The 248,230-nt window shown below is 39.0% G+C and overlaps 4 protein-coding genes across 6 annotated transcripts; 2 read left to right on the top strand and 2 right to left on the bottom strand.

The window, feature by feature from the left end:
* Positions 1-19,299: 19,299 nt before the first annotated feature.
* robo3 (roundabout, axon guidance receptor, homolog 3 (Drosophila)) lies at positions 19,300-142,537 on the top strand. Of its 3 annotated transcripts, none has more exons than XM_057321164.1 (27): positions 19,300-19,898; positions 89,225-89,551; positions 109,073-109,230; positions 109,824-109,944; positions 110,028-110,166; positions 110,300-110,427; positions 118,561-118,685; positions 121,165-121,336; positions 123,078-123,283; positions 126,310-126,391; positions 126,801-126,969; positions 130,213-130,379; positions 130,754-130,875; positions 130,970-131,186; positions 131,408-131,532; positions 131,765-131,942; positions 132,170-132,397; positions 132,768-132,807; positions 133,740-133,879; positions 133,995-134,270; positions 134,357-134,501; positions 136,787-137,008; positions 138,764-138,948; positions 139,162-139,272; positions 139,378-139,551; positions 140,303-140,445; positions 141,792-142,537. In XM_057321164.1, exons 1-27 carry the CDS (start codon positions 19,742-19,744, stop codon positions 141,801-141,803), a joined length of 4,269 nt encoding a protein of 1,422 aa, XP_057177147.1. In that variant the 5' UTR covers positions 19,300-19,741; the 3' UTR covers positions 141,804-142,537. The 3 variants fall into 3 exon arrangements, with proteins under 3 accessions (XP_057177147.1, XP_057177149.1, XP_057177148.1); XM_057321166.1 differs by lacking the exon at positions 19,300-19,898 and adding an exon at positions 33,131-33,210; XM_057321165.1 differs by lacking the exon at positions 19,300-19,898 and adding an exon at positions 76,829-77,364.
* Positions 142,538-146,818: 4,281 nt separating this feature from the next.
* robo4 (roundabout, axon guidance receptor, homolog 4 (Drosophila)) lies at positions 146,819-165,539 on the bottom strand. The gene is given in 19 exon segments (XM_057321755.1): positions 146,819-148,302; positions 150,292-150,626; positions 150,708-150,965; positions 152,800-152,938; positions 153,133-153,240; positions 153,321-153,641; positions 153,954-154,069; positions 154,222-154,264; positions 154,637-154,822; positions 155,036-155,207; positions 155,542-155,663; positions 156,101-156,332; positions 157,538-157,653; positions 157,824-157,951; positions 158,316-158,454; positions 158,964-159,084; positions 159,748-159,905; positions 160,671-160,997; positions 165,078-165,539. Coding segments are annotated over 19 exon segments (3,477 nt in total). The 5' UTR covers positions 165,298-165,539; the 3' UTR covers positions 146,819-148,066.
* A 4,907-nt stretch (positions 165,540-170,446) lies between these two features.
* Positions 170,447-173,628, bottom strand: tmem218 (transmembrane protein 218). The gene is made up of 3 exons (XM_057321756.1): positions 173,208-173,628; positions 173,022-173,124; positions 170,447-171,001 (listed from the first exon to the last, which is right to left on the bottom strand). Exons 1-3 carry the CDS (start codon positions 173,315-173,317, stop codon positions 170,867-170,869), a joined length of 348 nt encoding a protein of 115 aa, XP_057177739.1. The 5' UTR covers positions 173,318-173,628; the 3' UTR covers positions 170,447-170,866.
* Positions 173,629-186,474: 12,846 nt separating this feature from the next.
* On the top strand, positions 186,475-237,194 carry LOC130546439 (uncharacterized). Its single transcript, XM_057321705.1, has 17 exons — positions 186,475-187,549; positions 187,643-187,714; positions 209,840-209,948; positions 211,789-211,925; positions 220,989-221,160; positions 223,091-223,276; positions 223,577-223,712; positions 224,140-224,237; positions 227,158-227,277; positions 227,793-227,869; positions 228,017-228,189; positions 228,302-228,530; positions 228,857-228,869; positions 231,746-231,965; positions 234,215-234,357; positions 235,771-235,985; positions 236,341-237,194. The coding sequence occupies exons 3-17, from the start codon at positions 209,862-209,864 to the stop codon at positions 237,164-237,166; spliced, it is 2,832 nt and encodes a 943-aa protein (XP_057177688.1). The 5' UTR covers positions 186,475-187,549; positions 187,643-187,714; positions 209,840-209,861; the 3' UTR covers positions 237,167-237,194.
* Positions 237,195-248,230: the final 11,036 nt, after the last annotated feature.

Here is a 248,230-nt window from a genome sequence, read left to right as displayed (position 1 = left end):
TTACCACTTGTGTGGTTGTGTGTTTACAGGGGCCTAGATGCACGTGCACAAATCGCTCTGTCCTTTAATGAGTTATTGACGCTGTTGTGTTTATTTGTGTATTTATTATTATTATTTTGTGTGTTTTGATTCTTTCTTTGAGACACCTGTAAAAAGATATTGCCTAATATAATATGACTTATTCTGGATGGACACAGAAAGCTGCTTCACCAGCTGTTCACATGATTCAACAGAGAGTTTTTTGAAGGTCAGAGGTTATGACCTGTCTTAAGATTTGTGAACTGTTGTGACACCATTTTCTGTCCTTGGTTGGGTGGTTTTTGACAACTTCTTTATGTTTTTTGTCTGGTAAAGGTTAGATGTAAAGAGCCTGGAGACAGTGCAGCCTTTCAAACAAGATCTTTCCATGCCAGGAAACAGTAATGAGGGAATTGCATCTCCCTTTAGTTTATGAAAGTGTGAGAAACACAACATATCAATGCATTTTTATAGAGACTGTATGGTCACGGAGCCTAGACTTTATACTACAGCTATGCGTTTATTTTACACTAAGCTATAAAAGTTTTTTGCAACAACATGATACAGAAGAATAGACCAGCTAATATTTGCTATTGTATTAGAAATTAAATGCAAACTCTTGTCGATGATTCGGTTGATGAATTTAGCCTAAGGTGTTAATTTCTCATCAGAATGTATTGCAAAGAATTTCTCAACCATAATGAATATGAATCATAAAGATGGGAAACAATCATATTGTAAAAATTGTCTTTGTACTACAACACTGGACATAATGTTTGTAAAAGCAAATCTAAAATTGGAATCTCTGCACATGCATATTATACCCCAAAGACATGCGTCGCCACCGTACCTACAGCTTAATGAGGGTATGGTTATGTTTGCTCATGATCAGAGCCATGGCCTTCTGATTAGTCTCACTCCAGAGACATTTCAGAATGCCTCGCGACATTAACAGCATCACTTCTCAGTCAGATCACATAGTAACTCACCTCTTTGTGAAATCAAGCTGGCACTTTTTATCATCAGTGAAATCAGGAAAGCTCTTTAAATGGCTGAATGTGAGAGAAATTCTAATGGCCCTCTGAAACATTAAGGGCCGCTGAGAAAGTGAAGCTAATTACAATTATTATTTCATAATTTAGCGAAAGACGGCTCAAGCATTTAAGTAAATTTGTGTCTGAGCGATTGCTCTTAGGATTTGCAGTCGAAATTCCTTTGCATTTCATAAAGGCCAGAGTGGTCATTTGCATAATGTCTAATGGGTGGAGGTATTTTCGTTTATCCCCCATGAGCAAAAATACACAATTGCGTTTATAGTCAATTAGAGCAAATTGTGATTTTAGTGCGTTTTGGAGGTGAGGATGTTTTCATGAACTGCCTCTGAATTCCTGATGGTTGTCAGGCCCAGGCAGCAATTTACATCTTTTTGAGGCAGTGGATATTTAGTGTCAGTGTTGACTGACCCCTACAGGCTCACAGATGCGCTTGTCCCACGTTCACAATGTATGTTGTGCCAAGATTCTTGCAACACCACCCGTTATCCTCTAACACCAGAGCTTTTAGTCTACCTAATCTTCTACACAAAAATGCCATACGGTACATGCAGGAAGGAGTGGGAACGAAATAGAGACCCAAAGCACAGATTCTGCATTGATATTAATGGAATCACTCTCTTCCTGTCTCGCACAATAGCTTTCTTTTACATTTTTTGTGGGAGTCATCAGTGATGGGAGCTTTTTACACCCGTCTTCAAATTCTGTTTCATCTCCCTCGACTGGCTTCAGTTCAGATCATTATTACGGCAGTGTGAATGATCATTAGATTCACTCAGCGCCACGGCTGATTGCAGCACCTGCAGAATTCAGTTAAGAGTAAAAGCACATTTTGGTTGGAGGCTTTCATTACGACGTGCCTTTTCTCTGTAGCACCTAAAATCCTTATGAAAGCACACAGAAATGTATGCGTTTTCCATTCACACTTTGTCTTTGGGGAGACCGGGACTGGTTGTTATACTTGTTTTTACAAGTGAATATTTAAGTCAGTTAGGCACATACCTTCGGAGTCTCGATGATAAAAAATGAACATTTTCTACCATTAATGCTCAAGATACTTTTTGGAATGGGGATCACAATGAAACCTGCCATTAAAGACCAAAGTTTATGTTATGTAATGGATCAAACCATAGCCTTGGCCAATACATTTATACAAATTTTAAATGCATGTGACAACTTTACCTTTGGCCTGAGTCAGCTTTTTAGCTGAAATGTATTCTATTGTTGATCCTAAAAATGTGACATTACAGTTTTATTTTGATTACTTTGTTTACATTACATTACATTTTATGCATTTGGCAGACGCTTTTATCCAAAGCAACCTACATTGTATGATACTATACATTTGTTTCTGAGTGTGTGCAATCGAACCCATGACCTTGGCTTTGCTAGCGCCATGCTCTACAGGAGCTACAGGAAAGCCTCAAGAGCTATAGCAAAATTAAAATTATTTTATTTGATATTATATATTGATTGGTTATTCGTAAAACCCAGTGACAAACATAAAGAGTGGATATAAATGATAATTATAGCAAAAAATAAAAACTACGAAATATGGAGATACAAGGTTTCAGAAGGACAGCAGCAACAACTTCCCTTGATGACAACTAGCCCCATTCCCCTACACGTTATCAAAAGCAGAATATTGCTGATACCTTAAGAAATTATTAATTAACTTTTTTTAACCATCGTTTTTCTCTATTTTATACATGATTTTTTTTTCAGGATTTGGGTCCTATTTATACCACATATCTTCAGAGTTTTTATTTATCCACCGATATACTTAATATATACTATTTACAAACCTCATGATTCATGTAAATTGGTGATCATTTGCTAACTTGAGTGGAAAACCACTCCAACAACCACCCAGTGCCACATGAATACCTAAACAGGCAAATTAAAATGACTCCACATGTCAAAGAGATTCATATGGGTGGCATCCTTTAGTTCATTACGCTAGTCTGTCTTCCCAAATTCTCTCGCATGTCTTCTAACAAAAGCCTCTCATACCCATCAGACAGATCAAGACGATGGCCACCCGCTGTCCCGATGAGAATTTACCTTAGCGTCTCTCACAGCTGAGACCTGCCCCCGTGGGAGCACCGTAGCCGCTGTTAACCCCCCTCCAGCGTCGAGGACCAGGTGTCCTCCCTCGGTTAGACGACAAGGTAATTCAGTGGCAGCCCAAAAACACACGTGCACCCTCATCAGCAGACCCCCACCGGAGAGCAACTTTACATTAAAGACTCAAAGTCTCATTAGAGCACAGCGGCACGTCCAAGGCTAATGAGTGAGCTCGCGGTTATGGCAGCCGTCTGGTATTCAAGTGCAATATCAGAGGTAGGTCAGGGCCAAAGCCATGTCACGCCTGGGCGATGGTTAAAGGAACTGTGTGGTTCGTACTGAGGGAATTCAAGTTCAAGTCTCCAGCGGGATTGGGGTGGTGTAGGTTGTCTCTTGGTCGCTGTTTACTGAAAGATTATTGTATTAAGTGAGGGTTCAATGAGTTGGACAGGATACCTTTCTGTGACTGTAAGCATGATGTCATATTTGTACGTTTTTAATCAGATCATCTCAGATTCGACTAGCTGCTTTTTAATGTTGAGTGGATAATAGTTGCCGTTTTTTTTCTAGATAATTAAATTCATGGGTGAATGTAATGCAATGTAATTATGAAAGTGCTTTGTAATTGTGATGCAGTTATAGTGTAGTGTCATTTGAATGTACTGTATGTTTTGAGGTGAGAGACAATTTACAGTACTTTTCCAGACAACAAAACACATTTTTTATGGAATAATATTTCTGGCTTTGCTATAAGCAATATTTGGTTTAGTTATAGAATGCATTGATTAAAGTTGGTATGTGTCAGAAACAGGGCTATGATTCTTAATAAACATAAGAAAATGTATTTTCAGCATTGTTGTTTTTTAGTTTGTTAATGGAGGTTCTTCTTTTTTTTTCAATTTAATGAGAACTGTGTGCTTTTTTCTTTTTAGTGACTTTTTCACTCACCAGCCAGTTTGGCTACTAAATTAAGAAATAAACCATATTAACAAAGTTACAGCTTATATATAAATTCATTATAAAATCGTATAATATCTTTTTTTACTGTTTTACTGTTACCGCCATGTTATTGTATTTTTGAGCCTTTGCTATTGCTTTAAAGGGATAGTTTACCCTAAAATGAAAATTCTGTAATTTACTTACCTTCTTGTCATTTCAAACCTGTATGACTTTCTTTCTTCTGCAGAACACAAAAGAAGGTATTTTGAAGAACGTTGGTAACCGTCCAAACCCATTGACTTGCATTGGTTTTGTGTCCATACAACAGAAGTGAATGTATCAAATGAAATAACAATTAACAAAGGGGTTGGGCTCTTTTGATCTGGGCCAGTAAGTCACTTTAGAGATTCTAACACCCCTGACATATTCTTTATTATTAAAAACGGAGAGTTTATTAACCCTATTTTTGAACACTTTGAACAGTATTTTCCCTTGTAATACTCTTTTTGTGATGTGAAAGGGTCCAGAATAGCTGCCACACTCATTATCCCGTTATCCTCTCACCGGAGCTCTTCATTTGCAACTAAAATAAGATTAGGCAAAAACATTGTGGAGAAAATCACTTCTTTTCCATTGATTTTCTATGACCAGCACTTCGAAAGCTGAAGGATTTACGAGGGAGCTGTTCATGCACAAGTAGTCTCGTAAAAGCAATTAATGACACTAAAACAAAATAAAACAGTGCTTTTTAGAAATTGTTTTGGGGGTTTGAAAGTCCAGAAAAGCGCATCCTCTGATGTGTATCCTCAGTCCTCTTTGATAGCAATCAGTGGCGATAACGCTCTGACAGGAATGATTAACAGTGAACGGAAACTAAATATAGGCGTCAAGATAGCGTTGAGTTTGATATATGAGTTGATTGAATAGTTTGTATTGATGGAGTTCAGGAGTGATGAACTGGCCTGATGGCTGTGGGAGGAGGGCCGAGAGTGGGTAGTTCTCTGGTCCGCTGTGGCCCAGGTGTGCGGCAGCTGCATCTCTCGTATGGGTTTGCGGGACTGGCCCCTGACCCTGGCACTGTCCGGCGTTCAATACACCATTACCCCCAGCAGCTGCACTGACCGCTGATATCTCTCGCTGCTGTGTCACTGCTCATTATGGTGGAGGGGTCCACAAAACACATGACAGCTTTGCCAAGCAGCTTGTGGCTTATTTGTTCATAACTTTATTGACCTGCAATTGGCCAGGTCGATTAATCAGGGTATTGCCATTGGACAATAACAGTGGCATTAGATATTTAGCTTGTTATTTGGGAAGATAATTTGGTACGCATGATTTTCTAATATTAAAGGGATAGTTCACCCAAAAATGAAAATTCTTTCATCGTTTATTCACCCTCCCGTCATTCTTTGTGCAGAACACAAAAGAAGATATTTTGAAGATAACTGGTATCCAAACAGCATTTTTCCCCATTGACTTCCATTGTATGGACACAAACCAGATTTCTCAAAATATCTTTCGTTGTGTTCCACAGAAAAATAGTCATACTGTATACAGGTTTTGAACCATGTGAGGGTGAATAAATGATGACAGATTTTTTTTGGGGGGGTGAACTATCCCTTGAATTGAATATCATTATTGTTTTTATCATTACATTATCTTTTGGTCACTGTCTGCATCGATGTTTGGCAATTTTTGTTTTGTTGATTTCTAGGACAGATCAAGTTAATTTTCAAATGTGAATGACAAACTGAAAGTTAATGGAATAATTTACCCCAAAATTTAAATTCTGTCATTTACCTTAGTTGAACCCTAATAAATTATTTTATATTTAAATGCTGTTATATCATCTTATATAGTAAATGGTCAAGCACATATGCATCATAAAGTAATCCACACGAAACAAATGTCTTGTAAAGCAAAACGATACAATGTGAGAGGAAATATTAATATTTTAAGGGAATTTTAATTTATTGTAATAAAACTGAAATGAAAACCGGCACATCTGAGCGATACATTCAAATATGGTGGCACGTTGATAACTTTAAATCTCATTGGTTCTCACGTGTCACTAGTAGGGCTGGGACTATATATCTTGTTATTTGTACGCTCAGTTTCTCAATGAATTACGGTTAAATGCTGCCACATTATCAGAGGGCGCTCTGATGCAGAAACCCCAAATATGGGACACAGAAGAAGAACGATTTATACACGTAGTTCCAAGAAATGCCAATGGTCTTATTCTATCGCTGTTCTTCAAACTTTTTCAGGTATTTACATGATAATAAAGTATATTTAATTTAATGATGATGTTTGATGAGTGTTGCTTTTTCAAATGCACATTATAAACGATTCAATCAAATCTAGAGCTTTACATAAGACACAGATTCGAAGCCTTTGCGATTTCAGAATCGACCTAGACAGGTATAATTAGTGTGAATCGCGATATACATTGTCACAGCCCTAGTGACTAGTGTTGTTTTTTTGTCAAGAGACACACAAAAACCAATGAGATTTGTTTGTTTTCAGCTAACAAAAGTACGTCAAACATCTGGGTGAGGATGAGTAAATTTTGAAAAATGTTCATGTTTGGGTGAATTAATCTTTTAAAATCCATAAAGCCCAAATACATGAATCATTTTTATTTTATTTAATAAGAATTCCGACCTCAGAATTCTCCACAGAGTGGCACATGCTGAGGGCATGGCGTGTGATTGATGCGTATGAAATCCATCACAGCATGCCGTGTCAGACACCGGCCCTTTAAATCTTTCCACGGTGATTCATTCGGTCGACACCTTTCAGCTGCCTCATAATGAGAACGCTCTGCATGTGGAAATTGTCTCACTTGCTGTCCTCTGACTTTGGGCTCTTGATTGATAACTACAATAGAAGCTTGAGAGGCTACGTGGTAAATGTGTCTTTGTGCTCTTATCTCTCCCTCCTGACTGTGTTCGATTTGTGTCTGTAGTAGTTAGGATTTCTTTATTACTTGATCTTATGCATGTTTGGCTAATGTGCACATCAAAGCAGCACAGGCATTTAGTTGAGGTTTAATAAAGTCCATGGACCAGAACCAGAATTAAACGGAGGAGGGGTTTATTTCTGATAGGCTGCTCTTTTGTAGCTGAGGAGAATTTCAGTACTTGAGTCAGTTAAATTTCTCAAACTTGTCTGATGTTCGTACTAACAGTGCTAAATTAAAATTGTTATGGTACAGCATTGAGCTATACAGTTTTTGTATGTAGCATACGGTAGCTGATAATTTGGTTTTGGGTGAATTTTATACGAAATGTTTTTATTGAGCTCTCTTTTGCAGATATTGTGCAACTTGAGACATCTTCACTTTTCTGAGGGGCGTATAAGAGAACTGGGGCCTTTTTTTACAGCAGAAACATCTGAAAAATAGTAAATATCTCTATTAGCTTTTGCAGAATTTGTCTTGAGAAATCTTTAAAACCTTAGAGAACGCCTCAGTTGGTTTGCTTTGGTCTTTTTTAAATAAAAATGTGAAAAACAGGAGAAAGTCTCTATTGCTGTCCATTTACTCCACTTATTTCATTGTCTGTGTCTGTGAAAAAAAAGATATTAAAGAGTGATTTTTTAGGACTAAATCATAATTAATGAATCAAATTGCGGGTGTCAATTTTGTTTTGTGCATGTCTTCTGGGGTCCAGGGGTCGTTGTCCTGGGGTGAATACTCTGTGCCATGACATTTTCCAGCAGGGTTAAAGGTCTACAGCCAAATGTCAGCGCGCAGGGGACTGGGCAGATGGCCAGCAACACTTCCTGTCCTCTCTCTGTTAATAAGCGTCCTGTTTTCCCTAAACAGACAGGTATTTCTCCAAGTTTCGCCAAGCGGTTATTTTGCACACATACAGCAGATCTTTGGATTGCTCTATGAGCTCATTCAAAGATTAGATGTTCATAAAATTTTTGCAAAAGTGAACTTCATATTCAAAGTTGAAATTGTGATCATTTGTCACACTTTTTCTTATTTGATATCTGTTAGTGACAGGATACGGCAGGAAAATGGCTTTTTGAGCACATTACTCTGATTATGTCTTGGCCCCACTGGGGCCCACAGACAGTAACTCATATACTGGGTGGAGGGGATGAGCGGATGATAGAGTGATGGAGAGAGAGTAAGACAGAGACGCACGTGTGTTTGTTCGGTGTCCCTGCTGTGAGTCTAATTAAAAGGGGTTGGAGGCAGAGGGGCTGCGGCGGGGCCCAACGGGGCTCTTCCTCTCCCCCTGCCTTTGATTAACGGCACGCAGTAATGCCCCTTCAAACTACAGACGTTTACCGTAAACAATAGTACAGCCTCGATCACCTCAACCTCACGTTTTTTGTTGTGTGATTGTCGATCGTTGTTTTAGTCTGTTTTTTCTCTTTATTTTATTGCTTAATCAACTTTGATATCTGTGTAAAGTAAAGGTTCTTGGATTCATTGCAACAACTTTTAAGAAAGAACATTTAAGAACTCTTTTGTGCTGTACAAGATCTTGACTTGGCTGTATAGCTTTTTTTCTGCAGATTGAAAGTGTTTTTGATGTTTACATTAAAGGTTCATCAGAGCAGCTCATTGGTTTCTAGCTTCAAAGCCCTAGTGTGTAGATTTTTCTGTAACATCTATAACACTGTGTATAACACTACATTTTCTATAACACCATGTCTACACTGGATGCGGCGGGATGCGACGCGACACACAGCTTGTTCTAATGGGATTGTTGCACCATGCCATGTCCGGTGTGGACAAAATTTTTAATTATAATGGGTTCTAATGCGTTCTATTGTCTCTTGTCGCATCGCGCGGCATCCGGTGTAGACACGTTGTTAGAGAATAGAGAAAGATTCACAAAGCCCTAGGGGTTTATGATGGAATTGCAGAGAGGTTGTTAGGTTGTGGTAGAAAGTTGAATAATTTTTTTTTAATAAAACAAGTGCATAAAATAATAACTCGTAACTTACAAACTCAAAATGAAATGCACTTGAATGAGTAAATGATAAAGAACAACAATATGTGTCAGTGATAGTATAATAATATTTGCAAATGTATTACATTTATTTTAGGATTATTTAAACATTTATTTGATGTTAACATTAAATACATATAATATACATATACATAATACATAAAGGGGCAGTTTCCTGGACAGGGATTATTTTAAACCAGGAATAGGCCTTAGTTGAATTAAGGTTTTTAAATAGTTTTTAAAAACATACTTTACAAAAAACATTACTTTGTGCATCTTGAGACAAAACAATCGCACTGATATTTTAAAATATGTCAGTGTAGGTGGTTTTTGATCAAGACACCTTAAACCCTGTCCAGGAAACCGGCCCATAGAGTTTTATATAGGTTATAAGCACTCCTGTTTCTCTTCTCTACCAACTTTTTTTCTCTCAGTTTCTCTTATTCTCTCTTCTGTTCGGCCCTTTTCGGTTGCATCTTGAGGGTAGTTTCAATGTAATCCTATCAGGCTGCGTGTTATGAGAATACACATAGGCCTGCTCAATATGACATTGGAGGGTTTGCTTCCTTTTGTAAAGAAAGGTCAGGGAGCACTTGTGTGGCATCTTGGTCTCATTCACAATCTAATCCTGCTCTATTTTCAAAGGAAATTAATTGCTTTCGTTAAATATGATGGTGCTTTTGTTGATTATAAATGTCAATGTTTTTATTTGGTTGTGTTTACAAGCTCAGTTTAGAGACAACGCAAATGTCAGGAGTTTGAATCTCTGAGAACACACATACTTTTAAATGCAGTGCAAGTCTCAATGGATAAAAGCATTTATCCATATGCATACTGTAAATGTGAACATCTTAGGTGTTGATGGAGCATTCATTTTTATCGTTGAATTTTTGGTCTTCTGAACTGAGAAACTTGGATTGTATGATCACATAATACAGTGATGTAACATTGAACTTTATCCTGTAGTCATCTCAAAGCTTAAAACTCTCCACTGATTCTAGAGCTCAGTGAATTCCATCTCTTGGTTCTGGAACTCTGTCCCAGTGTTGGCATGTTCCTCATTAGCATGGTCCCTTCATTAGCTCTGTTAAGGTCTGGGGGGGCCAGGCTCCTCTTTGTTCTCTGATCCCCCGTTAGATGATGCCAGGCATCCTCGTCCATCACTCTGTCATTGGTTGATGCTCTTGGGGACTTGACCATACCAGCCCATGCATATTCAACCAATACCCCACAAGCCCCCTAAAGCAGGACAAATGTGGCCCTGGTAAGGGACCCACCCGGTGCCACGTCAGCCCCCTCAAAATATTAAAATGCACTAATAAAGAGCACATGGAATCCCTTCAGTAATGGGCCCCATGAGAACGGCTGAGCAATTAAAGGCCTCGTGCCTTATACGATCACCTATCATTCATGCGCAGAATGGACACGCTCGTACATTACGTATTGCGTGGCTTCTTTATGTTTTGTATTGAGTATTGTTGTGTTTTTTCACCAGTTAATCTTTTTTCCCCAAAGCAAAAATTTGTTTCTAATAAGATATGGCTTGAGTTATTGGTTATTGTTGGAGGAATTATTCGCACGCCACTCCAAGCACAATCCAAATTTGTTTTGTCCTTTCTAAGATTCTATTGCACAAATGGAGGGATGTGTTTTTATTCGAATCGCGTGAAGGGAAAGACCTCAATAAAAGGGTCTTATTAGAAAAAGAACTGATGTAATGAGTTGGATAAAGTAAAGCCTTCTCTGCATTTGGTATTCCAGCGCCGCGTTTGTTATTGCTAGACAGGAGCAAATTGATACAAATAGAGGACAAAGAAAATACTCAGGGCGTCGTGACTGCAATGTAATGCTGTTTTTCCAAGTGTGTGAAAATAGCCAGAAATATGGCTTTGCTGTACACTAAAAAAGAACACCACGGGATGTAGCATACGTAATATGTATTTCAGGAAACTTTTCATTGTGTTTGGCAAACATAAGCTTGATAGCGTATGCAGGGGCACATAGGTTGGCTCTGCACTTCAGCCCTCTTTAGAAAGTTGATTGTGCGTCAAATTGTGACAAGGGTGCGATGATGATGTGAATGAAAAGATGTGAACTTAATTACAAGGCTCTTCGCATTGTGTGTGAGTGGGTTAGGGAATAAGCATTGTGTTTGGAGTGTGACGGGGGTCCTTGGGGATACAACACTCACCCCTGTTGTGTTCTTACTTTGTAATCAGTTTGTCAGCGTGTGTGCGTGTGTTTGGGGAGGGTAGTCTCCTGTTAATAGCCTCCTATACAGTGATGATATTAGGTACAGCGTTTTGACATGTGATAATATTTATCGTGTTTGCACCAACAAACAAAAAGTGAAGTGTAAATTGGTTTTGAAATCGTTTTTGATCTGTCTTTGGTGCAGTCTTGTCCTCTTGTACTGAAGCGGACTTCTATAAAACAGTTCCTCAGATCTGTGAGAAATGTCATTATTTCTCTATCGTTTCCGCTGAACGTCATTAGCTTGCAGTCTCAGGGCAGGGTCTTAATAGCTTCAGTGTGAGAGATCTGAGGAAAAGCGATGGCAGGTCTCAGACTTTACCTGGAGGATGTCAGCAGGAGATGGAGCCCTACCGGCCAGTTCTTTCACTTGTTTAAGTAATAAAAGAGCTGCTCGCTTCCATTATAATCACCCCAGAACTTTAGTAGACTGGGATCTGGAGGGGTGGGTTTAGGGGAGGATAGGTCTAATTCGAGAGGGATGTTAAGCTGGTTTACAGCTTGTACCCTGAGGAGATTGAAAGGGCAGCAAAATGGACATGAGAGAGGGGGCTGAAACACAAAATAGGGTCTAGAAGCACGTCTATGTGAAGTTTAATGCAATTTCAAAATGAAGAACTGTTTTTAGTCTTTGTTTAATTGCTTGGTGCAAACCAGAGTTCGTATCCACTTTTTGTATCCAAAGTTTGTGAAACTGACCAAACAAACCCAACTCTGCCGTTAAATTGACACAAGTTCACACTAAATGTTCTATTGTAACGAAATAAAAGTAAAATAAATATTTTTTGTCTTTTAATCCTAATGTTATTTGTTTAGTTATTTGACCCAATATAGTCTGTGTACACGGTGGAGGCGGTGGTATTTATTTACTTAGTTCATTGTTGTTTGAAACTAAATTAAACTGCGAGCAAAGCAAAACTCACAAACCGTTTCCCCAAACCGCCAGAAGGCTTTTCATCGTCTGCAAAGCAACTTTTAATTTTCCAGCGCGTGATCACCGTGGACACAGTTAACCAAGCGAGCCCTCCACATTTGCATCCGGGAAGGAGGGAACGCAAAAATAAGCTAAATAAATTGAGTCAGTAAGGCTGAAGACGAGCAAACCTCATTGTCCTGCCTGTTAATCATTCGCTCACCCCTCTGGCTTCAATAAAGGGTTATAAAAGAGTATAAAAGAACAATTTGGGCAGCCCAGCTGTGAATACCCAGCCCATCAGATACACAATAGTTGAGTGACAGCCACCGTAATTTAGTGTGTGATCTCGGAAACGCCCCCCTCTCCTTCTCTTTGTTTAACTCGTCCAGCAGTGGGACTTTCCCCACTTGGCCAGATGGGCAAATCCATAATGCAGAGAAGGGTTTAGTAGAGCCCCCCCCAACCCCTTCATCTTTCCAGCGCACCCCATTCTAGCTTCACAAACTAGCCCATTACGGGCCAATGGGGGCTCCCTCTCGGCTAATTAAGCGCAGCTTTGCTAGCGCCTCGCGCAATGGGTTAGCGACCCCGTTGAAGCTCCAGCACCTGGGGATGCTACCTGTTACTGTACCTCTCCAGTCAACCCTGCGGTGGGGTCTCAGCTGTTGGGGACGGGCCCCTGGACAGAGCTGACTGGTGATGCATGGTGCTCTTATTGCATTGTGCATACACTGTTTTTCTAGCACACCCGATGGGCGGTTCGGCGAACAATAGGCAGGCGGGTTCTGTTCATCAACAACCGAGCTATAGGTCAACTAATTCTGTCACATATTCTCCTGGCATGTCTAGCAGGCCTATACGCACGTAGTGGAATTTATAGTTGAGTGTTTAGATATTTTTTGTTATATTTATCTGCACACTATATGAGATTAATAGACATGTATTCCTCACCCTTTGAAACAAATCTCATTTTATGCTGAGCTTTCACTTCCCCAGATGCAATTGATCTTCGGCGCAGAGTTACGAACTCAACAAACAAGATGGTATCTCTCAAATGCATGGCGGCGCTTTGTAAGGATTTGCTCAATGACAACAGCTGTTCCATTGGCAAATTGCCTCGCGAATAAGTCGAAATTCTTCTCCGAGGGACTTGATCAGACAAGCATTGATTTTCCGCAAGGTTAATTCACCTGCAGAGGTCTGTCCTTCTCCGCCAGCCGCTGAAAGGCATTTTTCTCGAAGCCAAGCCAATCACTGCCCTCCTCTTCCCTTTCACTTCAGTGAGAAAACAAAGAGTTCATCTTTCTTCAACAGTCAATACCAGAGCACTTTTCTGTCAGGCCGTGTGTGGATTGAGATGAACACTGCTCTACTCGAACTGAGATACACTGATTGTATAAGAGACCGGGGGGCTTTTAAGTGTGTGTGAGGTCTTTAAATAGTGTGAATGCTAAAGAGATTCAAAGCCAGTTATTTGCTGATGTAAGCTTAACGTTTGAGACTTTGCTTAAGACGCAGACATGAGCCAGACATGGTCTGCAGGTTTTTTAAATTATCACCTCATTTTGCAATGGGGTGTTCTATGCATATTTAAATGAGCCTTTTCACAAATTAGCTTTTTTCATGTGTATTAAAATAAGGGATTGAGGCACAAAAATGGATGAAAATGCAAATGCTTGAAAGGCATGAATCATGGGGGCGTGTTTTCAAGTTAATATCCGTGGGGTTACGGCTAATTGTGCCTTTGTTGCCCGATTACGCTGAGTTTGCTCAGGGTTTACGGAGAGTTAGCTCTGTTGACTAAACCAAAGGGTTTGTTTGAGATCTCGCCACCTTTGCCCCCAAAGAACCCCAAACCGCCTAGTGGCGAATATTCCCTTGGTACCCCAGCATATTGGTTATGTCACCCTAGCTTGCCTCCCTGTCTTAACATTCACAAAAGAAAGAATTAGGATATGTGCTTGTCAACATAAGAGCGTAATTGTGAAGTTGAGGAGTGATGTTTGCTCTGGCGTCTTTTGAGAAACAGGCAAAGAACTATGGCGTGGTGGGGCTCTCAAGAGACGGTCCACGTTTTGCTCAGTGGCTGGATTTAGAAGAAAAGAGACCAATTATATCATTTGGCATATGGGCAGGGCTGCCTAATGATGAGGAAGACCAAATGCTTGGCAATCAAAGGTCACAACTTGTTTGTGCCCGAGCCAAAAAAAGCCCAATTACAAAAAGGGCTTTTACCCTGCTGGAGCTTTTACATCCAGCTGTGGAATCTGGTGGCTACACCTGGATTCTGGGCTCCCCCGGATCACCAATCTGTCAGATGGTTCTCCCACCGAGCTGCAGCCAAACAAAACCGGGTTCAGCTCGTCGCCCAAACCTCATGACAGGACTAACACGTGCATCCCCGCAGAGAGTTACCAGACTTGGGCACAGCTGCTTTGGACAGCCCTGGCACGGCTTTCCAAGCTGGTGGTGGTCTTTATTATCTAAGCTGGAGGTCTTTTGAGAAAATAATGTGTCTCCCTTATATCCAAATTCTAGACAGAGCAGACTCTATATCTTTCACCAAAACAGGGTGGCATGTGTCAGCTCGCTGCGTGCTTGGAAACTCACTTGTCAACATGCCCGCTGATTATTCTGCTCTTAAATCATGTGTATAACCCCTCGGTTTTGTTACATGAATTATTTAGCATCTTCCCGTTTGTATAATACAAGCTGAATATGTTCACAGTGAGGTTATTAAACAGTTCAAAACCTGACATTTTGGCTAACAGAAAAATTCATATATCCTCATATTTTGATAAGTGCTTATACATTGATCCTCACGGCTCTGAAAACCAACAGCGGTTGGGGCAGAGTTCGATAAGATCACGAAAACACAAATAAAAGTGGCTCGCACAAAGAAATAGTCAAATAGTCTTTCAAGAAAACAAAGAGACTGTCTCCTCTCTGCTCTTCCGGTGGTGTAAAGCTTTATCAATGTGCTGCCGGTCTACGCGTCTTTTAATTGAGTCGGGCTGATTGCGGCCGAGTCCACAGAGAATGTGGAAGAATTTGTGGTAATGAGTGTTCGATTGCGACAACGTCGAGCAAGTAATGGGAAAACAGTGCCGGTGCCGTTGCCGTCTCGAGCGTGGTATTGATTTTTCTCACAGAGCTCTTCAGCCGTGATGTGACTGTTAGCGAACTGTTTTAAAGGACCGTATAGGATTGCTGGGAGAACGGATGACTTGTGCTTAAAACAGCGAGGTGCCACTGCTATAGACTTTGTAAATGGCATAATAAAAGGACAGCTACTTTGGAGTGCACTGCATTGTGTCAACATAATCTTGTGATTGGCGTACTGTGGATGTTGCCGTGAATAATAAAAATACAAGAGGGCACTTTGTAGCTGAAATAGGAAAATCAGCTAAACAGAAGATGGTATTCACATATATTTGACTATAGTGTACTACACAAACATTGAAAAGTCAGATGTATGTTTTGGAGAATACATTAACCTTAAAGGTTTTTCTATTAGGATAGTGAACTTTATAATGTTGGGAGATCAGGAGAAAAGAAGATGTTTGAAAAAATGTAAATTTCTGACGCTATAATATGGGTTATTGCCCTTGAGAGAATAATAACTTCACATTCCGCTGTCCAACTAGGAGATTATATGATCATAACAAGATCGTTATACTCTCCCTAACCCAAGGCACTTTATTTCCAAGACTTATTATTCATGTTTTATGCTTCAAATAAATAGTTCAGTTCTGTTTGGTGTTAATATGATGAAGGTTTTCAGTGTTGTATCTTGCACGTGTAAGCCTTATTCTTTAATGTCATGTTGTGTGCATCATTGCTGAAAACGCAAAGTTCCAATAATTTGAAAATCCAACATTCAGTGATCATGCAAGCTTTTGATTTGGAACTTTTTTTTAAATCAGAGAAAGCTTGACAGCAAGAGAAAGTCTACTGTATCTGTTTCTGAGAGAAGTAGGTTAAGATCTTCCCGTTTCCATAGCTACCATGTTCAGTGTATAGTGGGATCTATTGACAAACTGATTGTGATGCGTTCTCATAGAAAATATCTCAATTCTTTCTCCCTAATAGTGAAATTAATGGAGAGCAAATTGAGATTTGAGAAGTTGCTACCCTCAGTAATTTTACATGTTTTGTAAAAGATTGACAGTGACAAACTGTGCTCAGATTTGCCAAGATATGATATTCCCATACCATATTGTCAAGTGTTTCAACTTCAAATCTCTAACAGCTTGTTTCAGTTTTTTTTTCATTATGATATTACAATTTTTAAAAGATTATTAAAGGGATAGTAAGATATTTTGAACATTGGCCCCCATTGACTTCTATTGTATGGACACAAAACCACTGAGACATTTCTCAAAATATCTTCTTTTGTGTTATACAGAAGAAATAGTCACATACAGGTTTTGAACCAAATGTGTAAATAAATGATGACAGAATTTTCATTTTGAGGTGTACTGTCTCTTTAACAATGACACAAACTGTGCTCAGATTTGCCAAGATATGAGGTGAACTCAAATGTTTCTCATCAAATATATGATCTCATCAACTTGATCGAATATACCTACATTTATTGGTAACCCTTTACCATAACATTGTATTTGTTAACATTACTAATGCATTAGCTAAAATGAACAAACACTGATACTTCACCAGTAATTCATCTCAGTTCATGTTAATTTCAGCATGTTCTCATACATTTTTAAAATAAAATGTTAATTGTTAACATTTGATTTGTTAATGTTTGCTCACTGTGCATTAACTATTGTATTGGCATTTACATCAACTAATACATGCTGAAAAACTGTATTGCTCATTGTTAGTTCATATTAGCTTATGCATTTACTAATGTTTACAAATACAACCTTATTTTAAAGTGTTTCCTGTATATCTCTAACTGCTTGTTTATGTTTTTCTTTTTTTAGGAGAAACCACAAAGTTGATGCATTTAACTCTTTCTAGTCTTCTGTGCAATTTCTGAGCATTTACATATTTCAGAATTTTAAAGGCCTCACGTCCAAAAAGTAATATTTAGACAGTAGCATAATGGAGTCGCCTACTTCCAGACATTGTATTTTGTAATGCACCGTATAAATATCACATTATATCTTTATGATAATCATTCAGCCCTGTGAAATATATCATCGTAGTGTGGTATTACATCTGATACCATCAATGCCCAATGATATTGCCACAGTTCTTTTGAGTGAGAATTTGTCAAATCCCTCTAACTCAGTGAAGATTGGCACCCCATGTTGAAGCCTTTGGCACAACTACCCCATGAATACAAAACATCACCAAGTGAAATGGGGGGCTGGGCTCAAAAAACTTCCTCTCCAAAAGTGCTTGATGGGGGTCGTCACACCAACTTTGTACCATGGATGCGTCCCTTTGTCTGGCGATGAGCAAGGGAAGGGCCGCACTAATGGGTAACACACTGATTCTGTCAGCCGCCGAATACATAGCACATGAGTCCAGCGAGTCCGGGGCGCGCAGCCGAGCACACGCACATGCATTCACATACATACATGCATGCACACGCATTATCACGCAGCGATCCCTGCGCCCTCCTGCTGAGTGTTGTGTGGACATGCACAAAAGCTTTTCCTCACAAGAATGACACTGGTGATGTGCATATGGTGATGAGTGCAAGTAAACAGATGGAGGGAAATGTTAGTTTTTAAAAGTGTGTGGATGAAACGCTATTTGTTTCACATTCTGATAGTTGCTTACAAAGGAGGAATCTGTTCATTCGAAGATCAGACGCACAAACGGAAGCTGTAAGAATAATAACAGATCGACTAAAGAAATGACTAAATCAGCATTTGAGCAGCTGTTTCTTACCAGGAGAAAGTTTTTTCTCTTTGATTGCTCTTTAAAAACAGGAGATATCATGGAATCTCAGATGGTTATTTAAAATTCTTGAAATAATAGACACAAATGAAACAATTGTTATCATAAGATATATAATAAATGTGGATAACATAGCTTTTAGGTAATTAGGTAATAATTGCATTTTATGGAGAAATTGATGAGAAGTGTTTGAGTTCATATTGTAATCGCTGACTTTTGGTTTTACCCTTTAGTGTTTGCGCAAATTTGAGCACAATTTGAGATTTCAAGAGGACACATGTAATAATAATTTAGCCTTTTTCTATGATGCAGGAGATTTCTCCATTTGCTCTCTAAATGGTGCTTAATGGAATAGTTCACCAAAAATAAAATTTTGTCACCCTCATGTTATTTAACGCATGTATGACTCATTTTTTCTGTTGAACACAAAATAATATAATTTGAGAAATGTTTGTTTTGTGTCCATACAATGGAAGTCAATGGGGGCCAATGTTGTTTGGTTACCAACAGTCTTCAAAATATCTTCTTTTGTGTTCTGCACGAGAAAGAAAGTCATACATGTTTTTAATGACATCACGGTGAGTAAATGATGCAACTACCTTCATTTTTGAATGAACAACCCCTTTAAGACATAACTGAGATATTAAAGAGATCTCATTTTTGACTTTTCTTTCCTATGGCTAGAGAAACCGTTTCAAAGCAATCTCTTTTAGGATTTCGTACACATATCAAAGCCTTCCGAGAATTGCCCACAATTTCTTGAAAAAGTCTATTACTGTAAGAACACATCACAGTGTGAGATCACAGTTGGCTCCTTGTTGTGAAAAGACAATGTAGCAGTAATTGACACATCAGCTTTCACCATATTGCCAGACGGCTGGAGTTTGTGCTGCCTCATGTTTGTTTGTTTGCGTGAGCATGCGTCTGCGAGAATGCGTTCGTGTATACCTATCTGCCGGCCGGTTTATTCTCCTGTTTATCAATGCCTCCAGGGATGATTATTAATCCAATAATTAAACATTTATTGCCGACAGCACCTGCTCTCCCTTCTTTTGGTGACCCCTGGGGACTCAATCACACCATCACAGGAAGCCAGAGGATGAGAGAGGGAGGGATGAGAGAGCGAGAGAGAGAGGAGGAGAGGGTGTGAGATGGAGCGAGAAGCAGTGGGAGGGGTTGGGAAAAAGAGCAGCATTTCGGTAGGGTCATCAGATAGCCAGATTCTTTTACACGAACGAGGTGTTTTTGTGCTGGAGGACAAACGCGTGTGAAGTTATGTGACAAAGGACAAAAGAAGAGGACGATTTCAACACGTTCCACGACCGGAGAACAACAGGGGAATGGAAGAGGGGTGCCCCCCTCATTGAGACCCCCCAAGCGATATGAACTAATGAGAAAAGTTTCAATTTACTTTTTTGAACACCTGATTTAGACTTTTACTGCTGAATTTGCGCACAATTAGAATTTTCCTACAGGACTGAACTGAAGAAAAACACTTGCTTGTATCTTTCTGGGAGACTCAGATATCCTCTTTCAGCTTCGTTCAAAGAAGCAAAAGACCATCAAACGCACTGAAAGAGAGAGAGGGTAGAGCACATATAGAGAAGAGGGGTAGCATTCCCTCTGTAGCTGAAGCAGAGATGCTGCGGTACCTGATAAAGACGCTCCTGCAGATGAACCTTTTTACCGATACCATCCGTGACGCCACCAATGGAACTGACCTGTTCTTCAACATCTCCTCCATCCCTTCCTTTAACTCGTCTATGCTGGACTGGGCCAACCTTACCGGCGTCAATGGTGAGGATGCAAGAGCATCATTTTTTTCTTAATATTTCATTGTAGTGTCCTGTTGTGATTTATCGAGAGAAAAACTACAGTAGATCTTTTCAATAAGATTCTGTATGTTAACATAAATGAATGCTGAGGTCATGAACTAACAGTCTTTAAATCTTTGTTAGTGTTAATTTTGAAGTATAGGGAAGTTGTTTTATTGTTAGTTAGTGTTGGATCGTAATACATCAGCTAATGTTCATTCACAATCATAAGTGTTATATTTTGCATTTATATGCCAATTCTGTAAATTCTGTCGTTCTTTGTTATGAGTATACAAGCTTATTGTACGGGGTTAACAACTACAACTAAAAACACAAGCATAAGATACAGTATTATTGACTATAGCGAGATTTAAATCGTTAGATGTGTGCATGATCTGTCACTGTATCCCAGAACTTGTGTTACTCAGATCGTCTAAAAAAGTTTTGTTCACAGATAGCTGATGTGAATTCTGTGTATTTTTTTATTTTATTTGATGGCTATGATTCTCAATTATTGTGATAAGTAATTGATGATAGAATGAATGAGTTTGGTGATTGCTGAGATATTTATGGTCACTATTAAACTGACTGGTTAAATGAATATGAGTCACGAGCGCTAAAACTGTCAAACCGCATATGAGAAGTCAGTTTATCTGCTTTTTGAATTAGATTTATAGGAGGCATGCTGTGTAATATATACATTCAAAGTACATATAGCTCCAGTTCCGAGTACTGCCGTGTTTGTTAAATTTTCGAAAGTATTGCTGGACATTAATGAGATGCTTCATTTTATTTTGTAATCAATCAAACAGATCCATAATAAAAACTGATGCTAATTCAGTTATACAGACATTGACTTTCTATTCCCATCTGTGCCTTAGGGAAAAAAGTATTTCTGTAAAAAGTGTAGGTCTGTTTTACATAAGCTTTCTGTATGCAAGAAACACATTCTTCTGGATTCTGAATGACTTGGCGAATCTGTATGGATGCGTTTCTTCCATTGTCACAGAATGTGTCAAAGTCTATTTGGCAGCAGGCACTTAAGCAACGTGTGTAATGGGATCTCCCGCTGTGTCGTTCTCCTCAGAGGAGGTAATGACAGGGAGTCCAGTGAGCCTGTGTTTGGGTTAAGGTAATTGGTAGGAGGTTATTTTACCTTGATGCTCATTTAACGAGCTTTCATGTATGTCACACTGTTCAGATCAATAGCACATACTTCCTAAACACACGCCTCCATTCATACTCATCACAGTCTCACACTTATTTTCTTTCATCTCAACAACTTACTTTCTGTACCGAAGCTCAACTGACAAACATGTTTTTGCTTCCTTTTTTTGAGATATCTGATCTTTCTTTCTTTCTTTCTTTCTTTCTTTCTTTCTTTCTTTCTTTCTTTCTTTCTTTCTTTCTTTCTTTCTCTCTTTCTTTCTCTTTTACTTTTCTCTTTTTCTTTTTTGCTGTTCTATTTTTCTCTATTATTTTCATTCTTCTACATTACTCTTCTCTTTCTCTTTTTTTGTTTAATTCCTTTTCAGTTCTCTCTCTCTTTTCTTTTCTCTTTCTTCCCTTTTCTCTCTCTCTCACACACTTCTTTCTTTCTTTCTTTCTTTCTTTCTTTCTTTCTCTCTTTCTTTCTCTTTTACTTTTCTCTTTTTCTTTTTTGCTGTTCTATTTTTCTCTATTATTTTCATTCTTCTACATTACTCTTCTCTTTCTCTTTTTTTCTTTAATTCCTTTTCAGTTCTCTCTCTCTTTTCTTTTCTCTTTCTTCCCTTTTCTCTCTCTCTCACACACTTCTTTCTTTCTTTCTTTCTTTCTTTCTTTCTTTCTTTCTTTCTTTCTTTCTTTCTTTCTTTCTTTCTTTCTTTCTTTCTTTCTTTCTTTCTTCCTTCCTTCCTTCCTTCCTTTCTTTCTTTCTTTCTTTCTTTTTCTATAACTGTTTTCCTCCATTACTCTCCCATGCTTAACTCTGTGCTCTGGACTCCCTGGTAACTTGTAGTTTCATACCAAGCTGCTTTGTGGAGATAGAGGGATTGACTGAAACGGTGAGAAAAAAGGAGGAGAGGGTCTTTTTTCAGAGGTGGACATGTACACTAGGAGGTACATTTGCTTGTGAAATGTAACTCAGAAAAGAAGCTTATCTCAGCTTGTGTTATCTGATTCACTGAGCATTGATAATACTCAGACTGTAGCACCAGCGAGACCACTGCTGCCACTATGTGTGTGTGTTTGAGAGAGAGAGTTTGGATGCTACATGATCAAAACCAGTGCATCCCTTGTCCTTTTCCCTGAACACTGCCAACACAGCATTGATTGAAAGAAAACGCACACACAAACACACACACACACACACACACACACAGCCCAACACTGGGCAACACCTCTCCATCTGCTGACAGATATGAATTAGAATTTTGCCTCCTGCTGCGTGTGTATTGTAGAGGACGTTTTTATTTGGCCTCTGTCCGTGCATTTTGAGCCTGCTGAGATCCTTATTAATAGCTTTGGCATTGTCTAAACTGATTGTTATTGCACTGGCACGTTTCCTTGTATTAGCATTTTTATTAGTTGTATCAATGTTTAGTTTATAAACTTAAAGATCAAGTCTTTTACTATAGCATATATAAAAATGTTAGACATGACATGAAAAATAATGGGTTCATCAGAGCATCACATTGTGTATAATAAAGTCTATATGAGTTTATGGGTACTTGAGTGGTGTGTGTGTGTGTGTGTGTGTGTGTGTGTGTGTGTGTGCGTGCGTGCGTGCGTGCGTGCGTGCGTGCGTGTGTGTGTGTGTGTGTGTGTGTGTGTGCATTGGCATCCTTATTAGTGTTTCTAGAGATCAAATGGAGCACGGCCAGGTCTATTACATACAGCCTATTTTTGAGTGTTTCATATTTGTGATGTTGACCAATAAGCTTGTCCACTGCAGTCACCATTACATTGTGCTGAATTCTATAAGAGGAGTACTCAGCCTGCTGCCGAATCGAAGATGGGCTAAAAATCAATAGCGCCTGATGATTTCAACCCAGGAAATAAAGGCGAATTCACATAGACATGTCTAGGACTCTTCTGGTGTCGGTGTGTTTTTGTTAACAGTGGCACACTTTATAGTTATTTTCACAAGTTACTGTAGCTCAACTGGTAGAACGATGAACCAGAAATAACAAAATCATGAGTTCGTTTCCAGAGAAAGCACAATGTCTGTCAACTTTGGATCAGCAGTGAGGTATAGATGCACAACGAAAATAAATTTTTCAAAAATTAACCTCATGGTATATTAAAGGTGTATTAACTAAAATCTTTATAACATTTTTAAAGTTTAGTTTTAAATAAACTTCTCCAATAAGCATCTTTGCATATATACGTATCTTTTCATTTTCGCTCCGGAGAGCATGAACGTCCACCCACCTTTGATTCGGTTTGTGTAACGGTCTCTGTTTTTCAGAATGGTAATTGACCCAACGCAGGAAAATGAAATTTTCATTGACGATCCCGCCTGTCACGACAGCTTATTTCAATGACTAATCTGACAATGAATATAAATTCATGAAAACGCAATGAATTCTGACAGCAAATGACTTTGGTCATGTGAGGGAGCGCATTGCACCTGAGCCCGTGAGCTTCCAATGGAATCCTGAGGCTTTGCGGTTCTGTGTGTGAATGTGTCGAATATACACGTTATAATAAAGCCGTTCAGTTTCAATGTATGACAGAGCCGGTGACAGCCTGTCCTCCCGCTTTATAAATCTCAATTAGTTTGTCCGTAAACATACTGTATTTTTGAGGCCGTATAAATTAGATGGTGGATTTGATTCGGTCCAAGCCTAGTCAGCGTTTTCATGCTGTGCTGTTCTTTAGGATATGTATCATTTCTTGCTGGCCTATTGGGTCCTAATGTGTAATGTCATAAACCGTGACACAATGAATGTTTGTACAATAACAAAAGTGCTTTATAATCAAACAGTGCTTTATGTCCTTTTATCAATCTCGGAGTCTGTAGGGGGCTGATTCCATGTTCTCTAATTGGCTGTGTTGTTGTCGGGGGTAACGGGGCCGTGTTCTAATCCCGCTGTGCTAATGTGTGTGTTTGTGTGCTCACAGAGGTCAAGTGGGCTCAACCCTCCCTCATCTCACGTGTCTTTTATTCCCTCCGGGTGTAGACAAGGCATCTTTGAAGCAGCAAAACTCTTATTTATCATGGTTTGACGCTTGTACATCTTCATACTTGTTCAGGTCTGTTAGCATTCTTACATGTAAATGGATAATGGGGAGAGATTTAAAAACATATGCTGCTTAATCGTCCTTTCAAACATTTAGCATGGTATCTATAGTTTTCATAAAGGTGACTGGAGGATTCTGGAAGCTTAATATGAAGAGTTCAGATGCAAAACCCCGTCCGTCAGACAACTTTTTAACAGGCTCCTACATTACATTTTTAGACCGGTCAGAGTGTGGTATTTAGCGTGTTTTTTAATTATTTGAGTAACGTATACTATGTGTGGAGAGCATTCACTCAACATGGTAATCTCATTTTTGACAGAGGTGGCTTTTAGAGGGTTTTGTATCTGAGCTCTTCACATTTTGCTATGGTTTAGTAATAATAACTGTAGCTATACAGTATTGTATTGAAAACTATGGATACCATACCATTTTATTTTAGAAGTCTTGGTTCTGTCAGAGGAATGTACACAGGATGCTCGACTTGTTTATTTTAAGTTTAACTAGTTCATTTAAAGTTGGATTAAAACAGTGTTTCTCAACCAATAGGGGGCCTCAAGATGACTTAAAGGAACAGTTCATCCAAAAATGAAAATTTGCTGGACACAAAGATACATAATATGGAAACAAACAGTTTTGAGGCGCCATTGTAGAAAAAATGTTATTTAAAATGTCTTTAATCCTGTTAAACACAAAAGAAGATATTTTTATGATTGTAAGGAAGCAAACCGTGTTGGAGCACTTTTGACTACCATTGTCATTTTTCCTACTATGGTAGTCAATGGTGGCCAAGAACTGTTTGGTTACAAACATTCTTCCAAATATCTTTTTTCTGTGTTCATCAGAACAAAGAAATGTATAAAAATTTGGAACAACTTGAGGGTGAGTAAATGATGACAGAATTTAAATCTTTGTATGAACTGTCTCTTTACAACAAGCAAGACAAAACAAGTACTAAAAAGGCTAAAACAATTAAAAACCAACATATTTCTTAGTATTTGCTTATATTTGGGTAGTTGACACATAAATGTGTCCTATGGTGTGAAACCAAAATTGTAGAACAAAAAACTAGCAGCGATTTATCTTCATTGTTTTTTTAGTATACATTTTAATTTTTAAGTTTGTTTTCTAAACTTCCCATTAAAGCTCTAGAATTTTTTATTGGGTAGAAATTGTGATTGGGGCTGATTGTATTTTCAATATTGCTGTGGACAATGGAACTCAAGTGCCAATCAGAATGAAGTAGTGAAACCATTCATTCAGAAGCTCATTATCTGTGTACTGAGGCCGTTTATGGGTAATCATGTCTAGATAACCACATGTTTATCAAACACAGGTAAAGCTGTAGTTCTGCTATGACCATTGCTACTTTTATGAATGTTTGTTGGATGATGATAATTTTAAACATTCAAATCGTACCCCTTTTCCTCCTCTGGTATTAGGTGTGCAGTGTTTATAAATGAAACGGCATGGACACAGTACAAATGTTTATTCATTACTAGAACACACCCTGGAATTCAAGTGAGCCTCACATCTGTTGCCATACGAAAAGATGTCACCATCATTAACACACTAATCATATTCGCTGCCTGAGACTCATACACACATAACATTTAGTTCTGTCTTTAGTTCTGTCTGTCTGTCTATCTTTCTTACATTCTGTCTGTCTGGCTATCTTACATTCTGTCTGTCTGTCTGTCTATCTTACATTCTTTCTGTCTGTCTGTCTATCCGTCTTACATTCTGTCTGTCTGTCTATCTTACATTCTTTCTGTCTGTATGTCTGTCTTACATTCTGTCTGTCTGCCTGTCCATCTTACATTCTGTCTGTCTGTCTGTCTGTCTATCTATCTTACATTCTGTCTGGCTATCTTACATTATGTCTGTCTGTCTGTCTGTCTGTCTGTCTATCTTACATTCTGTCTGTCTGTCTATCTATCTTACATTCTGTCTGCCTGTCTATGTTAAATTCTGTCTATCTGTCCATCTGTCTGAATGTCACTTCTTTCTTCTTCTACCTTGCTGTCTGTCCGTCTTACCTATCTGCCTATCTATTTCACACCTCATTCTCTCTCCTCCTACCTAATCTATCTGTCTCTCGCTGCCTCTCACATTATTTCAAGAGATTTCTTTCCCCTATATCAGTCCTTCAGAGTGTCAGGCTATGAATAACATTGTGAAGAGCGACGTGTCATGTAGCAGCAAATGACTGTCATTTCTGCTCCTGCGTGGATAGATGAGATCCCTCAAGCTTAATCAGACACAAACTTATTCTCTCGATGTCCTCCGCAACTCCTCCCTGTTGCCGACAAGCTAATCCTGGGTTTTAATAGCCCCTGCGGCTCCAGATGATATGCAGAGTTATGTACATATCAAAACGTGCATGGAAATCAGCTGCATGGGTGAAGGTGACTAGTGCAGGAAAGGAGGGTTCTCCAAAGACCTGGCAACCCAATGGTGATCGCATGCATATTCAAAGGACTTTAAATGACCCTTCTGCTCAGCTTCTTCACTCGTAGGATTTTAGGGACGTAGTGAAGGGCATTGCTGTCAAAATGTGTCATGGAAGGGAGATTTAGATTATAAAATCATACAAGGATCTAAGCCAATGTTTCATATCATAATAATGAATAGATTACATCCTATTTGAATGTCAGTTTGATTCACGTGTGTCATTACTCTTGAGTAATTGTTTTGAATTGACTGAGTGGTTTTAATGCTTATTTGTGATAGTGTCTGTATTTATGTGTGCATATGAGCAAAATTGTTCGCATACATGCCTCGAGTATGATTGATGACATAGGCCATGTGCTTTTTTTCTCACAATTTATATAAACCTGTCAATCAAACTTAGTTTGAAAACAATTTCTTTTTTTCTCTCGTTCTCTCTCTACCTCTTTCTTTCCTACTTTCAATTTTCCACACTGTATGCAGTCTGATTATATCATTCAATTACAACATAATACATTTCATTAACTTTTCTGTGGCAGAGAAACATAATTTCCTGGAAGCTCAATTGAACGGCGTGTCATTCCTTGTTGTACGGTCCTTTGGGGAAAACTCAAACAGGCGTGAAGTCAATGATAGTGTGGGGTTCGTAGTGGCGCTGATGGAGGGGTCAGAGAGAAGGGTCACGACCCCAAACCCTCCTTCTCATCGTTAGATAGAGCTGAGTTCATTTATTACTCTTTGTATCACACGAGTCAATGACAGAAGTCCGTGATGCCTGTGGTCGAGCAGTCCGGTCCGCAACCCTACACATGTGCCCTCTGCTTTTTTATGCAAATGAGTTTGATCCCTCTAGTCGAACCCGAGAGCCTCGTGCGCTTACACACAGATGTCCATGAGTTAACACGCACTCGGACATTTGCATACGTTTATGCATAATAAAATCACATCCAGTAATGCATATTAAAACCAGTGTTTACCCAGATAAACATGTGGATGTATAGAATTGACATGCATTTGCATGCACATTGCAAATGGGAAGTTTAGCAAACATTTTTTTTACTGTCTGGGCTATTGCAGACCGTGCGGAAATAACCGTCATGAATATTCATGCAGGCGCGCTGATTTGCACAAGCGCAAATCAATTAGATGTTCTTTTTGAAGAGATTAGTAGAAATAATTTTACTGTGACAAGTGGCATACTTGATTAGATGAAAAAGTTTACTGTTTATCACAAAATTTGCTTTTGTCTTTTGACTGCTTTTCATATGTCTATAATGTTGTTTTGAAAACATCAGAAGTCAATTTGATGAGCAAGATTATGTTTAAGTGCATAAAGTGAACAATTCTAAACATTCAAACGATTTCACAATAAAACCAAACTAGTTCTTTTTTAAGTTATCCCTAATGGTCTTGTTATCCTAACAGATTCAGTTTTTAAAAAATTGAGAGACAAAATATTTGTACTTAAAATGTATTGATCACTGCAGGATGTCACTGTTTTTCACATAATATATACAGTGTATTATCTTGTCAACTTAACTTTCTGTCTTTCTCTCTCCTTCTCTTTCTTTCAATTTCCACACTATATGCAGTCTGATTATAACATTTATTTACATCATATATTTAATTATCTTATTTTTTATCGTTTCCTAATTCTTTCTCAATTATAAAGCATGGAGTTTTTTATGAAATCAATTAAATATTTGTACTTTTAAACTTCATTATACATACAGTACATTTATTAGTCATCTACCCAAATACATACATCAGTAATCATGCATAAGAACCTTTGTAATGATTGCAGCTTTAAGAGCAGACATGCGTGACCACGGTTATTCATGCATTTTGATTTATGGCTGTGTGTTTTTCCACCACTCGGCTATTTTAGTCTTTGCCAAGATGTGATTGCAGTGGCTATTGATTGATTAACTTGTATTGCTAAGAGGCCACTGATTAGAGAGAGAGAGAACGGACAGGATGGATGAATCTTTCTTTCTCTATCTGTGTATGGAGAGCTGATGCCTGCGGTGAGCCTCCACCCAGCCAATCAATGTGTATTTCTCACTTAAACACTAATTAAGTCGTTGGAGGGCAGCAGTGTCAGTCCTGCATGGGTGCTTGTGCACACACACATATATCATCCCCCTAAAGGGAGAGCACGTGTGTGTATATTGAGGGGGGGCAGTAAGCTGTCTGCCAGCATAAACCTCCCTTTTCCAATATGCGCGCACGCATTGTTTAATTTTTCCCTTCGATTTATTTTTTACGTTTTGTTACCTGTGCCTTGCCACTTTTTTAACCTGTATGTGCACTGGAAGCTTCTGTCACTAAGACAAATTCCTTGTGTGTTCGAGCACACTTGGCAGTAAAGCTCTTTCTGATTCTGGTTCTGATTTTTTTTTAAATCATAATTTAGTAATTTAGTTTCTTTACGTTGTCATACACATGTCATTACACAGATTTGTGTCCTCGTAAACCATGTATACACACACACACACACACGCACACACGCACAGCACACGCACACACACACACACACGCACACACACACACACACTGTGCTGTTAATAATGGGTCTAATAATCTGACTCATAATCACTCTTCAGACTGCTGCGGATCTGAGAGAAGCAAGCGTAAACAATAACAGTACACTAATCTTTACACGCTGAGCTATTGAGTAATTACACCATGCCGAGATATGTCACGTGACTGCAGATTAGAGTGCAGACAGACAGAATTTTAAAGAATGTTTTTGCAGTAATACACTGAATGTGCTAGTTATTATTCTTATTGTTCATATTTGTACTAAACTGCTATGGAGAAATCATGTGACTAGAAGAGAAATGCTATTGCTTTTCTAAGCAACTCAAAACACTTCTTAACCTTTTCGATTTCTTTGTCCACAACCACAGCTGATGTATATCTGTTATAAATATAAATAAACACAAATGATATCTTGATCTTTAGATGTTTGGAGTTATTTTTTATCATTTTAAGTCATCCTGAGGCCCTAGTGGTCCCCGGCTCAGAGGTTGAGAAACACTGTTCTAGACACACCCACGACAATGCATTTTAATGGGTAAACTTCTTTTTTTTTCAGAAATTTTAACAATTCTAGTTTTTAATTAATTTACTTATTTTTGGTAACACAACAAGGTTGTATTTGTTATACAATTATTTAATGCATTAGGTAACGTAAATTAACAGTACACAATACTTCTACAGCATTCAGCAATCTGACTTCACGTACTCAAACAACACAACCTGTTCTTAACTGAACACATCTTTGTGTCTAGTTGAAGGCAACACATTTTATTATGCCTTTTAACTCAACCTTGTGTTGTACCTTTTTTAACACATAATCAACACAAAATGTGTTTAAAATCCATAATAAAAAATGTGTTGTTATTTTACACGTCCTTTTTGAATATGAATGAATGAGGCATTTATATGGCGCGTTATTGTGTATTGCTGTACACCCAAAGTGCTTTACAACCATATGAGGGGGGTCTCTCCTTAACCACGACCAGTGTGCAGCATCCACTTGGATGATGCGACTGCAGCCACAGTACAACGGTGGCAGTGCGCTCACCACAAACCAGCTATAGGTGGAGAGGAGAGAGAGATATTTTTGAGAGTGTGGTAATTATAACATTTATGAATACATTTTTCAAATCCAAATTTGTAACGGATTAGTTAATGCACAATGAACAAACATGAACAATATTGACATTAACATTAACAAAAATTAATAAATGTTGAAAAACTATGTTGTTCATTGTTCATGTAAACTAATAAATTCATTCATGTTAAAAAGTCAGCCATATTGTGTAGTGTTCCAATTTGTTTATTTCTCGTTTTTCTAATTTCAAGTGATAAAATGAATTTCAACTGTAAGTTCACATTTTGCTGTTTTACTACAATGGTTTGTACATTGTCAGCATTGTAAGAAAAGGGTGTGTTTTCACCTGAGTTAAAGTAGCCTTAGTTCAATTTGTATTCAGCCTCTGTTATACTGCAGCGAACCGGTACGATCCTTAGCTGTGAAAACCTTTAGCTTTGCAGTATCCTCACTGTGCGGAGGATCCCAAAAGTGCAGGAGAACGAGACAGACAGCAGCCCACATTACCCAGAATGCCCACGTCGAATCGGGGTCCAGGGCGGGGGGCTTGAGTTTCTTGATTCAGAGCTGAATCTGTTTTTCTCAAATCTGCAAGAATAGCAATCAACAGTCCAACTGCAAAGTAACGTGAATCACAGAGAGAGAGAGAGAGAGATTGAGAGATAGTAGATGAAAGACAGGTGTAGAGAGAAAGAACAATCAGAAGAATAAACAACAAAATCTTTGAGTGGTTGAGATGGAGAGATAGATAGAAAGAGAGGGCGATGGCGTCAGATCGGGCAGGGGCCGGTAGAGTGCCCTCTGTGTCTCAGCATCTGATGGAAATTTAATAAGTGTATTAGGATTGGCAGCTACACTCTCCGGCTGCCCCGGACATTAGCATAAAGCTATTTATTAGTCTGATTTCCCTGGCTGAGAGCGACCTGGCCCGACTTGCGCAAGGAGCACGCGTTGTCATGGCAGCGACGAATGAAGCGGGCAAGTGTTCGGACGGGATCGTGCGGAAGAATCTCGACTAGTCATTTTGCCAGAGGAGGACGAGAGTGGGGGAAATGGGATTGAAACAAAAAGCAAAAAGAAGGCAGAGAGGATTTAATAAGAGTGAGAAGCAGAGAAAAGGTTAGATCTAACTCCATCTCCAGCTGCAACACCTCTGGGAGAGCTACAGAGGATGATAGCATCAATGCCGTTCGATAGCTCACCTGAAGACCAGGGATATGGTGTTCTAGATAGACTTTGTAAGGCATGTACAGCATACATATTTAGTTACTTTGAAAAGGTTTAAAAAAGGTTTCGATGACCTGAAATCTTTCCTTTCACAGCCTGTGCGCTATTAAACGTGGCATCTTTAGAGATGTCACACTAGATGTGTGTCTCCATAGCTGTTTTAGTAAACATGTATTTAGTAACTGATACTCTAATCTAAACATATGAAACATGCAATGTTACAACATGTACCACTCTATTCATCACAAAAGATCCTAAAGGAACCACTGGAAAAAAAATGTTTTGACTAAATATTCGATTAACTGCGATATTCCAAAAGAAAAGTAGGATTATATATTTTGTTTTCACGTTGATGCATATTGGAACAACATCATTTACTAATATGATTTGATAACACGAAATCAAAATGTTCACCGATACTAGACACTAAAATAAATATATATTATTGTTATGGCCTGAAACATCTTGTGATCCAGGACACTTATTTAACAAATTGTTTGAATGATTAAAATAATGACCATCTAACCAAACCAGACAAAAAATGACTTTGGACACCAAATGTACCTGAGAATAGAATCACCATTGTTTGAAAACTACAAAACAGTTTGACAGTTTGTGCAAACACATATGCTTCATGTGCACGCAAAGCATATTTCTTTAAAAAGTGACATCGCCAAAGTTCTACTGGCCCAGTATGCATAGCAAAGCAGTTTTAGCCGTTTTTATAAATCTATGTGAACATTGCTTTCTGAATGTGGAACGTTTTAAAAAATGGGTCTACCATTACAAAAGAAAGAGGAACAACTGAGACAAACTAAATCCAAAATAACTGCGGAAAATAAGACCGTAGAAGAAACCTACTTGAAAGCTACCGTACTGAGGAAAGTTTTAGGCGCGTCTGTAAAAATTCTGTGAAATGGGGATGCTTTCGAAAATAATAATGAACTTCTATTAACTAACTCGAATTAATATTAGCTATGACCAACCTCTGCATTTAAAGGAAAAGCTTTTGTCCTAGATACACTTGCACATAGATTTCAGGTAACTTTGCAGGTAAGTTTCTTCTGCCATCAGTTCTTTTAGATTTAGTTTGTCTCAGTTTTTCCTCCTTCAGGTAATAATAGATAGACTTGATGATCGTAGAACCAGATCTCCGTGTGGAGCACCGGCTGTTGTCAGACTCCTTGTGCATACAGAGATAACACTGGATTATTAAAATGATGGCAAAAGGAATGTTTAAAACTGTAAACTAATATTTACTACTCACACACTACAGCAGAAAATATAAATAACTGGCTTAAAACCCTTTTTGGGGCCAAAATACTAACGCACAGTACTGTATATACAGTATAGAGAGAGAGAGAGAGAGAGAGAGAGAGAGAGAATTTTCTGTTTTTAAATATGTTGTTTTCATATAAACGTAACCCTCAGTCTCATTTACGCTTGGCCTAATGTGCAATTTGTTTTACATACCATGAATACACAAAATGTGCAGTTGCAGTTAACATTTCATTCCGTCGCAATGTTATATACCTTCATACCGCACAACCCTAGTCTCACAGATACTGGGGTATTACAGTAGTCTGAGGTTAGGATTTCAACTAATCGGCCATTGTTGCAGGTGACTAACCTTTCACTTTCTTTTACCGTTTCATTGTCTGTCTGTCTCTGAGAGGACACATTAGCCTCCTGCTGCGGCCAATTACAGCGCTAATGCCAGACCTGAAGGTTTCAACCCCAGCAGGCCATCGAGAGGGGAGCAGGTTTTCAGGTGTGTGTCCGCGTGTGATTGCAGTGGAGTGTGTGAACCGAAGTGCTTCTGGTCTCCTTTTCCCATGTGTAGATCGAAGGATAAGATGTGCTCTGATTCCCTCTCACACATCCGTAATGAGATTCAACAGCTCAGAGCTCATCATTATTCTAGTCTTAAAGTGTATTATGTGAAGTCATTCTCTCTCTCTCTCTCTCTCTCTCTCTCTCTTCCTCTCCTTCCCTCGCCTTTTTCAGGTCATTTCAAGTAACACTTAATTTAATGCGATTATCCTCCAGCGCAACTCAGCACAATCTCGACGCGTTTAATGAAATAAGTTGGGAAAACTATCAGCACATTTTTAATGTAATGTCATTTTGCAGTTAAAGCGCAACTTTTTCCACTTTCAGGTAGTTTGCTGGCGATCCGGCAAGTTTAGTGACGTTCGTGGACGGCTTCAGCATCGCAAATTAAACGCTAACCTTTGAATACATTTGAAAAGAAAGGTCACATGTATCATCTATCATATCATGTTTTGGAGACGTTTGGATTTGAAGATTGAATCTAAAGTGATTCAGCGAGGTGAAAAATGAGATTTCTAGACATTGATGGATAGTGCGTAGTCAGGTATTTAGCATAACTACAGCCTGTCATTGAATATATATACTGCTGAGAACCCACTAGACGTTTTTCTTGATAATTGTAAGGTTATGAATTCGACCTATAATTGTACCTAACTTGGCACAACAGTCTAATACTGAAACTTTTGTAAAAAAATTGGTCTTTTCTTTAGCACTATGGTTTCATAATAGCAAGCTTTAGTTTGTTCCGGTTCTGTAATTCTTTTGTAGTTTTAGTGTCTAGATGACATGAATCAAAGGTTCAGTTATCTGACGTCGAAGACTATTTGTAAACTGCAACTGACTCATTAAAACACAATTGCTTGAATACAAGGAGATTCCATGGTTCAGAGGATTACCAACCTAGTCAGCGTGACATTTCGAAAAGTGATGGATTAAACTACGGGATCTTTTATTTGTCACAGGAACAGGCCCTGAGGTGGAGTAACAATGCTCTTTGATGATGAGACAGGGTTTGAAGCTTTTTTCACTTTTGAGGTGAGATCACAGTGGGCGACGGGGTCCGCCAGCTTCAGTGTTCCACGGTTAGATTGAACTAATGTGCTTTTCCAACTCGAAAGTTCTAAAACTCTGACTTCTGGATCTAACCGATCGACACTCGCCCCAGTAGGATGTCAGCAATATTAAGCCTGGCCTGACAGGCAGGTGCATTTAGATTCAGGATGGCAGTGGGGAGCTGGCTTTTGGAGCTACTTTTCTCACTCTGTCAGTATTAAAGGTCAGTGGCTATTGATTTGAGTGAATAACTCATGATGCTAAGATGAAACAGGGTGAGGGGGCAAGGAGCAGCTGCCCAGGACCTCTGTCTCTTATTATTTGATTTGTCACATCAAATATAACGCAGAAGACCTCAGTGACTGTCAATTTGGGTTCTTCAGTGACTGGAAACAAAAACACACCCAAAAATAATAAAAATCTGCCATTATTTTCTCGCCCTCGTTTCATTATAAACCTGTCTGACTTTCTTCTGCAGAAAACAAAATAAGATATTTTGAAGAATGTAGGTAACCAAACAACGGCGGTACCAATTCACGTCCATTGTATGGACACAAAATAAATGCAAGTCGATGGTATCACCGTTGTTCGGTTACCAACGCTCTTCAAAATATCATCTTTTGTGTTCTTCTTTTGTGAACTATCCCTTTAAAGTTTTTATATGACACTTGCCCTCAAACAATTAGAATATGTGAGCAAATCCAATCCAAGGGATGTAACGTGTTTTTTGTGAGCTTCTGCTTAAGTTTCATTGCGATAACCTTTGTATCTGGGCTGTCATTTTCGTTTTAACCACATGGGGGCAGTAACAAGGCCGTAGTTAATAACATGACCACTAATTTATTCAAGCACAACCTGCACTTCACCTACAAACCTACATTAAAAATTAAAAGTGATGTTTGGTTAAGTTAGAGAGTTTGGGTAACATTTTTAAGACTCTGAGAGCCACTTTTATTGGTCCATTTGTAGAAGCATTTCATTGTTGTCTTCATAACATAGGCCTACATATTTTAAAATGATGCATTATACCTAAATGATCAATAGGCTACTGTGGGATAAGGATATCTGAGCAATTAACATTTGCATTTCGCCATTTTAAATGTATTCTGGAAGTGCAGTGGTAATTGTCAGGAAACTGTGCAGTCTGACTGGATTTCATACATTATTCCTTCTGCGTATAAAGAAACGATCTGTGGAGACCGCGGTAGTATAAAAGCTCAAATCCTCTCTGTGAATTGGGATTTCGATATAAAGGAGATGTGATTTTAATATTAAACATAACCGTACTGTATAATTGATCACATTATTTATTTAGTCACAACATTACAGGCTCCCAGTGAAAAGACCCGTACTGCGAAGAGAAACACAATCTATTCCCACTATCTGAAGGAAGATGCCGTTTCAAGTGTGTGCTCTTCTTTATGCGTCTGATGTAATTACCCTTCGTGCTAAAGCATTTACCACACCAATTATAGGGAGCTGGAGTGAAGGAGAGAGATGGACTCGTTTTTTCCTGACCACCCTGCGCCCTGACGCTTTGCATTTAAAAGACCCCAAACTCTACCTCTGCACATGAAGGTAAATGTCAGGGTCGCGGTTCGCCTCAGATAGCCGCTCATCAAAGCGGTCTTTGGCAGCCTGACATTTCGGGGGGCAGACAGGCAGAGTCGGGGCCGGGGAGCCTGTATTAACCCCCGGTGGGACATTGAGGCAGGATAACACCGGTCGATATCTATCTGTGACAAAACACAGTCTATTAAAATAAAAGACACAAAGGCTTGACGCTGGGGTATTGTTTACTGGCATTGTTGTTCAAAATACAGTTCGTGGAAATGCCAAAGTTTAACTGTGGCGTTAAAGGGAGACAGCGGTTTGTGTAAAAGAGTGTAAGAGAATGTCGCCCTCTCGCGGTAAAGTGGTTAAAATGATTTCGCAGTATCTCTGTAGTAAAACAGATTGGGCGCATGAGGGCGCTATTCTCGGATGAAGTACGAACATGTTTATTAATAAACATAATGCGTATTTCAGAATAACAAATCTTTCTAAATACTCACGAGTGAAGTACAATTAGAAATAATACCTCATGTACAATTGTAAAAAAATAAATAGAAATTAACAAATCAATTGTTTTTATACAAATAGTTTCTATTACATTAATTTTGCCTTTACATGTCTGTAATCCAATTCTGAATAGTTCTAACTGCAGTCTGCTGGTCTAACTGATTTACTATTCATTGACTGTTTAGGAGCAAAATTAGTATTAAAGATATTCTTCTTTGTGTAGACAGATGCTTCTAGGAATTCCCAAGAGATTAATTAATTTCGCATTCAGTCTTCGTATTACGAATGCTTTGAACATGATGGCAGAACAGATCGCTCAAAATAACCCAGCAATTTACACAAACGGCCACCAGGTGGCACTATATTCACAACTTGCAAGTATTTGTTACGTTTATTGTCTTAAAAAATAAATTCGTTTAGCAACTTTCACAGGATTAAGAATGTAAATTGAAATTATAATGTAAATAGACAAAAATGTAATATATAGATTCTAATTCAAACAGACAAAGACATACAAAACGAAGGGTTAACACTGTATATGAGTTCATGGTTTATTAGTGTTTTACATTTTGTTAGACAATTTTTGTCTGTGCGTCTGTTGACCACTTGTAATACAAGTAATTTGACAACAAAAATACACGTTCTTGTGACTGGCTTGTGCTTCACTAAAATGTGTGTTCTGCAACCGGCCACCAGAGGGCGGCACAGCTTTATGAATATGCGTCAGTCTGGTAATCATCAAGAATCATGACTGGTTCCCTAATGGTTTAGCATTTCATCAATATACTATAAATGACCTTTATGGCTTAATATAGGTAACAGATTTTTTTTATTTCTAAAATATAGATAATTGTTGCTACGTGCTTGGCAACTTCAAAGATTTATATTTGTGTGATATACTGTGTATGGGTTTTATCATGTACATTTTTTGAATTTATAGTATGTAAATTATGTAACTCTTACTATTCAGACATCAGGACTGGCTGAGCCATGATTGTGGTGCTATTTAAGGAGTGATTGTTTTCATTGCAACACAATGTAACTGGCAGTTACTTACGAATGAGTGGCAACCAAGATGAATCATCATTATCATGTTCATCCAATTTACCCAGGAAGTCTATATTTAGAGCCCAGTTTGAGCTCCGTGACTCCGCTTGCCAATCGACTCTGCTCTGTCTTTTCTGTACATGCAGCTCTCTTTCGGACTACTTTAACTATTAGTTAAAAGATTTAGTTTTGTGCTCAAATCTTTAACCCCAAGCATGACCATCAAGTTCAAATCACGGCATGTTTTAAAGTGCTGGTTATTTAGTGGCGAAACCCCTTTTCACTGAAACAGAATAAAATCCAATTAAAGAAACAGGGAGCTTAGATCTATAGAGTCAGATTGTTGTCCTTGAATTTCCCATCACTGGGCTCCTTATAATGGCACATTTATTAAAAACCAATAGCTTCAGACAGCCTCTCAGACTATCCTTGAATGTCTCAAAAATATGATCTTGTGAAATAAAAGAGTAATTATTTTGAACAAAAAGGCTGCCATGAACGAACAGACGGAGCTCATGGAACCGAAACATGCAAGTCACTCTGCTATTATAAATTCTGATGGATGTGATTTTAGGGGTTTGTTGTATAGAGGAGGCGGATCCGTGTTGGGTGACAGGTGAATGGGTGTGTTCTGGCCTGGTCCCCAGTGTTTCTTAGCCCCGCCCCTTTGTAGAAATGGTGTTTTAGCAACATGCTTCATCTACTTTCCTACAAGAAATATGTTGCTTTTGCGAACAGTAAATGGAGATAATGGTATCCCACAATGCTTTGCGGTTTGTTGATTGGTGGAAAGATTTCAACAAGACACCTCGGACTCAAAAACACAAGCACGCCCCATATGCACAACTGCCAACTGGTGATTGATCAATGCGTGCAGATGTAAATGCAAGTTTCTTTAAGCTCATGCATGTTTTTGTTGTCGTGTGCACTCATGTGTGTGATTGCTGAGTGCTGTATTAGACAAATTAGTCTCACACACTTCTATTAACTACTTTTTCTATTAATTAAGGATTATTCAAAGTCCTGTTTTGTGAAATACATGCCTGCTTTTATTCCTGTGTCAAGCCCTCTGTGGATGACCGCTGACCTGTCTGTCTTCAGCTGTAATAGGAGAGACGCTCTCTGATGCGAGTCTCACATGAGGCATATGCGAGCGGTGCTTCAGGGAATACCAGCATCATCAACATCCACACGCAGGGCGACCTTGCCCGCAGAACACAGGAAAGCCAGTCTAGACAAGGAAAAGTGATACGGCAATTGGGAATAATGTGTGGATGGACGAATGAATGAATTTATTACCTTCTTCCCATTCAGAAAGCTTTATGTCTCACATAATGGGAGAGACAAAGGTGGCATATACTATAAATCATGTGGTAATCTTTCTGTGGTCCTATAGGCTTTACATTATGACTTTATATTGAATTTGAGTTTATATCAGTGTTTAATAGTTGAGCTCTATTTTGTAAAGGTCTACAATTTTCTAAATGCAGAATTATTATGTTTCTCTTTTTCTTTTCCTTATTGGATCCTATTGATTTTTCTCCCACTGGTATGGATTTTAGGATCAGGCTCCCCTGCGCCTCTGAGTGTTTGTATGTGTGTGAAGTGTAAGAGAGAAGGAGCAGGCTTTATAGATTTTAAGATCCATAGAGCTTATGTAAATTGTAATGAAATGTAAATCTTTCTTTAGGAGAGTTGATTTTGATCACAATGTATAATAAGTTACTAATTATTACTCCCTTATGTGAACTTTTATTTAGAGGCAGACAGGAACAGTTGTGTTTATTGATGCTGTTGTAGATATACGCTGTTCCCAGTCCACCTTGATATATTTATTCTGCAAGTGTTAAATAATATGATTATTGATATTATTTAAATGGTCATGTGATCTCAAAGGGATAATTCACTCAAAAATCCATGTCTTTTTAAACCTGTATGACTTTCTTCTGCAGAACACAAAAGAAGATATTTTGAAGAATGTCGGTAACCAAACAACATTGGCCACCATTGACTTCCATTGTATGGAAATAAAACCACTAAAACATTTCTCAAAATATCTTTGTTCGTGTTCAGCTGAAGAAAGAGTCATATGAGGTTTTGTACAGCACAAATAAATGATGACAGAGTTATATTTGTGTAAAGTATCCCTTGTACCATGACCCGCTCCATCTAAAACAAAACAGCTGTTCTTTTAGTCTTTCAAAATAACAATAGTCTTCCTTTCATGTCAGTGTACATTTTTTGAAACATCATTTTCAAAAGTGCCAATGATTTTTTTTCTGTAAAACCTTTTCAATGAGGAAAAGTTCAACGTTCATTGAAATGATTACCAATGTCATTCTGTTCTGTCTGTTCTTTTTCCTTAACGTGGTTGCTATTTCTGTGTTTAGTGAGCTGTATTCAGTAAATGTCATTTTCTAGTCTACACAGTTTCATCACTGGTACAGAACTGTGCACATAATAAAGCATGCTCTCTCTCTTTCTCTCTCTCTCAGTGTAGCTCAGATGTGGTCATGCAGTCTAAAGGTATTAAATTATTCCAGCCTAGCAGCCGAATGGAACTGCATGGGGAGATGACAGCATTATACACACGTTTAAAAAGCTGAAATGCGTTTTGGCGAAACAGCGAGAGATGATGACAGTGTCCTGAATAACTACTGATGGTTGTTATTTTGCACAACGCTCCACGATTGGTTACTTTCAGATGAATGTTTGCTTGAATAAAACTAACTCAAGTTCCACAAGGCCAAGCTGAACCAAAGTTTATTTGGGAGCATAGCTGCTGTTTTTCTAGCTCGGGGCTTGTGTGCTTGTAACAGCTGTAGTGAGCAGGACACAGCGTAGGTTCATTTTTTTAGGGTTTGTCCATATTTTACCCAACAATGGGTAGAAACAACCCAACATTTAGATTGTTTTGTCATGCTGTGTGAATATTATCTATACAAATAAAACCCACGGTTGGGTAAAATATGAACATTAATTTGTTTATTTGGTCACACTTTATTTTAAGGTCCAGTTCTCGGTTTTAGTAAACTATTAACTACGACTTTTGCTTAGTTAACTCTTAATTTGTTGCTTATTAATAGTTAGTGAGGTAGTTGTTAGGTTTAGGTATTGGATAGGATTAGGGATGTAGAATATGGTCATACAGAATATGTGCTTTATAAGTGCTTATAAACAGCCAATATGCTAATAATAGGCATGCTAATAAGCAACTAGTTAATAGTGAGAATTGGTCCTTATACTAAAGTGTCACCGTTTATTTTAAACAAACGGTTGGGTTTGTTCACGTTTAACTCCAACCATGCTTTGTAAAAACCAAGCATCCAATATCATTTTTAGAGTATAATTGTGTACATGTACATTTCTTTTTAGTTTTTACCCCATGAGTGTATTTGCTGCCAACTATATTTTGACTCAAAACAATGCACTCCGATTGACATTGGCAACGTTTCCATGCAACATAATTGCTTTTTTTTGTCTTGTTAATTTATGTTACGTTACTTAATGATAATACTTAATTCATTTTAATTTTTTGCCTATTTTATTAGAGTTAATTCTTTTGTTTCTAATCATATGAATACACAGTTGTAATATTACATGTGAAATTAGATGTTACATGCAGTTTCCCTTTTCCACTATTAAAAATCTTCACTGCCTTACATTTTTTAGTACAATCAACATGGCTTACAAGTCATTTCATTTTTTTACATTACTTCAACACATCAAAAGTTAAGCAATTTAAGTTATAAGAACTCGAGTTATGTTATATAAACTTAATTTCAAGTTATATCAGCTCACCACTGGCTAAAACTTAAAATAGTAAGTTGAAATTACATGTAAAGTTTTTGGTACTTAAACATTTTAAGCAGTAAAGCTTTTTTTTTACAGTGGAAAGGTGTAAGTAACTTTTACAGAGTCTCTAGCTCGCAGCTGATTGGCCAGTGGTTTGTAAACTTCTTAAGTAACATGCATCTTCCTGTGTAAAATGCAAGTTTCATATCACGTGTAGAGTTTAACAAACTGTTGAAATACATGACATTATTTGCAGCGTTGGCATGTGCGAGTGTGTATTTATTCCGTTTCAGACCAGTGAAAAGCCTCTAATGCAATTTCACACTGAATCTGACTAATGTAATTAGTAGCTCTCTGTTTCTCCTAATGAATGTAATCGCCCAAATGGACAAACGGATTAAACTCTTAGCATTTGAAGCGACAGCATCAAGATGCCATTACTCCATATGCGACTGCAGTTTCTATGGAGATTTCGTTAAAAGATTCGCATAAAATTCTTACTAATTAGCGCATAGCGAACCAAAGTGAACATTCCACGGTGAGATACGATACACCGCTTGTTATCCATGTGGGGGGATTTGCTTCTTAACAGATGATGTTTCCTGGCTTCCAGTCAGGCTTAATGAGTTTGACAGGTGTTGTGCTGAACTGGGATCAGGAAGCAGGAAGGACAGTTCTGTTCTGGGTGATTGCTGGCCTTCAGGCTCCATTTTCAGCACCCGCAGAGCAGATCTCAGATCAGTCTCTGGGGCATTAGCTTTCAACATGACTCCCATCCTGCAGGAAGTCCGAGCTAACTCCGTAATCGGCCTCAAAACAGGCCAAACGTGACAGGACTCTCTGACCGGGCTCCTTAAAAGGCCTGGCTTCCATCTGCCGGAGCAGGAGGAGCACGTGGAAGTGACGGTTGTGACATCCTGGAGCGGTTTGTTTGTTTATGGGTATGATTACTGTTGAAGATAGATGACATCATATCCTGTTTATAGGTCTCTCTTGCCCTGTGCCTTCGGATCTCCTTCTCGATCTTTCTCTCTCGATCTTTCTCTCCCGATCTTTCTCTCCGATACCATCTCAGGAAGCTCCCCTGGGAAGCACCATGCAGCCCGTGATGAATCCGCAAGTCCGGGAAAATGAAAGTGTTTCTTGGTGATTTCAAAAATAGAATGAGGTTCTTGAAAGGTATTAAATTCTGTAATATATTGTCTCCCGCTACAGTTGGATGTATGGGAACTCTGAAATAAATCAATACGGAAAACAGCAGCGCGGGAGCTGGACATGGAGTTGAAATATTAAACAAGCGGCTTAAAACACAGGCCAAAGCCTATTTGGAAAAGAATCCATTACGGCTTCGATACTCTCGGCAGTTGTCTATGAAATTGAATTCGGCTAAAGAGAGGAGAGCCAGTGGTTCGAGGACTCATTTGCTATGAAATTGAGAGGCGGTTTGATCAATAAGACATACAGTATTTGGAACGCCCGGCAGAAATAGGGGCTGTAGGAACAGCGCAAGGATAAGCATAGCAATGATTGCTAACTGCCCAATTTTCTCCCTTCAAGCACACACACAGACTCTTCGAACCCCTTGAAATTACATTCTTGGCGCTCGAAGTGTGGCGTTGGTGAAATTAGATGTTAAAAATTCTTTAATTTAGCGAGGCAATATAAGGGTATTACCCGTAGGCTAGCGCAATGCTAATCTTTCTCCCAAGAGTCCACGTGTAACAAGTGGACCGTTATCCTGATAACACCTCACCATGGCTCTCTCACACACAAGTTCTCCAATCATTTGGTTTCAGATTGAATTCTATTCATGGTCACATTAAATCTCAGAGAGAAGGATTTACGCCGTGTGTGCCTTGTGAATGAGGTCGCCTCGCTCAACATAAGACCATATATTTGGGTTTTAAATTATTTAAGTGTAACAATGACAGGGATCGATTTTTTTCACTTTGTACGCATAATGGCACATTTCAATGCAAGTTTATGCCTCCATTCTCAAATCTTCTGAATTGTAGCCTTTGGAAATGAGAGGCAGAGTTCTGGTGAGGCGATGAGAAAGAGGGAGAGACCTGCTGTTCAAGCACTTTAAAAAGAACACGAAGTCAAGAAAGAGAGCGAGAGTCGGTTCACACCAACAGAGATCCAGTATTTTCCAAAGTACAGCAGACATCCATATCAAGCGGGGGCCCGCAGCACTTCCAGCTATCGCCTCAGGTAGAAATCGATCTCCTCTGAGGCTGAACTTTGCTTTGGAATGTTCCTGCGGTTTGGATGCTGCTCACAAAGAAAGACAGGTAGACAAACAGAAGGAAAGGGAAAGCTATGGTAGAGATCTGTGCATGAAGTCTCTCTGGCAATTATAACTGCTCTGACTGACAAGTCGAAGACCTCTAACCTTCTTGATTGCCAGAACTTCGTGCATTGTTCTGCAGTCATGCCTGTGGCATGTTCTTCGCTCCTGTTGTGGGTTTATTTTGATCCCTCTTTTTTTTCCCCCATCGGTTTAGTGTAGTACGAGCTGGAGCCTTAGACCAGGATCGATTCTGAGCTTGAAATGGATGGGGTTTTGTTCTCAGGAGATTATCGTGTAACAGATTGCTGTGGGACATGCAATGCTGACTTCTGGCTATTTAGTAAACCATTAAAATTTTTCATAAAATAAAGTATTGAAGAATTCAGTTAAGGTGTGTGTGTGCGTGTTGGCGCGTACGCGTGTTTAAAATCCCTTCACTTATACCGATTGTGGTCATTTGAGTCAGCAGATACAGTCATGTATATGCATTAGGGAGGGATAGTTCACCCCAAAATGAAAATACTTTAATCATTTATTCAACCCAGGTTATTCCAAATCTGTAGGACTTTCTTCTGCAGAACACAAAAATATATATTTTGAAGAACATTGACAAGCAAACAACATTGACCCTCATTGACTTCCATTGTATGGACACAAAATCACGGAGACATTTCTCAACATATCTTCTTTTGTGTTTCACAGATGAAGGAGTCATATACAGGTTTTCAATGACATCTCTTTAACCTCTAACAGTTTTATTGGAAAAGGCTTATAAAATGTTTAAGCTAAACCTTATTACCACGCAAATTTGTATTTAATATAAACATTGTCAGTGTATTTGGTTTATGTGCACATATTTTGCACACTTCTGTTTACTGTATGTGCGTGATGTCATGATGAGGATTTACAAGCTTATTTTTGAAGCTGATCGTCTTCAGTTCAACTTCAGTTCGGCTACTATGAAGTCACAATCTGAGATTCCTGTTGCAGTTTGAGACCGTAGAGAAAGAATATTTGTAAATTGTATTGATAAATTCTCAATGACTGACGAATAATGTCTCTGCGGGTTGTAATGAGTGAAGCCGAACGTAGTGGTTCGTCTCAATTAGGGATTCCCTTCTCTTCTGCGGCAGCAGAGCGAACCGATTCATCAGCTCATTTCTAGCGTTTCATGTGGGCTAATTGCCTACGCAGCGGTTGATAATAGAGATTGATTCTGGACATTTCCGCTTCACTTCTTCATTTTTGTGGCTGAAATCAGCTTTCTTTTTCTCTTTTAAACTAAATCAATTAGCATCTCTCTCTCACGCACACACACATTTTCGACCCATGCTGGGACACAGTGGGCCTGTTTGACGGAGCTCAGATCTTCTGCATTAATTAAGACACACAGAATGACATCTCTGCAGCAGGCACTGCAAGGTCACCGCTGTCTTTGAGAAGGACCCTTGCAGGGATACACTACATGAGCCACACTACACACTTTGAGAAACGTTTCTAGATTTCCTTTCCTTTTTACTCATTTAAGGTGCTTGTGTAATATTTTGGACGATCCATTGACAGAAATGCAATATAATATACGTAACTATGTCTTCAGATGTGTATAAAGACTTTACATAATGGAGTATTATGCTTTTATTATCTTAGAATGAGCTATTTCTATCTTCATACGCTGCGGGTTCCCTTACATGGCGTTCACCATGTTGTTTCTACAGTAGCCCCAAATGGACAAACTGCAGAGCGTGTTTCGTAAATAAGTTATCTCCCTCGGGAAAAGATCGAAAATCTCTTTGTCCTGTGAGAGCCACCCTAGTGCTCCAAAAGGTGGGGGTTAAAATCAGCCGTTGGTTGCAATTTGCAACCTCACCGCTAGATGCCGCTAAAATATTCACATTGCTCCTTTAAGATCTAAACAATAAAAGGTCTAAATGATGTTTGAAAAATAGTTTAGAGATTTTTTTAGATCTCTACAATAACTTGAAAGATCTTTATGTATTGCAATGTGCTCAGACTTGCTGACTATGGAATCTGATATTTTAATTTGAACCCTACTTAGTGTTTAATTTAGTTTTTAGTAGAAATCATTTCAGGAGAAAGGTAGCAAAGTTGGCACTTTAATAAAACCGAGAACTCAATTTTGTTTTCTAAGCTATAAATGAACAACCTCTAAGCAATACAAGGTTCTTTCTTCATTTTTTCTTTATTTCCTTCATTTCTGGCATTCAATCTGCACAGGTTAAATTGCAATGAGTCACTCACCCCAGTGGATTGCAATATAAAACATATAGCCATATGTACCGGGTGGTGCTTGTATGCAATGTGAATACAGATTTTCATCCCTTGAGAAAAGAGAACATACCTCTCGAAGTGTGTGTGTGTGTGTGCGTATGTGTGTGGTGCGGACCACAGGGAACTGTGTGGTCAAGCTGAGAGAAAGCTCTCTGCATGCTTATCATCTGTTGCTTATCTCTCTGCATGCTACTGAATGACTCTGACCTACAGGTGAGCCATACAGGCTCCTCACGCTGGGCTCATAAATTACAGAGGCCTTGGGAGACTCTTCCAGAAACAGAAAGAGAGAGAGAGAGAGAGAGAGAGGGAAGGGGGGGAGGCGGAGAAGTGTGAAGGTCTTTGTACCTGCAGATCCTGAAGCTCGGAGGGGGTGGTCACCAACTTCCTCTCTCTGTCTCTCTCTGGTGACAGATAATCAGCAACCGTAAATTAGGATGTATCCTCTCTGCTCCAATGCAGTTGCTATATTATTATAAGCGATCATGCTGGACAAAAGGCAACAGCTTCTGCGTCGCCACACAGCAACCTGAGCCGTGGGTTTGCGTCCATGGGTTTAGGCGAAGGAAAGCGTTCAGCTTTTGATTCCTGGTAGCCACTGTAGATAAGAGAGAACCATAAAACATCGTAATGGTGGTTTGTCGAGAGTGTAATTCTGTCACTAGCCTCTAGTACAAAATGTGTAATCTTCATGCTACCTATTACCCGTCAGAAGAATTATTCAAAACAGCACAAGAGCAGATATGATCATTCAGGTGCGTTTTCCCATAAAAGTCTTCCAAACATAGCGAGAAAAGCACAACCATGCTAACAGTATTGGGTAAGTTACTCTGGAAAAGTAATTAATTACTAGTTGCTAATTACATATTCATTAGTGTAATTAGATTACTTTACAAATTACTCTCCAAAAAGTATTTAATTACTTATTCCTAAATTACTTTCTATATCCTATATCAACCTTAATTAGTTAAGTGATTCAAGGATAGACATGAAACGGCTTAATTCATTCAAATAAATAATGTAAAACTACATAAAGTAGTATTATTAACTGACTAAAGTAATTCAAATGTGAGAAAGATAAATTAATGCAAGCATTGTAAAGTTAGACTTTGAATTTTAATGTAAATTCCTGTATTGTATACATTACACAGTATTTAGTTCAATTACATCCAAAGTAACTGTAAGAGTAATCCCTTACTTTACTTTTTTAAAGGAAAAGTGATTAAATTACAGTAACTAATTACTTAGTAACTAGTTACACCCAACACTGCATGCTAATATATTGATTGTATTCTCGGTAACACTTTACATTAAGGTACCCTTTATAAAGCATTTATTAATTATTAATAAGTCATTTACAAATGCATTATGAAGCAGTTATAATAGCATGAATAAAAAGAGGGATTCTAACGAAATACCTTCCAAATAGTGAGTCATTTTTAACTCACATGTTATAAAGTAGATTCATTATTATCTTGTTGTTGTTTGCAATATAGGCTGTCAGACTGGACACTGTAGGGTGTTATGTTGTTTTTCGTATACCTGCTTACTATTTGGCAGGTATTTCGTTAGAATTTCCCTTTTTATTCATGCAGTTATAACTGCTTTATAATGCATTTTGTAAATTACTTATTAACCATTAATGAACACATTCATAAATGCTTCATTAAGGGTACCTTAATGTAAAGTGTTACCGTATTCTCTTGCATCATTTGTTTTATGATGGAAATCTGTTGTTAATGCACTGTATGGAAAAGCATTCTGCTGAATTATGGCTAAAACTGGCCATTTAATTGACTGCTTGCTGCTTGACACATACGAAGAACATCATGTCTTTGTTGTCTCGCCATAAAACAGAATGAGGATTGTAAAAAGGTTAGTGCACAAAAAAACAGGCAAATGTACCCACAAGTGCAGTGCTCCAGGGAGAAAGACACGCAGATGTTGCTGTTAAAAACCGTCATTAGGCGGAAGGAAAGTATGGCTAGATTTTCTGAAATTGCCACTGTGTTTCTTGGTGTCTGTGTGTTATCAGTGCATAGGTGTGTATTGTGTGTGTTATTTAACACATTTTCATGTTAAGTTTGTTCCATGTTATTCCTCAAATGCATTAGCATTTAAACTTTAAAGAAATATTTGTATTGAAATTGTGACAAAAGAGTGGCAGATTGTCAGAAATATGCAGAAACATTTCCTGCTTAGTGTGGTGTTCAGGTCTGTGGCACCTATTTTTAATGTTTACTAAAAATGACTTTATTCATTGTTTTTTTCCAACCTCCAACATTTATAAACATATTTTTTCACCCATATCATATTTTCTTTTCTTTTACGGGCTTTTTCATAATTGTGATTTAAAGCCACAATATGGAATATTTGGACCACTAGATGGCGCACTTTCGAAACAACAACAAAAGGCGAAGCTAAATGACGTTATGTAGGAGAGTGGAATTATGGGACATGTCGTTTTCACCATCCAGAGGCGTATGGAGATCGCCCATCATGTTCACGGATGAGGTAATTAATTAATTTTATTTTATGTCATCGTAATGAATTAGCTTGCAAGAAACGTGGAATGTAATGCTACGTTAGCCCGCGATTTGTCAATTGATTTGGTAGCGTAATGATACACAGTTTTACCTGTTTAAAACAATCATACAGTCGTCGTTTAAAAAGTAAATTGGAACGAACCCACAGCATTTACAAGTAACGTTATTGGCTACATATTTTTGTGCGACATATACTGTATTTCATAGGGTAACTTTTCATAACTATTCAAATAATCTGTGCATGGGTATTTCGTGTACAATAAAAAAAATGTGATTACCTGTCTATTAAAACATGCGAGAGCGGAGTCTGTGTCGAGTCAAAGTTGGTCGCGCGCGAAGCTCTCTCCATTTAGAAAACGCTTTTATTAATATTAAAAAGGATATTAATCCTTGTTTTATTTCTTCATTTGTCCATAAGCTTGCTTGCCTCATTTGGCCTACTTTTACACTTTTTTGGGTTTCCTTTACTCGCCAAAGAGTAATCGTGATCCATAATAACAGAACAACAGATGCTGCGTCCCAGATGCTGTAACCACTTCCACATTTGCGTGTTGCCGTAGTTTCTACAACCGGAAACTGAGGGTAGTGCGGAGCACTGGATATTAAGTCACTGATATGCGACAAATACAAGGGAGACAAGGGACGGGCCATTTTTTTTAATAGGAATTTCTTTGGATTTGCACATTCTTGGGATCATTTGGGATAATGTAAGTACACAACTGCATGAAATATATCACACTGTGCAAGTGATTTTTGTATATTTCATAACAAAATTCTTCCATATTGTGGCTTTAACAGAAGTAAATACCAAATATTAACCATTTATGCTATCTGTGTCACTTGTAATTGGGGTAAATTAAATGTGTATATAGTCTTTTTATATAAAGCTTTATGGATTTTTGCATACTTGTTTACGTAAATCTGCTAGACTGGCAAACATTGGCTGAGTACATGCAAATGGCTAATAACTTATTTTGTGTTATTTGTTTATTATGCTGTAAAGCACTGTGGTTAACCTTGTAATTTTGATATGTGTTCTATAGATAAATTGATATTATTATATTATATTAGTATTTCAGAATTGATCATTTTTATGTTTGAGCTTAAAGTGTAGTCCTTAGGTCATGGAAAAGATGGCAGAACATTTGTCATAGCAAAACCATACACTCCAGTTATTATCCACATCCGTTAAGAGAAAATCAATATGATGCCACATGATAAAACACTGTAAAATAGCAATGATCCAGCTGTTACTGTATCTCTACAGGAAACAAAAGCACCTGCTGTGTCAAACCGCCAGGTCATTACTCTTCATTCATAGCAACATGGGAAGCTATGGCATGTTGTGTGTGTGTGTGTGCGTGTGTGTGCGTGCGTGCGCTGGTATGTGTGTGTCATTCTGTCTTTTCTCTTTCCTATTCATGGGCCAGTAGGAAGTGAATTCAGTCAAGTCGAAAGAGTGAACATTTTTCCTCATTGCCTGGCCATCTTTTTCAGCACCAAGTAGAGCAGGTAAAAGTGTGTGTGTGTGTGTGTGTGTGTGTGTGTGTGTGTGTGTGTGCGTGTGTGTGTGCGTGTGTGTGTGTGTGTGTGTGTGTGTATACTGTATATACTCTGCTCCTGCTGTGTCTTACCGCCTCAGTCCATTCAGCAAACATAGAGCACTTGTAGACATACAAAGTGGCTGTATTTGTGTGTTTGTGTGTGTGTCCAACATCTGGAACGCAGCGAGACCATGTAGATGAAATCCATCCTGCTGTGTTTCTGGAGTGGAAAGCTCTGTAATAGCACGTCCATTATCTGGACACCATGTATGTGTGTGAGAGCTTTAGATGCCTGCAGTTCTGTATTTCCTGCTGGGCCGGTCCTATCGCATTCGGCCAAAAATGACTTTGTAGCCTCCGTCCATCTGTGTACTTCATGTTTGCACGTATCCCAGAAGTCCTCCAGCAGCTCTCCCAAACAAATTATGACAAAACACAAAACATTTTCTGGCGTGCTGTATTGAAATCTGCCAAGAGTTTGAATTGAATAAATATAAATAAAAAGGGATGCAAGGGAACCTTGTACTGGTCCTGAAAATGCTACGGAGGCCATGTGATTGGCAAACATTTCTGATTATTAATGAGATGCTTGACATTGAATTTGCTAGATTAGTTAACAGGAGCGGTTGCCATTTCGAGAGAAACATAGTGTCGATTGAACCATGGCGGACGAGACCAATTAACCCAATCTAATCCAATTGTTACATCTCGATATGGAAATGCAGTCTGTTGGTGCGGGGTGTGCCGTCTTTCTAAAGGTCATTTTTGACATAACTGTAGCATGTTTGTAGTGAGTGGCTTTATTGCTCCCTCGGGTGCTTTTGGAAGTTCATCTCTCTTGTATGCAGTTGTAATTTGCCAGTGTGTCAAATGTATCTCTACCGGGTTTTATTCAGACAGAAAGAGCGCTCAAATTAATATATAAATGAAGCGGATGAAAATTTGATCAAATCACAAGAGATGATTTCATTTGAGAGCTAAGTACGCTAATGGAGAGATGTCAGCAATATATATTTCTGCAATAAATAGATTAGACACTACGCACAACATGGTAGTTAAAGGGATAGTTCATCCAAAAATTTAATTTTTGTTGTCATTTACTCATCCTGTCATTTCAAACCTGTATGACTTTCTTCTGCAGAACACAAATGACAATGTTGGTAATCAAAAAACGGCAGTTCCCATTGACTTGAATTGGTTTTGTGTCCATACATTAGAAGTGAATGGGTAACCGCCGTTGTTTGGTTACCAACATTATATTTGTGTTTTGCAGAAGAAAGTAAGTCATACAGGTTTGAAATGACAAGAGGTAATTATCCCTTTAAATACTTTGGGTGGACACATGAAGAATAATTAAATCATTTTTTATTACATAATAACCTGAGGTAACAGTGTAGTGAAAATATTTCATAATGTCTCAACCAATCATATTTATTCATTTAAAGCTGTGGTATGAAGCTGAAATCTAACTTTTGCCTCTTCTCTGTTTGAAACAAAATTGTAGGTTACTTTAGGAACTTTTCTTTACGTGGGTTGAAGTCAAATGATGTCAAACCAACATTTCTTGCAAAATTGTACTTGACAGCTCAAATATGAATCATTTTTATAAGCTTTGCATTGTGTACCGGGTTCCGGAAAGAAAATGTTTTAACGCTTTTTATGTACTTGCTGAATTTCCCTTTTAACCAAAGAAGTTTAAAGTTTTTAGTTGCAACTTTATTAAATGAAGTGCTACTGTATATTCACTGCAAAAAAAAGAATTTCTGCCTTGTTCTGCCTTGATACATTTACTTGACAAAGAAAGTTACGTAAGATGTTTAGTCTTTTTATAAAAGAAAATATATAAATGAAGTAAGTTTATGTTTAAATCAAGCAAAAAAATCTGCAAATGGGGTAAAAAAACACCTGAAATAAGAACTTAAACATAAGGTCAAACAAAATTCAAGTTTATTTTTCTTACCCCAGACTTACTTAATTCTTATATGTTCTTTCATAAAACAAGACTAAATATCTTGGGTCACTTTCCTTGTCAAGTGCATTTATCTTGATTCAAGGACTTTTAGATATTTGTGCTAGAAAACAAGACACAATGCTTAGCATAAATTCATTTTGTTTGCAATGTTGTATACACACACACACACACACACACACACACACACACACACACACACACACACACACACACACACACAAACACACACACACACACACACACACACGCACACACACGCGCACACACGCACACACACACACACACACACACACATGAAGTGGTATATATCATATGCAAGAGACATTTTTTGGATGCTGTCATACCTCAGAGAACATCTAAACACCCACCTGCATCAATGACGTGCAACCTGCAAGTTGATAAAAGAATAAAAAAAAACCTTGCTCTGTTTTCCACAAACAAACCAGACAAATGTTTTAATACCAGTTCATTTTCACAGAGTTGATGATATAAACAGCGAGGGTCTATCTTCATACACATTTCGTGCTCAGCGCTTTCTCCTATCTCTTATCCTTCTCTCCCTGGAAATAGATTCTGTCCCGAGGAACGGCAAGGAGGAGGAGACCCATAAAGAATGAAATATTAATTCTCTCGATGCCCGTGACCTTGTGCGGTCGGCAGCGCTGCATTTTATTGTGGGAAATGGGGAGATAGTGAAAGCAATAGATGTTGAAGAGTTTTCCCCTTGTACTCCAATAAATGAAATGTTTGACTTTTTGACACCTCGGTTCCGAGGCTTCCAGACAATATTGAAGGTCTGAAGAAAGAGATGTTGCAAATATTTTCGAAAAAAACCCATGTCCTTCCTTTTATTTAACTTGATAGGTTTGTATGGAGTCCCTTGTGGCCTGTGTGGAAGTGTTTGTGTATGCGTGTGCATGTGCATGTGCTTCAGAAATGCCCTGTGAAGGACACATGTGATCAATAGAGATTATTAATGTTTCATGAGTGTTTGCATCTGTGTACAGTTCTGGGTTCCCAGGGCATCACGGAGCTACAGGTTCATGGAGCTACATTGCCATTTGTTGAACCATCGGAGCATCTTTGACCATCTTGTCTCTCTCTCTCTCTCTCTCTCTCGCTCTCATTGTCTCTCCACCTCTCTCTCTCTCCCCCTTCCCCCTTCTCATTCTCTTCTCATATTCCCCCTGTCAGAATAGCATCTCACCCCTCCTCCTCTGATTCTCTTCTATTTTACCTCTGGTTGTGTACTGAAAGATGAACTCCAGTCATTTGGAGATGGTGTAAGGTCACATGCAACTTAAGACACAAAATCTATACGAGCAAATGATATAAGCCTCGAGCACGTATTCTTCACTTTACCCCCCTTAGTACATCAGCTCCCCTCGTTTTTTTCTTTCTGTTTACATGGCACACAAAGCAAACATTCGCATGGAATGTAGTATCCACTATACCGTACTATACTGTCTGTTGATAGTGTTCTTAAAAAACACAACTCGACTCAATAATTGACTGCAAAAATGTCCTTTTGTGTCTTATAAATAACTTAAAGGGATACTTCACCCAAATTCTGTCATCATTTACTCACCTTCGAGTTGTTCCAAATCTGTATAAATTTCTTTGTTCTAATGAACACAGAGAAAGATATTTGGAAGAATGCTTATAATCAGACAGATTTTTAAAGGGACAGTTCACCCAAAAATTAAAATTCTGTCATCATTTATTCACCCTCATGTCATTTAAAACCTTTATAGGACTCTTTGTTCTGTGTAACACAAAAGAAGATATTTTGAGAAATGTCTCATTGGTTTTGTTCATACAATGTAAGTTAATGGGGGCAGATGTTGTTTGGTTACCAACGTTCTTCAAAATATCTTCGTATTCTGCAGAAGAAAGAAAGTCATGCAGTTTTGGAATGACATGAGGGTGAATAAATGCAAGCTCAGCATCCTTATGTCGACAGCACTGAAAAATTCCATTTTCTGCTCTTCCAGCTTTTAGCAACAGTTTTCTCTGTAGCATATCATGCGATTCAGCAGAGCCAAGTAAATTGTCTGTCGCATTTTAATCTACAGTTTGTTAATCGAGTCTGTTATTCAGACATTGTGCCTTGTTGAGCTTCAACAACACACTCATTATGACAGTGACGGATAACTTCGGTCTTTCATCTTCCATCTCTTTCTCGTTCACTACTTCTAGCACTGCAGCAATTAGCAGATTTCAGGCCGCTTAAAGACACGTAGCTGCGATGGCAGGCAGCGTGCCTGGGCGGCTGAGAGTGGGCGGAGTGGCAGAGTGCCTGGAGAGGGCTGCTCGGGGGAGGACACAGCTCTCTGATGTTTACTTTCGTGTTTTGCAGCTTGCGCTAGGTTTGTTTAGTGTTGCTGAATGGTTGAAAGTGGGGCAGCATGGTGTGATGAGCCACAGCGCTTCAAATTAACATCAGGAGCCATCAGTGATCAGGAGAGAGCGCTGATGCGTCGGTGGGCTTCTCAGAGCGAGACGTATACTCAGACTGAACACACAAAGAACGCATTTATACTCACGTTAATGCGTTTGGCAGGCCTGATCGTACACACGCAAGAGTTTTGGAATGTAAATAACTCAATCTGAGGTGGGCGCCAAAGCAGGGGCGTCGCACCCGTGGGGGAAACACCCACACTTTTCCCGGTGAGAGGGTTCAACACCCGCACTTTTTCTGCAGTTTTTCACAAACGCCTTACAGCAGTCGCTCCTCCGTTTCTCTGGCCGCTCTGTGTCTGCGCTCGCTGCGGCTGCCTCCTCTCCCCTCCCTCTCAAACATGACACCGGCTTTGAGTGTGACCGGCTGATGATTGGCTGTTCTGCCTTAAGTCCCGCCTCTCTTGGTGTGTTAGATTTATCGGTCAGCTCGTGCTGAGGAGGTGGGAACTTATGGTTATGGTTATTTACATCTCCCTTTTCCAGGTACTTTGAATGAGTGTTTTTTTAAATAAGCTTGATATGTGTTTGGGAAGATGTTCTGTTTATGTTTTGTTGACATGTCGAGTGTTTTCTGTATTATATTTCATTTTTTAGACTAATGCTAATTGCTAATTGGGATATTGTTCAGCAGCTAGCTAAATTCGGTTATGTATGTGGCATGCAATGTATAAAGTAACTGTGATGAAGAAGGCAGGGAATTGACGAGGAGGAGGGACAAATTGTCATTGTTAAGCAGTGTATTTATGGGTTTATTGCCAATGCAATTGATTTTGATATTTTGAGCATTGTTTGTTGATTAGCTGAATACTTTTGTGGATACTTACCTGTTGTGTTTGATTGTACCTGTTGAGGAGAAAAAAGTGAGAAATGATGTCATTGTTTGCATACCTGTTGAAGAACTAAAGAAAAGTGTATATTATTTTAATGTTTAAAAACAGTAAATTGTTACATTATTTATACCACCAGAGAAAAAGCTTTGTGTGGGAGTTTTTGTTTTTTGTTTTAATATCTCCCCTTTTCAAGGCGCAAGTAAGCAAAATTTAGCAGTCTCAGTCACAGTCCTGTCAGACCCATGTCACTATCAAGCTTACCACCGAGTGTGTTTTTATACTTTTCTAGTATCACTCATTTAAATGGGAAGCTTTTTATATCTTGTATGTTATACCTTTTGTACCCTTCTGTCATTGTATTCATCATTTTTATTGTTAACAAACAAACCACATCCATCCCCCGCACTTTTGAAAAGCTTGCTACGTCCCTGCGCCAAAGGAATGCAGAGCGCCAGGTTGTTTTTGTTGCGAAAAACAGGTTTCATAGAGTGTTTTTATTATGCAAGATTCTGCCAACTTTTGCATCTTGTCTAATAGAGATTTTGTGAACTTGTCACTTTAATACTAGATGTTGTGATATTTTAAGTATATAAGTAAATTGAAATTTGAATTAAGCTGAACATTTTTGGATAGTACCTCTTCCTCAATACCCGAAAATGTTCTGTTTTGCACTTTTTATAAACATTTGGCCTCTATATAATACATTTTTAAGAGCTGTGTAGGCCAATCTCGGATGTGTGATCTTTTTTACCTTTTGGATAAATATATGTTTTGGATGTTTGTTGTTTCATATTCATCACTTTGCAATATACATCTCTGAAAAAAATTAAAAGACTATGTAAAAATTCACCCAAAATACAAAGCATGATTTAAAAATCAGGGTTATTTTATCAAATAATAGTTTTTAACTTTTTTAAATGCACATTTTTAAGAACATTAATTTTGCGTTGTATAAAATTTATATAAACTTGTTTATATATATATATATATATATATATATACTTGTTTTTATATAAACTTTTATATAAACAGTATTCAAGATTTAAAAACGTTGCATGTTTTGACCTGTTTGTCCAGTTTTTATTTTCTACAAGTACAAATAACTATTTTAACAATGTTTTTATTTGGAATTTTGTGAGAAATGCTGTCAGCAGTTCACAGAATGAATCAAAAATGATAATTTTACCTAAACACATACCTATTAATAGTACATTCATAAAAAACTGAAAATGATTTTGGAGTGGTCTTGTCATTTTGGGCCAGAGCTGTATAGTCACACTACTGTATTTATTGCTGTTGACAATAATTTGTTGGCTAATCGGCATCTTATTTCCCTTTTTATTTATGGCATGTATATGACATTTTGTCATGGCAGACACCATATTTTATTTTACAAGGCTGTGTTTATACGTTTTATACATGTTCAGATTACATAGATTCAGTTATTTTTCTTAAACTATAAACCTGTGATAAGAATGGCAATAAAAACTGAGGTGACTTTGATGTAACTATGTTACTCTGAATAGTTTGTTTGTCTTATAGGTACCTTGTAAACATAATAAACTCCCGAGTGGAATGCATCGGTATGACTCTTTTCCCTTCGGCTGAGCGCGAGATCAGTTTATCTAAGAGGCAGAACGATTACGCAGGAAAAATCTGCACTGTTTCTCTTCTCTCTCACCGCGTTCCGTGCCTTCGGGGGCAGAGAAGCCAAAGAAAGAGTGAATGAGATAATTGCATCTCTTAATTAAATCCCAAGAGCTTTTAAAACCCTGAAGATGAAGATGATCGGAATCAAATACTAAAGTTTCGTGCTGATTATGTGCAGCATTTTTTTGCGTACCACGTCTCATGCTTTGGAGAGAGACTGTTTTTCTTATCTCCTGTAGTCGTCGGTTCTCTCGTCTCTCTGTGTCAGAGTGAATTTTATCCCACCCCTCTACCCACAAACACACCTTCAGTCTTCTGCGTACAACAAGTGAGCCTGATCTCAGTTTTCTTCACTATTTCTCTTCACTATCTTATTAGTCTACCCTCCCCTGTGTTCCTGCATCTTCCCTCTGGTCTCAGGCTTAATTAGGGAGATGCCTGATCAATTGAAGTTCCTCATGGGAGATTGAACGCTTCAACTGGAACGTGTGAGTTGGGGGATGTAGATTGAAAGCAGTGCAGGGACAACACTCTGTGAGATAGACAACATGCACCGGCTCTTTGTAATCTGCCCACTCAGAACCTACGCACAGACTCAGACGTCCTCACAGCGCCATTTTCTCGTGGTATCCCGCCTGCAAATGATCCTGTTAGTCTGGAGCTCTCCGCTGAGACCAGGTGCAGAATGCAAAGCGCTGGAGATGCTGGCAGTGACTGCAGCAAGAGTTCATTTCACATCTCTCTGCAGGTATCTCACACTGCAGCTGCTTGTGGTTCAACACAAAGACATGCTGGACGGGAGCTATGGTGCGCGTGTGAGAAGCAACGAAACGGATATTATGAGAGACAATGCATTGACGTACAGTGCATTTGAAGCTTAGATGTGACATTCACAAGCATCGAGATAAACAATGCAATGCAGATAAATTCATATTCTTGGTTATAGTTTTTTCTAAATAATGAATTTCTCTTGCTTTCCCAAATTATCTTAACATACTTGAAGCACATCGCTGTTTGTTAAATTCACAGGGCCCTGGATAAAACTTTTATGAGCGGGCCTGGCGGTTTCCACCTGATGGAATATAAAAGTGCGGAAAATCTCATAAATTTTCTGCGAAGCGGAATACAAGCTATAGAGAATAAAAATAACACTGTATTTTTTTCTGAACAGCAATAAAACATGAAATTCAATGTTTTCTTACACATTCTTGTGTTTGGGTTGTAGCTTGGTCTTAGTTGTTTTTTGTCATTTGGTGGCATGAGCCATTTTTTCATATAAATTGCACATTATCAGGACGTTACTTGTTATAAATAGAAAATGAGTCAGCGGTTTTGTAAACAGTATATGCAGGAATGTGTAAAATTCCTCTGTTGCTTATATTCTCTCTCGTACATTTTCAGTTTAGATCTACGGCGAGGTCCTTAGAGACATAAGCAGAAGCAAAATTCCCTGTTTTCCATACTGACGTCTACTCCCTGTTGTTGAGTCTCTTTTCATCATGCCGATGGTTACATTGTTACTATAGCAACCGATAGATACACCTGATACTGGCTACACTGTCTGAAAAAATGGATCAGATTTCATCACTTGCAAAATGTCAGTGCAGACCGTCAGTCATAAAAGATCACATTTACAAAACAAATCTGACATGTGTGCACAAAGCCATAGAGAATTTTGACTTGGACCAGGAATCAACCACATAGAAACCACCCAGAAAACTTAAGAAACAACTGCTCAGAACACCTTAGCAACCAGATAGCAACAACCCTGAACATCCTACTACTAATAATAACCAAACACCTTAGCAACAACATAGCAGTTTCCAAAACACCCAAGCAACTACATAACACACTAACAACGACTCAGAACACCTTAGCAGCATCATAGCAATTGTCCAAGGTACCCTAGCAACCACATTATAACACACTAACAACCATTCTGAACACACAATTTCCCAGACACCCTAATAACCACATGGCAACACATAGTCTCTCAGAAAACCTTAGCAACCACATAGCAATGTCCCCAGTGTCATGGCAACAGGTTTTAAATTGGCAAACACTATTTACATCAGAAAATATAAAAATCTAGTTACCTGTATAACCTTTATTTACCTTTATAAAAATGTACCTGAATCAGCCTCACTTTAAACAAAGTGCCTTAAAGAAGTCTGATTTTAAAAAGACTGACTAACAAAAAAAACACTGCAAGCTGGGCTTTAATGGTTTCAGGTTTAATATAAAAAAATGCTTGGAAATTAAATTCACATGCTCGGTCAAAAGGACAGAGAGGACAAAAGAATAAATATGGTTAATTTGTTCCATCGGTTAAAGAGCTCAATCTGGTAACAATTCAAGCCTGGCAGCAATGCAGAAGGATGGAGATGTAGACTCTTTTTGGACCGGCTCCGTTTTCCCACAGCATCGCTCACTTCCTCCCAACCGACCTGGCCCTACCAATCCAACCCTCCCTCTTCTACACCCCTCCACACTCCGAAAATCTGTCTCTAACAACACAGAGACACACACACACAACATACCTGCTGTTCACACTGGACTTTAATGAAAAACAATGAACGCTTATGCAAAAATTTGCCACAGCTTGCAGCAAATGAAGGAGCGGGAGAGAAAGCGAGAGAGAGGGCCATGCTTTATAATTTAGAGTCTGTCTGATTAGTGCCTGGTATGCAAATAAATATTAACTGGCCATTTCAAGACTGTTTGCATGATGCCCGACGGACACGAGCTTCTGTTCTGCATGAAAAGCTCCAGAGATCCAATCAGCCCCAGCTGTCTTATTAAGCGCCTAAATATAACTGCGTCTCGGTTTGTTAGGTGTGTTACAGAATAGGAAAGAATGTATTTTTGTAGTTATCTCTTTCTCCCCCCACTTCCAGTCTCTCCGACTGATAATTAAGGGCTTGTGGAGGAAAACAGGCTTTACTGGGTTATACGTTGACTCAGGGCTTTTTGTTTTTAACAGACTCATCTCTTGTGTGTTTGTCGCTGATATCTCTTCGTTTACGCGTGTATGTGTGTGTGCGCATTGCGTGTTCCTTTGTCTCCTTGCGCGGTAAAACCTCAGAGGACTGATTACCAAATTGCCCCGCAGCTACGACAGGAGGTCGTGTGTGTGTGTGCGTGTTTGCGTGTATGTTTGTGCGGTGGCATATCAGAGTTTTTTTTTTTTGTATTAATGTTACGTATAACGGTGCCAGGAGGACTGACTGTTAGTGATTCTTAACGACGTAGCCATAAACATCTGGGGTTCAGGGGGAAACAAAGATGACATGGTATGTATAGGGTTTTATCTTGTTTATTAACCATCTCATTTGTTTTTTAATTTATTTACTTTTCGTTTTCTGAGGTAAACACAGTCCTTACGAAAGGATGGGTGCCACAGTAATGGCAGAGAATGGTAATATCATGAAAACAACTTAAAGGGATAGTTCGCCCAAAATAAAAATGTCGGTCTTCCTCAAAACACAAAACAAGATATTTTGAAGAATGTAGGTAACCAGACAGTGGCGGTACAAATTCACTTCTATTGTATGGACACAAAACCAATGCGAGTCAATTGGGTACCGCCGTTGTTCGGTTACCAACAGTCTTCAAAATATCTTATTTTGTGTTCTGCAGAAGAAAGAAAGTCAAACAGGTTTGAAATGACAAGAGGATGATTAAATGATGGCAGAATTTTCATTTTCAGAATCTAAAGCTAAAATCTTTTTTAACAAAATGATTTCGCTCAATTTTCAGCAAGGTCTTATGGGAAGCCGACCTGCTGTCCAATAATTGCCGGCGTATGCAGCGGCGCAGTGAGAACTATTGAACCTTAATTTCTGTTGAAGTTTGAAAGGTTTCAAAGCGGTTTTTATGTTGAGCCAGGCGAACGGATTGTGCTCTTGTTTTATGACTGACATTGATGAGCTAAGGTAATGTCAGCTTTAATCTACTCTTCAATATTTAACTTTGAAGATGATTACACACACGGCACTGTCATAATATTTAAATGTCACATCTGTATTCATATTCCGTAGCAATGCGGTGCGCAAAGCAACAGTTAGATCAGCTTTTTTCCTGGTCCTTTGAGTCATGCATGTCCGCATGTGAATGTTTAAGCTGTAAATTGGAGGGATTGTCGTGCACAAAATAGTTTTATTGTTTACTCCATAGGTTTAATGAGTACTTCAACCATCTCTTGTGCACAGTATAAAAAATCGTAATCTTTTATTGGAAATGCATTCGCATTTGATTTGACTAATGATGCTTTTAGCCAAGCTAACCCAGAGGAATGCCATGTGTCTTTTAATGCATACTAACTGCGCAGGATCTGAATGCTAAATCCATGCGAATCAAGTCAAGTTCTGTAATGCACCAAAACATCGGCACAGCTCTATTTTTTTACTTAAAAATTAAACGTTGACCTTATTTATTTTATTTAAACTCGTTTCTGGTCTTTTTGTGCACAATTCATTAGTGCAAATTAGTCTAAATAAAAATAAATGTTTTCTTTATTTTGCTAACAAATGCTATAACTATTATAGCTTTACACTGCATCTGAAACAACCTTTCTTTTCGGCTGATGTCAAGGTTGCTTACGTTTTTATGCACAATTTTTCTTCCTGAAATTTGGACTTGAATGTGTGAATAGGGCTTCGATAGAAATAGTTCACCCCAGAAAAAAAGTCTTCACCCTCCTATTATTCATAACCTGCTACTTCCGTGAACCCCAAAAGTAGATATTTTGAGAAATGTCTCAGGGGCTTCTTTTGTATTCTGCATAAGAAATAAGGTCTTACAGGTTTGAAGAAAAGGACATGAGAGTGAGTAAATGATGAAAGAATTTTAACTATCCATTGAACTATCCATTGAAATACACATGGGTAATGTCAAATAATTTTTTACCTATTTGCCATAAAACGTTGTCCTAATATCACAGTTTGCTTTCTACTCCAGAAGTGCGTCTATTCATACTGTACAGTATGTGTCAGGCATATGGTATTCAAACTTAATCATAACAGCCTTTGTCCAGTTTCATGATTTGAATGAAGAGAAGCAGCTCTGGGTATAACATTCCGAGCAGTAAAGGCAAAGCACAGCTGCATTAATGAAATGCCTGTATGTAGAATAGCGGGCCTTCGGAAGGGTTCTAGGAGGGTACACAATGAAATTGCAACATGAATTGGCAATGAAAAAGAAATAACTAGCGATTCAATCATGACAGTCTATTTATCATCTTTACCTGTGTGAAAAAAGCGAATGGACACAATCAAATAAAAATGTACTCTATAAGGTTTGTCATCATTTACTCACCCTCTTGTCATTTCAAACTTCTGCAGAACACAAAAGAAGATATTTTGAAGAAAGTTGGGAACTGAACAGCACTGGCCCCCATTCACTTCTATTGTATGGACACAAAACCAATGCAAGTGATTGGGGACCAGTGAACAGCATTCTTCAAAATCTCTTCCTTTGTGTTCTGGGGAAGAAAGAAAGTCAAACAGGTTTGAAATGACAAGAGGGTGAGTAAATGATGACAGAATTTTATTTTAGGGTGAACTACTGTATCACTTTAATAAGAAATATTTCGCTCAAAATATTGTTTCTTTGAGTAGGTACATGTGTAATATGCGCAAATGGAATTGAATAGCTAGAGTTCACTGCCTTTATGCCTTAAAGGTCTAGTGTATGAAATTTAGCTGCATCTAGCGGTGAGGCTGTGAATTGCAACCAACGGCTCACTCCACACTCATCCTTCCTTTCGGAGCAAAACTGTAGGAAACTTTTTCCACGTCGAAGCAGAGACCAGGAGACATTGGGATATCTTTCATACAGAAGTTCTCTTTATTGAGGACTCGCTGTGCGTCGCTGTAGTCATCCAAGTCTACGTTTTCGCTTCTTTGCCGAAGGAGATAACGTACTTTCGAATCACGCCCTGTAGCGCAGTTTGTCCGTTTAGGGCTACTGTAGAAACAACATGCTGAATTCCTTGTAAGGGGACCTGCAGTGTATGTAGATAGAAATAGCTCATTCTAAGATAAACATAACGCTTTATTGTGTACGCTTCATTATGTTCATTATGTAATATTATATTACATTTCTGTCAATAGATCCTTACAAAATTACACATTGGACCTTAAACAAAACAGGCTTGAGATGGCATAAGGGTGAGCAAATCTGTGGCGCAATTGAAATGTTTCATGTGGAAAAGTTCATTTGACGACTCGGCACTGGCTCACCTTTTCTTTTTGACTGCCTTATAAAGATGTGTCTGTGTGAGGCTGCTGTTCACATAGCGGGGGTCAAAAGTCACGAATGTCTAGCTAAGCAAAATTGGGGGGTTAAACCTAGACAGCTGCCGGTGTGATAGCCGTGTTTGAACGGAAGCTGGAATGATTGACATGAGCAGAGACAAAAGCCGGCTGTGCGAGGCACGTGTCATATGACATAAGGCGTCTGTGTATGTGTGTTTGTGTGTCTTCCTGTAGTGCATGATGAGGGTTCAGCAACCATGGGAAAAATAATATGCTGTCTGCTCAATTTGGCAGGGGTTTTGGAACATGCAAATGAGCTTGTTAGCCGAGGGTTTGTTTGTTGTTTGTTTGCGTGGGTGGGGTGGGTACTTGTAATGTGTAACCGGCCATCATCAGCTACACAGATGGACTAATGGTTTCGTCACCATTACACAGTATTTGAGCGTGTGTGTTTGTTGATATGAAAGATGGGCAGTGTACAGCTGCTCCTCAGGTCTTTATCTAAGAGGAAAGTCAAAGGTTGGGAGATGGACAGACAGCTGAGTATCTCGAATATTCAGCAACGGTGCAAACATGGCACTTCCCATGTGTGGATAGGTCGGTCTGAACGCTGACCTATGCAACCTGACATTATACTACACAGCTTTCTCTTTTTCTTTGTGTGGATGTGTCCCAGAATGCCTCTTTACCAGTGAACGCATTTAGGTTCCAGAAGCCTTTTTAATGATTTCATTTTGGTTGTGAGAAACAAATTTATGATTTTATAACAAAATGTTTCTTTACCACCTCATTTTTAGAAATCTGTCAGTTTGTTTGACGGTGAGTTCTGTTGTTGAATCTTGGCTGCACTTTCCACATTATGTCAATAACTATTGTTATTATTTGGCATAGTTGAGTAATTTTAAGTACATGTTAACACAGTATGAGGTTATTGTGAATTGTTGTCAGGGTATCGCTGTGTGGTTGTTAATGTCTTCAGATGTTAGCATGTTGCTGTGGGGATGTCAGGTGCTGCGTTCTAATCCGCATACTATCAGTCCTAAATAGTATTCGAAAGTAGAATTAGTATGTCCCAAATCGTAGTAAGTTGAAAAGAGTATTCCAAAGATTCACGGATAGTCTACTACGTCCAGTAGAAATTCGAAGTGCAGAACGATGCACACTAACGGCTAATATTACCCACAACTCACCGTGAGTAGGCGGAGTTTAGTAACGCTTCACTGCTTTAATAAATTATATAACTGATGCGTCACTAAATTATCAAATGTAAGTATACAGTAAACATTACATACGAAATAATGAATGAATAAAAACCTTAATGAAAAGAAGAGCTGTATTTTGATGTGTGTGACAGTTAATGGCCACAATGTTGTCTAGGCAACAACGGCCACTTCCGCCATGTCCCAGTGCGTGCATATTGTTTTGCTACACACTAAAATGTATATACTTTTCCATTGCAAAAGCAGTACATACTTTTAGTGCATGTAGGCGAATTGGGACGCAGCAAGGGTGTTCTTGTTGGTTGCTAGTCAAAGTCAAAAGAACCTACACACCAAGAAAATTAGACCCTTTCATTTTTTATTTACTTTTTTTTAAATCAGTGCATATTATTCTAAATAATACGTAATTATTTACAAAAATATAAAAAAAGATCTGCTCATCTCTGGTACAGCTTTCCTTTTTGGCTGACATCATGAACTCCTTTTCTTTGTGAGCACTTCGGTATATTGCACATTTTGGGCCCTATTGTACACCCGGCGCAAGGCGCAGCGCAAGTGTTTTTGCTAGTTTCCGCGCGACGCGCGGTTCTCATTTCCCCGTCCTACGCCGTGTGGTTTAAATAGCAAATGCTTTTGCGCTCATTTGTGCGCCCATGGGTGTGTTGGTCTAAAAAAGAGTTTTTGTTGGCGCGTTGCTATTTTGAGGAACTGAAAATAGACTGCGCCATAGACCAACTCAAACCTGGTCTTAAGTCTAAAGTGAATGGCGCAATATTTTTTTGGTTTAAAAATGCGCCTCTGGGCGAGTCCACATACAACGCGGGGAAGCGCAGCAGCACACAAACATGCCAAATATAAAAAATAAATGGACAATGTAAAATATTATTTTTGTGTACATAAAGATAAAAATCCGGCTTGTCGTGTAGATGATCTGCTCGCGCGCTTTAAACTCACGCAGGAGCAGATGCGTTTCCTCTCTAGAGATGCGTCCAGTCTTTGCTCTTGCAAATTCCACCGTGTAAGTAGTGAATCCTCCATGGCGCGAACGCAACTGGCTCTTAAAGGGAATGAGAGATGAGACTCTGATTGGTTTACTGCACGTTACGCCCAAAAAAACACCCATTACTCATTAAGAGAATCGGGACAACCCGTTTAGACCATGCGCCCGGGCGCGCCGACCGTTTTCCCGTCGTTAAATTAGCAAAAGTGGATTCGGACACGCCCTGAGTGCACCTGCGCGTTGCGCTTTAAACCATGCGCTTAGATCTTGAAAATAGGGCCCTTTATATTTCATTCTTCAGTGTAGGCCTATACTTCAATTATATTTATATAATTTTTTAATGGTATTTGGTCTCATATTTTAGTTTTATCGATACTTCACTTGAGTTTTATTTGATACTTTTCCCTTATATTCTATATTTTAGTTTTAATGTTTTGTCACAGTCCGATTTGACAGATTTGCTAGTTGTATGCCTGTATAAATGTGTGACGAATAAAAATCTTGAATCTTTTACTTTTTGAACCCTTCCATTTAACCACAGCTCTGTTCAGTTATTCACCGTCCTTTTTTCACAATCCTGTCATTTTCTCTCTTTGAATAACCTGTTTCACACTGAAAATCATCTATTAAAATAACTAAAGTAAAATTTGGGTTGCAAACAATGTTTCATCACTAGCAATTCACTCATTTTCAGAAATTCCTTGACTGCTCAAAGAAATGATTCATGTCAGTTTATGTGTGTTTTTACATGTTTATTTTAGCTCATTTTATTCTGGACTATAAAAGTCCTTGAGTTATTAGACCATGTTCTCGCGTGAGATTGAATAGCTCACTCACGCATTAAACATGGTGTTGCATGTCCATGTTTTATATGAGAGTCAAATGTATTACCATTATATGATTTACTGATATGTTAGTATTCTGATTTTTTTGTAACGTTGAAAGGTTTTTGAAGTCCCTTGCTCTGCCGATGGTAGCTGTTGATCTATGTGAGATTACATTTTGCATTTGAATTTTGATGAAGATGTATTTGGGGTGACTCAAACTGGGTCGTTCTGACTGATTAAGAGAATAAAACTTGTTGAAGTCAGTCTTAAAATAAACTCCAAAGCAGAACCACAAGCTCCCAGATACAGTATATTATTATTTTAAACATCGTCTTATAGTCTTTTTCTGACACATATATTTTATTAGCTCATTAGCACATTTAGAACCCAAAAAGATTTTTATTTTCAAGAATTGCATGTCACGAGAAGCCCATTACACAAGGATCTAACAGTATATTGCTTCAGATTGGAAGATTTGTATTTGTATTTAGATTTGTATTCTGTATTGAGCCTGTTGCAGTAGCCTCAATGAAGTGAGGTCTGTTATTTACATTTCAACCACAAATACTGTATTTTTGTGCCTGTTTTATCTTATTTATGTCATTTTATGCAAATAAACCACACAAATATATTTTTATCTATTTATCTTGGACAAACATATCAAAATGTGATACAATATGATACAAAGCATTTTAAAGCATGTAACATTTCCATCATATTGCTGTATTCTTGCGTAGGCGTAAGCTCATAAGTAAGTAGTGTGAAGAACTTTTCTTCTATATTAACATGAGCAGATGAGTTAAACTAATTGAGGTGTCAAGAGGATTATTTATACCCTTCAATAACAATACATACGTTTGCTCGTCTATTTTCTGTTACAACCAGTCAACATGGACATATGGTTGAATCACCGAATCCGAACATGCAAGTGTTAACATGTTGACCTCACGCTGAAAGATCTCCTATTAGCCAGAAACGAAAACATCTTTCCAGTGATTGTTTACATTCCTTCTTATCATCTCTTGTGCTTCAACTCTAAGCTCAACATGAGTTTGGTTTGACAGGGTACATGTGCCCAGTAATAAGATGGTTCACAGCGTTGAATGGTTCAGTTGGTGATGAGAGCTTCAGCTAAATGTGTCCCCACTGACAAACTAGACAGCTGTACGAAACATGCACCTTGTCAGCAATGTTTTAGCCCTGCTGAGCTATGGTTGTTCACCGGCTTTGCGTTTTTCAACCCAATCTACAGCTTTCGCTCTCTGTTGTGTGACCCTTTGGGATGCTGAACTATGAACCTTGAACTGTTGGCTACACCTGATGGCCAAAACAGCCGTGGACCAATCGGACGTAAAGTAGTCTATTTAAAACGCTGCCTTGTAAAACTTTAAAAGCGTGTTAGTGCTTAATTATCTGTAACAATTTGAGATTGCTTGTTCCTTTTGTATTGAGCCTATAGGGTGACCACCATCCAACAAACCAAATGTGGGACAGGTAATCCGTTTGTGTGGGACAATGTGGGACACCATTGAAAAGCGCGAAACTGTGATAAAATAACGGAATGAAAACATTTGTATATAATTTTTTGCTTATAAAAATAATTTGTTATTTAGTCCATTCCAACTACAACATAATTGAGACATATATCAAATGGTATATAACATAAAACAATTTTAATGGCGATTTCAATTTAAGGGTCACTGTCTCTTTAAATTTTGACGCAAACAAGTGGCTCATGTGTGTTTTGGGTTAAAGAACGTGTTTCTTAATGTGACTACTAAAAACCACTAGACTGATGAAAATGCGGGACATTTTCTCAATATGCGACGTGCGGGACCAGGGGTGAAAATGCTGTGCGGTACAAAGCAAAGCGGGACGGTTGGTTACCCTAATTGAGCCATATGGAAAAACAGCCAGTTAATAGAAATTAATAATGCAGTTATTTAATAAAGCAAAACTAACAAGTCAATTCAATTATCTCTACATCTATCCGTATTTGTTTTATTTCCCTTGTGCAATGAGATGTTTGTTTCTCTTTGTGTTGCCCGTATTAACATGGTTTGTGTCCGAAAGCATAAAATATGCTTTAAACCTGTTATAACCCCCAAAGGGAGGGTTACGGCGAGTGCTGTTGTCTGCAGTGAAGGTTAGAAGACAGCATTACGTTCAGCCATTACCATATATTTCAGAGTAAGAAAGATTCACAATGGCACTGAGCTCTGGTTTAGACCCGAGGCTCAATCTGCTGTGTTTAGCACATCTGACTCTCTGTCGATGATAGGCATGGGCTTTTGTCTCCCCAACAACAGCAGCCTTGAAGTTGGCCCCTGGCAGCCCTGGGGACCGGCCCTGCCACTCTTTCCCTCCAGCTTGGGACGCTCCCCAAGGCATCACAGATTCTCGGTAGGGGTCGATGTTCTATAAATAAGAGAGACATCTTTGGAGCACACACTCAGCTCAGCTTAGGTGCTGTAAATCAAGAGAAAGCTGTGTGGGTGTTTCTCTGTGACATTATGGCTTGGGTCACCTCTGATGTCACTATTGGAAGAATAGAGGGTTGTATACAATGATAAAAACAAGAGCTAAACAGGAGGTGAGGAGAGACGTTTAACGTATAATCATGAGAAATAGCCACATTTTACCTAAAAAAAAACTGTTTTAATTAAATAAAAGAAACTTTTTTGACAGACTGGAGAAAGTACCTGGCCTGACTGTGCAAAACTTGCTGCCGTGATGCTAAGATGCTCTGGGTGGTTGCCAGGGTGTTGCTATGTAGAATGCTGGTGCTAAGGTGATCTGAGGTTCTGCGGTTGCTATAGTGTTTACACTGTTAAAAATTGTGATCAATTCATGGCAACATATAAAGAGTTCATTTGCAAAAATAGATAACTCAGATTTTTAAATTGATGTGCACTGAATATCACTCAAACTGCTGTTGAGTTGTTTTTATTAAAGCTGTAGTCTGGAAGTTTGGCTTCTTTGTTGCCATCTCAGTTTGAAACATAAAATTGCAGTTATAGGCGGAGTTATTTTCTTTACGTGGGTTGTGCTTTGGCACTGCTGCACTGCGCGGATGAATCTGAGCTCTGTGCTTATACTGACTACTGCTCACCGCATCAGAGCAGCGCCAGCGTATCTGTAAATCAACGTGACAGTAACAGATGACCAGATACAACGCAAAATGTTTAAAACATCACTAATATTGAATCAATTGTACCGTTGGTTATCTCTTCGCGTCTGATGTAGACAAAAACTCTAAATAACATGGAAAATACCGCCTACCTTACGTCCTACATGTAATATATCTGAAACATGTCATCTGAACACATACCTATCTGCCGCTTTTTTCTGACTAAATGAAACAAAGAATTTACCAAATAAATCACAATAGTGACGTCTTACCTGTTAATGCAATCCTTTTAGATGTCGGAGCCAACTCTCAAAATCCCTGTCAATAGGTATATCAACTTTTGCTTTTAGACGAAGCTGTCACTTTAGCTCTCCTGAGCACGATGTTACTTTGTTATTAACAACAAGTGATTCCCCAGATGTATTCAGCGTCAGAACATAATAAATTGATATGTTTACATGACATTCCCCAGATGATCGCTTTTAAACACAGCCATCTATGATGATGATTCTAAGCTACTTTTATAAGAATGAACAAAACTCTGTCACCCGCAGTACATAGTGCCGCTGCAGCGCCATCCACACACAAGTGATAAACTAGCCGGTTCCTCTCCTTTGCATTTATGGATGTGATGTAATGACGCAAAGAGGTAATCCCCCAAATTGAAATTTCCTGCATGGGGCGACCCGACAGCGCAAATTATAAATCATTATTATAAGATTACCGTTGTGAATCAAAGTAAGATAAGACAATCGTTTTGAACACTGATTTGTCTATGTATTTACTCAATAATTGATTTCTGATTATTTTCATCACAAAATTATCGTGGATTGTAGCTTTAAGTAATAATAATAATAAAATACAGCTATAACACAATAAAACACAACAATAATACAAATATGATAACTTAATAAAAACATAATTTTTGAACATAAACAAAAATGTTTTTACTTCAATAAAATATGTTCAGCAGTTTAAACTTGTTTTAGTTAAAGCAACGTATCACTAGACAAAATGTAATATAGCATGTTAAAATGACTTTTAAAAAAAACTATTTGATTGTGCTTAAAAATTTAAAGCAGCAACAAATATTTGTTCAGTGTACGTGGGAGCAGTACATATGTTTAACAAATGTTTTCTGGACTTGAAAAATGTATCCTTACTTCCTCAACGCTGGTACATTGCACATATTTATTTGCAGCTGGTGTTATAATCACACCTTGTATCTCAATGACCCTCTTCCCTTATTCACATGCAGACTCTCTAGCTCTCGGGCAGAAGGAAGCTGAATTCTTCACATGGGAGGAAGTGTGTATTGGGGCAATTGAGAGCCTGCTGAGGGTAATTCTCGGCAGAGTTTCTCTGCACAGCGGACCGTGAGCGTTTGTGTCTCTCAGTGGGATGAGTCTGGTCTCTTTGCGTCGTTGCTTTTTACATAAAGCTCGTTGAGAGGTACACAACATGTGGGCCTAATGGTGAAAGCTGGCACAGGCTTAATTGGCACAACTGTGGTACGCGGTCCCTCTGTGCTTTTGTTGGAGCTCAACAAGCTCATGTTGCTTAAATGTAGGCTGCCCCATTGTTTTGTGACTATGTATAAAGTTTTACTTTTAGATGTATACACTATAGTATACAGTATATATGTAGATATGTATGTCAATATAAAGATGTGTGTGTTATATTCATGCATACATTAAACACACACACAAATATATGGCCAAAATGTGTGCCCAACAGAATAAATATTAGACAGAATATTAATTATTTCTTTCTTTTATCACACTCCCTTTCATACATCTCTCTCCCACTCATCTCTTTCTGCCCACCAGTGTTTATCCATTCTGTCAGAGTGGGTTTATTCTTTGGGTCCCAGCTTGGTGTGACAATGTTGTAAGTCCCCCTGGCCAATCCTCCATGTTGTAAACAGGCTTTAGGAATGTTCCAACCCTCCCCGGTTCTGGATTAGTCTCTGCCCAGCCTGCCTTCATCTTGCGTTTTACCCCTGAGCAGTTTTTGTCCAGCATGGACAACCTGAGAGAGGCAAGAGATAAAACAGTAGTGCCACTCTCATAGCAACCAGAGCGTTCCAGCACAGAAACACCACTGGAGCAGATCCTGGAGCGAGAGAGAGAGAGAGGGAGAGAAACGCAGAGAGTTCACACTCTGATTCTGCAGGAGCCCAATGAAGAAAGTTGCCTGAAGCATTTGTTTTTATTGTATATTGTATAAGTGCATGTGAGTTCACTATGAGGAATTAAATGAAGATAAATATTAAGAAGTTTTCATAGTAAGGCTAATATTGTATGTTTATTTATATTTAACACATTGCTTGAACAGTACTTTAAAGATCTTAAATCATTTATTTTCACCTATATGACTTTTTCGGTGGAGCACAAAAGAAGATATTTTGAGAAATGTTTTTGTGTCCATACAATGGAAGTAAACGGGGTTCAATGTTGTTTGGTTTAAGAAATTCATACAGGTTTGGAATGACATAAGGGTGAATACATGTTGAAAAAATCATTTTTGGGTTAACTATCCCTGAAACAGATTTTTTTTTCAAATAAAAAAAAAGTTATATTTTAGGCTTAAATTGAGCACAATATCATTTGCAATTTTTCTTCTCAATTTATTTGATCCTATTCTAGTTTGGCATTGTGACATTAGGGTAAAAAACACTGATAAGTTATTTTACTTTTAATAGTTTCAGGATTCTTTTTTGAATCCTGGCACAGAAGAGAGCACATTTACTACCATTACTACCATTTGAATATAAACAATGCTAATAGTCTTGATAATGAAATGTTCCTAATATATTGTGTGCTTTTCTGAGATCATCAAAATTGCACTCTTAATGTAGGGGTAAATCTGTATGGACAATCAGTTGCTGTTCAAATCTGAAAGTACATACTGCATTAACTTTTAATTTAATGCGAAAAATGCATCTAATGCATTTCATTCAAAGTTTGAATCTGGCTGACATTTAATCATAGCGCACACAGCATGGCGTTGAATTTGAATTTCCATTCCCAGATCATCCTCTAATCCCCACCTGCATAAGTGCAATAAGCTACGAGTTGATAACATTGATTCCCCACTGTCTTTTTGACACCTCCTACACCAAAACCAAGAGCAGAAGCCATGTTGTGTTTTACTAATTTGCATTTTAGTCAATATGCAATGCCATCAAATGAGTTACCCTTTGCATATTTAACAGCATTTCTGTAGCCTGTCCCCGATTAAGACGCTCGGCGCGTTTAGCCATTGTACGCCGTTATCCGACACAGACGATAATGAGCATCCAGATATATAAACAAGCATATTGTGAGTCCACTTAAACGCATGCAAACAGCTCATTTAAACTCAAAGGCAATGTGTATGCAAAGACAGCCAAGAGAGGGAAAAATGACCGTTCTGATGAGATAGCCGGTGTCAAACCAGACTTCTCAGGACGCTGCAATAGCCAAAGACTGCATGTCAGAGCATATTTCCCCAATGCTGCTGGCCGATGAGGACCGTAATTGCTGTCACCTCCCTCCCGTATCCGGCTGCAGACTGTGGGAATTGGAAGAGTCATTTCATCTCCAGGGAAACGAAATGATGGGCGCTCCAATTTTACAACACAAGTTGAAGGGAAAAGCAGGACGCCGAGTGTATCATTAGCAAGCCCCTAGAACAATTTCTGAACTAAATTACTAGCCAACCTGCGCAGGTCTTCTTCAAGACTAACATCAGAGAGCATACGTAGAAGAAATCAACAAAGCTTTCTCATGCCGAACAATCACTAATAGTGAAAAGCGCCTCTAACTGTCTAGCATCACCTTCGAGAGCAAACTTAAGCAATTTTTCAAAAGCAGCCAATTAGCAGTCATCGCTGAAAGAAGCTTGCGCGCGAGGCGACCTTACGAGGTTTCCGTGCCAAGAGTGAATGTGGCCATATTATATAATTAGCTCTCGAAACCAGTTGTCTCTTTGAAAGCCGGACTTGCTAACACACAAGGGGTTAATGTCAGATTTTCTCCGTGTCTACAGTGTCGCATTCTACATATGATGGAAACAGAAGGGGCTCTGTCGTCTGATACGCACCAATTTTTGTCCTTTTCAGGGTGGGAGAGGGGAACAGAGGGACCTTCTCGCTTCACGGAGCTACAATTAAGGGGGCCTCGAACAGAGGGGCTCCAAGACAATGAGAGAGAGAGCAAGAGCGAGAGCGAGTGACAGACAGATAGGCAGAGGTAGAGAAAGTGGAATATTAATGCATTGGAGAGCAACAGGAAATTGGGCGTCTAAATGTGTGCCGGTCTCCCGTGGGATGATTAGCAGAGGCCAATCTCATTCAGAAGCAGATCAATGTGATATATTGTCATTTTCCAGCCGCACCCTCTAAATCAATGAATCTATAATCTATATGAACCATGCAGCTTGAGGTAACAGCGATGTGTTTCTGTTTATGCATTTGAGACAAAGCATTTGTCTGACATGAATTTGAAATGAATTTCCTTGGCAAAACAGAATGTGGAAATCACACCCTTCGTCGCCGGCCTCTGATTTGATCATAATGCTGTTTCACGGTCAGGCCGCTGCTGTTTTTGTGTATAATCAAGTAAATTGGTCCCCCATTAAAGGGCGGCAAATAAAAACGTTTTTGACAGGTTTTTTGTTTCCTTTTGTACATGTCGAGCATTTACACTACCGTCAATCTTTTTTTTGCATTATTCCTATTTGTCACATGCAACACTCTCTGCTTCGGGCGTACGAGGGAGTTGGATGCTTTTCCATTACATAAGGGCTTGGTGTATTGCTTTTCGCATTAAATGTCATTTGGCCTCAGCGTTCTGTCAGTCTCCATGGCGATCACAGCGTGATGGGCAGTCGATATTTTGCTATTGGGATTTTGACCTGACCAGATGTAGGACAAATGTATGATGCTGGTTGGTGTGTTGTGGTGAAACTGTATGTCATCATCAGTTGTGAATGTCACCATGATGTGACATATCTGATCAACACTGTTTATATGCTGATTTATGTATTTTTAGCTGTTCTAATATTGGAGGTTCGTTAGGATTCCATCAAAACCACCAGAGATTAAAATGACAACTCATTATTATTCTCATGATGAATTTTTTTTTTACAAAAACAAACAATCCAGTGACCAGTTTGTTGTTCAAGTTGGCTAATTTTGTATGAATTCATACGATGTGAATCATTCAAAAATGTACGATTAGTAAAAAACTGAAACCTCAAAACGAAACTACAATGAAGCAAAACCAAATCATACTATAATGTACAAATTACGAATAAGCCAACTTGTAAAATGTTGAAATAATGTGTGTAGGTCTAATGTATGCAGGTTTAATAGACCAAATGCACTTTCGGTTAAATTTTTGTTTAAATATTACATATATAATTAAATCTTAAAGATACTCGTTTAACATTGTGATTCGGTTATAAATGTTCTGTTGGTTTTATTCTGTTCAAAACGTTTGTGTAGTGTTAAAATACTGAAACGGGAATTTCTTCTGGACCAGCATCGTTTACGTTTTCCGAAGTGGTCTATAAAAATTACGCGGACACTGTTTTTCACCCACCGTTTCAATTGTTTTTAATTAAAACCTACTTTTATAATGTTAATGCTAAATCTAGTATAATATAATTTTAGATTTCAGTTTCTGGTTTGTTGTAAAGGAAGGGCTGTTTAACCTTATGGATGGGGCCATAGGGATACATAAAACAAAAATGTGTGGAGAACAATATGACATTTTTAATAGGGATATGAGTGTTTAAATGTAAAAATAATGTTATTATTAGTCTGTTGTTTTTCTCTGTAAAAGTGAATATGTATGACATGTGTTGGTTGGGATGTGTTGAGCTTTAAATGCGCAGTGTCAGATGGCTTGGCCCTGGTTCAGTGCGAGTTGTCAGGTGTTGGTGGTGTGGCTGATCAGGGTAATAAATCACGTTTGGCTGGCTCGGACTCAAGCGGCTGTATGGTGGATGGGCTAATTACTTATAGTCCTATAGCGTTTCCAAAGCGCTTTCTTCTGTCACTGCTGATTGCTGAACACTCATATGATGTCTGATATGTTACCACCCAGGCGCAGTTTTTACCCCGGCCGGGCTTAATGGAAAAACATTTCGAGTCGTTTTTGCGGTCACCTTATCGAGGGGTTAAGTTAATTTCTAATGATAAAGGCTCTGGATTTGCTGTATATGATGATGTCTTTCAATTGCCTGTGGAAATTAGTTGATGTGTCGGGATTGCTTGAGGCACTGTGACATCCTTTTCTTTGTAATTTATCTTCTTTGGGGGAAACAAAGGATCAATAAACAAACCAAAACAAAGAAGGCAATAAAACACACCTGTGCCTTTCCAAATTTGTGTAAAACTGCTTGTGTGACGTGTAAAGCAGTTGTTAAATAACATGATTGCAGAATGTCTTGTTAGTTTTTACGAATTCTACAGTAATCTGTCATCTCCACCAATGTTCTCCGAATTCCCACTTCTGCAGTACTCCTGCGAACGTTGCTTAATGGCATCGTTAAGACGTGATGATATGATGTCGCCATAACTCTCAGATTAATGTGATTATTCAGCTAAATTCACAGACTGCACACTTGCCCTGACAGTTCCAGCTGATGTTTTATGGTAGTGGGAGCATGCTGCATCAGTCATAAGAGAGATGAAATGTATTTAGGGAAAAACGGAATCATGTTTTATTCAATTACACGCTGAAGCTCAATTAATCAGTTTCTGCAATTAAGTTAAACTTGCTCATGCATCATACATGAGGACAATATCAAGGGTAGTCGCTCCAGAAGTTCCCCGTGTACTCCAGCGTGAACATAATGGAGGAAAATATATCACATTAAGAAAATTAAGATAAATACAAGCCCTAAATTATGGATGTAGAGCCTTCCATCTTGAAATGAACATAAAATGCAATTTGTCGGTTAATATTTCAGCAAATACATTCTCATTATGGCTGGGGAAAAGCCAGAAATGCAAGCCAGAAATGCAAAGAGCGTACTGCAGTGAATACAAAACATGTCTTTTTTCCCTGTTTAGTGATTTGTTGATGTTATTTACCAGGGCTGAATTCACTGCCATCATCCGCCATCATTACCTGCTGCAGTCAGAGGTTCTTTTCTGTCACGTCTCATTGTCTGATCCTCATTCAACACTGCTATACCACTTATATTGCTTTTCACTTCTCTATCTATCTATCTGTCTGTCTATCTGCCTGTCTGTCCATCTATTCAACTAGTAACGTTAGTCCATTTATGTGTCATCCATCCATCCAAATCAATTTTTGTGATTTATTTATGAAAATATTTATATAAATATTTATGATTTGTAGCATAGACGGCTTTACTTTTTTATAATATAACCACACTTTTTATAGTAAAAAACCTTATTTTTATTGATTGCTAAATTAATAACTCAAACTTAGTAAACTCAAAATCTCCAAATTCATTAAAGTAACTTAACTATAAACAATGTAGTGCGTGCAATCAAGCGACTGGCCCTTTAAGAGCGCAGTTACCCCAGTGTGTGTGGGTAACTGCTGAAGGTGGTCAGTGGTAGGGGGTGGGCCAGAGCCACGAGACAGCCGCCCGTAGACACCAGTAGTAAATTCGTTCATTCACGAGAGAAGTGAAGAGCGCGAGGAGACGGGAGAGATGGAAATCATCTGAATCTTTCACTTAACCGCGGATGTTCTCACACACAGAGGAAAAGAGAGAGAAGAAACGCTGAAATCACCCTGGAATGAATTAAGTAAGATGTAAGACTGTGAGCGTTTGTTACATAGACTCTATCGATACGATCGGAGCTCGAGCACAACACACAGCGCGTGCACCAGAATATGGAATATCACCGATGCTCACATTTATCCCGTTGAGGAAACAGTTTTTATCTGCTTTTGGTTTAGTTTTTTGAAGTTCATCAATGTGACTTTCCTGCTCGGGATTGTAGCGCTTTTTTTGGTGATTCAGTAACATCAGTTTGTCCGTAAAAAGGCGATTGAAGTGTAACGGGACTTCCAAGGGTGATGGAGTTTCGCAGGACTTTAAATGCTCTCTTCACTGCGTTCACGTTCATCTGTTTGTCTCAAGGTAAGATGGATGACCGTACGATATATCAATTAGTCATATTGAGATCACAATCTTTATGAAAGTTGTGTTTTGGCGTTTCTAAACTTAAATGTCTCTTAATTGTCTCCTGTAGGATGTTTTTGTTAATGCGCGCATCCTTTAGAGATAACTGGAGAGTTGTACACACTAGGATCAACAGAGTTGTAAATTGCATTTGCATTTTTATATTACATGTATTTAATTCACATGCATTGGCTTAAGTGATATTCATGAAGGACTCCTTGAGCTGTGATTGAATTACTCATTAGTCATGGTTTTATTATGGTAAAAGTGCAACCATGTTTTTTTTAGAAGATTGATTAACATTTGTAATTCCACAGTTTTACTTTGAATAACAAGGTTAAAATATAGTTCATAGTGATATTTATAGTAGTATTAATATAAAGAAACGTGGGTTCTGTAGTAACCATGGTTAATGTGTGGGTACTTGTGTTGTTATGCATACATTGAATATATTTATTGATTTACCCTCAATACATTGTGTATGAATTAGAAAGCTGTTGACAGTTTACTGTGCTATAGTGACAATTTACAGTTCATGTTTTTACTGTAGATGATCAACCCATGAAATCAAATGGGTTCTTTTAAAGACAATTATTTAAACATTATCAATGATAGTACGGTACAACAGTTTTACAGTAACTTCCAGAATACCTGTTGGGCAAACCCAAATTTTCTTTACAGTGAACCCTCTACTCTCTCTGTAGCTTCAGACTGGCGTTGCCCAGATTTTATCATGTTTAGATCAGCCCTGGCTGTGCTGCCCAGCAGAAGCTTATTTTTATGAGGCAATAAACATTGCCTCTGAGATCTGTTTCCCAATATAACAGGCGACGAAATCGGCCATCGAATCAAGGGCAGTGCAGTCCTAGACGAGAAATAAAATGACACGCCAGTCTTTTATTTGACCAGATCTATATTTGCCACCAGTCTCATTTGTATTGTCAATAATACTGTATCCGCTTCTGTTTTACGGGCACGTGTGGTCAAACTGAGACCTGAGTTCAAAATAGTGAATTGGTTTTGAGGTTGGATTTTAACTCAGACAGAAGCTTAACCCAGCTTTAGCCAGTCACAGTCAGAATTGTTCCATTCTTTTCCCGCACCTCATCATCTAGCGCAGGTATGTGCTCACGGCCCGCTGGCTATCTCCTCTCACATTCTCACACCTGATAAGGGATTTGAACGAATAGGCATTGAATTACATCCCAAGCCCTCAACTTTGTCATTTGAAGATATCTGATCTTGTCTGGGATTTAGCTGGTGTGGGAGTGTTGCATATTTTGTTTATCTGGGTTGCGTTTGTGTGTTTGTAGCTCGAAGAGGACATGTGTTGACTTAGGTCCTTTTGAAGTCATTTTAAACGGCCACAAACAGCTGTTAGGTTTTTCCCGGATTGTCCCCAAACATGCATTTAACGACAGCAGGCCTTGGATCAGGTCTTTGACTCAGTAATATTACCCTTTAAATTAAATGAACTGGAAATTACTTCATTTTATATAGACACCACAGACTTTTTCATTTTGAAGTGAAATTGAATTCACTTGTATTTAATTGTCACAGTTTTAACGCAAAGACAAAGATGCAAGTAGTCTATTGTAATGCCCTATACTGTATTTCCCTTTGATTGGCAGTGTTTCAAAAGCTCTGTGACTTTTGCATAAAGCGTGTCATTTAAGGTTTTCCTCTGTGCGCGACAGCTTATTTTGATGTCTTGTGTCTCCTGTCGGTGCTCCTCAGATCAGAAGTGAGGAATGTTTGTGTGCGTTTGCATGAGAGGTGTGACACAGAGAAGCCTGCCTTTCCCTTGCACGCATTTCCACAAACTCCCTGTCTCTTCTGTGTAAACATTGTGCTGTCGAGGGGTTGTCAATATGGGGGAGATAAACAGCGCATGTCCTACTGAGCACGTCTGATGTCTCATTCTGATTTCTGTCCCGGCGCATTCACGCTCTTTACTGGATCCATGCCTGCCGGGAGACAAAACAGCTTGGCAGTATCTTTCTCTCTCTCTTGTCGTTGCCGCAGATGTCTTGAGCTAATACGAGTTCTTTGACAACTCCAAATGTTCAAAAATCCCTTTTAATATGCTTTTAAAAATGACACCTTTGATTTGACCATGTTTCCATATTCCAAGCAAGAGCTCAACTCATGTCCTAAAATAGCTGTTTTATATCATCTCCTCTTGTGGTTAGAACTGCAGCCTTTTAATTGGTCATGTGAAGAAGACAAGGACATAAGGCTCCGGTTTACGAGTCTAGCGCTGACAGGAAGTTTGAAATAAACCCTAAAGACGTCGGCTCAGGCTGGCGTGGCTGTGTGGGGGTAAAAAGGGACACAACACAATGCATTGGCATCAATCTGTCAAACCCAGTGTCTGTGTCCACAGATGAAGACAGTTTAATAGCCCTACGCATTAGTTCCAGTGGCAGTGGCTTTGGTGACCCCAAAGCCACGTTGCAAATAGGAAAAACAAGACAAAGAATCAGTTGAAAAAGACCAATTCGCTGATTCAGGGCTCTTGTGCTTGAATTAGTTAGATTTTTAGTTTTCTTTACGCTTTCTTAAAGCTTGCTGTTAAAACTTAACAGTGACCTTAATGGTGAAACGTTTGGTATAGGAAGACTATGTCAAGGTTAATGGCTTTAAAGTTTTATAGGACATATATACAGAATTCACCTGTTGTTTCATTTGATTCAAATATAGGCATTTCTTGACTCTTGTCTTATCTTATTTGACACTATGGCCCAGTTTCACAAGCAAGGCTTATCTTAAATTAGGATATTTAAGTTGCTTTTATTAAAATGCCTTAGATAAAAATATTACAGGTGTGCATATTGAGACAAAACAATGGCAATTACATATTTTAAGATATGTCAGGGCAATTTATTTTCAGTTAAGGCAGCTCAAACTTTAATTTTAGTCTGGGACTAGTTTTAAGTCTTGTCTGTGAAACCGGGCATATATTATTTTATTGAATGGCCCATAATGCATACAGTGCACATACTGTTAATATGACCTAATATGTCCTAGTGGTTAACTCTCTGGCACATATGATTCATCCGGCTATCTTCAGCATAATATTAAGATTAGAAAATGTAAACTATATCCTTTTTCTATTTAATCTGTTGATATTTATGTAGTAGGCTAAGCTTTTAAAACAGGCATACATTAAGCTACATTTGTTTGTTGCTTTCTTAATCCAATAGCAATGTATCACACAGTAATACTTTTTTTGTGAAGACTTACTACTTATAAGTTTTAGCTTGTTCAGCCCCTGGAGAGCAGAAGATACTGCAGCTCATTTTTCACAACATTTCATTTCACAGTTGTTTAAGAGTAGTTTGGAGGAATTGCATTCAAACACGCCCACATTCGTGCACACTTCATAATTCTCTACACACAGTTACATCCATTAGACTAAGCTTGTTAAGCACTTCTGATAGTTTAAAGTAGGGTCTGCGGTTTATCTGTCAGCCTGCGCGAGCTGCAGGAATGCCCTCGGTGGAAAGAAGCTGCGGGCAGCCTTGGGGCACCGCGGGGACGATCCGCATGCTCGGGCTGCATGCCGCATGCAAAGCCAGACGAAAGAATCCTACTATCTACACGTCTGGTACAGTAGAATTCACAGCCTGCTCCCAGCCACACGTTCAGATCAGATGTTTTAAAAAAACACTTGTGCCAAAGAATGATTAAAATTTTTCTCGATCCCCACGTTTTGTTTATTTAGCAGGAACCCAGACAAACATCTCCGTACGACTGCTCATTATCAACGCCCGCTGAGCCCAGATTACCAAACTCTCACACTGAGAAACAACTCAATCAAATTCTTAAATTTGACGGTTTGTGCTTCAAGTGTTTGCGTAGTGCGACCCTTTGAGGGGCACAAATCTCAGGTCTTTGTTTTATTTGTGGCGTTTGCCGGTTGAGGCGAACAGACCTGGCGTGTGACTGTGTATGCGTCGGGTGCATTGTAAATAAAAGGACCCCGGGCCATGTGTGCTCTCTCTTCAGGATCCCCAGTTTAATGACTCAGCCTCTGTCTGCGTGGGCACTGCTGTTAGATTACCTTCATTAAGGCACATCCTTTCTCCTTTTCCTGGCGCCTCTGTTTACACACTTTTCATGCTGTTAAAATATATTCTTGCGCTCTTATTTGGCTTTGAGTCCCCCAGATCCTCCTCAGCCGTGATCTGTTGTTTCGGTAAATAACAGCTTGCTGTTTGGTTGCTGGGTTCAGAGGGCTCTTAGGCATGGACATTACTTACACAGTTGTTGTTTAATGGCAGCGTAGATCATAATCACAGCTTGGCTGGGATGCAATTGGTCCTTGAGTGCAATTCAAAGAATGTTGTGAATGTTTTTCTATGGTGTCAGTGTCGTTGTCAAAATGATTGAAATGGCTTACAAGCGCTTGTTCATAATGCATTATTGGACATTTTTTACATCAGCACCTCTATCTAAATATTTTCTAGTAGAGTAAGATTTTAAGCTTATGTTGGTGCATCAGCGTAGCCATGTTGTACCAGGCAAGCAGACATAAATTGGCTAAATCTGCCTAGTTAATTCCTGTAGCTCAGTGGTTGGAGCATGGTGCTAGCAATGCCAAGGTCATGGGTTCGATCCTAGGAATTGCACATACTCAGATTTTTTTTATAGTATAATGCAATGTAAGTTGCTTTTGATAAAAGCGTCTGACAAATGCGTAAATGTACATGTAATTCAATTCAAATGGATCACTATTGCGCTATTTTTTCAACTATTGCACAGTTTTTCATTGTTGAAAAGTGGCAAATAAAAAAAAATGATGCAGCAATGATATAAACATATAAAATTATATAGATTAGTGAACGTTTTTCATAAGTTTTGCATTAGTACTACTGTAAAAATGATAATTGTCTTGAGAATTGTTAACAGACCGTTATAATTATAGCTCATGCAATTATAAAGATTATGTGTGTGTTTAGTTGGGCTTATCAAACAGAATTTAGTGTTGGATGTACTGTATTTATTTTAATTTTATCTTTGCTGTTTTGAGTCTTGTTTTTAATGAAATACTACACATAAGATGATATTTGCCCTATCGATAAATAATGAAGCGATTTAGTTGGTGACCCTCAGTTCAGTCCCAAAAATATACAAATTCAATTCAGTTTTTTGGAATTGGTCAGTAATTATATTCCCAGCAATGTATTATAGCGCTTAGCGTTCATATCTGTCATAATACCATATTCTGGTTCAAGGCCAAAATAGCGAGAGATATGATAATTTTATCCTCTAAAGTTGTCTATTTACTTTGTTAGCACTTTTGAAATGGTAGCAGTATGCAGCATATGAATAAAACCTATATCTCACGAGGCTTTCAAGAAAGGTTTCTCTTCACGTGTCAATCTTCTATCCCGACATACTGAGAGCGAGCGTGTTCGTGAGTCATTCTTATGCAAAACACCCACAATCTGCAAGCACCACTTAACTTAAATGCTAAACCTGTTAAACGTGTGAATCACTAATTGAATCACTAAATGCCATAGATTCAAACTCTACCCTCGCAGATTTCTGGAAACATACACAGGTTAGGTCTAGTACCAAAGGAAGCCTAGGGGTTTTCCAACCCCTCATTTCCTGTTTCAATCTTGAGCCATCGGAGCAACAAGAACACATCCTGAATGTGATATGTTATCTCCTGGACCTCAGGGAGATATGCAGAGTTCCTGCTGTGCCGGGAAAAGACAAATGTTGAACGTAGAGCTAATCATTGGCATCGTATTCAAAGCATGCCTACCCTAGGCATGCATTTAACATGAAGTCCATCCATACAGTGCTGACTACGCCCTATTCCTTTTTATCTTTGTGTGCTTGACTTTTAAAGATTTGCTTCATGAATAGTCAGGTTGGCCCTCCATTGAAGGCGCTGGCCATTGAAGATTGAAAGAATTTTAAAGCGGCTGTATCATTTTTGATGAGGAGAACGTGACTTCAAAGCCCAAATACACTTTGTTTTACCTTTCATTGGTATTTGACCTGGAGGTGAAAAATGACTGTCTTGAGGGATCATTTCAGTGAATCTAGATGTGCTTTACAGTTAGATAGCTCACCGTGAAACTTCACTTCCTGTTAAATTTGTGGTTCTGTGTGGGCTGTCCTAGGGTCGGGTGTTGGGGTCAAGCGGAAAGCGCATGGGGGGGACTCTGTTGAGATTAATCCAGTGGAACAAGGAGGTTTCTGGTGCTCCAGAACCAGGAAACTGATGCTATCTCAACCAGTGGTATGCTGGTCTCCCCAATAGGGCCACTTCCGTTAACGGGGCACTGAAGAGGTCCAGACAACACAGCAGCTGTGCCGGGGCTCCACTGTCGCCACCATGCACAATTTATCATTTATTCCTCACTTCTTCCTTCATAGGAGACATGCACGCCCCCTTGAGATATGTGATATGCATTGACATGTATTCCAGATGTGTTTTTCTTTAAGGCTGAGAGTTTGAATTACAGGAGGTCAGGGAAAACAGACTGTGGTATTATTGTTCTGCCTTCACGGAGGCTTGGCTTGCAGAATCTTAATGAAGCTGGTAAATTCAGAGTACTGGTACGTAACTTCGTATCCGGCTACACAAAAAGTAAACTAATTCCAAAGAAAAGCGAAGGGCACTGTAATACCACTTTGCTCTCCGGTCCGTTTGCGCTAGAGAAATGAGCTACTTGGACAAGGCCAGGGTGACCGAGAGGTTGTTTACGCTTCATGGCTTGATCTCCTGAGGAAACTGAGCTTGGTGTTGTTTGAGATTGCAGGGTTTAGGGTCAGCACTTAAAGAGATTCTCACTAACAGGTCGAAGTGCTGAAAGAAACTTATTTATTCCTATCCTCTTTTCCTGCAAGTCTCTCCAGGGAATCTAAAGAGGGATCAATACCTTCAGCGGACTCTGAGCAGAGGAAGGTTCATTTGAAGTACTGTTTATTTTGTGAAGTGAGAAGGTTTTCAAAGAAACTGAGAAGCCAGATGGGGTTGGGTATGATGATCTAATCTGTCAGAAAGTCTGTATTTATCTTTAAAATAAACACTTTCTACTTTCTATGTAGTAGTGTGCAAATGTATTAGGAATATTAGATTGCTCTATATCATTTTTTTTTAAGATAAAGGGTTATCTTCTGCTTTAGTGTATCAGTACAACAACAGAAAATCATTGAGTCAGGCAGGAATTACATGAAGAGACAGAAATAACTAAGACAGAACTGTGCCAACATCTCCAAGATGCTTGACTGACACAATGTGGTAAGATCAAGTCTCGGTGTGAAATAAAAAATCCTAATTTATTATTACAGTTAATCTATATCAATATTTCCCACTAACACACTAAAGTAAAAGATATAAATAAATCTTAAAGGGGATGCGCAACGGTGTTTCATGCATTCTGACTTCTTTACAATGTTAAACGTGCTGTCTTCTCATGCTTGACATGGTCAACTTGTCAAAAAACGTGTTGGACGTATTACATAGTAATACTGGATTTGGAGATCATTTGAAACTGATATAGGGTACGATACTATTCTGTAAGTACTCAAGATTAACATGAGATATGCAGAGTTACGGCCACTTTAATAGAGAGATTTTTGTCTCTTTTGGTGAAGCATCTAATGTGCCTATTACTGTTGCACGTTACTATATATCTTGTCAATTTAATATGTTTGTGGTATTAAAATCATACCATGTTATTTGACAACTACCCAAATGTGTCTTTTCTAATACGTACAGCTTTTTCGTTATTAATCTACAAGCCGCCTTGAGTTTATTTCAAACACAAATCATTCTACATGAATATCTATAGGTAAAAAGTCATGGTACATATCTTGTATACAAGCATCCAGGATGCACACAAGGACATTTTCCCTCCTTTGAACAACATCAAAGCTCATCTAATGGACACACAGCCTCTGAACGCACAATGACATATAGACTTTATTTCAGAAAGGCTCCGAGTCTCTACGCTGTCTCTCCCTGTCGGAGTGAGATTACCCCCCTTATCCCCTACAGTAAACACCATCTTTCTCTGTTTCTTAAGCAGGAAGCACATAAGCAGCTCTTGCCACAACCCCTTGGGTGTCAGGTTCCTCCGTTGAAGCTGTCATGGAATTTTTGTGCTTGCCACTTTATTTAATCCAGCCCGGTCCCCACCTCGCAGGATTGATTCGGGCAGAGGAGCTCTCGTCCCCGAGGAAAACAGCAACCCTCCTGTGTAACTTCCTTTTTGCATGTGACCGGCTTGTTTTGTCCTTTCGCTGTCAAGAGCCACAGGAATAAAGAGCGAAGCTTTATGACACGGGGTTTGTGCTCCCTCCTTTTCAAGGGTCCCTTTGTTGTAAACAAGTAAAAAGATTGGTGACAAAGAGCCCGCCCACTTCTTAATTTAACTTTGGGGTAATGAATGCACATTTGCAAATCAATTCCCGGATTCCAGTGAAGAGAGAGGAGGGGTAGGGTTGTAAAATAATCAACTATTTAAGGAGGGAGGGCAGGCACTCAAAAGAATTGCAGATGAGGGTTGGGGAAAGAAGTTGGGCATTTTTGTCACATTTTGTTGCTTCTGCAGAGCTCTTTGTATAGCGACGCAGCTAAAACTATGCAATTTTCACATGAAACGCTAAAGAAAACTGCGTCTTCATCACAAGAGATTAAATATTAAAGCGTTGTGCTTTTATGAAGTGTCACAGTTTGACATGTTGTAAAATTGTTTCGGGTGTCAAAGTTCTGCTGGATCTTGTCTTATCCATCTGAAGATGAAAATCAAACTCTTTAATTCAGAAATGTATGCAGTTTTATCCGCGTATTATAATTTGTCCATTTGTTTTAATATTCACTGCTTAAAAGCTACGTCTTAGCTTAGAAGCGACGTCTCCGCTTAGAAATTACACCTTCTTTGTGTGACCTCCTGGTTTTCACACATACTTCAAGAAAAGGAGACAATTATTAGATTGACATCTGACCTTTCCATGTATCGTTGTCATGGAGAACCTTTGCTATTGAAACCTTCTTCTCCTATAGGACTCGAGATATTTGCATATGTCACCGCACTTGCTATTCCCAGCAAGCGTTTAAAATGTTCCCAAAGCTTGTCTTGTTGCTGCGCAGTGGCATCATCATCAGCCGTCTTTGTTTGGCTGGGCCGTGTTTTTTAGACATCTTATTTCCTCCCCCAACAGTGGGGATAAATATTCTTATCGCTAAAAGCCCCTTGGGATTGATCAGAAGGATTGCCAGATGCATATTCTCCTAGAGCCAGCTCATCCCCTCTCCTCCTTCCCATAACAAGGTCAAACCCCTATTACAGTGCGGGACTCGATATCTACAAGAGCAGATGAGTTGTAGGTGCACCTCACTTTATGTCCGAATCAATTTAACTGCTCAAACCATTTCACACAGCGAGATCGGGTCCCACGAATGGGAAACGGGCACCGTTATTACGACAAAAGAGAGTGTTGTGTGCTCTCTAATAGGGACATGCTCTAATTTCAACAGCACTTACTGGCTGTAATCTTTAGCAGCTGGCCAAGAGATGTAGTAGTGATGTCACCCGGTGCCTTTATAAACTTTAAATGGAACAGAAAGTATCGCAATGATAACAGTGATGCCTACCTTAGTAAGCAAGTTTTATTTCCCTCTCCAACCCGAAATCAGTGCAGTTCCCACAATTCACTGCGCAGCATTTGTGAGTAGGTTATTAAAATGATATCACCTTTGCTCATCCTTATTCAGTTTCTTATTTATGCGTTTCTTTCAGTTGTCGAACGAGAGGCTTGTTCATGTTTGTTTTCTAGTACTGTTATACAAGATGTTTTTAGAAATGTGTCTTTCAAAATGTTTCCCTCAGGATTGATTCTTCTGACAAGGTGTAAGACCACAGAGTTCCCAGAGTTCTTAAGGGTCGTCAAAATTCCCCAAGTACCTATTGTTTTCTCAATGTGGCAGTTAGAAGTTCTCACACCTCATCATGGACGACTTGCTTGCTGTCAATCATGTGGTGTCCGGAAAGCCCGGAAAGCTGTTGTAGGGTCAGCTTTTCCAGATGTTGTTTTTCACATCTGCACGTACATTCGATCCCCCAAGCTAGCACTTTGTTCGCCTTCCCGTGGTGCTTTTGAGGTTATGGTCAGGTGAGGTGTTTGTTAGATTAGCTCACTCTTCACTTAGCATCTCTTGGACTGCCTTACATCTCCTCAGCGGCAGGTCGGAGTGTTTGGCCTGTTTTATTTACAAGCCTGTTCTTGGATTTTTACCCCACTGAGTTTCTCCTCCACCCCCTGCTAACCGCAGTCTGTTCGGTAGTCCATAAGTGTCTGCTAAAAGCTATTAGCCAAACCCTGGCGGCCTCCGTTCCCTCAACCCAGCGGCGCCGCAGGCTTTTTGTTTTCGGAGAGTGGAAGGGCAACAGTCCTGGGGATTCAGAGGTGAACACAACGCTTGCGGTTTGGCCTTTGCCGTCTCCTATGGGCAGGGTCCAGTGAACTACCACTGTAAGTTCATTGTGTCATGTTATTCATGGACGAAAGTGGAAATAGGTTTGTTTTAAGTTGCATTAGCCTCTGGCCCAGGGGTGTTTATCCACTTGGCTGAATATGAAGAAATAAAGTTAGACCATACAAACTGCACTGTAGGGAAATATTCTTAAAAGCACTAGTTTTAATGCTTGCCTGGTTATTTTTTCATTGTTCCAGATGTATTTTCCCAGTAAATCTGAGTTTTCTGTATAGCTGACATATTAAGGGTTTTGTCACAGCTATTGGAAAACTTTCCTAGCTCTAATTTCATCTACAAGTGCAAGATGTTTATTCCATCTTTTTCTGACTGCAGGTAACCGCAGTCGCTGTACTATCACGTTGCAAAGCAAATTTTACACCCGGCCTAATTGTTGCCGTCGGGATGGGTAATTATTTTCAGCATCACCATGCACAATGACTCACTTCTCTTCCCCAGATGTCTCCCGATAGCTAAAATTCCCCAGTCCTGTTGAGAATCAGTGCGCGTGTTGTTGTTATTCATCTGTAATTGTCACACCACCACACTGTCATTCAAATTGGAAGAGAGAAAAGCAATTTCAAAGCTCTTTGAAAGCCTACCTGAATTACCATACCAACTCCATCCCCAGCCCCCCCCTCCCCCCCACCGCTTTCTCTCTCACTTCCAAACATCTGTGCAAAACAAAAAAAACCTATAGCAGTCAGCAGGAATTGTGCCTAAAAGCAGAAGAATATGTGCCTAAAAGCAGAAGGCAAATTATATATACATACATTCTAGCTTTCCATTTATAGTTGGAATGAAATGCCTTTTTTGTTTTATTTGATGGCTGTTGTGAATGTAGAACGTGTCATTTTTGTACTGCCACTTGGTATGACGGAATATAAGAGCAATATATGTGTTATACCCTAATTTGATCCAGCCGAGATTGTATTTTCATTTCTTGACGTGAATGTGTAGATGATGGTGGGGTTGCAAGTGTTGGCCGCAGGGCCATTCTCTCTGATGGCATATATATGCATTATATATATTTCCTTTCATTTTTACATTTATTCATACAGGTTCTTACGCTATGCCAAAACCAGGTATGAGGCAAGTCATTTGTCTGTTCACACCAAAAGTAAATAAAATCAAGATTTCACTATATACAATTTAAGGTGGGCGGGGCTTATTTCACTCATCCTGTCACTCATAAGGGTTGTGGCTGTTTATTGCTTGTAGTATTGTCACTTTGCACCTGGTTAAGACGCTGTTGGTTTAACCTTCCTTACTCTTTGTATTTTCACACAATGCTGATGGTGACCTCTCTTTCAGGTTCTCGTCCCAGGCTGGAAGATGCCGCCCCACGCATAATCGAACACCCCTCAGACCTGATCGTATCTAAGGGCGAACCCGCCACTTTAAACTGTAAGGCAGAGGGCCGGCCGATCCCCATGGTGGAATGGTACAAGGACGGCGAGCGTGTCGAAACCGACCGTGAGGATCCGAGGTCCCACCGCATGCTGCTCCCCAGCGGCTCTCTCTTCTTCCTCCGGATCGTTCACGGAAGACGCAGCAAACCTGACGAAGGGGTGTACGTGTGCGTGGCTAGGAATTACTTGGGCGAGGCCGTCAGCCGCAATGCCTCCCTGGAGGTCGCAAGTAAGTCGGCTCATTTGTACTCCCATCTTTTTCTCATTCCGGCTCGGTCTCTGCTGCTGGAAATTTCCGCAGCGCCCATCTTTTACTCTTATAAGCTTTCCCATTTTTTCCTCCCCTGCTCATCTTTCCCCTCCCCTCCATCTGCACTCTATCTTGTTTAGTCCTGCGCCGGCTGCGGCGGGCCATAACCATCGTCCCTGGATGGAGGAAAGCACTGAGGTCATTGTTAGTTTTAGAGGAGGTAATCTGATTTGTGCTATTAATGTAGATAGATGGCAGCTAGTATCAGAGATAAATTCACCCCAGAAATAGGCAGTAGAGGAAAGTAAGGCTGGCTGCTTCCAGGTGACAGATGTTGGATTTAAGAAACACTCCAGTGTTTCTCGTGGAATGGCTCCAGGTTTTAACAGCAGGGCTTTCCGTATCTAACACACGCTAATTAAAAGCTAATGGCGGTATTTGATTTCGGTCATTAGATTATTGACAATTTCATTATGTGTCTACAACATTATGTTTTCATCACGTGACCTTAAAGTGACAGTGTGTTAGTTACGATTATGAGATTTGTACATTCGTGGCATTAAAATTGCTTGTAGGTGACCTTAACCGGTATTGTCAAAGGACAGCTTTTTCACCTGCTCAAGTATTTCACCATCTGCTCTGATATATTGGCGAGACATAATAGTCCCCATGTTCTGCCACTGCTTGGAATGAAAAGCAGCATTTTTACAAATTCATACCCAGACAATCTTCAGAATGCAGATTCTGTCTCTAGCTACCCATAAATCCTGTCTATTAAATTCCTCTGCTTTATGTTCTTATTACACGGAACACTGCTAAAATCCAACCCATTTAAAATCCAGTCACACTCCACTATCTAATTAAAATCTATACCTCCCGACTGAGCACCGGCGAGGTTTTTTTATACCTGCTGCAGTTTGTTTATTTAAAAGGAAATAGATGAAAGCCATTATTTTGAACGCCTTTAGGATTAAACTTGTTTATTTGTCTTATTTTTGAAACTCTTCAAACCTGAAAATGAGTTACTTTCTGCCAATTGAGATAACAGTTATCATCCGCAAGGAAGTTTATAATGGATATCAACAGTAGCTGCAGTAAATGAAAAGATTACTTGCTGATATTGCATTAGGCCATTAACCTACATTTCCAAAATCTGAATTTAGGAAATATTGGAGTGTTATTCAGCTTCATTACTGAAACTGTGCTTTTTAAAAACTCTTTCAGCTCAAGTTCGTGATCCAGGAGCGTTACAGAGCAGATGGCATGTTAAATAAAACATTTTTTTATTGCTAGTGAGAAAATTATTTTGCCAAAGTCCCAATACAGATGGCAATATTTGTTTTGAATATGATATTAGACTTTGAATTTTTCCCATTATTTTTTGCAACAGTTCTGTTTTTATCTGAGAAAATAAGATAAAGTGCATAATCAGATGTTTGAGATTCTACATTTACCTCTGAAATTGAAAGGTTTTTGCATTGGTTCCTGTCATATTGAGCAGAAACGTTCTTATATTCGTTCACATGAGACTATGATTGTCACTAACTGTAGAATGAAAGTGCGGAAAGACTTCTGATATGCAAATAGTTCAGAGGTTCCCACAGGAGTTTTCCCGATCTAGATTCAGAAACCACACATCTTTACCATCTGCCCGTCCTGTCCCTTATGTCCCTGTCGTCCTGGTTGCCTATAGCATTTATAATATGTTTGTCCCTCCGGTGAGATAACAATGCATTTCCTCTGGAGATTGCTGAATGTTTGTATCGCTTTCCAGCTCATCTTCTCAAGTAGATCCCACAATGAATGAAGCACATACCGAAAATTACAGTATATGCGATTTTATAGCCCAGAAGTTTAAATGGCAAGATATTTATTACAGTTTATGGGCTATAGATGGAAAATCTCATATTTTTTGCTTTTTTAGGAGGAATTCAGTGTACCGTGTTTAAATAATTTAACTTTCATAATGCAAAGCTCCTGATTTGTCCAATTGGGCTGACTGCTGTTAATTACTTTGAATACATTGTTTTAGCTGTAGTATAAAGTCCTGTGGGCTCTTTAGAGATCCCATTGTGGAGATGCGATTTGGATACGTAGTGCCAGCTCTCTGCATGGAACCAGATCATCTCTCTCCAGCGTGGCACAGCTCCATCAGCCAGGTGGTGTGCAGGAGAAAGGGGTCTTCATCTGTTGCCAGCCAGAGAGCTTGTCAGCTTCACAGGTTTTGGAGGGTGTTGGCAGAGCTAGGTGTGCATATGTGTGTATATATATAGATGGAGAGAGAAGTAGAAAGTTAAAGAAAAGGAGGAGGAAACCCATATGTCAAGCGTCTTGTTCTGCCACCAGCAGGCAGCATGTCATATATTATGAGGGCACAGCGCTTCGGTCAGACGAGAAATGTTCTGGTAAGCAGAAACTGGCTTTTGGCCCAGTATGTGTGGGAGGGAATGAATTTCCACAGAGAGCTTTTGCAGCCTGTTTATATACGGTACTTTTACGGCCAAGGTGATGAGTTATGAATGTACAGTAATATTTCTCCCATGATGAAGCCGGAGCTGCCGTGATTTATGCCGACAGAATCCTCGCACTTTAAATGATAGATGAAAGCGAAGCGATGTGTGACGGCTCATTGGTGGTTTATTACTTTTTAAATGATGCTTAGTCGAGACGCAGTGTTTTTGGTATCGCCTCGCTTTATCATTTTTTCAGGGCTAGTGGGGGTTTATGGGAAAGTTTCTGTCATCTGGAGCTTCTAATGAAAGTTTGCAGCATCAGCTCTGGTTTTTAAAGGGAACAGGTGAGGGCAACAGCTGTCCGGTGGAAGGCTGGGACTGAACTGGTGAAAGGATGATGACACGACCCTTATTCTTTGTTGTGATTCCCTGTAAGGGTGGGTAACTTTCACACCCTTTCAAAGTAATCTTGAATCTATCAATTTGTGGACACCAGTCTAAATTTTCCATTCTCATACCATAGTTCTTGTGAATTCCTTTTCTCATAGGTCACTCCGCAGTGCGCACCTCCAGGGTTTAAGCTAGAGACGCCCTCACAGATAAGCCTATTTATGCGAAGCCCCCCAAGTCCAGGACAGAACTAAAGTAATAGTGGCTTATGTTCTGCAGGGCATGCTGTCCCCCTCTGGGCCGCCTGCCCTCAGGGCTATTAACCTTATTGCTTTGGATCAAAACTTCATGTGGGTGCTGAAGAGCGGCTTGCAGTAGTCCAGCATGAAACTCTTCAACATAAATTGAATATGAAAGCATTGTAAAAGAGCATTGTAAAGCTTTTTAATTAAATTTGAGCAAAGTCTTTTAGCGCTAATGCACCGGCACACCCAGATACAGCTATAAAAACTTCATGAATCGGATTTCTGCGATCCGTCTTCCCGTTTCATCACGACTCCAAGGGCCATTTCAGTCTCACAAAACTTTGGCTAGACTTTGATGAGATGCATCTACAAAGTGGATTTATTATTACTCGGCTTCAGTTGTGAATATGTGAGTTGTTAATCTCCCCGAAAGTATTGCAGAGAAGATGTGCCAAGTTGCTTCTCTGTCCTCACCAATTTCAGCAAATGTGCATTAACCACCAAATCTGACCTAGTGATGACATTGTCATTTTACCAAACGTGCATGTGGATCAGGCTTCGAGCTTCTGTGTGTGTCCATCTGTGTGCGTCCATGCTGCAATGATGAGATCACTTAGCCTGCCGAACTCTAGGGGTCAGGGAGACTGCTGACAGGACGGGCTCGCTCAGACGTGGTGTGACACGTCCCCTTATGTCCCCTTAGCTATTTAACTCTCTCGGTACTTAGTGAATTAATTAAAACAAACCACCTGTAATAGATCAGGCATGAGAACATATGGCCACCCTGGAGAGAGAGACTGAGAGAGAGAGAGAGAGAGAGAGAGAGGAAGAGAGGCGCAGCAAAGATACTCATAAAAACTGGATTGGGTATAGAGATTAAAGCAATGTGCCATGAGAGGATTTTAATGGTTAAGAGCCCTTCTTAGACAGACCCAGAGCAGCAAATGCACTATGATGAAAGACGCAAGTGGTGTGTTCTATTATTAATAATTATCTGAATAAACAATTCTTCTGCCGTGTAATGCGTCTCATTTTCCTAACTGCAGGTTGTTTGTGGTTGCTAGGCAACATGGGCATCTTGATGCATTAATGTGCTAGGTGTGTGTTTCTAATCATGCTTCTTCGGACATGGGTCATTTGATCCGAATCTGTTTTGTAAAATTTAGAAGATAGAGGGGAATTCAGCAGGAAAGAGGGGTGAGATAGTTTTGCTAAGTAAGCAACAGGTGGTGATGGGAGTTTAGATTTAATCCCGCCTCCACTAAGCCTAATGGCTGGGGTACATCTGTGTGCCTTTGTGTAGTCAGGGTTATGACCAGAGCAGGCGGGACACAAAGAACAATACCAGAGCCCACCTCTGACACCCTTCGATGCCGCTGTCCATTTGCAATAGTTAACATGATATGTGACATGATACAATTGTAATCTATTTTATTTGTTTCCATAACTACACTATGGTTCAAGAATAGAAGAAAATTGATTTAAACACTGAGATTCTGAAATTAATATGTCTGTGTAGTCATAGCCCTCAGAATGCAGTTGTTTTTACTATGTCCATGCTTAAATTAGTTGGTGGTTCTTGCTATGGCAGTCATTGAGAGGCAATAAAAAACACATAAAAGTAGAGGCAATAGGGGACCAGATTATCATAAAAACCTGTGGTAGAATTTTTTAAATCTGCAACCACTCAGAACACCTTAGCAAACCAACAATTTTATTTTTGGTGGCGAGTATTGCACAAACAAGCTTGACTGTCAGATTTTTCAACATGTTATTTGTAATCATTGCTGTTGACTTGTAAAGTGCCCATTATGTTCTATTTTTAAGCGTCCTAATATTGTATTTGAGTTCCCAACAACAGGTTTAAATGCATCCAAGGTAAAAAAAAACGCTGTAATTTTCTCAAAATATGCATTTAATATCACCCCATTTCTCAAAGATCTCTAAACGGTTCCCTCCAAGCAGTTCGAAATTCAGTTTCTTTAAACCACTCCCTTCCACAAGCCCACTGTGCTACTATTGGTCAGCTACCCCAGTCTGTTGTGATTGGTCTTTCCGCATAGACACACAACTACATTTCAGCTCTTGGAGGCTTATTAGTAATTTACACAAAGATTAATAGTACACAGAGATACTAAGGTTACAAAAATGGCATCGATTTGTGTTATAAAGATTATGACACTTATGTAAGCGAAAGGACCCACAGCTAAACAGTAAACACAGCACAGTAAAGCAACGTTAATGCGTTAGCCGCAATGTTAACGTGACTGACTTATGAAACATTACAGCATATAAACGAAATCTATACTCATCCTTTATCATGAATGCAAGAAATAAAAATGACAGACACTCTACATTAAACGACACATTTTTACCCTTATGTAAGCGAACTGGACCCACAGCTAAACAGAAAAATATTGTAACTGTTAAATGTGTTAGCTGCAATGCTAACGTGACAGACTCATGAAACATTACATCTTATAAACGAAATCTATACTCATCCTTTATCATGAATCCAAGTAATAAAAACGACAGACACTCGACACATGTTTAGACAACAATGGACTTACTGCTGTGCAATCGTGGGGAAAATATTTTTATCCGCTGGTTCTTTACATCATCATCCTTTGGGTTTGGAACTACATGCTTGATTTTGCAGCACAGAACACAGCGTCTGCGCCACAGGATGTAAACACAAACTATCAGAAGTGTTTGTGGGCAGGTCAGAGTGTTTCTGTTTCGCGGGCAGGCGGGGATTATGCAGATGTATTCATTTGTGACGTGTAAAGGTTACACTCAAAAGACTCTATAACGAAAAGACTAGTTAGGGCGGTTTGGAGTCGACTCCTTATTTTGGGAGACAATAATTTATCATGGATTTTTGATTAACAACTTTGTAGATCTTTAACATTGAAGGAAAGCTAGGTTACCCACTGAAATACAGTCAATTTGAGGACATCCAGGTAACATGCTCTTTAAGAGAGTCTGACCTCCGTCGAGAGAGTTTAATCCCATAACAGAAATTGTAAAATTCTAATGATCGGTTTTATTAAATCGTTAGATGAGTTTACGATGAGTCGTAGATTTCTAAAATGCAGATTGTCAGACATAAACTTCAGCCTTGTTTTTCAAATACCCATAAATGAGAGCGAACGCCTCAGGTTTTGTTATTGCGGAGTAAAAAAATAGCATTTAGCATTAACCTCGAGTCAGTAAGCCCGTTTAAGGTTGTGATTGATGGCAACCGGTTGCCGTGGATGTGAAATTGTTTTCCTACTGCGGCATATGTGAATGTACACGCTTCAGAACTCAAAGAGTTTGTGCAGCCACCGGCTCTGGGATCGAATGATTGATTGCTTCGTTCTCGTTGGCATTGCCAGCTGGCATCGGGGAAAGGGAGGGGGCAACGGGCCAGGATATTGGTCTGTGTTTAGAACGTAGGACAGCAGGGACCCACACACACACCACCGGCAATACAGCTTAAGCTATTACATTTCCTTTGGCCTGTAATTTAAATCCTCATTTGGTATTTAATATTCCCAATGTTTTCTCATTTGGACAGAAACCAGTTGCTATTCATTCTCAGCTTTTTATTCTGACACAATTCTGGCTGGCTTGTACTTTCCCGTACTTTTTCAAATTCAAGTGCGGGAAACCGACGATCAACAAAAAATGACATCTCAATTCCATCAAACAATGTAAACCGATCACGTTCCCGAGCCAATCTAATCAAAATCCATCCCGGAGATGGCCCGTCTTAGTTTCAATCTCAGAATGTTTTGAAAACATCCGATGCTCTTTCCCGTCATATTTAGGCTTGCGGATCCACCTTGAAGGATCAGATTCACCTTGAAGGATCAGAGGATTTGGGATGAACGAGAATCCCTCCCCAAACCGCTGCGAGGTAAAGCTTCAACGTCAGGTCTTATCCTGAGACCTGTCCTGCTGATGTTCTCGGACTCATCACGCTGAGCGCTCTCAGGAGCCGACTGCTCGGCCGGGTTTGATCCACGTCTCTTGTAATTTCAGCTACATGTGTGCTATTGTAGAGGAGGCTCGGACTCCCTTCGATTCCTGCGGTCTTTGAGAATCCATTAAATAAGTAACATCTTTGCTGGTGGCACACTGATAATTTTAGACATTCTTTGTATGATTGTCAAGTTCCATTTACAAGCCCTTACTTGCCATTCCGGTGTTTTTCCTTGACAGCGTGAAAGCTTTTTACATCTGCTTCAGGTTTCCCGCTGTATCGCGCCGGCAATCCGCATTTGTGTTTTTTGTTGTAGTACATTAATTAGTCTTTAGTTTTATTCACACTTGTGTTCCACACAGCACCTTTCCTAAAATCAATTATTTTATTTTGCAGCAGTTTTTCTACCTAGAGCATATCCTCAGGCAAGCCACTGAAATGAATTGGCTGTGTTTACTGAATAAAATGCTTTTTTTTCCACAGTTGCCAGCAGTGCTTGCAATGCTACTTTTTTTGTATTCCTAGCAATAATTAAGAAGCGTGTGGCCTTTTGTGCGATCGAAAAGTACACAAACCCATTATGTGGCTGAAATTGGAGGTTCAGAAGGGATAAATTACAATAATATGGAACGGAAGGGCACTTTAGCTTTGAGTACGTTTCTTCTGCATCACAAGTCTATGTTCACATTACATTATTCAGGCTTTGTTAACATGTATTTGAGGTCTCAATTGTTGTAATGAAGTCTTGAGATCACAATTGTTGTAAATAGTCAAAAGTGCATAAAATAGTACATGGTTGGTTTTGGACAGTTGGTCGTTCCTGTTTCCCCATATGGTTCTGGATCAGTACCCGGTGACGTTTCATTAGGTGAAACTAGGACAATGATGGACAAAGACATACAGTGCGGTTCTGTCCTCTCATTAACCGTGCATAAAAGTGCAGCCCATTACTAGATTAAAGTAATCCTCTTTCTTTCCAAAGACCATGTCTCTATTAGCCTCCACCGCGGCCGGCCACACGCGCCGGATTAGACCACATCACTAATGGATTTATTGTTGTCTGTATCTGCATACAAAAAGACCAGCTCCTGGGGGTGCCCGGGGGTCTCCTCCTGGATGTGCCATCAATACGGAGGCCTCTCTTGTTCTTCCCCTCCATCACCCCCTTATCTCCTCTACTTTTGTTCTCCACTCAGGCATTTATAGGCCAGCGCTCTGTCCAGGAGCGCAGGGCCGGTAACGGTTTACACACGCAACGCTACCAAGCACTGAATAATAATGAGCTTACAGTCGGGTGAAGATATAAGACAGTTAGCCACCCACAGAGCAGCCCTGTTGCCTTCAAAAACACTCGATTGAAGCGGTTTAGTAGCGTCTGTTGTTGCTGAAACGCTCCGTAATACAATAATGGGGACATAAGGGAAGGTTATGCAGAGGGTTTTGATACTGGGCTCTTATTAGGCATTACAAACGAAAACTTGTTTGATTTAGTTTGGTTTATTTGTTGGATAATTTATTCAAAAAACGTTGGAGTAACAAGTAATACTGCACAATGTATTGAAATTATAGAAATATTGCAAATGGTCAGATTGCGAATTGTATATTGTAATGGTTTGCAAAAACATGGTCAGGTATTTTTTCCTGCAACAGTAAAACATGGATGTTGATGGATTTTTTCTTTGTCCAGAAAAAATGTGACATGTATGTTCTTTATATTAAAATATATACAAAACTGAAAATGATCAAAGAAAATATTAACAAGATGCGCTACTGCCCTTACAATGAATGGGGAGTAATGCAACGCTCAATATGGCTGCTCTAGCGAAAAAAAGCTTTGCCTTCCAGTAAAAAGATCCAATCGTCAATTGATAAAGACTGATGATTTTCTGGGGCGGGGCTCTTGTGAGGCGCTTGCTAGCCTATGTACATGCGCTGTTGCTGAAGTGACTTCGAAAAAGGTGATTTTTTGCACAATTTAAGCTTAGCAAACCAAAGTTATGTTACGGAACATATAATGTTTAATCATTGATCGGAAATATGCTATTTAATTGTGATTTGCCAGCGATTTTAGAAATACCCACTATTCAATGAGATAGGACTGTTGACTTGCTATTACGTAAATAGCTGCCCAGAGGCGTTGCATGGCCGCCAAGTGGCACGACTTCCGTAAACTGACTTTAAACGAAACAAAACACTATTGTATCGCGCATCACTTTTTTCTATATCGTGCAGCCATAGTAACAAATGTTTTGATATGGGGCTTTCATTTTTGAGTACAGCTTCAAACAATGAAGACAAAACATTATTCCAATTAGTCAAGATTCTGACACAACAGTGTAGTGATGTAAACTTACCCACAATGCATTGCAAAATGTTCAACTGTGGCAGTATGTTTCAAAACAAGTGTTTGGTATGTTGTTTTTTACCTAAAGTGCCAGTGATGACTTGAGATTTGTCAAGAAAGTACGTGTTTGTGTACGTGGTATGTCCTGAGTGGCAGGCTGTCACACTCTTGAAAGGGTGTGAAGATTAACCTCCCATCAAGCACCAGACAAGAGAGATTGAGTTAAAAAGCTTGTGTATGAACTTCCAGCAAAGGTTTAAAAACCTGTCAAACAATCTGAGAATAAGATTTAGAAAGAAATACGATATGCGATGCATATCAACCATTCAGATATTTACAAAACCAATTACTGAATCTTTTATCAGACACACAGGTGTACATCTAAGAAGATTTCAAATGACTCAATTTGCCCCTTGATGGTGTCCGTTTCTTCGTTGGGCCTCTGCGTAAAAAACGACTTCTCTGTCATTTAAATGAGGCTGGCTTTCCCCGATGCAGCTAGCGTGGGCCGCCGCAGGCAGCCGCTGGTGGGACAATGATTAACAGTGAACAGGGTGGATGTTGGAGTCGATCCTTTGGCTCTGTGCCTCTGGATCCCACCGTGCTCCAAGTCCCCTCCTCCCACCCTGGATAATGACACCCGGCTCCATCGCCGCACATGCGGCCTTCCCTGTAAAGAACACTCATTTATAACTTCAATTTGTCGGCCTGACACAGAGAGGGCTGAAAGGTTTTGGGGAAGACCAGACGGGTCTGTTTACGACCAGTTAAGGGCCCTGAAATGATGCTTCTTGGCAGCATCTCATCTGTCTTTGCTTGCTTCATATCAGATGCATATCGTTTCATCAGACAGGATAGCGGTGGTGGGGTTTTTGAGTCGTAAAATCATGAAATATCACTGCTATTTCACCGTGCCACTGCAGTCAGGTGTTTATGAGCGCTGTAAAGCAGACTGGCCCAGAACATGCAACCAAAATGCTGCAGTGATACAAATACTGTTTGTTTACTTACTTATTTGCTTGATTTCTAGCTTGTTTGTTTCTATAATTTCTATATATTATTACATTACTTTGTTTCCTCCTTTCGTTAGTTAGTACTTTTTCCCCCTAGATTTTGCTGTTTTTTGTAATTGAACAAATAGACCCACAGTATAGACTGATTTGACTCCGCTGTCATGTTGAAATCGAAAACGAGGTAGAGTTTCCGGTTTTCTTCCCACCTCTGCCTCGGCAGTGTGAAATCAGTCTATTTTGTTATTTCCAAAATGTAATCTATTTACATGACGAATGTAAAGTAAAATTGGTCAACAGGTCATTTAGTATTATTAATAAATATATAAAATGTTACATAACAGATAAAAACTGGAATATATCCACATTGTATTTGTATTACTTTTTTTGGCATTTTTACCCTAAAACCTGGTTAATTTCTCATCTGATTTAATACTGTTATATATAAACAACTTATTTTTTAAATTTTCCTCTAAAGTAATTTGTCAAGTGCTATCTATATATGTTCTGTAATTAAATGTATTGGTTTGGAATTACCTCTTTATCTGTAATATTTGCGATTTAGCTCTAAGCCTTGTCACATTTTTTGGGCCTGTTTCAGAGCATTCCTCCCACTATGCGGAAATTATTTTTCATGCACGGTCACCACATCAGCGCACCCAGATGCTTTTCATAAATCAGCTGCGAGAGGAGGGAAAGAGCGAGAGATCCCAGCTGTTCCGTTGTAACGGGACTCAGGTGACGGCCAAGCAGCAGTGACAGCGTCTAAATGAGTGTCCGGACGAAGACAAACACGCACATGCTAATGCCGCCGCAAACAAAAGCCCAGAGAAAACGTAAAAAAGTGAGTCCGAGTATAGAGGTAGCACTGCTGATTTCCCACTGTCCCCAAGGCAATATCAATCTGGGCTTCTGCCCTGAGCCTGCACCAGGTTCATTATGTCTAGAGAGGCCTCTTTGATCCTACCGGGGTTTGGGATGATGTGTTTGAGCATGGAGGAGATGGTAGCTGGTGGGGGTGGGGGAGAAGGACAGATGTCCAAGCTGCACGTGCCTCAAGCATCAAATCGACCCCCACAACTCCCCTGTTACCTCTCCACCCCGCTCACCTCCCTCTGACTTCTGCTAGGAGTCAGCCCAGCCCGCGGATCCATCGGCTGCAACAGATGTGTTCGGCATCGGGCCGAGCTGATGCTGATGTGAACGGAAGAAGGTTATGGGGTTATAAGGCCTCTGAAATTCAACCTCCTCCAAGCTGCTTTGGCATCTCATAGCCAGAAGATATGAAACTTGATCTAGATCCTCTTATCCTGTGAAGTGTCGTTGATGGTCGGGAAAGATTAGGCTTTAAATTCCTCAAAATGTCAAGTTCTTTGGGGTTTTTTCCGTATGCTATTGTTTGATGAGTTCCTTACAGTTGTGGCCCAGCTTGGCTTATTGTTTCCTACTGTAGCTGACTGCAGGACAAAGGTGTGGACACATCCATCCCGAGATCGGGAAGAAGATATTGAGATGTCTCTTTCATGTGGTCCACGGACAGGTGCCTTCAAGAGAAGCGCTCTTACAAAGCTGCTGTAATTATGTTGACTCCACAAGGGAACCCTTAGCGGTGACAACAGATTACTGCAGAGAGGAAATCACTCACACTTTGACACCACAAGAACCTCTTAACTATCCTGCCATAGCATTTTTCGCATATACAGTACTTGGTTGCCCATGAGGACATTCTTTTAGAGCATCTGCTTTGTTATTGGGATAGTTTACTCAAAAATAAAAAATGTTGTCATCGTATATTCACTATCATGTTGTTTAAAACATGGATGACTTTCTTTATTCTCAATCACATAAAAAGATGTTTTGAGAAAAGTCTTGGTGGTTTTGGTCGCCGTACAATGAAAGTCAATGGGAGCCAGTGTTGTTTTGTTACCAATGTTCTTCATAATATGTTCTTTTGTGTAGATCACCGACAGTCATATATGTTTGAAATGACAAGTAAATATTGAAAAACATTTAATGTTTGTGTGAACTATTCCTTCATTTTTTAAATAGAACAAATGGTGAATGTTAACAGTGATGTATATGCTGCACATTTGACTTATTTAGTGGCTTTAACATATATTGACATTATTAGGTTACCCACACACAGAAAGTCACTTCGATTAGAAGCATATTTTAGTTTTTACAGTAAAGAAAAAATTAATCAGACTAAATTTAAATGGGTTAAAAATAAACTATAATGTATCCATAGAATTTTTCTGTGCATTCTTTTCTTTTAAATAGCTTATTCTCTCCCTACATCCTACATCCACGACATATGGATTGTTAGAAGGTCCCTGGGGTTTTTTTTTAGTGCTGGTGGGTGTCTTGTCTGAGTGGAATGCTTTTCCCTTTCTCTGGCTCAGGTCTGCCCTGGTCTGAGATGGTCAGGGGTGGTCCTTTGTGGATAAGTGGACGTCCAGAGGCCTGAAGGATAAATGTGGCCATTTAAAGCAGATGAGAGGGTTGAGAAGCCTAAAGCTCTCCATATGTTCACGCACGCACACGCACGCGCTCACACGCACGCATGCACACACACACATAGTGATTAGCATTATACATCATCAATCAGAGAAATCAATAGCCTTCCGGTCAACTGCCACCTGTTCACATGATTATGATTGCTAAACCTTCATTGCTTGAATCTGAATGAACCAATGGCGTAAAGTTCGAGTAAAATCATAAACATGTACATTTATTCAATTCAACAACCTTTTTATTAGAACATGCAAACTTATGTCCTTAGCGTTAGGCAAGCAAAACAAGTAACATGCATTATTAAGCATATCCGAGTATATGTCAGTGCACCCTAAATCAAATTCAGATCGGAGGGAGTGGTGCAGATTTTTAATATCGAGTTGAGGATTAGAGCTTGTAAAACTGATATTGACATGCTTCGCGATTTTCTGACCCGATTGTAATAAGATTAATGCCTCGCGATGATCATGTACGGAGATTACAGCCAGTGTTTGCTCTCATGAAACTTCAGCCCGAGCTTCTGTATGCAGGACTCTGTACGTGTGACAGGTCATTTCACGCGGAGAGGACAGATTGACAGATGACCAACTTGAACGCTGAAAGCAGCCACAGGATCGTAAACCTTTTATCACGTAGAGAGAACTGTTTGTCATTCGCCATACATTTGAATATTAGATTTTATTTATGAGTGTTCATAAAACATCCAAGCTCTCAGGGAACAAAATAACATCCTCTTGATCACGCTTGACGAACACGCTTAGACGATAAAGCTTCTCATTAGATGGCCTTGACTGCTCAGTGGATGCCTTTCTGTGTTTGGTGTAGAAATACATGCTTTGATTTAGAAGTTTCGGAAAGGTGGTCTACTAGTAAGCAGTTTGGCTCATAGGAAGGAAAACTCACAGATCTCTATTATTTCAGGTGGTCCTCTATGACTTCTATAGGAGATTAAACGAAGCCTTCTGTTTCTCAGATGTTTCTGCTTAAAAAAGGTATCGGCCTGTATTTTCACACCTGTCGTCTTTAGAGTTTCAGAAGAGACCTCAGCATGTTGCAATCTGATTCCAGACTTTGGTATGTTGACAAATATGAGGTTTTAATTCAATAGGAAAACATTTTGAAATATGAAACATTATTTTGATAGCTCTGTACTTATCCTGTATGTCAACAATCGTCTCATCTGTGTCTATTTCCATTCAATGTTTAGAAGAAACATCAAAAAACTAGAAGGGACAGTTTACCCAAAAATGAAAATTCTGTCATCATTTACTCACTCTCAAGTTGTCCCAACTGTTTGTAACCAAACAACTCTGGGACACCATTGACTACCATAGTAGGAATAAAAACTACTATGGTAGTCAATGGTGCCCCAGAACGGTTTGGTTTCCCATATTCTTCATAACATCTTTTGTGATCAACAGAACAACAAAATGTACACATTTTGGAACAACATGAGAATTTTTATTTTTAGGTGATCTGTCACTTTAAGCAGAACTACCTTTGCTCATGAAACCTGTGGGTTAAGTTGTTCAGCGAACTTATGCGTATCTCGGCAATGCAAACTGTCTGTTATACTGAAAAAGACCTCAAACAGACCTCCAAAAGTCTCCGAATTGATTTTATGAATCTCTTCGCCTGCCTCTCAGTGACTCAAACAAACAGACTTATTACTTTATAGACAGCTGCAACGGGTGCAAGTGAAAGCCCCCAGCAGAGACATACCAGTGTTTTAAGGCATTGCTTACAATGTCAAAGATCCGACTTTAAAATTAATGAAGGACTGGGGATAAGGAATTGATTTTGGAGAGGGGAAAGGTTGCGAGTCGGGGGATTCATTAGCCGTGCCCCACAGAATGCGGCTCTGGTGGCAGGAGAGAGGCGTAATTGAAGTGGACTGCAGTGCTCATGGGTAGGATTACACCGACTTTGTTTTCAGAGAGAGACCGAAAGATGGTAAGGAGGAGAACGAGAGGGGATTTCCCTCGGGCCGACGCTAGGGGGTCAAAGGTCATAGTCTTAATCCCTCATCCCCAGGGTTTATGGGTAATTGGCAGAGTCTAATCAGGTTCAGTAGTGCTTCTCTTGGACAGGTAGAGGATAAAAGTCTGGATTAGAACTAGTTTGAAATTATACCTTTTCACACCTGTTTGTGTCATTTGTACTTTGTTTTAGGTCTGTGGTGTGGGAGAAAGCAGAAGATTTTTGTGCATGTAGAGGTCTTCTGAGTGTTTTTGCAAGTTGCTATGTGGTTGCTAGGGTATTCTTAAAGCGATAGTTTACCCAAATACTGAAAATGCTTTCATCATTTACTCACCTCCATGTTATTCCAAACCTGTATGACTTTCTTTCTTCTGCAGAACACAAAAGATATTTTGAAGAACCAAAATAACATCGGTCCCCATTGACTTCCATTGTGTGGACACAAACTGTTGAGATTTTCAAGATGTTTCTCAATATCTTCATTTGTTTTCACAAAAGAAAGAGTCATATACAGGTTTTGATGAACATGACGGTAAATAAATGATGACATAATTTTTATTTATGGTCGAACTGTCCCTTTATGTGCAAGTCTATGGGATTTTTCAACAAGCAGGGTTATAGGTATCATTATTTCCGTAGCAAAAACACTGTTATGCACAAAAGTTTAATACTTAGGATAGGAAATTAAAAAATAGTTTTTTGGATCAAGGGAACTGGATCTAGTGTTGGCCTAACAGAGTAACATTTCCATAAGCCCACAGCACTTCGTTCTCTTCATTTCTATTTGTATGGGAATGAATGTGGAAATTAATTTGTTGAAAGCTCTTATACAGTTTGTTTCAGTAGCGGTTCACGGGGTTAATTAAAGCTGCAGGTAGGGTCAGAGAATCCCAAATAGATTTAACTGACGCCAAGAGACCTGCTGGCTAAAACCTTGTCAAGCTGCTTATAAGACTTGTTTTGAAAGTGTTGTTGTTGGCATTTAATAAAACAATAAGCCACAAGGGCCTATTATTTAAAGTAGCGCGAGGTAGCAAGATTATTAAAAGGTTAAGTGTTTATAATAACCCTCTGGAAAAATGAGTAAAAAAATCAGTGCACTACAAGAAGCTGTCAAATGCATAAATATAAACATAGCTTCTGTTTATTGTGATTTTTTGATGCTGACATCGCAATTATACCCATGTTTGTCAAGCCTGGATAGCTCCATCATTCACCACGACTTCCTCGTGAACTGTAATGATGTATATTCAAGAAGACGCCGCAACATCGCATACATTTAAAGGGGCGGATATGAAAACAGCAGCAGCTGACAGACTTCCATTAGAGGGGAATAAAGGGGCGGTCCAATAGCTAACTCCAATATCTGCCCGTTCTCTTGTCCTGCTTTGGATTCATCAACAACACATATATTCACTCACTCGCACGCTCTGGGAGCTTCATCCATCAAAGTGAAGTTTCCCGCCCCTGGCCCAATCACATCGCGGCGACATTAACGCAGTAATTTACACGTAATGACTTACATTATCATGCTAAAGTGAACTTGATTAACGTACGCCCACGTAAACATTCTACTTGCCTATTAATCCTCACCTATAATTAGTAGTCAAAAACTAATTTTATTCCAGCTGGTGCTTTTTTGTGTCTTTTGGTCTGTTTTGGTTATAATAAATCTTGCATTATATCGATCCATAGCACCTCCAAAGATTTGTGACTCTAATCTCGAGGAGCCGCCACAGAAACACTCCATCTGCTCGCCGACGTTTCCTCTGTTCGTCGGGAGGTATTAGGGGACCTTGAGATAACATCAAACTCTTATTGAGGTGCTCGCTAGCTGGCTGAAGGACAAGTGCAAGTGCAAGCCACAAACCTTGACTTCGCCGTCGATCTATTATCGGCGTGACAATGACAAATTTTTGCAGATGTGACTAATGTCTTTGTGTTTAGGGTAGTATTTATAAAACTCATGCATCTTTTATCGTGAAATGCTAATGCGTGCAGGCGATCGTCTGAAGGACGGAGGATGTTTTTCTTGAATTTGTTTTTAAGTGCAATATAGCTACAATAAAAGGACAGAACAATGTGACGTTTGCCTGAATCCTGGCTAGAATTGTGCATTAGGTATTTTTTTCTATTTGTATTATTAAAGTTCCAGTGAAATTAAAATGTACAATTCCTATTTTTTTTATGAAATTTTATTTCGTATTTTGTAAATAGCTTACCGATGTGGGTCATTCTCTTTATAAAATGTATGTGCCCTCATAATCTTCACTTAAAATCTGAAAATGCACTTCCGTCCTCTAGTTACTATCCCTCTAGTCTCAGCCTCAGACGTCACGTCCACGGGCCGTTGGCTAAACGTCTGATGCATACTTTTCTGGAAACACTTCGAAGTCGCCATCTGATTGTTTGAATTTCACAGGATTTCCGGGAAACGTGCGTGTCGCGTTCTTTAACAGTCCTTTAACGCTTAATTCTTTAAATTATGCGAGGTTCACTGCATAAACTTATAATCATTGTTGTTGCTGTTAACTTTTGACACGTTCGTGAATGTACACCGGTCTGTTACTGCGGGGACATTTCCATGCCTCTAAACACGACGCGGCACAAAACGAAACGTGATAGGTTGCTTTACCTGTCAGTCATATGGCCTCTTGGGCGGGCCTTGGCCAAAGAAATTGCCAAAAGCTTCCAGACCTTCAGTATGGCTACGCAAGTCTACTAACCCTCTCAAATCCATTAACTCGTCCCCCTCAACTGTCAGTCTGCTCCCAGTTCCATTTCAAAATGCAACGGTTGTTTTTATACATCCAATCAAATCTAAGTGAAAAAAGCCATGCCCACTATTTTTTCCTCATTTGAAATTTCATTTCACTTGGGAATGCGTCAGAATACAGAAGAAAAAACGATCGCAACTTCCGGTTCATGGGGACTTTAATGTTGACAGCATGTATTTACTGATGTGTTTTTATGAAGTGATTACCATGATTTTTTTTTAAATACAAAGCGACTGTGTATAGGTATGTTCGTTTTCAATATGTTCAGGTTTGAAAGCTCTGAAACCTTCCATTGCTGTCTGAAATGTAAAAACCAGTTAAGTTAGAAAAGGAATGATCAAACTGATTTAATATTCACCATTTTAACTTCATAATTTGTCTAATTTATTAATCATCATTAGTTTGATGTGCAAATTGCAGCTGTATAGCTCAACCTCACATCTTCAAAAATCTCCATTAACATTAGAAAGTAGAATGTTTAGGGCACTCATCTTGTCTGTTTCTGTTGAAGTTAAAACTTAAAAAAGGTCACCAAACGCTCAACCCTTCAAATTATTTGCATTCGTGAAGGTGCGCGAAGTGAGAGCGAGTGCATGAGAAAGACAGAAAGAGAGAAATTACTGCCTGCAGACTGTTATCACGACTCTGTCAGTTGTGTTGGCTCTAAAAATGTGGAGAGGTTCAGGTAAAACGTGAAGAAAAAAGTCAGTAAAAGAAAGAGAAGATGAGAAGAAGAAATATTGTCATGCGAGGGATATAAATTCCTATTGGGTAACGTACATTTAAGCATAAGACATACTGACCTGGGACTTGAACGGACTGCTGCATTCACAATATTGCTGATTAAAATGAACAAACCCACACTGATCCCAGAACAGTTTGCTCTGTGGAATAAAACATCTGCTCGGTCTGAAATTGCTGATTTATCAAGGTAACAAAATACAGTTGGAGTTAGCAAGCAGATTTTCTTCAGGCGATATTTAACGTCTGCTGCCTATTTCTGTGTTTACCTTTAGTCTATCTCCTCTAGCTATGAAGACATTTTTTAATTCCCTCCCTTTCTAAAACAGCTCTCCCATTTCAGTGGATTCATTTGGTGTCTGCGCATTGGATATTGTATTGCGAGTTCACTTTTGGAGCCGATCCAGTGCAATATCGAGAACCTTCCACTTCATATATCCTATCTGAACGCAACCCTTTGGCTCTGGGGCATAAACGCCAATTGGAAACATGTGGGTGAAGAGCGGTTTAGAGTGAACTGTGGGGTGGAGGCGCTGGTCAGATTAAAGTATTGGCGGTTGTATCTGATAAATTGCAATAAAATGGGAATCCAGATTGAGAGGTCAACTGATATCATCAGCCCCAAAGGGCCGGAGAGGTCGATTGAAGGATGTTTGCGCAGGTGGTTATTACTTGCGTTGCCGTGTGTGTACTTTGTGTCGTGTGACTGTCAAAGGTTGTCTTGGTTCGGTATGTTTGAGTCAGTTTAAGTATGTATCAATAACAGGAACTGTGTGATTTTTGTCGGTGTCTAACCGGTTTAATTATTCATAGTCATGTGTTAGAGGAATCGCTGCATTATTTATAAAGCCGACATGGACAGTGAGCAAATTAAGACTGGAGAGGTTGAACAGAAGAACAATGCATACAAATGACAGTAAACCACGAAAATCAAGAATACAAAATAAATACGTGGCAAAATGCTGTTTTGCAGCACACTAAAGTAAAGCTAAATTTATTATACGCCAGATTATTTGCACTGGTTCTCAAACCCAGTCTCTGATCATTTGGTATTTGCATGCATTCTCTTTCTGCAGTTCTCCGGGATGATTTTCGACAGACCCCCAGTGACGTGGTGGTTGCGGCAGGAGAGCCGGCAGTGATGGAGTGTATTCCTCCACGAGGCCACCCAGAACCAACCATCTCCTGGAAGAGGAACAACGTGAAAGTGAACGATAAGGACGAGAGGATAACAGTGAGTCTTAACCTTCTCTCTCGCTGCTTGTTCTCACCTGCACTACATTCACCTACCACATTTTTAATTTCTTCCCTTTTTCTCAATTCGGATTAAATCCAGATTTAATTCTGATTACTTATTTTCCCTAGTGTGCTATGCTTTGTTAGAATTTGTATAATTTCATCATAGTTTTGCAAAAAAAAACAGGTCCAGATTTTGAATGCATTTAGAAAAACAACCGAAAAAGTCACTCTACAAAACACTCCGTTTTTCTGTCTCTCATGATGGCTTTTATGCGTTACCCTCCTACTGTATGACTCTCTTATCATCCACTCAACTGAATGGGCTCTAACAGCACATTCTAAATGCATCAGTTTGGCCGTCATCTCTGTGTCAAGTGCTTCATAAACAGCCAGGCTCGATTTTGCTTTTGCATTTTCTGTTTTTCTAACCCGTTTGTCTTCAAGAGCCCATGAACCGTGTTCATAAAACATCACAGGATGCTTGTCTTCTCATGGAGATGAATTAGATTTTTAGTGTCCGCTTCTCTTGGATGTTTTATAAATGCATACCGCTGACATGTCTGTTTCACTGCCTGCTTCACCTCACAGATACGAGGCGGGAAGCTGATGATCTCGAATACACGGAAGAGCGACGCGGGAATGTACGTTTGCGTCGGCACTAATATGGTCGGAGAGAAAGACAGTGACCCTGCTGAGCTAGTAGTATTCGGTGGGTTTTCTCTATCAGTGTGTCTCTCACGTGCTCTTGTAATCGGTCTCACTCATGTGTCTCTGATACTCTCTCTCCCACAGAGCGGCCCATGTTTGTACGTAGGCCTGTGAATCAAGTGGTACTCGCGGATGACACAGTCGACTTTCAGTGTGAGGTTCAGGGAGACCCGACTCCAACCATACGCTGGAGGAAAGAGGAAGGAGAGCTGCCACGAGGAAGGTCAGGCACAAATTCCCCAGTTAGATTTTGCTGAAATAGCAATTTCTAGTTCATAGACTCAATGAAGCCACAGACATGATCTGCAAGAACAGCGGGGCCCAGTTTATAACACAAAAACTGTGTTTCATCTCAGGTTTGAGATCCGTGCCGACAACATTCTGCGTCTGACTCAAGTGAAGGCTGAAGATGAAGGCGCATACACCTGTTTATCAGAAAACAGCGTGGGCAAAGCGGAAGCATCCGGAACGCTTCAAGTCCACGGTGAGTTACAGACACAGATGCTGCTTAGCGCAGTAATTCTTTCTTAAACGCGCACATGCATGCACTAAACATCTGACAGCTTTGATAATAATTCTATTATATTTTCTTTACTGACTTTTGCATCTTTCTCACACACTTAACCAAGTCTGGAGTCTGTTAGCCAGAGCTTGTGCGCTCTCATGCTGGCCTTGCATTTCCCTGATTACAGGAGAGAAGTGCTATGGCAACAGTCATTTATTTAAAGCTGCCAGATACAATTAACATAATTCCATCTGGTTGCAGGCACATCCTGCTCCATAAAACATGACTGTGTGCTCGGGAACACGTGCGCGTTAAGAATATTCTACACACTTAATAGATGTTTATAGTGGCACAGTTGCTGTGAACGATTTTACCTGACAGTTTATGGAAGATGATTTATCGTGTGTGTGAAGAAGCTGAAATATTATTAGCACGGCGATGTGAAAACATTGTAGTGGCACTGCTTTCAGACTAAAGGAATTTTGTGGAATGAGTTTATCTGCTCACATCATGTTGGAATTACAATAATTATGAGTTTCCTGATAGTCAAACTAAATCTGTCAATCATATATTATATTATATATTCCTTGGACTTAGTTGGTAGAGCTTTGCGTTGCCTGCACAAAGGTCATGGGTTTGATTAGGGAACACACAAACTGATATAATCTTGCAAATGCACAAATTTTCAAAATACAATATATTAAATTATATTATTTGTGTCTTGGTATTTGTAAATCTAAAATAGTATAATTATGTACTGATATTTGTCAGCAACAACAAAGTCCATTTGGACACACAGGGTGCATTTGTCTATGAGTGTTAAAACTAATAAGTTGTCTGTAGAATTTCAAAGTTGTCATCTTGTCATTATGGTAGTTCCAACGTGTAAATGTGTCATTAACAAACGCGACACACTTTTATCACTTCCTCCTCATCACCTGTATTTCCTGTCACTGCCGCCCATTGTCGCTCCATCCCACACCAAACTTTCATTCATCACTCGGTCTCTTTCATTTTATTCTAAATGCAAATCAAAATCCACTCATTCAACTTCATCCATTTTTTGTCTCTCTTTCTCCATCTTACCTCCATTATAGCGGGTCCATCTCGTAAGTACTATTCCATTTCATCTCTCTGCATGCGTGTGGTTCAGATGTTTTGAGGAATATGATTGGTTGTGATGAGTTTAAGATATAGGCATGGCATCCCAAATCCTTAAACCCAAAAGTATTTTTTAGCAAGGATGCAAAGTGTTTCAGTCCAACTCACATTCATATATCCTGAGAAGTAAAACAGGATTTGCTGTTTAAAACGATACTGAAAATGCAGGTGTTTGATACTTCAGAGTCTTAGTGAGCTAAGGGTTGGTGGATTTTCTTTATCGAGGAGAATTACAAAAGGTCATACTACAGCAGAATAGGAATGACCCCTCTTCATTCACTTCACATTGAGGAAAGCTTGAACGAAGTACAGAGAGGCTGACAAAGAGAGAAGTAATGAGATTGGTTCTCAGCTTTTTTCTCCCAGGAGCCTGAAAAGTCTACTTTTAATCTCATGTTATCTCGTTGCTGTCTAGGAGAAACAACTGAGATCTCATTTTTTTTATTTTATTTTATATGGAGGCTAGTCAGTCTACTAGAACAGCTTCTTATTGTCAGACATCGGTGGAAACCACTTGGGTTTGGCATTGAAGCTTTGCAGAGTCACCAAGTCTACAATTGTTTTACCCTTAAAAGTCTTCACAAATAGCGTAAAACAAACACTCGCAGGCTTTTGCCTTTTCTGAAACCTTAAACTTCATACCACTTGCCTTGTTTTTCTTCAGAGAACTGACTTGAGGCAACGAAGTGCGTATGTGCGGAGTTCTGACCGAGAAGTAATTTCCAGACGTGTTATTTCTGTCAAGGAAAAACACAGAGATGGAAATGACTATATCTGATGCTGACTGAGCACATCAGTAATAGCCAGACAGACTTTGTAAAAGAAAGAACACGTTTTCATGCGGAAACAAGGGCGTTCTGCTTTTTGTAAGTGGATGAAAAGAAACAGTTCCCTGCAGGGATGTAGTTTTCTTACAATTCAGCGCATGTCTTCGGTGCTCTTCTTTTCTCTCTTTTTACTTGTGTCTTGAATAACTAACGTCTAATTGAAAGTTTCGGAAACTTTCCAAATTTCAGGTTACAAATTTTGAACGGTTTTTAGGAATCATAGCTGATGCAAAGTCTGTTGCACACAGTAGGTGCCAAAATAATGCTTGAGACTTAAGATTCTGTGTCATATTTTAGACATAATCTAGGCAGCATTCTACACAAATGTTAGAATGCTCAGCAAAATATGTTCATGTAATTTTGTGCCATGTGAGAGACTGTTAATACGTTTTCAGCCCATTGAAACTTCTAGCGCATTTTAGTTTCGAATGAGGTTTCAATTGGTTAAAATGGTGTTTTACATGCTAGCTCACTAAGATTTGTAGCAGAGCTATAGAATTCATTCTAGAACCCTGAGATGAATTACTGTGTCTTATTTTTATTCTAGAATAGTCAGAATACTCATCTTTGTTTTGTTTGAAATCTCAAAGACACTAAGGCAATCTTAAAAAAAAATACATTTAACATTGAATTACGTTGTTAAGACTTCATGACTTTCCCTTTTCTTATTGAGAATTGGTTATAAACAAAATTTGCAACGTGATAGCACCCTTTTTCTGAAAAATATTGTATAAATATAGTTTTATTAGTTTCCCAGAGACCTTAGGTGTAAACCATGAATAAATGCAACACATTTTACATGCTATGATTCTCTAAATGGTGTGCATAATATAGTGAAATGTTCCTGCCAGTTGTTTATTTATTTCTCCCAGTTGTTTATTTCAGTTTTATTGCCCAAAAACAACATTATCAGAATCAGTCACATTTCTGAAAAATCCATACATAATTTGTTCCACAACAGAGGTTAAACTTTCTGTTTGTGTAGTATCTGTGTACTAGAAAACGGCCGTGATTATTTTTACATGTACATTATTGGGGTCTCTGTGATGCCAAACATACAAACAGGAACATCAATATAAACAGAGCATGAAGGCTTAAGAAGTAAAGCTTAAATTGGCCAGCCTTCAGACAGACTTAGAAAAAAAGAATCTCTTTTTCCACTAAGGATAACAGATTTGTTTCATCATTCGCAGTGTCAAGTCATGAAATAATCCACAGCATGTGCTTCCTCATCTGTCCTCTTTGTTAGCACGTCTAAGAGCCGAGACAATACGGATGATATAATACCATGTAAGAGCGATTCACACCAGATTAATCCGGCTGCACTAGGACGCCTGCCTAACCACGCTCATTACAAGCCGTCCAAAAAAAGACGGGGAGAAAATTGGGTCCCCATTTCAAACCCTGACCTGACTGATCTTAGCCTATGCATATTGCTGTATCCTCAAGGGAGGAGTATTTAAAACGGCACAGACCCCGAGAAACACCATTTATGCAGATTACTGGCTCGTTTTGATTATGCGGTAAATGTTTTATGAATTTGCCAGATATTGCTGTACGGGAACCGCTGCTCAGCTAGGCATTGTAAACATATGCCCTGTATCGGTGTCGATAACCTACAGGCCTGTAAAGCGATTAATCGGTTACACTCTACAGACTGTATTAATTGCATGTAGGGGGTTTTAATTGCGACTCTGAGCGATGAAGCGTGGCCGTGCACGCTGACTGTCTACATCATCGGTCGACGTGACAACCGCCTGTCATTGCGGTCCCTTTGGGAATAGTCACAGCATTTGAAGATGCGTTTTTTGGGGGGTATGTTTTACAATTATACATTTGGTAAAGGGTTTTATCCGAAGCGATTTACGGTACATTACAAGGTATACATTTCATTATTAGTATGCGTGTTCACTGGGAATCGAACCCACCACCTTTGCTTTGATGACATCCTTTTCTACCAAATAAACTACAGGAACCGATTCAGTCAGATTTTGATGTATGAATGTTTGTGCATACATGTTCGCTCAACACTATAAAAGCATGTAAGTGTAACACACCGCGTTTGGGGGTCAAAAGTCTGTGAATAATTGTCAGCTTTACCACTTTTGTTCGTGTATGTGACACTTTTGACCTGTTACTAACCAGGCAGCCAGCCTGGCACCTTCACGCTCCTGTCTACTGCTATTCCATCAAACACACCATCTGTGCTTTTACAGAGAGATGATGTCCAGAATACACATATAGAGATCTCAACAGATGGCGTTCTATCTATAACTTGGAATAGTTTGTGAATATTGATTTAATGACTGTTTTTTATTTCTAACTTCATTTCGAAAAATAAACTAATTTATATGCATATCACAAATTTCATTTAAAGTTTTTAGATTAGATTAGTTTTGTCGGTCTTTTGTCTATTGAAATGTTTGTCTTTCAAAGATGTATTGTGAGTATTTTAAAGCGTTTTGTTTATTGCTTTCCTGTCATACCACGTTAGCATGTAAATGACGCCTCTGTTTCGCTTCTTTTTTTAAAACTCATGCTGTTCATGTAATGCTGTTTTAACTGGTAATTATTTAGCACAGCCCAGAGCACTTTCTCTCGGTGGCTTTCAGTTTTTGCTGCAACATGAAGTCATATTTTTAGAGTGAAATCCCTAGAGACGATGTGTGTGGCTTTCAGTGACAAAACATGTCATTTTTTTGTAGTTTATGGGTGACGGAGACTTCTCGCCCTCTTTCATACTTTGCATAAAGATGAACAATTTGACATGATGAAAAAGGTTCCTCATGGCTGATTTTAGTTAATAAAGTTACATACATTACTTACTTTTTCTTGACTTTTTCTGAACCGTAAAGAGACCATATTTGTAATGTTTCATATAATATTAGTATATATTAATATAATAGTATAATGTATTAATATAATATGTAATATCATATTCATTTTTAATCTCCTAAGAACCAAATAGCCCATCTATTGAACCTTGTATGGTATTGTATAGTTAGATGGTTGTCAAAGAACAATGCAAGAACCGTTTTTAAGAACACTGGAACAGTATGACATAAAATAGCCGGTGTTGCTGTGCGCTCTGTCAATATTTAATTCTTTGCATTAGCTCAGGTGAGAGCAAGATGGTCAATACAGGCTTGACGCCAGGGATGGTCGGAGGAACAGAGGATGGCTAGAATTTCTTCTCCAGTTTGAATTGAGGCCTCTCTTGTGTTCCAAATTATACAGACAAGGGATGTGTTTCAGATTTGACCTCTAGGGTCAGGCTTAAGGCTTTTGCTTAACCTCTGGACAGCAACCTTGTGACCCCTGCGGCCAGGCTCCCTATCGGGCCTTGTTCTGTTTCAGCATGCCGTCGCCTCCAAGCTGTGATGCAGCCTACGGTCTACGCCAGAGTCTACGAGAAAAGCCAGCAGGCAGGCAGGGAGCCAATCGGTAAATTGATCCGAGACAGATGCATTGATGCCAATTGCGTCTTTTGGATCGTTTTTGACTTTCTTAATAAAACCGGTGAAAAGAATTTCAGAGAGTTAGAGAGGTTCAAATATGATTGACTCGAAGACAGAATGGAGTGCAGTTTGTTATCGCACATTAGTAGGGACGTTACAAATGCCATGAAAAATTTAAGGTGAGCTAAAGGAGAAAGCCCTTTCTGAGGACAAATGTGTGTTGTCAGAGGCGGCGCGTCACTCTAATCGTGTGTGAAACAAAAAGAATTGCGAGGGAGTGGAAAAGAGGATGAGAAATCAATTAGCTGGTGAAGGTTAAAGGTGACAGCATTGCACGTCCACGGCGTCTGATAAAGGGCAATAGCACGGAAATAATCGATACCCATCAGCCCCAGCTGAGCTCCAACATGTGAAGGCTTATCATCAGTTTAGTTTGTATTCCATGCGTGATGCTAAATTTTCAATCCCCCCCACACACGACATCTATCACACTAATGTGGAAGTTTGTCCCTGATAAAGACCTGTTTACATCCAGAGCGACATAACAAAGTGAGATGAATCAAGTGCGTTTTTGAACAGAATTAGATTTGCATTTATTTAATTCAGAAAATTCCAATAGGGTTCCAAAACACTAATTCAACTTTGTTTTCAGATGTTTTTCGGGCAATGTAAACTAGGCTATAATGTTATAGCATGATATAGGTATACAACCACGGAAGAAATTAAGAAACCATTCCAAATTTTCATTTAAAGGAGTCATATTGCATGGCTAAAACGAATATTATTGTTTGTTTTAGATGTAATGCAATGTGTATACACCATTTAAAGTTTAAAAAACGTTGTATTTTCCACATACCATGCATGTTTGTATCTCCTCTTTGCCCCGCCTCTCTGAAACGCACAGATTTTTTACAAAGCTCATCGCTCTGAAAAGCGAGGTGTGCTATGATTGGCCAGTTCACCAGTGCGTAGTGATTGGTCAAATACTGCAAGCATTTCACGGAAATGTAACGCCTCTTACCATATTCGGAACATCAGGTTCCAAAGCAATTGTACTGACAGACGATACAATGAGATTTACAATTACGCCCACCTTAACTTTCATTTGTGCAATTTTACGTGTCTAATACATGCATGGGCAACTTATAACACACCAAAAACACAGAAATACACATACTTCCGCCATATGACCCCTTTAATCCGAATTTCTAGATGTATTGTGGTCATTCCAGTCCAGTGTCTGTTAAATTTCAACAAAATCAAACCTCAGAAGTGACATCCGACACATGATAAAAACTTTTGAACTTTTCCTAAATACATGTACAAATATGTGACATATGTAACATAATGAATATGAACTTCTTTGCAGTATTTGAGGTCTGAAAAAAATACAGAGCATCTTTTTGGTTATTTTGACCTCTTTCTCCGGTTTTCATTTTCTTCAAATAAATGCATATTAAAACAATATTTTTATTAGAAAATTTGGTAGAAATATTGTTAGTTCACAGAATGAAACAAAAATTTCCCTAAATACATACCTATAAATAGTAGATTTAGAAAAACTTTCAATTATTTCGAAATGGTCTCTTAATTTTTCTGAGGCTTTGTATCACAGTACATTGCATATTTTTGCACATTTACGTGAAAATTGACTTTGAATCTTTACAGACAGGGTAGAACCTGTGTTGGGTGTCATAATGGTGCTGACTAGAAAGATGGCTGCGGGGCAGATGAGACCAGCAGATTAGCATCCGTCAGAAAGAACCATTGATCAAACTCACACCAAGGGCAGGAGCCAAGCGTCCGCAGTGGAAAGAAAGCCAATGAAGTGTCATCAAAGAGATTAACAGAGAGAAAGTGAGGGAGAATGGATCCAGAAAAAGATCGACGGTCTGAACCCTTGGCCACCCAGTGATGCGCTTGGGATGTTGAGAGGTCCTTCTTTATAGCCAAACTCTCATTAGCGGACCGAAATTGTACATTAGTCCAGATGCTAATATATAAATGTAGATTTGCTCTCGGTACGCCCACACACGATAAGGGCTCTTCATCACTACATCAGATGTGCTATCTTGTGTTTAAAGTACCTCTTCGGGCGCAGAGGAGAAAAGACATCCATAATAATTGAGCTCTTTTCATCCATCTCTTTGTGTTCAGAACATACACTCAACCAATGTTTAGACCCCGTTGGGTTTAGGTAATGCACCCGTTTGGTATCTAAACAAAATGTATACACACCAGGAAACATAACATGGAGATTGTTGAGTGGGGATTAGTTAAGGTCATGGTTTTCGTGGGAAACCCAAATTGTTTATGAATTAGGTGTCAATGTTGGTTTTGTGTTACATAGGGTCCGTATATCACCTAGGACTTTATTTAAACAAGCTTCGTAGTTCACGCGACAATGTTTGCATGGGTGCACACTCACCCACGATTTTCTTTCCATGCACCCGTGGTGGGCTTAAAACATGGCACTATGGGTAATATCAGCAATGACAGTTTTACGCATGCCAGTGGTGGGCTTAAACTCACACAGTTTCCTTAAGAGGCTCAAGTTTAGACTAAACAATTCTAGACTGTATATATTTAGGATAAGCTTAAATGGAGTTTAGTACAATATTCAGGTTGTGTAGCTTTTGTTCATACATTTCTTTTCTCTTTTGCAGTTCCTCCTCAGATTGTGGTTCGTCCTCGGGATCAGATCTCTGCCCAGGGCCGTACTGTCACCTTTCTTTGTGGCACAAAGGGAAATCCCCCACCTGCCGTGTTCTGGCAGAAAGAAGGCAGTCAGGTAAGAGAAAAGAGCACCAACACACGCGGGTAGCCCTTGGAGTCAGTGTCAAAACACATCAAAGCATCTGCCCGAAACTTTCATGGACTTTCCTTGACAGCTGTTTTGTATCATGGGCCAACTTTTGAGTAGTGACCAAGTACACAAGTAAAAATAAGTTCTAAACAAAAGAAGTATTGTTTTGAATAGGAAGACCGTGTATTGTACCATACTCTTGTTTATGAATAGTTTTTAATACATTTCATGATTTTTCTATATTCTATAGGGATAGTTCACCACAGAAATCAATATGTTGTCGTCATTTACACTCATGTCCTTCCAAACCTGTGTGACTTGATATGATGATTTTTAGTTTTTGTGTAAACTCTTTCTTTAAATAAGAGCTGAGTGACAGTTTAAAGATTGTGATGCAGGAAAGGTGGCCATATAGCCTGGAAATCTGAAGGATTTATTTTTCATTATCCATCTGATCTCACATCGAGGATAGATTTCTCTGGGAGGTCTTTTCGTGTGTGTGTGTTATTCTGTTGTCATACAGAATCACGTTTGCAGACAAAAATGTTGTCTGTTATTTGAAAGAAAAGTGAATACTGATAATGCATAACTTGATATAAACATACATCAGTGTTTACACACATATCTAGTGAAACTGATACTTATGTAAAAGCTGTCAAACAATTAATCGAGAATAATCGCATCTAAAATAAAAGTTTGTGTTTACATAATATATGTCTGTGCACTGTGCATTTTAATTTGTATTTATACATGTGTATATTTTAGAAAAATATAAAAATAAAAATTAGAAATATAAATTATTGGTAAATATAAATAAAAAAATGAAGTATTTCCTAAACATGTTTATGTGTTTTTAAATACAAAATTAATATGCACAATACACATGCATTTTATGTAAACACAAACTTTATATTCTGGGTGCGATTAATCGTTTGGCAGCCCTAATGTAAATAAATGTATATATTTGTGTAGATGATTTTAGGAGGTAGCTGAAGTTTACATACAGTGATCACCATGCATTTTAATTTTATTGTTCAAATAAGTTACATGAAGAACCCGTACCATGTCAGGTGGACCACCTGCCAGTTTAGTTTAATGAGCATTATGCCTCTGGATCTTAAAGCATCACCGAGAGAGAAAGAGAGAGAAATAAAGAGAGAGGTAGAGTTGGGAGATAGACACGCAGAGACAGGGAAGGAGAAGGAACTCTGGGATTTCTGCCGGAGCTTGTGTGAGGGCGGGTCAGGGGAATAGAACTTCTCCCTGGGCCCAGTAAGAAGCTCTTGTCTCTATTAATAAACCAGAGCAAAAATGATAAAATAAGCCTCTGGTTGTTTCTAAAACACTCTGAGGAAGGAAGCCAATCTCTATATTCCTCCCTCCGTTTATTCCATTCCCAGCAGAATGTGTCACAGGCCAGAGGTGAGCGCATATCCGCTGTACTGCAGGTCGTGAACTGGTTAATCTGGTCTCTGTTCTTTGTTTTTGTTGGTGTGTGTGTGTGTGTGTGGTCGTTGACTGAGGTCAGCAGATATAGAACAGAACTAAAAGAGGTCTGGTCAGACCCAGAGGGCTGCGGTGAGGGGGCGGGAGAGGTTTGGATGGGGTCAGTGGATTATCCCAAAAATGAAACAGTGACACACACACTGGCCTAAGGGAACAATGGTGCAGCTGTCAGTGTTGTAGTCTCATCCAAGAGGAAGGCTCCTTATGATCCATGGCTCTTGTCTTTTGTATATCAGACCCCCTTTCCTCCCTTAAACACCAGCTGAGATGACACAGCTATTGTCTGGCACATGTGAGGACTCGGGAGTGATGTTTCATTCATATGAGCGCAAACTGGACAAGTCCCATAACTGTCCCATCAAAGTTCTTAAATGTTTATATTAGCATACTGATTATTTCAGGTCTCTTTTTTACATCTGTGTACAACAGTAATGCAACATTAAATCAATTAATTAAATCAATTAATTGCAATGAATGGATTCCAAAATAAATGTTTGTTTATTTAATATAAAGTATGCGTGGTGTGTATATTTAAATGTATATATAAATGCGCACACATACATTTGTGTATATATAACAAATATGTACATGCATATACATGTATATATATATATATATATAATGTTTAAATATAAATATATATTACTCATATTTCCTAAATATATATCTAAATGTATTCCTAAATATATATCTATATATGTATATATAGAGAGAAATTGTGAGAGGAAGCAAAAAGACGCAAGAGGCAGTGTGTTACAATGATGTTACCCTGGTAAAAGGGTTTGGTTGCTGTTTGCTGTTTATGGTTGGTACATTAGTGTAGATTTGTTTTGTTGAAAGTAAATGCAATAAACTGGTTAAGTATGCTGCTTTTTTGTATTCTAGTCACAACATTGACTTTGAATGTGATGTAATTATGTTTACAGCATTTGTTTCCACTATTTGTCATTCTGAACAGGTCCTGCTGTTCCCCAGCCAACCTCCATCACAATCAGGCCGTTTCTCTGTGTCGCTGAGTGGAGAGCTGACCATTACAGACGTGCACAGCGAGGATTCTGGGTACTACATATGCCAGGCCATCAGTGTGGCGGGCAGCATCTTAACAAAAGCTCTGCTAGAAGTGGAAAGCAGTGAGTGTCAAATTTTTTAACCAGCTAAAAAAACACTCACACATTTACAGTCACCCTCACTAGATCCTTCAAAACACCGGCTATGTGCTTTTATTGATATTCTAATATCAATCGAACCACATTAAAGGTCCAGAACTGTGCATGTAATTGAATTACTTCTGTGGGGCCTTATCACAAAGATTCGGCTAACGTTTTTATTTAACATTTGAACAAATTGCCGATTCGCCCTGTGTAGCCTTTTTGCTCTAAATCAAAAAGTCTTCAAAGCCTCTCCAAATTACCATTGCTGCCTTCCACAAACGAGAGAACAGCGGGAAGCGGTGCAGACGTAATCGGAAAGGACAGGGCGCAATCGCGCTATGCAAATAACCCCAAGAACATAATGCAGACTCCGTCATGCTCCCCTTTAACAAGATAAACTGTTTATGTGCACTCCCCGTGCATACCGAACTGTGCACCACGCGGACGAACCTTCGTCCAATATTAGCACCACCCCACCCTCACTCTGTACCACCAGCCTGCTTATAAAAAATAATCTTATTTCCCAGAATCCCCTGTCTCGCGTGGCCTTTAAGGTGGACGACCCTGACAGAGCGCCATCTGACTGATGTTTGCTGTAACGTTCTGATGCATAATAAAATTATCTACCGAAGGGCACGCATACTTATATACTGTATGCATGTGCTTCACAGGGTCACTGCATCAGTACCCAAGGACAAGGTTTTTATATGAATCTTGCGCCTTTGAGTTTCACATCTAGAAAAACAACCTGGTTTGAGTGATACAGCACTCATTTTCCTTTTTTGACCCCATGGACTTTCTCTTTTTTCTGCGGAGAGAAAATGTCAGAGATGCTGGCTGGTTTCCCTTGTTATTTAAAATGAGAACGCAGCGGTAACAGAATTGTCAATTATTCATCCATAGACCTTTTTCCAAGGTTTGGTCAATAGACAACACGCTTTCAGCTCCATTGCAACAAAAAATAAATTATTCATGCAAACACGGGCATGTTAGGCAATCACTTTAGTGTTCAGAAGGGACACAGTTGAAAGAAAGTCGAAACGGAAGAATGGAAGCTTGTAGCCCTAGTTATTCAGCATCGCCCTGTAAAATCCACAGTCACGCATTATGTGCCTGAGATACTTTGACTGATGATGTCACCTTTACAATTTATCAACCAGTAAATATTGTATCGCAAGCTGAATGCATGCAGTAAATCTATTTAATCATTTTGCAATGTGGTAAAGATGTTTGGAAAACAAAACCGGCACGTGAAATGATACCCAGAGGCTAGACATCTCATTAAAATAAATAATTCACTGATTCTTTCTGTTTAGCGCTGCATTCAGATAGCGGACTGTAATTCGAGTGCGTGAAACAAATGGCCAGTCAAACTGATTTGCACATTCAGTGAATTCAGTGATCTGTTTTTTTGCCTTGTGCCGATTGCGCAGATGAGCTCATCCATGCATTTCAAATGAAGTTTTAGGCATCATTAAATGAAAATAAATACACAGTTATGCACAGGTTTCTTGGAATATATGATGATATATTTTAACCTATATTTTATTCGATTTCATGATATGTTGGCCTCACTTCATAATGATCCTTCTGAATCTTACTTTGCATAATTCACAGTGTGTCTTTTTCAATGATCTCTTGAGTGTCGAGTGTATGAGATGGTGGTTACATGCTAATTTCACTCTCGTGGCCCACGCCTCTCCCATTCTCCCCCCCCCAGCCCCGTCTGACCGGATCCCTCCCATCATCCGCCAAGGCCCGGCCAATCAGACTCTCGCCCCAGGCTCCACCGCCCAATTGCAGTGTCACGTAATGGGGAACCCTCTTCCCAGCATCCAATGGGAGAGAGACGGACAGAGGATCCTGGGCAACGACGATCGCATTAGCCTAATGGAAAACGGCACTTTGCAAATCACAGCCCTGCAGGTACTTCAGTCGAGATTGTGTTTAAGTGTGTTTTTAGCACGGGCTGCTTTTATTCTCGAAAATGCTAATACCCATGGGGTATTAACATATGGTTATTTCAAATCGTGCCTTCTTTCGACACACGTCCCGTCATGGGGTGATCTCTGTTCTGACAGTCACCATATGTTGTTGTATGATATTCCATCACTGTATCCAGATGCACGTCTTACGCCATGGTGCACGGTGTTGTCAAACACGCCCGTGTGACGTTTAGACACAGGTGATGGCTGTAAAATGTCATCGCAACTATTGCACAGTCGATTTTACAGTAAACAGGCAGGATTAATTAGACCATCGATTATAATATTTGCTCACTGGACTGTTTCTGGGTGACCCATCCGCTCATGCGAAAGTTGTATACGGCGGTAAAACCAGTAATTATGATCGTAATGGGAACGAGTGCGGTCGTTTGCATTACAGCGAGCTAGTGTAATGAAATCCATCGCTCAGGGGTGTGTGTGATTGTGGGTTTCACCTGAGGTCGCTGCACCGCAGAGCCGATGTGTTAATAGATTTCGCCCGGGAATGATTAAAAGTCACTCATGCCTTAATTAAATGCTCATTCTGCGATATAAAGACGCACAAGATCTTTATGTGCTACTCTCAGCAACCTTGTAAGGTGATGCATGCACTCTGAATTGTTTGTAACACGTTGAACATTGTTGTCCTTGATGCTCATATACTGTAGCTTTTTGGAAAATCACCACCAAAGATGCAACTCCGTTGCAGCCAATAGGAATCCTTCTTTTGTTGTTTTCACAGATTTGGTTTATAAGCAAGGATGTTGTGAAGGGTTAGTGTCCTGGGATGACCAACAAATATCTTTTAAGGCATTCTCTAGTGTTATTTATTGAAAATCTTATTTTTTTCAATTCCTAATGTCGCCTTAATGGGTTTCACAGCAAAAATCCAATTATCCGGTATATGCATATTGTTGTTTGGGAAAAGCTTACTCATTGGCTCATATACTTTTGTTTTTAGTTTGAATGTACGTAGTTTTATTAATATTGTATTAATATATGATATGATATTAATATTTATTTTTGTAATTGTAGCTTTTACTTTATTGCTTTTTATTTGTTCATTTTCATATTTATTTATTTATATTTGTTTATATGTTCATATTTTTAGTTCTGGTTTATTTTAGTGGAAACTTTCTGTTAAAGTTAAGTTTTATTAAATATTAATAGTTTCAGTAAACTTTAATAACGTTGCTCATTGGACATTGGAGACCACTCATGAAAAGTCATCTCAGGTCGTGTTAATTTAAGTCCTGTTTATCAGTGCAGATTTGATCTTTTGTGTTTAGTTTGTATTAATTTGGCTTTGCTGTCCATTGCATGGTGCATTTGTTCAGATGCACCTTTGAAACTCTTTGGCTCTAGTATTGATCCAGCCTTTTTTCTTCTGGAGCCTCCATTGGCCCCCTTTAGTACACCATTAGCCCGGCATGATGGCAGGGCACAGGGGGCACGGACACTGGGGTTTGTACAGATGGTAGCATACGAATGTGAGAAAAGGAGCGAGAGAAGGAAAGCACTGAAGACGTGCCATTATACCGGGAGAATCGCCAGAAACCGTCAGCTTTTCTACCGTGCCAAGCGAGAGAGAGAGAAAGACAAGGAAATAAATGAGTGAATTAGTTAGTCAAACTGAATGGATATTTCATGGACGCGAGCTGGAAAACAGGAAGAGATGGAAGAGTTGAATAGAGGGAGATGATTTTTGACCGAGTGAAAATATTTAGCTCCCTTTTTCCGTTTTGACTCATACATTTTTAAGCGTGTGTTTAGCGCCGAGACCAGAGCTGCCATCCGTGATTAATCAGCCGATGCCTGAACGTTTACCTCTCTGAGCGGGCCCGGTTCTCCACCAATGAACACTCGGCACAGTGGAGATCTGTGCCAATGCAGTTATCCGCTCTTAAGAGCAAGAGGTCACATAGGAAAGTGTTACCACACCTTCTGTTTGCTCTTCTCCTTTTCCCAGAAGAGATTTATAAATGTTCACAATAATTCTCTACAACACACTTCTGTACATCCTGAGGATATAGAGCCATCCTTTACTGCATGGGTTCACATACAGAGAAAATATTTTTAGGTCGGTAGTTGACGTGCGCAGCAGATCAAAAAGAGTAAAAAGTTGTATTAGTCCTAAAATGTACCACATGCACTTAAGAAAGATTAAACACAAAACAAAAACATCACATGCGAGCAGACAGTAATTCGAGGTCACGGTGTGTGTGCATGTGTGTGTCGCAAAATCCTCAGACGTGTCATTGGTGCCCCTGAGCTGTCAGCACTGTTAGATCGCTGTCGTGGAGAGAAAACCTCTACTACACCTCTCACTGTCGTAAGCAATTTCAGCCCGACCTCCCCCCTCGGTCCTGAGGTTAAAATTTTATGCCCTCCTCACCGCTCATCCTTTTCTGTCTTAAACATCCATTACGCCCATGCTAACTCAACTACTCGGTTGTATGAACCACAGAGAGAATAGTACGAAAAATCCTTCAGATCTGATCGGTCACAAAGTTAACTTACAACTTATTTCAGTAGAGTGAAACTAACAATGCAAAGAAAAAATCATTGCTAAGAATTGTGTTTGATGTATATTTTTTCTCTTGAGCTGTCCAAGTTTATCTCAATTAATTTTTGTTACATGCAATGCTGCCTTGAAATTTGTCCAAAATTTAGAGACAACATAATTATTCTGCCTTCCTTATGGTGCAGTTTTTGTACCGGGAACATGTCTGTGATGCCAAAATATCATTTTCGTTTGTTTTGAAACAAAGCCATACTTCTGTCCTCCTGTTTCTGTCTTCAGTAGCGCTTCGAAGTAAATGACAGTTGATTCTGTTTTATGGTAGAATAATAAGCAATTTAGAGGAATTGCTACTTATTTAAGATTTTCACGCTGTGCCGAGCAGGGTGCGGCATTGTGCTTGAGCTTATCCATACAAATGCTGACCCTGAGACTGCTGTTGCTAGGAAACGGACTCCGGGGCCTACACCTGTGTTGCTTCCAGTTCGAGTGGAGAGACAAGCTGGAGTGGGGTTGTCACGGTGAAAGGTAACAACACACACACACGCTTCATCATCGCCTTGTGTGTCCTTATCCTTGACAAACTACAGCATATCATCTTTAAACCGTAAAATCAGCTGAGAAGGCCGTTTCGTTGCAAGTTTGCTCAGCAAATATACAGTATAAGTGCATTTGCCAGATGTCGGCGTATAGAGATGTGCTGACCTGGGATCAGATTTTTTCTGTTTAGTATTGATCTCCGTTATAACATTCTATTAATCTAGAATAGTACAGATTGAGCAGGTTCTTTGGATGAACTGCAAATAGAGCCATAGCTCACGACAAACACAGGCAAGCAGATGATTACACAGATCTAACCGGATGATAACTTGGACCATTAAAGCGTAGCAAAGAGATTGATGCTAATGTTCTCATTTCTTTGTCTTATGCTTCACAGAAAATGCAGGTCTTTCTGTACCCCCGGTTTCAGAGCCCTACCAGCTCCCCGGTCCGCCCCAGAAACCCGTCGTAACGGACGTGACCCGGAATAGCGTGACTCTGACCTGGCAACCCAACGCGCACGAGGGTGGAGCCGCCGTCACTTCTTACATTATTGAGGCTTTTAGGTAAGTCTATGTGTGATGGATGATCATTTCCGCACAGTTTATTACTACCTACTGTTTATTTTCTTCCCCGGATAACATTGCCTCTCGCCGGAGGCTGTTCCGAAGATCAATTCTTCATTTTTTTATTAATTCAGTGTCACTGTCATAGCGTGACTGGTCAGCCGTGATACGCAGGGTAATACCACCCCGTGGCTGCCCTGTCCCTGACCCCTTCATTCGCTCTGATGCTCCTCACAGTCGTGCGAGTGCAGCTACATCCTACGCGTACATCTCACATCCTGCCTGCTACAAGAATTACTCCCCTCAGGCTTCAACCTACTACCAGAGATCTAAATTAATAGCGGCTGGGGTCCTGCAAATGAAATTGAGCCTTAGAGTTAAATAGTTTTTTTCTGAATTATTAAATGTTTACTTTTTTTCAGGCAGACTGTTTTTGTTACTGTGCCTTTAAGACTTTTGTTTGTACGAGTCTCTGATGTGACTTTGGCCAAGGGACATTGACATTCAAGTGGGAGCCAGTTACTGTTTACTAAAGCGGCATTGATAAGTTAACGTGGCAGCCGTATGTAAATGCGCTCTTGGTTGTGACATCACAACTGTGACGATTTCTGAATGGCCCATTTTTGCATGTATGTGATTGGTGGACTAGTAAGGGACTATAACCCTAGCTTTCCTATTTCCGTTCGATCCTAGGGATTGCACATACTCATAAACAGATGTATAGGATAATGCGATGTACAGTAAGTTGCTTTGGTTAAATGATCTACCCATGCGGGTCATTTATTTTTTTCTGATAACATTTTTTTATCAAAAACATTAGTCACACCCAGGTCATGTTGACCAGGCTTCCAACTTTCAACAATCCCCTTAATTTCTGAAGAAAGAAGTAAGGTCTTGCCTTACATTTTCTCTCATTCCAGAAGCCGTTTCACTCATATTCATTACAATGTCATCGCCATACTTCCGAAACCTTAGGTGTCCAAATTCGCTGTTTTTAAGGAAATGGAAAAACACTGTACTTTTTAAATGACTAAATACATTTACGCATTTGGCAGACGCTTTTATCCAAAGCAACTTACATTGCACTGTATTATACATTTGTGTCTGACTATGTGCAATCCCCTGGGATCAAACCCATGACCTTGGAAATGCTAGTGCCATGCTCTAGCCACTGACCCACAGGACAGCTATGAAATACTGTGGTGTCAAAGTTATATATCAATAATCAACTTTTTATTGATTAGATATTTGCAAAACCCAATGACAAACATAAAGGGTGACTAATAATAATGATTTATGGCAACAACAAAAAAAAAACAGAAAATATGGAGATACAAGGTTTCAGAAGGACAGCAGCAAAATGGAAAAAACGCTATCACAACTTCTGTTTTATGCCAACTTTAAATAAATCAGAACAAACGTGTTGCAAAAATATGCTATAAAGCCTATATTTGCAAAGCCCAGGCTCGCACCAAAAAGACGAATTGTTATCCTAGTTAGGGTTGTGAACTTTACAATATGCCTACATAGTACATCTCTTCATACCAAAATAGGAGCAAGCGAAATCCTGTTTTCTATTATATGTTCCCGTTAAATCTTAAATTTCAAGTACTCTTGCTGAAGTGGTTTGGGGTTTCGCCAGTGTGCCAGAGTTTATTCATTCTAGGTGGCCATGGTGGAAAGTGAGCGGGAGAAATCTGTGCGCGCTGAGAGTTTGAGGGTCTGAGTATGACATGGTAATGTATTCAAATCTAGTCCACATAGACGCCCCTCTAAGCTATTATAGGCTGGTTGAAATGGGGCTACCTCTAATTACACAACCAAGGTCCTGTACTCCTCAGAGGCAAGACATACAGCTATTCAGCAATGGAGATTTGAAGCGCCACACACACATTTTCATTCTTTCTGTATTTTTATATACACAGGCTGGATCTCTCTCCTCTTCCGTGCCCCCTTGGGGTACGAGCTAGCATGGCCCCACATCCTTAAAATTGATTCTTTATAGAGTGCTGTGGGGATGTTCGCTATAAAATTCGCCTCCCTGAGGTGCCGTGAGACACTGAGGGAACAATCAGGATTGCGAATGAAGACTCTAGGTTAGGCTTTTTTGGACACCTTGGATTGGAAAACCAGGTTTACGTTGCTGCCGGCTTTTGTGTTTGTGTACCGTCACAGTCTCGTCCAATCACGACAAAGGGATTTGTCAATTGCCGAGCGTTCCCTGTTTCTCTCCATCCCAGCTGATAGCAAAGTGACCTTGGATTTATCGCTGCCATCGGAAGGGCTGCTGAAGGAATATTTACGAGGTTCCCAGCCTTTATGGCTCGGCTTAATTGCACAGGTCGGCTTTTATTGGCTGTGCGTCTGCAGCGGGAGTCGCCACCAGGGAAAAGTAAACCTTGATCACGGTGCACATGACGACTATCCAAACAAGGATGATGGTTAACCACAGACAAGTGAAGAGAAATATCCCGAGGCCTCTGGCACAGGCAGATGTCCCCACTTAACATTCATTGTTTATTAAGGGGGTTGTGTTATTATGAATCTTGCCCGCCTGTACACCACTGGACTACGACGGCAAAATCCTGAGAATAATTGCTCCGGTTCTCATCAAGACGGTTTTTTCCTGTACGGTTCGTCTTCATCTGGTTGTGAGCAATAGGCTGCGAGTTTATAAAGGAGATAGATTAGATGTAGATTCGATTAATGTTCTTTCATTATTTGCTCATCCTTGCTTCTTTTTCTTCTTCAAATCAAAGTATCCCAGTTGAGAATCAAGTCACGTTTTTGGTTCACATGCTATGAAATTGCAATTCGGGAGCCAATGTTTTATTTATAAATTGCATCCGAGGGTGTTACGGCATGCCCTGACTGCATTATGACAATCCCGGCCTATAGCACCGTAGTGTAAATAACCTATGGTGGTAGACATCAGTTATTCTAGGCATCCCACGCACCAGAGGAAAAGAAAAGCAGCGATGGTTCGTCTCACAGAGGAGCTGGGTCATTAAACAGACACGTGTAATGACAAGAGCCCATAACCATCCCTGACATTGACTGTGCCGTTAAACCCCCATGCTCCCTGTAATGCCATAAAGCCGCTTTGAACTGAATGTAGCACAGAATATTACTGTATTGATGTTGTGTTCACACAAGGTTGAATGAATCTACTAGTTTTGAATTGTTGATGTTCATGTGATACAATGATACATTTTGTTATTAAGTTATCAATGTCATTTTCAGCCAATCAGCAGGCAGTACGTGGCAGACGGTTGCAGATTTTGTGAAACTGGAGAAGCACACGGTAACCGGGCTGTCTCCGAACACCATTTACTTGTTTATTGTGCGGGCGGTAAACGCATACGGCCTGAGCGACCCCAGCCCTATCTCAGAGCCCGTACGAACACAAGGTTGGTACTCTGGAGACCAGTTACATTTATTACCACTGTATATATAGATCTTAAAAAAACAATTGAACATAAAAGCAGTCATGACCGGTAATAAATTGTGTCTGTATTTACAGATTATATAAAAATCTGTTATATTCCGTGTCAGTTGGATGTATTGTGTGAACCTATTATTTCACCCATAAAGAAAAAATTATACTATTACTATTTTTTATTTTATTATTATTATTGTTTATTTTTTTATTATTTTATATATATTGTTAATATAAATATATATAATACAAATTAATATTCTATTATTTTGCATAGTATGTGTGTATATATAATTATTTATAGTAATACAGATCAAATTAATTATTGATGTCTGGTGTCTGCAGATGTAAGTCCTACAGGTCAAGGTGTGGACCACAGACAGGTTCAAAGGGAGCTGGGAGAGATGGCCGTGCAGCTTCACGAGCCAACACTCCTGACCGCGTCTAGCGTTAAGATCAGCTGGAACGTGAGTACCTTCAACACATTTGAACCTCTCAGCACCCCTCACGATTCACCCGGCCGCTGACCTTATCTCATGTCTCCGTCTCACCATCTCCCAGGTCGACCGTCAGTCTCAGTACATCCAGGGTTATCGCTTGCTTTATCGTCCTGTCGGCGGTTCCTGGTCTCAACAGGATGTGAAAGCGGCAACTGAGCGAAACGCCGTCATCACCAACCTGCTCAAAGGCACGGAGTACGAGATTAAAATACGACCCTACTTTAATGAGTTCCAGGGGATGGACAGCCGCCCGCTGACGTTCCACACGCCAGAGGAGGGTGAGATATCTGCCGCTCTTTCGTTTGAGGCACTTCAATTTCATTTTGCTGTAATCAATTGGATTGGAGTTCATTCAGCCAGGTTTAACTTGATTCTGATTTGCCGCACATAAACAAGATCAATCTTTTCATCCGGCGAAATCGAATTATGGAGGAGGATAATGTAGATGCTATTAAGGACACTTACTTTTTTAAAATTGTAATACGATTTTAATTCTCAGTGCCAAGTGCTCCCCCTCGTGCTGTAACCGTGGCAACAGTCAAGCTCAGCAACAGTTCAAGCATCAGCGTGTTGTGGCAGCCTCCTCCCACTGAGATGCAAAATGGAGTCATTCAAGAATATAAGGTGAGATTTTAATTTCAAGGACGACACCTTAAAACATTACATGCTAACATTACATCCTTAAGCTGAGCCGTAACTTTTTCTGTCTACCACCATCTCTGTTTCAATTCTATGTAGTGGGTTTTTGGATGCATGAGATTTCACAGCGGGCGGGGGCTACCCAGCATGATGGCACAATAATAGAAACATAATCATGGTCAGGATGCTTCTAAACCCTTATCTCTTCTCGCCTTAGGTTTGGTGTATGGGAAACGACTCCCAGATGCGGTATCACATCAATCAGACTGTGGACGGGAACGTGCTGACCACTTTGTTAAAGGGACTTCTGCCCGGCGTGTTGTACCAGGTTGAGGTGGCCGCTGTAACCAGCGCAGGGGTGGGCGCCCACAGTCAGCCCGTGTCTGTGCTTATCAGTAAGTGCTTGCTAAAACATCAACCACCAACCAATGAAAAGCTTGTTTAGTCAAGTCTTGCTGAGAAAAGTAGTACAAAACTTGTACGTTCTCTTGTACATTTTTTTTTTTAAAACAGCTGCTATGAGACTAAAGTTCCTGATTCTTTCCAACACGTTGGATGGTATTAAGACATTCAGTTTGAAAGTAACCCTCTGATCTGCGTTTCTCTCTCTCTTTCTCTCCAGAATTGCCCGCAGAGCAGCCCGCAGTCACAGGTGGAGGCAGCGAATCCGACGAGAACGTCAGTCTTTCTGAGCAGATCACAGATGTAGTGAAGCAGCCGGCTTTCATCGCAGGCATCGGCGGTGCATGCTGGGTAATCCTTATGGGATTCAGCGTGTGGATTTACTGCAGACGCAAGAAGAGGAAAGAGCTCAGCCACTACACGGCGTCCTTTGCATACACACCTGCAGGTATGCAGATGTGCACAGGTGTTACGTATACCACACAACACACAGGAGGAATTCACAAGGGATCAATCCCGCCCAGCCATGGTGCTGTTTATTCACACGAGCTGTCTGCTTTGTGTTAGCCCTGATTCTCTGAAGGAATTATACAAACCGGTAGCGTTTCAAACGTGCTACAAAATCTGGGTTTAGCGTGATTTGCATGACATGGGTTTAAATTCCCATCCCTTCCAGGTTGTGGAAGATGCAGTGGGCTTACACAGTCAGCATATAAACTTTAACCTTAGTTAGGGATACAGTGAAATAGAATCATTCCAAGTTGATTTGATGCCCATAGTATTTGTTCTGAAGGTTTTGTTTGATCTCTCTTTTGTAGTTGGTTTTCCACATGGAGAAAGTTCTGGACTGAATGGAAGGTAATGGATGCCTTTACATTTAAGCAAGTCAATACTGTTGAGTTAATCTAAATATAGTAAATATCAATACAATAGTAAATAGTATAATAATAAATATAGTAGTAAATAGTAAAATAATAAATATAGTAGTAAATAGTAAATATAATAGTAACTACTGTATAAATTAGAGATGCACCGATAATCAGTATCGGTCGATAAAACCAAATTTTTATACTATCGTCTATTGATACCGATAATTTAAAAACAGCCGATGATCAGGGCCGATATATCCTGTCAATCAAAAGAGGACAGGAAAATGAAATGAACTTGTGCTCTGTATATAGAAAATGTTAAGAAACATTGCCAGTTTGATGCCCAGTATTGATAGTCATTAAATGAATTAATAACATTCAGAAAGTTAAGGAATTCTAATTTAATCTTCAGAATCGGTATCGGTAGATATCATTCGGAATAATTGGTATCGGTGGAGAAATTTTGTATTGGTGCATCTTTACTTTAAATAGTAAATATAATAGTGAATAGTAAATTAAAGAGTATACCAATAAATATAGTAAATGTTACTATAGTAACTATAAATATAATAGTAAATTTAGTTAATATATAAAAGTAACTATAAATATAATACATTTACATTTAGTCATTTAGCAGACGCTTTTATTCAAAGCGACTTACAGATGAGGGAAACAATGGAAGCAATTGGAACAACAGTTCCATAATAGTAAATAGTATAATAATAAATATAATAGTAATACTAGTAAATATAAGTATAATAGTAAATAATAATTAATATAATAATTGTAAATATTGTAAATATAATACTTAACTATAAATGTAATAGTAATACTATGATAATAAATATATCAGAGTAAATAGTAAATATAATAGTAATAGTAGTCAATCTATAAAAGTAATATTATTGTCTGTTTTTGCAGGCCTGGTATGTTGGGTGCTAACATGGGAAATTACCCTTGGCTAGCTGACTCTTGGCCAACTACTAACCTCGTACACAATGGGAAAGATTCGGTGAACTGCTGTACATCTAAACATGACACACCGGAGAGATATTACAATGGTAAGACTCCTGCTACGAAACATTTATGCATCAAGACCAATTGCCTGTACTGTTTAAATGCATTTAATGGTCACACCATTTATTCAGCTTTATTCATTCCCCTTTGTTTCCTCAGAAGCAGGAATCTCTAACTACCTGAACCAAACTGAGAAATACAGCACCGACTCCAATGAAGGCCCCATCTACAGCACCATTGATCCCACCAGCGAAGATCTGCGCAGCTTCACCGCTCAATACTCTCAACACACCACTCCCTACGCCAGTACTCCCATCATGCCTTTCACCAACCAGACTCCTTGCAGTCCAGAACAAGATGGCAGCCACTGGATGACTCAGCCTGGAACCTCCAGCTCTCAGTATGCGCAGCCAGACCGCTCCAAGACTGATAATGGTACAGAGATCTCTTACCTATTGTCTTAAAAAAAGTGCATCCCATTTTCTATCCAAAAATCTAAACTGCACCTTCTGTTCCTACAGCAAAACAATCAAAGCAGAAGTTGATGGGGAAGGCAGTGAAAACTCCCTCGCTCAACTGGATGGAAGTGTTGCCCCCTCCGCCCCCCTCTGGAGATCTGGACGAGTGTGAAGAGGAGGATGAGAACGAACTAATCCAGGATATGGGGTAAAGTTTAATGAAAGTTTCCAAATTAATTTCACTGCAGTGCTGAGGAACATTAAAGAAACGCTTATTATAGAAGCTTTGGAAAAGAAGTCTCGCCATTCAGTTAATAAGAACCACTTGCTTTACTGGCAAAGGCATACGCTTTTTTCTCCAGAATGTATATTAGCTGGACCAGTTTTAGCATAATTTAAGGTCCAGAAATTGCATTTACAGCCATTGTTTTCTGGGTTTATTGATAATAAAATCTGTTATTCAAATGTAATCTTGGCAATCTTTTTAAAGTTTGCATTTATGAGCTGAAACAATTTAAGCTGTATAATTTATCAGTACCCATATTCCCGTAAAAACTGTTTTTGGAGATTTTGGGCTGCAATTCCATACCTACAAATTAGCCTCAAGGACGTTTTAACTTCATAATTTTCCATGTCAAGTGTCAACCATTGCTAAACAATTTAAAAGCAAACTTGCAGGTCCTTATTGTACCAGGAAAGATCTCATTATTATCTACAAATGCAGAGCTAGAGCTTTTATTGCTGTTGACAAGGTTTTATCTGGAGGCTAACAAAGTTAGCGTCATGCTACGCTCGAGTCTGGCCTGTTTCTGTGTTTCCACATGAAATGGCTAACTCTTCTGTTGTTTCTACCTGTATCGTATTAGTTTCTTGTTAGCAGAGAGCGCGGTCAGCATTAGCCTCAGAGTGCCCCAGCCACGGGCGGTGAGATGTGCACTAGCGTTGACGGGTAGAGACGCTCTTATATCTCCAACCACTGCCCGCAAGGGCACTAACAAGAGAAAGGCACATTTGCTTCAGCGGTTAACCAGCCTGGACTCAGATTACAGTGCGATCTGCGAATCCGATAACCTTGACAGCCTCTTTCGGACAGCCATCCCGCAGTAACCACATTAGCCACAGGTAGAACCGTCTCAAGTTTCTTCCTCTGAGCAGAATTACACCATTATTCCAGCACTAGCACGCAAATCCACACTAACAGCCAAACTTGAAAATTTGCACTTCACTCGCGGATAATGAGGTTGACCTTCCTGCCAGCCCTGAGGTGCTTCGGAAAAGAACATGGGCTGTGCTATTGCATTTAAACTTGCTTAAATAACTCGCCCCTTTGCTCAGCATGGCGCGACCAATGTATTCACAGCCGTCCGTTTGCTGGAGTACAGAGCATTCTGTGTGTGTCAGTCACTTCAGTCATGTGCCCTCAAAGTGCCCGGGGCGGAATATTGAGGCAATGTCATTCAAAATGTCACTGCATTTAACTTATTTTCCCTTGCTCTTGCTTGGATTAGCCCTGCCGGACCCGAAGCATCACGCATATTGTTATCTGGAGGCCAAGCTGTCTGATTTGACAGAAATCGATATGCCACCGGTTGCACTGAGCCGGTGATTTTTTTCAGCCGAGCGGTCATAATGAGTGTGCACGGATTGATTTAGCAGTACAGAATTTGGTTAGAGTACAGAAATGAAGTCATTCGTTCCTTTACTCTGACTGACTCTCTTAAGTCAAAAGGGCAAAGAAAAGAAAAGTTTATGCATGCCTGATGGGCAGCACATGTTTTGCACAGTTTGATAAATTCATTTTCCTCGAGGTGAACCAAAAATGTAATTATTCTGTTTCATAGCTAGCTACTTGCCATCCCTAATTCATTAAAAGTAGTACAAGAGTAGAGCATTTTTATTCTAGAGAGCACTTAAAGAGTTAAAAGAATGTATTTTGAAGAACATTGGTGACCAAACAATGCGGGACCCCATTGATTTCCACTGTATAAGCCATTGAGACATTTCTCAAAATATCTTCTTTTGTGTTCCACAGATAAAAGACCCATATACAGGTTTTGAATGACTTAAGGGTGAATAAATGATTATTTTGGGGTGAATTATCCCTTTAATTGGACCAAATTTGAGCCATCAGTATCTTGTTAATATTTGAGAAGACGCGTTGTAAATGCATATGTGCTAAAAGTTTAATAATTGTAGATATTTGTATTTCTTCTGTATATTTGCATAAATTTGTCTGCTATGTGTATGAATTCAGTAGCATATAGAAAAAAAACCTGAAAGCAAGAAAAACAAATATTTTGATTTAATTTGTGTTCCTGAAGCTTCGTGTAAATTGGTAGAGTGTTGCTGTAGCGACACAAAGTTTGTGAGTTCTACTACCAGGAAACGTACGGTATATGTTTGACAAAAATTTGTCTCTCAAAAGAATATCTCTTTTGGTTACCGTAATGATGTCAGATACACAGAAATGATGTTGCAACTCTTTTCACACAGGTCAGATGAAGAAGACTGGTGTCCTCCTCTCCCAGAGAGGACTTACCTGATGGATGGTATGATCGAGGACGGTCCTGCTCCACCTCCGAGAGTAGACGCCTCCTCACCCACCACTTCCTACAGCCACCAGTCCACAGCCACCCTAACACCATCTCCTAGAGACGATAGCCACTGTCACGATATACCACGCTTACACCAACTCGAGCAGCCACAGATAGCACGGTGAGATAGCAACAATTCTTTTGATCTTTGTGTCACATTTAGTGATAACACCAGCCAGACTCGAACCTGCATTGGCCGCAGGAGCACCACAGATGAATATGTGGAGCTAACCCTTAGACCAGGGCTAGTCAACTGGCGGCCCGCCAATCATCTTTTCCTGACCTGCCTTAACATTTCAAATAAGTGGAGAGACTTTAAGAACGGTGTGCTTTAAATTTACGTCCTCCTGAGACGCCACATCTTTAAATGTCCAAAACGCTGCTACATTCAAAACGAAAGTAATTCCCGCGGCTCATAATGATTTACGTCTTCTAAAGCGATTTGATCGGTCAGTTCAAGAAACTTAATGTTATTTACAACGTTATAATCAGCAATGCATTGCACAGCCACAGGCAATCGGTTTGCGCACGCGATAGGTCGTGTTCTAAAACGCGTTTCGTGCCCTTGAAAGTAGGCTAATTGTAGGAAGGGTACACCGCGTGAATGGTTGTCTCAGATAAGGGGAAAACGGTGTTGTTTTTATTACTGCATTCATTATGAATAATGGCTATATTTATGAAAAACAGCTGTTCATCTCCCCCAGAACTCGCACTATACAAAGGCTCTGGCCTATAAGTGCGTGGGGCACATGAATGTGATTGGTATTCACCCGAAGATGTGATAATAGCGTTCAGTTTTTTGCACAGATCAATTGACTCGCTTTATAAGACGCTAATTTAACGTCACAAGGGGTAGGGATTACTTTTGTGTTGAATGTATTTGCGTTTTTGACTTTTATTGATTTAACTTTAATTAATTCAACCAAATATCTTCATAACTATCTTCTTGAAAAAACAATGCCACCCACATCTCGATGTACTGGAGGACTGTGGGTGAGTAAATTAGTAGCCATTTTTGGGTAAAGTAACGCATTAAGGAATATAAAAGACAATTAAAAAGACAATATCCCTTTTAATTGAATATCATGAAAAGGCACAAATACTGGATGCAATATTGTGTGCATGTTTTAATATATGGCCTATAAGTAACAGCAACAAAAACAGTATAAAAGGAACAAAATGCAATAAATAACAGAAGAAATGAGAATATGGTCAAAAAACTGTCCCGCATCCTATTTATACTTTTGGAATCTGGCCCTCAAAGAAAAGTAGTTGAAGACCCCTGCCCTAGACTCTCTTTATTTCACCATTTATTTTTGTCTTAAAAGTAGCATAGTACATTTTTTGACATTTTGAGTTCAACCAGGTTCTGCACAAGTGAACTAAAAAAAGTCTTGTTCCAAACTTTATTTTTTTTTACTTTTTAAATTTGATTTGGAGGTGAATAAATTACTTTATTTATGCACATATTCTAAAGCCGGTGTTCACTCTAAGACTGTCAATATCAGCCATCCATTAGGGAATTGGGCTTCTTCAGTTACATCATCATCATCATTAACAGAATTCTTTATTTGTTTTCATTCTCTAAGAAGAATTCTTATGCTTGTACTGTTTGTTCCTGCTCGAGAAAATACGTTTTATGAATAATTTATTCCTCTTCAAGTCCATGTTTATTATATAACCTCGGCGCAGAGCAGATATTTGCTGTATGAAACCAGCATCTATCTTACTGCTAGACATCAACTGGGCCGTGTTTTATAAGATCATGTTGTTTAATCTTGAGCGAATGTTCGATTTAATACATTTTAACAAATTTCTTTTTTCGTGCATATTCCGTCAAACTTTCTAACTGATCGAACATATTTCTTGCCAACAGCCGGTTGCCGTGTGGACCAGTGCCTGTGCCACGAGCACCAAGCCCACCCCTCACCCAATCCAACCCAAACCTGTCAGCCAATCGGGAGTGCTGTGACAACACTGTGCCACACCGCTCGGCACACAAGCGGGACCTGAGCCAAGGCGCTGCCCAAAGCATAGAAAACATTAGCAACACTACACCAGGTGTGTGTGTGTGTGCTTATTCATTTAGCATACACATTAGCATTGTTGTTTAGAATGCCTCAGTTTCCTTTAAATGTGCCACGAGAGTTTTTAATTCTTTAGTGGAAAAATACATGACTTGCAGAAATACAAAATGAAACAAACGCTTTTCTACTCGCTTAAAAAAAATAGCTGTTTCAGTTGCATCTCTGTGGTTTTACGTTGTCCCTGTAGGTCGAGCGAGGCCCTCCGCAGACAATGCGCACACGCCTCCCGGGCAGAAATCCAAAGTGAAAAAGAAAGCCTCTAAGAGCGTTCAATACCGAAGAGATATACTGCAGGGCGGTGAGTTATCGAGCAGACCTCTCTCAGAATGAAGTTAGTTAATCATCTGCTCTGCTGTGGAGTGCTTTGCTTCTTCTGGCTAACACGGTAGTTGTGTCTCTGCAGATCTGCCCCCTCCTCCTGAGCCTCCTCCTGAGGATCAACCTGACTGTGCCCATGTAGGGGAATTCGAATGTGGCCAGACGTCTTTGGAGAGAGGAGGAAGCTCTCATTCCTCTATGGAGAGGAGAGAACAGGGAACACCCAATCGGAAAAACTCTTCACATAGACGGAAAGATGGTTAGAGAACTTTACGCTTTGTTTCTGTTGTAATAGGGACCTTCAGTATATGAAATAAACAATATTCATTGCGTTTTTGTCCCATGTGTATGAATTTCATTGCATTAGGTGAACAAATCTTTAAGTGCAAATAAATGTGGCTAGACCTTTTCTCAGAAGTCAATTTACTTTATTGATTTTCCAACTTCGTTTTCAAGTGATATCATAACCACTTTACTGATGAATTCTGTTACTTTTATTATTCAAACATCTTTTTGTTAATAGCGTTGCTTAAAATGTGTGCTTGAGCTGTAAGCCAATTCATATTTTCTTAACTATTGCCATTCATACAAGTGTCTTAAAGGGATAGTTCACCCAAACACGAAAAATGTGTCATTTATTAACCCGCTTGTCATTTCATACCTGTATGACTTTCTTCTGAAGATAGATATTTGGAAATACGTTGGTAACCGAACCACGGCGGTACCCATTTCCTTGCATTGGTTTTGTGTCCATACAATAGAAGTGAATGGGTACATTCTTCAAAATATCTTCTTTGTGTTCTAAAAATGATAGAAACTCATACAGGTTTTAAATTACAAAAGGGTGAGGAAATGATGACAGAATTTTCATTGTGGGGTGAACTATCCCTTTAAGTTTCTCTTTAAGGTCTGTATTTTGTCATTGTGTTACTTATGAATCATCCTTCTATTGTATCAATACACTTACGTAAACAGCTGACTGATTATGGATTTGTTTGTGTGCCTCACAGTAGAGGATGACTTAATTCCTTACAACAAGCCCAACTTCCTGTCTCGGGGTCAGATGTCCAGCAACTGCTCCACAACAGGAAGTTCATCATCACGAGGGTCAACAGGATCACGGGGGCAAGGAACGGGCAGAAAGAGGAATGATGTAAGAATGTGTAACAAATATGGCTTTTTACTTCCTGATACGTGTTCATTTTTTCCAAGGGTGCAGTTTTGCACACGATTTGCCAAATCATCCGTGACTCATTAATTGCTCATCAAGCGTAAAATAGCTCACGTTTTACACTTTGCGCAAGATTTAATCCCCTCCAGCTAAATCCTAAACCTTATCTTAAATCTTATCCCAAATATTCAGCATTAGCCCAGCTTATTCAAACATGACCTTCCAAACATGTCAACTCGTTTGTCTTTCCCAACGCTTATCAGTTTGTGAGACAGAATTGACTAAGTGTGGATGAGTCTAGACTGCTTCCATCTGGCCATGCGGCACATAATATACGTGTTCTTTAAAGTGTCGGGGGGGGGAGCTTGATACTTTGAGTCGACAGTAAGCTATTTCCTCTAAAATGAGTTCTGAAAACTGATGGCAGAGGAGATGATACAACAGATTTGTCTGTAAAGTGTTTTGTCTTCAATTTCAAATCACTCAAAAAGTTTTCAAGCTCTCAAAGGCATATTACAGAAAAGGTGGGTGAATTCAGGTTGGTTGGGACAGCTTTTTAATATTGAGAGGAATGTCAAAACATGTCCCATACAACCTGAATTTACCTTTAAATCGTTTTTATAAAATACAGTAGATCCAGCTTTAAAATCGCTTTATAGATAGAATACTTTTTTTCGTAAGTGTCACATAAAAACTCCGCATTTATAAGCAGTTGATTCAAAGAGAGAATTCTGTTAAGACCCAGTGTCGTGACTGTAACAGTATTTTGCCCACACACTTGAAAACTTCTATCATGGGAACTGGGTAATACCCGACTGAGGTCACCCCATACGTACTGAAGAGTCTCTTTAGATGTGAGACCCCCTCTCAGGTTACTCCGTCCCCTTAACATAAAAGAAACACCACATAAAAGAGAGCTATACATTCCCCCGGGAGCGAGTTTTGGGTTTCCCTGTCCTGTCACAGTGGTTAGCGTTATCTTTCCAGTCGGACAGAAAGCGTGAATAGCTTCCATAGGTTCTGGAGACGAGAGAGGAGCTCTGCCCCACAGACGGGCATTATTCCGAGTTCTCAGATCTTGTCACGTCACATGATGGACATTCCTGCTGCATTAAAGCTTCTATAGACATGTCTGTCTTTTGTCCTGAGAGATGAAGGCCACATTTAAGCTGCTGGAAAAAAACTGGTGACCAGCTGTTGACCATCATACATTTTACGTTTACAACCGTCGTACTGACTAGCAGTTGAAGGTTTATTTTAGTGCATGCTTTAATAATTCACGGTTCATCTTGTAACTAAGCGATTTTTCATTCTTTTTGATCTTCTAGGAGATGAGATAAGAGAAAGCTGTGAGATGAACAACGTTCGACCCAAACGTCCCTCCGTTCTGCGTAATTCCTCAACAGAGCAGAAGAAACCAAGCGAACAGGACGAGTGTACAGCCGTCTCACTGAACGAATCTCGGACTTTTGATTATGTCAATTATTGTTATTATTGTTATTTATGGGGCGTTTTTTCATCCCGCTCTCACTGTAAATATCATCCGTTGAAGCTTTTTACATGGGGTCCGGACGCAAGGAAAGAAGACTATATTGTATTTATACATGAAAGAAGAAATGAAATCATGTTGAAAAAAGCTTCAATATTATAGATAAGTTAATGTCTGAATGTGCCAACCTCTTTTGTAGAAATGTATACAGGAACATTTCAAAGCATAATAATATTGCACTCACGTTGTGTTGGAAAACAACAAAAAAATACAAAGCACAATACGTGTTGTTTGACCAGCCAGCTAGACGGCCAGTTTCACAATCTTGCCGAGGAACGCTTTTGGCCGTCCATCTGTGGATCCCCGTCGTACACTTACCAGAGAATGTAGTTCCTTTCCCTTTCTTTTCAAAGCCAAGAGAGTTTGTCATTTGACGACTGTTTTGAAAGATTGTACTTGTCTTTTTTTTAAAGGAGTGTTTTGAAGACAGTATGAAAATGTATTGCGTTCAAAAAACAAAATTATGTTCCTTTGACTAACTTTTTGGTAGTCCTTGTTGTTTTGTATAAATAAAATACATTTGCTGAGCTATACATGTATTGTCTTGTATATGTTTTTGTATGACTTTTTTGTATTTTGTGCAGAAATGCGGTGCGATTTCCAGTCAGGTCTATTCGGAGACTATCTTTTGTCTCTAAGGTTACGGCAAAACACGCAGCTACTTCCATCTGGCTGAGCCGCCACTGAGGGGCATGAAATTACCTCTTCCAGGGCAACATTTGAAGCTGGGAGGGATCAGGGGAATGAAATGAAGAAAAGAAAAACCAATTGTGGAGAAGGGGACAGCAAGTTGGATAAAAAGCCGGAAGAGGGTAAGATGAGTTGAGAAGAGGTAAGTAGAAATGTTAGAGTCACTCCCACCTGAGACACGTTGGGCTTGAGGTGATAAAAAATGCAGGGAATGAATAAAGAAAACAAATGGGAAAATGGAAAGCTGTTTGTTCTTGATGAATAAAAGCAGCGAGAAAGAGAACCTAAAATTTACAACAGGTCTTTATCTCTGTAAAATGTCAAATTATTGTGCTGAATCTAGGTGGTCTTCCAGAGAACTGAATCTGAACTACTGTATATTGTGACCATCAAATGACTGACTTTGCAAAGTAGGAGCTGTTCTTAGATCAGTAGCTATTGTTGTTTCTGGAACAATGTTCCTGTCAGACAGGCATAGTTCTTAACCCTAAGCTTTAATTACACCATAAACTAAATGATAGGTTAATAAGAATATGCGGATATGAGGCATATGAAGCCCAAAGCCGAAACCTAAAAGCCTGTCCAGAATATGACTGGTTGACACCAAGAACGTTGATCCAAGAACACATTTTTCTTGGCAAGAGGCAGTTACTGTCATCACATTGGTGTATGAGATCTAAATAAAGTTAGCCTCACGAACGGTAGGATTTAAGAGAATTCTGGATTCTGTCCTCAAATTACAGAGTTCTGAGTTCACAAAATTCAGTAGCCTATGCAAACAGTCAAGTTACGTTGTCAAAACACGTTTGTGTGAGACGTGCTAGTTTTCAATAATGCAATATGTCACGATAATGGACACATCCAATATTGTTGTCATGTACACTTAAAAATATTGTCAATAATTAGAAGTACCTTATTATATACAGTAAGTTGTTTTGATTTCAAGAATGCGCATCAGCTTCTTTTGCATGGTTCAAATTTACATGCTTTAACACTGCATGTGCGCTGTGCATAAAAGGCTAAGTTTTGAGTTTGAATGAAACAGACATTAAATGAAAGTGACTAAAGCATAATAAAAGCATGGATTATTTTATAGTAAAACAGAGGTCAAATTTTGTTCATTTTTATCTGGACTAAAACATAACATCACAGAAAATATTGGTTGAAAATGTTCTCAAGGATTTTTTATTATTTCTTATTACAGTTGTGTTCTCTTGGATTTGAACATGTTTAAAACAGTTTGTTTCTTTATACATTTTATTTACTTGAGTTTACTTGCTTATATTATTTTTATAATTAAATATTTCAGTTTTTTATGGTGGACCAAACTTTAAAAAAATGTTTTAATTGGAAATAAAGAAAGCCATTTATGATTTGATTATACAAATAATACTAAACATTTCACTGCTGTCCTTCTGAAACCTTGTATCACCATATTTTGTCATTTTTCTTTTTTGCCATAAATCATTATTATAATTAGGCAGGCACTCTTTATGTTTGTCACTGGGTTTTGCAAATATCTAACCAATAAAACGTATTAAAACGTGCTTGTCAACTTTGACAACACAGTAGGCTGTTAATCATTTAAAAACAACAGTGTTTTTTTCCATTTACTGAAAAACAGCAGACTTGGATATCCGAGGTTTTGGAAGGACCTCGACGATATCAAACTTGTTAAGAGGACAACATTTAAGTTTTTGTAACAAAATTCAATACCACATTAATACCAAATACTTTTTTGTAAAACATTCACAAATACTTGTGACACCGGCACATGCCTACATTGTAGGCCTACTGTATCATTTCCTAAATGCATCTTGGTGGATCATGTCAAGTGTGCACCAATAATCTTTCTCTTCTAAAGTGCTGCCATTTAATCATATATATATCTGAGGTCCAAAGATCAGGACGTTCACCTTTGAAGGCCTCGTCAGAATTCATCCCATGAAGTCAAGACACAAGAGACTCTTCTTTATGTGTACGCCCTCTGCTCATAAATCACTAGTTCATTCATTAGCTGTGTGTCAGAAGAGACACGCCCAGGAGGGCCGGAGGGGACAAGAGCGCAGTCAAAATACCATTCTCCCATTTCCATGTTAATTACAGAACGCAGAGATGGATGCCTTCAACCTCTTGTTCGTTTAATGTATGCAAAGTGCATGCAATTGCCACATTAAAACCGAGAGGACAGTGTTCAAACAAGCTAGTAAAACACGCGGCTTTGACATTTGCCTTTGAAATCAACGTCAACGTGCTTTACGACGAACACCGGGTTAACATGCCTGAATGCTCTTTCGAGACGGAAAAACGATATTGGTGTTTAGAGATGCACAGCTGCTGGGTTGTTAGCGAGCTACGTTAGCTAAGTACAAGGACTCACTTATATGGTAAGTGAGCAATGTTTACAGCTCCGAGACAAAGTGACGCATCAGGCCGTAAGAGCTTCTAGAATATACGCAGTCAACAGTGTAATTTCCACAATTCCTGACCAATTGCACAATTCCAAGTGCTATTTTCTCTTCGCAGTTTCAGCTAAACTGCTTTTGGATTTGAGTTCAGTGCCTGTGGAGCGCAGGCTTTAGGCAACAGAAGGACCCCTGAGTTTAATCTTTCTCGGGGCAGATTTGGGTCACTGAGGTCCGACAGACAGCCGGATCCCATGGGGTCCGGGGCAAACGCTCCGCAATTTCTCATCTCCACACGCACCACCTCCAACTGGGCACGGGACCCTCTGCAAAGCCCACGCGACGACTGGATGCTGCTCACACAGGGGCTTTAATTGAAATTAATTTAGTGTGTTGACAGATACGGATGAGAGATGATGACGCAGGTGTGGGACATTAATGTCTATTTAGCAGATAATTTAGAGTCTCAAAGCATTACCTTGGAAATTTGTCCCATGTGCTAACTAATCCCGGAAGGCTTTGGATCGGACTCAGAAATGGTCTGACAGAAATTTAGAGACATTTATGCATAGAGTCCAACTTAGCGCAAAATTAATATCGTCTAGCCTACCTATACTATACTTATAATAGAAACTAAATGTAGTTAACAAACCTCTTATCCTAATGCTGCTTTCGAGACAGCTCCGAGGATATTTACAATTCAAACCCGGAAATAACGCCGGAACTCTAGCGCCATTGGCCGATGCAGAGGTCATTTGCGGGTTTGAGATGGAAAATATCCCAAATCTATGGCCTTGTCCCAAATCTATGGCCTTGTCCCAAATGGCGCACTCCGGTCTTGTGGCCCTCCTCCGAGTCCACACTTGGTGACGTCAGGAAGTGCAGACCTATAGGGCACTAGGCACGAGTCCACAAGGGTACACGTGAGTGCATTTTGGGACAGACTTGAGGTCATCACACCGGAAAGAGCAAGCGACTTTCTAATCACTCGCGGTACTTTGTTGTCATTCGCGGATCAGTCTGCGCAGCGCCGTGAAGTCGACCACACTTGTTGTCTCATTGTAATTATTTGGGACTGGAGCTGCCGGTTTTTATTGTTCTGTATTTCATATGTAGATTATGCCACCCGAGCATTATGCAATAGATACTTTTGTTTGTAATGCATTCATTTGTTATGACCTAAATGCAACTGCTTATACTTAATGTTCATAATGTGTTCTTAATATGCATATGTTGTTATTTAATATTTCTCTATAGTTTTGTTTTCATTTTTGTCGTTTTATTGATATTTTGACTCAACTTTAATGTTTAGTTTTCACGTTAACGTTTAGCAATTTTGTCATGTGTCTTTGTTAATTTATTTGTCTATTTTTTATGTTGCTATATAGGTTGAATTTATCTTCATTTGAGGTTTAGTTTAGTTTTTTTATTTACAATTAATTATTTAAGTGACTTTTTCAGTTTATTGCTACATTTTTTTATTTTCGTTTAGTTGTATTTCAGATAATGTTTAGGCTGATATTGTATTTGATTTCAATTAACAAAAATGTTTTGATAGTTTTAGTAAAATGTAAGAACCTTAATACACAACACCTTAGTGACTGCATAGCAACGCTCTTGGCATTGTCAAAAAGTTTGGCTTGGGCAGGCACCACTAACATTCTTTTTATTGTAAAATCAATATCAACAATCAGAAACTTTAAACATTAAAAGTGAAAAAATAAAAAAATTAAAACATCATCTGAAAGTTTTTTTTAAATCAAAAGCCAAATACTTGTAAAAAGGAATTATAGTCAAATATATTATATCATGCAGAATAATCCTTGGGACAAATGGGTGCTCTGCTGTGAAAATTAAAGAACAGTCGAAGAAGAAAGAGGGAGAGAGAAGGGGGTACAAAGTTGGCGATGTATAAGTGTGCTCTTGCATGGTAAACTGGGTCTGCTGGATTACCAGCAGGCTATAAAAAGATGCTTTTTTGGCCATGTACACATTCAAAACTGTAGATCCTAATAGTGTGTTTGTGCACATGCATAGCAGTGTGTAATGGGGGTGGTGTGTTTTTTGTGCCAAGCATATGGCCATGGGCGATAATCCCTCCGCAGTCATGCCATGGTCACTTGTGTTTCCAGTGTGTGTGTGTGTGTGTGTGCGTGTGTGTGTGTGTGTGTGTGTGTGTGGTGTCCGGCGGGTTTGTGATTTGTTTCTGCTGGCTTGCGGTGAGGATTAGAGCTCTGGAGGGCCGTGCGTGTTCTCTTAACAGACCTCTTGTGCTCTGAGATGTTCAGTCCCAAAAACAACAAACACGACCGTGTCAGTGGTCTGAGAGATGTGTTCACACACAACAGCGTTACTCTGCTAAATCTTTCTTTTATTGAGTTTAAAAAGGCAACTGGTAAAAATAAAGTTAGTTTGGTTGAAAATAGGTTTTTAGTAGTGTGAGGATATTCACATGACATGCACACTAGGAACTAAAAGCTAAAAACATTTCTACTGAAAAAAATCTCAACCATAATGAAAATGATTTATTTCTTGGAAAAACAACTATTAGGGTTTTAAAGCAAAACTAATAGAAAAGGAAACTATATTAAAAACTAGGACCAAAAAGTAAACAATGAAAAAGTAATTGGCCATAAAAAATACTCACTTATAAAATAATAAAAAGGACCTAAAATACAAAACGTCTCGTATAATATTTCCTGTGTATTTTAGACTCTTCATATAAAAGCGTATATGATATGGTTTATTAAATAAAATTGGTTATTTACATTTCTTTGAATGCCAATATGAATCTCCTGTACAATTGTCCATGTGGAAAATGAAATCCGTATCTTGCAGCTAAATGTATTCTTTAGCCTTAAACAACCGCGCTACAAACCCAGCTGTTTCAAAACTGCAAGAAAACAGAAATGTGGTCCAAAAGACCTTCAGTCTGAGACTTTAAGCATGATGGAGCTGATCATCGTTGTGAAGGAGTCTTGTGGTTGCTGTCCTGTTGTCCTCTCCAATGCTCAATGCCTGAGTGCCGACTAGATGCTGTGGTTCTCCTGGCATCTCTGGAGGTTTTCAGCTGGGCCTCCAACTCCTCCACCCATGCGGTGCTCCAGTCCCACATGGGCAGAGGCTCCACCTCTCCGAAACACTCTCGAGGGGGGAACAGAACGCTCAGAGGTGATGCGGGCGGGGAGAAATCTGCTGAAATGCACGATCACACACACGCATTGCAAAGGGAATGAACAGATTTGTATGCACACGCACGCACGCACATCAATGCACCTTAAGTACAAATCGGAAAAGCAAACCTATTAATGCGTGTAAAGACACGAGCATTCTGAAGTCAATTTATAATGTAATAATACTAAAAGATGTATAACAGAAAAATCCCCACTGGAGTAAACGGTTATAATGCACAAGGAATTTAACACGATGACTTCACAGAGGAAGAGAGAGAGGAAAACAATCAGTAAATGGAGAGCGAGTAAAGTCCCTGTAGGTTTCTCTTTTGAGAGCAGTGATTGATTTGGTCAAACATCAGAGAGGATTGTGGGGTGACCGAGACAATTTGCAGACAGCCCCTCAAATCCCATTTCTTCTCATTGTAGTAGAGTAGCAGTGCTATTTTACACTGTCTCATTGGGGACCTTAATACCACAGTGCATCCATCCATGAAAATGTACTGCATCGATTATGAAATTAAACAGTTGATTCTAATTGCTATAATGAGTTTTTGTATAGGTGTTTATTTCTTTTTCAAAATGCATTCTTTTAGATTGTGACATTGCCTGTAAAAACCCAACTTAAGTCATTCTTTTGTGATTTATTATTTCTACATAAAACCATCCTACCTTATGTAAAGATCATTCTGTGAAAATATAATCTTGATATCTTTACTATTGACCGAGTAAGGCCATGTCAAAGATTGAAATCATTGGGAAAATTAATGGTTGAAATCAAATTTTGATGCTTATCTCAAAATTATATTCGGAGACCCTTGCCTATCAAACCAGGAGGTATTTGATGTTGCTCAAACTTGCTATTTTCTGACATGTTTGTTTAAAATTGTTATTGCAAAAATGTATTTATATTTAAAAAGGGACCGTTTTTTTACTGATTTTTAATATTTCTTTGATCTGATGAACACAGAGAAAGATATTTGGAAGAAGGCTTGTAACCAAACAGTTCTTGGCCACCATAGACTACCATAGTAGGAAAAATGAATGTTTGCTTTCCTATTTTTTGGTTACAAGCCTTCTTCCAAATATCTTTCTCTGTGTTCATCAGAACAAAGAAATGTAAACAGATTAGGAACCACTTGAGGGTAAGTAGGCCTAAATGAAGACCGAATTTTCATTTTTGGGTGAACTGTTCCTTTAAGTGTGGTTTACTGTATGTTAGAATACTTTTTGAACCCACTGAATTAAAAAAAACGATCTATTTTAAATCAAAGAAAAGAATTGCCAGAAAACATATTCACACTCCTATTAAAGAGTAATAGAAATGGAGGTAGTCATTTGTTTATACAGTTATTTACAATACAAATGAGACAGAATGAAGTATTAAAGCCCCGCAGAGCACAGAAAGTGATCAACTGAGAAAAACTGGTTGAAGTTCACTGAAAAATTGTAATTCTCTCACAATTTAGGCTCTTGGTCATAATTTGGTTAAATCTCATTTGTTCATACATGTCTCGTGACTATTTTTTATTTTGTCACGAGACATGTAAGAAGATGTAAGATTTGAACTCGCCATATTAGAATTTACTGCTTGCTTTGGTTTCAAAATCAGTACAGAAGTTCAAAATATGAATCATTTTCTCACTTCAGATGACATTTGAGTCATTGTGAGTCATCTGAATCACTTTACTATGGATTTATGTGCTTTTTGGAGCTTCAACATTTTGGGACCAATATATATATATATATTTATTTGTGTTCAGCAGAAGAAAGGAAGTCATATACATCTGTGACGGTATAAGAGTGAGTAAATTATGAGAGCATTTTCCGTTTTAGGTGAACTTATCTTTCTTCAGCACAGAAAAGGTGAATGAGTGCAATGTCTGCAAAAGGAACTCAACTGCACGATCAGATTCTTCCACCTAGTGGTCATTTGTAGTAACTGCACCAGTACTTGTTTGTGAGTCATGTTACTTGATCTAAACTTTACAAAAACCCAAACATTTCTTACCTGATAATGTGCCACTCATTGACTCTGCTGTCATTGCCAGCACACGGGCGAAATTTGCATCATTTATGAACGAGCAGTCGGAGGAGCTGATGATGCTGGTTCGAGCGCTCGTCACATTGCTCTCCGACACCGAGCCCCATCCGTTCCACAGCGAGCCCTCCCATTCGCTGCAACAAGAGGAGGGCGTGCTCCTCAGCATGGCTTTCCTGAGCCCCTGAGACTCCTGTTCCTCATCCATGTCTCCGATCTCTCGATCGGCAGGCCCGCAGATGTACCCCAAAGTGGGCGTGGGAGAAAAGAGGCGGGACATTGACGGCGAGCTCTGATAGGAAGCACTAACAAGAAACATAAAAAATGATCCGATGCTCCATCACAGAAATTCCCTTACAATTTTGAGTTCTGACGCATAAGCTTACGTTTGTCCTTGTGGTTTAGGGCTGATCTCCATGTATTGCGTGAGGCCCTGAGTGTCTTCGTAGTCATCGGCAGACAGGCAGAAGGACGCTGTGGAGAGGTGGCTATAAGAGGGGCTCAGCTGGGCTGGGCATCCAGAGGACGTGCTGTGGTGAGATGGACAGCCTGTGGTGGCTACTGAAGGTCCTTGGAGCCCAGAAGCAGCACATACAGACTGCTGAGAGCCAACATCTACTGTTAGCTTGGTGGACCTGGTAGACCTGAGGGATGAGATTTGAAAAAGTGCAAAGTTTAAAATAGTATTTGTCTCCAAAACAAAGACAAAAGAAACACCAAAAACCTTGATTATGTGTCCTGCAACAAACAAGCAACCTCTGAGCAATAAAATTTGACTTTAGAATCATGTTTATGTGTATACATTTCACAGTAGATCTTATGACTTGTTGGTGCTTACAATATTTGACACTGTTCCATGTGGGTTGTGATGTGTCCCCTACCGGCCTGTCTGCCAGGGAAACCCTCCTGTCTATACTGACAGCTTTTAAACACACTTCCTCCCTTTTACAGATGCTCTAATAGATAGTGTGGGCCATTTCCTCTCTATCTGCCTGTCCATTAGAGTTGAGCTACAGGCAAAATTGGACTCCAGTCTTTTAGTTTGAGAGTAACGGTAGTGGACTTCTCTTCTCACGCTGTAATGATACAGTATTGTTACAGACACCATCATTACAGGCCTGTGAGGCCACAATCTTTAAAACATCGGTGAGTAACAGACCGAGGAACACCTCAGCTGTGTCCCACTAGTGTTTTCAGGTGAACACTGAGGTTTATTTACAGCGCAAGATATCAAGACAGAGAGACAATCCTGACTCAGCTGAAGATATAGAATGACCCAGTTTGGGATTCATGTTGGCTAGAACAAGTGAGTTTCTTAGTAATGAGACGCTGAGTTATTATCAGATTTCCCAGCCGAAGATGGTTTGCTGGTCTTTATGTGGTTTCTCTTTATCTTGGGGCTTAGCTGGTGAAAGTGATAGTTCAACCAAAAATGAAAATCTGTCATCATTTACTTAGCCTCTTGTTATTTCAAGGCTGTATTACTTTCTTTCATCTGCAGAAAACAAAAGAAGACATTTTGAAGAATGTTGGTAACCGGCACCCATTCACTTGCATTGGTTTTGTGTCCATACAATAGAAGTGAACGGGTGCCAGCGCTGTTTCGTCACCAACTTACTTCAAAATATCTTCATTTGTGTTCTGCGGAAGAAAGTCGTACAGGTTTGAAATAACAAAATGGTGAGTAGGCTAAATGATGACAGGATTTTTATTTTGGAGTGAACTATCCCTTTAACTACCTTGTCCCCTCAAATCACCTCTCTATACTATCTCTCTATGCTACAAAGTTCTGCACAGCGATGATAGAATAAATATTTTTGGTTTCCCATCGATCCATTTAATCAAAGGTTCTTAAAAAAACAATTTCTTATTACTTTTTATAGTCTAGAGAATCTTTTTTCTCAATAAAGAACCTTTTATGAAAGATTTTTTGAATGTTAAAGGTTCTTCATGGAACAATTCAGCCAAAATGTTTCTTGTAGTCTTGAAGCATAGAAGAAAGGCTGAACTCTAGAGTAAGATTAGGTATATTTAGGATGGTAATCAGCACGGTAGACTGATATTAAAAGCATTTACACATTTTTCAGTAGTGTGAACTGCATTTTATGTGTAATTTTTGTTATTCTATGTTCAATGTTTAAACTGAGGTGCGCGAACCCCTGGTGGTTCACGAGGGAATTGCAGGGAGTTTGTGAGACACTACCAGTTGTTTCCATTACTTAAAAATATAAATAGCAAAGAAATGCTTAGAAATAACAATAGTTATGTAAATTACAACTAATAAAGACTTCAAAACAGATAAAAATCATTGTTTTTGAAGATAAACATGCAAATGTGCTACTAAATATTAAAATATGACTAAAATCATATTATATCATATGATAATAGAATAAACATCTAAAACTCTAGAGAATAGAGAAGTCTTGCCGAATTTAAATTAATTCATTTAAATGACTTATAAATGTAGATGTATCTCACTCGTCCTCTGAGCTGATGCTGTGGTTGTCCTCTGTGGGAAGAGGTGGAGGAGTGGGCAACATGTCCACCAGCTGCAGTGAAGCAGAGTAATGCAGGATCCGTGGAGAATTCAAGGGTTTTACAGGCTCTGAGACACCACCTAAGGGTACAGAGAACAGCTTAAAATATCTAAAACACCTCCAAAATCAGAGCAAACAGCAAAAATCTGTTTAAAAAGACAAATGTCCTTGACTCAAAGGATTGTGTTTGATCTATTCTGACATCAGACAATTGAGGATATAATTTTTAATCATAAAAATGCTTTAAACCCCTTCAAAGCTCAAAAGTGAAAACCTGCTGGATTCTTTCTGAATCTCTGCTGATGGTTGCTTGGAGCGGTGCACACAGTCAAAGCTTGTTGATGCACAGGCATTAAAGGGGCGCTTTTAACCGCATGTAGCTCTGAAAGTGAACAAAAACATGTTTTGTCCCACAGCTAGACAAAACAAACTACTAATGACTAAATGTAAAAAAAATCTCACCTCGTTTATAATTTTTCTCCCAAGATTCTTTCAGCACCCCCATATTGGGCTGGGTAGGGAGGGCACGTTTCCATGGCATCGCCTGCACTTCCCGTACCACGGCGGTCTTTACTATGGGTTCGGTGATGCGGACAGTCTCAGAATTATGGAGCTGAGAGTTGCCGTGGGGCATTCTGGGACAACGGCCGGGACTATTAAACGTCTTCAGTCCGTTTCCACTTAGATCCACATAGAAGGTGCCGTAGACTCCGCAATTGTCTGGCACGATGGGGACGGCTGACCGCAGGGGGTTGGAGTCCTTATTAGCTATTATGGGCAGAGCTGTCGGCAGAGATGTAAAAATCAGACTGATTTACTGTACTTGTGCCAAAATGTCAATGGTAGTTAAAGCTGATGAAGAATCTGTGCAGAACTTTGACTTCGGGGTTGACAGGCGTCTTCTGAAGGCTCTCTTGAGGACATATCAGTCATGCAGAGAGATGATGAGAGGTAAAATGAGAATAGATGGGGGATGCATACTGATGAGATGAAGATACGGGATGTAATGCAGCTCCTGACAGTCTGGATCAGAATGGCCACTGAACTCTGCAGGGGGGTTATGACTATGTATTTTGAGCGCATGCTGTGACTCACTAGTTCTCCGGAAGCCAGAGTTGTCCTGGCTTGGGGTCCAAAATCCCTGCTTGGGCTTGATGCTGGAGTCCGGCCTCCAGCCTCCAGAGATCCACGGAGAGTCTGGCGCAGCCATTCTGCAAAGATAAGTAACAGGAATCTAAAACCAAATGATAGGTGAGCATACAGTTCAGGAACCCTTATTAGTGTACACATATCCAGATTGTTTGGATGGGACAGTTAGACCCCTGCTGCTTTATTTTTGAAAAGAAGGAATTAAATGTTGCACCTGTGTTTGATGATGAGATCTTCACTTTCAAGTCTATACAAGCCTACAAAATGAAATGATAGTGAAAGTTAAAGGGCGTAGAAAAGATTGATGTAGACAGTGATCGTATATACTGTTTTTAAAGGGATAGTTCACCCAAAAATGAAAATTCTTCTATCATTTACTCACCGTAAATCATATTATTTCAAACCTGTATAACTTTCATCTGTACAATGCAAAAGAAAATATTTTGAAGAATGTTGGTAACCGTTGACTTCCATTGTACGGACACAAAACCACTGAGACATTTTTCAAAATATCTTCTTTTGTAGTATAAGAAAGACTCATTTTAAATGATATGAAGAAGGTAAATAAATGACAACAATTGTTATTTTTAGGTGAGCTATCCCTTTAAAAGAGCTCCGTTAAAGATTACCTGAACCTTTGCTTCCCTGTGTTGCAGATCTGACATGTCTTCTGTACAAAAACACGGCTGTAATCATCAAAACACACCACAGGAAGGTGCCGACGCTGCCGATAAATACAGGCTCTTTAATCACAGAAAGGACATGAGACATACTGAGTATGCCTGTTTCATAAGGTGTCTACTCCTGTCTCGACTCTGGGAAAAAAAAGAGCAAAAATTGCTTTATAAGTGTTAAAAAAATAACAGCATATGGGGTTGGAACACAATTACTGTATAATAATGTGAAATAGACTGTACATCCTCTAACATAATAACATGATGAAATAATATGAGCACATCGAACCTTTATTATTTATCATTCAATCTTTTTTTCTGGCTAGGTAAGGTCTAGGATTATACTGTAGTTACCTATCAGCAGTTTATATGGGTCACTCTGACGTCCCACTCCTGCCCCATTAACAGCAGCCACTGTAACCCAGTACAGTCTGTCAGACTGCAGTGAATTGATCTCAATACTGTGTGTGCCACTGTCCACTGTCCAGTTCATTGACTTCAGCTCATCAGACTCCACACACCAAACCTGTCAGATAGAGCCATGAATAGAGTAGGGATCTATCACTCAAAAATAAACATTCTTTCATTATTTACTCACATCATGTCATTCCAAACCTGTATGACTTTCTATCTTCTACCGAACACAAAAGAAGATATTTTGAACAATGTTGGTAACCAAACAACATTGTCCCCCATTGACTTCCACTGTATGGACACAAAACCACGGAGACATTTCTCAAAATATCTTCTTTTGTTTTCCACATAAGAAAGAGGCATATACTGTATATATACATATATTTAAAAAAACAAGATTTTTTTATTTTTAAAGATTGAAAAAGTAGAAACTTCAATAAAAATACCTGATATCCATGAATGATCCCATTGTGAGCATCATGAGGTGGAGGCTGCCAGCTCAGATGGATGGTGTCATTACGGCCAGTAGGCATTGTTATGGAGACATCCTGAGGTGGTGCACTGGGAACTGACAACGGGGAATATATTACTCTATCCTGAGTTATAGTATGTAGTCATCATAGCTACATAATAATGGCTATGTCCAATCCAAAGGGTCCATCAAATACAAAGAGATCACAATTGTGACCTAGAGGGAACTGTATCCCTAGGGTCTGTATAAGTCACTTCATATGAAGAAAATGTCAGTTTTGTCTGCGTTTGGGTTCTGCCTATAACCTGACAGAAAATATCTGCTAAAGCCATGCTGGCAGACCAACTACAGTACATGTTCAAAAAGACCAGCACAACAGCTTGCATGTCAATCATGGGTTTGACACACATGGCTTGGATAAATACTGTATGTCTTCCAGCTACATAAATGTAAAAAATAGGCTGTTGTTTTCCAAATTTAAAGAGCACATTCGCTGTCTGCTGGTGTAATTTGGGTGTAATCTGGATTCTCACCTATTTCTGGCACTCGCAAATGTCTGGTGTTGCTCTCCCTGCCGTACAGACCGCTTCCGTAGGGTCTGACTTTAAACTCGTACTTGTAGCCTCTCTTCAGTGGTCCAACGTGGGTGTGAAGGGCGGCTTGAGGAACACTTTGAGCCATCCAGTCTGAACTAGCCGGCAGGAGAGATCGATACAGAACCTCAAAGCCTTCAAGATAGTGAGGCTGCGAAGCAGAGGTCTGCAACTGTAAACAGAAAACCCACAGGAGAACATATCCATCAGGTCCTTTAGAGAACAACTGATGTTCGAGCAGAGAAGTATTTTACAGATCTCTATACACAACAGCTACATCTCAAAACGTAGTGAGCTTGCTTGATGGCTACTAATCGAAAAAAGGAACTAACTATTAAGGTTGCATGGTAACTGAAATGAAACCACAAAAGTAAGTGATTTAACATGTTCAGAAATGCTATAGTGCAGTATAGTTGCAGTACAAACAAAAACTAGTTGTGTACTAAATGTTTCTTTGCGTCTAAAAACGCAGCGCTCAGGAATGGTTTTTAAAAAAGTGCAGCGTAGAATGCGAGGGTCTCGAGACGTCTTTGCCGTGTTGCCATGTCATGCCAACTTGCAACTGTAAACAAAATCTCGCAACATTTGCCCCGCCTCAGTATTCTTCTGATTGGTCCCCTGCTTTGGAACTGACATTGATGAGTAGCGCTGCGTGTAAAAGTTGAAATTCTTTTAACTTGACACGCCGTCTTAAAAACGCGGCACTCATGTGAGAGGCGCCGCAAAAGACGCGAGCGTAATGGTCATGCACGTCCGTCAAACGCGTGCTTAGATAGAAAAACAAAGGAAAAGTAGCGCATTGGAATGGAAAAACTAGTTCTGTGTGTATGGCCCCTTAAGGATTACTTAAAGTATACTCTTAAAAATTAAAAGTGTAAAGATAGTATAGAAATAGTATAGTATTGTAGTGAAAAGTAGCCTAGCTCTGAAATAGTACACTTACAAGGATACTACTAGTACTGTATATTGATATTAATATACTTGCCACATAAAGTATAGTTAAAAATATAGTTGAACTTTAATAAAATTAACTTAACGTATACTTATTTTGTAAGGGAATTCTACATTATTCTACATTAAATCATATATCAAATTAAAAACAGATGATCTACATCATTTTTATTTTGAAGGTATCCAATAATAAGCGATATTTCTCTCGACCATGCATGATAAACATAGTGAGCTCATTGCAATGGATTCTGGGATTGTCTTATTGAGTGTGAAAACATGCTGGGCTGCTTTAGAATTAAAAAAGCATCATAATATATTAAGGTACACAGCTCATTGGAGCAGTGAGTATATATACTGTATGAAAATGAAAATAAAATGTGTAATACTGTTGTGTGTGATGCTCAGAAATGAACTTAGCTGCATTACCCTCCACATGACTTGAGACATATTTGAGGCTGTACTGAGAACTGTGACGTTCTCCAGACTGACACGTAAGGCAGACAGCTCCTTGTGTAGATCTCTCAGTCTAGTGCTGCCCACATCTGTAATATACATAAGTTAGACATCACTGATCTTAAATGAGTGAGTGGAATACAAATTCTGGGAGGTAGTTGAAATGGGGGTGCTGTTTTAGTAAAAGTGTGCCATTCATAAAAAATTCATTATAGGAATGCAGTGATTGACTATTTTGTTAATGAACACCATTTCTTACCCTCTACGAGCAGTTGTGCGCTGGCCACAGACACTCCGATCTTATTTTCCGCAGTGCAGGTGTATCTGCCCATGTCCTGTGCTGTCACATAGTGGATTTGCAGACTGTGGTCTGGGTTGATTAAATATCTGGAAAACATTATTATGATTGATAATTAGTGATGGAAAAATGAGAAATTTACAGGTTTGAACTGTATTTTTTCAATGATTCTTAATGAATTTTTATGACTTGAAGTAATTATGAGCCTTTAATGGAACCAAACAAGATTAAAATCTTTAAGTGACAATCGTTTTTGAAACAAGCATCCTGAAATAAATACTGTATACCTATTACTACACTAAAATTCTTATGAGTAAGCATCATTGCATTGAAACAGTATTCAATTCTATTAAGTTCTATTGCGTATGTGTACAGTATGTTCATGTAGTCTGAAAAAGTGCAAAATACAGATCAATAGTCAATAAGACCCAATGTTCTCTGTATTCTTCTGACCTGCCATTCGGTAAAGGTCCTTGCTCTCGACTCCATTCAACAGAAGGCATGGGGTCTCCGTCTGCTTTACAGAAAAACTGTGCAGACTCCCCGAGCTGCACCGAGACATCCTCTGGTTTCTGCAATAACACCGGCTTGGCTGTGAAAGTAAGTCAGATGCATGAGTTTCCATTCTTACCGAGCAATATAATGTATTGCAGAGTCCTAGAACTCATACCACTGATCAAACATCGTAAAACCCTGACATAGTAATGGCCAAACTGAGTCTTAATTTAATTCAATTCGTCTGTATAATACAGGTTTTAAAGGTAGTTTTAAAAAAGGCACTCCTAAACACTGAGCTATTAAGACATTCGGTTTCAAAGGCAAATTTTGATAGCTTGAAGGGAGCTGTCATCATTTACTCACCCTCGAGTTGCTCCAAATCTGTATAAATTTATTTGCTCTATGGTAGTCAATGGTGGCCAAGAACTGTTTGGTTATAAGCATTCTTCCAAATATCTTTCTCTGTCTGTCTTTGTTTTCATCAGAACAAAGAAACGTATAAAGATTTAGACCATGCGAGTGTGAGTAAGTGAAGACAGAACTTTCATTTTTGGGGGAACTGTTCCTTTGATGTACATGTATAAGCACAGTAACAGGTCTCACCTAATACAGACAGCCGGGCTGCCCTGCTCTCTCTCACACCAACTGTGTTTGTGGCTATACAGCTATAAACTCCAGAGTCATTCTTCTGAGCTGGAGCAATGATCAGTTTACCATTGAGTTCCTATACATCATGCAGAGAGACAAATTGTAGATAATCATACATGCAGAAAACACATTTCGGTGTCATGAGGTTCTTATTGGTTCATTTTCTGTGTTGTACTGCCCTCTATGGACGTATTCAGGATACAGCTCCTAAGATAAAGATGAGTGTTTTAAAAAATGTAAAATACTTTCTATTATCCGAGTTCAATGTGCAGCGGCTACTTTTAGCGAGCACTTTTCACCCCTAAAAGTGTGAATACTGTGGCTCTGTTAGTTCAAACATTTGTGGTTTGTATCAGCATTTGGCGACTTTACACGTGTCTAATTTCTTCATTAGTGTCACTGAACAAAACTGTAAAAATACTAGTGTACACAGGTTTTTGTTATAATTAATCTCAAAATGTACCATGATATATTGTATGTATATTGTATTGTAAAATGACGAGACCCCCCACTTACAAGTTCAACCCAGTAAAAAACTCTAAAACTTGGCATAACTACAATCATATAAAATAACCCCAAAAAACTCCAAAAACACTAATCATTTCAGATGATTTTAATGCTCGTTTTGTTTGATTTTTGAATGATTTTCATCATCTTGAGGCCTCCTAGTGGGCACTGGCACCCTGGTTGAGAAACTCCAAAGCATAAATGTTTTTTGAAGAGTTTGTCTTGCACTCACGGTGTAATGTTCATTGCTGCTGTTGATGAGAATTCCATCTTTTCTCCAGGTGGTGTTGGGTTCAGGTTGTCCTACAGGTGGACTGCAGTTCATCACAGCTACCTCACCAACCGCCACCTCTATATCACCTGGCTGGACACGGAACTCCTCCCGAAGAGCTGGAAATAACACACATGATCAGAAACACAATTCGGTCACTAATGTGCACAATTATGATATCACCTGGGCCAATTATTCTGCAGATATCTGTTAGGGATTTTACGATTATTGGTATCTTTTATAGCTGTGTGTGCTTTGCTAATTGATGCATATGGATTATATCATCTGAAATATAAAGACAGACTTATAATACGCGAATTTTGTTTTAAAATATATTAAATACTTTAATATTTAGCATTATTCATTACTTTGAAATGCATAGTGGTCGGTCAATGTGCATATACACATTTTTCTGAATATTTCAGCAGTTTCATTTAGATAACAAATCTCTCTTTTTTTTCTTTCAATCTTTGCCGTCAACATAACTTCCTTAATGCTTTCGACAATAAAGCCCACTGCCAACTTGACTGACGTAGCTCGTCTTTGTGTTCCACATTATCTAGGAGTGAATCAAAGCAAACAAAACCCAAATTCATTGTGTGCAACAATTGCTGGACATGTCTCAATTAGGTCCAGCTCCGCTCCGGTGGAATGCAGAGTAAACCGACCCGTTCAGGATTCTGTTTGCTCCACAAACACAGCATGTTGTCAAAGCTACAATTAGTCTACTGTTTGTTTCACAGAAGAAGCCAAACTTTGACATCTGATCTCCAGTCATCTCATTGACCATCTTAATGAGCTTCCTCGCCCTCTTGTTTCCCTTGAGAACGTAAACAGATCTTGATAAGCAAACTCATCTTTTCTTAAACCATGATGATTCAAACCTGCTATATGAAGAGAAGCGTTCCTGCTTGTTGCCACTCCAGCGCTGTTCTGGGCGACTCAGGCGTACATGGCTTCATGAGATTGACTCTTCCGGCCGGAGATGGATACGCTGAAGAAAAACAAACTTCCTTCTGGTAAAACGATAGGCCTTGATTCTACATCCATCCTTTCTGTGTCAAGTGGCTGCCCGTTCCGAAGCCACTGGATGGTGGGCTCAGGGTTGCCCTCAGCCCTGCAGGACAGCGTGGCCGGGCTACCCGCCCTGACCACCACATCGGTTGGATGGTGGACGATACGGGGGAGACTGTTATCAATGAGCCTGGAACCTGAAAGCAATCCAGAATAAGTTAGAACTATACAGTACGTGTGGAATTATAAAGCATTGCAAAAAGGAAAAGTATATCCAAAGTATACTGGCTTTCAAAAAACAAAGTCTGATAGATGGTCTGATGCCCGCTACACTGGATGACCTGTCAGCGAGCAAGGGAAACACACTTCCTCTACAAAATGGAAACAGAGTCATGTGGGGGTCTGTTTTTCCTGCTGCGAGAGGAACAAAGGACCAGCGCTCGCAAACAAAGTCATGCAGCAACAGGACATCCGTCACCTGTGCATCAAGTGTAGGAATGGCCCTCTCCTATTATTGGCCAACTTACAATGTCTTACAATGTCTCTTTGTACTCTCGCGCCAAAACATGCCAATCACATGGGCATGAGAGGGTGTCTGTGAAACAAACAAGCACACTTGATTGGGTCCCTGTGCTCCCCCTAATTTAATTTCTATTTTGGGGGGGGACTAAATTGTGTTTGTAAACAAAAATTAAAATAAGTCAGAATGATATAGGCCAGGGTGTACTGGGTGTACTGCACAATGGAGTATTTGAGTGCTACATTCTTGGCGAAATATGTGTTTGACTATTAAAAGTTTCTATTGTCTCTGATGGGGGAGCTTCCTGAAAAAGAGGAAACCAAGAGTCTCACAGTCCTGCTATGTCATTTCACGCAAGAAGAATTTGGCGGAAATTTTTCACGTTTGTAAAAGAGCAATACCACATTTTTAACGGTAAATTGTGACATTCTGTATACAACAAGAAATGTATTGTTTAAAAAAATAAGCTAATACGCACTTTTGGCACAAAGATGGATGTAATTTGACGGATTTGGTTTATCCATCAGATCAAATCTGTCAATATAAGGTTGCGGACTTCAAATTAGTGCTCCGAATAAGCATTCGTTTTCTTATAATGTTTAAAAGCAGTTAATACATTTATTAATAAAGTTTTCTCTTCAAATATTTAGACAAAAAATAAAGTTAAAAATATCAGACACTTTTAAAAAAATCATGGTCAACATTAATGGATTAAAAATATAGAAAAATAAATGCGAAATTAAATTAACATAGACATCATTTTAAAAACAAAGTATCACTTCAGTTCGATTCAAAGACACTAGTTACACATTCAAACAAAACAATTTTGCTTACCTTGAATATTATAAATAATTCCTAAAACCCAACAAATCTTGAGAAAGAGCCTCATTACGTTAAGTGGGAAATTTAGTCCGTCAAAAGCATCGCTGTCCAATCAAATTCTTCTCGCTGCACATTCGCGACAAACATAGATTGCTTTACAAACAATATTCAGACACGCCGTGGTGTTGTTTAATTTCTCGTGTATTGAATGTTGAAGCAGGCATCTCTCTCTCTCTCTCTCTCTCTCTCTCTCTCTCTCTCTCTCAGTTGTGTTGAAGAAAGTTGTGTTGAAGAAAGCGCCTTCCGGATCTGGGACCCTCCCCGCTGCCTCGGACCCACAGCAAAAGTTGATGACATGAGTATAGTGCACTGACGTCTCCGATGACTGACGAACAGGTATTTAGTTGGGCTAACAAAATCACACGAGTGATTCAAAGTTTCCTGAAGTGATGCTTAAGTCTGTTTTTGTTTGAATTTACAGCGATATGTTTGAGGTTTATGTAGGCTAAATACTTTGAAAGTTTGAAAAAAATAATTTAGTGATGTGATATTTCTACAAAGCATGAACAAATTACAGCAGATTAGAAAAAGGAAGCTCATGACCTCACAGCCATGAAACAATTTCAGAAAAACTTCCTCCCGTGAACTGCACAAACATGTTAAAACATATTCCAATTTCTTTTCTTTGTTATTACTAAATAGAATATAAATGCAGTTAATGGAAAAAGTAAAGATATCTGACTCTATGGGTGCGTTTACACTTGGCATTAACATGCGACCTGTATCTGGATGTTGTCCACATACACATTTAAAAGACAAGTGTAAACGCACCCTCTGTTATCAACTGGGGAACATTTATTACGCAAAGTTGTGTGACTGATTCATAAACATTTTAGCTGCTGGACTTAGACTTTAAAGTTAAAGGGAAAAGCTCACCCCTTAATAAAACTGCTGTCATAATTTTCTCAGCCTCATGTCATTGCAAATGTGTAAGACTTTTTTTCTGCAGAACATACAAAAAGATTTAAAAAAACGTTGATAACCAAACATCGGAACCCTTTGACTTGCATGGACACCGAAATTTCTCAAAATACCTTTTTGTGTGTGTTTGTGTTCCATAAAAGAAAATCATACAGGTTTGAAATGAGTAAATTAATCTTAATTTGGGTAGCCTATACTATTTCATGAAAAAGACATAAAAATGGAATTTAAAAACCAAAGAACATTCAGAGTAAATAATATACTAACATAATAACGTAATATAATATACTAACACAATAAATCAGAAACTATGTTGGCAAAGCTGTAGCTATACAACACTGAGATCTAAAACACTTGCTAGTTCCAATTACAATTAAGTCCGTGTAAATACGGTCCCTGAGGGGACGAGAGAGAGGGAAGAAAATAAAAGGAGAGGCGGCAGTTCATTTTCTCGAAAGCCACATATAAATAAAGTGTTGTTTAGAGAACTGTCCATTGTGTGGCCTAAAAGAGCAGGCTGCACTGATGGACACATATATTGATCCAGAGAGCACCGCCTAGATGGCCTGTGGATTATCCAGCATTCAGCCACTAACAAAAGCTACTGAAGAACTGTGGAGCTGCATACCACAACACAGAATTAAAGCAGGACCGCAAAAGAAGTCGGGTCTGATTTACTTTCTAGAAGGCCCACGGTAACTTCACTGCACGTTCAAATCATAAATAAATCTGTTTGAGCTTTTTCACAATGCCTGGCCGTGATTGAAAAATGAATGTACCAAAAACTGTCTCAGTTAAGGTTAAAGTACATCTTTCAACAGAGTAACAAGTGGTCAGAATGTTTAATTTGTTCTTTTTTATGTTGAAAATATATACATTTCTCTTTATAGTAGACTGCTCAAACACAAAATGAAGTATTTATGTCTTTCGATGTTTAAGAAAAAATACATTTATTTGCTTGAAGTAGACAATAAACAAAACATTTTATACTGAGCTGTCACTTGCGCTTTTGTTTCGAGAAATAATTGTATATTTAATCAATAAAATAGTTAGAAAAGGAAGAGGAAATGTCTTTCATAGCACTTTTCTTTCCTGTACTTCCAAGGTTATTTTTTCCTACACTCCATTTTTAAAGCCCCAGTCTCTCAACGACATCAACTATTCAAGAAATCAGTCTCACATCACAAATAATTGAATTTGTTTGGATAGAACTAAAGTTTTTGCAACAGTCGAGCTTCCATTGTGTAAATGTAATAAACATACTGTTACGATCATATTCACTTTAAAAATGATTTCTGTATACATTTATTTGTACTGTGACCAATAAGTGAGAAACTTTATCAAGTTATCATTGTCTTTCTGTTTTAATTTATTACAAACTATACCAACTGAAGTTTCTGCAACAGTCCTTCAGCTTCCATTGTCTAAATGTAATAAAACATACGGTTACCATCACATTCACAGAAAAAATTCAAATGTACTGTGACCAAGTGAAAATTCACAAAGTGTAAACTTTTATCAAGTTATCACTTTCTTTCTGATTTTATTTACTACAAGCTACACCGACAAAAGTCAAGCTTCCATGACATGAATGTAATAAAACATACCGTGGCGTGTTACCATCACTTTTACTTAAAAATATATATTTTTTATACATTCAATTGTGCTGTCACCAAGCGAAAAATCACAAAGTAAAAACTTTATCAAGTTATCAATGTCTTTCTGATTTCATGCTCTGGACCTCATGCCGATACACTGAGAGAGACGGTGAACTCTAAAGCTTTGCAGAAAATCACTTCAACTCTCTAAATTAAAGCATTTAAATATATAATCAACTTTTAAGATATACTTAACACATTTCTTAACCAGGTGTCCTATATTCATATTGCATAAGCTTTGTCATTGTTTATATTTCAAAACCAGCTATATTCTAGGAAATATCCATTGGTGTTACCTTTCCTGCGATGGGCCCTGTCCCTATGTGATGCCCGGTGATGTGCCAGGCGATGGCGAAGGTGCCCTCTCCCCTCTGACCTTTCTGACCTCTGTTCCACTTGCGTCCTCTGTGCCAGCTGCTCATCAGGTGAGCACTCGCACTGGCACTGACACTGGCGCGACGCCTCGATCCAGGTACACAGCCATGCCACCCAGATCAGCCATGCAGACACCTGCATCTTCAGACTAAAACTCCTCTCTTCCGCTTTGGCACTTCCACTACCATCCCAACCGCGGCTAAGACTGAACCGCCCTTCTCCCCTCGGCCGCCCGAACGTCTCGGTGCTAAATTATTTGGAGATTGTTATAGCCAATGTTTTTTCTTTATATTCCACAAATGCTTTGTATTTACATTCCCTCCCTCTTTTTTTCTCTCCCTCTCTTTCCCTCTCCCTCCTCTTTCTCGCCTCTCTTGTCTCTTTTGGGAAAGAAGTTGGCGGAAACAATGATTGAAAAACAAGTTTCAGGCCCCATGCTGGGAGCGCAGGAGAGGAGGAGAGGGGAATGGGTACTGTCTCCTCCAACAACATCTGTGTCATTCGTTCTGCACGTCGCAAAGGCAGAAAACAAGGCCGGGACCAAAGGGGAGGGGCGGAAAGAGATCTCCCACACCGAAAGGATCAGTTCCATTAATCAAGTGTTTGCTAGTCGACTGATCAAATCCTTTGGAATGACAAACGTTTTCGCCCTTTAAACATCAAATGGCGAAAAACGCATTGCGATTGCTATTGCTATTGGCCCACGCCACAAAAGGGGAAGTAGACACCCTTCATTCCTGCATCAAGATACTTTCTCAAAAGCATTAGAGAGGGAGTGTTTTCAAACAAAACTGACCCTCTCCAATGGCTTTGGCTGCTTGTTGGCCATGAAAGGAACGGCTTTTGTTTAGGGAGCAATTCACACTTTCCCGACACAATTTTCTGTTTTATAAGCAGAGAAGAGGTGAGCGGACCGAATCGCTAACGCAACTGGAACGTTCTCATTTGTCCAAGTAAAGATGTTTAGCTGCAAGTGGAAATCATTTGGATTTTCACACTTCAACATTTCAATTATCTCCCAACAAGGTAGAATGTTATTATATAGGAGCACGGGCCCATTCTTCTCTGCTGTTAGTACTATAAAAAGTTACAAAACAAAACGGAAAAGTGAAATTTGTACCTGGTTGCATGCACAGTATGTGCCCCGATTCATCACCGCGGTTGAATCAAACGGGACGGGGAAAGCAATTTATCTCATGCCATCCGATCTTGTGTTCCACTCACCAGTCCTGCTGGTTCAGCACAGAGGAACTGAGGGAACATGCTGTTAAGCAGACCTGACCTGATCACGGCTTTATTCAATAAACCTCCCAGCTCATTTAAAACTGTATGCCACAAGAAGCGAAATGAGGATGTACACTGGCACTTTTTGTATGCAAACAACATCGCTCGATTGGCGATTTGGTCATCTGAGTTTAATAAAAAAATGGTGACACGTTAGCAATATACAGTACTTTACACTAAACAATTTCCTCAAACAAGTGTCCAATAGTCATGCTTTAGATTCCAGTGACCACCCATATTGAAAACACAATGCCATGACCTTGGATTCGAAACAGTAGTAACTTCCCTGTTCACTTCTCTCATCACACTGTACCCCCTGCTAGGTAGCGGGTCATGTCGAGGTGAGCACCCGAAAAGCCACGCTTCAGCCCTCAATGGGGTGTCAGGGCAGAACTGCAAGTGGCTATTCCAGCTCACGCTGACCCTTAAACTGTGCCCTAATTTTTAACACAGGAGGATGGAGACTCCTCTAATCTGCTTAAAGAGCGAGCTAGAGGTAGAGAGAGGTAGGTAATAAGAAAAAGAGAGTCTTATAAGGTACTGAAGTAAGACAATTGGGAGTAATGAGGGATGCAAAAAGCCAAAGATTATTTGGTTTCTCTTGTTTTCTTTTGTCAATGAATATGTATGGAATGACAAAAACTAATAAAGAATGCATTGAACTGTAAACTGATTAAGATAAAAATATATTTTAAATCCATGTGTTAATATGTTATAGAACACTTACAAGATGTAAACACTGGTCCAGAGGCACTTCAGGTAGCCTACATTTTTATTTCTTTTATTTTTAAATATTACATACTGTATATCATTAAATCTTAAGGATATTTGTTTGACACTTTTTCTTCGGTTGTAAATGTTCTGTTGGTTGTATTTTGTTCAAACGTTTGTGTGAAATGGGAAGTTCTAGCGAATCAACGTTATTTACATTTTCCGAAGAGGTCTATGAATTGTTAATGTCACATAAGTAAAAACAAATGGTCACTGTCTTTCTGAAACCTTGTATGTCCAAATTCGGAAATGGAAAAAACACTGTACTTTTTCAATGATTAAATACTGTGTTGTCCAGGTTTACATGTATTTTTAATACTTTTTTTTTGGTTAGATATTTGTATAACCCAGTGACAAACATAAAAGGGTGACTACTAATAATGATTTATGGCAAATAACTAAAATCACGAAATATGGAGATACATGGACAGCAGTGAAGTACAATTTACTCAGTTTGTTTAGTCTGAATATTTGCTCTTGTTATCAAAGGTAGCTTTATAAAAAAGACTTATGAAGCACCTGATTTGATGTAATATAACTAGAGTCATCATATTTGACATCCAGATTCAACCCTTTACCTGACCGGACTCTGCATCCACCAATTCTACAGAAATTCCACTGACACACCTGTATGATCCAAAACCAAACAGTTGATGTGAATTAAATTCAAGATTTAAAATTCTCATGGATGGAGTCTGGGGATGTGGGGGCGGAGGGTGACGGGTGGGTTACAGAGCACGGAGCTGCAGAATAGAAGACAGGGGCTGTGAGGGCAAAAGTTCTGCTTGAGTGGATCACAAAGCCAGATCTAGAGTTAACCCCACTCCTCTCCTCCCTCCCAACCCTCCTTCTCTCTCCATCCCCCCCTCGAACCTCAGCAGCACCCATATCCCGGTCCATGCTTACACCTCTCAGGCTCTTCGTCCCCCTTTCTCTCTGTCTTTGTATGTCCAGCTGGCTGTCCTACAAAGCCTCCAGCTCAGACTCCCAATGAGCCCTGCGCCCTCCCATGCTTTGTTCTGCTGTTTTTCCCACTCCCTGGAGAGAGAGTCACAAGCAGGACAGACAACAAGAAATGAGGAAATGTGATGGAGAGTAAGACAAAAAATAGGAAAATAAGTCAAGCATCTTTGCAGGAGCGTTCAAAGTCAGTGATTACGCAGCGGTATGATTTGCGCCATGCGTTACGTAATTGCATTTTTTGGCCACCTGTAGCAACTGTGTTCATCTAAATTCGTAACATCTATGATGAGATACAATCCCATTATCTATAAATGAATATAATAACATTAACAATGCTAAATAAGCAGTGACTTCCAACTTGTTCTTTGGAAACTTATAAACACATCGGTTTTCACAATAGCTCTTAAAAATAGTGCCAATAAAAGTGATCCAATTGTTTACAGATTTTCAACACACACAGATGATGTTTAATGTGTTTGTGATCCCTTCGTATGATTACACACAAGCCATTTAATGTACCAGTCCAGATATCCATCCAAGCATCCGGTGTTTCTCAAGCCCTGGTAGATCTTTGCCGATCAGCAAGCAGAAAGGCCTCAGTGTTGCGATGTGGGCCGGAACTAATAGGATTGGATTTGATTCATTAGATTCTCTTTCATCACACTGGTTGGAATTTCACTGCACGTCCCTTCGGACTCCCCGGTTTTAAATAAGGATTCCGCGAGGACCTGAGGGGTGAGAGCTAGCGCAACCGAGACACGGCCTCGCCTCCCTTCCTACTCACATTCCCACAATCTCCCTGTATAAGAATCTCCAGATATATGAGTATAAGGGATCAATTCCAGGATATGTAGTCTTCCAAGTTCCAAACGTAGACCACATAACTCAGGTTGTCTTCACACTTACTGTACACTCTTAAAATGAAAGGTGCTTCACGATGCTATAGCCTTTTTGTCTAAATGGTTCCTATAAAGAACCTTCAACATCTGGAGAACCTTTCTCAAAATGGTTCTTTGTGTTGAAAAAAGTTCTTCAGATTATAAAAAGGTAAGAAAGAGATGGTTCTCTAAAGAACCTTTGACTAAACGGTTCTGTGTGGAACCAAAAATGGTTCTTATATGGCATTGCTGTGAAGAATCTTTTAAGCCCCTTTATTTTTTAAAGTGTTGAAGAATCAGTTTTGGTTCCCTAAAGAACCATTTACCAAAAGTTAATTCTTAAAGAAAAAACATTTTATAATCTAAATAAACCATTTGTGAACAGAAAGATTTTTAAGATGTTAAAGGCTCTATATGGAACCATTCTGACAAAAATGGTTCTTCTATACAATGTGAAGCGAGTGTAAGGAGAAATGTTATTGCTCTCCAGCTAAAAAAAATGTGTTCTGGCCTCGCTGCTTTCCGGACAGTAATTTTTATGTTAGATTTGACAGTGACACAGACATTTGATTTGCTTGTCTGACTTTAGTGTTTAAAACTGCATTGGGTTCTAACTGGAGCTCATTATTTTTACTTATTGACCTTATGGAAATGGAAATACACATATAATCGCAGCATACATGTAAAAAAGCATGTGAAAATAACAAAACACAGCAATGTCTATTACGCTTGTTAAGTTTTGCCTCCCCAAGAGATTTATGAAACTGAAAGTAAACGTCTATGCAACAAAGGGCCCACACAGAGTATTCGCCTTGTTAAGAACAAAATAATCAACTTGCACAGCTTGAAGCTTTGTCGGACCGCCCAACTTTGCTCCCTGTGTCTTTGTGTTATTGTGCAGCGAGTGAGACAGTGTCTTGAAGAATGCTTCCATAAGGCCAAGATTAGCATGTCAATATGGGACCAAGAAAATGATGTTTGTCTGGTTTGAGTCGTGAATGAGCAAGATTTGAGTTTGTCAAATACCATGTTAATAGGCTAGAGTATTAGCTGATTTTTCACAGCAAAAAAACACTGATCATGCCTTCACCAATGAAGGGAAATTAAATAACCATGAAGGGAAAAACACAAATTTAATACATCAAGTATTTTATCAGTGCTTGTCGGTGCTTAAAGTGCCCCAAAGGTTAAAGTGTTTTGGGTGGTTGTTAGGGTGTTGCTGGCAATATTTCTATAATACCTTTATGTTTTGTCCTATATTGTCATATGCCAAGTAGAAATTGTAAGCCGGTCGGCCGGGTGAGTTACGAGCCAGTTTAATATATTGAAAAAGAATGAAAATCATCCTAGCCTCAAATTATGAGCAAAATAATGGTAGCAATTTCAAAGAAATATAAAAAATCTGGACGTTTGCCTCAAAAATAAATTGTTTTAATGTATTGTAAAAAAACACTTCATTACAACAAAATTGCAAACAGTGCAACACCTCTGAAAAAATTGTATGTACAAATATGAGCAGTATACATTTATACCAATTTACATCAATACGTATTAAAATTGGACAATAAAATTACCCGACCATATCCTTTGGAAAAAAAACTGCCATTGAATACGCTCTACTCCGACCCCTCTGTGCCAGGCTCTTAGGTTCTCGAAGAGATGTGGACATGTCTGATTAGGGCAGGAGGACAAAAGCTTTGGAACCCGCTGCTGGTCCCTCTCATCTCAAGCAGGGCCACTGATCGATGCCGCTGCCAGGCTGGCTGCCCTGCTTTGGGGCATCTATAAGAGTTTGGCACATGTAGGCTCATGGTCTAGTGTGTTCTCAAGGGCTTGGCGTACACGGGCTCCAGGAAATGTAAGGGCAGCAACATGAAAAGGCCTGCCAAGAACACAACGCTCACCAAGGACAGCAGCACGTACCGGCCGATGAAGAACGTATCCACTATCTGAAAAACATCACAGGCTCCTGGTGTGAATTATTTAACACATTACCCAATTATTGAAAAGTAATTAAAGCCATGATTGCTTTGATGTTGCCATTAATAATTTTAATTAGCACGATATTGGCTCAGTATCTTCTGTTTTTCTCCACTAGAGGTCAGCAAGACTCTTTTGAGAAAATAAGACGGAAAGCTCATTAGACCATTAAACACAGCCAAAGACCCAATTACAAAAAGCCATTATAATATTTGTACAAACTTATCCCGAATGATACTGCCTTAATATTTGATAGCAAAAAATCTGGCAGAGGAATGCACTAAAACTAAAGAAATATTTAAATGTTTATTTTTCCTATTATAAATGAATAACAATGCCTGCTCTGTATACATTTAATATCTACTTATCTATACTCTAAATAAAATAAATTAATATCACAAATTTATTTATTTATTTATATATATACTAACCTGAATAGCTGGCAAAAAGCTTTAACCTTTCCTTTCTTTCTTTCTAGCCATAGTATCTTAAGCTCTGTTTGTTACTTCCCTGTGTTAGAATAAAAGCTGTACATGGTGATGTGTGGAATACTAACCACCCTCCATGTTTCTACTAGTGTACAGGACCTAAACCATGGGAGAGGCCACAACCTACATTAAACTATTAAACAATGTCTTTGTATGTGTGTGGGAGGGGCCTCAGTCTCCAGCGAATGCAGTGTTCTCTCGTTTAACGCATCTCACTTTCTAATTTTCCAATTAGCCGGCTAGCGAAGCACAGAGCTGGGGCCATGTTTTATTAATGTGGCATCGAATGTGCCGCAGTGAGCTCCTGTTTGGGGCCAGTTTAATTGGCACTGTGATATTATTCCTTTGTACAACAGCGAGGGGTTACCCATTTCTCATAAAACACACTGTCACCTATCAAGAAAAAAAAACAGTTATCTGGCCGCTCTCGCTGCAAGCAAATCAGCAATGCCTGTAAGAAGGATTTGAGGCTATGCACAGACCACGCTTTAGGAGAACTTATGATATGCGTGTGCTTATAGTTTTGAGACTGTGGCAACTGGCCTGAAACAATAATCTTTTTTTTTCTTCATTTTACTCCTCTGTTGGTCCATTATTAAGCAGTGTTGATTCTTAAACTTGTAAGTACATCAAATATAGTTTTGACATCTGAACACACGACACTGATCAAAACATTCATTTTTGGAAAAATCATTTCAACGCACAAACTATGCAATGCAAGAGATTTGGAGTCTAGATTTAAAATGTAATGTACTCTGATTAAGGGTTACACTGTGTTAGGTTTAATACATTTTTTGAAGCTTTACAGCACAGGGAATGTTTGCTGCACCGAGCTGTTCTGCTACTGAAGACTAAAAGGTAAATGTTTTGGCTTTTGTTTGTGCAGACGGGATGGTGACTTGGCAGCTCGGCTGCTGTTATTGGCAAAAGGAGACACTGGGAAAAAGCTGTTGTGTTTGCGCTCGTCTGCTGCTGAGGAGAGATAAACCAGCACATGTCTTGTGACAAATATAACTCGCACAGTTACAGTCCAACTAATACTATTCAAGCACTAACATCAGAATTCAACAGCCTTACAGAACACTTAGGAAGTTGTTTTGGGATCAAACTGTATATAGTTTACATTAATAATTAGCTTTCCTGCAGCTCAGTGGTTTAGAGCATGGTGCAAGCAACGCCAAGGTCATGGGTTCGATTGCACGTCCTCAGAAACAAATGTATAGTATCATGCAATGTAAGTCGAAAGCGTCTGCCAAATGCATAAATTTAAGTGTTAATAATTAATAGATATTTAAATAGTAGATCCTGCCCATTACTTGGTAAGCACACAATAATTTAGGAAAAAATTGTTGTTGTTTTTCTCATTTTTTAAGATCATGCATTTACATAATCACATTACATTTAGGCAAATTTCCCTGCTTGTCAACAAAGACAGTTTACGTATTTTTATCATTGTATTATTTTCATCAGCTGTAAGGCCTAAGTCACTAAGCGCACTCACCTCAACTTCTCTTTCAGCGGAAGGAACTTCAGTGGCACGCGGGAAGAACACCAAGACCAGTGTGATGGTGAGCGCCAGAAGAAATAAAAGGATGATCCCTAACCTGGTGAGATAACGTAATTGCGTTTATTTCTGCTACTACAAGTACAACACTTGTGATGTGGGTCAAAAACAAAGGTGTCTTACATTGTTTGACCGGTTGCACGCGACAGAATAATACTGAGCGCGAGAGTTACGATCCAGATTAAAGCGACGATGAACACGCCTGTACCGACACCCAGCACCATCTCAGCCATCCTCGCGCCTCACATTACCTGCACTTTACTGAAAGACACGTTTGTGCTAGAAGCCATGAGTAGCCAGCAAACTAATCCATGGTTAACCAGTTATTACGGCTTTTCCCTGGATGTTAAACTTAACCGTAGCAGTTACTTTATAATGTGGGCTCCGTGAATCAATTGTAGTCCTAAATACTATGTTTATGATTTACAACACGACGCATGCTGCAGCAGGACACAAACTATTACCATAGAAACAAAGTAGCGTCCCGTGTTTACATCCGCACTTCCTGTGTCACGAACTGGCCAATCACTGGACTGCACTCGGCGAAATGCATGCTGGGAGTTGTAGTCTCGCTCTGTAACAGCGAGCAATAACGTAAAACTTTTAAATACGGCCCGGTCGTGTCATCAGTTGTATTTTATTGAATGCGTTTGATACGTTTTGAGACAAATAGCCGCAGATTAACAGTTGTCTCGGACACTTTGCCTTATAGTTTATGATTAAAGTTTCTTATAACATTTCCTAAATATGTATTATTTCTTTCTTACTGGCACAAATGGATTGCTTTACCCTGCTTTCCAACTACAGGCAAGAAGCCAATGCGTCGTTCCCGAATGTAAGTCCAATTTTATGCCGATAGGGGGCCAGCGGGCTCCGCCGTTATGAACCGGAGACGCGCACGCAGGACCCGGGGTGTTCGGTACGGTACGTTATAATGCCAGTGGAAGAGGAACCGCGGAGGTGTATTAGGCACAGGCAGAGGGGTACGAAGGAAGAGAGAGAGAGAGAGAGAGAGAGAGAGAAGGGGGGTGGTGGGAGGGGTCTGATATGGCAGACGTCACGGCTTGTGTAGGGGAGTATAGCCTGTGTTGTCAGCCTGGTGTCAGTCTGATGAAGATTGGCATTCAGGTAAGCTGTCATTCATTTTCAATGTCAGAGCGCGGAGCGGGCGAACACTCAAGCGTGTTTTTTTCTCGGTCTCATTACAAAAGGCAGGACATTATTCATACAGACAGGGCCGAGGGCTGAGGAGAGAGAATGATAGACAGAGACAGAGAGCGAGAGAGAGGAAGAGAGAGAGGGAAAGAGAGAGTGTGTGTGTGAGAGAGAGCAGGAGTGAGAGGGAGGGAGGAGGAGGAAGAGAGCGACTGTGATGCGATAGAAGGAGATTAGAGAGGAAAGAGGGAAACGGGAGATGATGCCTTACAGAGCGGGAAGCGTTTTACGGATGAATGTTTTGGTGGATGAAGCGTTTGGACTTGTAAATTGTGGTGGTAATTTTTGTGTTGACATTTTCGTAGGTTTTTAAATGGCATTTTTGCTTTAGCGTTACATGATTGAATCTTCATATTCATAAAGCATAAAAATGCAGACTGACCTTGAAATACAGCGTTTTATATTTTGTTATTTTTATGCATTTGTTTTTGTTTTATTTCGCATTCATTTAATGTTGTTTTATTGGTTATAATGAATGTTATAAAATGTTTGAATTTCATCCTTCGTTTATGGTCAGTTTTGTACTAATTGTAAAGAGGATCTTGCTCAGTATTTCTTTGACATTTATTTAAAAAGAAAGAAGACACTTCTTACAGTATCTTTGCAGTCTGACATGTGGTTAAATAAACTTATTAGAGGCTTAAAGTCTTCTATTTGGAAAGTTTAAGAACATTTTGAAAAACAAATATATTTAAATAGTTGTTTTTGAGTAATTCTCAGACAGGCAATCACGTCTGTATTGAATTGTTAAAGGTTTATGAATCTTCTGCAAAGTTCACTAAAAAGATTTTGCAGCGTACAAATAATAACGTGTATTTGTTTTTAAGTACAGCTATCGTAGTTTATATTTCAAACACCCAATCATTTTTAATGGGTCAGAAGATTTTTGTCTTTGACAAATTGGCTCAGAGCTTTTCTGATTTATTTACATTTAATAGTTTGTAGCATATGTTTTGAAATTTCTTGCTCGTGAATTCGTAGGTTTTCCTATCTGGTATGTAAAACGTGAAGTTGATTGTTCTATTCTGTTCAGATAGATAACGTAGCCTTCTTTGTACAGTAAATACTAAAGTTCCTCATAAGTTAGACCTGTTCCTGTGTAAAACTGTAGGGACTTTCCCTACTGTATGTTGCATTAAGCACTCCTTGTGGCACTGGGCATTTGCATTTTTCTGTAATTTTGGATTCTGAATTGAAGTTGAAGAGAGTGCTTTAATGTGTAATTAGAGTGTAATAGTGTAAGAAACAAGTGACAACACATTTTCAAATATTTTTAAGTTTTTACTTTATATTTTTAAGTTTTACTTTATTATGCAGGCTGTGTTAAAAAAAGATTTTTGTACTTTTTTTGTTTTGCACTAAGGTATATGCATAGTGTCATATAGTGGTGTAGTAACAAAACTCACATGTTTTCAACATCTTTTTTGACCTCATTTGCATAACTGAAGTGTAAACAGGTCTAACAATTTGGAAAATAAGCTGCAACATATCCCTCAGAAATTGGAGTGTATGAAAATGATGCTTTCTACAAAAATAGTTCTGGGAAATATTCTTGACCGTGTCAATTTATCTCTAATTATAGTCATCAGCAAAGTTTTGAAAGTGATGTGGATTTGAATTAATTAGTGAAAGTCAGTGTCATGTATGATGAAACATTTGAAATATAGGACTATTGCAAATATCAGCTAGTCCAGAATACCAAAATCAAATGGGGATTCTGCATCTACACACAAGTCCATTTTTTCTCCCCAAAGTTTTTTAAAAGTTTTTTTTCTAAACCTCATTTAATCAGCTGTTTTATTTCTGCGGCACAGGCTATCATGAAGCTGTAATGTTTTGTCTGGAAGATAAAAGTTGTTGGATGGGGCTAATTTAAATGCCAAGTTCCCTGCTGAGATCTTAATTGATGATTTGTGTCGCGGGACAAGCTGCCCAGGGGCAAAACTGCACACACAAAATACTCTGGCTTTATTTGCATATTCCCCTTCTCCACATTACAAGTAAATTACAATCCGAGGTTCTATACCGCAGGACCCGAAGCTCTGTGGGTCTAATCACTAATAAAATGACTCAGTCACCCCAAATGCGTGGAGCAAACTGAGCAAAAAAGATTGTAAACCAATTGTGATTCTTCCAGGCATCCATAAAGCTATTTAGAAAATTGTCCTCCTTTCTAATGTGTCATTTTAAAGGCGGGTCTAATATGTCCAATAGTGCCTACCAATTTTAATGGTTTCTCAATTTGGATTATCAGATCTTGACAGTTAATGAGATACAGTTTCCATGTTTGCACAGAAATAATACAGAAGCAAATTAGAATTATTCATCAGACTGTATTCTGCTGGGGTCTTGTATGTTCTCCTGTCAAGGTGAAGCTACACGAATCTGCTCCGATCCTCTATGCTACTTGGATGCATAGAAGCGGAGCTCTGTTGGTACGAGCTTCCGCCGGTAAGCCTTGCTGATCCTGATGGCTCTCCGAGGAGCACAGGCCTGTTATTGCTGTCGAGCGGCCGCGCATTCAAACGACCTCGCTATGCTTCTTTCATACCGTACTACTGCTCTACCGCTAGGAACGGCGGTCAAAGTCTCCTCCTGGGACCTGAAGGTAGAGGCAGATTTGCTTGATTTACGCTTTGAGAGAAGCGCTGGAGGCATGTAACGATCACCCATAGCTCAAATCACAGACGGTGCTGTCTTCATGGTGCTTTGGCCTTGGAGAGACTTAGGGAAATGTGGCTGGAGATACGGTGGAACTGCGGATGCTAACATTGATTAGATTTCCAAGAAATAAGAGACAAACTTAAAATCAGTCTGGGAAATAATGAGGAATGGTATACAGATATATGACTTGAAGAAAATCTGTCCTTGAACTAGCCTTACCTTCTGTCTATATTTGCATCATGCATGGCGAGACCATTCCAAATTTTCATTTAATCAGCATTTCTAGATGCATTGTGGCCATTCCAGTCCTTTGTCTGTTGAATTTCAACGAAATCAAACCTCAGGAGTGACATAAAGTCATCCAGCAGCAATGTGAAAGACTGACAGCATGACAAGACGCATGAAAACTGAAAAAATTGACATTATCACATACATTTTTTTCTCTCCTAAATACATGTACAAATATTACTGTTGTATTGCTTAAAAGTGAATATGAACTTTTTTTCTTTGCAGTATTTGAGGTCTGATAAAACAGAGCATCTTTTCTGTTATTTTTACCTGTTTCTCCAGTTTTCATTTTCTGCAAATAAATGCAAATAGAAACAATATTTTTATTTGGGAAAACTATTGTTAGTAGTTCACAGAATGAAACAAAAATGATAATTTTACCTAAACACATACCTATATATAGTAAATTCAGAAAAACTGAAAATAGTTTTGAAATGGTCTCCGTGTCTGTACATTATATAGATTTATAGTTCTTTATACTATTTTTTTCAGCTTCCTGGGAAATGAGCCAATAACCCCAAGCCCCATGCACTACGAGGTAAACTTCAGGAACTAGATAAAATCAGATTAACAAAGTCTATTGAAGTTTAAATACAAAACATTGACATCTAAGTGCAATAATAATAATTTATGCAAGAGACAAACTCCATTATAAGCATAGAAATAATGACTTTACCAGGATCAAAAGCAGAGTCAAATTAGCAGCGTCTTTTTATTCATTCTGAATTCGAAATCCTTAAACAAGACTGTAAACCTCAGAGTGCTTTGTTCTTATCTCCAGTGAAATGCTGATAATCCAAACAAATGTACACAGCCTCACTAAGGGAAATACAAACACTTCTTCCGAATCCTGAATTGATTATATTTCCGAGTTTCTCAGAACACACAAAGGTTGACCATATTTTATTTGAATTCAGTCTGAGATCAAAGTGTAAAAAACCCACCCAAGACCAATTCATAGATTTTCCCCCTCTTCTAAATATATAAATATATGCATGAGTATAATAACTAGTCAAATTAAAATAATGTGCTTGAGGCAGGAGAGTGCTTGACTAAGGTTGAGAGAGAATGATGTTTAATATTTCCTCTATTAGACTGAATATGTGAATTGTAGTTCTCGTGTGTTTAACACATTTCACAGGTTGGTGTCATTTGGCGTGACGGCAGAGAAATGGATGTTTTCTATATACCGTGTGCGTTTCACTCCTCCTGTCTTTTGGAGTGCAGAATTTTTATTAGATCTGAAATAGTGCTTTGAGTTCCCATCTATTACTGTAAAAGCCATCTTCTACAAATGTGCCATCTCGCTCCGTCCCGTTTCAATGACATCATTCATAAAAGACATGTTTTTCTCCCATTCACGCTTCCTGCTCTGTCCTCTTGAGCATTCAAACACAGACCACCATTGATTCCAGCCACCTGATTTCATTTGGACCTCTGACACAGGGCTATATCGGAGTTTCCTCTCCTGCTGATCTATTTGTGCATCTTTTGTTGTGTTTCGAACAGAACCTCCTGCATTTCCATCATCCTCTTTCAACCTAAGAGCCATTGGAGGGCATTGATCGTCAGCTGTATGTGTGCAAAATGCCTGTAATGGCGTCAGTACATGGAAGAATCAGTTAACAGCGTTGAATGGGTTATTCTGCCTTTATTAATGCATCGGAAAGGCTTTCTTATATAGACCCTGAGTGACTTCTGAATGGGGCCCAATTCACTCGCTTTAAAAGGATTGTAAATGCATATCAATTCAAATAAGTGGATCTGAAATTTATTTGCGAGATAGTATGTCTCCTGTAGTTTTATTGTACTGTTACTTTGCGAATGCGGCGAGGATCAGGTTGTCTTTGCATGGTAATAAAACGCATTAGGACAGATCAGCCTCTGGGACATCATAAAGCACCTGGCTTTCTGATACCTTTTGTTGTGATGTCTGATTTATGGCGCGCAGAACTTTGTTCTTTTAAAAAATATGTCTCCGTATTACCTTTTTAAGGGAACGTGCAGGCACAGTTAGTTTCAGAAGCTGTAGATTTGCTGAGCTGTTTATTTTACAAATGCATAAAGATCTCTTAAAGGAACAGTTCACCAAAAATAAGAATTCTGTCTTCATTCACTCCAAATATGAATACTGTGATTTTCTTTGTTCCGATGAACAGAGAGAAAGACATTCGGAAGAATGCTTGTAACCAAACAATTCTTAGCCACCATTGACTAGGAAAAATGGCTTTATAATTGTTTTGTTCTCTTGAACACAAAAGAAGATATTTTGAAGAATGTAGCAAAGCAAACAGTTCTGGGGCAATTTTGACTACAAGTGTAATTTTTCCTACTATGGTAGTCAATGGTGGTCAAGAACGTTTTGGTTACAAGCATTCGTCCAAATATCTTTCGTTGTGTTCATCAGAACAAAGAAATTTATAGAGATTTAAAACAACTTGAGCGTGGGTAAATGATGACAGAATTTTCATTTTTGGGCGAACTGTCACCTTTAAGTTATATTTTCGCTTCCCTTTCTAAACCTCATATGTCCAAATTTGCTGTTTTCAATGAAAAAAAGTTACTTTTTGAATGATTAAATACTGTGTTGACTAGCACTTTTTAATACTTTTTATTGTTTAGACATTTTCAAAACCCAGTTAAAACGTAAATGGTGATTAATAATAATGATTAATGGGGGGGGATCACGAAATATGGAGATACAAGGTTTCAAAAGGACAGTAGCGATAATTTTCTTACCCTTTCTCTTTACATTTTAAAATGTATTATTTTAAAGAACAGTCTTAGTACTTGGATAATGTGATTTATCTTTAAAAGTTCTGTAGACAACAATGCCATCATTAACAAAAAGGCATATTCCTTTTTTAATGCATGTAAAGTTTCCTTAAACGGTTTCTTCTAAAAGGATAAAAATGATAAAAGTCCTTCTGCAATCAGCGTAAAAAAAGCTGCAATTTATTTATAATTTATATATCTACTACTTGTTTTTTATTAGCTCAATAGTGAGAGTGTTCATCAGTGTATCTAAATTCTTCAGAGCTCAGATCTGTTTAGCGCTGCTGGTGGGTGATATTTGATACATCAGTATAAGCTGCACGATTTCGGTCTGCAGGGTGCTTCGCCTTTTTCAAACACATGAGAGATGTTGCATCTCTCACACACACACCAGCTGCTTTATTAGGTTCGTACAGTATGTGCAGACAGTTTTGGGAAAACCTCATGTCACTGCAGATTTAAGAAGTGGTTGCACTCGACGCCAAAAGACCTAAACAACATATTTTTGGCTTTTTAATATACGTTCCGAACCATGCTGAGACACTGCGTTCCCTCTTGCTCTGGTTTGTTTTAGGGTCCCCAGAAGGCATCGAGTTGTTTCCTTTCAAGTGGAGAGTAAACATGAAAGATTGCAGATTTTGTCTCTAATGTTTGGAAATCTCAGAACATTAAACAATCTTTTTATTCCCATAGCAGTTACTTTTCAATAAATTTGCACATTGCTACAGTTTTTTCCAACCCACAGCTCCTTGAATATGACTCAAGTAGCTCTTCATCATCTGTATTATACTGGATATGGTTTAGCTTTATTATTAATGTAAATGTTATGTGCATTATATTGCATTGATTTACGAACTCAAGTAATCTTTTTTTATTCTTTTTTACACGTTTTGATATTTTAGGGTCCTAAAAATGTTCTTAGAAAGACTAAAGAAAAGTAATTTGCACTGTTTGTAAAATTGTAAGGTTGGACTATAATTTTGTCACAAAGCCTAGGCTGGTTTGCTGATTTATCTGGATTAAACTAGACCCGCTTAGATCAGCATATGGTTTGCTGTTCTTAGAAGTTTTGGGCACTCGGCTGGCTTGGAGACCAATTTGCAAGCAGGTTAACCTATTGACAAGTGGCCAAAACCCTTCTAAAACCACCAAACCAGACCAGGTTAGGAGACCAAGTAAAACTATCAAATCACCCCAATTGATTAAAATACCCCCTGGAAACTTTATAAGTACCCCCTGGAGTATTCGCTTTGGTTTGATGACCTCTTGGACCCGCACTCTAGTTTTCTCCGGCTGCTAGCTCTGACACTTCTGGTGACTGTTCAATTTAAAACGCACAGGGAGATAAATATAACACATGGAATCGTGCCCGCTTTGTGTGAAACTCTAGAAACGGATGGTCTTCGGAGAAATCATCACTTGTCCTACGCCAGAGCCGCCACAGTCACGCCATATGGGGGATGATATTAATGCGAGCCTGCAAACGCTGGGTGCGATAACAGTCAGGAGACCGATCAGCGATGCATCAGCCATTTATCGACCACAACTGCGTGGAAAACAATCTTGCGCTCCCTGACTGTTAGAACTTTATAGCGTTGCCCTTCAGAAAGGACTGATGACAGCTCTGTGCTAAAAGTGAAATGTAAACAGCTGCTGCTCCGGAGTTGGGGGTAAATGTAGATGTGGCGGTCTGCCATGGCCGGGGTAGGATGACATGAGTTTTGGGGAGAGCGAGGACAGGGTGAAGCGGGCCGCTCGGCCATGCGCTGAGGTGGCTAATGCGTGGTTGGTATGTTTGGAACAGAAGTGCGAAACGTTGGGCAGAAAGTGCTAGCGTATATGTGACACCTGCTTTTTATGTCACCGTTCTGGATGTAGTGTGTTGTGAAGAGGTATTTATAAACCACCAAAGACATTTAATACAGCTCATCACACCTCACCTCTAAGCTCTCAGAATTCCTTAAAGACCCAGCTGACTTTAGCAATAAACACAACTGGCCCGTACGCGAAAGCGAAGGGTTAACCTCGTCCTTCCTGTTACAAAGGAGTGTGGAAAAACAGGGTGAATGGTGATGGTGAAGTCATACACTGCAGGGGAATTCCTCACTGTCCTTCTGAACCTGTCAATGTAATGAGATGTGTTTAATAATTCTTCTTGACATTGACTGGTAAATAGTGTCTTGTACATTTGAATAATTAAAGGCTCTTAAACTGTGTTTACAGGTTTTGTGCATGGTTATTTTGATTTGTTACAATGTAAGAAACCCACATAAGTGCTTTGAAGTACGCTGATTTGTGTGGTATGGGTGATTTGTGGAATAATTTCCTCTAAAACAGATATTCACTGACTCTGCCCCCTTTAAAAATAGCCAATATCTTTTCTGATGAGAAGTTGAAGTGCAGAATGATGTCATAAAAATCATTGATCTGTATTGGCAGAAATGATCGTAATAGACTAAGTTTTGAATGCTTATTGACAAAATTCACATTTAGAAAATATGTTTTAGAGCACACTACTTTATAGATCCTTAAGGCTAACATATTCATACTAAAAGCACACACAAAAAAAGAATTTCAATATTAAGTTATGGCCAGATCCAACACCTCGCGGTTTGGAGTCTGGTGAGAAGTTAAAGTGCAAAATGATGTCATAAAAATCATTGATCTGTATTGGCAGAAATGATCGTAAGAGACGTAAGAGAGAGAAAGAATTTCTATATTAATTTATGTCCAGATCCAACTATTAATAAGTCACTGTAATATTGTTTTTCCTTAAAGGAACAGTTCACCCAAAAATGAAAATTCTGTCTTCATTTACTCACGCTCAAGTTGTTACAAATCTATACATTTCTTTGTTCTGATTAAGAAAGATATTTGGACGAATGCTTGTAACCAAACAGTTCTTGGTCACCACTGACTGTCAAATTTCTTTTTACATTTCTTTGTTCTGTTGAACACAGAAGAAGATATTTTGAAGAATGTAGCAAAGCAAACAGTTCAGTTCTTTTGACTACCATTGTTATTTTTTCTTACTATGGTAGTCAGTGGTGGCCAAGAACTGTTTGGTAACAAGCATTCTTCCAAATATCTTTCTCTGTGTTCATCAGAACAAAAACATGTATACAGATTTGGAAGAACCTTGGGGTGAACTGTCCCTTTAAAAGTGTAAATAGGCCTGATCATGCATAGTTGCACTCTAAAATGTGTCTTATTAAATTCACAATGTTAGTAGGAATTAGCATAAAAAGTCGTATGTGCTGTTTTCTTTTAGAGGAACTACTGTCATGGCAGTTTCAACGGTATAAACGGTTTGTGTGTGTGTGTGAGGCAGACTCTTAAAAACCATCTTAAGCCAGGGAATCCTATGAAAGCTCTGTGTCTGACTCTCCCATGTCCCAGCTCTCATTCCTGAAGTCCCAGGACAGGAAGCAGAGCGAGCTGCAGGACTCTGAGAGTGTCTGGGTTTAGGCAGATGGGAGATGCTGTTTGGCATGGACCCAAAGAACTCCGGTGAGCAGAGAGAAACGAAACATATGAGCTTAAAGATGGAGACAAGATCAGTTGTAGTCACATTAGTTTTGGTAATGGAGAATTAGTCCTATTTGTAATATTAGCATGTGTTCCTGTAGCTATGATGATAGAGCACTGTGTTAGTGACGCAAAGATTGTGGGTTCAGTTGCCAGGAAACATACATACTGATAATGTATACACCTACCTTGAATGCCCTGTAGATGAACTTCACTCTAAAAAACAATAGGTTATTTTCAACCCAGCGTTGGGTCAAAAAGGGACAAACTCAACCGTTTGGTTAAATTGATTCAGAAAATTATTATATTTGACCAATCAATGGGTTAAAAAAACCCCAGCATATGTACATTTGCAACCCAAAAGTTGGTTTGTCGCTTTTTGACCCAATGCTGGGTTAACTCCTAAAATGGATGTGTTAATTTTAACACATTGTTTGTGTTATCCTATTTAGCACATTATGTTTAAACTAACACGAAACGTGTTGTCCCAAGAAATAACACAGAGATGCGTTCTGTTAAGGACAACACATTCATTTGTTGTCCTTAACTGAACACAAAATGTGCTGAGTGTTGAAAATAAAAAATGGACTTATCAATTTGTTTAATATCACTGTATTATTCAGTATAGGAAACTGAAGCCAGTAAGGAACCACCTAGCAACCACACAGAACACTCTAGCAGCCTCCTAACAACTGCATAGCAACTGGCATGAACGCCTTAGCAACCACATAGCAATGCCTTGGCAACCACAGACAACACCTTAAAATCATTCTAATGTCCTAACGTGTCATTACTTTGACAGATTCGGCCATTCAGAAACACACAGTTCCCATCAAGTCTTTCCCAAAAGTCTAAAGAAAATAAAAATTTCATGGGCAGGTAGTGCGCCATTTAAAAGATTTAACAGGATTTGTTTGGGATAAGAGCCTGGCTCCCATGTCTCATTGCTGGGCCTGGGGGTATCTTTTAACAGTTATCTCCTTTTCCTGTTTGGACTTCCATAGTTTACTAACGTGAAGAAGACTGCAAAAAAGACACCAGGATCTATTTCGAAGGAGATTCATGGGCCGAGTGACAGTGTTGTTTCTGCATATACTAGAGCACACTGTATACTTCATTAAACTCTGTCCTGTGTTTACGTGTCGGTCTGAATGTAACTAAATAAGCTATTGCTTTATGCATTGTGTGTTTATTTTGTTCTTGGTGTGTGTATATAAGCCTAATGTGTGCGTGTGTTGCTCTGTGTTACTCTTGTTGTGTCTAGTGTGGCCTCCTGTGTCAGCTGCATGCTGGTTTAATGAATTTTAAGCCTCTCGTGACGCCAACCGGGGTCCAGTTACACTAGTGGGAATACCTGCTATTGTGCCCTAAATCCCTTCTAATTCCCAGGAATGCTGCCATCATTCTTCGCAACCTCTTTTCTTCTGCCACACTTAACTTCCATAAGTCATCTCAAAGAGACAGACCGTTCATCTTGGTACCTTTAAAAGCTAGTGATAGTTAATACTCTTCACATATATAGTGCTATTTTGTTAGTATTCTTGGCATAATGATTAGCATGGTAATCATTATTTAAAGATGAAATCTTTGTGTTTACAATCTTCTGATAAAGACCAAGAGTGTGTCATTAATTCTTCAAGACATTTTCTTGACAGTGATTGCACCATTTTTGTGATGATTTTTGTGATACACACCAAGAGTCTGTCATGATTTCTTCAAGACGTTTTTGACAGCGATCGCTATCAGTCATTTCACCGGGAAAGGCCCGTTTTCATATATTGCATAGAAATGCAATTACATCCTAATGTTAGACACTTTATTAGAGGAGAGACATGCAGAATATGAATTGTTGTCATAGTAACGGGAAGTTCTGAAGCCCAGAAGCAACTGTTGTGCTCAGTCTTTGAACGGCTGGCACTGCTGAGGCATTGTGGGTAGCCGCTACATCAGCCTGAACCTTGCGTTTCTCAGGTGAAAATCAAGAGGATTTTGAGTCGTGTCTTAGAAAGTGTTTAAAAGGATAGTTCAACCAAAAATGAAAATTCCTCATCATTTACGCATCCTGTCAATTCAAACCTTTATGACTTTCTTTCTAGTGGTGCAAAACACAAAAGAAGATTTTTAGGAAAACACTGGCCCACATTGACTTCCATTGTAAGGACACAAAACCATTGAGAAAAAGAAAAGAATAGTGCCCCACAGAAAAAAAGAGTCATATACAGGTTTTGATCAACATCTGGGGTGAAGAAATGATGACAAATTTTAGTTTTTTTTTAATGTAAACTATCTCTTGAAAAATCATGAAATGTGATGATAGCTATATGTGTGATGATAGATGTATAGTAGATAGCAGACAGACAAAGTCCATTAAAAAAATGTTGTGGCCGTTTGCCATCTTTCTATTTATAAGAAAGTTGATATTTGACTCTATTGCACCATCCAGCTGTTATTAAACACGCAAATGTGTATTATGTTAACATAGATTTAATAAGAAACATGTCTGATTGAATCAGATGAATGTGACAGCTAGTTATTTTACTAACCCACCAACTAATCATTTATGTTTATGCATTTGCAGATGCTTTTATCCAAAGCAATTATAAGTGTATTTAAGGTAGAAATGCTTATATTTACTGGCCAACTTTTTATCAGTTAAAACTTTGGAATATTGGCTATAAAATGAATATGGCTGATATCACAATCAATAGCTTATTAATTAACTAAATTGTATAAATGTAGCATAATCCAACATTTTTCTCTGGGTAAAATAATTAAATAAATCTGTACAAAATATAGTTTATCATTTAATGACCCATTCAATGTCAAATCGATCCAATCCATGTTTCTTAAAAATCACTTGGTAGTGTAGCATAATGGATAGTTTTCTTGAACATGCTCAAAACTGTGATACATTTCTATGAATAACGGTTTGGTGCCGGTGTCTGCCAAAAAAAAATCCTATTTGCTCATCCCTTTACGTTTAATCTATAGCTTGTGTTTGTTTCCTGGGATTCAAACCCATGACCTTGACATTCCCAGACATTCTCCACCACATGATGTACAGATACAGTTATAATCCATTAAACATTTTGTTATTTGGGTCAGTCATAAAGTGTTAGGTTTTTCCACTGTATCATTATTCACAGCGGATGGAGGGAGTGCAGGAGGTCGACACCGAGAGGTTGGGATTAGGTGTTTCATAGAGGCGCTCTGTGTATTCAGGAATGGGGTTTACCCTGAAGTTCAACTGTCGCTGTGTGTTTGGATGAAGTTAGGGAGAGGGCAACCCACAAATCTGCACTTCATCTTTGAGTCGTGCACGTTTACGGGGGTCCTATTAACCAGTGTGTTTTTTTGTAAATGATCTGTTGGTTTGCATGTGGTTGTGTGCGCAGAGACTGTGTAAGGGCTGTGTGTGTATTTGCGGTGGTCTTGTGAAACAGAAAGGCTAATGCCTCCTCTGAGGCTGGTGAGGAACAGCATGATTAGCCCTCCAGCACCCCGGGGGGAGCTGCAGTGCTCTCCTTGCTCTAATTCACTTTGACGTCAACAGGAAAGCAGACCTTGTCTCGTGGGGGTGGAATGGTGGGGGGCGCATTGTAGACCGTATAGCCGTTGAGGGCTTTGGGGTTTAGAGGGGCTGCTGGAGGGATTACAGAACCCTAAAATGTTTTCTTTGTAATATGGAGGAAACCCGAGAAAGCTTTCGCACAAACCTACCAACCGTTCTTAGGCGATGGTGGCGCGTGGGGGGCTGGCAGACTTTGTTTGCCCACCTACCCAAGCTCGCACACACACACATAAGGCCCGAGCAGCAGGGTCCACACATACGTATATCGTCACATGCACTATCGAATTACTTTTCAAATTGTGGGGTCAGCAGGCCCACTGGTATCACGCAGTGTAAATAAAAGATTGCTCTGAGCTTTCCTTGTTCTCAAAAGCATGCACTGCTTAAACCTAAATCAACATTTCTGCCCATTTACAAGTCTGTTGTAAGTAAAGTAATGATGCCGGGTTATTAGCCCAGTGCTGCAGTCATTAGATCTGACTTTAAAGCAACTTAAAAGGTTTCTCTTGTGTTGTAGACTGTCTGGAGGGCTGTGCACCAGGAGACCCACACCAACATCAGATGCTCTGATGCTGAGAACAAGCAAACTGTAAGTTCCTGAATCAACACCTTCGATGTTCCTGCGTAAACACGTGGGCTGCCTTTAAACCGTAGTGAGCTGACTACATAGGCAGCATTTTTAGTCATCATAGGATGCTGCCTATATTTTTGTAACCGAACAAGTGGGACAGAAAAAAACGATTTAAATTACGGCTGTTAAACGATAAATCGCATCCAGAATAAAAGTTTGTGTTTACATAATATATGTCTGTGCATATTAATTTTGTATTTATAAACACATACATGTATATATTCTTAGATAGTATTTACATGTATTTATTTATATTTGTCAATAATTTAAATTACATATAAACGTTTATTACTTTTTACATTTGATATTTTTCTTAAATGTATGCATGTACAGTATGTGTATGTTTTTATAAATACAAAATTAAAATGCACAGTACACAGACAGATATTATGTAAACACGAACTTTTATTCTGGATGCGATTAATCGCGATTAATCGTTTGACGGCCCTAATTTAAATATTTAAATGAAATATTAAAAAAATTATCAAGGTCATGGAATCAAAATATTGTTAATGATAATTAATTATATTTTTTATCTGCAAGGTTAAATAGTGTGGAGAAATTTTCTCTCTTTTTCATACAAATGAATGAAATAAGATCAATTAAGCACGTTTTTGTATACTTTGCTATAGCAAATTTGTTACTTATGAGGTTGGATTTCCTTTAAGATGCTGTCTATGTCGACAGCAAGTCAGCTCATTAAGTTTTGTAACAGAGCCACTCTTGTGACTGAACTTTTCTATTTTCATTCTCAGTTTGAAACTAAACTGATGTCATTTTTGCGAATGCACAAAAAAGCTTTTGTAGCCTTGCATACTGTCTGTCATAATAATTCTGTTTTGTAGCATTAATAGCGTATGCAATTCGCAATACAATATACAAAACCTGTCATTTCTTAAACCTGTAATGATATCTATCTCCTGGAATTCTTCCTTCTTCCTGGTTTTTTGTCTGTCGCTGTTCGCCTGCGATCACCCCAGCTGTGTTGTTTAAGAATTTGTTTTCTCTCTTTAATGGCTCTTTTTTTGCTATATCCTTATAGAGTGCAAATTTGTTTGAAAACACAATTTGGCGTTTTTAATGGTTCGTGGGCTCAGGGTGGTATTACGTCGTGGATGAGTGAGAGAGGGCGGGTACGGGGGAGACATCTGTGTGTGCCTAAGTGTGTGCGTGGGGTGATGGCAATATGCAGACGGGTTAACTCTTTGATTTTCAGAGGGAGTAAAAGCCAGGCAAGTCTCTTTAATTGAGTGTGAAAACAGCTGGGTATCCAGAGCCATTTTCCCCCACAGCAGCATGGAAGTGACTATCTCAATATCCTCCCGACTCTAATCGCTCATAACCCCAACTTCTCAGTTCTCTCTCTCTCTCCCCGTCTCGCTCCCGGAGCCCCGCCGTGGATTGTTTTACGCTTAATTTTGTTAAACCTAATGAGATTTCCCTAATTAAATCTCCTCCTGACTGGAAACCTCTCTCTCCTGTCGAGAGAAGTGATTGTTTGTAGATCTTTATAGACAAATAAACATTTTTCGGAGAGAAAGCGGAGCGCGAGAGAAACGGAAGGAGTCTGTGTCTTCTTTGGTGCACTCGCCATCCTTCAGTTAATTTCTCACCTTTGCTCCTCATCAAATGATCAATACTGATTCTTCAGCTCTCATCTTACACCTTCGCTGAAGTGCATTGACTTATATGTAATAGCGAATCTTAAAGGTGACGTGTGTAATTTAAGCACCATATCCGGAGAGATCTAAGCTTCTTTCATTGTACGATATTGTCATTTATATCAGGGTGTATGAATATGTATGTGCTCTCATGTGCGTGTCCGCCTTGCGTGTTGTGTAGGAAAGTGCCGCTGGGTGTGTCTGCCCCGTTGAACCCTCTGAATAAAAGGCCTTGAGAGTATTGTTGACTGCGGTCATTGAGCTGGTATTGTGGATGCCCCCCGGGAGACTATTGTGGGACTCGACCTTCTGTTTCCCGTGCCGACATTGGAAAGCCAGTGCCAAGACGCCTTCACGCACATACATACACGCCATTCTAACCAGACCTTGTTTTTCGTCCCCTCCTGTGGACTGTTGGGCGGTCTGCCCAGTTCTTGTGAAAGGTGCCCTCTGATTTTACCCCCTTGATCAGGTTTCTCCCACCAGTTGCCCAGTTTGATGTGTGTAAGTAGGGTGAGGAATCAGGGGAGATGTCCTGGCATCTGGCACCAGCGAGCCACAAACAACAAGTTCACCATGTGGCTATTCACTATTCTGCACTGACTCTCTTTGCATGGAATGTAACCGTCGCTTTGTTTTTAAAACAACTGTTGAAACACATAGCGGACACGAAATGTGTTACAAATGCAAATGTCTTTAAAATCTATTTCCAGCATGGTTTAAAGGTTCATCGAGTTAAATCAACCTGCAGTTTGATCCTAAATCAGGCAAAACTTTAGAGAATGTATCAACACATCAAGAATACTAACATGTAACATTAAATTTAAACTTTTATTGAAACATATAGGTCCGGTTTCACAGACAAGGCTTAGCCTAAACCAGGACTATGCCTTAGTTAATTTAGGCTATTTAAGTCACTTTTATTTAAATGCCGTAGAAAAAAACATTACTGATGTGCATCTTGAAACAAAACAATGACATTGACGTATTTTAAGATATGTCAGGGCAAGTTATTTTCAGTTCAGTTTCAGTTCATTTTAGTCTGGGATTAGTTTTAAGCCTTGTCTGTGAAACCGGGGCTAAATGTATATGAATATTAATTATTATTATTATCGAAATATCGTTGTTATTATTATTTGTTTATTTATATTTGTTATTGAAACTATCAAGTTTGCGCTGCAATAAACACCATTTGAAATGCATCTAACAATAATGTGACATATTTCCGAGTGAAACCTGATCTTCTCCATTGGGATTAGATTGGTTTGCTTAACATTTTGATTCATGTTTTTATTCTCACGCCGTCGGTTTACAAAGGTATTAACAATACCGTGTGTCATTGAGCGGTTGATTAGTATGATTCCTTTTGCTCTTTCTATAACAACCCCAACCTCATCATTACCAGCATCATCATTGCCATCATCATCATCTCCAGCACCCCTGGCCTTCACCCCGAGTCTCTTCCTCATCAGCCTCGATTAGCATTATGTTGATTTAGCCTAGCAGCCCCCACCAACTCAACTGAGGCTTATTAGGTTGAATATTTTTTTATTTATTCCCGTTTTCTTGGGGTCCCTGTCGGCATTTCCAATTACTCTCGCCGTTCGGCTGTAATTGCCTCCGTGCTAATGGCTGCCAGACAATTGTGCTAAATGAGGTGAAGGCGCGAGGCAGCTAGCTCGACTTCATTAAGAGCTAATGGGATTTTATTGGGGGGACTGAAGACCCAGCTCATCAAAAAGGAGAGATGGAAAGAAAACAAAACAGATGGAGGAGAAGAGGCTGAGAGAGTTTTATAGACGTTTTCCTCCGTTGCTGCTTGTCTTAATTTGTGTCGAACAAGAATGTGCAGCCATTCGTCTGCTTTTCTGTCACGGGGATTCTCCACTGACTTTAATACAAAGCTAATAATATTTAATTCTATTTATACTTTCTATCCCTTAAATCTAACTTAAACCTCTATGTATTTTTACAGTTTTAGTAGGAAATCATTTATTATGTTATCCAAAGTTTATATGCTGAAAAAGGCCCGGTGCTTTTTACAGCTTAACCTGAGCTAAGAACCGCCCCGTCTGACTGACATGTAAAGTGACCAATCACAGTTTGTTGTGCTTTTACATGCCTTTTTGATGAGTTAGTAGAGAGATTATATTACATTATAAAACGGTCAGTTCTGGTCGTTGATTCTGATTGGCTGAGCGGAGTTCTAAGCCGTTATAAAATACCTCAATATATAACGGCTGACCGCACCATATAGCCTAAATATCATTTTATTTACTTTATTTTATGAAACCTTGCTAAGCATATGGAATAACCGTTTTATAAAAGCAATAAGCCCCGCGAAGCAGTGGGTTACAGTGCATTTTATAACAGCTAAGGGCGTTGTGGCACGATGCGAAGCGGAGTGCCTAAAACCCCGTAGCTGTTATAAAATGCACTGTAACCCACTGCTTCTTGGGGCTTATTGCTTTATTATAGGCCTAGATGCATATATAATGACATGTGCACATGTACACACTCGGCTAAGCAAATATCGACACTCATGTAACCAATTGTTGACATGCTTGAGAAGATGAGAGGTTTTATGATAATGTTTCCATATACAGTACTTTATCCTTTATAAAGGCACTTGGTTGACTTTAATCTGAAAATAATTGTTTATTAAGTCGGTTGTTCGAATGTAGTTCAGTGGTGATAAATGATGCAAACATAATTTCTGTCTGAATGAATTATGCTGGATAGACGTTAAACAGATTGAATTGCGTTGATGTTATGCGTGTAGATGCTTTCTTTAAACTGAGTCAAAATACATTGTTTATTTAAATCTAACCCACAAAGCACAAGTGTGGTTTAGTTTCAAAATTTCTCTTACTCATTCCATCTGGTGTATGTTTGTGCATGTTTGACGGAGAGAGAGAAATAAATAAATGCATAAACAGAGCTTGTAAGATTTTTGAGAGCTTTTCACACTTTTGAGAAACAACCTGACGTGGATGAAACGGTTCCTTTGTGGGTGACTTAACTGTCTTTTGCCATGCTGTTCTGCTTAAAAAACAAATGCAGTGTTCTGTTGATGCTCTCAGGGTGTACAACATGTTTACTAGGAGCAGATGCTGTTTTTAAACTCCTCAAGATGCGCAGACCTTGTTATTTTTTCATGCTAGGGTTTATCATAAGTTGGTCTACAGCTTCTTCTTAGAAATTTTCACCCCAGTGAGATTAAATATTATTATGAAATCTGAGTATTTATAATTTTCAATTTTTAATTCATAAAATTTACATCGTTTTTTGTATCTGTATTTTTTTGGTAAATTTGGTTAGATTCTTGTTCAAAACATCAACTTATCACCCAAAAAGGAAAATTCTGTCATCATTTACTCACCCTCTTGTCGTTTCAAACCTGCATGACATTCTTTCTTTTGCAGAAAACAAAAGAAGATATTTTGAAGAATGTTTGTAACCAAACAACGGCGATACCCATTGACTTGCATTGGTTTTGTGTCCATAAGTACCGCCGTCGTTCGGTTACCAAACGTATATCCCTTTAATATATGCAATATGTGCTGTTTTTAAAGAATGTTTAGAGACATTTACTGGGAAACAAAAGAAAAAATGCATAACTCTTAACTAAAATTAGAGGGCAATGATTGGTCAATAGAAATGTTGTCCTGGGGACGTCATAGGATAATAATACAAAAACATGTACTCTAATTGTATTTTCTTATTCTCATTCTTATATCGTCTTCATCTTTTTAGAGCAAGTAATATTCTACAGTTGAAACAAACTATACTTAGCTTATTTGTCTGATGTTAAATTTAAACATCTACCTGTCACCACATCATAGATGTGTGTGCTCAACCACAGGGCTTCAGCTAAACTGATTCAGAGACAGTGTTACTGTGTAATCGGGTTATCTCAGAGGTGGAAAAGAGAGGAAAATCTATACCCTGATTAGATAAAAATCATAGCTTCCAGCCATAACATCTAACCACAATATGACACCGGATAGGCTCTGGCAATGCGAAAAATAGGTCTCTGTTTTTATCTTTCTCCTGTGTTTCTTTATTTATTTACTGTAATTTTAGATTTTTGAGGGGAACATCTGTTTTGATTCCAATGTTGGAAAATGACGGTTAAATGGATCATGGTATGGATCAAGTCACGTTCATGATTGATATGAATGGGAGATTTGAGTCACCGCTCTACTTTTTGAGATAGTTGGCAGGACATTTTTAGGGAGAAAGTGAGAGTGAATGAGGAATGAGAGAGTCTGGCAAAGGAGCAAATGAATGAGTGAGGCAGAGAGCGAATGAAGGACAAAGATTATTTTTGCAAGGCTTTTAAAGGGATAGGACGTCCAAAAATGAAATTTCTTTTCATACAATGAAAGTAAATGGTGACTGAGGCTGTTCCTGGATTCAATGGAGGATAGACCACATGAGGTTGACACAATGACACAATTTTCATTTTTTATATCTTTACAGTGTGGACTTTATTTTTCTATTTCATATTATTATTGGATTGTGTATACTATACAGGGGATATTGTAGTGTCAGCAGGTCATTATTCCAAAATAATATTATTTTTTATAATAATATTATAGACCGCTATTTACAGTACGTAATGATATCAGTAAATATTGCCATTGGCTGCCCACGCAGCCTTGGTTACATCAGCATAACCAAAAGTTTTTTTAGAGGCAAATTACCTTTGAATAAAATACTTTTAAAATAATATACACTAATCAATCATTCACAGTAGGTAAATAGGGTCAACTTTGCTTTCATGTTGACTTAATCAAGAAATAGCGAGGCCTTGTGTTAATGTAAAGTGAAACTGAGCAATCAGTCATGTTTTTGTAAGTAGCGATAAGGAAATACTGACTGAATAAACGGGCGAGTCAGAGAGAAAGTGAGGGTGAGTGAGTAACCCTGTCTCGGTGCTAACAGCTGTGTTGCAGCTGCCAGTGGCTCCTGCTGAGGGTGAGCAGCTCAATTCTCCAGGGTCAGATCTGTGGTATGGCGGTATCCGTGGCAACGGGCTTTGGGCCTGTGTGGCAAGAACAATCTTGCCTCTGAGAGCCAAACGTTGTGCTCTGAGCTCAACACACCGGAATGTTCTACACCTAGACTGGGAAAAGGAGCAGGGAAAAGGGGTGAGACAGAGAAACGAGAGAGGATGAGGGGGTGGATAAACAGAGATGAGAATGAAATAATAGAGACAATTATTTATTTGGAATATAAAGGAATGACACATGAGACTACAGGACGTTGAAATGAGTGAGTCAAAGATGTATAAGTTAAAGGAAAGTTTTTTGTAGGACACAAAAGTAGAAATGTTTGTAAAATATTTTGGGCTGCTCTTGCAATGCACAGTTCATACATGTAGTATCCTTTTTCGTAAAGCTTCAAAAAGGACACAAAACACAATGCAAATATTACAGCTGTAGATTGACTTGTTTGCTGTATTTTAAGTCTGAAGTAAAGCCAAGGTTTATTTAAGAAGCCAGAAGACCACAGTTTAGGTTCAGTTAAATTGATTTATGCCTAAGTTTTTGTTCAAAACTGCTGCATCAACATCAGTTGTTGCCAAATTGTTTTCAGGTGAATTAACCAAGATTTTCTGTAAATGCAAGTCTTTCACACACTTTGGTAATGAAATTCAGCTCACAAATCAGATATTCTACTGTTTTAATACTTTGTTTTTATCCTTTTTGACACCTGTGGTCACTATGAGCACTCATTGGCTGCATTAAGATTAAAAAAGAAATATCTCCTTTAGTTTCTCATAAAACTAACATCATATGGTTTGAAACATGAGGATGAGAAACAACGAAAGAACTTCATTTTTTGGGTGAGCTATTCCTTTAATTAACAGCCGCAGCATTTAATGTTAGACCGCAGTTGTCAAGTTAACAGGCTCCTTCTTCACCGTCCCCTAAAGCAAGACGGCTGGAGTCGGTCTTATCTCCCGGCTCCAGCTCCAGCCCACAGCAGTCTAGCCCGCAGAGCCGCTCTGAGCCCGAAAACATCGTTTCAAATCCAAAGCTTCAATACAAAAAATTATCCCTAAGCAGCAAACAGACACAAATCCTACAATGCTCATTTCAGTAACACACAAATCACTTTTTATAGAAATATATTAGTGTGATGTCACATCCATGTACTGTTGAGGAAGAAGAATTACATTTTAATAAATAAATAAGAAAAATAAAAAATATATATTTATACAGTGGGGTCCTAAAAGCCTAAAAGCCTACTGCATTTTTATTGCAAATTTTATTATCAGAACAAATGGAGTGAAAAATGTAACTGAAAAATCAACAAAACGTTTTTTTTACTTGAGCTGGACTGAAAAAAAAAGATTTATGTTATCCTAACATCATCTGCGAATGTTAAAAAAGCATCTTTTGTACTTTTGTAGTTACTATGACCTCACAGTGCCAAATCCTAAATATTTCTTTTTCATTTCACATCATAATGTTTCTTAATTACAAAATATTAAAATCCCCAAAACTTTCAATGTATTTCCAGGTTAAATCCCAAATTGTGTGATCTCTCAGTTTGGTCCCCACTGACCTCCTAATATTCGTCTACACACCATCAGAAAACAAACTATTGAATTCACAGCATCTCTCCTCTTTTTCATCAACTTGCAGTTATGAAACAACCATTGTCCTCTGTAAAGGCAGTTTATTTTCGAAGTCACACATTATAGCTGAATTTATAAATCTGCCACCCACAGTCCTTCTGGACGGCCCTGAGCGACCAGCTGCCTCCTGTTTGGCATTGTCATATATTATATACTCTCAAGATTTACATGAGCCACTGATGAAGTGTTGATGAACTAATGAAAAGATGCACTAGATTTCACGCTAGCTAGGTCAACCATGCCAGAGAAACTTCAAACTGACATTAGATCAACAGCAAATGTTTGTATATTAATATTCACGCTAATAAAAGTTACTACTAATGATGTAAATGTCACATGTAAGTTTCCGTGCTTTGTTAACCGAGTGCGCAAAATTCAGCATGCTTATCTTCAAGTCTACATGAATATTAATTTGATAAAAATTGTAGACAAGAGTTCAGGGAGCAAAACAAGGTATGTTTACGCTTAAACAACCATTTCCAGTTTTCTGTCATAAGGATGACGGAAATATGTACAGAATGATGCATGCGTTGGGGGGAGCGCAGCAAGAGTTTCCATGGCAACAGGCTTCCTGCGAAAAGGTCAATGTCGAAGGCAGACTTGGAAAAGCACAAGAGGATTATTGGGGATTTAGCGGCGAGTAAAATCTTTTTTTTTTCTCTTTTTATGTATTTTTTGTCCTATCTGAATGTCGATAAAAAAACGGATATGAATAGCGCAATTATATTGCTCAGAAACGTTTCAGTCGTCCCTTTTTTATGATTTCTTGCCTTGCTCCTTTGAAGTGAAATTGAAAAGAGAAAGAGTGGTGGACTGCGACGGTGCCGGCTTTGTGCTTGGCGCTGATATACTCGTCTGCCCCCTCAATCACTCCACCCCCCCTTCCTTTTCCTCTCACTTTAATTAAGTCAGCCTCACTGCCATGGCTGCCAAAGATAATTGGAGTGGGTTTTGGATGCCATTTACTTGAAATGTCGCCTGTTTCTTTTTTTTTTTTAAATTCCTCGTCTCTTCACCGCCACGTGTACTAATTTTCTCTCTTTTTTTCCGTTTGCGAGACAGGGATTAACCTGCGGTGGGTGCAGCGCAGGTATGCATCATTCCATCGCACACTTATACAAAGCAATTTATTAGCCAACTTTGTGGGCGAAGCTTTCTTTAACTTGCTCACTGAAAAATGTCTTATGTATTTTTGGAACAGGCAGCTTTAATGATATGTTTTTTATCTTGGGTAATTAGTCGAGCGTAGTTCGTTTACATTATCTTGTTCTAATCTTTTTTCCACATCACTTGTAAAACAAAAGTTTGAGTTAAACAACCCTTTTATGAATACACTTTTTCCCTGATAAGTGTTATTAAGTTAGCTGTGTGGTTCTTTGGAAGTTTTATAAAGTTTGTGATGTTGCTTTACAGATTATACAAGTATTGGTCATAGAGACCAATTAACAGAGAAAAAGTGAAGCCATCCTGGGTTGTTCATAGGGATAGTTCACTAAGAAATAAAAATTCTCCCATCATTTATTCATCCTAAAAGCCGAAAAGCCGGCTTCACCCCCATTACATTCAAAACCTGTATATGACTCTTTCTTCTGTGGAGCACAAAAGTATATATTTTGAGAAATGTCTCCGTTGTTTTGTGTCGGTCGTCAGTGGGGGCCAATGTTGTTTGGTTACCAACAATCTTCAGAATATCTTCTATTGTGTTCTGCAGAAGAAAGAAAGTCATACAGGTTTGGAATGACATGTGGGTGAGTAAATGATTAACAATTTTTAAAGGTCCAGTGAATGAGAATTAGCGATAGCGGTGTGGTTGCGAAATCCAACAAACGACCCTCATTTACAAAGCACTACGGTGGCTGAAACAAAACTAAGATGTCGTCACGTTTTCACTTGTTATGTAAGAAACGCGCTCTGTAGAGTGTTAAGGGCTACTGTAGAAACAACATGGCGAATTCCATGTGAGGGGACCCACGGTGTATGTAGATAGAAATTCTAAGGTAATAAAAGCATTGGATGTTCAGGAAAACCTGTTTAAAATCAATGTTTGGTAATGATACCGGCAGAGAAAGTTCACACTACAGCTCCAAGCTGAAAGCACAGCTGTGAGGGATAAATGTAAAGTCCTTCAAAGAGATGATTTGATTTTTTGTAATTATAGCCAAGAGATAAAATACATAGTGTAATATACTAAAGATCACCTTTCCGCTGACGTAAATTATGATTTGTCTGAATAATCCCTGCTTTCATAGCCTATACTGTGATTTATAGCGTGTGATAAAATTCCATGCATTTTATTGACAACATCTGTTGTATTTTATAACTCAGATGTGTTCCTGTTTTATGAAGTGTTGTTATGTAATCAGGTGGCATAAACCCTTATACTTCCTTTTAAAATCTCCCTGTTCACAGCAAAGACCTCGGGCGCCAGTGTGTCACAGCCTTAGATACACGTGTCGTAGGTTTTAGAGGTCCTGCGTGTAGTAGCGTGTGTGTTCTGGTCACAGTGTGTGGTGGCTGCAGCGGGATTCAGTCAGTGAGGCCTCCTATCAATCATGCCGGGCTGCTGAAAAGGGCCGCGTCGGGCCGGGCCACCCATCCAGCCGGCCACGGCAGGGGGATCCAATATCCCCCAGCCCTAATGTACTCCAGATGGCCAGGGCAGAGCGCAGGGGCCGGCTGGGGCCTCTCCGTGCACCTCCAGAGGGAGTGAGAGCGGAGAAGTCGAGAGGCACGTCTGCGTAGCAGCGCCGTGTGTATGTTAGAGGGCAGACGTCGAGACCGCGGGGTTCCACCGTTGTGTGTTTTATGAACTTGGCATGTACGCATACATATGCGTCACGCACACACCTCCATGTGGCGCATGTAGAAGCAAAGTAGAGGTTTGAAAGGAGTTATCGCTTATTTGGATACTGAAGGTACTGCATTGTTATTGGTAGCTGAAAGCCTAATTCAATTTGTCGTAATATTTAATAAACTAATGCACAAGTGGTAAAGGATTCGTAGAATTTTGTGAATGACACAAATGTACTGTGGGGTACTGGGTGCGCAGATTTCTTGGGGGCCTAATCACAACATACCAGCTCTGTTGATTTACCCCTTTAGGTGGTCAATCCTGCCATTTTACTAAAATAAACATTCAGGAATTGGACGGAGGGTTATTTGAAATGTTATAGATACACGGAGGAATGCGTCTGTCTCCCTGAGGCGCACATGGAAGCTTTCATGGTAACACTATCTCTGATAGAAGCCATCGGCCTTCCGCATTTGTTGATGCACCTGTGGGTTCGAAACTTGGCTCAGTTCTGGAAATGGCCAGAGAAAGACTTTTCATTCAAAATAACCTGTCATTTTATCCATGACTAGTCTCTCTCTCGCTCTCTCCTTCGTTCTGTTGATTTCTCCGCACCCCCCCACGTCTCATCTTCTCACCCTCTGTGAGTGTATTTTGTCTTGCGCTGTCTCACTTTCTCGCACTCCTCTCATATCCCCTCTGCCTTCCTTTCCCCCACTTGTGTCTCTCTTTCTCTCCCTGTGGCATTGCAGAGGAAATTTAATATTGGATTGTTTGGAGTTTCCAAGGATTCCATTCGGCGTAGCTCCGAGCCCTACGCAAAGACAAACATCAGCTGTTGGGGCCAAGAGCAGCAAACATCTCCTCATTATCCCACCACGCTCATTTTTGCACAACTGGACGTGTCTGTTTCAAACTTAGGGATTGTTTCACTGTAATAAACCTGCTCTTCATGAAGTCTTTACTCTTGTCAAAGTCACACAATAGAACGTTTTGGAGGTTCTTAACTGTACAGTGTTCAGTTTATGGAACTTTCTAGAACTTACTTCTAGAATAGACTAACAGACAGGCAGACTGATAGATAGATACATAGATAGACAGACAGACAGACAGACAGACAGACAGACAGATACACAGACAGACGGACAGATAGATAGATAGATAGATAGATAGATAGATAGATAGATAGATAGATAGATAGACACAGACAGACAGACAGACAGACACACAGACAGACACACAGACAGATACACAGATTCACTGACAGACAGACAGACGGACAGATAAATAGATGGATACATATATAGATAGACAGACAGACAGATACACAGACAGATGGACAGATAGATAGATAGATACATAGATAGATACATAGGTAGATATAGATAGATAGACAGACAGACAGACAGACAGACAGACACACAGACAGACAGACAGACACACAGACAGACAGACAGACGGACAGACAGATGGACAGATAGATAGATAGATAGATAGATAGATAGATAGATAGACAGACAGACAGACAGACAGACAGACAGACAGACAGACAGACAGACAGATACACAGATACACAGATTCACTGACAGACGGATAGATAAATAGACAGACAGACAGACACACAGACAGATACACAGACAGACGGACAGATACACAGACAGACGGACAAATAAATAGATGGATGGATGGATGGATAGACAGACAGACAGACAGACAGACAGACAGACGGACAAATAAATAGATAGACAGACAGACAGACAGACGGACAGACAACGGACAGATCAATAGATGGATACATAGATAGATAGACAGACAGACGGACAGATAAATAGATAGATACATAGATAGATAGACAGACAGACAGACAGATACACAGACAGACGGACAGATAGATAGACAGACAGACAGATACACAGATTCACTGACAGACGGACAGATAAATAGACAGACAGACAGACACACAGACAGACGGACAGATACACAGACAGACGGACAAATAAATAGATAAGATAGATAGACAGACAGACAGATACACAGACAGACAGATAAACAGGCACATTTCAGTCTCCACCATGACTTATTGACCTTCTCCCTCTAAGCTCCCCCTGCCAAAGGCAACATATTGTTGGGTTAACATTACCTCCGTGGCTTGTATTTACCACGCTCTTACACATCCCTCATGACCGGCATTCGGTGTAAACTGCTGTACTCCACTCAGTAAACTCATTGTATGGTAAAACACGTTGAAATATCACTGGAGCTGATAGATTATGCCTCTAACCACTTAACCATATGTTTCATCAGTGTCCAACACGCACCTGTCTTTCAATCCTCCCCGCTGGGCCTCTCGACTGGTCTGAACGTACGTGCCCACGGATGAGTCTCCTTCCAGTGCTCATTTGAAATCTAAACTCTTCATTAGGAATCTGCTGACAATCAGAGCAGTCAGAGATTGTATGTGTGTGATAATCCCCCCTCTCATTAACCCCCCGTGGCTTTCTCTATGAGCACACACACACACATAAGCATTTGTTCCTAAAGTTTTTTTTTTTAGGGAAGGAATGGGTTTGAATCCACTGCATGCGTATCGCCCTCAGTCTAATCCTACTGCCACATTCCTGGCAAAGCCATCTCACGCTCTCTGTCTCGCTTTACACATAGCACCTTATTTGTTATGGCGATGGAACTAAAGAACAGATTTTAAGGTTTCCTGTTAGAGCTCAATGGCTTCTCGAGTCCTAGATAGGGACAGACAATTTGACTGACATGTAAAGCAACCAATGCAAATGCAAATTCTTGTGGATAACTAGTAATTTTCCATTAACTGAAACTAAGTGGAAATGAATGAAAGACGTGATAAAAATCTGGATACCATTTCCATCTGTCCAAGAATCACTTTTCAAAAATCATTCCATCGAAGGATCACGTAAACAGAATGCTGTATTAGCACCGACTGCTTCACCGATCTAACAACACATTTATCACAGCCCGGTCCGTGGTTTTTGTGGCATCTACCCAAAGCCTCGCCGTGTGGCAGAGCTGGCCGGCTCATAGTAAGATTAGAAACTATCTATTTTAACAACCCTATAGATCAGAGAGCAAGATAACGCATACACTGTCCCCTTACCCGTATCTCAGCTCAACATGAGAGCGACCAAACCGATTTGACAGCGAACTCTTAAAGATTATCTTCTCTCTCTATGAGCTCAGTAGTTCCAATTCCGGTGGAATTCCAACCTTCAATATTCCGATTTTTATCAGCGTGGTGAGAAAACGTGATCACGTGTGTAAACAGCGAAACCAGACGCTCGCTCTTGGGCGCGTTAATAACATCGAGATGCGATTGCGCTGTGTGCCATTGCAACAAAGTAGTGACACACACACCATAAACACACAGCCAAAGCTTCATTTAATGCCTATTGTAACTTTTCCAATAAAGATTTTGGTGCTTTTTAGTTTTGCTGCGTGATCATGTTAAATGGATGGTGTCAAGCAGCATTGAATTCTCTTCAACTCCCCTACCCGTAGCTTGTACTATGTTAAAAGTGTACTATGTGGCGAGCCGAGCGCAGCTCTCTTTTATGTCAGCCGCTTGCAAGGAAGTGGATTGAAAATAACCCAGAGGATATCCTGGAAGCAGTTACATATCATCAGCAATAGATTGTTTAGCTGCCGTCATATTGTTAACCAGATCTTGCCATGAAGTTAGACGCATGTCTGTAATTCTAAAAGAAAATGCATTTGTAATCGGGTAAATTATTTTAGGCTCCATTGTTTCCGTACTAGTGCCGTCTATTGAGAAAATGCTAATTATAATAAAGGCTTTTAGCTATGCTAATGAGGGCATTTGCATGCGAACCATCGGGCCACTGGGAATTACGAAATTTCACCACACAGTAAGTTTCCGCAACACCCATTTCAGCGTAGACTTCAATCTAATTTTCAAAAGCAGGACACTTTGGAATTATTTCTAGATCTGCCGTATCTAAACAATCATTAGCATAAACACAAAGGCAGCCAAAATTGAAGATAGATGAATTGTGATCATTCTCTTTGTAGACTCTGAATGTGTCTGAACAGACAAGGGTGTGTAGCAAATTGCATAGTATGTATAAATTGTACAACGAGGAATGTGCTTGCCTTGACCTGCTTTTTCTTTAGAAAATAATAAGTAATATTTTAATTAAAATATATAATTTATCTAAAATATTTAAAAACTGTAGCTATAACTATACTGGCAGGTGTTATTTTTTATTTTATTTTATTTCAACCTATTCTGTTCTATTCTATTCTGCTCTGTTCTGTTCTACTTCAATGTATTTATTTTGCAGAATTATATAACATTTTAAATTTGATTTGATTTATTTTTTATTTCAAATTATTCTTGTCTGTTTTATTCTATTGTATTTCAACTTATTTATTTCATTTCAACTTATTTTATAGTATTTTATTTTATTTCAACTTTTTTATTTTATTCTATTATAGGCTATTTCAGTTTATTTAAAAATATTTTTTATTTGGTTTGGTTTAGTTTAAATTGATTTCACTTTATTTTTTATTTGAAATCTCCATGCCATAGGTATGGTAGTTAAATACAATAAAATCATTACATACCTTTTATACTGTAATATTTCAAGTGGAAAGACGTACATTGTATCTTTACGAGAAAGAGATTTGAGCTGATGAATATCACAGATGAATCCTCCGCCTGCAGTTCCTACAGGTTAATGAGCAGTACTGGGCCGTTGAGTCTCCCAGGCTGTGTTTTTATGTTTGTGTGTGTATAAATTCAAAAAGATGTTGCAAAGGCAGCATGTTGCCTGAAGGTGTTTCGCCCTTGTGTGTACTGTATGTTTGCATGTGTGTGTGTGTGGATTGAGAATCTGGCGTGAGCTTTTCCGTCCCTGTACAGGGGATCTGCTCCAACATACTGCTCTTTTCCCCTCTTATTAATCGAACCTCACACCCATCGTCCTGTTCCTCTCTCAGAACACCCCCTCACACGCTTAGAATGCATTGCAAATCTTGCATGGAAAGGGCCCTAATGTAGCAAATGAATTCAGGTGGGCCGTTTTATGTATTCACTTTGGAGAAGGCCTGACTCAGGACATTAAGATTCATGATATTTGGGCATTTGTGACACAGGCACACTGTTTCAAATTATTCATCGCGTTCCCCGCAGCATCTATGACTGACAAACTTCCGCACAGGATACATGGAAAAAGAGGCAGGAAAATCACATTCACATAGTGTTTTGGCACCGGTGCACACTCGCTTTGAAGATCAACAATAAACAATTAACATGAAAAGACAACTATTATTGCGTGGGGCAGGATTTCATGTGTCCTTTTAGCGACACTAGTGAAATTCCTAACCATTATTTTCAATGCTGGAAGTATTAAGGAAAACGGAAGGTCTGATTCTGAAGTTGATTCTTCGCTTTGCCAGCCTGCCTGGTAAACATATCTAAAGCACACTCTCATCCCAGATGTAAGGGCTAGCTGTGAGACACAGGGGGAGACTCCATGGATGATGATGATGAATGGGGTCTATAAACCACAAAGCACTTCCTCCTGTACCTTCAACCTCACCTGTTTTTGTTTAATGGAGGAAAAAACCTGCTGCTCTTACTCGGCACCAGTTCACACGCCGAGCGCTCCGTGGCCCGGCCACAAAGGATGTTTCTAACTAAGAGGAAGTCGTTGCCCTCACATGTATCTTTGATCCTTTGGAACAAGGATGCGTGTCTCAGAGGGAACGATTCAGTACATGCAACTCTCCGACATTTGTTTGGAGCTGATAGCAATTGCAGATGTTCGGGTAGATTCCACTTGTTAATGTTTTTTTGTGGTAGAATGATGTGTCAACTTTTTGGCTTAAAACCACGAGAAACAGATTTATTTGTTTAAAATGTAGAGGTTAAATTTAGCATCACTCTGCATGTGTCCTAATTTGAGTTCTATATGTACTAATACAGTATTTACACTATATTACACAGTTCATTTTACAGAAACTTTTTTTTTACAGATTCTTAACATATTTTTGAAATACGGTAAAAAAAGGCAAATAAAAATACAACATTTCCAGAAAAACCCATAAAACATTAAATTTTATGTGAAAAAAACGTTGTTTTTACTCCCCAGCTACCAGAAAAGTTTTTTTTTTAATGGGATTATTTAACATAGAAACTTTTAAAGCATCCTAAAACAATAGTGTGAAAAATAGTGTGCCAAAATGTTGGTGAATTTCAATGTTCGTTTGCATAAGTGCTAATATTAATTTTAATATTACCCATAAAAAGTGATGGTCGTCTTTCAACCCATATGAAAAAATACTTGTTAATATCTCAATTATTTCTCCTGAACCTCAATGATAGTAAAAGGAGAGTATACTTTTGTTAATGTCTCCTAAATCTCAGATAATTCTCATGCAGTCAAAAGGTAATATTATTGAGGATTTCAGTATGAACTCAATCAGGATTTGGTTAAATGTGATGAGATGCTTATTTTAACTATTTAGTCTACATATATTTTACAGCTCTATACTCTTAAAGTATTTTAACAACTGTCCCATTTGATTCTGTTTTTATTTCTCCTAAGCAATTTTAGAAGAAACATCTCGGACTATTTGATCATTAAATGAAACTCCCATCAAATCTCCTGAGTTATGAAAGAGCAATTAAAATTCCCTCTGTGCACTATTTCACTTGTAGAAAAATTGCAAATTCATATATAAACTTGGAGTTTTTAATTTCAAGAACCTGTAGTACATTGTTTCAGTGTGTAGCAGAGGTATGCGAATTGGGATGCAGTCTTTGTCTTTACTTGACAAGCCCTCGACATTGCTCCATTAGTTTCATCAGTACCGGGTTTCCGCCACGTGTTTGTGTTAATTAACACTGTGATCAAACAGCAATGTGATTGTGTGTGAGGGGTCTGCTAGAGCAGTATCGATGGGAAGAGGGTTACCGTCCCAGGAATTCTTTTTTTCAGACACACACCAGACATGTTCAATACATTCCTCTTTACTTACTATTTCCCGAGGTGCTCTCCTGCAAGATGTAATTAAGAGCTCATGGTACAAGGAGACAATCAGCTCCACTGTATATTGCAATTCACTTCTACGGTGCTAGTGTTGTGGGTGGTTTTCAATGTGTTGCTATGTGGTTGTTGATGTGTTTTTAGTGCAATATATGGTGGCAGGATATTGCGTGATCACTAGGATGTTTGCTTAATGGCCCTGGTCTAAAGGGTTCACGCCCAAGATTATGAATATGATCTTTTGTTTTCTGAGATTTTTGTTTTCTGAGATGACTGTCAGATTTTTTCCACCTGTTTGTCATCTACCAGGAAAAAACTGTAAGCCAGAACACTTAGAAAAGTAATAAGACACAATTCAACAAGCTTGCAATAACATTAATGTCCGTTGCAAAAAGGTCTGTGACATGTTACACGCTGAAAATGAAAACTTCCAGTAAGGGGTCATCTAAAAATTCCTAACCCCAATTTTTTATCCTATTCTCAAGTGTGCTGCTAAAGGACAGAGCAGTATGCTAGTATTTTAGCGATGCTATTTAAACTTTTTCCTGGGATATTTTTTCACCAGTTTCACCTATTGGCTACTGTTTGAAATACTGTAGTTACTGCACACAGAGTTAAAAGTGCATGTCTGGACTTTACTTTACACAGCTGCTCCGGTGCACTACAGGGGAAGAAGTTTCCGACTGTATATCAAGGAACAGTTCGATGTGTTTGTATCGACCGATGCATTAAAATCAATACTCGGCATGTTAAGTCAGAAGGTGTGATGATGTGTTTTAAAAGAGCAAGCCGGAAGGCTTAATCAGTACTACAGACCCTTGGCCCGCCTAGACCCACCAACAACTTCGGAGGTTTCTTTGCTCATTATGAAGCATGTGTGTGCGAATGAGTCTATGTGTGTGTCCTTGTTTGTTGGCACGTAAACACCAGCTCACGGATAGAGCCGTTACCCTGCTTTAGCGTGTACACGGTGCGCTTGCTTTTTTTTTATCACGATGCCGTAGCTTTGGGTATCACGCCACTCCAGGGACGAAGACTTGAGAGGACTCCTTAAAATACAGCGCAATAATTGGAATTGCTTTATCTTTAGTCTCATCAATTAATGTGCAATTTTCCATTTAATTACCAACTCGCTCGCAAAATTTGCAATTAAAATGAGGAGAGATAACAGTGAAGATGCCTTTCGGCTGATAGCACTTGGAACGGGAACACAAGCGCGGTGTGTAATCAGTACACAGATCACACGCACACACACACAACATTCTCAATTTGTATGATTTGGACGAGCTTCATAAAATATGCAATGCCAAGCCAGAATCTAATTTGTGCTTGGAAAATTCCTCACGTTTCCACGAACCCCAACATGAAACGTTTTGAGTGCTGAGGTTCTGATGGTGTTTATGATAATGATTACCCATAACACCCCTTTGTGTGTGTATGTGTGTCTGTGTGATCTCCTTAAAATAGCTGCTTGGTTTGTCTTGGCCCCCTTCGATCGCTTTTCCACACGCTGCAGCCAACCTGAAGATGAGCTGCAGGAAAAAAATGATCTTTCCTGTTTTCCCGGCCGCACTAATGTCTGTCTGCTGTCTGAAAAGAAGGTTACAGATCCTGTTCACGTCTTACAGACTTGGCACCTCTGTTGTATTCTGTCCTGTATAACTGTCCTGCAACATCTCCTTGATTTTTCCACAATCCCCTCGGTTTCTGTCATTTACAGAATAATTGAGCTGCTTTGATACATTTACATTAAAAACACATTCACGCATCTATAAACCATGTGTTTTGTGTGCTCAGGCTGTGAAGCTATACTGTAGACTGTTTCCAGGATAGACGTTGCTAAAAAGCAGTTCTCAAGGGAGAAAATTACTATTACTAAAGCTTAGAAAGAACTTTATGGGTCATGTTTTAAATGAGTGATTTATGTCTTGTGTAATTAAAGAACGGAGCAGAGGTCCCTCCCACATTTACACTGAGGATGTGATTGTACTGATCGTTCTGAGAGTTTCGTCTCTGTAATTACATGTGATTGTTAGCATTCTTAGTATTCATCACAATTATCAGGTTCATTTTCGGACAGCCTGGAACTCAGTTTAAAGTCTATTTCTGGGGGGTCAAGCCGTTTGAATCTGTCATTCGGAAGATTGCTGAAGCTTTGAGTGTCTGTGGTTCTAGGAATGAATGGCGAATAAATCTAACTTGGTGATTTTAGTTTCAGGTAGTTATCTGCATACAGCCGTCTGCTTTTGTTTGCAGTTGTAAATTGTTTTTTGTAATGCACTCAGATGGGAAAATCAATACTGCAGAGACAATACGTTTGCATTTTCAAAGATGTTTATGGTAATAGGTTTGGTATAATGCACAACATGAAAAGAAACAACAAAACCCAAGTTTGCAGGCACAGCATCTCACAAAAGTGGCTTTTTATTTCTGTTTTTAAAAAAAAGAAACAAATATATTTATATACTCTAAATATAAATAAATACAATCAAATAGATAAATAAATATACACCTTTTCAATTTAAAATAATAAATATACACTCTTTCAATTTAATTCAAATTAAAACCTCAAAAGGTAAATTCGATTTTAATTCAACTTTCAAAATGTGCCTCACAAAATATTATGAAACATGATTGAATGCATTAAATCAGTAGTGAGATTATTGGTACAGACAGGTTAACATGGAGGGTAAAGAGAAAATAATATTTGCGTTATCGTTGATATAACTTGACTGTCAAATGGGGTCCAGGGGTCCTTGTGTGGTAACGTGGGACCAATTATCTATAGGCAGGGCCTCCCACAGTGCACTGTCCCTCGAGTCCATCCTTCCTATGCCCAGTGTCATTTACTCTTATGACAATAGAACTAATGAGCCCCTGATTGGCCTGCTGAGGTTGTTGTTTACCTTTGAAAAGCACTAACTCATCATGTGCCTTCACCTCAGTGTGCTTATTTGTTTCCTGAGAGCCAGACTACAAGCGTGTTTGTTTACTGTTTATATTACAGGTTTAGAGTTATTGCATGGTTAGTGTAAAGCATTTACTGACATTATATTTCATATGAATCTATGTAACTTATATTGTTATTATCTTAATACAATTATATTCAGTTCAAGACATTATATATATATATATATATATATATATATATATATATTATATTTTTATTAAATATATGCATGTATGTTTTTATGAATACAAAATTAAGATGCACATTGCACATACTGTACATATATTGTAATGTAAACAAACATTTATTCTGGATGTAATTAATCACGATTAATCGTTTGACAGCCCTTTGTATTTTTATTATACAGCCCTTTGGTCTACTTTGTAGTGGAAAGTGCTTTATATATATACAAGATTTGAGACTACAAAAGGCTTTATATTATCTTTGGTTGCATTTATCTGTAGGCTATACATACACGTCATCAGTTATGCTCCTAAAAGCAGGAAAACAGTGCCGGTTCTTTCTGTTTTGAATTCTAGGGAAATTTGTAAAACCACTAAATATAGTAAATTACGTTTTTTCTAAATTGTTAAAATGCAGAACGTTTTTTTAGGGTTAGTGTGGGTTAGGGTTAAGTTATAGTTTTTATAACTTGCTGTGTATAAAAGCAATAGAAGTCTATGGAATGTCCTCATTTAAATTTTAAATGTAAAAAGTAAATGTGTGTCTGTGTTTCTGTATCAGTTTAAGTACAGCAGCACCTTGTGGTGAATCCTGAAATAATTTTCACAATAACTGTGGCTTACGTTTTTTTTTAACAGACAGTAAAGTTACAGTAAGTAAAGTTTTGACCACTTATGAAGTCAACTTGAATTGTAATTGTATGCAAAACTTTTCCTGAATATGTTCACTGTCATTATTCAAATGTGATGCTTATCTGCTATGATAAGCTCCCTAACCAATACTCAAAATCATTTTTATTTTTTCAGGGTCTCCATGTGAAGCTATCCCATGATGCAACATGTGTCCCCAGCACCAGCATTGACCATGATGGCCACACAGAGCGTCCCTCCACCATCGTACCAGGAGAGCCAACAGGTGAGCTGATCCAACTGCTTGGTTGGACCTTAGCTGGTCCAGTTAGTCTTTAGTTAGTCAGACCAAAGGATTGTGTTTAGTCGGTCGTTCAGCTGGTCTCCCTGCCTGACAAGTGCCTAAAACCATCAAAGCAAAAGATCGCCAAATACAAGCAAATGGAAAACTCAGCAGGTGTATAATAAAGAGGTTTGATATTTAGTTCAGTTGTGTTTCAAAACGCGCCCATCAGACAGATATATCCAAATCAGTTGTCTTATGCAAGGTTTATCATGCTGGGTTAATTTTGAGGGACACACAAGGAAGCATCTTTGTCCCAGAGCCCCCCTTAACACCCCCCACACCACCCCCCCGTCCAGCTGCTGTATTCCTCCGCCCTGAGGATTAAAGACTGGGGAGAGGAGAGCAGCGTGCTGGTGGAGGAGACATGCAAATGAGAGCTAGTTAAGTGTGAAGAAGCTAATTTATTTCCTATTTGAGGCTGGGATTAAGACTTCCAGCTCCCTCTCTTAAACCATTTTGGTCTGGTGGCGGGCGGGAGGGAGTGGGGTTTGCTTTCAAAGCCGCATCACACGAGACGAAAACGCAGGAAAAAAGCATCATCATAAACAACTTCCTGTCTGTGTTTAGAATGAAAAACAACACGTCTGTCCACCTCAGCCACTGCAATTTTATATGATGACTAGAAATCACGTTTTCCTGCAGAAAACGACCTACGTGAAATTGTAGGGGTCGTCTGCGTCGAATTAGATTCCAAAATTTAATGAGACCATATGCTGCAGTCATATTCTTACATTGTTAAGATGGGCAACAGAGAGACTGCAGACATATTGGCAATGACTTCCTGAATATGTATTCAAGAAAAAAGAAAAGAAATTGTTTCCTTTCTAGCTTCTTGCCTCAAGTTTTTGAGAACTTATCTGGATGTCTGCCTCTTTTCCTCCTTCGTGGAAAGGATAACAACAGATTACTATACACACATTTCCGCTTTTGTAGCGACAAAAGCATCGTAATCCATAAAAAAACACAGAAGTCAAGCGTTCATAAACCAGATCCGATAAGACAACAGTGCCTGGCTGGGAGCCACCAACAACATGAACGCGAGCAAGATGATGCTGATCAGCATCTTTGGCTCATCAACGTGGAGGATGTAAAACCAAAATGGGTTGTCCTCCAGACTGATGTCATTTAGCTTCTGTTATCTCAGTCAAGATTTATTAGCTGTGTTTTTACAATTACAATTATAGCGAAGAATTCAATAGGAGTTGAGTTCAAGACCACCTGCCAAATTCAAGACTCTGCTCCTTTCCTACATGACCACCACTGATTTGGCACCCCCTTACCTTCACTCGCTAATGCAGACTTATATACACGCCTGATCCCTACGCTCTGAAAACGAACGACGTCTTGTGGTGCCATCCCAAAAAGGTAAAAAATCTCTCTCACGTACCTTCTCGGGATCGGTTCCACATTTATGGAATGATCTGCCCGCTGCTACAAGATCAGCAGATTCTGTAGCCATCTTTAAGAACCGTCTGAAAACACATCTCTTCCGTCAACACCTGACTGATCAGTTCTGACTTATATCTCTTTCAAAAAAAAAACTTAGCTCTGTATACTGTGATAGGCTATATGAGACCAGTTTTTTTTATTGCACTTATGCTTTTTGTTGTCCTTATGTTGTTCCAATTGCTTCCACTGTTTCCCTCATCTGTAAGTCACTTTGGATAAAAGCGTCTGCTAAATGACTAAATGTAAATGACTAAATGTTGAGTGAAAAGCAAATCTATAATTCTATAAGATCATTCAGTACAAAATGTATTCTTTATGTTATGTTTTTTAGATGACAGGCACTACGCAGCAAAACTCAAAGGCCCAGCATGTCCACATCTCTGCAGCCTCGGCAGCAGGGGCCACACCGGTCAGCGTGACCCTTGACCCCCAAGCCCAGCTGGAGTCAGACAAGCGAGCCGTTTACAGGTGAATATCGGACGTAATGCAGATTTTCTTACTGCAAAATAAAAGTAAAATATTTTTAAATCAAGATATGTTTACTTGACAGGCAATGTGACCCAACGTGATCTAAATTAAACTATTAAAAATTAAGAAAGTCTTTCTTGCCCCTATTGGCAGAAAGTTTTAAGAAGAGACTTTTAGGTAGATATTTTAGGTAACATTGTTTCTGAAGTAAATGTATCTTGATTTAAGAGTTTTTTAGATATTTGTACTGCATGCAAAACACGACAAAACGACTATTACAAAAGCAACTACAAAAGTAAGGTTAACTTTTTCTAAGCATTTGTTTTTGCATTTGTTTTCTGTGCTTTAAATTACCAGGTAACCATATTCATACACAAATTACATTTTAAAATGAAAATTTCATATTTTTTGAAGGAAAGCTCTGCTAGTCCACGCAAAATCGTCACAATGCTACGTTTGGTGTTCTAGGTGGTTGCCTGGGTGTTTATATGTGGCTCCTAGGGTACTTTGGGTGGTCGCTAGGTCACTGCCAGATGGTTGTCAGGATATTCTGTATGTTGCTATACAGTTGCTAGGGTGTTCTGAATGGCCGCAAGCATGCTGCTTTGTGCATGCTGCTTTTATTGTGTTTTGGATGGTTGCTAAATGCTAAAGTCAAAATAATCCACTGTCAACTCCCTATAATAACTATGCGTGTTTATGTGATTCTTTTGTTCTAGTTATTTTTGCAGTGAATATATTGTAGGTACCTGTTTGGCATTGTTCCATGAGGCATAAATAATGCAGATTTATAGTTATATGAAACCCTCATAACATATTGATCTAAATACAAGCGTACAGACACAGATGCCTGATTTGGATAGCAACACGCTTGCATAAGTCATATTTTCCTCCTTTATTCATGAAGTAAATAATACATGGCACACTGACACTTTAAATACTTAAAACCTCATTCCCAAACCGTCCCTCCCAGCCGATTACAGCACGGCCGTTCACCAACCGCTTGCATACGGTAGTATTATTGCCCGCGTCTAAAAGCGCCCCGTTCGCCTTGGCCGCAGCGCTGGCTGTGATTAGCAATGTCCCGTGGCAAGTGGCAGAGGACCGTGGTTTGGCACTAACCCCTGAGGCAGGTCTGTGAAGGCCTGGGCAAGCCTTGGGCAGAGTCTCTCAGCTCCTCAGAGAGAGAAAACTGCCTTTGATGTGAGCAGCTAGCCGGGGGCGGCCTGCAGGCGGTGTGAAAAAAGAGACTTGGTCTACATACACACTCACTCACACACGCACGCACGCACACACACACACACACACGCACACACACACACACACACACACAGCACTTGCAGCTACTTTCCTCACCTCTAGCCATATATGCACAAACTCAATTTCTCACTCACCGTATATATCTTATCACCACCCTTCTCTCTCTCTTTCTCACAAAAACACACACACATGCAGTCCATTCCTTTAGATTTCAGGTTTCATCCTACATGACACTTCTTAAATGCTCTAATTATCCACAGGCGCTGAAGAAAGCATCACTTATAACTTCTGATCCTCACACTCGGGCACACTGGCACCATAAAAGCTAGAAAGTGAGGTAGCTGCCAAAAGGAATTTATATTACATCTCACGTCTCATCTGCTGGGTGTCTATTATAGAAATGTAAAACAAAAGTATTTGTTTTTTACATTAAATCAAAAATGTAGCATTTTTTAATGTCAGAATACTTTCTTTAATCTTATCTTAAAGGGATAGTTCACTTAAAAATGTAAATTCTGTCATCATTTACTTACCCTCGTCATTTCAAACCTGTACTAGTTTCTTCTGCAGAACAAAAAAGAAGATATTTTGAAGAATGTTGGTAAACGAACAACGACAGTGCCCTTTCACTTCTATTGCATGAACACAAAACCAATGCAAGTCAATGGGTACCGCCGGTGTTCGGTTACCAACATAATTCAAAGTATCTTCTTTTGTGTTATGCAGAAGAAAGTCACACAGGTTTGAAATGACAAGTGGGTGAGTAAATTATGACAGAATTTTCATTTTTGGGTGAACAATCCCTTTAATGCGCACAGAGTTATAAGTAAGCAAATTGTTGAAATTGTTTTCTTGAAAACGTTTAAACATTGTGGCCCTGTGGTGTTATCAAAACATCGTCTGTTTGTTTGAGCATCGAAAAATTGCGTGTTGCGGCAACGTTTGCTCATCCAATGGTGTGGGCCAGGGGCGGGGCTTTGTGTTTGTTTGCCTAGAAAACTTGGGGAGTTTTTAGGAAGCACATTTTTGTCATTTTAAGTAGAAATTTCCTGCCATCTCTCAACTGTTCTTCCTAATAAAAATCTATTAAGGGAGTAATTAAAAAAAAGAAATGACTTGTTTCAGAATTGCTTGTTTTACATTTTTAATGCACAGTAACATGTAACGCCTCAAACTGTTGTCGGCATTTAACCAATCTGGTGGGTTTGTTTATAGTGTAGCCTCATGTATTGTTTTGATTCAATTTGGCAGGTTGGTGTTTATTTCAGCACCTCTCGTTCCTCTAATTGGAGGTATTGAGAGTTTGAGTTGTCGAGACGGTGCTCCGTCTTGCGTTGCTTAATTATTAACAGTGGAATAAATGTGCGATACAGTAATTATCTTAACGAGTTACTGCGCTCTCTTTTAAAGCATCTGAGACCTTCTCTCCTTATTAGAGGCATAGCAGGAGGTCCCTTTCTTGTAGGGTACTTGCGACATATCCAAAATTAAGTCTAATGAAATTCAGCAACCAGGAGTCGAAATTGTAAAATGTATCCAAAGAATATCCAGAGGGTGTAAAATTCTGCATTATTCTACCATGTTAATCAGGTAGTACTCAGGTGGGGAGCTGGAGAATTGAAGAACGAAGACAACGTAGACACCCGGCAGTTACAGTTATATGCTAAACAGGTGAAATTAATTTGCATCAGAAGTTTTGTCTAATTCTAACACATAGTAGATCAAGAACTAGACGCAGAGTCGTCTTGGGGTGTGGGGTGGTGTCCGGGCCCAGGGGCACTGTGTAGCTGAGTGTGTGGGCGGGGCCCGTCCGGAACAATTTTTTTCCTGAATCCTGTTAAACCAAGTTCTGAATAGAAGTAGTATATACAGAATAGAATTGAATTGCAATATTTGAACATTTTTGTGTGCATTGAGCTGTATCATAAACCTACATCTCATCTTACACTGTGTCAGCTACAAGCCTCCCTATATCTTTAATGTGTTTGTATGTAAAGTAAATCTCAGCGTCCGCACTCCCTGTGGTGCTAGTATTTGAGTGTTAAAATGTCTGAATGTGGAGTATAAAGGTGTTTTACTTTGCTTTGCCTTCTCCCCGTGACTCAGATCGCCACGTCTGCGGCGCTGACTGGATTTGCATTGATACTGGATTTTGGTCTCGAGGTGCACAGTCATGCTGTCTTCTCATTGAGCTCCAGTGGATCAGGGGTGTCATGGACTGCTGAGAGAGAGAGAGAGAAAGGATATCAAAAACGGAAAAGAAGTAGAAAAAGAAAAGAGTTGGAAAACAGCTTTAGAAGACCCAGCAGCAGCGCATATCAGTCCCAACAGGAGTGCTTTTAATTTGACAGCCAGAGAGGAAATAGCGAGCCGGTTCTCCCCAGCCGTTGTAATGCACCATAAATTCTGTTTACATTCGCTGTTGGGGATCTCTAGCAGTCATTTGCTGCCCAACATCTTAATGACTCTCCCTCTATAATGTTTGTGAGATTTCTATACCATGTCATCTCACCCATGCCGACACATGCGTCCCGAGAGCGCTCCGCAGTCTCACGACGACAGGCTTTATATCTACGATTGCTGCTATCCAGATTATGATAAATAGCTGGAGGATACTGTACTCAAAGTATCTCGGGAATCCCTCAGGACGAATTTATCTCTGAGTGGGATTTTTGCTCAATTTAAAACTGTAGACGGCGATTTTCATTCTGTTTTATCCTGACTAGAGTCTCAGGGGTGTACGATGTTCTGAAATGCACAGAATGATTGTTTGAGGAAGAGAGTGTGCGTTCGTGTTAGCAAAGCTATTAAAGTTGCTAAGCTCTGATGAACAAGACCTAGTACATGTTGGCCTAGAAGGCGTTTATAGGTGCAATAACATACATTTTTATAAATGAACATTCCATATGCTTATAAAAAATGATAGTAAGGGACCACCACAAGTCCACATAGCAGTGCCTTAGCAACCACTCTTAACACCCTAGCAACCAACAGCAATGCCCTGGCTACTGCCTCACGGTTCTCGCACAGTTTATTGTTTTTTACTACCTTGTGTGGCATCTCTATTTTTAACCCAATCAAGCCTGTGGTGCAATGATAAGACCTCCCTGTGTGTGACAACAGGCCACAGTTTCCCTTTACCCTGCAGGTGAATATAAGAGAGACTGGTAAAAAGAGCAGCGCCGCTCATTGAAATGCAGCAGTAGGGGTCCCACATAAACCCTGATGGCGAATGGTATATGTGTGTGTGTGTGTGTGCCTGCCATACATGGTGATCTCCAGACATGTAGCCTGGAGGGAGATGTGTGTGTTAGTGTGTGTGTGCGTGTGTGTGTGCGTGTGTGAGAGGAGCAGTCTCAGCGTGGGGCACCCCAGACTGAGTTTAATAAAGGCAGCAGCCACTGGCTCGCCCTGATTAGGATGGCAAACATACCGGGCGCACACAGAGAGCACACCCCCATCTCCCCAGCAGCCCATGGGTGGCCCACCACGCTACCAAAACAGATGCGGCTAGTGCACACCCAGATTTATTTTTAGATTGCATTGATGTGTTTTCTTTTTCATTTGAGAAGTAAAGGTTTTTCATTTATTTAGCTTATTGCGTTTTTGATCTTTAAAGGTCCAGTGTATGAAATTTAGCAGCATCTAGCATTGAGGTTGTGAATTGCAAACAATGGCTCACTCACTCATCCCCCTCCCTTTCTAAGCACTACGGTGGATGACACAGCACAAAGATGTCGTCATGTTTTCGTTTCTTTGCGTATTGCGTAATATAACGTATTTATGAAACGCGCTCTGTAGAGCAGTTTGTCCGTTTAGGGCTACTGTAGAAACAACATGGAGAATTCCATGTAAGGGGACCCGCGGTGTATGTAGCTAGAAATAGCTCATTCTAAGATAATAAAAACATAACGCTTCATTATGTAAGGTCTTTATACACCTCTGAAGACGTATATTATATTGCATTTCTGTCAATAGATCCTGCAAAAAATTACATATTGGAACTTTAATGGCTTTGATTTATTTTTTACACTAAAATATTCACTACAACCTAATATCGAAAAACAGGTAACATGATTTAGCTTAGAATATGCCATGGTGAAATTATTTATATTAGCTAAGACAATGAAATCTTAAGGTACAGATAGCTGCCTGTAGCATGCTCTGTTGGGTTGGTCTTGAATTAGTATCTCTGTATTTGACAGAAATAGAGCCACCGTGTCTGACCTTACCCGTCTGTTCTGCTGACTCTCTCAGTATTCTATAAATGACACTTTTATGGGTTAAGTAATAGTTCCCTAGCGTCTACATCCCGAGACTTCTGCACTGCAGATAATGTGTAACTGTCTTTGGCTCCTCACCAGGTTTAGGTGCTTACAAGGGGAGTGAAAGTACAGACGCAGTGCGTGGATGTAACATAGTAAAAGAATCAGGATAAAAGATGACTGTGTCAACATAAATACAGGATTGATCTGACAATATGTTCCCTGTGAATTTGAGTTATCTGATGAGTCTCTGAAGTATGGTTTTATTATAGTTATTCAGTGGATAGGACAATAGTCAATTACTGAGGTCGACTAGTTTTAGATTTTCTTAGTTGTTTATCGTTAAAGTTGATATTTTAGCAGTTGTGCGTTATTTGGCATGCCGTTGTGTGCTGTGCTTTAGCTATTAGACTCTTAGGGCCAGATTTACTCAAAGAACGACTGTCTGTATTTACTAAAGACATGCATTGAAAATTTGCAATGAAAAGGCATGGACACAGCTGTTTTTGTGACTGACCTTTAGGGCTGCATAACGATTAATCGCGACTAATCGTTTGCAGAATAAAGTTTTTGTTTACATAATATATGTTGGTGTACTGTGTGTGATAATTATGTATTTATAAATACACACACATGGATGCATGATTTTAAGAAAAAATATATTTAATATTTATATATAATATAAATTATATATATAAATATAGAACATATCAAAAGTTACATATTTCTTAATTATATACAGTACATGCATGTACGTGTATTTATATATACATAATTATCATACGCAGTACACCGACATATATTATGTAAACAAAAACTGCAAACGATTAGTCGCGATTAATCGTTATGCAGCCCTACTGCATATGCATTCGTAGGAGTTTCCTCTTCAGACACAAACTTTATGGGAGGATAATATTTAAATAAATCACGCAGCACGATTTAAGGTTAAAGGCTCTTGGTAGATTGTGTTTTTAAAAATTGCGCTCTCGTGCTATTTTGCTCTGTTTAGTAAATCTGGCTCTTACACGGCAAAACATGAATTTCTTGGTATTTTTTTACATTAACTTGAAAAAGTGAGTTTATACTTAAAACAAGCGGAAATAGCTGCCAGTGAGGTAAAACAATACACCTGAAAAAAGTTTATTTTTACCCCATTGGCAGATATTTTTAAGCAAAAACTTTTGACTTCAGAAAACAAGACTTAAAATCTACTGTAAAGTCATTTTGGTACAGTATGTAAATGTTTCTTGATCTAACAATGTTTCAATATTTGTACTGGAAAACTAGACAAAAAAATAGTTATAGCATTCACACACAAAGGCCGTCTTTTGTTGTTGTCATTTTGTTGCATAATTTTGTTGCATAATTGACTCAAACTATGTAGTTTTGCACATCTGTATAAATAATATTTATTTTTGTAAATGTAAAAATCTGCATATAAAATATAAACCACCTTTATAATGTGAGTGCATTAAAACTTGTATTTTACAGAACTATGTCACACAGTACAATGCCCGTCCTTTTATCTCAGAGGAATGGCAGTCTGGCTTTGGTCTTTCCAGCAAGAGTTCTGAGATGATAACTAAAGATTAAAGTCAAACAGCATTAAGTGTTTCATTTTGACTGGCACATTTTTAAAGATGAACCGATTAGCTCTGCACTTTGTGGCACGGAGCCTAATGCAGACCGCAAAGATGAGGTGCTTTAAAAGTCTAGGACTGCTTGGAAAGATCAGATTACATTTAAGAGTTTTTCCACCCTCATTTGGCCTATGGAACAAGCGAGGCGATTCGTTTATAGAGTACCCACGCTAAGTGTTCTGTCCATCTTTAGCAACAATGGGTTTGACTGGCATGCTGTCTGAGATAATCCAATCTAAATCTTCTGTTCAACTGCTTAATAGCTGTCATCACATTGGTATTCAGGAACTTCATCCTCCATGAAATATTGGCTGGAGTTAGCCTGGTTTCCCAAAAGCTTGTTTTAAAGAACAAAACTTACCTGAGGTAGATTGAGTCCCGAACTCGCAATGTTTCTGCCGCATGTAAATGTTGTGAAATGTAACCTCCTAATAAAGATAATGCCGCGTTATTAGAAACACTTTAGGGAATGTAAATGCTAAAATGAACTTGTACCTTGTGGCTTAACTTTCCGATTTGATTTTCTGCTCTAATTTCTGGGCAGCTTGTTTCTTAGCCTACTTGCCAAATCCTCTGAGAGCTAAATTGATAGCATCCTTTGGCTTAGAGCCTTTAGGGCTGTGTCCGGGTTATGATCCAGGGCTGCAGAGAGAGAGAAGGGGTGAGATAACCAAGCCGTGCCCTCCAGGATTTAGCGTGGCTGGGGAGGGGAGAGACGAAAGGGCGCTGGCATGGCGGAGGGGTGCAGGACGAGCCCGGAGGGAGCGCACATCGCCTCGCTACTCGCCTCTGTGAGCCTGTTTAGTATTCCTGTCACATCAGCTGGAGGGAGCGGCATTAAATTGGGATCAGGCAGATTAGAGTCTAATATAGCCAGCTATTAAAGGCTGCAAATGAGAGTGGTGGGTTACAGCCGGAGCCCGGGCCCCTCACCCAGCCTCACAGCCTCTGTGAATCACCCAAACAGGCTGTGCGAGGGGAAAAACACAAACAAGAATGGAATAAGAGAGACTATTATAAAATAGAATATGGTAAAATAAGACAGAATAGAAAAGACTAGAGCTGAGAAAAATAGAGAAAATAAGATAGAATGGAGGGTAATTGAATAGAACTGGAATGGAATAAAATAGAAAAGTATAGAATAAGATAAAATAGACAAATATACAGTTAGATGCATTCTAGAATAATTCAACTTAACTTCAGTTCAAAAGCTGCCTTAAAGTGATAGATCAACCAAAAATGCAAAAATACTCACCCTCAGATGGTTCCAAGCCTGTATACATTTCTTTGTCCTGCTAAACACAAAGGAAGATATTTGTAAGAATGTCAGTAATCGAGCAGATCTCGTCCCCCATTTACTGCCATAGTAGGGAAAAAAATACTATGGGAGTCAATGGGGGATGAGATCTGCTCGATTACTGACATTCTTACGAATATCTTCCTTTGTGTTTAGCAGGACAAAGAAATGTATACAGGGTTGGAACAATCTGAGGGTGAGTAAATGATGACAGAATTTTCATTTTTGGGTGAACTGTCCCTTTAAATTTTGAAGTTAAATCAAATTGGCTTTATAAGTCACTTGAATTTAAATGGTATTAAACTGACTTGAAAATCTAGTTGTATTTCTTATAACTTATAATATGAAGTTGAAGTTGGTTGAATTATTTTTGTGTTTTCCACTCAAACAGGCGTTTTTGCAGGAAGGTAAATAAGGCCGACTGTATGTTGACAAATAAAGTTGATCAATAAATTTCAAAGAATGTGGACAAAGAAAAAGAATCTGTGAATAGTATGAATACTACATAAAACATAAAAAAATGCAGGAGCATACACTTGAACACAGCCGTACACTTATGATGAGAATATTTTACTACAGTTACTGATCTTGTGTCCTGCAGACATCCTCTCTTCCCTCTTCTGGCCCTGCTCTTTGAGAAGTGTGAGCAAGCCACACAGGGATCAGAATGCATCACCTCAGCCAGCTTTGACGTTGACATTGAGAACTTCGTCCACCAGCAAGAACAGGACCACAAGCCTTTCTTCAGCGAGGACCCTGAACTAGACAACCTGGTAACCATTCAAAAGCCTCTTGCAGTTTTATCTTATCTTTTCGTCTCATGTGCTCAGTTCAGCCATTCAAGTGTACTTAAATATGTTTAGTTTACAAACACAACTGTTTGTTTCCTGTGTATATAAATGTCACAACTGCACTGCCCTCTGCTGGCCAGAATATTGGCATCATGCATTTTCTTTGCATTGGGGAGAGTGGGGTAAGCTGTGCCATTTTGAATAATAACATATACTTGGGGATTGTGTGAAAAGTGTTACATTTCTAATAAAAAAGTTTATATAATATTTTAATAGCCACGTGGCAACAAGTATGCATATTTTTAGATGTTACTGATAACACACAAACTGATTTGTTTTATTGCAGCTTGTACTTAAATTCTTAGGGTATCCTAAAAGGAGTTACTGCTCAGGCTAGGAATACAACATTTTAAGAAGACATAATGTTATTAAAAACTAAAAATCAGAGATATTACTTACAATTACACCTAACCACCACAGTATAGTATCTCTTTCCCTATTGTTCTTCCTTTTAAAACTCTCCCCCTTGTATTAATCATCTCTCCTCATCTTTGGCCTATAGACAGTTAACAGTAATTAGAAATTAGGGGAAAGGAGGAGGGAAAAGGTCACTGTTCATCATTACCGGGACGTTCGGCCGACTTGCGCTGCTCAGTCAATTAACTCTGCATCTGTGTGCTTTACGACACGCTGGTCACACGGGTCTTCCGTTCACTAACTCTTCAGCAGGACAGTTATAGCGCCGGCGATGTGCTTCCTTCTCGCCTCAGAGAGATGGCACCGAGCCCTGATTAAACGACCTGCAGTAATTGGCAGATTTATCTCCTCCTTGGCAAAGCATTTTTTAGCCCATTTGGTCGTCCTTGAGTTCTGACATTGGGCGGCAACTGTTTGAATGGGTAGTTAGAACTGAAAGTTCAGTCACGTCCGACTGTATCAGCAAAACGGCAACGTGTTTGTAGCATTAAGCAAAGCAACCAGGCAAACCGTGGCAGGGAAATCTGTCTAGCCGGGAAATGGATTTTTTTTTTGCCACCCTCTTTAGTATGAAAAGGAGCTGTTAAATAGTCGATATGAACTGTACGCTATGTTCCAAATCTTCTGAAGCCGTACTATAGTTTTGTGAGGAATAGACTTAAATTTACAGTAGGCCTAAGTCATTATTTGCTGAAAATCTTCCCATTCATTGAAGCTTTTGCCCACATTCAAATAAGAACATCAGGCACTTACTATCACAACTGACATTGTGCACATTGGCTCCACAGCCTCCATCCCTTTCATGGTAATTGTACGGAAAAGTAAATTGGAACACAAAAATAACTTTTATTTATTTACAGTATTTTTTAAAAAAAATATCATTATTTGATACTATTATTATTATCATTATTTACTGAATAATTATTATTATAATTAACGACTTCTAGGGTGTAATGACGGTAAATTTACGTTACGATATTATTCATAATCCATTATGATTATATCACTATATTTTGAACAATATAAAATAAATAATAATTTTTACAAAATAAACCTGAAATTCAAATTACACATTTATTTCCAACACATTGACTAATATTTGTTAATTTTGTTACAAAAATGTCAACATTTAAGGTTTAATTAAACCTTTTGATGTAAAATATGTGTTACAATTGCCATATCGCTACGATACATATCTAATTTTTTTAAATATATATTACATCCCTATCAACATAATTATTACTTCATAAATATTTTTTACAGTGAAAAGCAGATGGATCATTTTTGATTAAAACCTTTGTTTTTGTTGAAGTTTTCATACTTTTGTGATTTTTGATGCTGTAACTTCAATTTCTTTTGCATCATTGCCATCATCACATCAGCTGTATAGACCTCTGCAATGAACACATAAACATTGCTTGACTTGTTGCTGTAGATGGTGAAGGCGATCCAGGTGTTACGGATCCACCTGCTCGAGCTGGAGAAGGTGAACGAGCTCTGTAAAGACTTCTGCAACCGTTACATCACCTGCCTCAAGACCAAGATGCACAGTGACAATCTGCTACGGAACGACCTGGGCAGCCCTTATTCCCCGTCACAGACCAGCCTCGGTCTGCAGCAGGTGACTCGCGAATTTCTTTCCTCAGACCTTTGATCTAATCGCTGATTCTAACACATCAACACGTCATATAAATGCACACGCTCTGAGCAGTAACATTTACATTTGCCCAAACAAATCCTTCTCAGAGGGACACAAAAGGTCACACTTGGCTTGCCCTCTCTGCTCCTTCTGACTGAACTTTGCTGACCTCTGCGTGAGGAGACGTTTTAAACGTGTTTGTGTGCAATTTCCGTCTGTGAATTTCAAAAGTGGAAGGTTTTGCGGAAACTAATCTCCTGATGTTTTCTCTTATTCTGATAGGATCTCCTCCAAAACTTATCTCCGTCCCTCACCTCTGTATCCAGCACTGTCAATCCCTCTGGGATCGTGGTCCCTGCCGGCTCGCTGCAACAGAACAACGTTGCCATGACCACTATCAACTCTCAGGTGGTCTCAGGTGAGAGCCAATCATAGCTCTTTACCCACAGGGGGCAGAGTTCTGTAAATACAAAACATCTTGGTCCAAATAGCTTTTTCGTTCTTATTCTCTACATCTCGCGGAAGCAAACATGGGAGCCTGCATTTAATGCAATTTATCTGGATCTTTGAACAATTTTCCCTTTACAGCCATCCCACACAGAGCAGCAGTATTCGCAGAGTGAATAAAGAAAGTGTAATTGGTGTGAAATGAAGCTAATTAGCAGTAAAACAAGAACTCCTTGTCCTCCTCTTGAGCCGTACAGAAAACCCTTTTGTTTGATTTTGGCGTGGTGCTCGCGAGATGAATCGGTTTGTTTTTGTGCTGCAGGGTAATTATGTTTTCAATCTTGTTCAGGTATCACCCGTGATAACCCCAGTCCTTTGTCTGTAACTGAATCCCACAGGTGGGACGCTGTATCAGCCAGTGGCAATGGTTACCTCACAGGGGCAGGTGTTAACCCAGGGCTTACCGCAGGGAACCATCCAAATCCAAAACAATCAGGTGAGGGCAGCCCTGTTCAACACAAAACACTCGCTGCTTTTTGCTACTTTGATGCAGAGACAACACGCACAACAATACGCTGTATCTTAAAAGCGATCCATAGCCGATTTAGGTGTTTGCTTTGTGCAGTAGGCAGACATTTATTTCTAGAATTATGTCTAGTCTACAATAGATGGTTTCATCGGATGCACGCACATGGCCCGAGGTTAACTTCCGGTCTGTGTTTGGTTATAATGTAACAATTTATTTTATATTTATTTAAATTTTTATTAACTTAGTCATTTTAATATTTTATTGAATATTAATTATATTAAATTATATTAAAACTACTCAACAGGAATTGATTCTTTGCAGAGGTCTACCATTGCTTCCGAATGTTTATGTTGTTGCTGCACAAACCGTCTATTGCTTATATTGTAAATTCTATACTCTAGATTTTTATTATTTTATAATATATAATGAATTATATTTCATTATTTAATAAAATTTTCTAATTCTAATGCATTTATAATATGGACAAAACCATTAAATAGCAGCTAATATTATGTGTAAAAAAATAAAGCATCGCATGCGAAGTTCATTTTACACCAAAATATTTCAATTACATTTTTTATTTGAAGATTTATAAAGGAATAGTTCACCAAAAAACAACAAAATTTCCTCATGCCATCCCAGAATTATACGACTGTCTTTTTCATTTGAACAAAAACAAACATTTTATATTATTTTATATTTAAATGCTGTTGTTATATTCTTATATGGTACTCAAATAGTGAAGCTACTACACGCACATACAGTACATTATCATTAAAGTAATCCAATATGACTCACTGGGTTAATAGATAAATCTTCTGAAGTGAAAGAGAAAACTATTTTAATATTTCGCGATGTTAAAGTGTAAACAGCTAAATTCATATATAGCGGCACTTCTAATCTCATCGGTTTTTGTGTTTTGTGATGAAACGCATATGACACAGAGTCACAAGACACTTTTCATTTTTGGCCAAAAGTACTGCATAGATGACGTATTCTTTCCGGAAGCGAGTTAGCATTTTAGCACATCCGGTGATCCATCGCCCCAAAGGCGTTTTTTATGGGTTTTTGATAAACTGCTGAAATGAGATCCGTGGTTAAAACACACCAGTTAGAAACCAGCTCGTGATTTGTTAAAGTGTCTCAAAAGCGTCGGTTGCTAACAAGTTGCTAAAAGCGACAACATCCTTTGGCGAGGACGTTAGAAGTTAATATTTTACTGTAACTGTTTTTTATTTATTTTTGCAGCATTAAGTTATTTGGAAATGTTCAAAACCTAATGGTTTGTAGTAGGGTTGCACGGTGTACCGGTGTAGCATCGCGAATCGATGCTAAAGCTTCAAAATAACCGCGATGCCTCTCTATGTTTGAAACGGTAGTATCGTAGTACCGTAGTTAATGTTGCATATGCGCATTAATATTTATTTGACCACTTACATCTGCCTTTTTGCGGTGTTTATCTCCAAAATGAATGTGTGTTTTGAATGTCTCGGACTAGTTAATGATTCAAATTGGCGATTTGAACGAGTTGGTTAAATGATTCACTAACTCAGTGGGAAATTGACGCCACCTACTGGCCGTTTTAGTTCTGCATTTAAAGTAAGCCTAATATTTCCCTTTATAAAGACTGCTGTATCAATTCAATTTGTCCAACATTTGAATTAGTTCCTACGTGAAAAATGATCTAGTGTACTTTAGTATTTACTACAGTAAACTACTAAAACTCATAGATACTAGTGTTTTTGAGTCTTATCATAGTAAATATTTAAGTATACTACAGTATTTATAGTATTTACAAATGACTAAATGTAAATGTATTTGCTACAATTTATCCAATTACTACAGTTAATACAACAACATATTCTAGTGCAAAGTATAATACAGTTTACTATAGTAAATACAAAATGTTTCATCTAAATCTGTGTTTTTTGTATAGATTGGAATTATATGGCACAGCATCGTGATACTACTTCAGCTGGTATAGTATCGTAAGACATGTTTATGGTACCGTGACAACCCTAGTTTGTAGTGTAGTTCCACTGTTGTCTAGCTATCGAGTGTAAGACAGGTGAGTCAGGTTAGACAGACAGCTGTGGTCTATGTGGATATCTAACTTTGGGCCAAAGTACAGGCTGGGAAAAGAGTTCCGCCCGTAGCTACATCTCCGACAAGCTTTCAGTAATAATACCCCCGCATGAAGCCTCCAATTAATTCACCCCGCTTGCTGAATCACACACTTGCAAGCTCAACCCCAGTTTGTGTGTGTGTTTTGAGTAGAGGAAGGGGGTAGAAACCACATGATACCCAGCTGCAAACGTAATGAGGAGGTTGTTTTTAGAGCTTGAATATTATTTATTTATTTAAAAAAATTTAAGTCAATGGGGAGCTGCTGCTTTTTATGGCTTTTGGTGGCAATGGTAGCATGAAATTAATTATCCTTATTTTCAAAGCGGAAATGTTAATTTTTCCTTTTTTTTCTCTCCTTAATTTATTTATCCGCGCATGAAGCGCTCGCAGATTATGCATCTTAAACTTCTCTGAAATGTTAATATATCAGTCTCCGAAGTGACAAAAAATAAATAGTTCAATAATTTCTCTTGAATACTCTTTTGCGTTTCCGCTCGCCTCGCTTTAGTTGCGCTTTAAGTTTGATGAAAGGAAAAAATTGAAGACATTTTCTGAAGCTCTCGTAGCTGATAAAAGGCCTTTGTAAATGTACCCTCCTTGGCTTTAATTTTTTAGGTATCATTACTCCAATTGCGTTGCTATGGCGACTGAAGGCATTCCTGCCCCTGCCAAAGAATTGGTGACTGGCGACTCTCTTTGTTTCCTTGGCAACTACCCCTCCCTCTCTCTCCTCACTCTTCCATTTGTCGTCTCTTCCAAGGTGAACCTGGACTTGTCTTCACTCTTGGACTGCGATGACAAGAAATCAAAAAACAAACGAGGCGTTCTTCCCAAACATGCCACAAACATAATGCGTTCCTGGCTGTTCCAGCATCTCATGGTGAGAAAGAGGACAAGCCTTATTGCCCCACATTGTTGCCCTATAAGAATTTAAAGTGTACTTTATTTCAATCATTTCAATTCTTGACACTTGATTGTCGGCCCCAAAGTGAAAATTCTGTAATTATTTACTCACCCTCATCTAATGTCAAACCTGTATGGCTTTCTTTGTTCTGCAGAACACAAAAGAAGATATTTTGAAGAACGTTAATAACAGAAAACATTTGTTCCCCATTGACTTGCATTGGTTTTGTGTCCATAAAATAGAAGTGAATGGGGACCGACAGTTTTTGTTTACCAACATTCTTCAAAATATCTTCTTTTAGAAACCATACAGGTTGAGAATGACAAGAGAGTAAGTTAATGATGACAGAATTACACATTTTAGGTGAACTATACCTTTAAATCTTAAGAGGCAAAGACACTTAAAAAAACAAGAGAAAGCTTGAGAAAGCTTGAAAACTCACTCTCTCCTATTGTAAATAAAATGTGCTTGGTCCTATTTTCGTTTTCCAGCATCCCTATCCCACAGAGGATGAGAAAAGGCAAATCGCAGGACAAACCAATCTTACTTTGTTACAGGTGAACAACTGGTAAGGACTAGCATAGTTAACTATAAATTGCAATACACAGCAATATGGCGCCATCTAATGGCTAGAGACAGAAACACTGATTTTCAGAAACTGAAAACCTCTTACTAGCCTCATTTTTTTTCTCTCTCTTTCTTTCCCTCCCACAAGGTTTATCAACGCCCGCAGGCGTATACTGCAACCCATGTTGGATGCCAGCAATCCTGACCCAGCCCCCAAAGCCAAGAAAATGAAATCCCAGCATAGACCCACACAACGCTTCTGGCCTGATTCCATTGTAGCTGGTGTCCTGCAGACACACGGATCCTACACTAACTCAGACGGTTAGTGAATAAAAAACACACTTTCTAATAACACACACCCTGATATTGTTGAATATCATTTGCAATGTCGCATTTTTATTTGCAAATGTTTGTGTGTGTGCATGCGTGTTAGGCTCGCTGGGAATGGACGGCCTGCAGCCTTTGTCCTCGGATTCCGCCACGCTGGCGATGCAGCAAGCTATGTTGGGAGGAACTGACGACTCTATGGACGGGACGGAGGATGAAGATGAAGAAGAAGAGGAAGAGGATGGAATGGACGATGAGGAAGATGAAGAGGAGGATGAAGAAAGCGATGGCATTAGACGGAGAGATCTGGGCCTCAACCATCACGACGGACTGGAGTAAAGGAGCAAACACGTGAAAATGACATAATTGACTCGACTTATACAGTACTTATCCCCATGGCAACGCATTTAAACACCACCTAATTGGTTTCCAATGGACACTAAGTGCCATGGAACGTCCAATCAGAGTTTAGGAGGAGGTTAATGGTGGATTTGGTAAAACCTAATACAAAATTCATGTTTAATATGACATTTTGGGTGAACAATGCAATTGTGCAAAGAACGTACTGTATTGTATATTGGGCAGATTGCCGACCATGCTACTCTCATGCATATAATCCATTTAAAGCCTTACTTTGTTTCATGTTTTCTTTGGTTCTCAGGTGTCCCAGCATGGCATAATTTCTATCCTCACATCTTAATTGATAACCATGCAATGAATGGATGTTTTAGGCATGTTTTTTGCTTTTTTATTTTTGTAGAGTTAACAAAAATAATTCAGTCTTTAAAGTTTGAGAAAAAAGAAACAATCTAAATGCCTGACAGCACAATGTATGTACATTTGATAGTGATGCATTTACACTTCATATTTATTTTCAAAAACTGAAAAGGATTTTGGATGCCCATTATTCACCGTAAAATAAAGGCTCCGTCTTGAATAAAAAGGCAACTTTTATTCAGAACAAAAGCATGTTGGGAGACTTAACGCAGAGTGCTAAGCATCTCTTTCAATGTACGGAGCAAAACTCTTATACCCGAACCGCAGGACCTACAATCGTTTACTGAAGAATGCAGGAATTAAGACATATTTGCTGGTGCGTATCACATCCTGAAACGCCCCTCTTTATTTTACATGAAGGACTAAGCAAAAACTGTGAAGATATTTCTGAGCTATTGAGCTAACTGTGTCTACGGATTTAATCACCTGTTTCTGATGTGATGTTTAGAAAAGACAGAGGTTGTTTTTGAATGTTATTGCAGTCGGTCTTTGTGAAGTACATGTTTCTCATTATCCTTTTATGGGTTGTTTTTTTAAATGGTTCTTCCAGAGCAAGTGATGATGGGGGAGGTTTTTCATTTGTTTGTATACGTTGTTGTCATAATCTATTGTGTTTCAGTAGACCATTTTTGATAATTAAAAGATATGACTCTGAGTGTTTTGAAGCTGTTACATTACTCTAAATGATAAGCCACATAAAAACTCAGACATTAAAGGGATAGTTCACACAAAAATGAAAATTCTGTCATCATTTACCCTCTTGTCCTTTCAAACCTGTATGACTTTCTTTTTTCTGCAGAACACAAAAAAAAATATGAAAAATGCTGGTAACCGAACAACGTTAGTATCCATTCACTTGCACTGGTTTTGTGTCCATACAATATAAGTGAATAAGTGCCGATGTTTGGTTACCAACATTCTTCAAATTACCTTATTTTGTGTTCTGCGGAAGAAAGAAAGTCAAACAGGTTTGAAATGATAAGGGGGTGAGTAATCGATGACAGAATTTTCATTCATTTCAGAACTGCCAGTGTTGTCTTTGATCACTAGAACCCAGAAAAGGGAAATGTTTATATATTTATGAATCGCCAGGGAAATTTCTTAAATATAAAAGATAAAAAGACACAGCAGTCCCAAAGATTGAACTATTTGCCTTTAAAATGCATATAATTATGTTTTGACTTCATCTGATGTTTTGCTTATTATTAAGATGTCCAAACCGGGATCCAAAATGTTCATTTGAATAAAATGCATAATCCTGTTCTGTATTTGAGAAAGATGGGATGCTGGTTCAGATGGCCGTGCAAAGTTTGCAGGGTCAACAGTATATCGATGAGCCTACTGAAATGCATAACTATAGAATGACAAGAACTAAAAGCCAGTTATAGCCTCAGTTCTCCAAAATGCATTTGAGGTTCTCAAATTGATTTTTGTTTTGTACGTTATTTTATCCTTCAACCATTATAGGCACCTTTTATGTATGACTATATATCTTTACCGTTCATGATATCAACAGAAAGTGTATTTAGTTTTATTCCCAAAATGAGGAAATTAAAGAACTTTTTCTGTTAGTGTATTTTCAGACTGCAGCTATAAACTTCTTGAAGGTTTGTATCCATCTAAAATAACACCGAAGGCAGTTCTCTACATGTAATTGTGAACATGGTTATAAAGCAAGGGCTGTTCAGCACTGTCGAGTATAAATAGCGTGAGAAATGACAGAGGTAAGAAAAGCCACATGGCCAGGCGCATTTGAAGTGGATTTGTGCCACTGGTCTGAGCATGTAATGGAATTTGGTCGATCTACAGGACATCTCCACCCTTACAGTATCCACCCTTTCTCTTTTGCCACTGCTCCTGCTGTTTATGCCCTAGCAGAACTCTTTTAATTATCCTGTAACCCAGTCCGGCCCAGTACAGCCTCTCATTTTACACAGATTTCCTCCAGTATTAAAGACCTTCGCCAGCATCCCTGTCCTCTTCAACCTCAGGACCAGTTTAATGTTGGATTGAGATTGGATACATTCTTCTGCTGGACGAGGAACCCTTAAGGTACTGTAAAATTAATTGTGTAAAAATATTGTGTGACCTAATAATCATTGTTAAACCCCTTATACATCCCATTTTTGGTGTACATGTTAATGGTGTGACGATGTCATCATCATGTCGTTCAAAACCTGTATATATCTCTTATATTTAATATATATCTCAGTAGTTTTGTGTTCATACAAGTCAATTGTGGCCAATGTTGTTTGGTTACCAACATTCTTCAAAATATCTTCTTTTGTGTTCTGCAAAAGCAAGAAAGTCATACAGGTTTGGAATGACATGAGGGTGAATAATGAAAGAATGTTCATTTTTGGATGAACCATCCCTTTAATTGTATAATTCATTGTGTGTTAGGACGAGACTATTATTTGTTCATGTATAAGTTGTAAGTACACCACATTATTAAGTTGTTGAGATATACAAGTAGGTGACAAGTAGACATGTATTTACTTTTTTAAATTTAATGCATTAGTGAAGGAACGGTATAATAAAAGAATAGTAAAAATGTCACCGTACCTAAAACGTTTTATTATTTTTTCACTTTCCAGTATCCATTCATACAAGATTTTAGGTTAAAACATAATGATCTAATGATGATTTATGTCCGAGTTGATTAAAATATTTCAAAATATACTATGTAAACACTTGCATTCGTATACATTTTAATCTAGAAGATTATAAAAAACTGGAAACAGCACATAAGACAACAATAAGCCAAAAATAGCTTTGTGCTTTTCAATTGCCGTCCACAGTTGCCAGCATGTCTATTGCCAACACAGCCGCCCAGGCGATGCTCTCCGATGCCCTGCTGAGGGACAGTAATGGCGACAATCACATCAAGCACCTGGAGTTGGAATTGCCTCTGGATAAAGTCATCAAGTTCGTGTCTGTGGGCCTGCCGCTCCTTCTGGTGTCCATGGCCTTTGCCAGAGAGATTTCCATCGGTTAGCATCTCTTTCCTCTTCTCTAGTGTCCCTGCACAAATCACGGGGAGTCAGAATAGCATTGGCACTGCAGTAATTCTGTAAGCCCTTGAGTTAATTGACTGACCATCAGCTTGAGCGCCTGGCTGATGGAATGTTGGATGCAACAACTGATGTGACTCCCTTACTGCTTAGGAAGGGCAACCCAGATCAAAATTCAGAGTTAAGCATCCGTTAATCATTATTAGCAATCTATAGGACACCTCCAACCAACCGGAGTTGCTTTCTAGGGAAAAATCTTTTTAGTGACTAAAATGCCATAAGTGCCAATTCTGTGTTTCGCAGCCGGAGGAAAGTTGGCTATAGATGCCTGTAACTTCTAACCATCCTGCCAAAGCTGCGTTGGAGAGATGTGTGTGTTTCGTGTAGACAGCTGACTTGGAGGTTGCAATCAGTTCCTCTGGAGCTGGTCTGCAATCATCTCACACAGATGTTAATTGGCAGGAGGATGATTAAGTGAGACGTGCAGAGATGACAAGAGCCTGTAATTACAGTCAGCCTGCTCTTTCCCAGCTCTCTATTTCAGACTAACTGAGGATATGCTAATTAAAGCAGGACGTGCCAGGCAAGCAGACACTGATTTTGAATGGCTCCGATCGGGGTCTGACAAGACAACACTCAGGTTATTTGGTTAGAATCTGTCAACACAAACTTTACGGTGGAAAGAGCAAAAAAATGTTGCACGGTAATGCATTTCGCAAACAGAAATGAATGATGGAGACAGCGGGGTACAAAAGTCTGAGACCCCTACATTGTAAAAAATGCTGGGTTGAGTTAAATGGGTAAAATAGAAACTCAACCAATATGTTTCAAGCCACGGTTGGGTCAAATATGTACATTTTTGAGGTTAATTTAAACCAACAGTTGAGTTTGTTCATGTTTTACCCAATTATGGACTAAAACAACCCAGCACTTTTTAGACTATTAGACTATACTAAAATGTGTTTAGTGTGCATAGTGCATTGCTTCCAAGCCAAGATCACTGTCAAAATGGAAGAACCCAACCGTTGGGTTATGTTAACCCAGAAAATGTTATTTAAACCCAACAATGGGTTAAAACAACCCATCACAGGTTAATCTACAACTGAGTGGGTAGGATTTGTCCCTTTTTAACCCAGCATTTTTTTTTAGAGTGCAATTTAATGCACACTTTATTGCAAAATATATTGTAATTGCAACAATTTGGGTAATTAAATAAGATTCATTGGAAGATGTACACACACTCTGAAAATGCTGGGTTATTTTCAACCCAGTGCTGTGTCGAATAGGGACAAACCCAACCGTTGGGTTAAAGTAACCCAGAAAATGTTTATATTTGACCCAACAATGGGTTAAAAAACCCCAGCATACAGTAGGTTAATTTACAACCCAACGCTTGAGTCAAAAACAACCCAGCATTTTTAGAGGGTTAATTTCAGACTTTCACTATTTGGTTTGACATACTTTTACTTGCCATGGATGCAAGTTATTGCAAAACCTGACGATCCATGTTTTCCCAGCATGACTTGAGAATATTCCAAGCAGCATTCTGTGTGCTTCAATAAAAGCAATGATATTTTTAGTGTTAACCATTCATAAATGACTCACTATGTATCTACGCCACAACTTTGTTTATACAGTATTATATTTAGCAATAGTATAGCATAATTTAAAAGATTTCTTCTTTATTTCACATAATAGCTGTACTTAAAAAAACGTAAAATTAAAAACAAACAATGTAACCTCAGGGTTTTGGACCCCACAGTGATTATTTGCATTACACAGATTAAGATTGAACATTTTTAGTCAGCTCAGCATCAGATACCTATTTATATCTCGTCTGGTTTTGTACATAATTTTGTATATAAGCTTGGTATATAATTTGCAGAATGTTTTGTGGAGTTCAGTTCTCTGTAACATCTGTGGGGCATGTCATGTTCAGTAAATTGGAGGCTGACTGTAGGTTTTGGAGGGTGGCACACATGTTAAAGTGGTCTTTATACCGTATGGTTTAGCCTCCTCTCAGCCACAGAGACACACCCTCCTGCAGCCAGCAAAATCCTCCACAAAAAAGGGTTTCCTTACCACCCTGATGGTTCACCATCTGTATCTATGGAAAATATCTAACCACACAGCTCTTGTCCGGCGTCTACATTAATACACCATCTATTGGTGTCAGAATATTGTTATTTAGAGCTCGGCATACTTATTTTCTCTGTTTCTTCTTTCAGGCCCACAGATCAGCTGCTTTCCTCCCAACAACTTCACAGCAAAGCAGGCAGCATATGTAGACACATACTGCTGGGACTCCCTCATGCATCATGAGTTTGACACAGATGGGAACTTTGAAGAACGTTCACTGTGGGTGCACAAAGTAAGTAATAAACCCTGTTACAGGTGGATGAAAAATCTCACGGGACAAAATATAAAGAGTTATCAAGTGTCAAGAAGACTATTTGGAGACGAAATGGGGAGTTTTGCTTAGGTTTGCTAATGGGAGTTTTTCATGAGCAAAAAAATGTTGATAGGGCTTAATATATCATACTTTATAGCTCTGTATGTCCAACTGTAGGAACTTAAAGGGGTCATATGGCGGAAGTACATGTTTTTCTGTGTTTTTGGTGTGTTATAAGTTGCCCATGTATGTATTAGACACGTAAAATTGCACAAATGAAAGTGTTGTAACAAAAGATGCATTCTATCTAAAAGCGAATGCTCAACCAGACTTGCCTGAAACGCCTCGTGTAACCACACCCCGGCGAATCTACGTAACTTCGTAACATGATTTGACTAAGACCGCCGAAATCTACACGTAGTTAAGGTGGGCGTAATTGTAAATCTCATTGTATCGCCTGTCAGTACAATGCTTACTGACAGTGCTTTGGAACCTGATGTTCCGAATATGGTAAGAGGCGTTACATTTCCGTGAAATGCTTGCAGTATTTGACCAATCACTACGCACTGGTGAACAATCATAGCCAATCATAGAACACCTCGTTTTTCAGAGCGATGAGCTTTGTAAAAAAATCAGCGCGTTTCAGAGAGGCGGGGGAAAGAGGAGATACAAACATGCACGGTATGTGGAAAACTCAACGTTTTTTAAACTTTAAATGGTGTATACACATTGCGTTACATCTAAAACAAACAATAATATTCGTTTTAGCCTTGCAATGTGACCCCTTTAAGGCAGAACATTTTATACAAAATTTATACTTAAAGGAAATATCACTTTATTACGTTTCCTAAAATATGAAAATGTAACTCTAGCATTTGCCAAAAATATTTGAAAACAATATTATACAATACTGTGCTGTACACTGTAAAACTTTGCTGTAGTTTTTGCAGCAGGTTTGCCAGTAACTTACTGTAGATTTAATTACTACTTATACTTTCCAATCAGTACTGTTTTCAATTACTTTAATCAAAATGAAAACACTTTGACTTTTGAGATTCAAAATGAGCAAGAAGAGTCTGGCAAATGTCAAAAAATGACATTCTTTCTAAGCATTTTTCTCTTGTTTTCTGTAAAAATATTTAAAACTGCTTAAACTACGATACATTTACATAACAAGAAAAGTGACCCAAGATATTTAGTCTTGTTTTATGAAAGAAAAATATATAAACTAGGTAAGTTTATGCTTAAAACAAAATTGTACATTAAATCTACAGCAAGGTACTGGCAAACTTGCTGCGAAATTACAGTACAGTTTTACAGTGTACTATACTATATAATGTAATCAGTTTGTCTCATGACAAAACTGATTTTTGGTCTTCTTGGCTCCTTCAGATGTTCCCATACTCCTTATTGGTCATGGCGGTGATGATGTACATACCTTCCTTGATATGGCGTTTTCTGGCCGTGCCCAGCTTGAGCTCTGACTTGCTCTTCATCATCGACGAGCTGGACAAATCTTACAATCGTTCTGTCCGTTTGGCTCAGAGCATCCTGGAGCTCAAAGAGAGATCAGAAGACCCTCTGCAGTTTCAGACTGAGCTTGAGAGGTATGGGCTATTATCAACAGTTTTCACTTTGTTTAAAGGTGAAAACAACAAGGTTGGAAACATCATGAAATGAAACTTTTTTACTCAGACAATCTCTTATTGGTTGGACAAAATCCTGCATATTCAGCATATGTAAATTGCGACATAATGTAAACATTACACACGTTAAAAATTATGTTCAACTGCTTGCTTATTTTATGTTGCAATAATTATTTATCATTATATATTGTATCATAATATATCATTTTATAATTATATATTATTGTCAGTTTAGGCATTAAAAAAAGCACTGATCGTCTTGTCTCTTGAACTCAAAAAACCATTATAATGATGCATTTCATGTTTGTCTCTTCAGAGCCAGGAGCAAACGATACTTTGAGTACCCCCTGCTGGAGAGATACATGCAGTGCAAGCATGGCTCCTACTTCCTGGTCAGCATGCTCTTCTTGCGAGGTTTCCTTCTGCTGACCTTCATGTCGGCATCGTGCATGTACCTGGTTTACTTCCATCTCTCCGCCTTCCTCCAAGATGAATTCAGCTGTTTCGTACGCACCGGGCTCCTGCGTGACCAGCCCTGGGTGCCTGAGCTAGTTCAGTGTAAAATGACGGGCCTGCTTGTGTTCCAGGTCATTAGTGTGGCTAACGGCGCCGTCTATGTGCTGCTGGGCCCTATTGTTCTCTTTAGCCTGCTGCGCTTGTTCTGTTGGGACACGACCTTTCTCTCTCTTTATGAGGTGCTGCCCGCATTAGGCCTTATCAGCGGACAGAAACTGGGCTGCCCGCTTAATGACCTCAACGTGCTGCTTCTCTTCCTACACGCCAACGCTGCACAACTGCGCTCGTACGGCCGCCTGAGGGCCGTGTGTTCCCTCTCGCCTCCTCGACTGAAGGGAGGGAACTGCATGCTGACGGCGGAGCAGGCTGAGGAGGCGGCGGAGGCTGCAGAAGAGCTCGAGGAGGAGATTAGAGAGGCCAGAGAGGAGGGCAAGCTCAATCTCGTCGACCTCATGACTGTGCTGGGAGCAGCCAGAGGGAACGCAGTGCACTGCCCAGAGCAGCGCCCTCTTGTGGAGGAGGACATGACGCTCGGTACAGTCACTCTGATAAATGTACTCAAATGCATCACGCTAGTTGGCGTTTTCGTGGCTATTATTTGGAACGTTCAGAAAATCGTCAAATGAGGTTGCTGTGCATAGCGTTGACCTTTGATATACAGTACATATGTGATTTATGTATTAAACCTGTGTCTGTGAATATCTTTATCAAAAAAAGAAAACTAAAAACGGCACTTGAAGATATGCATTTAGACATTCACATTTCACCTTCTAAAAGTTTGTGGTCAGTGTGAAATAAGTTTTAAGGGAGGCTTTCATTATTTATAGACTGACATAAACACATTGCACTTTACTTACCGTTAGGCTTTAAAAAGAAATAAAAACTAAGTAAATAAATAAAAATGTTTTTATTTTTTTTACAGAGCCTAACCACCAGGTGTACCATGAGTTGAAGGAGACTACAACATGTTGTTTTGCCTAAAACACCGACCAATGGACTGGGCCTGTAAGAATCTATAGATGGCCTCAGAGCAGCTAAATCTCTGATATGAAATAATTATGAACAGAGGGATTAGTTTACTCTTCAACAAAAAAAATATTAAGAAAGCCCAGACTTAAAACAATCGCTATGGATGTCTCACACAAAGCACCTCAGGAATACAGAACAAGTTTGTTAACATTGTGAAAAAGCCTCCAATAGAAAGGTTCCATAAACTTGAGGATCTTTATTTATTCATTTTATTCTTAATATCTATTATGGGTGGATTCTATACTAAGTATAATAATTTTTTTATCTGCCTTTGACTTGATTCATCAGTCTTTTGTAAGTAGGCGAAATAAAACGTATATGTTTGTTTGTATCTTCAGTTGTTGGCGTCATTCATTTTCACATTACCAAGGATTTAAAGGTCCCATGTATGAAATTTAGCGGCATCCAGCGGTGAGGTTGCAAATTGCAACCAACGGCTCACTCCACCCCTCCCTTTCGAAGCATTACGGTGGCTGACACAGGACTAAGATGTGGTCACGTTTTCACTTCTTTGCCGAAGGAGATTATGTATTTAAGAATTGCGCCCTGTAGAGCAGTTTGTCCGTTTAGGGCTACTGTAGAAACAGCATGGAGAATTCCATGCAAGGGGACCAGCGGTGTACGTAGATAGAAATAGCTCATTCTATGGTTATAAAAACATAACGCTTCCTATGTAAGGTCTTTATACACCTCTGAAGACAGTTATGCATATTGCATTTCTGTCAATAGATCCTCCAAAAAATGACACACTAGACCTTTAAAGTAAGAAACTATCACTACATCCTAAGAGAATGAACTTTCTAAAATCTTTTGAAGTTTTATTCCTGTGAGAGTTACAACACTTGTCAGCGGACCAATTCTCTTTATATTAAATCAATATCAGACAAGCAAGTGGGTCTACAGATTATCCTTATATCAGCACTCTTGATTTTAAGCGCCGAAAAAATGTGTTTGACATATTGACAGGACCTGGACAAAAAGTACAATGCACCCATATAAATGATGAAAGGTTTGTGAGACATTCCAGCAAAGATACTGGAAATATTGATGCGTTTTCTGTCTTTCCACAATAGCATATTACCTTTGCAGTATTAGATACACATAATTTACCGTTGTCAGCTTCTTCCTTTCTGTTTTTGCTGTGGCTCATTGAAAGTCTGTTTGGAAAGGCACTACTGTGTCCTCGTGCTCAGTCCATCTGCTGCCCTCTCTGTGTGAGATCCATTTGCTCAGCACCAATGTTTGATCTCAAAGACCTTTTATTCTCACAGTATGGCCACAGACAGAAGCCCGAGGAGGGCAATAGGCAAAACAGTGTGCGTTTATTGAACAAAAGTAAATTAGATGCTGCTTATTTAAATTTACTAAACAATTTCAAGTTGAAAACACGTTCACAGCTGATTTTTGCATCGCGTTCATTGTTTAACACACATGCATGGATGCATATTCAGTAGGTGACTTGTCTTTCTATGGGAGCAATTTCACTCTCTTTTGTAGTAGTTATAGGACAAGTTATTTAATGTATTGTTGCGCCAGCAGAAAACAGGGTCATAACACAGCATTAATATCATTTTTCGTGACGCAAGTCAGTTTGGCCTGTGATGAGAGTTGAGTTAATGAGCCTAAAAGCCAGGAGAAACTCAATTAGTGTATGGAGGACTGTGTGAAGAGATCTGCCCAGAGGATTCAGGCCTAATTATATTTTCAGAGGTGACAGAACAACAAAAGTAAATTAGCTTTAGAGAAATTACATCAGATAGGAAAAAAATACATTTTTATTTTCCCCATTGGAGGGAATTATACAACATACTATGAAGTTCACTCAAGAATACGAAACATTTGAACTAGCTTGACCTTTTATATGAAGGTCACATTATAAGTCTTTAAACTGTTAGAAACTCTGATAATAATAAAAAACAGTGAAATAAAAGTTTGTAATTAATTTTATTCTCTATATATGTGTGAAAATGACACATATATGGATATTATGATTCTGACTCTATACTAAGAACAATGTTTGTATTTTTGTGTATTTAATTTTCTTTGTACATTTTACATACATAAGTGTAAATTTTCCAATAACAAACCAATGTCTCTGGTCTTCCTAAAAGATTTTAAGATGTATCTGGATATTTCACCTTCAAAGCAACTAAAACGATTGTAAGCACTTTCATTCATGTACTGTAACTGATGTATAATTTAATTTCTTACCCTCATGTTTGTTTGTTTGTTTTTTCTTTATCTCTCTCTTGTTTTTTCTTTCTTTTTTACTTTAATATTGTTCAATCCATTTCCATGTTCCATCAATGATATTGAGCATACTATTTACACTCTGTATGCATATGAAAATGTTAAGCTAATTTATACATTGTATGTGAACATGTCATCTTTGTATCTCTATAGTGAAGTAAAAAAAGGGGCAAAAATCTAGAAAACCGTTTCAGAGCGGTATTCAGGGCTAAGTGTATCCCATCAAAAAAGAAGGGGTTTGCCTGTTTGAGTAGAGAAAAATTATATTATCATGTACTCATCAGTGAGTTTTCATGCGGAGTAAAATAAAATAATTTCGTTTTGCTCTCCGCGCATCGATTGCTTCGAACAGCAGTTTTTGTTTTCTAGGAATTTGTTGCAATTTCACTAAATCCTTGGTGTTTCGAGTCAGATCCTTGGGCGTGGCTTGTTGGTTTTGACTAAATCTTTGGTGTTTCAACTTACGAAACCTTTACCCTAACCCTAACCCTAACCTTACTCTAACCATCTAAACTACCTATGATTGTTAAAATTGATGAAAAAACACGATTGGGTGATCACGTCAGACTCGAAACACCAAGGATTTAGTGTGAGCCGCAATTTCTTCTTCTCAAGAAACCGCCCACTGAGGAAAGTACCAACCGACATGTAAACTAGCCAATCGTCGATGAGAAGTTGCATACGTACCAGCCAATAGGATTGTACGACTTTTGGAGTCAATTAGTTCGAGATTCAAGGTAAGTGTGTCGATTGGCCAGGAAAGTTTTTTTTAATACAAAAATGAGTATTTTAAAGTTCCTTAAGAAAAAAGAAGCAACTCAGTGTATGCAAGATGACTGTATCAGGTATGTGTGCTGTATTGATTCAGTTAAGTCTACTTCTTCTGAACGCTGTACTACGTACGTGTGGTGGTTGGTCTGGTTGCATGGTTGTGTGTGACTTCTTTTGAGTTTAATAGCCTACTTTACTTTGGCAAGTGTCTGCGAGAGAAGACACAAACGGTGAAATAGAGACATCAACTTGAACTTTGTGTTTAAAACTTTGGCTATAGTGTGTGCCCGTGTGCGCGTGAAAGAGACAGGTAGGTAAATTAGAAGCGAACTCATCTTGAACATTCCATTACATTAATGGTTGTAGCATTCATGTGTTAAACGTTTCCTGTGCTGATATTTGTTTGTTTGTAAATTCTCTATGTAAATAACAACTTTGATGTCATGCTTTTTTGAGGAGTGTAAATATTTGTGGATGTTTAGGCAGGTATCTACATATGGACAAGCAAGTCGGTGTCATGAATTTGCATTTGTAGGTTGTAAACATTTTTGTTCAATTCGTTGATTTCTGCAATTCGTTGTTTTTTTTACAGCAGTAAGTATTGAGGATGAAAAATGCAGGACAAGAGGTATGAAAAGTGTTATCATTATCCGTCCACACGAGGGCAGGATTTAGTTATTTTAAATCGGGACTATAGCCTTCCAGATCTTGAAGAAATAAATCTTTTTTTAATAAATCACTAATGAGCCTTTGGGACATTACTACAAAAAGTAAAAATAATGCATGCATTATTTACTCTGATAGGATATTTTGAATTTCACCTGAAGTTCTAGATGTATTTAATTATTAACACATCAACAAAATAAATCCAAAAACCTGTATGTATGAAGAGTGTTTTATTACCACAATGTATAGAATATTATTGGATACAAGCGTCCTGTTTGTACATTAGCCTAACACTAGCCAGTTTGATTCTGAAGCATATCTATCTGCAAACAATTTCACAAGACTTGTCGAAACCCTTTCTTGAGTCATTCAGCCCCATTATCCAATTAGGGCCTGACACTTATGCTTCCCTTCCTTCTCACTCCATGCATTTGTGGTGTACTGACATTAGTGCCAGTGATTTTTCTTTTCTCCAGAGAGCTTGGTGAGAACAAACGGTGGGATAAAACGCGACATCCAATTATTCCTTTGTCAACCCGTTTGTTTCCTTTGAATCAGTTGGTGTCTTACAGAACCAGGGGTTGAGCGTTGCAAGTAATCTCTCGCTAATGTCCAATTAAGACTGATGTGTGAGCTTTTTGTGCTGTTATCAAGGGAAGTGAACTGGTGTGATGATGGATGCTGTGCTTACCATGTGAGAGGAGCTGGAAGCTGGGACTGTTTGCTCAAGCCCAACACGATTCAGTAATGGATCCGTAATCTTGTTGAGGGAGAAGAGCTGTGTGTGGTGTTGCCAGAGCTTGCTGTAGAAACAAACAACCTGGGTTGACCCAACAAACATTCCACAGAATGGGGACAAGTTTAAAGCTTATATAAAAGTTTATATTATATCTATAGCAATAAAAAAATGTGCATGTATGTGCAGTGTCGCATACTGTATGTATATTACAGCAATTAAAGGAATAGTTCATTCAACAATATAATTTATTCCAAACCTGTATGACATTTTGTCTTTCTGCAGAACACAAAAGAAAATATTTTGAACAACGATGGTAACCAAACAACACTAGACCCATTGACATCTACTGTATGGACACAAAACCACCAAGACATTTCTCAAAATATCTTCTTTTGTGTTCTGCTGAAGAAAGAGTCATATACAGGTTTGGGTTGAAATGACGTCAGGGTGAATAAATAATGCAAAAAAATCATTACTGGGTGCACTGTCCCTTTAACTATTCAAACTGATTTGAACAGTAGGTGGGATGTTTGACAACTTTTAGTAATTCGTGTACTTACAAGCCTAAATGCATGATTGTGTTCTTAAACAAAAAAAGTGAATAAGCCCTCCTGACTAATCTATAAGTCAACAAAGTTAGAATGAGCCCATGGTTGCTTATAATGTGAGGACCTGGCAACACAGGCACTGAGGGGAAAACAGAGCTGACAGAGAGAGAAAACAATATGAGCAAGGACCTTTGTCATGCTCTGCTGCTGCCTGGGAAACCTTGATTACTGTTGTTAAAAGCTCCCCGCCACATCTGAAATGGAAGGTGAAAAGTGCCGAGACCGCAGCATGACGTCAATTATTGGGTCCCCACATGAGCTGATGGCAAGATCGATATCCCTGGCCTTGTTTTTAAGGGACTGCTTCATGAAGACTGATGCACAAATTAAAAGAAGAGTATCACGTTCAAGTGCCCCTGTCAGATTTTAGTGTTACTAGAGAAATTGAGGTATGTATGCAATATAATATACATAACTATGTGTATAAAGACCTTAAATAATGAAGCGTTAAGTTTTTATTACCTTAGAATGAGCTATTTCTATAGTCCCTTTACATGGAAATCGCCATGTTCTTTCTATAGTAGCCCTTAACGGACAAACTGCTCTACAGAGCGCGTTTCGCATGTTATCTCCTTCGGCAAAGAAGTGAAAACATGACGACATTAGTTCTGTGTCAGCCGCCGTGCTTCGAAAGGGAGGGGGGATTGGTATGAGCCGTTAGTTGCAATTCGCAACCTCACCGCTAGATGCCGCTGAATTTCATACACTGGACCTTTAATTCCTTTAAGTCATCTTCTGTATAATTCCTTTAAGTCATCTTCTGTATGATGTGACGAACAAAATACACAAAGATAAGACTTCACATTACCAGTGTATTCCGGTCTCTGAGCTCTGACACAGAAGAATGTGTTATCTGAACGGTGTAATGTCAACTTGTATGAGGAGAGAAGCTGACCTTGCAGTCACTCAACAAAGCAGAAGGGAAGGTAAATGACAGCATGCTTGCAGCCGTGTACAAGGTGAAGATATTCCTGCTTATTCTCAGCAGTCTCACATCTGTCTGTGTGGAGGCTGATAATGGACAGAGAAAAGAAACACCTGTTCTGACTGCTCACGTGGGAGAGCAAGAGGACACAGGAAGGTTTTGTTCAAAGACTCAACTGATAACCATCAGAGAACTGCTGAAAACGCACAATCTGGCCCGGTTCAATCATCAGAATTCAAAAGTGTTTATCTTTATTGCGTTGCATTAATATGCGTATTGTGTACAGAGTCAGACCGTGACCTTTATGAACTTGATTTTTTCTTTTCACAGTCAAGTTCATAATTTCTGACATTCATTTTGACATTTTGCAGGGACTTATGAATGATACGGTGGTATAACCATCTTGATGTTTCTCAAACACATTTTAATGCACTTTAGTCACTTGGATGAAAGCAGCTGCTCTGGCTCTGCATTTACTTGTGATTTACAAAACAGCTTTGTGGTGTAAAGGAAAAAAGATCTGCACGTGGCAAACAACAGTTAACTCCTAAAGCTCTGCTTAGTCTGAAATTCTGAGCTTGCCATTTCTGATCTTCTTTTCTGGTGAGTTTCTGGGACTAATTCAAGGTAAAACAAAAGAAAAACAAATCAAGCTTTTAGCACCAAATTTTTACTTTTGTGTACACCAGCTGTTGAGATTCATTTATCCATTCCCATTTGTGTTTGGAAAATTGTAAAATAAAAGGCTGTCATGTTGTTTTCACTTTCATGTCGTTTGACAATTGTTTGCTGTTTGGAAAAACATGGGGATGCTTAAAGCTGTCTTCTAGTATTTGACAGCGTGGGTCACAGAGAAAAAGAAGATAATGTACATTATCTCAAGACAAAACCTGCATATCATTGCTGTCCTTTCAAATGTCCAGATTTGCTATTTTTCAGGAAATGGAAAAACACTCTTACTTTTTAAATGATTAAATATTCTGTTATCAAACTTTTTACTGGTGAGATATATGCAAAACCCAGTGACAAACAAAAGGTGTGACTAATAATAATGATTTGACCAAAAATGATGAATATGGAGAAATGAGGTTTCAGAAGGATAGCAGCGATATGACCACTAATCATGAGACAAGTGAGATCCAATTAGATTCCGTGTTTTTGACATGCCGCCATATTTGAATCTAGCACTGAAATCCTACATTTATTTTTTTCTTTCACAAGCATATAGTTTTGCTATGGAAGACATTTAGTAACCGGTTGATATCATTTGAACTCCTTTAATAGATTAATATGGAAAAACTTTCATGTCAAGTATTTTTTTTGTGTTCAGCTAAAGAAAGAACACTTTGAGAGTGATTCAATTAAATCTTAAATGATTGTTAAATGTAATGATTAAATTGTGAATTTTCATATTTTGATGAACTATTCCTATTAAATCAACAATGCAGGTAGGCATAAATAAAAATATTGACCTGGAGATTAGTATGTCATACTTTGATGTACTTTGATAATAATATTAGGGCTGCACATTTTTAAAGTACGAGTACCGATATTTTCTTTCTGGTACTCGCCGATACCTATAACCGATGCCTGTATAATGTACAATAATGTTAATAAACCAGTATCTTACTAGGTACATTTTCTTTTTTTCTTTTGTTTTTAGGTCTACTTAAATTTAAGTTCTATTTTTTATGATAAGTAGCACAATTTTACTAGCACATTTACTTCAGTTTACTAAAGTAAACAATATACTCTGTGGTCAAATTATAAAAAATTTAAGGGGGGTGGTGTGGTAAAATGTGAGGTATTATAACTTGTTCAAGTCAACCGGACCTTTATTTTGACGGGACGCCGCAAAGAGCGTTTGTTTAATCAGATTTCCTTTATTTTATTTTTCCTTTATGTGTTCGTGTCCTCGTGCAGTGAGTGAACCGCTGGCGCTGAAAGCTCCACAAGCACAATGCGTTCAGTACACGCAACTGCACCACTCTTTCACACACGGTAACTCAAAACAAGCAGAATACATATTTAAACAGTATCTGAATATTTCTTTAACTGTTAACGTTAGCTGTTCAGTGCTAATTTCTTGTTAGGAAATGCCTGGATTCCTTGATTCCGTCCGCGTTTTCCGCATTGCGGAAATCATAGGGCTCTATGTATGTCACGTGAGGTATCGGTCTTTGGTATCGGTGTGTCATTACGAGTACGAGTACATGAGCTTGGTATCAGGCCGATACCGATATTGGTATCGGTGCATCCCTACGAAAAACTAATCGGAATTACAATTACGGGTGAAATAATTACATAATTGCCGAAAGCCTAATTTCTGTTCGTTTTGGCAGTGTGTTTGGGTACAGAATACAGTAGTGAATCAGAGAATTAATATGTTAATGTGTCCTTCAACCATTCGTTTTGGATTTTTTTGGAAGATAACTCCCTTAATTAATTGTTATATACATTATATTATTTAGTTTTGGATGTTTACAGAAAGAGTATGGCATGCAGCTGTTTCACAGAAAGTCATAAAACATTCCAAAGCTTCAAAGTATAAGCTATTAATCGACATTAATAATCGAAATGACAATATTGAGGTAAATAATCGTCAGTTGTGATTTTTTTCATAATCGTGCAGCCCTAAATAATATTTTCCTGAAATTGCTTTTTAAATAAGGCGAAAATCAGGATTTTTTTAAATGTTGGAACTGGTTTGGGATAATGTCATTGAAAATTCAGTATATCGAATAGAAGTGAATGCATTTAAAGCGTTCCATTATTATGGCGTTAAACTGTTTACCGACTATCTACACATTCATAAATATAAATTTGAGTTTCGCTCCAAGCTGTAATCCCTGACTGGCCAAACTCAGTGAAGCGGGTCAAATGTGTCACACTCGTGTTAGATAAGGATTGGCAATGGCATATACTTCTTGTGCCTGTTGAGGTGTGTGTGTGTGTTGTGACTTTTAATGCTGATCATAAGAAGATTTCTCAAGCTAGTTTACGTCAACAACCTGTAGTGGTACTAACACTAAAACAGTTCACATTAAAAACAGATTAACTGTGGCTTGAAATGAAATAACCCTTAGACAGAGCAGGTGCTTTATTTCAGCTCTGTTTCTGATAATTTCTCTTTTATGTTTTAGCAAAAATTGAAATGACATCTTGTGCATGGATTCTTTAATGTGTAGCTTTCATTGATTTATCTGTTCCTTTTCACAGTGAATGCAACAAATCACGTAGAAAATACAAAAGCTGGTGAAAAACAGGATAACAAGTCTTTGAAAAGCTAATTGCTCCCAAAAATACAATTAAGTGGGTGTGCAGTCGCCTTGGTAATGGTACACAGACATTCTTGATGAGAACCTGAGATCCATACTAGGAAGATATTGAATGTAGGTAGGCGAGACTACAAGGTAGTGTCAGGTAATACAGTGATGCTAAAGTATGACAGTTCATATTTATTCATAAATTCTAGAGTTTTATGATTCTTTGATGGAAGAAAGCAGTTTGCACTCAGCAAGGGCAGAACAGCATGGACTGTTTCAATTTGTTTCTTAATCGATTTGTTCAGTTTATTTTGTCTGAGCTCTCCACAGAATATTCCCTAATCTATAAAAATATGCATTGATTTCGTTCAGCTATGAATCTCCAATAAGTAATAACAGCACAGGCCAGCCATGTGGTGTAATCATTAATGACAAATGCACAGTCTTCAGTAACACTTTATTTGGAAAACATTTAGCGCTATAAATCTTAGCATCACTTTTATTATTGCTATTCGGGATTAGTGGTGGTTCTATGCCTCATATTAAAAGTACAGTAACTCGTCCCACACATTTGTGCTCTGGGCAAGAATGGTACCTCAAGTCATGCGGCCCCTTCGAGGAGAGGTGTGGTATTGCTTTTCTAAGCGATCAGATTTACAATTGTCACCTGTTGGATGATAAAATGGATAAAAAATCTCATAGAAAGGGCACTAAACCATATCTACTGAAGGTAACGGAATATCAGACCTGAGAGTTGACTGTGTTCTTTGCAACCCAATAGTAACGTGCTTTGAGCAGGCACATGCTGTAAAAAGTTATAGAAAATGTTAAAATGACTAATTATCTAAAAACATATGACCTCAGTATTTACTTTTAACTACTTTTTTTAGTGGCCACATAAATGTATGATTTGGTGTGACAGTTTGCATGCCTCTTGCTAGTTGTGCCATGCCAATTTTTTTATTACACATTCCGTTAATGTTTTCCTGCAGTGCTTTCATAACCTGCCGTGTTTCATTTCTAGGTAGTGATGTGACTAGACTGTACATTAGCATCATCTGTAATGTCTTTCATAGTTGACCTCTCTTCAAGGTACCTTTGTGCCTTTTAACTTTGCTTTAATCTGTACAATAAACTTATCTGGCTTCAACATCAGCATTTGGCTTTGAAAACGCTTGATCAATTCAAGCAGAATGTCAAACTGTAAACTGCAGGTATTGCTGGATGGTTTTAGAGGCAGACCTCAAAACAGACATTCCTCAATCCTCAGATTTCATTTCTTTTAACCAGAAGGTTCTAGGCTGCTATAGACTCCCAGACGGATGAAGAATAATAAGACTAAACAGACCCTTTCAGTGCTTGGTCACTGACAAATTATGTCTTTATTGTATTTTATTTGTTCTGTTATGTTGGAAGCTTTGGTTAGGAGAATCTTA

The sequence above is a fragment of the Triplophysa rosa genome, linkage group LG22 (genome assembly GCF_024868665.1).
Source record: "Triplophysa rosa linkage group LG22, Trosa_1v2, whole genome shotgun sequence".
NCBI lineage: Eukaryota > Metazoa > Chordata > Actinopteri > Cypriniformes > Nemacheilidae > Triplophysa > Triplophysa rosa.
Note: the sequence above shows the minus strand (reverse complement) of the source record. Positions and strands in the feature narration are given on the sequence as shown.

Excerpts from the sequence above, each read along its gene's own strand:
- tmem218 (XM_057321756.1), bottom strand. The coding sequence starts at position 173,317 with ATGGCTGAGATGGTGCTGGGTGTCGGTACAGGCGTGTTCATCGTCGCT. Across the intron at positions 173,125-173,207 it reads CGTGCAACCGGTCAAACAAT|GTTAGGGATCATCCTTTTAT; the intron begins GTAAGACACCTT and ends TTATCTCACCAG. Across the intron at positions 171,002-173,021 it reads CCGCTGAAAGAGAAGTTGAG|ATAGTGGATACGTTCTTCAT; the intron begins GTGAGTGCGCTT and ends GATGTTTTTCAG.
- LOC130546439 (XM_057321705.1), top strand. The coding sequence starts at position 209,862 with ATGATGCAACATGTGTCCCCAGCACCAGCATTGACCATGATGGCCACA. Across the intron at positions 227,870-228,016 it reads TTGTTACAGGTGAACAACTG|GTTTATCAACGCCCGCAGGC; the intron begins GTAAGGACTAGC and ends CCCTCCCACAAG. Across the intron at positions 228,190-228,301 it reads ATCCTACACTAACTCAGACG|GCTCGCTGGGAATGGACGGC; the intron begins GTTAGTGAATAA and ends CATGCGTGTTAG.
- robo3 (XM_057321164.1), top strand. The coding sequence starts at position 19,742 with ATGCTGCGGTACCTGATAAAGACGCTCCTGCAGATGAACCTTTTTACC. Across the intron at positions 19,899-89,224 it reads CAACCTTACCGGCGTCAATG|GTTCTCGTCCCAGGCTGGAA; the intron begins GTGAGGATGCAA and ends CCTCTCTTTCAG. Across the intron at positions 121,337-123,077 it reads TCTGCTAGAAGTGGAAAGCA|CCCCGTCTGACCGGATCCCT; the intron begins GTGAGTGTCAAA and ends TCCCCCCCCCAG.